The sequence below is a fragment of the Oncorhynchus nerka genome, linkage group LG14 (genome assembly GCF_034236695.1).
Source record: "Oncorhynchus nerka isolate Pitt River linkage group LG14, Oner_Uvic_2.0, whole genome shotgun sequence".
Taxonomy (NCBI): domain Eukaryota; kingdom Metazoa; phylum Chordata; class Actinopteri; order Salmoniformes; family Salmonidae; genus Oncorhynchus; species Oncorhynchus nerka.
In genome coordinates this window covers 48,293,230-48,581,587 of record NC_088409.1, presented here as the reverse complement: position 1 = coordinate 48,581,587, position 288,358 = coordinate 48,293,230, and the positions used below count along the sequence as shown (strand labels likewise).

Below are 288,358 nucleotides of genomic sequence, written 5' to 3'. Positions count from 1 at the left end.
AACATTTGAACCTAAATGACATGGTACATTGTTGTGTTTATTTCATGTTGAATTCAGATTAGTTGACAAGTCAATCAAATAGAAATCAAAACTAGACGTTGAACTGACATCTGTGGCCAGCGGGTATTGAGTATGTTTGTGGTTGTCAGAATCACATCAGAAGATCTGTGGCATGTGGCAGTCATTACAATTGTGGTGCAAATGGAGAGTGCACATTGAAGACACTATAAGCTTGCTCAAATGTCTGATGTGTATGGAGTCTATGAAACACTAGTACAGACATCTGCATCATGGACACCACACACTGGGGTGCCATGGCATTCAAACAACAGATGTCTCTCTTACATTAGCTTTCAGATAAATCAATGTCATTCAAGGAGAAGAGTAAAATGCTCTAGTCTAGAAATGAGGGAACCATGTTGTGACATGGGACCGAGCATGAGGCCTGGTGAGCCCACAGAGGCAATGCTGTAGAAGAGTGTCAGACAGTTCATAGTTAATGAATGGCTGAGACATGAAGTGACTTTGGCTTCTAAGTGTTTGTGTGAGGGAGAGCAGTGTAGCGTGAAGCTGTGGAGATGAAAATGAAAATTGGAAGTGATTAAGATGAAACCATCAACCATAATCTGTCGCTACAAAACATTGAAACAGCACTGCTGGGAGGTCTGGTAGGGGATGGAGGGGAAGTGGGAGGGGCAGGGAGGACAGATAGTGTGCAACAGTGCGTGACTCCCTTTTCCCAGAGGGAGCGGACCAGGATAAGACTGACAGCTCTGATGATGTCATCAAAAGTGGCCCTGGCAGGATGTGCTTGAGAAAGATGCCCAGCTGGCGGGGGCTGGCGATTTAGGGGGCAGCCAAGCATGGCAGCTCTACTAAGGGCAGTGCATAATTCTAAGCAGCATGGGTAAGGGGGAAATTTGGAGTAAAAAAAGCACAGAGTAAAGAGTATAGCTTCGCCATAAATAATGAAACACAGATGACATTCTTTACCTTCAGGCTGGCTATGTGGCATGCTTGTTTTTCTTTAACCCCCTTTTGTCTTTTTCTTCATTGGATTTTAACCAAAGCGTTTAGAAAATTGAAAGAACACTATTCAAAAACAAGTCAACAAGAAATGACTAAATGAAAGCCCTCAAGGTATTAAGAATTAAATGGCTTTCTTTGTGGCGAAAGCTGGAATCCTTATTGGTGGAACAGCCATGTCCGTTTGCGATATCACGACAACAAAGAAATGACTGCAAACAAAAAAACACTGTTTTTTTCCGTCGAACATCATTGCATGAGCGATAGAACAGCAGCAAATGTAATGCCATTTTTTTACCTTGACGTGCAACGCTCCCCCAGCACTCCCCACCTCTGCTTGTTAACAATGTCACACCCTGATCTGTTTCACCTGTCTTGTGCTTGTCTCCACCCCCTCCAGGTGTCACTCATTTCCCCATTATCTCCTGTGCATTTATACCTGTGTTTTCTGTTTGCCTTGTCAAGCCTACCAGCGTTTTTTTCCCGTACTTCTGTTTCTTGTTAGTTCCTGTTTTCTAGTTTTCCCGTTTTTTGACCATTCTGCCTGCCCTGAGCCTGCCTGCCATTCTGTACCTTACTGACTCTGCCCTGGATTATATTGACTTCTGCCTGCCCTGAGCCTGCCTGCCATTCTGTACCTTACTGACTCTGCCCTGGATTATATTGACTTCTGCCTGCCCTGAGCCTGCCTGCCATTCTGTACCTTACGGACTCTGCCCTGGATTATATTGACTTCTGCCTGCCCTGAGCCTGCCTGCCATTCTGTACCTTACGGACTCTGCCCTGGATTATATTGACTTCTGCCTGCCCTGAGCCTGCCTGCCATTCTGTACCTTACTGACTCTGCCCTGGATTATATTGACTTCTGCCTGCCCTGAGCCTGCCTGCCATTCTGTACCTTACGGACTCTGCCCTGGATTATATTGACTTCTGCCTGCCCTGAGCCTGCCTGCCATTCTGTACATTACTGACTCTGCCCTGGATTATATTGACTTCTGCCTGCCGTTGACCTGTTGTTTGCCTGCCCCCTGTTTTGTAAATAAGCATTTGTTATTTCAATCTGTCTGCATCTGGGTCTTATCCTGAGGTCTGCCATGACCGTGCCTTGAATGCATTGCTGGAGCAATTCTGCGGATTATCTGGGAGGCAGCCGGCCACGACAGTAAACTCCCAGCCCCTCAGTAACATTGCTGTCAGCAGTACGTCTCTCCAGGCCACCCTGGCTTCCCGAGAACCCTGCTTACCTCCTCCGGAACGCTTCGCTGGAGGGTCAGGAACCTGTCAGGCGTTTCTCTCCAGTGTTCCCTCACCTTCAAGCTGTAGCCCTTCCCCTCTCGAAGATAGCATATCTCATAACGCTAATGTCCGGGAGGGTTCTCGCCTGGGCTACAGTGGCGTGGGAACAACAATCTGCTGTGTGTTTCAGCCTGCAGGAGTTCGTGGCTGAGGTAAAAAAGGTTTTCGATTCTCTGTTGTCCGCGAGAGAAGCTGCCGGTAAGTTACTCCAGCTTTGTCAAGACTCCCGCAATTGATTTCCTCACATTGGCTGCCGAGAGTGCCTGGAACCCGGAATCCCTGTTTAATACATTCTTTCATGGATTATCTGAGGAGGTTAACGATGAGCTCACAGCCCGGGAGCTACCTACGGATCTCGACTCACTCATCACCTTGACCATCTGTATCGATGGGCGGCTACGGGAATGTAGGAGGGAGAGGAGGTCTGATTCTGGTCCTAATCGCTCGCCCAAGGATCCCACCTTGCCCCGAGGAACGCTGGAAGTCCCCAGCATCTATGTCCCCGAGAGAATCCGAGTTTACCCGAGTTCCCCCGAGGTCTGCTGACTCGCCTTTGCCCGAGCCGATGCAACTCGGCAGAGCTAGGCTTTCTCCAGCCTAACGCTTACGCAGACTTAACTGCCGGTCATTATGTGTCTACCTGTCCATTTAAAAGACCATGCTCATCAGTAGGTACGAGTACTCTGGTGGGCCCTACGGAGAATGTTTCTACTACCCTTACTTGCACCACTCTCCATGCCATCCTGCAGTCAAAATCACAGTGAGTCTGTACAGTTTATGCTCATCAAGTCTTCTCAGGTTCCTGTGATATTAGGGTATTCTTGGCTCCAGCGCTACAATCCCCTTATCAACTGGACTGCTGGTACTATCATGGGCTGGAGCCCGTTCTGCCATGCCCACTCTCCTCCATTCCCGCAGAGTACCAGGACCTCCAGGAGGTTTTCAGCAAGGCCCGGGCCCCTTCGCTTCCTCCGCATCGACCCTATGACTGTGGTATCGATCTTCTCCCCGGGGACGGCTGTATTCACTGTCACTCCAGTGTTCCAATGGCACATTGTGTTAGCTAATCCAAGTTTATAATTTTAAAAGGCTAATTGATCATTAGAAAACCCTTTTGCAATTGTTAGCACAGCTGAAAACTGTTGTACTGATTAAAGAAGCAATAAAACTGCTGGCCGTCTAGGCAGAGTTGCAAAGAAAAAGCCATGTCTCAGACTGGTCAATAAAAAGAAAATATTAATATTGGCAAAAGAACACAGACACTGGACAGAGGAACTCTGCCTAGAAGGCCAGTATCCCGGTTGCCTCTTCACTGTTGATGTTGAGACCGGTGTTTTGCGGGTACTACTTAATGAAGCTGCCAGTTGAAGACTTGTGAGGCGTCTGTTTCTCAGCCAGTGTTTTCTGTTGAGCCAGTATTTTCTGTCGCCAGTTCATCTTGTCTCGTCAAGCCTACCAGAGTTCTTTTCTGTACTCCTGTTTCTCGTTCTCCCGGTTTTTGACCATTCTGCCTGCCCTGAGCCTGCCTACCGTTCTGTACCTTATGGACTCTGTACTGGATTATATTGACCTCTGCCTGCCGTTGACCTGTTGTTTGCCTGTTTGAAATAACAAATGCTTATTTAGAAATCTGTCTGCATCTGGGTGTTATCCTGAGGTCTGATAAACAAAACAATTACAACGGCTGTGGGGCAGACAGTAGTACAGTTTCCCCCTACTGCGGATTCTATCTTTAAAGGACTTCCTTTATGAGTTTCAGTTCTCTTTCACTTTTGTTTTCTTACAAGAAAATGGCCGAAGCAGAGGATGCAATGGTATTTTTAACAAAGACACTGAAGCTGTCTCTTTTAACCTATTAATCCCAGGCCTTTGGAATGACCCCTCCTTTCCCCTTCCCTAATGTTTTAACAATTTACTCACCCCAGAGCATACAAGTGTTTTCACTATAAATGACAAGTCTAAGTAATTGATGGAATGTTTTTTTTTACTTACTTGTTATGCATGGACACCTAAAAGGTCATTTGAACCGGATTTTTCAAGAAGTTAAATAATATGATAATTTTTTACAATTATGTGAGCCGATTATGGGATGACTATGAAACCATTGTTTGATAGGTAAATACGTTTCAAGTATCTGGGAGCCTCCAATAAAGTTCTATATAAGATGTGTTCATTTTAGGGGTATACATTATAATGTCCCTAAAAATAAATACAAATACATGTTCTTGAGAAAAGCATATTTGTTCAGTATATTCAATGTAAAGTACACTTTTTTATATATAGACCAAAAGTGTTTATATTGCCTTCAACACAAATGAACAAAGTCATCATAGAATACTGAATACAGTTTGAATAGAGTATTATAAGGAAGGTGACTGGGTTAGCTGGGTGTCTCCTTCACAGCAACATTTATAAGAGGCCACACACCTGCCACCAAGTGGACAGCTCTTGAAATTACAGAGAGCAGACAATGTTTGTAAAATAATGGAAATACTCTTAAATTACATTGTTGTATTTTGTTATTGTCTTTACAAACTATTTTTTGGGGAGGGATTGTGATTTGCATTTTGCTGAAAATATTGACCATGACTATCAACAGAGAATCAATTATTGATTTCATCCATTTAAGGAGGGCAAATATGTGTCTATATAAACTCAGAATACATAGAAACGTCTCTTTTTTGAGGACCCTGTCTTTCAAAGATATTTAGTCAAAATCTAAATAACTTCACAGATCTTCATTGTAAAGGGTTTAAACACTGTTTCCCATGCTTGTTCAATGAACCATGAACAATGAATGAACATGCACCTGTGGAACGGTCGTTAAGACACTAAAAGCTTACAGACGGTAGGCAATTAAGGTCACAGTTATGAAAACTTAGGACACTAAAGAGGCCTTTTTACTGACTCTGAAAAACACCAAAAGAAAGATGCCCAGGGTCCCGGCTCATCTGTGTGAACGTGCCTTAGGCATGCTGCAAGGAGGCATGAGGACTGCAGATGTGGCCAGGGCAATAAATGGCAATGTCCGTACTGTGATACACCTATGACAGAGCTACGGGGAGACAGGACGGCCAGCTGATCATCCTCGCAGCGACAGACCACGTGTAACGACACCTGCACAGGATCTGTACATCCGAACATCACACCTGCGGGACAGGATGGCAACAACAACTGCCCAAGTTACACCAGGAATGCACAATCCCTCCATCAGTGCTCAGACTGTCCGCAATAGGCTGAGAGAGGCTGGACTGAGGGATTGTAGGCCTGTTATAAGGCAGGTCCTCACCAGACATCACCAGCAACAATGTTGCCTATGGTTACAAGCCCACTGTCGCTGGACCAGACAGGACTGGCAAAAAGTGCTCTTCACTAAACGAGTCGCAGTTTGTCTCACCAGGGGTGATGGTCAGATTTGCGTTCATTATCGAAGGAATGAGCGTTACACCAAGGCCTGTACTCTGGAGCAGGATCGATTTGGAGGTGGAGGGTCCATCATGGTCTGGGGCAGTGTGTCACAGACTGAGTGTGTTGACATTGCAGGCAATCTCAATGCTGCGCGTTACATCCTCCTCCCTCATGTGGTGCCCTTCCTGCAGGCTCATCCTGACATGACCCTCCAGCATGACAATGCCACCAGCCATACTGCTCGTTCTGTGCGTGATTTCCTGCAAGATCAGTGTTCAGGGTTCTGCCATGGCCAGCGAAGAGCCCGGATCTTAATCCCATTGAGTACGTCTGGGACCTGTTGGATCGGAGGGTGAGGGCCATTCCCCCCAGAAATGTCCGGTTACTTGCAGGTGCCTTGGTGGAAGAGTGCCTTGGTTCTTCACAGCAAGAACTGGCAGATCTGGTGCAGTTCATGAGGAGGAGATTGGACACTGTGGTGGGATGAACAAGATGACCTTTAAAACGGTGTAAAATACGTACATGTTTGAGGAATTTAAATCATTTCTGTTGTTTTGAATTTGGCGCTCTGCACTTTCACTGGCTGTTGTCATATCGATCCCTTTAATGGGATTGCAGCCCTAAGAAGTTTTAAAGTAGTAGTGTAATATGATTGTATATGAGAAAATTGGTAGGCATGTGAGCTAAATGCAATAAAGTGATTTATGATCAGATATTCTGTTTTGCACATCTGAACTGCTGTGTGAGTTAATTTTGTCCCCCCAAAAAGTTGAGCCTAAAAATGTTTTGTCCTAATACAACTCCTGGTGTTGGTTTGCCAACTTGTACAAACAAACTAATGAATGGGGCACTTTTCCCAATAAGGAATGTGATTAAAACACTGCAGAGACGTCATGTAGTTGGTGGCAAAGCCAGGGGTGAAATATTAATCTTTCAATGCAACTTCGATAATGTATACATTAAATATATTGGTTTCTAAGTATATATAGATGCAATTTTTAGAGTGAATACTACATTTCTCTTTCAACAATGATGGCAAAAGCAAAAAGTTAAATGTATTCCACTTTTCCCTATGTAGCCATTATGAATGATATATCCCAGATCGAGACCCCAAATATGTCACAGCCCAGGACATCATGGTATGTTTTTTACAGTAATATTGGTCAAGCTAGGTTATATTCAACATATCGGTCGTTAAACTGTATCATAGACTGAGGTTATAGGGGTTGTCTAACTTGTTAAGATGTTTTTTTGCTTTGGGGAGGGTTGTGTGTTTTTTTTATTAGGCACAGAGGAGAGTAAGTGTGTTTTTTCTCTGGTATACATTTGCTCTTTGCAGATTTTAGCATATAATTTCTTCCATCCTAGCCAAATGTCCTAATCTGCTTGCATGCGCCTCCCCTTTCTCAAGGTGTTTTGGTACTACACTATGCTTTTCCACTTTTACTATAGAGCAGGTCAATAAATCAGTCTACCAGTCTATCCTGTCCTCTATCCACCATTCATAGTGACAATATTGGAGGTGGATCCTTTGTCCAGATCTGCAATAGGCTTACTGGCAGTCATGCCAGACATAAAAGTGTTCAAAGCTGCATACATTTTCCATATGAATTCACAACAACAAAGAGGAATAGCTGAGACCAGGTACACCATTGCACATGAAAGGACAGTGAAGACAGGAGACATTCAGATCAAAGAGCTCCACTATTGATCCTGTTTATGGACGACAGAATTATCCTACCTACAGTTGAATTCAGAAGTTTACATATACTTAGGTTGGAGTCATTAAAACTTGTTTTTCAACCACTCCACAAATGTCTTGTTATCAAACTATAGTTTTGGCAAGTTGGCTAGGACATCTAAATTTTCCAACAATTGTTTACAGGCAGATTATTTCACTTATAATTCACTGTATTACAATTCCAGTGGGCCAGACGTTTACATATACTAAGTTGACTGTGCCTTTAAACAGCTTGGAAAACGATGTTATGACTTTTAGACTTCTGATAGGCTAATTGACATAATTTTAGTCAATTGGAGGTGAACCTGTGGATGTATTACAAGGCCTACCTTCAGACTCAGTGGCTCTTTGCTTGACATCATGGGAAAATCTAAAACAAATCAGCCAAGACCTCAGAAAAAAATTGTAGACCTCCACAAGTCTGGTTCATCCTTGGGAGCAATTTCCAAACGCCTGAAGGTACCACGTTCATCTGTACAAACAATAGTACGCAAGTATATGGGACAACGGAACCGTCATACCGCTCAGGAAGAAGACGCGTTCTGTCTCCTAGAGATGAACGTACTTTGGTGCGAAAAGTGCAGATCAATCCCAGAACAACATCGAATGACCTTGTGAAGATGCTGGAGGAAACAGGTACAAAAGTATCTATATCCACAGTAAAACGAGTCCTATATCGACATAACCTGAAAGGCCGCTCAGCAAGGAAGAAGCCACTGCTCCAAAACTGCCATAAAAAAGACAGACTATGGTTTGCAACTACACATGGGGACAAAGATTGTACTATTTGAAGAAATGTCCTCTAGTCTGATGAAACAAAAATAGAACAGTTTGGCCATAATGACCATCATTATGTTTGGAGGAAAAAGGGGGAGGCTTGCAAGCCGAAGAACACCATCCCAACCCTGAAGCACGGGGTTGGCAGCATCATGTTGTGGTGGTGCTTTGCTGCAGGAGGGACTGTTGCACTTCACAAAATAGATGGCATAATGAGAAGGAAAATTACGTGGATATATTGAAGCAACATCTCAAGACATCAGTCAGGAAGTTAAAACTTTGTTGCAAATGGGTCTTCCAAATGGACAATGACCCCAAGCATACTTCCAAAGTTGTGGCAAAATGGCTTAAGGACCACAAAGTCAAGGTATTGGCCTCAATCCCATAGAACATTTGTGGGCAGAACAGAAAAGGCGTGTGCGAGCAAGGAGGCCTACAAACCTGACTCAGTTATACCACCTCTGTCAGGAGGACTAGGACAAAATTCATCCAATTTATTGAGGGAAGATTTTGGAAGGCTACCCGAAACGTTTGACCCAAGTCAAAGAATTTCAAGTTAATGCTACCAAATACTAATTGAGTGTAAACTTCTGACCCACTGGGAATGTGATGAAAGAAATAAAAGCTGAAATAAATCATTCACTCTACTATTATTTCTGACATTTCACATTCACTTAAAATAAAGTGGTGATCCTAACTGATCTAAAACAGGGAATTTTTTACTAGGATTAAATGTCAGTAATTGTGAAAAACTGAGTTTAAATGTTTTTGGCTAAGGTGCATGTTAACTTCCGACTTCAACTGTAGACTAGCCTACAACACCACAATCTAAGTGTGTATAAAATTAGATATTTTTTTATGTGCACTACGTATTGATGGGAACACAACTCCGATGGCAAAATGCATACTGTTTTAATGCAGATTTTAGAGTATTCCCATGAAAATCTGTCGCTGATTGAATGGAAACCTAGCTATAGACACCATAAAGACTCTGGAAAGTGCACTAGTTCAGTGTCACTTTGATTATGCCTGCACATTATCGTTCACCAGCAGCTCTGGGGAAGAATAAAGAATAAGCTACAGGCCAGCCAAAACAAGCTTGTAAGAATTGGACAAACTCTACCCTCATATTCATCTGGAGGCCAAGCATTTTTTAAGCAGCTAGGCTGGCTATTTGTGGAAAAAAATAGTAGTATTAATTCAACTTGGTCTGGTCCACATAATTATCACGGACTCAGCCCCCAGGTACCTATCTAACTATTTTTCATTTGTTAGAAATGTCCACCCGCATGACACCAGAATCTCAGCTTTAAATATAAGAGTATATCTGGTAAGAACACTTATTTTATATACCAGCTCTTGAGTGGAACAAACTACCACAGCAACTTAAAGCCATACGAACCATAACAACCTTCAAGAAAGAATGTTAAATCTGGCTAATGTGTGTACAGTATAACCTTTTAGTCTCTGAAATGTGTCTGTATCTACAGTTCCTTCAGAATGTATTCAAACCACTTGACTTATTCCACATTTTGTTGTTTTACAACCTGAATTCAAAATGGATAATACATTTTCTCACCCATCAACCCACAATACCCCATAATGACAAAGTAACAAAATGTTTATAGAAATGTTTGCAATTTTATTGAAAATGAATTATCTAATTTATATAAGTATTCACACCCGATTCAATCACCTTTGGCAGTTACTACAGCTGTGAGTCTTTCTGGGTAAATCTCTCAAACATTTCAACACCTGGATTGTGCAGCATTTGCCCATTATTATTTTAAAAATTCTTCAAGCTCTGTCAAATTGGTTGTTGATCATTGCTAGACATCCATTTTCAGGTATTGCCATAGATTTTCAAGCAGATTTAAGTCAAAACTGTAACTTGGCCAGTCAGGAACATTTACTGTCTTCTTGGTAAGCAACTCCAGTGTTTTAGGTTATTGTCCTGATGAAAGGTGAAATCATCTCCCATTGCCTGGTGGATACCGGTTTTTCCTCTGGGATTTTGCATGTGCTTAGCCCCTCCCATTTATTTTTTATCCAGTCCTTATCGATTACAAGCATACCCATAACATGATGCAGCCACCACTATGCTTGAACATATGAAGCGTGGTACTCAGTAAATGTGTTGTACTGGATTTGCCCCAAACATTACACTTTGGGACAAAAAGTGAATTGCTTTGCCACATTTTTTTTGCAGTATTACTTTAGTGCCTTGTTGCAAACAGGATGCATCTTTTGGAATACTTTCATTATGTACAGGCATCCTTCTTTTTACTCTGTCAATTAGGTTAGTATTGTTGAGTAAAAGGGCGAACCTGTTTTTGAAATGCACTGCTGGACTGAGGGACCTTTACAGAAAATTGTATGTGTTGGGTACAGAGATGAGGTAGTCATTCAAAATAATGTTAAACTCTATTATTACACATAGAGTGTGTCCATGTAACTTATTATGTGACTTGACAAGCACATTTTTTTACTCCTGTACTTAAGTAGGCTTTCATTAACAAAGGGGTGAACACTTATTGACTCACTTATTGACTCAAGACACTTACTTGTGTGTAGGCCAGTGAAGAAGAAAAAAGGAACATTTCATCTATTTTAAATTCAGGCTGCAACACTTGGATAAAGTCCATACTTTCTGAAGGCACTGTATGTAATTGTATATGTATTTATATAAAAAATAATAATTGACAAGTAAAAATCAATCAATCAATCCAAACTGTGCAGCGGCAATTTGATGAATCTGTTAAAGAAACACCAAAAAGTGTAATGATATTCAGAGATTGTCAAGCAAAGCCGTTGCTATTGGGTAGGACTACAAGGTAGGGAGGAATGTGTTTTTTGTTTGTCAACATTGACAGGTCTATTTATTGTGGTGTTGAAAATGCAAACTATGACATTGAAGCGCCCCAAAATTGGTATGCTTTGTTTATTGGTTGGCACAGATACCTGTTGTTGGAAAATGTTTGAATATATTTTATATCATTCGAAATACGTTAAAACAACGTTATTACAACCAGTTTAATTCGAGGTGACGTGCGATGCGTAAAGGCCATACTCGTTGAAGTCAATTACAACAATGTTCAATGTCATATTGAGGGAACACTGGATGTTTTACTGTTGCAATCACTTGTTACTGTAGCCAATGCTATTTAACAAACTGTAGCATCAATCCGCAATGGACTATGAGAATATTGTGTGCCAGCCGAATTGGAGTTGATGACAACCCAAAGACCGTCAATAACCTACAGAACTTGAGACAAACACATGTAGTATTAAGCCATGGAACGCCTTGATTGGTCAGTGAGTGGCCAAGCCATCATAACTACAACTTGTTTACTAATCAAAACGCAGCCCTTTCACACTATACCCAGCCTTTGCACTCATAATAACTACTATAAAAATAGCTAAAATATTTACAACACCCACCCTGACCTGTAGAGCAGTTGAGGCTTCTCAAAGAAGGAAGGGTAGGACCATCCTCCTCAGTGAATTTCTGATTTTTAGATCAAACTTTACTCAAATGTATTTATGTCACCAAATAACTGATTAAAACACAGTTTTGCAATGAAGGTCTACAGTAGCCTCAACAGCATCCTCTAGGGTGGCACAATGGGGTAGCTGGAGGACAGCTATTTTCCATCCTCCTCTGACTTTAATACAAAACCTAGGAGGCTCATGGGTCTCACCCCCATCCATAGATTTACACAGGAATTATGACAACTTCCAGAAGAACGTCTTCCAACCTATCAGAGCTCTTGCAGCATAAACTGACATGGCGTCCATCCAATCAAAGGATCATAGAATAAATCTCGTACTGAAAGCATAAGCTACAGACAGCTAGCACTGAAGTGGATAAAGTGTGGTGAGTTGTTGACTCAGAGAGAAAGAAAATAGTTGAACCGTTTTGAACAAATACATTTTTTCAAAAATAAAGGAGAAGCAGCAGAAAGAGATATATTTAGTTGTATTTTCTTCTTCGTCTTAGTTTACCTTTCACTTGTAATGAATACTCAGGGAGAAAAAGGTGTAGATTCACACGCAGAGTGCGGCAGGTGTTTATTTCACCTTCGCAGAAGGCAGGAATCGCGATCACAGGCAGGCAAACGGGCAGGTGAATCAAAACTAGGACTGAAGGCTATAACTGGTTCTCACGAACCAGCGAGGAAAAGGCTTAGTAGAGTCAAAACAAACACTACCTCACAAAGGCACAAACAGAATGAACTGAACTAAATAAGGAGATGAGACCAGCTGAGTAACTAACATAGGGGAAATCATTGAACAAAAATGAAAGACAGCGCTACATTCAAGAACACAAAGACACAGGGCTACGTTCAAGAACCCAACGAAACAGAACTCAAGGTTGACTAAGAAAATAAATACAGAAGCTTTCATCACTCTTAGTTAATGCAGCTAATTGAGCCTACTCAACAACCTGACTTAAACAGAGAGGAAATAGCTACGGCTATCCAGCACTGCAACTTTTCCAAGGTAAGCTTACCATTTTATTAGTTTATTAACACCTGAGCCCACCAATATAACCGCTAAACTGCTTGCTGTACACTGTACTGTGTGATTGGATTGTGGGTTTACTAAAGCGTTAATTCTCATTTGTTGACTATGACATTAGCAAATATGGTGATAACGATATAGGCTCTGTAGTGGTTATTAATTATGGTAGTAAGGTTTGGCTTGAAGAGGTTTTTGTGCCTGGACACAGACAGCTGTGTCCGCAAGTGAAGGGGAAAAGGTGAGAGAAGGAGAGCCTGTAGATGCGAGAAGGAATTTTACAATGAGCAAGGTGATGATGCTGTATGTGGCTGCAATGGAAGTGAAAGGTGTGTTTGGGTGATCAGGGTTGTATTCATTCTGCCGATTCTGTTGCAAAATGTTTCTTAAATGGAAAGGAACAGGGATGGACCTACATATTGTTTTGTAACTGTTTGGTCTAATGATTACACCTCAGATCAGCTAGATGCAGGCAAGAGTGTGCAAGGTGGTATTGAATGTGTCACTGTTTGTCACCTTGATTACTCACTTTTGTCTCTCTCGATTTGTGCACCTACGTTATAAACGTTCAGTTGTAGGCTAGGTTGTAGCAACCTCATGATGGGTATAGGGCAAATATGAGTAGTATGTAAGTAGCCTAGCTAATGTCAGCTATGCTAGCGATGATAGTGATAATGATTATTAAAGTATACATAACCAGATACATAACCAACAGTCTATGGTCTAGCTACCAGTATACTCACCACCATTGGAGACCAACAAACTCCAACTAGCTATTCCACATGGTAGGGTCCTTCAGCAGGGGATACAAACCATAGTTGACTGGGCATCCTCCTGGAAGCATGCATTATCGAACCGGAGCCGAAAGCATGGTCAATCTGAAAGCATGGTCAATCTGAAAGCATGGTCAATCTGAAAGTGTCATGCAGCTGAGTGAGGACCCAACAGCGATTCAACAGAAACAGAGTCTTTTAATGTCCAAACAGGGAAAACATAAATCCTCAATCTTTACAGGAGATGTCCAAACAGGGAAAACATAAATCCTCTATCCTTGCGGGAGAGTCCTCCTTCTAGTAGTAGAGGAGAATTGCAGGGCTAGCGGCAACAGACTGCAGGTCCCTCTGGGTAGGCGTGGGCCGTAGAGGACAGAGACACCTGCTCACACGCATCATCTGATGAAGAGGCAGATTACGACAGGACGGGACAAGGGCAAAGCAAACAAGAATCCGACAAGGACAGAAGCAGAAACAGAGAGAGAAATAGAGACTTAATCAGAGGGCAAAAGAGGAGACAGGTGTGAGAGAGTAAACGAGGTCGTTAGGAGAATGGGGAACAGCTGGGAGCAGGAACGGAACGATAGAGAGAGAGAGAGAGATAGTAACCTAATACGACCAGCAGGGGGAAACGAAGAGAAGAGAAAGCACAGGGACAAGACATAACATGACAGAAAGCATGGTTAATCTGAAAGCATGGTCAATCTAAAAGCATGGTCAATCTGAAAACATGGTCAATCTGAAAGCATGGTTAATCTGAAAGCATGGTCAATCTGAAAGCATGGTTAATCTGAAAGCATGGTCAATCTGAAAGCATGGTTAATCTGAAAGCATGGTCAATCTGAAAGCCTGGTCAATCTGAAAGCCTGGTCAATCTGAAAGCATGGTCAATCTGAAAGCATGGTCAATCTGAAAGCATGGTTAATCTGAAAGCATGGTCAATCTGAAAGCATGGTCAATCTGAAAGCCTGGTCAATCTGAAAGCATGGTCAATCTGAAAGCATGGTCAATCTGAAAGCATGGTCAATCTGAAAGCATGGTCAATCTGAAAGCATGGTCACGACGTCTGTGATCCTTTGAACACGGTGGGGCGATGAAACAAAGGAGCCCCATTCAGTGAAGGTAAACTAAAGTGGGCGGAGGGGCGATTTGCATGTAGAGTTTGGCAAAAGGGGGCATGAATTGTTGACATAACGTAATCCAAACCTAACCTTCATTTACTTGTGAGGCACTCAGGTTCCAAACTCAATTTAGACGAGACTGACTATGACCAAAATTATCCTATTCAAACTTTGTAGTAAATTTTAATATTCTAAAAAAAATCTGTAGACTACCTTGTTGGTTTTGTGTCGAATTTAGGCATAACTGTGACCTCTTCTGTGTTAAAGAAACCACAAAGTTTATTGCACTATAAAGACAAAGAAAGACGATTCACACACCTGTGCAGCGCATAAGTTAATGTTTGAAGCAGTGACAATGATAACTCCCTTTTACTAAATTAATCATGAAGAGTCTCCTCATCCCTAAAATAAACAATGAGATATTTTATTTTTTATTTAACTAGGCAAGTCTGTTAAGAACAAATTCTTATTTACATTGACGGCCTAGGAACAGTGGGTTTATTAACTGCCTTGTTCAGAACAACAGATTTTTACCTTGTCAGCTCGGGGATTCGATCAAGCAACCTTTTGGTTACTGGCCCAAACACTCTAACAACGAGGCTACCTGCCAGCCAAGATATGTTAGCGATAGAGCTATTACTGTGCAACGTAGACATTCTATTTTCTCCCGAGATTGCAAAACAATTTATGTTGATGTAGTGCCCATCAGTTATGAATGTTTCAACCTCTGTGTTGAGAAGTTGTGTTTTTACCATCAGTTGCTGGTTTCAAAGAGCACCAAAAACTACACTAACCTGTTCTAACATGTCCACCTGTGAATCCGAGGCCATGATTTTGTTTCTGTTGTAGGTGTGGTATTGAAGCAACCTTTATTGCGCACAAGAGAGGCGCATGCTTGCAGCTCCCCCTAGTGGTAACGCAAAGTATACGCGTATTAATGCAAAACCATGGAGGACTAGGCTACAATAATAATGTTGTGCACAAACAAGGGGTTGGAACTACAATTATTTTCCAATGGTTTCATTCTGAAAATAACCTTTTTTTCCATTCCATGGTTATGACCAGCAAAATAAAGTTCTGAACCGGTTCCTCTTCCTTTTAAACTTCTGAATTGGGCATTTTTTTTACATTTACCTCAACATTAAATTACTTCACCAATGTGGATAAAGCAGTTTGCTATGGAGTGGGCAAGCTATTTATAAGAGTAGCATGAGATGCACATTCTTCAGGTGGGTAGAAAGCGAGAGAGGGTGTAGGAGGAGACTTGGTGCACGGGGCACTGGGCGTCTTGTTGTTTAGGCCTGAATTAGGCCCACGGCTTCTATGAAGGAACTTTGAATGTCTGAGAGATGGCCGTAGGACCAGAGCTTGCTAGCTAGAGTAGACTATGCTTCGGAGGGGGAGAGGCAGGTAGCCTAAACACGCAACACACGCTGGCATTGGTTTTCAGCTGGCAAGCAGAGACACTGGAATACTTTTCTGAGGGATAAAGTGAGGGCTTTTCATAGGTTCCTGTTCTTTTAAAATAACAGTTCTGTGATCCGGAATAGTACAGACCACTTTCACACCTGGTTCTGATTCGGTTCCTCGAAAATTCTGTTCTCTGAACCAGTTCCAACTCCTGTCACAAACATACCTTGATTTAATTTGTATCCCAAAATATGGATTTGTTTTTACTACTTGTGCATATGAGAGTGTATAAAACGTATGAATTTTGTCCCAATATTTTTCTTGAAATTTTCAAGAAATTGTGTTCTGTTTTAATTCCATGATTTAGTGAATTGATGCCATGTAGCTCTGGGCTCCATGCAACTGGGCTCCATGCAAAGAGTATAATACATTTTTTAAAAACAATAAACTTGTTAAAGAACAAGTTAGGCCTGCTAGTGAGGAGGAAATAGCAGTAGCACAATGGAGATGGCATTGTTTTATTATACAGTCTAGTGTTCTGAATAATGTGACTTACTTGATTGTTGATATAGAAAATTTTAAGAAGATTCTCTTCAAAACAAACATATTAAAGAAGTATGAATTGTTTTGTTTTGGTGTAGGGGAGAGTGTGGTGAGGATGGTGAGGCAAGGTATTATCGCTGGGAAATGAGGTAACAACAGGGCCTGGCCTATGTTGTGTTTTTTTTTAAGTACAATGTGTTTGTTAGGTGTTAAGCCTATATTAAAATATGCTTAAAATTATTACAAAGACAAAAAAGCTACTGGGATTGTGTTGAATTGTGTTTCGGAAATAAAGATAGACATGGTTTTAAAAAGGTAGTGGTAATGTTTTATTCAGTACAGAAAGTACAGAATTATGCCGTGTAGGCGGCCTAATTTACCCTGTCCCGTGGCTAAACTTACCCCATCCCCGGGGTAAGTTTAGCACTTTTTTTGGGACAAGCTATGTTTTCAAAATGTTAATGTTTACATCAATTCTGAGTATTTCCAGGGATGTACAACATCCTGATATGTATGTCGCTATCTTTGATAGAAAGAATACTATATTTCCCTTGACGGAGTGATGCCGTCTGCCACTAGCACTGGGATCGGTTAAACCACCTAAACAAGGAACTAAATGTAACATTGCGTAATAACCTAGATGCAATTCGAAACTAGCTCCCTGGTATACAGAAAATATCAGAGCTCTGAAATCAAATCAAATTTATTTATATAGCCCTTCGTACATCAGCTGATATCTCAAAGTGCTGTACAGCCTAAAAGGGGTGACCAGCATGGTCCAATAATAATAAGGCAGAACAGTTGAAACTGGAGCAGCAGCACGGCCAGGTGGACTGGGGACAGCAAGGAGTCGTCATGTCAGGTAGTCCTGAGGCATGGTCCTAGGGCTCAGGTCCTCCGAGAGAGAGAAAGAAAGAGAGAAAGAGAGAATTAGAGAGAGCACACTTAAATTCACACAGGACACCGAATAGGACAGGAGAAGTACTCCAAATATAACAAACTGACCCTAGCCCCCCGACACATAAACTACTGCAGCATAAATACTGGAGGCTGAGACAGGAGGGGTCAGGAGAAGCAAGCTTTCAGAAATTTTGAAAGGAAATGGCGCTCCACCAAACTGGAAGTTTTCCGATTAGCTTGGAAAGACAGTACCATGCAGTATCGAAGAGCCCTCACTGCTGCTCGATCATCCTATTTTTCCAACTTAATTAAGGAGAATAAGAACAATCCAAAATGTATTTTTTATACTGTCGCAAAGCTAACTAAAAAGCAGCATTCCCCAAGAGAGGATGGCTTTCTCTTCATGACTATTTCAAAGACAGCTTTTTTACGTCTTCGTTACATTGCAAAAATCTGACTTTCTGTCCTAAAATGATTCAAAAAAGTTTATCCACACTTTTGTCACTCCTAGATTAGACTACTGCAATGCTCTACTTTCCGGCTACACGGATAAATCACTAAATAAACCTTAATTAGTTCTAAACACGGCTGCTAGAATCTTGACTATAACCAAAACATGTGATCATATTACTCCAGTAGATAGGTAGGGCTGATTTCAAGGTTTTACTGCTAACCTACAAAGCATTACATGGGCTTGCTCCTACCCATCTCTCCGATTTGGTCCTGCTGTACATGCCTACACGTATGCTACAGTCAAAAGACGCAGGCCTCCTTATTGTCCCTAGAATTTCTAAGCAAACAGCTGGAGGCAGGGCTCTCCTATAGAGCTTAATTTTTATGGAATGGTCATGTGAGAGACGTAGACACGGTCTCGACCTTTAAGTCTTTATTGAAGACTCATCTCTTCAGTATGTCCGATGATTGAGTGTAGTCTGGCCCAGGGGTGTGAAGGTAAACGGAAAAGCACTGGAGCGACGAACCACCCTTGCTCTCTTTGCCTGGCCGGTTCCCCTCTCCCCACTGGGATTCGCTGTCTCTAACCCTATAACGGGGGCTGAGTCACTGGTTTACTGGTGCTCTTCCGTCCCGTCCCTAGGAGGGGTGCGTCACTCAACTTGGTTGAGTCAATGACGTGATTTTCCTGTCTGGGTTTGGCGCCCCCCTCAGTGTCTCCCGAGCCCTCCTGTCACAGCCTCCAGTATTTATGCTGCAATAGTTTATGTGTAGGGGGGCTAGGGTCAGTCTGTTATATCTGAAGTATTTCTCCTGTCTTATCCTGTGTCAATTTAAGTATGCTCCCTCTAATTCTCTCTCTCTCCCTCTCCCCTCCCAGAGGACCTGAGCCCTAGGACCATGCCTCAGGACCTCCTGGCCTGATGACTCCTTGCTGTCTCCAGTCCACCTGGTCGTGCTGCTGCTCCAGTTTCAACTGTTCTGCCTGCGGCTATGAAACCCTGACCTGTTCACCGGATGTGTTACCTTGTCCCGGACCTGCTGTTTCCGACTCTCTCTCTCTACCGCACCTGCTGTCTCGACCTCTGAATGCCCGGGTATGAAAATCCAACATTTACTCCTGAGGTGCTCACCTGTTGCACACTCTACAACCACTGTGATTATTATTATCATTATTTGACCCTGCTGGTCATCTATGAACGTTTGAACATCTTGGCCATGTACTGTTATAATCTCAACCCGGCACAGCCAGAAGAGGACTAGCCACCCCTCATAGCCTGGTTCCTATCTAGGTTTCTTCCTAGGTTCCTGCCTTTCTGGGGAGTTTTTCCAAGCCATTGTGCTTCCACATCTGCATTGATTACTATTTGGGGTTTTAGGCTGGGTTTCTGTAGAGCACTTTGTGACATTGGCTGATGTAAAAAGGGCATTTTAAATACATTTGATTGATTGATTTGAAAAGAAACAGAAATGACTGCTTCGGTCCTCTCCAGAATGTATTCTTTTTTATTACATTTATGGTACAAATCGACACAACATGTGTTACAGATCTAAGAACAATTGTTTCGTGTTGTTTTCAACACATCACTTCTAAGAGTGCACGATTGAAATATGTCAAACCTCAGGGTCTCCCTATTACTCCCTATTACTTTTTCTAAATTGCGCGAACGATCATAGATCAATATGAGACGCTGGAAAAGTTCCCAGTGGGAGTGAAGAGAAGGGGATTAGAATGCCCTGCATTCACTTAACTGTCTTCAGGAAATGGATGAATCTCCAGGGGGAGAGAAAGGCTGCATTTCCATAATCATTCACTTCCGTTTCTTCATGATGGATTTGAGATTCATAAACTCAGGCTGTATGTTTCAATGAATGATTCGAACTTCTAACTTTCCTCTCGCAGTCGATGCCACATCCCTATGCACCCACTGTCTTTGCTTTAACCAAGACATCCATCTGATTGTGTCAATGTTGTCACATCTCCTGCTCATCGGGTAAAGACGTGAGAATAATGCAACCCACCTCCACAACCAAGGCATGTCTGACTGTGGCAAACCTCTAGGGGTCACCATAACGCAGTGCATGACCTGAAGACCAATCAGAGACTTTCCTGACTTACCCAAAAGGGAGAACGTTCTCACGGCCAGGAATAAATGGCTGTGTGCATGTTTCACAATAATTCAATTAAGATGACTTTGTTTGCATTTCATTACTATTCTCCAAGGATATACTTTAATGAAGACAAGATGTTATTCTCCAGAAATATGTTTTTATTCATACTAAAATGATACCAATGCTGCCATACTGTAGTTTGAAATGCCTGTCTAATGTCTCAATTGGGCCTATGCTGTATGTAATGTACCAGTTTGTGAATGTGTTGATTGAAGTCATATCTTGTTGGAGGAAGTCATTTTGTAGGTCATAATATATTGGGGCATTTTTCCTCTAATGGATCCAACAAAGACAATATGTTGTCAAGTGGCTCTACACAAACAACATCTGGACCAGTGAGATCCATATTGAGTCTAAGTATAGGCCTGGGGAGTAGCAGTGTTCAAAGACCAAAGCATTGACAGCTTATGCATAGATGGATTCACTATAGGGGAAAGTATCTACAGCCAGATTTTGAAGATAGAGTGGAAATAAATGAAATCCATAATCTAATCCTATGTATCCGTGAATCAATATAGGGAAAGAAACATGTTGTGGATCCTGAGCCGGAAATAAACAAGTCGTGTGGCTGTAGTAGCCACATCATAAGAACTTGTGTTCTTACTCACGGCCACGATGTCAGTGAAGGTAGTACTTCCTCGTTTCACTCCGTTTCAAAATACTTTTCCCCCCGCTGAACATGACCCTGATGTTATCTAATGTGGATTATGTAAAGCTCTTACCAAAGCACATGGTCTCCATGACAACCAACATCCTGAAGAAACCACTACCTCCCAATAAACAAAGGTCGGTCATGTGTGTTGCACAGCCTGTGTATATCACCTTGTAGTGGGCCTACAATACAATTCTCAAATGGCAAATTGCCATGACATCTGAAGAGAAACATAAGGGTATGTTTTCAAATCTGCTTTCAAAAGGCCTCACAAGGATAGTAAATGACAATTCGGACAGGTGGGGACATTTTGTTGGTCCCCTCAAGGAAAAAGGCTTAAATTAGCTTTAGGGTAAAAGTTAGAATTAGGGTTAGGTTTAGGTTTAGGAGTTGGGGTTGGGGTTGGGTCAGGGGTTAAGGGTTAGGAAAATAGGATTTAGAATGTGTGTCTGACAATGTGTGGGCGAATAAGGGTGTCTGACAACCAGGGGTGAAAGTAAGCTGGAATGGTCTGATACCGAGTATCAGTAAAATACATCTTGGGGGTACGCCATTCCATAAAATATGATCCTATCACAACAATTAAAACGTAGATTTCAAGAAAAGGCTATTACACTATTTATTATTACCACATGTCAGCCACATGAAACATTTACGAATAGACTTGAAAACTTGTGGAATAAGCTCCAAAGATTCAAAAAATGTAACGCTACAAAATGCTGTGCAGTTCAGCGATAACACTGACATTTTTTCCAACACGCACAGACAGCAGTGTATGCATCAATTCAGGTTACAAAACTTGTGTAGGCCTAATAAAGGATGTCATTCATAACACCTTTTGGTGTTTTGTATGTGGTCTCTATGCATTTATCAAATGGCACTGTATGGATGCCAAAATTATTTTAGAGTTGAGTAGCTTAATAGTTGTAACAGTAAGTCTGGACAATAACTGTAGGCCTCACATGTAGCCTTTTATAATATTAACTCCTGCAGAATTAAAATGTTTCTCGAGGTAAAATGATCGCAGCCCAAATGCACATTTTGTTTCGGGAACAGGAGTGGAGAAATATTATTGATTTATTTCAGCATCTTGACAGAATGCGATTGCGTGCTCAGGGAGCTATTTTGTAGCCTAAACTAGCATTTTCTTTCATGGACATAAAAGCTGACAGTATTTCATTTTCAACCACAAATTAAATATTATCAGAAACATTTTGGATCATTTTTACAGATTTTAATTTCCTTTAAACCGGTCCAACTGACGTCACTCAGAAAACTCCATCCCTAAATGTCCTCGCCTCGGTGAGAGAAGCACAAAAGAGAGAACTTTACCGATGTCAACTAGATTGTTGATGTTGCATTGATCATTCTATTGATTTATTTGGAATTTTGTTAGGCTCCATATCAGCTGTTGTGAAAGCAGCAGCTACTGTTCGGGGGGCCACACAAAACATGAAACATGACATTATACAGAACATTAATAGACAAGAACAGCTCAAGGACAAATCTACATACGATTAAAAACAGCACACATAGCCTACAAACACTATATATACAAAAGTATGTGGACACCATTTCAAATGAGTGGATTTGGCTATTTCAGCCACACCCATTGCTGACAGGTGTATAATATCGAGCACATCGCCATGCAATCTCCATAGAGAAACATTGGCAGTAGAATGGCCTGACTGAAGAGCTCAGTGACTTTCAACATGGCACCGTTATAGGATGCCACCTTTCCAACAAGTCAGTTCATAAAATTTCTGCCCTGCTAGAGCTGCCCCGGTCAACTGTAAGTGCTGTTATTGTGAAGTGGAAACATCTAGGAGCAACAATGGCTCAGCCCCAAAGAGATAGGAAACACAAGCTCATGGAAAGGGACCACCGAGTCTGTCCTAGGCTGCAACACCCACTACCGAGTTTCAAAGCACCTCAGAAAGCAACGTCAGCACAAGAACTGTTCATCAAGAGCTTCATGAAAATGATTTCCATGGCCGAGCAGCCTAAGATTACCATGCACAATGCCAAGCGTCGGCTGGAGTGGTGTAAAGCTTGCCGCCATCGGACTCTGGAGCAGTGGAAACGCGTTCTCTGGAGTAATGAATCATGCTTCACCATCTGTCAGTCTGACAGATAAATCTGAGTTGGGGGATGCCAGGAGAACGCTCCCTGCCCCAATACATAGTGACAACTGTAAAGTTTGGTGGATGAGAAATATTGGTCTGGGACTGCTTTGTGGCAACAGTTTGGGGAAGACATGACAATGCGCCCGTGGAAAAAGCGAGGTCCATACAGAAATGGTTTCTCGAGATCGGTGTGGAATAACTTGACTGGCCTGCACAGAGCCTTGACCTCAACCCCAACGAACACCTTTGGGATGAGTTGGTACACCGACTGCGAGCCAGGCCTAATCGCCCAACACCAGTGCCCAACCTCACTAAGGCTCTTGTGGCTGAATGGAAGCAAGTCAGCAATGTTCAAACATCTAGTGGAAAGCCTTCCGAGAAAAGTGGAGGCTGTTATAGCAGCAAAGGGGGGACCAACTCAATATCAATGTCCATGAATTTGGAATGAGATGTTCGACAAACAGGTGTCCACATAGTTTTGGTCAATACATACACCTAAAATATCTAGGTCCGATATTTTGTGCCGTGAGGTGTTGCTTTATCTGTTTTTTGTAACTAGGTATGCGGTTAATTTATTCTGGATTTGGGGACACTGAAAAGACCCCTGGTGGCATGTCTGGTGGGGTAAGTGTGTGTGTCAGAGCTGTGTGTATGTTGACTCTGCAAGCAATTTGAAATTTAACACATTCATGTTTTTTATAAAAAGAAAAAGCAATGCAGTCAGTCTCTCCACAACTTTTAGCCAAGAGAGACTGGCATGCATAGTATTTATATTAGCCCTCTGATTACATTGAAGAGCAAGACATGCCACTCTCTTCCTGGGCAGCTGCAGCTTAACTAGGTCTTCCTTTGCAGCACTTGACCACATGACTGGACAATTATCAACATAAGACAAAACTAGAGCCTGCAGGACTTGCATTTTGGAGTGTGGTGTGAAAAGCAGATCATCTCTTTATTATGGACAGACCTTGAATTGATATGATTTGACCATGACACTTTACAATCGAAGTTAATATCAAGCAATTTAGTCTCCTCAACTTGTTCAACAGCCACACCATTCATTACCAGATTCAACTGAGGTCTAGAGCTTAGGGAATGATTTGTACCAAATACAATGCTCTTTGTTTTTAGAGATGTTCAGGACCAATTTAGTACTGGCCACCCATTCCAAATCTGACTGCAATTCCTTATTATGGGTCTCAGTGACTTCATTAGTTGTGGTTGCTGACACGTACATGGTTGAATAATCAGTATACATGGACACACAGGTTTTGTTAAAACCTCTTAGATGTAAAGTCCAACGTTTAGGGGACCTTCGTGGTTCTGGTACTATTTCCCACTGGCATTTTTGCTTATAAATTTATCTGTGGACAACGTAGATCAAAATGTCTTGCATTGATCGATAGCCCTGGTTCCCACGGACACAGAGGTGAGATTTTAACCTTTTAGTATGCAGTATTACTAGTTATTGTTCATTGTCCTCTCATGATAAATCATCACTTTTGGGAATTACGTAGATTATATTTAGTTTCATTTAACTGGTTAATGCCAGTGGCAGGTCATTGGTAAAAATAGAAAAGAGTAGAGGGCTTAGAGAGCTGCCCTGCAGTACACCACACCCTACATGTTTGACATTAGAGAAATCCCTCTGTTCTATTAGATAGATTGTCATATCGTGGATTAAGCACTGAGGTTGAAAAGCCATAAAACATGTTTTCTCAACAACAGGTTGTGGTCAATAATATTTAAAGCTACACTGAACTCCACATCTGAAAGAAATATCGGTTACACAAAACAATAAAAAGTGTAATGACATTTGGCATTAAGACAGAATTTATTTCGTCCACTGCTGTCTACAACCATCTTGGTGTCAGCAACTCATGTCTGCCTTGGCTGTGTTAGAGGCTAACCACATGCAGTTGAAGTCGCAAGTTTGGAGTCATTAAAACTTGTTTTTCAACCACTCCACAAATGTATTGTTGAAACACTAGAGGTTTGGCAAGTCGGTTAGGACATCTACTTTGTGCAATGACACAAGTCATTTTTCCAACAATTGTTTACAGACAGATTATTTCATTTAAAATTCACTGTATTACAATTCCAGTGGGTCAGAAGTTTACATACACTAAGTTAACTGTGCCTTTAAATAGCTTGGAAAATTCCAGAAAAGTATGTAATGGCTTTAGAAGCTTCTGATAGGCTAATTGACAAATATAGAACTGTTTGGCCATAATGACCATATAATAACGAAGGTTATTATAGTAAGCGAAAACTAAACTAAACTAAAATTGGAAAAGCTATTTATTAAACTGAAATCATAACTGAAATTATAAAAACTATGGTCAAAAATCTAATGGGAATTTCAATACTTTTTTTCTAATGGGGTTTTTGTGCTTCTGAATCTGGTGGGTAAATGCTTCCAGTAGATGCCAGTGTTTCAAATAGGCCTAGCTTGTGAATCACTATCACTAGCTAACATTGAAGAAATCATATGGCGAGCACAGATCGTGACTGGGCCAAACTAGAATAATTTGTGAAGTTGCTGGAGCCGTTTGCAATCCACACTGACAAACTTGCTGACCATTGACTGGGCCAAGCTAGAGCAGCTTGTGAAGTTGCTGGAGCCGTTCGCAATACACAATGACCAACTTCAAACTGACAGCCAGTCGCTATCTGATGTGGTGCCTGCTCAACCTTGAGGCACACTTGCAGTCAAATACTGTTGTAAAACAATTGGCACAGGTCCTCCTGAAGTCACTGCAAGAGCACTTTGCATGCATACGGAATCCTCTGGCAGCCAACTTCGATCCAACCCCTGCAGCAGGTGTGTCTCTGGCACGATGAATCCAGCAAGCATCTCGGGCCACAGTGCTTTTGAAATATAGCTTTCTTGCATCAAAGATTTTGTCTGAGGTCAATGTCCAGCTGGAGAATCAACCTGGCATTAAGTACCCCGTGTGAGCTGTGTAAATACCTGGAAAAGGTCTAGGGGGGGCATGTTTACAGAGTCAGCGCTCCAATTCTGGCATGCAAGGATGGCTGTTTATCCAAAGCTGTGCCTTGTGGCACTGGATCTTAGAAAGATGGCGCTGTACTAGACAATGGCCATTTTTATGGGCTCCTAACCATTTTGTGTATTTTTAAAATCTTAATGTCTATAACCAAAAACGGCTTCTGGACATCAGAACAGTGATTACACTGGACCAGGCCTAATCCCCAGGACTCAAAAGAAGAAATGGGCGTGCAAGAGGCAGTCGAGGTGGTGTTCTAACGAGATTATGTCAGTGAACAAATAGACCACTGTTGGCGAATGTGCAATCACTGGAGAACTGGATGAACTCCGTTCGAGACTATCCGATCATCAAGAGGTATATCTATGTAAGAATAATGTGCATTGACTACAGACTACAAAACAAAGGAGATGATCGTGAAGCAGAAGGAGCAGAAGGAGCACTCCCCTATCCACATCGACGGGACAGTAGTGGAGAAGCTGGAAAGTTAAGTTACTCTGCGCACACGTCACGGACAAACTGAAATGGTCAACCCACACAGACAGTGTGGTGAAGACGGCGCAACAGCGCCTCTTCAACCTCAGGAGGCTTGTCACCTAAAACAGATGCACAATTGAGAGCATCCTATTGGGCTGTATCACCGCCTGGAACAGCAACTGCACTGCCCACAACTGCAGGCCTCTCCAGAGGGTGGTGTGGTCTGCACAACGCATCACCAGGGGCAAACTACCTGCCCTCCAGGACACCTACAGCACCCGATGTCACAGGAAGGACAAAAGATCATCAAGGACAACAACCACCCAAGCCATTGCCTTTTCACCCTGTTACCACCCAGAAGGCGAGGTCAGTACAGGTGCATCAAAGCTGGGACCGAGAGACTGAAAATAGCTTCTATCTCAAGGACATCAGACTGTTAAGCAGCCATCACTAACACAGCGAGGCTGCAGCCTACATTATTAATGCCACTTTAATAATAATGTTTACATATCTTGAATTACTCATCTCATATGTATATACTGCATGTTATTGCATCTTGCCTATGCCAGTCATTGATCATCCATATATTTATAAACTCAGTAAAAAAAAGAAACAGCCCTTTTTCAGGACCCTGTCTTTCAAAGATAATTAGTAAAAATCCAAATAACTTCACAGACCTTCATTGTAAAGTGTATAAACACTATTTCCCATGCTTGTTCAATGAACCATAAACAATTAATGAACATGCACCTGTGGAACGGTCCAGCTTACAGACGGTAGGCAATTAAAGTGAGAGTTATGAAAACTAAAGAAGCCTTTCTACTGACTCTGAAAAACACCAAAAGAAAGATGCCCAGGGTCCCGGCTTATCTGCGTGAACGTGCCTTAGGCATGCTGCAAGGAGGCATGAGGACTGCAGATGTGGCCAGGGCAATAAATTGCAATGTCCGTACTGTGAGACGCCTAAGACAGCGCTACAGGGAGACAGCACAGACAGCTGATTGTCCTCGCAGTGGCCACGTGTAACAACACATCTGCACAGGATCGGTACATCCGAACATCACACCTCCGGGACAGGTACAGGATGGCAACAACAACTGCCCGAGTTGAGTCGTGGTTTTTTCTCACCAGGGGTGATGGTCAGATTCGAATTTATCGTCAAAGGAATGAGCGTTACACCGAGGCCTGTACTCTGGAGCGGGATCGATTTGAAGGTGGAGGGTCCGTCATGGTCTGGGGCAGTGTGTCACAGCATAATCGGACTGAGCTTGTCATTGCAGGCAATCTTAATGCTGTGCGTTACAGGGAAGACATCCTCCTCCCTCATGTGGTGCCCTTCCTGCAGGCTCATCCTGACATGACCCTCCAGCATGACAATGCCACCAGCCATACTGCTCATTCTGTGAGTGATTTTCTTCAAGACAGGAATGTCAGTGTTCTGCCATTGCCAGCGAAGAGCCCGGATCTCAATCCCAATGAGCACGTCTGGGACCTGTTGGATCAGAGGGCTAAGGCCATTCTCCCCAGAAATGTCTGGGAACTTGGTGGAAGAGTGCGGTAACATCTCACAGCAAGAACTGTCAAATCTGGTGCAGTCCATGAGGAGGAAATGCACTGCAGTACTTAAAGCAGCTGGTGGCCACACCAGATACTGAATGTTTTATGGGTTTTTTACCCCCCCCATCCCCATCCCTTGTTCAGGGACACATTATTTCATTTCTGTTAGTCACATGTCTGTGGAACTTGTTCAGTTTATGTCTCAGTTGTTGAATCTTGTTATGTTCATACAAATATTTACACATTAAATTTGCTGAAAATTAACACAGTTCACAGTGAGAGGACGTTTCTTTTTTTGCTGAGTTCATGTACATATTCTTATTCCATCCCTTTACTTAGATATGCGTGTATTAGGTAGTTGTTGTGGAATTGTGAGATTACTTTTTAGATATAGCTGCACTGTGGGAACTGGAATCACAAGCATTTGACTATACTCGCAGTAACATCAGCTTACCATGTGTATGAGACCAATAACATTTGATTTGATATGACCAACATGTCCTTGGCTGAACAAGGACATAGATAAGATACACTCAGTGGCCAGATTATTAGGTACACCATCCCATTCACGAAAATTGATTACTCCTACAGACAGTGAGTCATGTGGCCGTGGCGTGCTATATAAAGCAGGCAGAGAGGCATTCAGTTACTGTTTGGTGGACATTAGAAGTAGCAAAACAAGTGACATAAGCAACTTTGTCACTTGTCCCCCCTCCTCAGATGTCCCCTGGTGTGTTTACGGACATATTCAATCAATCCCTATCCCAGTCTATTGTTCCCACATGCTTCAAGAGGGCCACCATTGTTCCTGTTCCCAAGAAAGCTAAGGTAACTGAGCTAAACGACTACCGCCCCGTAGCACTCACTTCCGTCATCATGAAGTGCTTTGAGAGACTAGTCAAGGACCATATCTCCTCCACCTTACCTGACACCCTAGACCCACTCCAATTTGCTTACCGCCCAAATAGGTCCACAGACGATGCAATCTCAACCACACTGCACACTGCCCTAACCCATCTGGACAAGAGGAATACCTATGTGAGAATGCTGTTCATCGACTACAGCTCGGCATTTAACACCATAGTGCCCTCCAAGCTCGTCATCAAGCTCGAGACCCTGGGTCTCGACCCCGCCATGTGCAACTGGGTACTGGACTTCCTGACGGGCCGCCCCCAGGTGGTGAAGGTAGGCAACAACATTTCCACCCCGCTGATCCTCAACACTGGGGCCCCACAAGGGTGCGTTCTGAGCCCTCTCCTGTACTCCCTGTTCACTGTACTCCCTGTTCACGACACAACGGTGGTAGGCTTGATTACCAACAACGACGAGACGGTCTACAGGGAGGAGATGAGGGCCCTCGGAGTGTGGTGTCAGGAAAATAACCTCACACTCAACGTCAACAAAACTAAGGAGATGATTGTGGACTTCACGAAACAGCAGAGGGAACACCCCCTATCCACATTGATGGAACATTATTGGAGAGGGTAGTAAGATTTAAGTTCCTCGGCGTACACATCACAGACAAACTGAATTGGTCCACCCACACAGACAGCATCGTGAAGAAGGCGCAGCAGCGCCTCTTCAACCTCAGGAGGCTGAAGAAATTCGGCTTGTCACCAAAAGCACTCACAAACTTCTACAGATGCACAATCGAGAGCATCCTGTCGGGCTGTATCACCGCCTGGTACGGCAACTGCTCCGCCCACAACCGTAAGGCTCTCCAGAGGGTAGTGAGGTCTGCACAACGCATCACCGGGGGCAAACTACCTGCCCTCCAGGACACCTACACCACCCGATGTCACAGGAAGGCCATAAAGATCATCAAGGACAACAACCACCCGAGCCACTGCCTGTTCACCCCGCTATCATCCAGAAGGCGAGGTCAGTACAGGTGCATCAAAGCTGGGACCGAGAGACTGAAAAACAGCTTCTATCTCAAGGCCATCAGACTGTTAAACAGCCACCACTAACATTGAGTGGCTGTTGCCAACACACTGACTCAACTCCAGCCACTTTAATAATGGGAATTGATGGGAAATGATGTAAAATATATCACTAGCCACTTTAAACAATGCTACTTAATATAATGTTTACATACCCTACATTATTCATCTCATATGTTTATGTATATACTGTACTCTATATCATCTACTGCGTCTTTATGTAATACATGTATCACTAGCCACTTTAACTATGCCACTTTGTTTACATACTCATCTCATATGTATATACTGCACTCAATACCATCTACTGCAACGTGCCTATGTCGCTCTGTACCATCACTCACTCATATATCTTTATGTACATATTCTTATCCCCTTACACTTGTGTCTATAAGGTAGTAGTTTTGGAATTGTTAGCTAGATTACTTGTTGGTTATTACTGCATTGTCGGAACTAGAAGCACAAGCATTTCGCTACACTCGCATTAACATCTGCTAACCATGTGTATGTGACAAATAAAATTTGATTTGATTTGAGCATAGTATGATCGTCGGTGCCAGGCGTGCTGGTTCCAGTATCTCAGAAACGTCAGATAAGAAACGTGTTTGTGTGTCAGATAAATTCTGCTTTTCTAATAACCACTTGAAAGGGTTCATGCAAGTGACTGATTGCGTAGGGAGGAATCCTCACTATCATTATAAGCACCTTGGTAGTACACCCAGAACATTGCTTTGAGAACCCAAAAGAGATATCTCAGTTTCAAGGTCTCCGCTTGGAGAGAAGAAGCCTCGTGAGGTATTGGTCGGTCACATGCAGGAACCAAACATTAATGATGAATTAATAATGAATTGTGTAAGCAGTATATAAGAGACCTAACGGGACTGCCCCAGCTGAGCTCCCAACCAACGTGTGCTATCGTGCATTAAGTATGTTGGAACCTCTCCAGCTTGCTGATAATAAATAATTATTCATTTAAGTTTGACTTCAGATGTCCCCGGTGGTAATTTCCACAACAATGCGACAAACAAAAAACATCCAGTCAGCGGCAGTCCTGTGGGCAAAAAGCAGCTAGTTGATGAGAGAGGTCAAAGGAGAATGGAAAGAATTGTGCAAGCCAGCAGGAGGCCACAAAAAGACAAATAACGGAGCAGTACAAAAATTCTAATCAAATGTCACATGGGCCGAATACAACACTGTAGACCTTACAGTGAAATGCTTACTTATAAGCCCTCAACCAACAATGCAGAATTTGTAAAGAAATATGAAAATATTTGGAGAAAAAAAATCTAAGTCAATATATTAAACTGGCCACACTGTTTTTTCACAGAAACATTTTGCACAAACACCGTCCTTAAGTTATGTCCTGAATGTTTATTTTTGGATACAATGTTCAGACATTCACAGAAGTAGCGACAGCATAACACAATCATCCATCCTCAGCTGACAGAAACCATAACAGGAGATAGCTAATAGCAATTACTATTTATAATTCATCACATCACGGGTGAGCTCACTATTGATTGAAATAGTAAAAAAAATTGGGTATAGTGTGTGTGTTCCGCCATGTTTGTTTTTTCATGTCAACCAAAGATAATAAGAGGAGACAAGATTAGTTTGGTGTGTTTGCAGTATGCATGTTGAAGGGGGTGTAGTCTACAATCATTCACTTCCTTTCAATCACTTCCGGAAGGTTACTCGAAAGATGAGTGAAACATTCCTTCAGCTCATTATAACATCTTTGGTCTGACAGACATTTACATGACACCCAATGGCGCCACACATAGCTGGCAAATATAATGAGATAATGCCAAGCTAAATCAGTACAACCTTCAAAAAAGTATAGGTGTCCATTAATCCATGCAATAATCGGAATGCATTATTTGTTACCAGTACTTGAAAACATGTGAATAAATCTGGAAATACATTATGCTCCATATAGTGCGTTCGGAAAGTATTCAGAGCCCTTGACTTTTTTTCACATTTTGTTAGGTTACATCCTTAATTCTAATACCTCATCAATCTACACACAATACCCCATAATGACAAAGCAAAAACAGTTTAGAATTTCTTGCTAATTTATTTTTAAAAACAAAATACAAAAACCTCAAGGACATTCAGAGACTTGTCCCGAAGCCATTCCTGCGTTGTCTTGGCTGTGTGCTTAGGGTCGGTGTCCTGTTTGGCCAGGCGGCCAGCTCTAGAAAGGGTCTAGGTGGTTCCAAACTTCTTCCATTTATTGTGTTCTTGGGGACTTTCAATACTGCAGACATTTTTTGGTACCCTTCCCCAGATCTGTGCCTTGACAAAATCCTTTCTCGGAGCTCTACGGACAATTTCTTCGACCTCATGGCTTGGTTTTTACTCTGACGTGCACTGTTAACTGTCGGACATTATATAAACAGGTGTCTGCCTTTCCAAATCATGTCTAAGCAATTGAACTTACCCCATGTGAACTTCAATCAAGTTGTAGAAAGATCTCAAGGATGATCAATGGAAACAATATGCACCTGAACTCAATTTTGAGTCTCATAGCAAAGGGTCTGAATACTTATGTAAATAATGTATTTCTGTCTTATTATGTTTTTTTTAGTTCTACAAATGTCTAAAACCCTGTTTTTGCTATGTCATTATGGGGTATTTTGTGTAGATTGCTGAGGATTTATTTTTTTAAATCCATTTTAGAATAAAGCTGTAATGTTTAGAGCTTGAGGTTGTCACCTCATACAAGTACTTGGGAGTATGGCCAGACAGTACACTGTCCTTCTCTCAGCACATATCCAAGCTGCAGGCCAAGGTTAAATCTAGGCTTGGTTTTCTCTTTCGTAATCACTCCTCTTTCACCCCAGCTGCCAAACGAACCCTGATTCAGATGACCGTCCTACCCATGCTAGATTACGGAGACGCAATTTATAGATCGGCAGGTTAGGGTGCTCTCAAGCGGCTAGATGTTAATTTAGCATTCGGCCATCAGATTTACCACCACTGTTCCTTATAGGACACATCACTGCACTATAATCTCTGTATACCTGTTGCAAGACCCACTGGTTGATGCTTATTTATAAAAACCTCACTCCCTCCTTGCTGAGATATCTACTGCAGCCCTCATCCTCCACAGACAACACCCGTTCTGCCAGTCACATTCTGTTAAAGGTCCCTAAAGCACACACATGCCTGGGTGGCTCCTCTTTTTAGTTCGCTGCAGCTATCCCTTCATTCAAAGACTCAATCATGGACATTCTTACTGACTCTTATGGCTGGTTCGCGTGAGGTATTGATGTCTCTACCTTATTGCCCTTTGTGCAGTTGTCTGTGCTCAATAATGCTTGTACCATGTTTTTGTGCTGCTACAACGTTGTTCTGCTGCCATATTGTGTTGCTATCATGTTGTTGTGATGTGTTGCTACCATGCTGTGTTGTTGTCTTCGGTCTCTCTTTATGTAGTGTGAATCGCTAATCGTGATGTGTGTTTTGTCCCATATTTGTTTTCCTTCTATTTAATCCTAGCCCCTGTCCCCGCAGGAGGCCTTTTTCCTTCTGGTAGGTCATCAATGTAAATAAGAATTTGTTCTTAACTGACTTGCCTAGTTAAATAAAGGTTACATTTTTAAAAATAATACAAAATTTGTGAAAAAGTCAAAGGGGATGAATAATTTCCAAAGGCACTGTACATGGATTACCAATCAAAGTTTGGATACACCTACTCAATCAAGGGTTTTTCTTTATTTTCTCTATTTTCTACATTGTAAAATAATAGTGAAGACATGAAAACTATGAAATAACACATATGGAATCATGTAGTAACCCAAAAAAGTGTTAAACAAATCAAAATATATTTTATATTTTTGATTCTTCAAAGTAGCCAATCTTTGCCTTGATGACAGCTTTGCACACGCTTGGCATTCTCTCAACCAGCTTCACCTGTGATGGGTTCGGATTTCCAAACATTAAATATTATTAATCATTAGAGACATGAGGTGTGCCATATTCTAGGCTCTACACCAGAAGTTAATGGTTATCTGTAGGAAGAATTGTATACCACGCTGTGTCTGTGTGGGTGGACCATTTTAGTATGTCTGTGATGTGTACGCCAAGGAACTTAAAACTTTCCACCTTCTCCACTACTGTCCGGTCGATGTGGATAGGGGGTTGCTCCCTCTGCTGTTTCCGGAAGTCCACAATCATCTCTTTTGTTGACATTGAGTGTGAGGTTATTTTCCTGACACCACACACCTCCTCCCTGTAGGCCGTCTTGTCGTTGTTGGTAATCAAGCCTACCACTGTAGTGTCATCTGCACACTTAATGATTGAGTTGGAGGCGTGCATGGCCACTGTGAGGGCAGAGAACGCACCTTTGTGGTGCCCCAGTGTTGAGGATCAGCGGGGTGGAGATGTTGTTTCCTACCCTCACCACCTGGAGGCGGCCCATCAAAGTCCAGGACCCAGTTGCACAGGGCGGATTCGAGACCCAGGGTCTCGAGCTTAATGACGAGTTTGGAGGGTACTATGGTGTTAAATGCTAAGCTGTAGTCGATAAACAGCATTCTTACATAGGTATTCCTCTTGTCCAGATGGGTTAGGGCAGTTTGCAGTGTGATTGTGATTGCGTCGTCTGTGGACCTATTGGGGCGGTAAGCAAATTGGAGTGGGTCTAGGGTGTCAGGTAGGGTGGAGGTGATATGATCCTTGACTAGTCTCTCAAAGCACTTCATGATGACGAAAGTGAGTGCTACGGGGCGATAGTTGTTTAGCTCAGTTACCTTAGCTTTCTTGGGAACAGGAACAATGGTGGCCCTCTTGAAGCATGAGGGAACAGCAGACTGGGATAGGGATTGATTGAATATGTCTGTAAACACACAAGCCAGCTGGTCTGCACATGCTCTGAGGACGCGGCTAGGGATGCAGTCTGGGCCGAATGCCTTGCGAGGGTTAACACATTTAAATGTTTTACTCGCGTTGGCTTCTGGTGGAGGAGAGTCCGCAGGTTTTGGTGGCGGGCCGTGTCGGTGGCACTGTATTGCCCTCAAAGCGAGCAAAGAGGTTGTTTAGTTTGTCTGGGAGCAAGACATCGGGTCCGCGACCGGGCTGGTTTTCTTTTTGTAGTCCGTGATTGACTGTAGACCCTGCCACATACCTCTCGTGTCTCTATACTGACGCTTAGCTTGTTTGATTGCCTTGCGGAGGGAATAGCTACACTGTTTGTATTCGGTCATGTTTCCGGTCGCCTTGCCCTGATTAAAAGCAGTGGTTCGCCCTTTCAGTTTTGCGCGAATGCTGCCATCAATCCACGGTTTCTGGTTGGGGAAGGTTTAAATTGTCGCCGCGGGTACAACATCACCGATGCACTTGCTAATAAACTCGCTCACCGAATCAGCGTATACATCAATGTTGTTGTTCGACGCTATCCGGAACATAACCCAGTCTACGTGATCGAAGCAATCTTGAAGCGTAGAATCAGATTGGTCGGACCAGCGTTGAACAGGCCTGAGCACAGGCGTTTCCTGTTTTAGTTTCTGTCTATGGGCTGGGAGCAACAAAATGGAGTCGTGGTCAGATTTGCCGAAAGGAGGGCGAGGGAGGCCTTTGTATGTGTTCCGGAAGTTAGAGTAACAATGATCCAGAATTTTTCCAGCCCGGGTCACACATTCAATATGCTGATAACAGCCTTGTTTTAATCCCCAGCTACAATAAATGCATCCTCAGGATATGTGGTTTCCAGTTTACATTGAGCCAATGATGTTCTTTCAGGGCCGTCGAGGTGTCTGCTTGGGGGGGGGGAGTAAAATTGAAGAGAATTCGCTTGGTAGACAATGCGGTCAGAATTGGATTGTAAGGAATTCTAGGTCAAAAGGACATGAGTTCCTGGATGTTGTTATGATCACACCTCGAGTCGTTAGTCATAAGGCATACACCTCCGCCCTTCTTCTTACCAGAGAGATGTTTGTTTCTGTCGGCGCAATGCATGTAGACATTGTTAATGTTGTAAATGACTATTTGTGACTATTTGTGTGTGCAGGTATATGCCTTGGGACTTGTATTGATGTGACTCTAACCCTATTACAGGGGCTGAGTCACTGGCTTACTGGTGCTATTCCATGCCGTCCCTAGGAGGGCTGCGTCACTTGAGTGGATTGAGTCACTTACGTGATCTTCCTGTCTGGGTTGGCGCGCCCCCTCCCCCCTTTGGATGTGCTGTGGTGGAGATCTTTGTGGGCTATACTCGACCTTGTCTCAGGATGGTAAGTTGGTGGTTGACGATATCCCTCTTAGGCCTCCCGGGTGGCGTAGTGGTTAAGGGTGCTGTACTGCAGCGCCAGCTGTGCCACCAGAGACTCTGGGTTCGCGCTCAGGCTCTGCCACGACCGGGAGGTCCGTGGGGCGATGCACGTCTGGGTTAGGGAGGGCTTGGCCGGTAGGGATATTCTTGTCTCATCGCGCACCAGCAACTCCTGTGGCGAGCCGGGTGCAGTGCGCGCTAACCAAGGTTGCCAGGTGCATGGTGTTTCCTCTGACACATTGGTGCGGCTGGCTTCCGGGTTGGATGTGCGCTGTGTTAAGAAGCAGTCTCTCACCCGACAGCATGAGGATGGCACCTGAAACTGAAAATGTATATCTAAGAAATACAGTATGTTAGAGTAATTTTTCATGAGTGTTTCAGTATTTTACCCATAATGCAGTGCACTCTACAGTATTAATTCTGTAAAACACATTTAATGTATTTTACTGTGCATTCACCAACCAAAACCACCCCACTACTATATTTTTCAGACTGACCTTTTCTGACCCTCTTTACTCATGATCTTACAACTAGATACAGTGTTCCTTTCCCTCCAGACTATCTCCATGCACAAATGTAATCACACTCACACAACAGAGACACACACACACACACTTATGGATTCTGTCTCCCACCTCCTCCTCACATCTCCTTGGTAAGATAGTGAATAACCTAGAGGAAAGCCTCTGATGATAGAGTCCACACAGTACCACTTTAATTATCAAACACAGTGGAAGAGCAAATGCCACTCTCCCTCTCCTCAGACAATTTCACTGGTAATCTCCCTCCCTCTGCACTGAAAAGAGAGGCTCCTCCATCACCCCCTCTATTGACTTAGGGAAAGAACCGGTGTTGATTCAGCTATGATTGAAACAAACAGTATTCCCTAGAGGGAACTGAGTATTTTCTCTATTGAAGCCTGGATCATTGAGTAGAATAATTATAATGGTCAAGCAGCACCAAACCCAATATAGCTGATAGAAAAACGAGGGCACAAATGTAATGTACAGAATTATGCTCATTCATAAATTAATCAGCTGGCAAATGCACGGGCTCAGTCTCTGAATCACAAATGAAAATACAAAAGCAAGTCCCTGTTCTCTAGTGAAAGTAAAATGTGTATGTGTGCCATTCAGAAGGTGAATGGGTGCCAGTGTGAGTGTGTCAAGAACTGCAACGCTGCTGTGTTTTTCACTCTTAGCAGTTTCCTGTGTGTATCAATAATGGTCCATCACCCAAACAACATCCAGCCAACAGCAGGCCAGTGGTTGAAAACAGTTCATTGCTAGAAGAGGACAAAGGATGCTGACATGAATTGTGCAGAGCAACAAACAGTCTACAATTATTGGGAATTTTCAAGTACATGTGTGCCCATTATTTATTTTATCTTTATTTAACTAGGCAAGTCAGTTAAGAACAAATTCTTATTTTCAATGACGACCTAGGAACTGTGGGTTAACTGCCTGTTCAGGGGCAGAACGACAGATTTGTACCTTGTCAGTTTTGGGGTTTGAACTTGCAACCTTCCGGTTACTAGTCCAATGTTCTAACCACTAGGCTACCCTGCCACCCCTAAGATGGGGGCGGCCATCTTAGAGTAGTCAGCGGAATAAGTGCACTCAATATGTGTGTCTAGGTCATTGGGCACCATTAGACATGCACTGTCCTGGGAGTGGCATGTCTGTTTATTTTTTATTTTTGTACCATTGCTATGGCCTAATGTTTACTCTTGCTATGGTTACGCCACCAATGGAGTCTATGTCCTAATGTGAAACCAAGCTAAAATTAGTGCAAGGGAATAAGATAATGGTGGCTAAATGCCAGAGGGGATGAATCATTAACATAAATCATTAACATAAAGAGGAGTGTTCCCTATCCCCTCTGTCTTGGTTAGAGGGGATAGTTCAAAGTGACATTCGTTATAGAATGGATGTTTCGGCGGTTGTCGTTCTTCGCGTTCAATGACACCGAATTCCTAGCTGCAGACTAGTAATCAATATCAAAGACTTGTTCTTATTCTGTCGGTATCGATAGTCTAAGAGTTTAACCACGTGGTATGGTTAAAAGATTCTACAACCTTTAGCCATCTCGTAATTGAGGTAAGCTTGGTCTGGTGATAATTTCTCAAAGTTGGGTTTTATTCGGAATGGCAGAAAAGGGGCTGTCCCAGGAGGCCTGACCCTAACTGGGCTCAGGGGCGGTCCTCTGATTTAGTTCAAATTAAAAGGGAATTGTATTTTTCTTCATTAAACAGTCCACAACCATATTACACAATTATACAAACAGTATCATACTCACTCATTCATCTTATACAACAATTAGATGTAAACCTCATATCGGAGGCTATTATATAAACAGCGTTATGGTAATGTGGCCACACCGTCTCTCTTGAGCTTCCCAAGTTGTGCCAAACGGACCAGTTCGTAGCTGGATTCTTCACCGATCTTTTACACTTTCTCTGGGACATGAAATTTGTTCTCTGTGAGATGGAAGGATTTCCTTTGTCTCCATGAAAAACTACTCTCTATAACTGTGTGTCCATGAGGTCTTCTTAGGAATTTACAAACTCTGACCACAGCAGTCTGGTTGTAGAAGCAGAGAGCTCACTGTACTCAAAGAGGGCAACGTCATGGGCAACGTCATGACAAGGAGTTATGTGTGTGACGTAAGGATGAAAACTGTATAAAAAGTGTGTGCCAAGGCTGGAATGACAGTTGCCTCATGAACTAGCTCAGCTTATATTACTTTGTAATAAAGTCTATTTGAACTGACAGGCTCCGGTATTTGAGAAATATTATTGACTAAATATTTCCACAACATAAATGGCGAGCTTGCCAGGAGTGTTGAAAAGGTACCAGAGACTGCGGATGGGCTTCTTGGACAGACTGCACAAACAAATGGCCACTTGAAAACAAAGGTAAACCAAGTTCCTGTCTATAGTATAGAGTTTGTGTGGTTCGCTCTGGGAACCTGCCTCAGCAGTAGGTCACCAAGTGGGTCTCCCCAAATTTGATGAATCAAAGAAATATTGGGAGCTTTTGGTTTCAATGAAATGCATGCAAAATAATGAGGGGATAAAAAGCTTTGAGGGTTGCAAAAGAGAAGAAATAGTATAGTAATTGGTGTGTGACCACTGCAGAGGGAGAGTTGTGTGCTTCATCTGGCTTGACTGGCTCAGTTGAATGGAGATATTCACCTGATTTGTTCGGGCAGTTCATCTGACCAGTTTGTTCAGTCTGTTTGAGTTGTGACTGTGTTGTCTGATTCAGTTTGGCCAGATTTGTTTGTTTAGACCTGTTTGGGTTGCCCACGAACGCAACCCATTCGTTTTATTCAATCAGTCAGAGTCGGGCGGGTCATTCAATACACCCGGCTCACTGAGTTGCTCATCTGGGGTGGGTGTGCAGTCTCGTTCATCTGTCTGCCATATTGACTGTTCTGTTCGATCCAGTTTGGAGTGACAACTGTCCATCTGCATGGTCAAATCAAATTAAATAGAAATCCTATGATACTGCCTATTGTGTTGAGAAAGTGGATCAATAAGGACTGCTTGGATAGGTACACATCCTGCATAGTACTGCTTTTCTGTGTCGAAGAAGTGAATCAGAAAAAGTGCTGGATTTGCAGGTCACTTAGGAAAGTGTGAGAAAGTGTGACCTGGTAGGGAAGACGCACCCAGTCCCGCACTAAAGGAGGGGAGTGTGAATGGTACATGAATAACATTTGAAGTAATTGAAGTAATTTATATCAGTAGTGTTAGAACGAAAAGGGAGATAATAAATGAAAGATTATGTGGAAATAGGAAGACAAGTGTGACATTCTTTTGTAATATGGGTATCAATAGTGATATTTGAGGCGCAATACTGGAATTTTATATATTCTCAAGTAATACATTTGCAGACGCTATAGTATAGATTCTAATACAAGGTATTCAGTGCCATAACCAATGAATTATTATCCGGGGAAGTGGGTAGCGCTACCTTGGTGTCACGCCCTGGCCATAGAGAAGCTTTTATTCTCTATTTTGGTTAGGCCAGGGTGTGACTAGGGTGGGCATTCTATATTCTATGTTCAGTTTCTATGTTTTGTATTTCTGTGTTGTTTGGCCGGGTGTGGTTCTCAATCAGAGGCAGCTGTCTATCATTGTCTCTGATTGAGAACCATACTTAGGTAGCTTTTTCCCACATGGATTTTGTGGGTAGTTGTTTTCTGTTTTGTGTGTCTACACCAGATAGAACTGTTTCGTTTGTGCCGCTTTGATAATTTTTGTTCTAGTGTTCGGATATAATAAAAATCATGGACACGTACCACGCTGCACCTTGGTCCTCACCTTCTTCCACCAACAGCCGTTACAGAACTACCCACCACCAACGGACCAAGCAGTGTGGGAAAAAAGAGGAATGGACATGGGAGGACATCCTGGCTGGAAGGGATCGCCGCCCATGGGAACAGGTGGAGGCAGCCAGGAGAGCGGAGGCAGCAGGAAAAGGGAACCAGCGATTTGAGGGAACACGGCTGGCAAGGAAGCCTGAGAGGCAGCCCCAAAAACATTTTTTGGGGGGGCACACAGGGAGTGTGGCAGAGTCAGGTTGGAGACCTGAGCGCACTCCCCGTGGCGAGCATGAGATTGGTCAGGCCCCGTGCTATGGGGAGATGCGCACTGTGTCTCGGCCGAGTATTCACAGGCCTGTGTGCTCGGTGCCAGCGTCCCGCATTTGCCGGGTGGCAGCTGGCATCCAGCCAGAACGGGTGGGTCCAGCTCTGCGCTCGAGACCACCAGTGCGCCTCCAAGGCCCAGTGTATACGGTGCCTCGGCCAAGGAAGAGGCCTCCTGGATGTCTCTCCAGCCCGGTGAGTCCTGTGCCTGCTCCCAGAGCCAGGTCGCCCGCCTGTCTGGAGCTGCCAGAGTCGCCCGCCTGTCCGGAGCTGCCAGAGTCGCCCGCCTGTCCGGAGCTGCCAGAGTCGCCCGCCTGTCCGGAGCTGCCAGAGTCGCCCGCCTGTCCAGAGCTGCCCTTCAGTTCAGAGGCGCCCTCCAGAATTGGTGTGTGACCACTGCAGAGGGAGAGTTGTGTGCTTCATCTGTCTTGACTGGCTCAGTTGAATGGGGATATTCACCTGATTTGTTCGGGCAGTTCAACTGACCAGTTTGTTCAGTCTGTTTGAGTTGTGACTGTGTTGCCTGATTCAGTTTGGCCGGATTTGTTTGTTTAGACCTGTTTGGGTTGCGCACGAACGCAACCCATTCGTTTTATTCAATCAGTCAGAGTCGGGCGGGTCATTCAATTCATCCGGCTCACTGAGTTGCTCATCTGGGGTGGGTGTGCAGTCTCGTTCATCTGTCTGCCATATTGACTGTTCTGTTCGATCCAGTTTGGAGTGACAACTGTCCATCTGCATGGTCAAATCAAATTAAATAGAAATCCTATGATACCGCCTATTGTGTTGAGAAAGTGGATCAATAAGGACTGCTTGGATAGGTACACATCCTGCATAGTACTGCTTTTCTGTGTCGAAGAAGTGAATCAGAAAAAGTGCTGGATTTGCAGGTCACTTAGGAAAGTGTGAGAAAGTGTGACCTGGTAGGGAAGACGCACCCAGTCCCGCACTAAAGGAGGGGAGTGTGAATGGTACATGAATAACATTTGAAGTAATTGAAGTAATTTATATCAGTAGTGTTAGAACGAAAAGGGAGATAATAAATGAAAGATTATGTGGAAATAGGAAGACAAGTGTGACATTCTTTTGTAATATGGGTATCAATAGTGATATTTGAGGCGCAATACTGGAATTTTATATATTCTCAAGTAATACATTTGAAGACGCTATAGTATAGATTCTAATACAAGGTATTCAGTGCCATAACCAATGAATTATTATCCGGGGAAGTGGGTAGCGCTACCTTGGTGTCACGCCCTGGCCATAGAGAAGCTTTTATTCTCTATTTTGGTTAGGCCAGGGTGTGACTAGGGTGGGCATTCTATATTCTATGTTCAGTTTCTATGTTTTGTATTTCTGTGTTGTTTGGCCGGGTGTGGTTCTCAATCAGAGGCAGCTGTCTATCATTGTCTCTGATTGAGAACCATACTTAGGTAGCTTTTTCCCACATGGATTTTGTGGGTAGTTGTTTTCTGTTTTGTGTGTCTACACCAGATAGAACTGTTTCGTTTGTGCCGCTTTGATAATTTTTGTTCTAGTGTTCGGATATAATAAAAATCATGGACACGTACCACGCTGCACCTTGGTCCTCACCTTCTTCCACCAACAGCCGTTACAGAACTACCCACCACCAACGGACCAAGCAGTGTGGGAAAAAAGAGGAATGGACATGGGAGGACATCCTGGCTGGAAGGGATCGCCGCCCATGGGAACAGGTGGAGGCAGCCAGGAGAGCGGAGGCAGCAGGAAAAGGGAACCAGCGATTTGAGGGAACACGGCTGGCAAGGAAGCCTGAGAGGCAGCCCCAAAAACATTTTTTGGGGGGGCACACAGGGAGTGTGGCAGAGTCAGGTTGGAGACATGAGCGCACTCCCCGTGGCGAGCATGAGATTGGTCAGGCCCCGTGCTATGGGGAGATGCGCACTGTGTCTCGGCCGAGTATTCACAGGCCTGTGTGCTCGGTGCCAGCGTCCCGCATTTGCCGGGTGGCAGCTGGCATCCAGCCAGAACGGGTGGGTCCAGCTCTGCGCTCGAGACCACCAGTGCGCCTCCAAGGCCCAGTGTATACGGTGCCTCGGCCAAGGAAGAGGCCTCCTGGATGTCTCTCCAGCCCGGTGAGTCCTGTGCCTGCTCCCAGAGCCAGGTCGCCCGCCTGTCTGGAGCTGCCAGAGTTGCCCGCCTGTCCGGAGCTGCCAGAGTCGCCCGCCTGTCCGGTCCCGGGCTGCCAGAGTCGCCCGCCTGTCCGGAGCTGCCAGAGTCGCCCGCCTGTCCAGAGCTGCCCTTCAGTTCAGAGCGCCCTCCAGAATTGGTGTGTGACCACTGCAGAGGGAGAGTTGTGTGCTTCATCTGTCTTGACTGGCTCAGTTGAATGGGGATATTCACCTGATTTGTTCGGGCAGTTCAACTGACCAGTTTGTTCAGTCTGTTTGAGTTGTGACTGTGTTGCCTGATTCAGTTTGGCCGTTTGTTTGTTTAGACCTGTTTGGGTTGCGCACGAACGCAACCCATTCGTTTTATTCAATCAGTCAGAGTCGGGCGGGTCATTCAATTCATCCGGCTCACTGAGTTGCTCATCTGGGGTGGGTGTGCAGTCTCGTTCATCTGTCTGCCATATTGACTGTTCTGTTCGATCCAGTTTGGAGTGACAACTGTCCATCTGCATGGTCAAATCAAATTAAATAGAAATCCTATGATACCGCCTATTGTGTTGAGAAAGTGGATCAATAAGGACTGCTTGGATAGGTACACATCCTGCATAGTACTGCTTTTCTGTGTCGAAGAAGTGAATCAGAAAAAGTGCTGGATTTGTAGGTCACTTAGGAAAGTGTGAGAAAGTGTGACCTGGTAGGGAAGACGCACCCAGTCCCGCACTAAAGGAGGAGAGTGTGAATGGTACATGAATAACCATTGAAGTAATATGAAGTTGAAGTAATTGAAGTAATTTATATCAGTAGTGTTAGAACGAAAAGGAGATAATAAATGAAAGATTATGTGGAAATAGGAAGACAAGTGTGACATTTTTTTGTAATATGGGTATCAATAGTGATATTTGAGGCGCAATACTGGAATATTATATATTCTCAAGTAATACATTTGCAGACGCTATAGTATAGATTCTAATACAAGGTATTCAGTGCCATAACCAATGAATTATTATCCGGGGAAGTGGGTAGCGCTACCTTGGTGTCACGCCCTGGCCATAGAGAGGCTTTTATTCTCTATTTTGGTTAGGCCAGGGTGTGACTAGGGTGGGCATTCTATATTCTATGTTCAGTTTCTATGTTTTGTATTTCTGTGTTGTTTGGCCGGGTGTGGTTCTCAATCAGAGGCAGCTGTCTATCATTGTCTCTGATTGAGAACCATACTTAGGTAGCTTTTTCCCACATGGATTTTGTGGGTAGTTGTTTTCTGTTTTGTGTGTCTACACCAGATAGAACTGTTTCGTTTGTGCCGCTTTGATAATTTTTGTTCTCGTGTTCGGATATAATAAAAATCATGGACACGTACCACGCTGCACCTTGGTCCTCACCTTCTTCCACCAACAGCCGTTACAGAACTACCCACCACCAACAGACCAAGCAGTGTGGGAAAAAAAGAGGAATGGACATGGGAGGACATCCTGGCTGGAAGGGATCGCCTCCCATGGGAACAGGTGGAGGCAGCCAGGAGAGTGGAGGCAGCAGGAAAAGGGAACCAGCGATTTGAGGGAACACGGCTGGCAAGGAAGCCTGAGAGGCAGCCCCAAAAACATTTTTTGGGGGGGCACACAGGGAGTGTGGCAGAGTCAGGTTGGAGACCTGAGCGCACTCCCCGTGGCGAGCATGAGATTGGTCAGGCCCCGTGCTATGGGGAGATGCGCACTGTGTCTCGGCCGAGTATTCACAGGCCTGTGTGCTCGGTGCCAGCGTCCCGCATTTGCCGGGTGGCAGCTGGCATCCAGCCAGAACGGGTGGGTCCAGCTCTGCGCTCGAGACCACCAGTGCGCCTCCAAGGCCCAGTGTATACGGTGCCTCGGCCAAGGAAGAGGCCTCCTGGATGTCTCTCCAGCCCGGTGAGTCCTGTGCCTGCTCCCAGAGCCAGGTCGCCCGCCTGTCTGGAGCTGCCAGAGTTGCCCGCCTGTCCGGAGCTGCCAGAGTCGCCCGCCTGTCCGGAGCTGCCAGAGTCGCCCGCCTGTCCGGAGCTGCCAGAGTCGCCCGCCTGTCCAGAGCTGCCCTTCAGTTCAGAGGCGCCCTCCAGAATTGGTGTGTGACCACTGCAGAGGGAGAGTTGTGTGCTTCATCTGTCTTGACTGGCTCAGTTGAATGGGGATATTCACCTGATTTGTTCGGGCAGTTCAACTGACCAGTTTGTTCAGTCTGTTTGAGTTGTGACTGTGTTGCCTGATTCAGTTTGGCCGGATTTGTTTGTTTAGACCTGTTTGGGTTGCGCACGAACGCAACCCATTCGTTTTATTCAATCAGTCAGAGTCGGGCGGGTCATTCAATTCATCCGGCTCACTGAGTTGCTCATCTGGGGTGGGTGTGCAGTCTCGTTCATCTGTCTGCCATATTGACTGTTCTGTTCGATCCAGTTTGGAGTGACAACTGTCCATCTGCATGGTCAAATCAAATTAAATAGAAATCCTATGATACCGCCTATTGTGTTGAGAAAGTGGATCAATAAGGACTGCTTGGATAGGTACACATCCTGCATAGTACTGCTTTTCTGTGTCGAAGAAGTGAATCAGAAAAAGTGCTGGATTTGTAGGTCACTTAGGAAAGTGTGAGAAAGTGTGACCTGGTAGGGAAGACGCACCCAGTCCCGCACTAAAGGAGGAGAGTGTGAATGGTACATGAATAACCATTGAAGTAATATGAAGTTGAAGTAATTGAAGTAATTTATATCAGTAGTGTTAGAACGAAAAGGGAGATAATAAATGAAAGATTATGTGGAAATAGGAAGACAAGTGTGACATTTTTTTGTAATATGGGTATCAATAGTGATATTTGAGGCGCAATACTGGAATATTATATATTCTCAAGTAATACATTTGCAGACGCTATAGTATAGATTCTAATACAAGGTATTCAGTGCCATAACCAATGAATTATTATCCGGGGAAGTGGGTAGCGCTACCTTGGTGTCACGCCCTGGCCATAGAGAGGCTTTTATTCTCTATTTTGGTTAGGCCAGGGTGTGACTAGGGTGGGCATTCTATATTCTATGTTCAGTTTCTATGTTTTGTATTTCTGTGTTGTTTGGCCGGGTGTGGTTCTCAATCAGAGGCAGCTGTCTATCATTGTCTCTGATTGAGAACCATACTTAGGTAGCTTTTTCCCACATGGATTTTGTGGGTAGTTGTTTTCTGTTTTGTGTGTCTACACCAGATAGAACTGTTTCGTTTGTGCCGCTTTGATAATTTTTGTTCTCGTGTTCGGATATAATAAAAATCATGGACACGTACCACGCTGCACCTTGGTCCTCACCTTCTTCCACCAACAGCCGTTACAGAACTACCCACCACCAACAGACCAAGCAGTGTGGGAAAAAAAGAGGAATGGACATGGGAGGACATCCTGGCTGGAAGGGATCGCCTCCCATGGGAACAGGTGGAGGCAGCCAGGAGAGTGGAGGCAGCAGGAAAAGGGAACCAGCGATTTGAGGGAACACGGCTGGCAAGGAAGCCTGAGAGGCAGCCCCAAAAACATTTTTTTGGGGGGCACACAGGGAGTGTGGCAGAGTCAGGTTGGAGACCTGAGCGCACTCCCCGTGGTGAGCATGAGATTGGTCAGGCCCCGTGCTATGGGGTGATGCGCACGGTGTCTCGGCCGATTATTCACAGGCCGGTGTGCTCGGTGCCAGCGTCCCGCATTTGCCGGGTGGCAGCTGGCATCCAGCCAGAACGGTTGGGTCCAGCTCTGCGCTCGAGACCACCAGTGCGCCTCCAAGGCCCAGTGTATACGGTGCCTCGGCCAAGGAAGAGGCCTCCTGGATGTCTCTCCAGCCCGGTGAGTCCTGTGCCCGCCTGTCCGGAGCTGCCAGAGTCGCCCGCCTGTCCGGAGCTGCCAGAGTCGCCCGCCTGTCCGGAGCTGCCAGAGTCGCCCGCCTGTCCGGAGCTGCCAGAGTCGCCCGCCTGTCCGGAGCTGCCCTTCAGTCCAGAGGCGCCCTCCAGTCCGGGGATTTCTATGAGGGCCTTCAGTCTGGGGTCGGTGGTGAGGGTCCCCGAGGTGTTACCTAAGTGGGCCGAGCCAGAGGTGGAGCGGGGTCCACGTCCCTCACCAGATCCGCCACTGCGGAGTAATGCCCACCCAGACCCTCCCCTATAGGTTCAGGTTTTGCGGCCGGAGTCCGCACCTTTAGGGGGGAGTCCTGTCACGCCCTGGCCATAGAGAGGCTTTTATTCTCTATTTTGGTTAGGGTGGGCATTCAATGTTCAGTTTCTATGTTTTGTATTTCTTTGTTTGGCCGGGTGTGGTTCTCAGAGGCAGCTGTCTATAGTTGTCTCTGATTGAGAACCATACTTAGGTAGCTTTTTCCCACATGGGTTTTGTGGGCAGTTGTTTTGTGTGTCTACACCAGATAGAACTGTTTTGTTTGTGCCGCTTTGATCATTTTTGTTCTAGTGTTTGGTTATAATAAAAATCATGGACACGTACCACGCTGCACCTTGGTCCTCACCTTCTTCCACCAACAGCCGTTACACTTGGAAAATAGTTAATAGAATGTGTGTGATTATAGATGGGAGTGAAGAAATCTAAAACACCTTAGACACAGTAGGGAGAGGTTTGGGAATAATAACTATTCATATGTCAACAAATGACCCCATTTCTCTCTGTAATATGGTGCTAGAGGATTTTGGAGTCGCTGAAAGAAGTGCACAAGAATTCTACCAATTCGGCTCGAATATGGGAAGAATTGAGCAAACTTGATAATATTAGGCAACATTTGCCTGCTGACGGAGAATTCAAATCAAATAGAATTCAGGGAGACAATTATGACTTGGCACAATCCCATAAAACCAGAATCAAAAGCTCGATTTACCAATTTATTGATGTTAGCATTCTATCAGCGTAATCACACTAACCTCACTATTTGAGTATGGATATTGTTAAATGGGGTACCTGGTAAAATCGCTCAGGCTATTTTATTCGGATTTCAAATCACTGGTTTGGATGTACCAGAGTGCAGAATAACTGCTGAATTTACGAATGCTCAACGCCGGGTTGAATATGGTCAGTGTCAGTAAACGTCAGGGAAATAACATAATTTGAATTATAGCCAGCAGCACAGTCACCAACATTTTTTAACAAACATGTAAAGAGCCTAACCAGCTCTGCGAGGTGAGTAGAATGGAGAGTGACGATGTATTCTCTTGTGTCTGGAAGTAGCGCTAGCTAAGATAGCTAGCCAACTTTCGCCAGTTATTCTGAATGCCTGGTGGCAAGAAAAGTATTATGCATTATGAATCAGAGAGCTTGGATCAACCCTGTTCCTAAGCAGATTTTGGGGTTGAATAAACCTTGTGAGAATCAATGACAGTGGATATTAGGTAACATATTAAAATTGGCAGTATATGGTCAAGAGCACAAATTATGCTTAAAAATAGTAAACTTTTAAACTTTTAAAATAATAAACTTTATCTCGCCACATTCAAACAATCGCTAAGGGGTGTGGATTTGGGGGTTCTGGGTTGATAGTCTGTTTTGGATTTGTTATTGGCGTGAAAAGACGAAGAAACTTATATACCAAACATCGCCACATTAGTAAACTATGTGGTAGAGTAAGGTCACAAGGAATTATAGCTATGGTAAAGTACAACCAGCGAAACAAGAACATATTTGTGGGTTTCGAGAACCATTAGAATCAAGAAAACCCTAGTAGCTTTAAACTCGTATGACTTTATTTTGTTTTAATCTAAAATAGATTTATTGAATTGACAAAAGGGAGGAAGAGATACAAGTAATTAAAGAGGCCTCTCTGTGAAAAGTAGAAGTTGTTTTGACTTGAATTGAAATAAATAAATCACATGGTAACAGACTCGTGAAGGTGACAAAGGAGAGTAAGTCCATTGGAAAGTAAGAATTTCAGATTTGAATTGTTTGGATTGATAAAAAAATTGGCTGATGTATTTTCCACATTTGGGCATTACAAGTTCATCTTAAAATAACAGATGTTTAATGAGTGTGAAGCAGTGGTTATTGTTGTAAATGTAATGAGTGTTGACAGTGTGTGAATGGTAATATGTTATGTCTTTTTATAGCACTCTAATGATGCAGTATTTTCGTAATTTTAAAAGCTGAGGTTTCAATACAAGGTTAAATGATGAGTAGAGAGAGGGATTGAGCCTTGAGAATGTAAAAAAGATTAGCTGCGGGTTGAAAGTGAGCAGGCAGTGGGACATTTGAAGTAGAGGTATGAGAAACATTCTTTTACAGTTTCTGATTACTGTTGCTTGGTTTTATAGTTAGGCAACACCAGTGAATTTGAGCTGGAAGTTAATGTATTCTATTACTGAACAGTGTCCAGTAATAAAACTAGAATGAAATAAGTATTGACTATTCAGCTGGTAAGTTTAAATGAAGGTTCTACATTTGTTAAACAACAGTTTTATATTTTACTAAATTAATGCAACAGATTAAACTGATAGGATTACCGGAAAGGGGATCTGGGATTGTTTATTTTAGATGGGGTCGATTTCACTGAATGGAACACTGTATTATCTGATGTGTCTGGAGTAGGATTCTTGCTTCCAGGACTGATGGAAGTCCAGTACATTATGTATGTTAATTAAGCGAGACATAGGAGACCACGTCTCAAACTACTTTTTATTAGATGCCTGAGATCAAATGTCACTGATTCCTTAAGATGAGAAATTAATTACATTTAGAAAGTTTCTAAAACTCTTGGAATAATGTCTGTGAGTATAACAAAACTGATATAGCAGGCGAAAACCCGAAGAGAGTCCATCTGGAAATGTTTTTTTGGAGGTGACACCATTTAAAATGCCTGTCTATTGGGAAATCAATAGATATCCTCCCAGATTGCAGTTCCTAGGGCTTCCAGCAGATGTCAACAGTCTTTAGAAAGAGTTGCAGGCTTGTTTTTTGAAAAATGAGCTAGAATTTGTAGTTTTTCTAGGTGGCTCCTAGAAAAACTATCAACCATTTGGCTCTCGTGTTTGTGGCGCACGTCGGTGAGGGCCTGCACATCGTTATTTATCTCCGGTAATGAACATACTATTCTCCGTCTTAAATTGTATCGTTTATTTACATATTAGGGTACCTGAGGATTGATTAAATACGTTGTTTGGACGAAGTTTATTGGTAACTTTCAGGATTAATTTGTATACATTTTGAACGAGGGAAACCGGTGGATTACTGAGTCAAGCGCGCCAACTAAACTGACTTTTTGGGGATATAAAGAAGGACTTTATCGAACAAAAGGACCATTTGTTATGTAGCTGGGACCCAGATTGAAGATCTTCCTTTGGTTGCAAAGGTAAGTGAATTTTTTTATCGCTATTTCTGACTTTTGTGATGCCTCTGTTTGGTTGGAAAATGTTTGTAGTGCTTTTGTACACGGGGCGCTATCCTCAGATAACCGCATGGTGTGCTTTTGCTGTAAAGCCTTTTTGAAATCTGACAAAGTGGCTGGATTAACAAGAAGTTACGCTTTTAAACGATGTAAGACACTTGTATTTTGATGAATGTTTAATATTACAAATTTATACAATGTTGTAGTTGTAATTCGGATACAGCGAAAGAGAGAGTTGTTTTCGAACGATGAGGGATGAGTGCACTCCTCAAATTTATTGGCCAAGGGAGGCTCCAGAAACCTCATCTCTAAGTGTCCTCCGACAGAGAGGTTGTTTGTTAGAGAAATCACTGGATGATCGCTTTAGTCAACCATTAAGTTTATTAATTTTTTCTTCTTTTCAAGTCAATATGTTTTTAGGTTTCGTGGATCATAAGAGTGATCATTGTTCCAGAGGAAGTACTGATGTATACTGACTAATTGATTGAAAATGTTTTAGTATGTTTAACTGAAGAAGTGCATTAGGAGTAGTGACTAGTGTGTTATGGGTTATATGGAATGATATGTGTACAAATGTATCTGTAGCAGGAGGCGAAGTATTTGAGACAGAATGTTTACATAGGGCTGGTAAGTGGGATGGAACGTGACTACAGTAAAGACCTGTGGGGGCTCATAAATTAAGATAATTGTGATAGAGGAGTATCATTCCCAGAGACTGTATATTGTTACAGGAGATAGATCATAAGAGAGGGAGGACAGCTAAACTGTGCACAATATAGGGAGTTAATGAAGTTAAATTGAACATTACACATACCCAGATCATGGTGAGAGTGGTGGCATTTCAGACAATATGATAAACGTTCAAGAAACCTGTGACTCAGAGTTTTGTTAGGTTGTTAATCTCTTTCCCAATTTCTAACAGCCGGTGAACGCTTGACAGATTACATGCAGGAGTTATTCTTCCAGTTGAAGCTCGCATCCGCTACAAGACCATGGTGCTTGCCTACGGAGCTGTGAGGGGAACGGCACCTCAGTACCTCCAGGCTCTGATCAGGCCCTACACCCAAACAAGGGCACTGCGTTCATCCACCTCTGGCCTGCTCGCCTCCCTACCACTGAGGAAGTACAGTTCCCGCTCAGCCCAGTCAAAACTGTTCGCTGCTCTGGCCCCCCAATGGTGGAACAAACTCCCTCACGACGCCAGGACAGCGGAGTCAATCACCACCTTCCGGAGACACCTGAAACCCCACCTCTTTAAGGAATACCTAGGATAGGATAAAGTAATCCCTCTCAAACCCCCCTTAAAAGATTTAGATGCACTACTGTTCCACTGGATGTCATAAGGTGAATGCACCAATTTGTAAGTCGCTCTGGATAAGAGCGTCTGCTAAATGACTTAAATGTAATGTAAATGTAATTCTTACGGCAGTTGCTGTAGGGACCGTAATTGAAGGAGACTATAGGCATGGGCCATGTAAGTAGTAGCAGGTGTTATTTTAGTAGCATTGTTGGGATATCAGTTTATGAGAACTTCTACCACATGGCTTGGTAACTGGGAGACCGAAGGGAGTACAGGGGGGGCTGTTATTCAAATGTCACAAATGAGTGATCTTGTCATAAGACGAGTCTGTTGTCAGGAAATGACCCATGTGTTTCAGTGTGAAAATCCTCAGGTGAAAGCAGCACATAAGGGCGGCAGGGTAGCCTAGTGGTTAGAGCGTTGGACTAGTAACCGAAAGGTTGCAAGTTCATATCCCCGAGCTGACAAATAACAAATCTCTCGTTCTGCCCCTGACCATCCAGTTAACCCACTGTTCCTAGGCTGTCATTGAAAATAAGAATTTGTTCTTAACTGACTTGCCTGGTTAAATAAAGGTAAAATAAACAAGGGCATGGGCAGAATTCTGGAGATTGAGTGTACATCAAGATAGACCAGGCAGGGGGTGTTGGGACAGCATTGGTCTGGTCCACACACAGTACTCCTTACAGCACCTGCAGCGGTAAAGATCGTATTGTTCTCACGAGATGTGAGGTCCAGCTACATAATGGGTGAGCTTGGAGACACCATGGGAGAGGAAGTGGAGCTAAAAAGAGAGAGACTAGATTCTACTGTACATATATAATTATGCATAGCTTACTACATTCTTAAAACTTCTTCGGCTTGCAAGCGTCCCTGTTTTTCCTCCAAACATAACGATGGTCATTACGGCCAAACAGTTCTATTTTTGTTTCATCAGACCAGAGGACATCTCTCCAAAAAGTACAATCTTTGTCCCCATGTGCAGTTGCAAACTGTAGTCTGGCTTTTTTATGGCAGTTTTGGAGCAGTGGCTTCTTCCTTGCTGAAATTGTGTCGATATAAGAATTGTTTTACTGTGGATATAGATACTTTTGTACCTGTTTCCTCCAGCTTCTTCACAAGGTCACAAGGTACTGTGTCATGCACAAAGTTGATATCCTAACCGACTTGCCAAAACTGTAGTTCGTTAACAAGAAATTTGTGGAGTGGTTGAAAAACGAGTTTTAATGACTCCAAACTAAGTGTATGTAAATTTCCGACTTCAACTGTAGTTGACTGTATAACTAGATTACAACCAATTGTTCTCTGTTACGACCAAGTAGAGTAAATTCAATGTTTTTCATATAGAATGGTAAAAACTTAGTATGCTGCTTGTTATCTGATCAGATAAACAGATACGACTTTCTTGTTGCTAAAAAAACAATTGCCACCATGAAAGATGTATCTGCAATCAGTTTTACTGGGATTCAACTGAAAAAAGGTGTACTTCCACTAACACCACATTCTGAGGTGAGTCACTGAGTAGGTGTCTAGACAGCTATCATTTCTAGTATTTTCTTTCATGAATATTCAGGTAAGCTTTTATAGAAAATGGTGATGCTTAATGTTGATTATTTCAGAGAAGGACACATCCTTTTAGTTTATTTGGTTATGTCAATAAATAAATAAAAACACTGGAGAGAAGATACACTTCTGTTCTCCTAAAAAATATATTTTTTAACTGTAATCAAAATAAAATGGTGTTTTCATTAGTGGTACACAGACCTGCATGGATGTGTACTTGCATTCATCCACACTCACTATGATAATCAGAGTGGATATGCAGCAACAGAAAAAATGTACTTTCATTATATGCTGGAAAAGCTGTCATTGCACTTTTACATCACCCCCTCCAGCCAATGCTTATTGGTCTGGTAGAAGCTAAGAAAACAGGACACAATGTCCAGTGTCTACAAAGGAATGTTAAGCTTTGAGGAAATATTGACTTCTCATCTTCAGTCTGCATCGGGAATACTGCAAGTGAGGTTGAGTTGAGTTTATTTTTTATTTTTACAGGGACAGTGCACATTAATCAACGTTTCAGTAAAAGTGCCGGTTTTAGCCAGCCGGCTAATTTTCAACCGCAGTCCCTGGGCAGGTTATTAAAAACAATTACAATAGTAACATAGAACAAGCAAGACATAGCAACATAGGACAAGCAAGACATAGCATACAGACAGAGCAACATAGGACAAGCAAGACGTAGCATACAGACAGAGCAACATAGAACAAAAAGCAGCAAGACAAAATTCATAAAAGCAACAAAGTGTTTCCACACCTCACAAGCTACAGACAACAGACAACATGGAAAGCGGCAACACACAGCTAGGGATTATGTTCACAAATCTGATTGACCTTTAGCCATGTCTTCAAGCATTTTGTGAAAGTGTGATATGTGGTGCAGTTATGTGTGTCTGATGGCAGTGTATTCCAGACATGGGAAGCTCTCACAGAGGTTATGTACAGAAATCAGTTTTCTTTTTAGTGCAACGGGAGCTTAATACAAAAAAAAGATGAGAGTGAGACTGAACACATCCACATGAATAGCAGCATTTCATGCGGTTCACCCCTGGCGGGTGGGTATAATTGGTGGAACGTTCCAACACGAATCTGTTCCCAAAACTTTGTAAATAACAAGGTTGCCAACAAACAACTATTCTGCCACTAAGTATAGCGGCAGAATAAGATACTGCAGTGGGCAATTTAAATACGTTTTTCACTCACCACGTTTATTCTGAAGAATGTCTGTCCTCACTCTGGTAACCTATGGACAAACATTAAGAATATTCTACTAGGTGAGTTGATGCCTACTCGGCAGCTAGTTAGCTAGGTGAATTGATCATGCTACTTTGTTGGCAACCATGTACTTTACAAAGTTTTTGGAACAGATTCCTGTTGTAACGTTCCACAAATTATACCCAGTCCCCCTGGTTGATGTGATGACTCAGTCTGATCTGTTCTGCAGGCTCTAGTTTGGTCTAATCTTGATTACTGTCCCGTTGTGTGGTCCAGTGCTGCAAGGAAAGACCTAGTTAAGCTGCAGCTAGGCCAGAACATAGCGGCAAGTTTTGCACTTAATTATAATCAGAGGGCTGATATAAATACTATGCATGCCAGTCTCTCTTAGCTAAGAGTTGAGGAGAGACTGACTGCATCACTTCTTCTTTTATAAGAAACATGAATGTGTTGAAAATCCCATATTGTTTGCGTAGTCAACTTACACACAGCTCTGATACACACACTTATCCCACCAGACATGCCACCAGGGGTCTTTTCACAGTCCCCAAATCCAGAACAAATTCAAGAAAGCGTACAGTATTATATACAGTAGATCCATTATTGCATGGAACTTCCTTCCATCTCATATTGCTCGAATAAACAGCAAACCTGGTTTCAAAAAGCAGATAAAGCAACACCTCACGGCACAACGCCTCTTCCCTATTTGACCTCGATAGTTTGTGTGTATGCATTGATATGTAGGTTACATGTGCCTGTAAAAACCAAATGTTTGTAGTTCTGTCCTTGTCTATTGATGGTCTGTATTATGCCATTCTGTTTCATGTTTTGTGTTGGACCCCAGGAGGAGCAGCTGCTGCTTTTGCAACAGCTAATGGGGATCCTAATAAAACACCAAATACCACAGGTGATCCCAGAAGCCATTGCAGTAGCAAGATAATGTGGTGATGGGACTATGCCAGAAATACCAACAATTCCTCACTCCACAGAACACAATGCATTATGAATGAACAGTCTACACCAGCTCTCCGGAAAGATCAACACTCTCCTCCTCTGGCTTCTAGTTACTGTAGATGCCTCATTTCGAAAATACAAAATAAACCAACAGCAAACAAGCGCAGGTCGAGTTCCTGAGATTAGAGGGGTAAACGACAGCTGCAGAAATCTGTTTGTGTTGTGTTCTCTTGCTTTGCAATCCAATTTAAATATATTAAGGCAACCCTTTACCATAGCTCACACAAAAACCGTGGCTGAAGTTGAGCACTCACTCAGTGCTGTGTGTCATTTAAAATGTTCCAGTGGGCATAGTGTCACGAATCCCGTTTCCTGAGTCTGTTTTTTGCCTGTGTTCTGTCCTGGAGTGTTTTTTCCGGCGTCCTGGAACGCACCCTGTCTGGTTGCCGGGCAATGTAGCCAGTTGGGAGTTCTGATTACCCGCACCTGTATCCCATCAGCTATCTGCACACCTGGTCCTGATCATCATCTCTCCTCTTCATAAGCCCGGACCTGACATCCATTCCCTGCTGGATCGTTAGCCATGAACAGTATGTTGTGCCATAGTATCAGCCTCAAGTTGGATAGAATTTGTTTTGTTGTTTTTTACGTATTGCTTGCCTTAAACTTACCTCCGTTTGTTCTGTCTTCAGTTACTCACCCGGATCATTTACCCCATTCCCGCCTGGTCGTCGTCGGATTCCGCTACCCCATTGGATCCACCTATTTACTCCCATCAACTCACCACCGCTGCCCGCTACGCCACCTGGATATATCTACCCATTCACATTCACTTGTAAATACTCACCTTCTTCCTACTCTCCTTGTCCTGGTCTGCTTCTGGGTTCGATTTTGAAAGAACGTGACACATAGAGATACTGTGCATGGCTTAAACACGACGAAACGAACATCTGGTAGAATCATCTTTATATGGAATTTGTTGAAAGGGAATGTTCAAACAGGTGTCAGCTGCTGACCCTATGTTCTACCTTGGTATCCCAGAAAAAAAGCTTCCCCTCCCCAACAGAACCTAAATATTCCAATTCTCTGCAAATCATAATTCTCCTCAACTGTCAAACTGCAGTCACATCTGCTGGAAGCTCTCAATTATTCTGTCTACAATAAATGGCTATCATGTTATTTTGGTCAAACAGCAGAAACCTGAAGGTAGTTTGCAAAGTTACACCACTAACTCTTTCTCAGGTTTTCTTTTAGCTTATTTCCTTATCATGAGATGGAATTGAATCTTTATTTAACTAGGCAAGACGGTGAAGAACCATTTCTTATTTACAATGACAGCCTACTGGGGAACAGTGGGTTAACTGCCTTGTTCAGGGGCAGAACAACAGTGTTTTTTTACCTTGTCAGCTCATGGATTTGATCCAGCAACTTTTTGGTTACTGGCCCAATGCTCTAACCACTAGGCTACCTGCTGCCTCTAACACATTTTATACTCTTGCAATTGCCTTCATCTCATCAAAATCCTTATTTCCAATTTCTAATACCAGGTTTTTGGATTGAAATGTCTAGCGGAAATCTCCAATATTGATCTCTGATTAAATGTGATTACTCATTAGACACCATGCAACATTGAAAGCTATGTTTAATAAGTTATTTATTTCCAATGTCAGTAATTAATTACTGTCTCAGAAATGTTTGCAAAGCTTAAAAAAAACATAAGCTTAGTACAAAAACCTAGTTCTCAAATCCATACAATTAAAATCAAATTGTATTAGTCACATGCAACAGGTGAAATGCTTACTTTTACAAGCCCCTTAACAACAATGCAGTTTCAAAAAAATACAGATAAGAATAATAGATAAAAGTAACAATTAAAGAGCAGCAGTAAAATAACAATAACGAGACAATATACAGGGGAGTACCGATAGAGTCAATGTGTGGGTGCACCGGGTAGTTGACGTAGTATGTACAGTTGAAGTCAGAAGTTTACATATACTTAGGTTGGAGTCATTAAAACTCATTTTTCAACCACTCTGCAAATTTCTTGTCAACAAACTATAGTTTTGGCAAGTTGGTTAGGACATCTACTTTGTGCATGACACAAGTCATTTTTCCAACAATTGTTTACAGGCAGATTATTTCACTTATAATTCACTGTATCACAATTCCAGTGTGTTGGAAGTTCACATAGAAGTTGACTGTGACTTTAAACAGCTTGGAAAATACCAGAAAATGATGTCATGGCTTTAGAAGGTTCTGATAGGCTAATTGACATTTTGAGTCAATTGGAGGTGTACCTATGGATGTATTTCTGTGTCTCTACGCAAGATCTCACCCCGTGGGGTCAAAAGGATCACAAGAACGGTGCGCAAAAATCCCAGAACCACACGGGGGGACCTAGTGAACGACCTGCAGAGAGCTGGGACCAAAGTAGCAAAGCCTACCATCAGTAACACACTACGCCACCAGGGACTCAAATGTCCCCCTTAAGCCAGTACATGTCCAGGCCCGTCTGAAGTTTTCTAGAGAGCATTTGGATGATCCAGAAGAAGATTGGGAGAATGTCATATGGTCAGATGAAACCAAAATATAACTTTTTGGTAAAAACTCAACTCGTTGTGTTTGGAGGACAAAGAATGCTGAGTTGCATCCAAAGAACACCATACCTACTGTGAAGCATGGGGATGGAAACATCATGCTTTGGGGCTGTTTTTCTGCAAAGGGACCAGGATGACTGATCCGTGTAAAGGAAAGAATGAATGGGGCCATGTATTGTGAGATTTTGAGTGAAAACCATCAGCAAGGGCATTGAAGATGAAACGTGGCTGGGTCTTTCAGCATGACAATGATCCCAAACACACCGCCCGGGCAACGAAGGAGTGGCTTCGTAAGAAGCATTTCAAGGTCCTGGAGTGGCCTAGCCAGTCTCCAGATCTCAACCCCGTAGAAAATCTTTGGAGGGAGTTGAAAGTCCGTGTTGCCCAGCAACAGCCCCAAAACATCACTGCTCTAGAGGAGATCTGCATGGAGGAATGGGCCAAAATACCAGCAACAGTGTGTGAAAACCTTGTGAAGACTTACAGAAAATGTTTGACCTCTGTCATTGCCAACAAAATGTATATAACATAGTATTGAGAAACTTTTGTTATTGACCAAATACTTATTTTCCACCATTTGCAAATAAATTCATTAAGAATCCTACAATGTGATTTTTCTGGATTTTGTCTGTCTTAGTTGAAGTGTACCTATGACCCAAATTACAGGCCTCTCTCATCTTTTTAAGTGGGAGAACACCATCTAGAGAAATAGATATCACCATCTAGAGAAATAGACTCTTAGGGACAGTCTGTGATTGGTACATCACTTTTTTTACTTTTACATTCATGATATATAGTCATTGATTCTTGAACAATATAACTATTCCATTAGAAAAGGTGCCTTGCTCAAGAGCACTGTCCCCTCAGATGTGCCTCCATCTGCCGACCCTCACGTCGGCCTCTTGTGATGGAGCAGTGAATGACTCATCACGGCAAACGTCTATGCACCTCTGCTCTTCATTCAGCTATTGTATTGAGATTCAGACAATATCAGCCCCCAACATTTTTCATAGCTGGTTGTAATGAAAGTAACACTATTGTGCCGAATAGTCATGTTTTTGCAGGCATGGCTGTCAAACACTAAACCAATCAAAAATGTAAAATATTGCACGATATTACAAAGAGAGGTATTATCTAGAGGTAACCACACAACCCTCCTCAATTCTACAGCAGTTCAAAGACAGGGCAGGTGGATTTTAATAGGGTACAATAGTCTAACTATACTGAGCACTTAATGCGAGACTTGTTTTCATATATTTCATTGGGCCTATATATAGTGCGTAGTGAAAGTCTACACACCCCTTTTACTGCATTAAAATTACAGCTAAAAATGGATTTAATTGAAATTTTTCAAATTTCCACAACCTACTCCACATATACAAAAGTGAAAAATTATACAATTTGTTAAAAAAAAATATGAAGATGTCTTCATTGCATATGTCTTCACTGCCCATGGGTAATACTTGGGGGAAGCACCTTTGGCAGCCATTACATCTGTGACTCATTTAGAATAATATTCTACCAACTTCGCACAATTCTTAGAGCAACATTTATGCATTGTTTTTGCCATAATTGCTCAAGCTCATTCAATTTGGTTGGGAATCATTGATGGACAGCACTATTCAAACATGGTCTCTTTTCAATCTAATTAAAGTCAGGACAGAGACTGGACCACTCAGGACCACTCAACACCTCTTGGAAATCCATTCTGCTGTCTCTTTGGCTTTAAAATGTGTGTAATTGTCCTTCTGAAAAATGCAAGGCTATCCCAGGGTTCGTTTTTCAGAATACTGAGGCGCGTTTTCCTCCACCTTTTTACCTGTGCTTTGTTCCTTTCCTATTTATTTTGATTCTGACAAACTTTCCAGTCCCTGCCATTGACAAGCATACCCATAACATGATCCTGCCACCACCAGGGTTGAGGAGTAATGGATTACATGTAGGGTTGGGTAGATTACTTTCAGAATGTAATATGTTAGTTACTATTTACATGTCTAACATTTGTAATCAGTAATGTACATTTTGGATTACCCAGTTTAGTAAAGTAATCTGATTTAGAGGCGCATTAGAAGAAGACAAAAATGGATACTATAAATTGAACAACATCCATTGAAGGATAATTCAATGTTAGAATTTACATAACTGGCCATAAATGGATGTTGCATTTTACTTTATGGGTTGGTTATATAGGCTTCTTCAAAACCATTGTTTTTTACTACTAATAATAATATGATTAGGCTATATCTTTACAGGAAAAAAAACAAGTCTGTCAGATTTCCAGTCATTCCAATTAATTTAATACACCTTGATCTTCGAGAATAGGACTTGGAAATATGGAAATGTAGTTTAGACAAATTTGTTTACCTGTGCATAACCCAAAAACTAAGGACGTACTAGCCTACTCTGTTGTTTTTGATTGTCAAATCAAATTTTATTGGTCACATGCGTTGGATTAAACAGGTGTGAACTTTACAGTTAAATGCTTACTTACAAGACAATTCCCAACAGTGCAGAGGTAAAAATATTTTCTAAATAAAAAAGCAAATAGTAGCACAATTAAAATAATAATGAGGCTATATACCAGTACCGAGTTAATGTGCAGGGGAACGAGGTAGTTGAGGTAACTGAGGTAATACAGTATGTACGTGAGGTAATACAGTATGTATGTGTGATTATCAGTAAAAGTGACTAGGCAATAAGAATATATAAAAAACAGAGTAGCAGCAGAGTATGTAAAATGTGTCTGTGTGAGTATGTGTGGCGTCAATATGCAGCTGTGTGTGTTCTGTGTGTGAGCATGTGCAGTGTGTGTGTGTTGGAGTGGGTACATTGACTTCAATACAAAACCTAGGAGGCTCATGGTTCTCACCCCCTTCCATAGACTTTCACAGTAATTATGACAACTTCCAGAGGAAATCCTCCAAACTATCAGAGCTCTTGCAGCATGAACTGACATGTTGTCCACCCAATCAAAGGATCAGAGAATTAATCTAGTACAGAAAGCACAAGCTACAGCTAGCTAGCACTGCAGTGCATAAAATGTGGTAGTTGACTCAAAGAGAGAAAGATAATAGCTGAACAGTTTTGAACAAATCCGTTTCTTCCAAAGTTAAGCAAGAGAGGGCTAGCTATATTTTGTTGTACCTGTATATATTTTTTTCACTTTGACTTAATTAGCTAGCTCAAACAGAGAGGGATGTTATGTTAACTATCTGGCTTTGGCTATCGAACACTGGAACTCTTCCAAGTCAAAGCAAGCTTTTGGTTTTATTAATTCATTGCCACCTGGGCCCGCCGGTGTTACTGCTAAACTGCTTGCTGCTGACTGTACACTGTCCTGCATGATTGTAGCGGGTTTGCTAAAGCGTTAGTTCTAGTAACTATGTTGACTGTGATGTGACAATGATGTAGGCTGTGTGTAGCGGTCATGAAATGAAGGTTTGGCATGGAACTTTTTTTTTTTTTTGCCTGGTCACAGACAGCTGATGTGTTGTCCACAAGCGAAGGGAAAAGGTGAGAGGAGAAGAGTGCGATGTGAGAAGGAATTATATATACAATGAGCTGTTTGTATGCGGCTGCTACGAAAGTGAATTGTGTTTGTGTGTGATCAGGTTTGTATTCATTGCGCCGATTCTGTTAAAAAAACGTTTTTAAACGGAAGCAATCAGAACAAAACGGGGATAAACATACCTACATTTGTCCAATAGAAACTCTTGTTTGCAACTGTTGGACTAATGATTACACCCTAGATCAGCTAGATGTAGGGAAGAGTGGGCACTGTGTCACCTTGATTACCCATTACTCAAAATTATCTCGACCTGTGCACCGACGTTGTAAACTTTCATTCATAGGTTAGGTTGTGGCAACCTTCATATGGGTACATGGAAAATTTGAGTATCATGTAGTAGTGTAAACCTATCAATGTTACATTCAATATGAATAACAGCCATCCAAATATGCTCTAATAGAAATTTGGCCATGTTCATTAAAAAAATGTAAACATCCTCCCTCATCTTAAAACATCACCGACCGCCACTGCAGTGTCATATGTGTGAGTGCGTGGGTCGAGAATAGTGAGTGTGCATAGAGCCAGTGCAAGGGGGTCAGTGCAAAACCATGAACAAAAATAATAAAGGGGGTCAATGTAAATTGTCCAGGTAGCCATTTGATGAACTGTCAGGCAGTCTTATGGCTTGGGGGTAGAAGCTGTTCAGGTGCCTTTTGGTCACAGACTTGGTACTCCATTACCGCTTGCCGTGCGGTAGCAGAGAGAACAGCCTACGACTTGGGTGGCTGGAGAATTTGACCATTTATAGGGCCTTCCTCTGACACCGCCTGGTATAGACGTCCTAGATGGCAGGGAGTTTGGCCCCGTTGATGTACTGAGCCGAACACACTACCCTCTGTAGGGCCTTGAAGTCAGATGCCGAGCAGTTGCCTTATCAAGAGGTGATGCAGCCAGTCAAAATACTCTCAATGGTGCAGCTGTAAAACTGGGGAGAACTGATTGTGTTGTCATAGAGGATTAATCGGGCTCCTTGCTTGGAGTTGAAAAAGAAATGCTGCTTTCATGGAATGGCATGCTTTGAGCGCTACCTAAAAGGGCAATTTGCATGTGAAAAATGTATTCCATATGCTGCATTTGCTAAAGGCCTATTGTTTACGTTTTCGTGGGGGACACTTTGATGGTGGGGCTTTCATTGCTCAATGCAATTTGTGCTGGTAAATTTAAAAAAGGCCTGATGGACAAATGCTCAAACTCGCACACTTTGATAGACTTAATTTTACTGCAGTGGGCTAAATCAGGGTCACACAGAGTTTCTTGGTAGTCTTAAACAAATCTACTTTAAAACAAAAGTATACACCTCACACATGTTTATGGGCTTACAAAAAATAAGAAAATATATATATGTTTATCAATTATGAAATTATGGAAAATACTAATAACATTCCACCCATGAGGCCTGTAGGTCATTTGACAGCAGATATCAAAGTGTCACCCACAAAAAAATTGATAAGTAGGCCTATAGCAAGTGCAGTATGTGGCATACATTTTCCAAATGCAAATAGCACTTTCTTTACTCGAAGCAATGAGCCTAATCGGTCCTCCATGACACAAAACCATAAACCACAGAGTATGCTAATAAGTTCATAGTGTTTGGCTTATGCTCAGGTAAAACCATTTGGTTAATGTACATTTCCATATTCCCATGTCCTATTCTTGAAGATCAAGGGCTATTCAATTAATTGGAATGACTGGAATCTGACAGACTTGTGTTTTTAATGTAAAGATATAGCCTAACCGTGTTATTATATATAGAGAAAGCAATGGGTTAGAGGAAGCCTCTCCACCCACCCCCATCTTGTCATGAATGTGATGGAATTACTGCAGCCTTGTATATTGCTATACTGATAAAGTCAAACATGCACACACTTTAATTGAGGCTTGAGAGCAAGTACACATCAGTGGAGTCTTTTACTTTCCCTGTGTGTCTGTGTGTGTGGGGGGGGGGGGGATACCTAATCAGACAGTGGAGAGGAAGGCCTGCTGTGATCTCTATTGGCGTGCGTGATTACTTAGATACTGGAGTGGGAAACATTCAAAGTAACCAGAATCAATGTCTGCCTCCAGGAGAGAAATGAATCGCAAAGGCAAGGAGAGAGACAGGAGGGACAAATCACAAAAGCATTAGTACGAGTTGAAAGTCCACAGACTGCCTTTTGTATCTTCTGCAGCCCCCAGCCCTATTAGGGTTGGATCGAAATGTACAAAATGGTTACATGGAGGAAAGTGGGGGAGGGTTGTGCTTTTTAAATTTCAAGGAGTGTTTAGTGTTTTTTAAATCTAGTTCAGGGGAGGGTCATGTAATTGATGATATTTCTATATTTCTCAGTGTTTTAGACTGAGTTTCTTATTAGGCAATATATCGATGTGTGCCCGATGTCGCCCCTTATCTCTGATTCTCCACTGGGCACACAATAGCAAGTGGGCCTATAGGCTATTTAGTGTGGTCTCAAGCAAATGGTCCATAGCCTATAAGCTAGAGGCTATGAAGTGCATGCTCAGAGAAGCACAGAGCAAAGTTGTATCTCTAAGATAGTTGCTGGGATGGTGTAAATACACCTAGACTGCATTACACACTCCAATGGATATTCCAACCCTGAGCCCCGGCCTGCTCTGCTCTTGCTGATCAAAAACTTTTCTGTGTGCTGCTAACTAATAGCTTTGGTGTGTAGGCCTATGTTGGCAGTTCAGGAGGAGAATCAAATGTTTTTTTTTATTATGCACGTAGACTAGCCTATAGCCTATGTTCTGTTCAGTCAACGTTGATAAATTGCTACTACTATAATTAATTTTAATAAAAACGATATGTTTATTGCATTTATCAGTTATTCGATTAACTTACATTGTGGTCCTGAAACTTGAAGCAGCAGTAACAGCACAATCAATCGGAAATGGACAGCTCATGGTGCTGAAAGTAGGCAAATTCGAAAAGGCATAATCCATTTCAACCATATTGATTTTAAATTCACAAGAGGGCTTTGTGTTGGAGCCTATTTTTTTTTCCTATTTTAAGAGGTAGGACTAACTGTTTGACTTACGAAATTCGGCTATAGGCAGCTATATCCATAGATTTGTTGGTCAATTCCTCCACACACCATGCACTCTTTACATAGCCTACCTTTGTGTCATTGAAGTGCGGTTAGGTTAAAACCAAGACTCAAATTGAGGGAGTGTGAAAGGGTATGCCATAGGTCTACCTTTTATTTAAGAAAATGGCAAAAGGCACAAGCCTACCCCTTGTAAGCTTAAGATTTTGAAGAAAATAAAACAGATCCGATTATATTTAAGAAATAAGGCACGAGGGGGTGTGGCATATACATTTACATTTAAGTCATTTAGCAGACGCTCTTATCCAGAGCGACTTACAAATTGGTGCGTTCACCTTAAGACATCCAGTGGAACAGCCACTTTACAATAGTGCATCTAAATCTTTCAAGAGGGGGGGGGTGAGAAGGATTACTTTATCCTATCCTAGGTATTCCTGAAAGAGGTGGGGTTTCAGGTGTCTCCGGAAGGTGGTGATTGACTCCGCTGTCCTGGCGTCGTGAGGGAGTTTGTTCCACCATTGGGGGGCCAGAGCAGCGAACAGTTTTGACTGGGCTGTGCGGGAACTGTACTTCCTCAGTGGTAGGGAGGCGAGCAGGCCAGAGGTGGATGAACGCAGTGCCCTTGTTTGGGTGTAGGGCCTGATCAGAGCCTGGAGGTACTGAGGTGCCGTTCCCCTCACAGCTCCGTAGGCAAGCACCATGGTCTTGTAGCGGATGCGAGCTTCAACTGTAAGCCAGTGGAGAGAGCGGAGGAGCGGGGTGACGTGAGAGAACTTGGGAAGGTTGAACACCAGACGGGCTGCGGCGTTCTGGATGAGTTGTAGGGGTTTAATGGCACAGGCAGGGAGCCCAGCCAACAGCGAGTTGCAGTAATCCAGACGGGAGATGACAAGTGCCTGGATTAGGACCTGCGCCGCTTCCTGTGTGAGGCAGGGTCGTACTCTGCGGATGTTGTAGAGCATGAACCTACAAGAACGGGCCACCGCCTTGATGTTAGTTGAGAACGACAGGGTGTTGTCCAGGATCACGCCAAGGTTCTTAGCGCTCTGGGAGGAGGACACAATGGAGTTGTCAACCGTGATGGCGAGATCATGGAACGGGCAGTCCTTCCCCGGGAGGAAGAGCAGCTCCGTCTTGCCGAGGTTCAGCTTGAGGTGGTGATCCGTCATCCACACTGATATGTCTGCCAGACATGCAGAGATGCGATTCGCCACCTGGTCATCAGAAGGGGGAAAGGAGAAGATTAATTGTGTGTCGTCTGCATAGCAATGATAGGAGAGACCATGTGAGGTTATGACAGAGCCAAGTGACTTGGTGTATAGCGAGAATAGGAGAGGGCCTAGAACAGAGCCCTGGGGGACGCCAGTGGTGAGAGCGCGTGGTGAGGAGACAGATTCTCGCCACGCCACCTGGTAGGAGCGACCTGTCAGGTAGGACGCAATCCAAGCGTGGGCCGCGCCGGAGATGCCCAACTCGGAGAGGGTGGAGAGGAGGATCTGATGGTTCACAGTATCGAAGGCAGCCGATAGGTCTAGAAGGATGAGAGCAGAGGAGAGAGAGTTAGCTTTAGCAGTGCGGAGGGCCTCCGTGATACAGAGAAGAGCAGTCTCAGTTGAATGACTAGTCTTGAAACCTGACTGATTTGGATCAAGAAGGTCATTCTGAGAGAGATAGCGGGAGAGCTGGCCAAGGACGGCACGTTCAAGAGTTTTGGAGAGAAAAGAAAGAAGGGATACTGGTCTGTAGTTGTTGACATCGGAGGGATCGAGTGTAGGTTTTTTCAGAAGGGGTGCAACTCTCGCTCTCTTGAAGACAGAAGGGACGTAGCCAGCGGTCAGGGATGAGTTGATGAGCGAGGTGAGGTAAGGGAGAAGGTCTCCGGAAATGGTCTGGAGAAGAGAGGAGGGAATAGGGTCAAGCGGGCAGGTTGTTGGGCGGCCGGCCGTCACAAGACGCGAGATTTCATCTGGAGAGAGAGGGGAGAAAGAGGTCAGAGCACAGGGTAGGGCAGTGTGAGCAGAACCAGCGGTGTCGTTTGACTTATATACATATATATATATACTTATATACATACATGTATATACATATGGCGATATACCACGGCTAAGGACTGTATCCACGTTGCATCGTGCCTAAGAACAGCCCTTAGCCGTGGTATATTGGGCACGTGCCACAAACCCCGAGGTGCTAGTTACCAACTCGTTACCAACGTAATTAGAACAGTAAAATGTATATTGGGGTTATACCCGTGGCATACAGTCTGATATACCACGGCTTTCAGCCAGTCAGAATTCAGGGCTTGAACCACCTGGTTCATAAAAAGTGAACTATAACAGAGCTTTGGTTCACAATGCTTTATGATAGAAACAAGCTGTAAAATACCTGAGAAAGATGTGACTCATGCATATGGGGATATCATTGTTTAGTCTCTTTGACATTCAGAGGCTGTGCTACAACTTTCTATAGCCGAGGAGACAAAAAAAAGCCTTTGCCTGGGAAGTAATCTAATTCTGTCACTATCAATTGATTAATCTATTCACTTTCTGTTTAAACCCAGACAGCTTTTGGGAAACACTTGTGACCTTCTCCTGCTAGGTTAAGCCAAGGATTAAGAATAGCCTGCAGTTAAAGCTTACATTTTTCTGTGTCAGTAGGCCTACTCTGTCTGAGGTGGAAAAGTAGACCTAACTTTTGAAAGTATCATGGTCAGATTCTAATGACTGTCAGTTTTATTAATTATTTGCAAACGGGGACAGTTTCATAGCAAACAAGACACAGTGATTTGGCATTTGTTCACCGTATGTCTACACGAGATCATTTCGGTTGGTATACACAACCAGAGGTGTAGAGACCGTTACATAAACCTCAAAGTGCTGAAGAGCCATTACCAAAGCGAGTGTCTCCTTCTCGATAGTCGAGTAGTATTTTTGATATGAGGCAAATTTCTTTTAATAGTATCCCACAGGGTGCTCAACACTTATCGTCTTTGTGTAGGAGCACAGCCCCTGCGCCTCTGTCGCTGACATTGATGTAAAGAGCAAACAGACAATGGGAATCCGGAGCAGCTAGCACCGATGCAGAGAGCAAAAGGATCTTTGTCTTCTCAAAAGCCTGCTGACAGTCGGGGCTCCAACGGACAATGACTTTTGGACTGATCAAATATGTGAGTGGCGCAACAAGTTCTTGCAAAAAGCATGGTAGTAACCAGCCATTCCCAAGAATCTCTGCAGTTCCTGGCGAGAGGCTTGAACTAGAAGGTTATTGATGGCCTCCACTTTTGCAAGGACTGGTCGCACTTTCCCTTGCCCCACCACTTTCTCGAGACATGTCACTGTTGCTCGTGCAATTTCGTTCTTTGACAGGTTAACTGTCAGGTTGGCAGCTGCGAAGACTTGCTTCCATTCAGCCACATGAGCATTAGTGAGTTTGGCCAAATATGTTCAATCGAGTTGAGGTCAGAGCCTTCCCAAAACTTTGCCACAAAGTTGGAAGCACAGACTTGTCTAGAATATCATTGTATTCTGTCGCATTAAGATTTCCCTTCACTGGAGCTAAGGGGCCTAGAGAAACAGCACGAACCATGAGAAACAGCTCCAGAACATTATTCGTCCTCCATCAAACTTCACAGTTGGCACTATGCATTCGGGTAGGTAGCGTTCTCCTGGCATCTGCCAACCCCAGATTTGTCCATCAGACTGCCAGATGATGAAGCGTGATTCATCACTACAGAGAATGCGTTTTCACTGCTCCAAAGTCCAATGGTGGCAAGCTTTATACCACTCCAGCCGAAGCTGGCTTTGCGCATGGTGATCTTAGGCTTGTGTGTGTCTGCTCGGCCATGGAAGCCCATTTCATGAAGCTCACAACGAACAGTTCTTGTGCTGACGTTGCTTCCAGCGGCAGTTTGGAACTCGGGAGTGATTGTTGCAACCGAGGAAAAATCATTTTTACACGCTACTCGCTTCAGCACTAAGCGGTCCCATTCTGTGAGCTTGTATGGCCTATCACTTCGTGGCTGAGCTTTTCTTGCTCCTAGACGTTTCCACTCTGATGTCGAGGAAGCAGCTGATTTCGGAACAAAGTGTCAACTGTAGGGACCTTCTCTTCCTTCAGCGGTGCTAAACTCGCTCACATTTGGAGTTTTCAAAGGAGAGGTCAACTCAGGAGGTTTACCAAAATCACCCATAAACATCTCAAAAAGATTAATTTACTTACTAGGCAAGTCAGTTAAGAACAAATTCTTATTTTCAATGACAGCCTAGGAACAGTGGGTTAACTGCCTTTGTCCCTTGGGGATATGAACTTGCAACCTTTCGGTTATTAGTCCAATGCTCCAACCACTAAGCTACCCTGCCACCCCAAAAGCAGCCATGGTAGGATCGCTGACATTATTCTCAAAACTAGACTTGTTCCCAGTGACTTTCTTAGACATAGCAAGTGTAATGGCAAACGTTGGGAACACTCTAGGGTACTTTTCTGATAACCCATCGGGTTCTTCTACTCTGGGTTCCTTACAAACAACAGGATTTGGCACAACCTTCCCTCTAGCCAAATTGTTTCCCAAAATGAATGAGACCCACTTCACCGGTAGGCTAGAGCTCACTCCAATTACAACGGAACCAGGAATAACACCAGACTCAAATTCCACGCAACACATCTACAAGCCTTGTACTAACATACTGTAACCAGTTGCTGAGGTGTCAAAGGCAAAATGAAGGACTGGGCTGCCCCAGTGTCTCGCAGTATCGGGCGCTATGTCATTATTGGATAAAAAAACGTGCCCGTTTTAAGTGCAATATTTTGTCACGAAAAGATGCTCGACTATGCATATAATTGGCAGCTTTGGAAAGAAAACACTCGGACGTTTTCAAAACTGCAAAGATATTATCTGTGAGTGCCACAGAACTCATGCTACAGGCGAAACCAATATGAAACCTCAAACAGGAAATGAGCAGAATTTGAGGCTCTGTTTCCCATCGTCTCCTTATATGGCTGTGAATGTGTGATGACTGAACCTAAGCTCTCTGCCGTTCGTCCAAGATGTCTGCAGCATTGTGACATATTTGTAGGCATATCATTGGAAGATTGGCCATAAGAGACTACATTTGCCAGGGGTCCGCCCGGTGTCCTTTGTCTAAATTGTTGCGTAATCTTCAGCTGCATGCATTTTGCCATGCGATTCAGAGGGGAAAGGACACTTCCACAAACCATATATCATCGAAGAGATATGTGAAAAACACCTTGAGGATTGGTTCTAAACAACGTTTGCCATGTTTCAGTCGATATTATGGAGTTAAATTTGGAAAAAAATTTGGCGTTTGGATAACTGAATTTTTTATTTTTTTTTGGTAGCCAAACGTGACGCACCAAACGGACCGATTTCTCCTGCACAAATAATCTTTCAGGAAAACTGAACATTTGCTATCTAACTGAGAGTCTCCTCATTGAAAACATCCAAAGTTCTTCAAAGGTAAATGATTTATTTGAATGTTTTTGTGAAAATGTTGCCTGCTGATGCTAACGCTAAATGCTAACACTAAATGCTAAATGCTAGTTTTGCTATGGTTGAGAAGCATATTTTTGAAAATCTGAGATGACAGTGTTGTTAACAAAAGGCTAAGCTTGAGAGCTAGCATATTGATAGAATTTCATTTGCGATTTTCATGAATAGTTAACGTTGTGTTATGCTAATGAGCTTGCGGATAGATTTACACAATCCTGGATACAGGTTTTTTTAGTAGCTAAACGTGACGCACAAAATGGAGCGATTTCTCCTAAACAAATAATCTTTCAGGAAAAACGGAACATTTGCTATCTAACTGAGAGTCTCCTCATTGAAAACATCTGAAGTTCTTAAAAGGTAAATGATTTTATTTGAATGGTTTTCTGTTTTTTTGTGAAAATGTTGCCTGCTGAATGCTAAATGCTAATGCTAGCTATCAATAGCTATCAATACTGTTACACAAATGCTAGTTTTGCTATGGTTGAGAAGCATATTTTAGAAAATCTGAGATGAGTGTTAACAAAAGGTTAAGCTTGAGAGCTAGCATATTGATTTCATTTCATTTGCGATTTTCATGAATAGTTAACGTTGCGTTATGGTAATGAGCTTGAGGCTGTATTCACAATCCCGGATCCGGGATGGCTCGCCGCAAGAAGTTAACAGCATCGCCACAGCATCGACACGAACCCATCTGAAACAAAGGTTTCATCTGATCCAAAATCTTGTTTAGGAGATACACCAGTTCCAACCAGAGACTTAATGGGCAGGAGTACTCCCACAAGAAGAAACTACTTTTTTCAGAAATGTTTCTGTTTCAACATAGGACACTGAGAGACAATGTGTCCTTTCTCACGACAGTAATGACCGCTGCCTTATATCATTGGGCACTGTAGGAAAATACTGAAATCTTGCAGTAGCAGTAGGAGGTGATTTGTGTAGGGATTACTACTGGGTGCCTTTTTGGTGGAAGTAGTTTTATGTGTCAACACAAACTCATCTGCGAGAACTGCAGCTTTATCGAGTGAGATCCTTGTGCTCATAAATTTACAGCTGAAGTCGGAATTTTACATACACTTCGGTTGGAGTCATTAAAACTCATTGTTCAACCACTCCACACATTTCTTGTTAACAAACTATAGTTTAGGCAAGTCGGTTAGGACATGTACTTTGTGCATGACACAAGTCATTTTTCCAACAATCGTTTACAGACAGATTATTTCACATATAGTTCACTGTATCACATTTCCAGTGGGTCAGAAGTTTACTAACACTAAGTTGACTGCCTTTAAACAGCTTGGAAAATTCCAGAAAATTAGGTCATGGCTTTAGAAGCTTCTGATAGGCTAATTGACATCATTTGAGTCAATTGGAGGTGTACCTGTGGATGTATTTCAAGGCCTCCCTTCAAACTCAGTGCCTCTTTGCTTGACATCATGGGAAAATCAAAAGAAATCAGCCAAGACCTCAGAAAAACAATTGTAGACCTCCACAAGTCTGGTACATCCTTGGGAGCCATTTCCAAATGCCTGAAGGTACCACGTTCATCTGTACAAACAATATTACGCACGTATAAACACCATGGGTTCACGCAGCCATCATACCGCTCAGGAAGGAGACGCATTCTGTCTCCTAGAGATGAACGTACTTTGGTGCAAAAAGTGCAAATCAATCCCAGAACAACGTCAAAGGACCTTGTGAAGATGCTGGAGGAAGCAGGTACAAAAGTATCTGTATCCACAGTAAAACGAGTCCTATTTCGACATGACCTGAAAAGCTGCTCAGCAAGTAAGAAGCCACTGTTCCAAAACCGCCATAAAAAAGCCCGACGACTGTTTGCAACTGCACATGGGGAAATGTCATCTGATCTGATGAAACAAAAATATAACTGTTTGGCCGTAATGACCATCGTTATGTTTGGAAGAAAAAGGGGGAGGCTTGCAAGCCAAAGAACACCATCCCAACCATGAAGCACGGGGGTGGCAGCATCATGTCGTTGGGGTGCTTTGCTGCAGGAGGGACTGGTGCACGTCACAAAATAGATGGCATCATGAGGTAGGATAATTATCTGGATATATTGAAGCAACATCTCAACACATCTGTCAGGAAGTTAAAGCTTGGTCGCAAATGGGTCTTCCAAATGGACAATGACCCCAAGCATACTTCCAAAGTTGTGGCAAAATGGCTTAACCTCTCTTGGGAAGGGGGCAGTATTTTCATGTCCGGATGAAAAGCGTGCTCAAAGTAAACTACCTGTTACTCAGGCCCAGAAGCTAGGATATGCATAATGGGTAGATTTGGATAGAAAACACTCAAAAAATTCTAAAACTGTTACAATTATGTCCGTGGGTATAACATAACTGATATGGCAGGCGAAACCCAGAGGACAAACCTTCAGCATATCACTGTTTTCAATGGTTGTCACTTTTATTATAAGGCGAAATCCTCCCAGATTGCAGTTCCTAGGGCTTCCACTAGATGTCAACATTCTTTAGAAAGAGTTTCACACTGGTTTTTGGAAAAATGAGCCAGAAATTGTAGTTTTTCTAGGTGGCTCCTATTTTGGCTGTAGTTTTCCAAGCGCTTGGAAGAGAGCGCGTTCTTTGGTATTTTTCTCCAGTAAAGACGATAAGGATTCTGTCTTTAAATCGTATAATTTATTTACGTATTAGGGTACCTAAGGTTTGATTATTAACATTTTTTGACTTGTTTGGAAAAGTTTATTAGTAACGTTTGGGATTCATTTTGTATGCATTTTGATGGAGGGAAACTGGGTGAATTATTGACTGAAGCGCGCCAGGTAAACAAAGTTTTTATGGATATAAAGAAGGACGTTATCGAACAAAAGGACCATTTGGAGTGCCAACAGAAGAAGATCATCAAAGGTAAGGCATTTATTATGTCGCTATTTCGAACTTTTGTGGCGCACCTGCCTGGATGAAATATGTTTTTCATGCTTTTGTATGTAGGGCGCTGTCCTCAGATGGTGTGCTTTCGCCGTAAAGCCTTTTTGAAATCTGACACAGCGGATGGATTAACAAGAAGATGAGCTTTATTTTGATGTATTACACTTGTGATTTTATGAAAGTTAAATATTTATAATTCTGTAGTTTGAATTTTGCGCACTGCAATTTCACCAGATGTTGGCCAGGTGGGACTCTACCGAAGAAGTTAAGGACAACAAAGTCAAGGTTTTGGAGTGGCCATCACAAAGCCCTGACCTCAATCCTATAGAACATTTGTGGGCAGAACTGAACGAGCGTGGGCAAGCAAGGAGGCCTAGAAACCTGACTCGGTTACACCAGCTCTGTCAGGAGGAATGGGCCAAAATTCATCCAACTTATTGTGGGGAGCTTGTGGAAGGCTATCCAAAACGATTGTCCCAAGGTAAACAATTTAAAGGCAATGCTACCAAATACTAATTGAGTATGTAAACTTTGGACCCAAATTAAAGCTGAAATAAATAATTCTCTCTACTATTATTCTGGTATTTCACATTCTTAAAATAAAGTGGTTATCCTAACTGACCTAAAACGGGGCATTTTTACTAGGATTAAATGTCAGGAATTGTGAAAAACTGAGTTTAAATGTACTTGGCTAAGGTGTATGTAAACCTCCGACTTCAACTATAGGTAGCAACCCTTTTGTGAACGCAATTTTTTAACTACTCGAAGTATAAGTGTCTTTAAGTCCTCAAGGTCCTTGACCTCTTGAGAACCACACCAATGATCAAAAAGACATGCTTGTTAACTCAACATGACTTTGGGGTTCTGTCTTTCATAATTTATAGAACTGTTGTCTGTATGCCTCTGGAACTAACTCATAAGCTTGAAGGATAGCAGCTTTAACAGTGTCATAATCTGAACTATGGTCAAGAGTTAGTGGCGTACATTTTCTGAGCTTTTCCCATGGGAACACTTTGGAGGAGCAGTAACCAAATATCTTGCTACCATTTTAGGAGTCTGGCAATTCGCGGTCCAAGCTCGTGAGGAACATTACAGTGCCTCACGCAGTGTGATCATGCATAGTTTTCTCTTCAGACAACTAGCTCAACTGCCGGGTGAGTCCGTAGCAGAGTTTGTCTCCATGAGAAAGTTAGTGGGAACATGCAGATTCGGACCAATTGGATATTACTTCATGGTCGGAACTAGAAGCACAAGCATTTCGCTACACTCGTATTAACATCTGCTAACCATGTGTATGTAGCAAATACAATTTGATTTGATTTAAGCTGTTCTGTCAGTGGGGGTTGCCCAGCACCATTATGACAGACAATGGCCAACAGTTTGTCTCAAACAATCGTGCTGCTGCTCCAATTTCAACTGTTCTGCCTGTGTCTATGGAACCCTGACCTGTTCACTTGATGTCCTACATTGTCTCGAACCTGCTGTTTTCAACTTTCTCTCTCTCTACCACACCTGCTGTCTCGAACTCTGAATGCTTGGCTATGAAAAGCCAACTGACATTTTCTGCTGAGGTGCTGACCTGTTGCACCCTCTACAACCACTGTGATTATTATTATTTGACCCTGCTGGACATTTATGAATGTTTGTTTCTTTCTTTCTTTCGGTCACTCAGAGGACCTGAGCCGTAGGACTACCTGGCCTGATGACTCCTTGCTGTCCCCAGTCCACCTGGCCTTTCTGCTGCTCCAGTTTCAACTGTTTTGCCTGCGGCTCTGGAACCCTGACCTGTTCACCGGACATGCTACCTGTCCCAGACCTGCTGTTTTCAACTCTCTAGAGACAGCAGGAGCGGCAGAGATACTCTGAATCTTCGGCTATGAAAATCCAACTGACATTTACTCCTGAGGTGCTGACTTGTTGCACCCTCAACAACCACTGTGATTATTATTATTTGACCCTGCTGGTCGTCTATGAACATTTGAACATCTTGGCAATGTACTATTATAATCTCCACCCGGCACAGCCAGAAGAGGACTGGCCACCCATGAGAACCTGGTTCCTCTCTAGGTTTCTTCCTAGGTTCCTACCTTTTCTATGGAGTTTTTCTTAGCCACCGTGCTTCCACATCTGCATTTCTTACTGTTTGGGGTTTTAGGCTGGGTTTCTGTATTGCACTTTGAAAAAGGGCTTTATAAATAAATTGGATTGAACAGGACCCTGAAGGAAGGAATACGGGTCTACTTGGCTGTGGGACGACCTTTTGATGTGGCTCTGTGCCTTACACTACTCCACATCTGGGGTGTCTCCTGGCTCTCTCATGATTGGCTGTAACTGAAACTGCCTCTCCCAAAAAAAGAACAAGCCTGCTGCAGCAACGCAAGCCTATGTTGGAGCACCACAGCAACAAATGATACGTCTCAGAGTGAAACAACCAACCCTGAAGGCCCAGGACTGGGTGCGAATCAGGACTGACAACCATCGGAACAAGCTCTCCTCATTTTGGTCCAAGCCCCTGAGAGTGGAACGACAGCTAGGGCCTGCAACATTCCAACTTCAGGATGGATCCCATTGGCATGCAAATTCCCTCAAAGGTCCAACCAGGCTCAGTTCAGGGCCCTTCCACCAGTCAGGCCTCAAATGCCTGCAGTTCCCCTGCCACAGCTCTGAACACTGGGAGACCCCAACGGGTCATAGCTCCTCCCTCGTGGCTTAAAGGCTATGTAAACTAAAGCGGGGAGGTTTGGTGGGGGGTGGAATGTTGTTTTCAGTAATATGGTGTCGTAGCTCAGTTGAGTATAGAATACTGTTGCTTTAAGAATGTTTCAGACACATTGTGTGTGAATGGAGGTGTGAGGACTCGATGAGTGAGTTTTGTACGAGTTGTTAACATGTTGATCTGAAGGAAAGACATTCAGTTTAATGGCACAACAAGTCTCCGTGAATCTGTAACACTCACGTTCTCTTTCCTTGTGCTCAAGTTCAAATTTCTGTTGCTCCAACTTTGCCTTTAGTAATAACTCTCGCAGTTGCATGTCTATGGGACTCACTCATTCAGTTTAACGGGACCCATGGGACCCTTTTCATCAACCTCCCTCTCCGGAAGGATTTCCTCCTCCACCAAGGCAGTACAGACCAACTCTTTGACTACAGCTTTGGATCGCCAGCTGCCACCTTGATGTCAATATGCTTTGCAATGACAAGCAGATTCACCTTTGTACATTTATCAAACATCTCCCATGTATGGTTTATCACAAATGCTTCCAACTTAAAGTCCATGGTTTTAATTTGATAAGCCTGTGTGTTTCGGCAACTTTCAACATGATTGCACCAATGTGGAAACCCCTGTTAGTGAAATAAACTCTAGTAAAGAACAAGAAGGCCTGTACACTCTTTACGCTCCACCACTTTATTGACTCAGGTCAAACAAACAAACTGAGTGCTCACTTCCCAAAGTATACATGCAGTACTTCACCTCACATGACCATAACGCGCAAAACACATGCTGGGTGTGGAAACAATTCAATTTACTTTTGTGCATAATCAATCATAATTAATTACAGAGGGACATATGGTCATAATGGAGTACATGCTGAGCACATGTTGGCTGATTTTCCTTCACTCTACAGTCAAACTCATCCCAAACCATCTCAATTGGGTTGAGTTCGAGTGATTTTGGAGGCCAGGTCATCTGATGCAGCACTCAATCACCCTCCTTCTTGGTCAAATAGCCCTTACACAGCTTGTAGGTGTGTTTTCTGTCATTGTCCTGTTGAAAACAAATGATAGTCCCGCGTATCGCTGTAGAATGCTGAGGCAGCCATCCTTGTTAAGTTTGTCTTGAATTCTAAATAAATTACTGACAGCGTCACCAGCAAAGAACCCCCATACCATCACAGCTCCATGCTTCACGGTAGGAACCACACATGCGGAGATCATCCGTTCACCTACTCTGCGTCTCCCAAAGACCGAACCGAAAATCTCACATTTGGACTCTTCAGACCAAAGGACAGATTTCCACCAGTCTAATGTCCATTGCTTGTGTTTCTTGGCCCAAACAAGTATCTTCTTATTATTAGTGTCCTTTAATAGTGGTTTATTTGCAGCAGTCTCCTCTGAACAGTTCATGTGTCTGTTACTGCATTGATTTTGACTGCAATTTCTGAGGCTGGTAACTCTAATGAACTTATCCTCTGCAGCAGAGGTAACTCTGGGTCTTCCTTTCCTGTGGCGGTCCTCATGAGAGCCAGATTCATCATAGCACTTGATGGTTTTTGCGACTGCACTTGAAGAAACGTTCATGGTTCTTCAAATGTTCTAGATTGACTGACATTCATGTCATAAAGTAATGATGGACTGTCGTTTCTATTTGCTTATTTGAGCTGTTCTTGCCATAATATGGACTTGGTCTTTTACCAAATAGGGCTATCTTCTGTATACCACCCCTACCTTGTCACAACACAACTGATTGGTTCAAACGCATTAAGAAGGAAAGACGTTCCACAAATTAACTTTTAACAAGGCACACCTGTTAATTGAAATGCATTCTACCTCATGAAACTGGTTGAGAGAATGCCAAAAGTGTGCAAAGCTGTCATCAAGGCAAAGGGTGGCTATTTTGAAGAATCTCAAATATAAAATATATTTTGATTTAACACTTCTTTGGTTACTAGATGATTCCATATGTGTTATTTCATAGTTTTGATATCTTCACTATTATTCTACAATTTAGGACATTTAAAAAAATAAATAACCTTTTGAATGAGCAGGTGTGTCCAAACTTTTGAATGGTACTGTATATGTACAAAATAACCAAGTAGGAGACCTGAAAGGCAGGACAAATCAACATGACGTATTCTTGTAAGGAATGGTCTGATATCAAACTCTTGGTTCAAACCTTTAGGAGTCATGATACACAAACGATAAATATAATACAATTCCCTTCTCAGTAATAGATTATCAGTATCTTCCCCCCTCCTAGAATTCTTAACATGTTCGATACCAATGTCAGAGAGCTGTTGTGACAAGTTTCCAAGCTAGCACTCGCAGTGAAATTGACTAGAATGTCGAATTCTAAAATGTTGAAATGTTCTGAGACTGAAGCAAAGGTTTACACTGCAAAGGTATTACAGTTGTAATAACTATGCATTAATGTGAACCTACACTATGTAACTTCCAAGTACTGTAAATACTACCCAAAACAGTGGGACTTGACTCAACCCTGTCAACCCTGTTCATAATAAACAGACTATTTCAAGTGAGTATTCAGTTGAAGAATGAGATCTCTTCCATATGTTATTTACATAGCTATATGTGACTCACCACCTGGATTCAGTCTTATGTAGGAAAATGTGTAATGGTGTTTTTTTACATTGGATAAAAGTACAAATGTTTTTGTATGTAGTGAAGAGCTCTTCTTTTCTTCACACATTCACACCATCTTAAACTTTAGTCCCACCCATCTCGAAGCGCTCGCAGAGCATACACTTGATGCTCTGACCTATGATTTATTTATCTCTTGATAACATGAAAACAGCCTACCCAGCTCTGCTGGCAACAATTTCATTACACTTTTTTTTTGCTGACATTTACTGACCCTGAGCCTGCCTGACGTCCTGTACCATTTCCCCACTACTCTGGATTACCGACTTGAGCCTGCCTGCCATCCTGTACCTTTGCACCACTACTCTGGATTATCTACCCCTGCCTGCCTTGATCTGTCATTTGCCTGCCCCTGTTGCTGTAATAAACATTGTTATTTCAACACGGTCTGCATTTGCGTCTTACCTGAAATGTGATAGTACGAACTGTCCCTGTCTGATCCAACAGACTTGGACCAGATCCGCAACGCCATCTCCTTCCAAAAAGCCCTCATTGGTAGACATAAGGAGTTGCTTCGTGGTCTGATGGAAGGGTTCCAGGACATGGCCGAACGTCATGACCTAGCATTGGACGCTTTGTGGGAGAAATTCCGTGGGTTGCCTACCAGGCAGCCTACCACAACGATAACCTCCCAGTCCCTCAGTAACATGGCTGGTAGCAGCTCCATCACCCCGGATTCCCCGAGCGCTACAAGATTGGAGATTCCAGAACCTGCCGGGCCTTTCTCTCCCAGTGCTCCATTTTCGTGCTGCAGCCTTCTTCATTCCCCTCGCACCGCTCGAATATAGTGTACATTATTACGCTGATATCCAGGAGGGCACTCGCCTGGGCCACGGCGGTGTGGGAGAAACAATTCGCCATCTGCCACAGTCTGGAGGTATTCGTGGCGGAGGTGAGAAAGGTTTGAGGCTCCGGTGACTGGGAGAGAGGCTGCCCGGAAGTTACTCAAGCTTCGGCAGGACTCCCTCAGTGTGGCAGACTATGCAGTGGATTTCTGCACGCTAGCAGCGGAGTGTACCTGGAACCTGGAAGCGCTGTTCGACACTTTCCTACATGGATTATCGGAGGAAGTAAAGGACGAGCTTGCAGTCCGGGAACTATCGACAGATCTCAACTCACTCATCACTTTAACCAGCTGGATTGATGGTCGTCTACGGGAACGTAGGAGGGACAAGAGGTCTGACTTGCGGCCCCAATCACTCACTCAAGGATCCCACCTTGCATCTGATGAACTCCGGATGTCCCCGGCGTCTTCGTCCTTGAGAGGATCTGAGCTTACCAAAGTTCCTCCAATACCCTCCGAAGACTGCCAATTTTCCCCTTCCCAAGCCGATGCAGGGCTAGGCTGTCTCCAGCCGAACGCGTACTCAGACTTAACACCCAGAGTTGTCTGTATTGTGGTGCTGCCTGTCATTATGTGTCTACCTGTCCCATCAAGAGACCTAGCTCATTGGTAGGAATGAGTACTCTGGTGGGTCTTAATGATAATGTTGCTTCTTCCCCTACTCGCCCCCTTCTCCATACCACCCTGCTGTGGGGTGACCAGTCCAAGTCTCTCCAGATACTCATCGACTCGGGGGCCGATATGAGTCTTATGGACGTTACCCTGGTGTCTGAGCTGGGCATCCCCACTCAACCCCTCTCCATTCGCATGGATGTTAGAGCGCTGGACGGGTGCTCTATAGGCCGGGTTACCCACCATACCACCCCCATAAACCTACGAGTGTCGGAACCACAGCGAGACGATCCAATTCCTGCTAATTGAGTCTCCGCGGGTTCCTGTGGTATTGGGATTCTCTTGGCTCAGGTGACCCAATCCCTCGATTGATTGGTCTACTGGTGACATCGTGGGCTGGAGCCCGTTCTGCCATGCCCATTGCCTGAAATTCGCTCTGCCTGCCCTGGGACGTCTTCCTGGGGGCTTGGAAATTGCCCTGCAGAGTACCAGGATCTCCGGGAGGGGATGAGTAAGGCTCGGACCACTTCGCTTCTGCAGCACTGACCAGTATGCAAGAAGGTCAAGCCTGAGGTGGTAGCACACCACTATAGTGCCGCGACTACACCCCCGGAAGACGAGACCTTTCCCCCCCGCTCCAAGATCATTAGCCCCTCTGCTGCCCCATATTTGTCCTAGTTTTAACTCTAGACGTAGAAAAGTTATGTCTGACTATCACTTGTCTCCTGTTTCCAGAACCACCCCTCTCCCCAATCTCATCGACGGCCGACCGGCGTACATGGTGAGTCATCTCCTGAAGGTTCGACCTCAGAGCAGGGGTATACGCCCAGGTAGGACGCCAGGTGGCATCCCTGGGGGGGTACTGTCACGTCCTGATCTGTTTCACCTGTCCTTGTGCTTGTCTCCACCCCCTCCAGGTTTCACCCATTTCCCCCATTATTCCCTGGGTACTTATACTGTACGTGTGTTCTCTGTTTGTCTGTTGCCAGTTAATTTTGTTTCATCAGGCCTATCAGCATTTTTCCCTCTGTTCCTGTCTAATGATTCTTCCTGTTTTGACCTTTTCTGCCCGCCCAGACCTTGAGCCTGCCAGACGTCCTTTACCATTGCCTCGCTACTTGGGATTGGCAACCCCTGCTTGCCTTGATCTGTCATTTGCCTGCCCCTGTTGCTGTAATAAACATTGTTACTTCAACACAGTCTGCATTTGGGTATTACCTGAAATGTGATAATAACTTCCGCTAGGGAGCCAGCCAGCTAACATTAGCTAGCTAGGTAACAGTACACTTTAGCTTAAGGCATATAGCTAGATAAACAATGAACTTAGCAAAGTAAACAATATTTAAGATCACACATGTAACATTAGCTAAAGAGCCAGCCAGCTAACATTCGATACTTAAACAACAATGAACAAAGTGCCAACAATACCACGGTGCTGGGAGCTAACCAACCAGGTCCAATGTTAGCTAGCTAACATTAGGCTCTAACTAGAAAAGCAAACATCTCTGGGAAACAAATAATAATGTCAGCTAGGGAGCCAGCTAGCTAATTTTAGCTAGCTAACAGTACACTTTAACTTTAAATTAAATCATTTTCTGTCAATTAGAAACGTGTAATATCTGAAAATGTAGCTAGCTAATGCTAGGCTATGTTACCTGTATACATCATCATGCATGATGGATGTGTCTCCCTACCAGGAATGCCATACCACGGTTGCCCTTAGTTTGAAGATGTAATCCGGATACAGAGAAAACACCTATCTCTTTAGCTATCATACTCCAATTCCACTGATTTCAAAACTTGATCCTCCAGAAAGTGGAGAGTAAAACGTATGCAGCTCCAAAACACAATACATTTTTAAAAAAAAGCTAAATTCCACAGGATTACCAACATAGACTAACGAGCTCAACTAGACGGTAGCCTTCAATATGGCAGACCAATCTGAACTCCTCTCTCGGCATGTCCAGCCCACTCATTATCTCAGCCAATCATGGCTAGTGGGAAGGTTGCTAACTTTTTCTATAGAAAGAGGAGTGGGAGGCCCCGGTGCACAACTGAGCAAGAGTAACAAGTACATTAGAGTGTCTAGTTTGAGAAACAAACGCCTCAAGTCCTTAACTGGCAGCTTCATTAAACAGTACCCGCAAAACACCACTCTCAACGTCAACAGTGAAGAGGCAACTCCGGGATGCTGGCCTTCTAGGCGGAGTTCCTCTGTCCAGTGTCTGTGTTCTTTTGCCCCTCTTAATCTTTTCTTCTTATTGGCCAGTCTGAGATATGGCTTTTTCTTTGCATCTCTGCCTAGAAGGCCAGCATCCCGGAGTCGCCTCTTCACTGTTGATGTGGAGACTGGTGTTTTGCAGGTACTATTTAATGAAGCTGCCAGTTGAGGACTTGTGAGGCGTCTGTTTCTCAAACTAGACACTCTATAATGTAGTTGTCCTCTTGTACACAGCGTTGTACAAGATCTTCAGTTTCTTGGCAATTTATTGCATGGCATAGCATTCATTTCTCAGAACAAGAATAGACTGATGAGTTTCAGAAGAAAGTCTTTGTTCCTGGCCATTTGGAGCCTATAATCAAACCCACAAATGCTGATGCTCCAGATGCTCAACTAGTCTAAAGGACAGTTTTATTGCTTCTTTAATCAGAACAACAGTTTTTAGTTGTCCTAACATAATTGCAAAGGGGTTTTCTAATGATCAATTAGCCTTTTTAAAATGATAAACTTGGATTAGCTAACACAACGTGCCATTAGAACAAAGGAGGGATGGTTGCTGATAATGGGCCTCTGTATGCCTACGTAGATATTCCAGAAAAAAATAGCCGTTTCCAGCTACAGTAGTCATATACAACATTAACAATGTCTACACTTTATTTCTGATCAATTTGATGTTATTTTAATGGACACATTTGTTTTTGCTTTTCTTTCAGAACAAGGACATTTCTAAGTGACCCAAAACTATTGAACGTTAGTGTATATTACTCTTACAGAATTTTCCCGTGGGCGAGGATATTGGAAATGTAACCAAAGCGTACTGGATTTTTAACTAGGACAGAATCATTTATAACTGACTTTTTCCCACATAACATAAAGCAGATCCCCTTATTGTATAGGACACTTGCCTCTAAATGTGCCTTTAGAGGCCAAGCAATTCAGTACTCATCTATAAAAAAAAAAGCAATTTAGGTCAAATGAGTCCATATTAACAAAGGAAATAGAAAGACCTACAGTACAGATAGCAATAAAAAACTGTACCACAGAGGCTCAGAATAAGTCAGAGGAAAAACAAAAAGAAATGGAGGAACTTATTTAAGAAAGATCCAGTGTAATATATAAAGCGAACTGGATGGAATATGGGGGAAAATGCACCAAATTATTTTTCAATCTTCAACATAGAAATGTTAACAAACCATTGTTTTCCTGAAACGTATTACAAATGATGGAGTCAATCATGATTCACCGAATTAGATTTTGAAAGAGGAAAGCATATGTTTTTGTTTCCGTCTCCTCCATCTCCACTAACCGAAGCTAATTGTATGGTTTTGTTTTCCTATTAATTAAGTAAAATTAACATCTGTACAAAAAAGACTCACGTGAAGGCCAAATTACAGAGGAGGAACTTCTTCCAATTAAATTAAAGCCGTTAAGTCTGGGAAAACTCTTAAGACTGGATGGTATACCAGTGGAAGTATTCCAAACTTTTTTTGATGTACTCATAGGAACCATTATTAGCAAGTTTGAACCACTCCTATGTAAATGGTAGATTATCGGACACTCGAGGTCTGATTTCATTATTTCTGAAACAGGATCCATGTGGTGTATATATAAAAACACTTGGAGGCCTCTTACACTTCAGTGTTGTGATGCAAAAATTATAGCTAAATGCTAAGCGCATATAATTTAAAAGGTTTTGTCAGATATTATTCATCCAATACAAATTGGAGATAATATAAGACAAGTACTGGAAACAATAGAACGCTATGAAATATCAGGGAAACCTTAGCTGACTTTGAAAAGGCTTTTGTTAAAGTACGACTGGAGTTTATATATAAATGCCTGGAATACTTCAATTTTGGAGAACCTCTTTATGAAATGGGTTAAAGTTATGCATAGTAACCCTAGGTGTAAAATAGTAAATAATGGCTACATCTCAGGTGTAGGCAGAACATGTTGCGTCACAGACTGTTTGTGAGAGATGAAAGTGCCTTGGGACACAAGTCATTTTTTATATCTCTCTCATGATTAGAAGGAGAGAGAATCAGAGCAGTAATCAGTCCATACTCCTGCCTGGCAGCAGGTTGCTAATGGGGGGCCTTAGGCACCCACATCCTGCCTGCATATAGAACATCTGATTTGCTCCAGTGCATCTGATTGTAATGCATGCTAAATGAAAACCCCTGAGGACTGCAATGTTCTGAGAAGACCAGAGATACTGTACTGCTACCTGGAAGGAACAAACCCAATGTACTCGGGATGCAGAGTATGAAACCTATGGTGTTAATTAAAAACTGAATGCATGTGGTTCAATTGAACCACATAATATGCATAACATATCTATGCAATGTTATGCCTTGATTTAATTTAATTTCTGGTTTAGGTCTCTGAAAGGGGAAAAGGAAAGTCTGAAAAAGCTAAATGTTATGAGCAAAGGGTAGGTTCGACTGAGTGCACCATCAGGTTGGGGACACACGTTGTTTCCCAAATGTCTTTCTGGGAAATGTGGCATTGTTGGAGTAATTGTTTTTTTGCCCAGGGGTGTTTTGGCAGAGCAAATATCTTGTACGATCACTGTGACCTCAGACATCAGACTTGAGGCCTGAAACTCTACGGTCTTATCTATTTGAAAGAATATACATTTATCTGTTGTTTCTATATCTGTGCACATACAACTGTGTACATGTCCCTTTCCTTCAGCGAAGAAAAAAACAACAATATTCCTGTGTAATCTACCTGCAGAATCCTTCCAGGATTACACATTTCAGATTCTAAAGTTCTGTTCCATGTTTTGCGGTTAGACAAGTTCCAAAGACATCAAGATAGGTTTCTGTCCAGTGTTATACAACGGGTGGGTCTAATCCTGAATGATGATTGGTTAAAATCGCTTTCCAGCTGGTGTCTATTCCACAAATTGCCACCGGCTAAATCTATGACGTCATAATACCTATTTACTCTGTTCCATCTGGCTGCGCAGGCACTTTAGGAACTTTATCTCCACTATAAAAAGCATCTAGACATTATCTCACATTTGTTTTAGACTAACATTTCATTTTCAATAGCAGAGATTTGTATAGACTTTGATGTCTGTCTGTCCGACATTTGCAACATTGTTTCAATATTCAAATTCGATCTTCTGCTGTCCCATAGTAATGAACGAGACGAGACATACAGGCAGGCAAAGTTTCTCAGCCAGTCGAAATCATGAATCAGCTGGCATCATTTTTATATTTATATACTATATAATATACAAAAAAATCGCGCCTCATTGGCTCATGGATGTATCAAAATAAATGTCAATAGAAAACAGATTAAACAAATGCAAATGCGACTACTTTGATGTTATTCTCGCTGCACTTTTTGACATGATTGTGTAAATCAGCCGCAGTTGGCTAGCTAGCAAGCAAGGGATAAGAACGTTGCCAGTCAGTAATAGAACATTTAGAACGAACGACCGGGTCGCGTCCATAGACACAGAACAAAAACACTGAACGACTGGGTCGCGTCTCTAGCAACCCTAGTTTTGTGTCGGGACTATATCTTGTGGAAGGATGAAATAGTATAAATTAAACAAACTCATTTTAAAATTTAAATATGTCAATAATTATTTGAATATGTTGGTAAAAGTGATAATGCCCTCGAAGCCGGTGTTTGGAGGATATATGCCAACCCTCACTTTATCTCGGGCCTAACAACACCTGTGCCAATATATCCTCCAAACACCGGCTTCTCGAGCATTATCATTTAATAATTCAACAGAGTGAACAGACTGCAAGCACATTGTGTGTTCAATTAAAAAAAAAAATTTTTGTTTTGTTGCAAGAACATCAATTTTTACTAATAATGCTGTTTACATGGACATCTGATAATCAAATGCACAGCAGGAACTTGAATATGCAATACCAGTCAAAAGTTTGGACACCTACTCATTCAAGGGTTTTTATTTATTTTAATATTTTTTACATTGTAAAACAATAGTGAAGACATCAGAATTATGAAATAACAGATATGGAATCATGTAGTAACCTAAAGTGTTCAACAAATCTACATTTATTTTAGATTTTAGTTTCTTCAAAGTAGCCACCCTTTTCATTGATGACAGCTTTGCACATTATTGGCATTCTCTCAACCAGCTTCATGAGGAATGTTTTTCCAATAGTCTTGAAGGAGTTAGCACGTATGCTGAACGTTGGCTGCTTTTCCTTCACTCTGCGGTCCAACTCATCCCAAACCATCTCAATTGGGTTTGGTTGTGGAGGCCAGGTCATCTGATGCAGCACTCCATCACTCTCCTTCTTGGTCAAATAGCCCTTAGACAGCCTGGAGGTGTGTTTTTGGTCATTGTCCTGTTTGAAAAACAAATGATAGTCCCACTAAGTGCAAACCAGATGTGCTGGTGTATCGCTGCAGAATGCTGTGGTAGCCATGCTGGTTAAGGAGACTGCATGAATCAGGCCTTCGTGGTCAAATTTCTGCAAAGAAACCACTACTAAAGGACACCAATGATAAGACGAGACTTGCTTGGGCCAAGAAACAGATGCAATGGACAACAAACCAGTGGAAATCTGTCCTTTGGTCTGATAAATCAAAATTAGAGATTTTTGGTTCCAACCGCCGAGATGCAGAGTTGGTGAACAGATGATCTCCGCATGTGTGCTTCCCACCGTGAAGCATGGAGGAGGAGGTGTGGTGGTGTGGGGGTGCTTTGCTGGTGACACTGTCAGTGATTTATTTCGAATTCAAGGCACACTTAACACACACACATATATATATATATATATATATATATATATATATATATATATATATATAGTATATACAGTGCCTTTGGAAAGTATGCAGACCCCCTGGCTTTTTCCATATTTCGTGACGTTACAGCTTTATTCTCAAATGTATTGTTTTTTTTCTCTCATCAATCTATACACAATACCCCATGATGACAAAGCAAAAACAGGTTTTTATCAAGGTTTTTATCAGGTTTTTATTTTTTTATTTTTTTAAACAAAAATGTCACATTTGCTTAAGTATACAGACCCTTTACTCAGTACTTGTTGAAGCACCTATGGTAGCGATTACAGCATCGAGTCTTCTTGAGTATGACGCTACAAGCTTGGCACACCTGTATTTGGGGAGTTTCTGCCATTCTTCTCTGCAGATCCTCTCAAGCTCTGTCAGGTTGGATGGGGAGCATTGCTGCACAGCTATTTTCAGGTCTCTCCAGAGATGTTCGATCAGGTTCAAGTCCGGGCTCTGGCTGGGCCACCCAAGGACATTCAGAGACTTGTCCTGAAGCCACTCTGTGTTGTCTTGGCTGTGTGCTTAAGGCTGTTTGTTCAGTTCATCTTTCCTTCGGTCCTGACTAATCTCCCAGTCCCTGCCGCTGAAAAACATTGTCACAGCATGATGCTACCACCACCATGCTTTACCGTAGGGACGGTGCCAGGTTTCCTCCAGACGTGACGTTTGGCATTCAGGCCAAATAGTTCAATGTTGGTTTCATCAGACCTGATAATCTTGTTTCTCATGATTTGAAAGTCTTTAGGTGCCTTTTGGCAAACTCCAAGTGGGCTGTCATATGCCTTTTACTGAGGAGTGGCTTCCGTTTTTCCACTCTACCATAAAGGCCTGACTGGTGGAGTGCTGCAGAGATGGTTGTCCTTCTGGAATAAACTTCCATCTCCACAGAGGAAGTCTAGAACTCTGTCAGAGTGACAATCGGGTTCTTGGTCACCTCCCTGACCAAGGCCTTTCTCACCCGCTTGCTCAGTTTGACTGAGCAGCCAGCTCTAGGAAGAGTCTTGGTGGTTCCAAACTTCTTCCATTTAAGAATGATGGAGGCCACTGTGTTCTTGGGAAGCTTCAATGCTGCAGACATGTTTTGGTACCCTTCCCTAGATCTGTGCCTCGACACAATCCTGTCTCGGAGCTCTATGGACAAGTCCTTTGACCTCATGTCTTGGTTTTTACTCTGACATGCACTGTCAACTGTGGGACCTTATACAGGTGTGTGCCTTTCCAAATCATGTCCAATCAATTGAATTGACCACATGCAGCCAATGAAGTTGTAGAAACATCTCAAGGATGTTCAATGTAAACAGGATTCACCTGAGATCAATTCCGAGTCTCATACCAATGGGTCTGAATACTTATTTAAGTAAGGTATTTCTGTTTTTTGCAAAACCTGTTTTCGCTTTGTCACTAACACCCCATGTGTTAGGTGTAGATTGATGAGGAAAAAATTACTTTAATCAATTTCTGAATAAGACTGTAACATAACAAAACGTTGAAAAAGTCAAGTCGTCTGCATACTTCCTGAGTGCAGTGTGTATATATATTTATGGTGTTATGTGCCATGTTTTTCAAAACATATGCAAGACAGGTTTTAGTCCATTTGACTAATTACCATTGCCCACAACCTGATCTCAACTAAGTTTGTACAAATGTTGCATAATGAATATAATGACTAAGAGAAATTATTAAAGTGACTGAAATGTACAAATATACTGTATATATATTCTTACATGGATATCCAAATTCAACTCCATATCACCGAACATACCGCAGTCCTCAACGCCATAGTTACTGGGTTCATTCTTCATCCAATATGTAGTTGTAGCTGATGTACCATCAACCTACTCTCAGTCTTCGTCTAATTTTGATGTGATGCAGGCCAATCCAGACTTTCAGAAATGCTTTGAATCCATATATAAATTCCTGTTCCGCTTCGCTGTTATGGTCACCAGGTCTAACTCTCTCTTCTGACAGTCTTGTCTTCTCTCTTGCCAGGATTTCTTCTCAGTGGAGAGATAATAGATGGATTCTCCAAACGTCCTCTTTCCATTGAGCTGCAAGTCCAGTTTGTTCACCTTTCCTGTAACTGGTCTCTCTCATTCGTGAGGGTGTTGAATCTGGCCTGTTGGTGTTTCCCTGCATGATAGTACTGGCCAAGGAGTCCATTTTATTGAACAGTCAGTCCTATGATCCCAACCATTAGGAGAACATGCAGCAGCCCCAGACACATAGCTCTGGAGGGCCTCTTCCACCTCTGAAGATGTAGAGAGAGTTGAGCACCAACACCACCCCCAATATTCATAGTCTTCATTGTGCTGGATTCCTCATTTTCAAATCCATCTTCCTTTGCAACAAGGTCCTCTGACATCATTACAAACTTGTATGATAAAATACAGTAACTTGTGCTGTTATCTCAGCTCTAATGTGGGGCTTGTACCTGTGTCTCTGCCCATTATAATGCTCTGATTTGTGTGTGTGTGTGTGTGTGTGTGTGCGGCTTATGCGATTCACTGTTTTTTTGTAACAGGACACAAAACAAAACAGCCCTGTCCTCGTTTGACTCCAAATATTCTTAGTTGGAATGCAGTGTCTGATAATACCACCCTACTGCTCATTACTTTTTATACACCAAAAACATACACTTTTATTCATTACTATTGCCCAAACCTGGTCTAAACTGAGTTTGTACAAAAATACACCCTGCAGCTCACCCTTTTTTGCCAGTATTGTAAATATAGACCAAACATATTTCAGACTTTCCAGAGATAATCCTTATTATCCATTATCCTTAGGAGAAAGCTCTCATCGGTAAGTATATTTATTGCCTGTTCAGAGTATCCCTTAGCTAATATCTTTTATTCCACAGGAGACAGATTAATGATGTTATTCATATTAATTAGCTTTGGAGGGCAGCATCTCTAAAATGTTTACAGTCTCATAACATGGTGTGTACAAACCCTCCCCTACCCGGTGTATAGTCAAATATGAGTCATAATTGTGCTGGCAAAACAGTGGCAGCAGTCTTCAACCAAACAGTGCCGTGTTCAAATCAAATTGTATTAGTCACATTCACATGGTTAGCAGATGTTAATGCGAGGATAGCGAAATGCTTGTGCTTCTAGCTAAGACAGTGTAGTAATATCTAACAAGTAATCTAAGAAATTCACAACGACTACCTTACACACAAATGTAAAGGGATGAATAAGAATATGCACATATAAATACATGTATATGGATGAGCGATGGCCGTGTGGCATAGGCAAGATGGTATAGAATACAGTATATACTGTACATATGAGATAAGTACTGTAGGATATGTAGACATTATTAAAGTGGCAATATTTAAAGTAATTAGTGATACCTTTTATTAAATCAATTTATTACATTTCTTAAAGTGGCCAGAGATTTGAGTCTGTGTGTTGGCAGCAGCCACTCTATGTCAGTCTGATGGCCTTGAGATAGAAGCTGGTTTTCAGTCTCTCGGTCCCAGCTTTGATGCACATGTACTGACCTCGCCTTCTGGATGATAGAGGGGTGAACAGGCAGTGGCTTGGGTGGTTGTTGTCCTTGATTATCTTTTTGGCCTTCCTGTGACATCGGGGGCTGTAGGTGTCCTGGAGGGCAGGTAATTTGCCCTCCAGGACAGTACAGATGCTGTATAATCATAAGTAAATAGTCAAAGCTGTGTGGAAACATAAGTGGGTGGGTGAGATAAAAGCCCTCACATACAGCTAGCATATGTTACATGCAAGGGAGGGAGCAGATTGCTTGTTTAGTCAGCTGTTATCTACCTGCTGGGTCGATAAACTAGAATTCAAAGAGCAGATATCTTATCAACTCACAAAATACCAGCCCATCCACGAAAGCACAAAATGTGCAAAATATACTTTAACTACACATTAATATTTGTACCTCAACGTGGGTAGAAAGAACATTACCGTACCAAAAAACGTATCCCAAAAGCATACCCAGGATGAAACCAGGTTTGAATGGTACAGCCCTCAACAATAGTCAATAATAGCCCTTACTTTCATCCTCTTCAGATTTAAATACATATATCTCAGTCCTCCAAAATCAATTGTACAAGATGTGGTTGGAGTGTGTTTGTGCTTTTGAGAAAAAGAGCGACCTTGATACAGTACTTTATGCTAGAACCATGGATGTTCTCTGCATGATTAAAGAGTTTCATTTATTGCCTAATAAATTTGGGACAGATGTAGGATCTTATTTTGTAGCAGAGAATTTTCCTGAGCCGCAGGAAATTAGTTTTGTGATTTGCATAAATTCACTGAAAACCTGCACTAGCACACGGTTATTTTAGCAGTATTGCACTTTTCATGTAGCCTAATTTTGGCCGGCTAATAGCCTAACAACTATTCAAGCAACATTATGGACTAAAAGTTCAAATCCAATTGCTGCAGGATTATGCTGTGACAATACTGGTCAAATTAAGATCCTACATCTGTAGGGGACAGCATTATTTATTATTCTTATTGCTGAGCATGGCGACCCATGCATGATGACTCATGGTGACCCTTAAAAGTAAGATGTAGTAAAATAGCTTGCCAAGAAGATTATGAGTAAGGATAAAGTGTATATTTGGATGGGAGCTAGTGGTGTTTATTGTCCTGAAAGGGAGCATGCTACCAACAAAATTCACCACAAAAAGTTTGCAAGAAAAAGTGGTTCTGGTATCAACTTCATCTCCACATTCTTGGAGGGCTATGCTTCCAGGATTAGATTGTTTTCATGTTTAATGTTTTATGTATGTTTTGTGCTCCAAGTGTGACATTTTTCACGCTTTCTGGTGTGAGACATTTATTCCTGCAAAACTGGGTGGCGCTGGATGATGTGGCTGATGATTGGTTGCTTTCTAGTGCAAAAAAGATAAGCACATTCTGTATTCATGCTTTGCAAACCAATCTATTCTGAGGGATGCCAGTGGTCCATTGCCTGGGCTAAACAGTCCAATTCAGCACATCAGCCAAATGCCACATTCAGGAAATTGATTCTTCTCTCATGGGCCAGCTGGTTGTTACCTATTACCTCAATGGAAATGAAGACTTGATTGAGGGAATAAAAGTGAAATACAGATGGTGAAATTCCAAAACATCTACTTTCATCACAATACTGTATATTGTATGTTCATAGTAGACAAAAATACAACAAAGTAAATCAGTGAGTCTTTTCATGAGGAAACATATTGCTTGTCACAACATGATCAACAGTTTAATGTGATTGGCAAATTATAAAAGTGTCGATTTTTTTCCAGCATAATATGGCACAAGAAAAAAGCCTTTCACATTTGCCCAAACATTTTAGAAATTCAAATACGGATAGATATTTTACAGAGTTACACGTGTAGAAAGTTTCTTCCATTTCAGAAAATAAACATTTGATTCACTGTGTTCTGGAGCAGAAACTAATTGTGGGGAATTGAAAGAATCATCAAGAGTCTTAATTCATCAAGAGAGTCTTCATTAATATTAAACACACTGATAATGAGGGATTAAAATGAATAATTTAACATGATTATCACTTGGTAGTCTCTGGGTTGCATTAATCCGTAAATACAAAATGAAATAATTAGTCGTTCCAAATCATTAGTAGTTCCAACGATTCTATGGGTAGCTGAGTTTGAGTGTAATTGTACATTTGCGGACGTCCTTATGTGGTGGTGAGTGAAAATGTGACAAGAGTCACATTGCTTTGCAAGGTGGTTGGTTGGTTGGTTTTGGTTGGTTGTGGTGAATGTAAATTGCAGGATTTGCAATCTGTGAGTAGCAGAAGTATCCACTCCATGCATGTTCTTGTTTTCTAACCTTACCCCAACCCGAAAACACTTACCTTAACCACTTGCTACAGTAGCATACCTAAACTTAACCTTACCCTGCCTACCACTTACACTAACCACTTATTAGCATGCCTAAACCTAACCCATTCTAGATGTTCATTACTGATATTTGTTTATGCTAAGTAAGAGTGTGCAACAGTGCCTCGCTATGGAGAAAGCCACACACCGTACAATGAACACAAAGTGAGTTTCCCATGGCAGTACTGAAATATATACAAATCTGTATTAGATAGTTTTGTCCTTGTACCATGGATAGAAATAACCAAAGTGCTGTCTCTCCCATGTTTTTAGTTTTTTACTGTATTCATTCTTGTTCTCTATCTACTGTGATTATTATTATTTGACACTGCTGGTCATCTATAACCTCCACCTGGCACAGCCAGAAGAGGACTGGCCAACCCTCAGAGCCTGATTCCTCTCTAGGTTTCTTCCTAGGTTCCTGTCTTTCTAGCGAATAGTTCCTAACCACCGTGCTTCTATATCTGCATTGCTTGCTGTTTGGGGTTAAGGCTGGGTTTCTGTATAGTACTTTGTGACATCGGGTGATGTAAAAAGGGCTTTTATAAATACATTTGATTGATTGATTGATTGATAGAGTAGACAATCCCTGATTGGATTATGTTAACCAAACAAAATATTTAAATATTTAAAGAGTATTAGCTAGCTTTCAACACATAAAATGAGAAGTGACTTTTTCAAATCTCTCTCACATATACTAAACTATCAAACATGGATGTGGTATTAGCTGTGAAAAGGGGCAGGATATATTTTTGTGAGAATAGTTATGTTTTTTTCTGTTTACTTCTGATTGTAAGTGACAAACAAAATCTTGGCAGTCTCTGATCTTTGAAGATTTTTCTTTAGTTTACTCTGTAATGATGAGGGGAAATGGAAGTCAAAGGGTAACGAGATCCCGCACAATGCCTTTGAAGCAAGGTTGCTCAGTGATCCAGCACTAAGATAAAACCACATACTGTACCTGTACAAGTTGTAATGTACAAGCCAAAGTCATCACAAAACAATACGCCAGAAAACATGGACTTAAGCTTTCCATATCATACACCAATTTAATAAACAAGATAAAGTAGGCTTATATTGACTACACATTATAGTATTTTTAAATAGTTTATACAATAGTATTATTAAAAGTCCCAACGTGTTTTTTTCTCCATTGAAAACTCTCTGTTACAGATGGCAAGACAGGTTTAAGTTATACGGACAACATTTCCCTTGTATACACATTGGCAACTCGCAACAAGAGAATTGGCCATTACAATCAAACAACAAAATGCTTTCTCTTCAAAAAATATTCAACTTTAAAGAGAAAATTACACTGTGTGCACGTTTTATATTCTGAGCAATATCTAATAGAGCAATAGCTAATATTTTTTTTAACAATTTAAAACTACTCCATGATAGGATACTATTTACAATATACAGCAGTAACCTCCGGCTTTAATGTGTAGAGTGAAGCTATATTATAGACGCTAATTTCAATAGCTACTTAAGACAGCCTAAATACAGCGTTAAGAAGGACCAACAATATGCACATGCACAAAATATCTGCACATATAAGAAGGCAAATGACCAAACATTCACAGTTTTGATTTATAAGAAGAGGGTCAGTGAAATATCAAAGTCCACATTCTTTCCATTCCTGAGAGTCAGACTCAGCAATCTTCCTGTGATAATGACAGAGAGAACGAGAGAGAAAGCAAGATAGAGGGAGAGAGAGGGAGCAAGAGAGAAAGAGAAAGGAAGAGAGATGCTCACTACACATATGATCGTATGTCCAGTATGGCACATCGTCTGGCGTAGCGTTATTCTGATGACGGAACAGCGCTGATGTGGACCTATGTGGACCTTGAGTGCATATCCAGTTTTCTTCATATTGTCTTCATACAATCTCTGAATCGAAACATGGAATCTCATAGCATTATATGTCTCAGAAGGCCCCTTGAAAACAACCAATCATCATGGCCGTAGTTGAGCTGGCACTCGGTGTCCTCCAATCAGACGTTGGTGCAGTTGGTGGAGGGTGGTGTGTTGTCCACCTTGCTGCGGAACTCCTTGAGTTCGTTGAGAGGGGAGTTGGTAATCTGACACCTAAACACCTGCTTGTAGGCCTTTCTGAAGTTCTCTGAGAGGAAGGCATAGATGACAGGGTTGACGGAGGAGTTGCTATAGGCCAGGCAGTGGGCCGCCACCCGGAACAAGAAGGACCACTGGGTCAAGGGGAAGTTGCCAAACTCCACCCACAGGTGGACCACATGGTGAGGGAGCCATGACAGGCAGAACACCACCACCACTACAAGAACCGTCTGGGCAGTCTAGTGGGGAGAGAGAGGGGAGTGGGGGGGGCACAGGGTAAGAGGTCTCCAAATATGAAGGGTGGCATTTTTCCACTACAGTTTGATCTTTCATAAAAATACAAATAAATCTAAATGCATCTTTTAATGTCAGTACATTGTCTATTTGCTATAACGGTGTGCGTCCACTAAGCATGTGACATGTATAACCTTGTCTCTTTATGAGATTATCTTTCAGTCCATTCTGGGATGTTCTCATGTCTTTTGCCAAAACTAGCAGAGTTAACGGTGGCACCTGTCAGCTGAAATGACAATTTCATGCTTGCTGGCCTGCTCTGCCTTTCCCCTGCATTCCTGGCTTGCAGATTGATTTACCGTTGTGTTAAATAATTAGCACACAACATGGGAGATATACTAAAGAGTGGGAACATACTAAAAAGGCATTGGGGCTGGGCTGGAGATGTTTACAAATGTCTCTGCTTGCTTTCCGCTGCTTATTTGGGTAAAAGGGAGGCTCGAGTGTCTGCCTGCCACAGTAGTCCCCGAGCCCCACTAACAGGGTATCCCATGGAGCTTTACAGGAAACTGGGAAATGATGCTGAGAAAAAAGGAGGGAGGGATGGCAGGGAAAAAGATATATGGTCAAAGACCGATAGGAACGCAGACCATTAAAAACAGACCTGTGGTATAAAGACAGAACGACAGAGAGATCAGACATACAGACACAGAGGGGTAGATGTAACTAAGTCATGAATTGATGAACTGAGGTTTTCAGTAAGCTTGGTGGCATCATGAAAATGTACATAAGTCCAGCTCAAACGCCTACCATTTAGCACTACAACCAGCCCAAAATCAACATCAACCACATTGTTGCAAAAGGCACAGCCACATAAAAAATCTCCCTTTCACCTGTTCCCAGGTCTCCTTTGAAGACTAACAGAACTGACTGTACACTGAACTCCCAATCATTCAGCGCTGTCAAATTGGTATGTGTCGTGTTCAAATACTCATTGAACAGTCAAATCCCAAATTGAAAACAGAAATAACCTTGGAGGTGTTTGAGTCTATGTGGTGTTTCTCTTGAAGAAGGAGCTAATTTGACGGTGACAACTTGTGAATCTGTAAATAGTTCTTGGGCTCATATATGGAAATATAAATATATAAATCACTCTCTTCAGCTACTGTATGTGGTATATAAGAGGAATCTGAATTTGTATGTATAGTACAGCACACACACATGCCCACGCACACACACACGAACACGCCCACACACACACACACACACGAACACGCCCACACACACACACACACACACACAAACACACCCACACACACACACAAACACGCCCACACACACAAACACGCCCACACACACACACACACACACACACACACACAGTCAGAGGGGCTAAAAATCCTCCAAAAGACAAAATCAATGAAGTGAAACAGTGGAGGTAGAACATTGTGACTTCCCCTCTGCCATCCTCACATTGAAGGGCTTTAGCTCCAGGTTTTTGGAAGAACCAGTCCAGCATTGGCATCCATAACAATTCCTGTGTGCTGTTTAAATGCCTAAATGAATGGTAAAACTGTTAAATCTGCTAATGAACTGTACCTCACACCTCCTACGTAGGGAATTCATTAAAACATAGCGGCATGCCAATCAAAAACAAACCCGTTTCCTACTCCAGGGAACACGTTTTTTTTGCAGAACAGCCTAAAGATGTTTTTTTAAGACTGCAATCGCTAACAACCGTCTGTTGACATTTAATTTCTTTGAGTATGTTTATTATGAAGTGTCAGAAAGTACTGGAATTCATATGACACATCACATTTATAACCAAGGGCATGATACAAAAATCCAGGATCATCTGGCCTCGTGTCACGATTCCCTTTATAATAATCCAAACACATTGTCAAGATTATTTTTCAGGAGTGGATTGAAAGTACAACATTTACTCAATACGCTTGTCACAGGGGATTTACAGGAGCTTTTGAGAGATCCCTATGAGCACAAGATGTTGAAAATACGTATTTCTGTCGTGCTCACTTGGATGCCACACACGGCAGTCTATAAACACCCTGTCCTCCTTCTGTGTGTACCTAGGGCTGATAAGTGGAGACGTTTTATAACAATGGCGATAGTAGCATTGTTTCCCCAGCTGCTCCTCCCAGCCGCGTCGTTCACAGCATTGGAGGAGTTGCTGAACTGATGGCAGGAGATAGAGGCCAGCCTCCTCCTACTCCTCACACATGCACATGCACACACACACACATGCATACATACATACACTGAGCGTACAAAACATTATGAACACCTGCTCTTTCCATGACATAGACTGACCAGGTGAAACCAGTTGAAAGCTATGATCCCTTGTTAAATCCACTTCAATCGGTGTAGATGAAGGGGAGGAGACAGGTTGAAGAAGGATGTTTAAGCCTTGAGACAATTGAGACATGGATTGTGTATGTGTGCCATTCAGAGCGTGAATAGGCAAGACAAATGTTTTTAAGTGCCTTTAAACAGGGTATGGTAGTAGGTGCCAGGCCCACCGGTTTGTGTCAAGAACTGCACCGCTGCTGGGTTTTTCACACTCAACAGTTTCCCGTGTGCATCAAGAATGGTCCACAACCCAAAGGACATCCAGCCAACTTGACACAACTGTGGGAAGCATTGGCTGTTCTGAGGGCAAAGGTGGGAGGATGAACTCAATATTAGGAAGGTGTTCTTAATGTTTTGTACACACAGACACACAAACACACAATTGATTATACCTTTAATTGAACACCTTGTCTCTTGATCTGCCTATGGACACAGCCTCAGTTTACTTTACTCATTTGATGCATTTAATTGTATCCACAGTGATAGCTTTAACTGTAAACAAAATGAGGCTGGTTGGGTGAGATGATTGACGACTCAAACATGTGCATCGATTTGAACCAGGCAGCAGTATCTCATCAGCTAGGTTTCCATCCAATTTGCGACATATTTTCACGAGTATACTCTAAAAATCTGCATAAAAACAATATGTGCATTTTCCCACCAGAGATGTGTTCCAATCAAATTGGCTTCTTGTGGCTGTGCGTGATGACGTAGTGCACATAAAAATCACTTTTGTGGTTAAATTCCCATGTATCAGATAAAAAAAGATATACGTTAAATGGGTTTCCATCACATTTTCAACTCTACTGATGGTTTTGTCACAAAATAAATTGCGTTATATAGCGAACCCTCTGGTATTGGCACGTGCGCCCTTAGCCAACAGCTTGCAGATACAATGCGGGTATAGCCTATATGATGAGATTATTATGGACAAAATAGCGAGATTGTTTTTATTTGTCAAATAGCAGCCAAGCATCGGTCATCATGTCACCAGAATAAGACCCTCGATATTTATTGGAAATGAGCATCAAGTTCATCACCTTGCACTTTCACCACCCGGTGAAGTTCATCATAATTTATTTCATTTGTAGCCTAATAAACTGAATTATTTCCTGAGTCGTAGTGAGAGGACCACACAACATGTAATGGAGTCACGCGATTAGGTGATATGATGGTTATTATTAAAAGCATATCTCGCATAATTGATTTTACTGACACAAAAAGATCCCACCTTGTCTGAAGTATTTAGTTGTGTTGACATTTGGAAAGTTTACCGACAAATTAGCCATTTCCATCAGGCCTGTTGTGTCATTTATTATTTATTAACTTTACTCGCATGAAAAGGTTGGATGGAACCTGATTATAGTGAAGCTATTCCCGTAGACAAATATTTCAGTAATCAGAGTTTATACTTATTGAATGACATTGAAACTGTCTCGATGTGACAAAATGAGAATACATTTTTTGTAAACACTCATTAATATGTTATTGTTTAGTTATGTGTAAGCCATATGGACCCATGTCTGGGCATATTGTAATGGCCAACACTAATGAGCCAATGTATTAAAAAATCTGAGGACACTACTGAACCGTTTATTTGGAGCATATTGGCTAGAACAAATATAGATCTCTGAGGCCCATATTTTGGTGTGTGATACAGTTCTGACAGACGGTCAGCGCCAGGCGAGCAGCAGCAGCGGGTTGGTTTAGACAGGCAAATGGCCATTAAGAAGAGTAATGGCTGAAAGTCCAGTTTGATTGCACTTTCCCACCCTGCTTGCTTCACTCAAGTGTGGTAATTGACAGACGCTTCAGGGACATTGTAAATGGAATGTACCGCCGATACCAAGTGCCGTATATTCAACTTACAATACTGACTAAGTTGATCGGTTATTTTTATTCGCTAGACTTCTATGTTTGCCTACAAAACTGGCAATGGGATGTTGGTTCTTCCATGGTATACGTTGCCGCTCTATGCAGGTGAATCATGGACCCCAAAAAATCTGAGCTGGCACAAAGTCCTTGAGGATGGCTAGGGGGTGGTCTGGAGGGGACGGAGGTTGGAGATGTTTGCCCTTTTCAAACACCTAAAACAGCCTTTTCCTACCATCTAGAGCCATAATCATTATGATTCATTCTATGTCAATAATATGTATATTTGGCTGCATATCTAAGCATACCTCTTGAGCTGTCTGTGGTTCTTCTTTTAAAGAAACTAATATATGCTTCTCCGCATCTCTGCTAAAATCTGGGTAAAAGATTGAAAGGTGTGCGAGTTTTGTTCAGTGCATGTCGTTATTGCTTGTTTTTCTAAAGTCTACCAATCTTGCCAGAAAACATGTCAGCTAAGATAGACAAGAAAGCTACTCTAACTTGATTGATAGCATGAAATGGCTTCTTGGTAGCTCGTTATGAGTTTGGGAGATAATGAACTTATCTGTGCCGGCTAAAGCCAGCTTCATAACATTTCTAGGTGGCTAGTGGTATTACAGAGAAACAACAACCATTTATATTTAATGTTTTAAAACAGGACAAAACGGATATTGGGCATGACACGTTTGGCTCTATGCTTCTATACACAATGTCTCTGAAAATGGCACATTACTAAACACGGGCTTTCTCAAATGACAGATTGAGATTGTGTAACGACTTGAACCAAATTGATAATCATCATCATTATACACATCATCATAAAGTGCATTGGAAAGTAAGAGGGATTGGACATTGCACATTGAACATTGCATGATATGATTATATCTTTGAAAACGTCTTATCCAAACAGTGTTTTTAGACTCCTAGAGTTCTAGACAAGATGTATAGAAAAAGTATTCAAGTAAAAATGTTTTTTTTTTAACAACAAAACAGGGTCTCCGTCACTTGTTTGCCATATAGCTGAGCTGCAATGAGGCGTAACTCCTCTCGAAATCATAGAACGCTCTTTAAAATGCAAGGACTGACAGGCCAAGATAGTTCAACTCCTTGATATAGTTGAAACCATATTTTCAAGCTATACAATGTTTCTTTACGTTCTTTGTGTTTGTAAACACGTAATAAAACCTTATATTTTGGGTTGTGATAAAGCCATAGTGGGTCATAGTGCTAAGCTCGTGAGATAAGTTATATTCTTCAAGAATCATTAAGTAAATATTAAGAATTGAAATGACCATGCACAGCTTCCTCAATCCCAGACTGTAGCTTTAAATCCTAGACTGCGCCTGGACAACTGGTGTGGGAGACTGTAATACTCCAACATACTGCATGTCTGGGGCTGTACGCCATACAACAACGAATGAACACCATCAACGGTATTTATGTAAACGTGATGAATGGTTTTTACATACCTTTTTTTTCGACGCCTCTGACTTTTTGGACATGTTTCTGAGTTTTTTGTGCAGGTGATTTAAAACCTGAAAATGCATAAAGAATTGTGTGATGACATACCAAACGATTCTTTAAAGCCTATACTCTAAAAAAAATAATTTGATAACATTATACTGAAATAATTTCTTTTCAAAAGCTATCTAATTTATGTTTTAGTTATCCCCATTTTAGATTACCCAAACTCAGAAATGGACATATGTAAAGGCATTCATAACTCATTGCGAATACAATTATCTATCAATAATAAATAAATCAGGATTGCTTGCTTACCTTTGCGTAGCAGAACGAAATCAGCAACAGGGGCAATACATAACCAAAAACAAACGTGCAAACAACATAGACTTTCTTTTGGTTTTGATCCGGCCACACTTCCCAGCAATAGGTGTGATTCTCGTCTCTCTGGTATATGTTGTGTATGACCGCGACTGGCGCTGCCATGGCCAAAGAGAGTATCCAAATGACCACCACTCCGATCAAAGCGTGCTTTGACACGCGGATGGAGGACGACTTTCTGGAGTGAACAATGGCAATGTAGCGGTCCACCGACATTGCGGACAAGGTGAAAATACTGACCAGCATAGAAACGGTGAAGAAATAATGAATAAACTTGCAGATGAAGGCACCTAGAACCCATGTCGGCATCATGTAAATAGTTGACTGAAAGGGGATGCAGAAAAGCAGGTAGGACAGGTCGGCGATGCTAAGGTTGAGGATGAATATGTTGGTGGTGCTCCGTGGTTTTCCGGGTTTACTATGGGCCAGCACCGTGATAACCATGGAGTTTCCCAACACTCCAAGTGTAAAGATGAGTCCGAAAACCAAAAGCGTAATGAAGTTGTCCATGCCAATCCCGAACAAAAGTTTCGGATTTTCCTCCTCGATATCCGTTCTGTTGACATACCATGGTGCAAATTCGGTTAGGTTGTCCAAACCTGACGAGTTCATCACTTTTTCTAGTGCTGAAATATTTTCAAATGTAAGTGAAGGGGGCACAAATGCCTTATTGTGTCTTCCAGGGGCGTTTGACACTAGCTGGCAGGCGTTTTTGCCTATTCAGATAATTAAAGCATTATTTGTTTCAATGTCTCTTGAGTCTCTTGAATGCAGCCATCACACAATATTGTATCTCAATTGGTTGCAATGTTCCTCATTGTTTTTCGATACAATGTAAGTGAAGATACTTTTTATGAGACATTTTGTCAATATGTTTGAAGTTAGCTGCCCAGAGTGTACTGTTCTATATATTCTTGGTGCGTAATGCAGTTGTTGTCTCCACCTGATGCGTCCTCAGTCGCTGGATGGCTTCGCTCAAATCCCTCCTCGCCCTATTTCCCCCTACATATTATAGAAGGGGCTGGGCTGCGCGTCTCACGTCAGCTTTCAGTACCACCGCCCAAGATGTACTAAAAAGCACTCCAAAATTAAATTAGGCCTGTCCACGTTCTCGTGGCCATAATTATGCACAATGCGATGTATAAGACATCGAATGACATCATTCTCTTCTAGGCTAACATGTGGGGTGATTGCAATTGTTAACAGCAGTCTAATATACACTGAGTGTACAAAATATTCGGAACACCGTCCAAATATTGAGTTGCACCCCCTTTTGGCCTAAGAACATCCTAAATTTGTCGGGGCATGGACTCTTCAAGGTGTCAAAAGCATTTCACAGGGATGCTGGCCGATGTTGACTCCAAAGATTCCCACAGTTGGCTGCATGTCCCTCGGGTGGTGAACCATACTTGATACACATGGGAAAATTTTGAACGTGAAAACCCCAGCAACGTTGCAGTTCTTGACACACTCAAACCGGTGAGCCTGGCACCTACTACTATACCCCCTTCAAAGGCACTTAAATATTTTGTCTTGCCCATTCACCCTCTGAATAGCACACATACACAATCCAAGTCTCAATCCATGGCTCAATGCAAATAGTCCCGGTGGCTATTTGATTAATTGTTCAGCATTAATTGTTCTCTTGATAATGTTGTGTACACTCAGTGTAGTTGGCATTCATCATTTCTATGAAATGGGCTGTTGGCTTATGAAACAAGGTGCTGGATTTGTGCTTAGGTTTAGTGGGCCAGGCCTGACAAACATTATCTAATCCCAAAGTATTATTTTTTAAAAACAACAAGCATTAGCTCCTATCTGATAATGGCAAATGGTTGTGCCTGGCTCTTGTTCTGGCAGTAGGCCTAGAGCTTGTATTTAGGGACAGGCTACTTTATGAGATAGAGGCATTTACAGAAAAAGATACAGAATCCATAATAGCCCATTAGTATATCCCCCAATGTTCTCCCCACTGGATGGCCAAATCTTGGTGCCATTCCTCCTCTGCTAAACAGCATCAGGACAAAGAAAAGTGTGCTCTCTAGAACAAATCATTTCAGTTGTCTCTGATATCCTTCAATTTGCTTCCATTCGCCCATATAATTTACTAATTGATGTTACAGCCCTCTGGTTAATGTCATTTTTCAGTTGGGAACTCCCTTCATTCTCACATATGTGCAGGACTAAACAGCACAGATGAGATTTATGACTGGTGGATCATGCTTAAAACACACACACACACACACACACACACACACACACACATGCATGGACACACACACACACACACACGCGCGCGCACACACACATACATGCATGGACACACACATACACGCACGGACACACACACACACACACACATACATACATGCATGGACACACACACACATACATGCACGGACACACATGCACACACGCACACAAACACACACATGCATGCAAACAAACACACTATATGTGGGACTTGTACAGTTCCTTGATAGCGTATGGGACTCTATAGTACTCTGTGAGTTATGACCTATTGTTCAAGATTGTGGCTGTTGATTAAGATTAGACAGTGTGACACAAAAACCCTGCTGTAGCCTATTGTTGTGGTGTCATATAGCTCTGGGGTATGATTTACCAGTATACATGAGGATATCAAAGAACAACAATAACCATGCTATAACTGGAATTGAGATGGAACTGACCACCATCCCTTCTCAGCACATCCAGGCATTCTGAAGGTTCCTTTTCCTATACCTGTGTTAGTGCAACGGCGCTGGCCTAAACTGGGAGATGAAGTAGAATGGACCTAGAAGTTCAGCGAGCGCTGCCCTAGAAGCTATGGCAACAGAGCCACGATGCAAGGTAGAGTGTATTTCCCTCATTGTCCTGGGTCAGGGTCGAGTGGCTTTTCTCAGTCCAGCTAGCGACCAAACGATCAGTGCATACCCAAACACACATTTCCACACAGCACCCATATCATCCCAATCATGGCAGCTGTGGTAACCCACATCAGCAAAGAGTCATCAACAACAAAGGCAGAAAGAAGTAAACCTGCCACTTGAGTCAGAACTTCAAGACCTTTTGCTTCACAGACAACGAAGGCATTGTGTCTGACATGGTTACACAAATACAGGCACCTGGACCACTTTATTGCGTTGTCCGATACTTCTGGACAAGGGAGAGTAGATTTATAAACTATAGCTTATTCTTCATTTAGCTGAATGTCATTGTTTACTGCACTCTTTCATTCAATGAACATAAGGAAAAAGTACTTTAGACAGCCCTAGTATTTTCATAAGAAATGATCAATAACATGCAGGTTTTATTCACAGGGCTTAATGTGATTGAGATTCAAATGGAATGATGTGAACAGATTGACACCAAACAAATGAGAGCAATCATAAAGATTATTTCCCAAGTAAATCGATTCTAATTCTAATTCTAAATGAGAGTATGGTTTATGTGAAGCCTTTATGACTCCAGGTGTTGTTTATGACTCCAGATGTTGTTCACAGCATCAATAACACACGCACCAAAATGCCTACAAACACAATACATTTAAGAATATTCTTCAATGTACTTAGAACAGATTGATGAATACAACAACATCCATTTACAGTATTCAACTTATCGGCATCAACCATTTAAGAATCTTTCATATTGGCAAACAAATAACTGAGATTATTGGCTGTAGAAAAATAGACTACGTGGTTAATATGGAATTTTACTTCCACTAGATGGGGATTGAAGAGATAGGGTTATCTAAAGCAGCTGTGACTGTACTTTTTTAGCTGATTAACTGAACTACTTAATTGAATGCTTAATACAGGCCACCTAAATAGGTGTGAAATAAATGATGTGTTTTCATCAAGGCTAGTGCACCAAAATGTCAAATTGGTGCTGTCTGTTTAAGATGTGAGCTTTCTCTGTACTTACAGGAGCAAACATGCAATGAGAATAAAAGCAAACATTTACAATCAAATAAGTACGTAGAATGTATATGCAAATATTTGGTTTGGACAACCAACAGATACTGTTTCCTAGACTGTGAGCACTAAAAGCTGTATTGTGAACACCCCATGTTGCTGCAACGCAATACAAATAAGACTGTCCCCTTTGTGATTGGTCCGTCATTTTGTCAGATATCAGAGCTTTGTGTTGTGCCTCTATTTTATGCTATTTCATCCTTGGCTCACCTAGCTACAGATAGAATGCCCATTACAGGCTTTCTGAGCACTAGGTGGAAAACCCCCAGAATGGCCTGTCAATTTTCTTCCGGTGTTGTTGCAGTGGACATTGCCTGAGTGTTCTGAGGGAGACTCACTATCCAGAGCACCTTAATCACTGCTTCTGATGTGAAGGTGCCTCCGACTCCAATGATATGGCAATTACCTGGTTGTTGTTGTCCAGGAAAGGAAGCTAGCTGGCTAGCAGCATGCAGGAAACGTTTTGGGCATTATAGGCTACCAGTATACAGTTCTGGTATCAGCACATACTCCTAAGTGGCAGACATAGAGGAAACAGAACAGCAGCTCACTTGTAAAGCCCACTTATTGAGGTTTTAGCCATATGCAAATGTGTAATAGTGAGGACAATGACAATAGCCAACTGAACACATATTGATGCTACAATCTGATTGAGATGGATAACACAGTGACAATGGACAAATCAACGTGATGCCCTAAAATGGAATGTTCACCGTCTTAATGGTGGTGTCAGCAACCCCCCCCCCCCCCCCCTCCTCCAAAACACTCTAGATGATTGCCTCCCAAAGGAGAAGCCAAGCCTTCTTGATAATGATCAGAGTTTTACGAGGACGCCATTTACTGATTTTCAACGTGGAGACATTTCATGTGAAAAGGGTGGAAAATAACAATAAAACTGAGTAACATGAGATGGAAAATCTCTATTTGCAATCTCTATATTTCCTGCTCCTAGGTTATCTGAATGGAAAACACATCATCTGTGTCCAAAAGTCTCCAATCAGCATAATTGCGTTGGTCATTATTGATGAGAGACAAACACGGATTCCTGTAATAACCATAAAGAGGTTGTTCAGGGTCGTATTCACTGGGCACCAAACGAAAGAAAACGGACTGACATCGAGAGGGACTACTGTACATCAACTTGTTCAATTTGAATCACTCGCTTTTGTTTGTTTCGCATTGGTGTGCACTAATGAATACGACCCATGATTGTATGGATTGCTGTATGGTCTATTGCAAATGAATCCTACAGTAAGTGACATTTCCATACAACAGTTGGTAATTTCTTACATGCAAAATAAAACCAGAGATCTGTGGACTGAGCTCTGGACCTGGAACTCAGAAAGACTATGAGTTATCACAACCCATTTCTACCATACCTTGCTTTTTTTACTTAATATTTACTGTGTAATTTGATTCCATCTGACAACTATAACGGGGCAGAAAAGCACAAACTTTCAAGGAAATTGAAAGTGAATGGCGAAATTGTTTTGTATTTGCCTCTGAACACCTGGTCCTGTGGGTCTACTGCGTTATATGCTTTGATACAGCCACCAAACAGATTTAAAATGGGGCAGAGTGGGAATAGCAATTTGATCAAATATTTGCATGAGCAATTTCAATTCTGGGTTTGATTAGAATTCAAGTATAATCTTTTGAGAAATTGGAAAAATAAATACTTGTGAATTTTTTGTACAAGACCTTGATGTGACTTGGTCATTTTACAATAAGGGTGCATGGGTTGTCACAGGATGACATAAATTACAAATAATCAAAATGGACAATATTGCAATATTAATTTGAGATCTTTCCCCCCCCAAAATTGTTTTTAAATATAGCAACAATTATTGTTAAAAGTGAAAGTGATATTTTCTAGATGTCTAGTTGTTGATTTAGCCATCTATAGTTCAAGAGCTCTCCAGAGCTGACAATGTTATTGGCCTTACTTTGTGCACCTCATTTAAAACAATGTAGAACATAAAACAGGTGTGTGCACTTATTGCCAACACCTACCTAATATGGCGTGGCTTTCTTGCTCTTTTTGTTTGCATGAAGTTGAGCAAGTTTGACCATGGATACTACCAGCGACTGTGTCAAAACAGGCAGAAAGGGCATGATTGGTTACCCTGGGGTCCAATAATACTGCTTACCCTGGGATCCAATGATACTGCTTACCCTGGGATCCAATGATACTGCTTACCCTGGGATCCAATGATAGATACTACTTACCCTGGGATCCGATGATACTGTTGTTTTACTAGTGAAACAATGATTAAACCAGACTGAACACTGTACTAAGGTTGATGTCTGTGCCTGCGCAGAAATTCAATTAGCACAAAATCTGTCATTTTAAACTAGAGATATCTGTTCACACAATACCGCATAACGACAAAGCAAAAAACAGGGTTTTAGAAATGTTTGCTAATTTATTAAAAAATAAAAAACTGAAATATCACATTTTCACAAGTATTCAGACCCTTTACGCAGTACTTTGTTGAAGCACCTTTGGCAGTGATTACAGCCTTAAGTCTTCTTGGGTATGACACTACAAGCTTGGCACACCTGTATTTAGGGATTTTCTCCCATTCTTTTCTGCAGATTCTCTCAAGCTCTGTCAGGTTGGAAGTGCAGTGTTGCTGCACAGCTATTTTCAGGTCTCTCCAGAGATGTTTGGTCGGGTTCAAGTCCGGGCTCTGGCTGGGCCACTCAAGGACAATCAGAGACTTGTCCTAAAGCCACTCCTGCATTGTCTTGCTGGGTGCTTAAGGTCGTTGTCCTGTTGGAAGGTGAACCTTCGCCCCAGTCTGTTCCTGAGCGCTCTGGAGCAGGTTTTCATCAAGGATCTTTCTGTACTTTGCTTCATTCATCTTTGCCTAGATTCTGACTAGTCTGCCAGTCTCTGCCGCTGAAAAACATCCCCACAGCATGATGCTGCCACCCATGCTTCACCGTAGGGATGGTGCCAAATTTCCTCCAGATGTGACGCTTGGCATTCAGGCCAAAGAGTTTAATCTTGGTTTCATCAGACCAGAGAATCTTGTTTATCATAGTCTGAGAGTCTTTAGGTGTCTTTTGGCAAACTCCAAGCGGGCCTTTTACTGAGGAGTGGCTACCGTCTGGCCACTACCATAAAAGCCTGATTGATGGAATACTGCAGAGATGGTTGTCCTTCTGGAATGTTCTCCCATCTCCACAGAGCAACTCTAGAGCTCCGTCAGAGGGACCATTGGGTTCTTGGTCACCTCCCTGACCAAGGCCTCCCCCGATTGCTCAGATTGGCCAGGGGGCAGCTCTAGGAAGAGTCTTGGTGGTTCCAAATTTCTTCCATTTAAGAATGTTGGAGGCCACTGTGTTCTTGGGAACCTTCAATGCTGCAGACATGTTTTGGTACCCTTCCCCAGATCTGTGCCTCGACACAATTCTGTCTCGGAGCTCTACGGACAATTCCTTCGGCCTCATGGCTTGGTTTATTCCCTGACATGCACTGTCAACTGTGGGACCTTATATAGACAGGTGTTTTCCTTTTCCAAATCATGAATTTAACACAGGTGGACTCCAATCAAGTTGTAGAAACATCGCAAGGACAATCAATGGAAACAGGATGCACCTGAGCTCAATTTCAAGTCTCATAGCAAATGGTCTGAATACCTATGTAAATAAGGTATTTCAGTTTTTTATTTGTAATACATTTGCAAAAAATGTCGCTTTGTCATTATAGGGTTAGTATGTATATTGCTGAGGATTTAAAAAAAAATGTAATCAATTTTATAAGGGGTCTGAATACTTTCCGAAGGCACTGTATATGTCGGTTGTTTTGCTTTATGACGCCCACAGGCCTCGCAAGACTCCTGGTACCAGTCTAAATAATGAATAGAAGTCTACAGTATTCGGACTGTTTAATGCCCAAAATGTGTGGTTAAATACATGTAAAAAAAATAAAAAAAATAAAAAAAATCTATCCTGATCTTTCTTATATCTCTCAGATATAGGAGAGACACTTCAGAACAAACTTCCTTTTGATATGTTTTTGGTACTATCTATTGTTTTTTTGTTTACCTTTATTTAACTAGGCAGGTCAGTTAAGAACAAATTCTTATTTACAATGACAGCCTACCCCAGCCAAACACTAACAAAGCTGGGCCGGCCAATTGTGCACCGCCCTATGGAACTCCCAGTCACGGCCTGTTGTGATACAGCCTGGAATCAAACCAGGGTCTGTAGTGACACCTCTAGCACTGAGATGCAATGCCTTAGAAGGCTGTGCCACTCGAGAGCCACTCGTTGTTCCATGTAGTGAATCTGTTATTCAACGCATTTGTATGGGCAGTGAGACCAAAAATACATTTTCATCAAATAATTTTATATATATTTTTTATACTGCAAGGGGTCATACAATTCTAAATCCAATAGCTAAATGATCCTTGGTATGACCTTCTTAGAACAATTCCATATAGCTTAGCAGAAACCCCCAGCCACTTTTTAAACGTCATGGAATAATGGCCACTATTCTTCAGCCTGCAGTATGGTGTTTTGTAACATTGCAATTAGGGTAACAAAGTTACCGGTAATTTACCAACGTTACCAGAATCTCCAGTAACTTTGGTATTTAACAGAAAATGGAAATCTATTGTAACTTTGTTAATTTATACTTGAATAACAAAACAAAAAAAATATATTCAAATATAGTATTAATTTGTTCTGTGTCCATATTGTCCATGGGTTTCTAGTAATAGGCCATATGGTTAAAGAGAAAATAGCCCAATTAATGAAGAAAGACACATTTTCAATTAACTCTTACAACCCTCTACTGCCACCAGTTTGACGCCAAGACATTGACAACAAATACATTTTGTTGACATAGGCAATTTCCATGCAATTCCCATGAGCACCAACATGTGAAGTTCACAGGAGCATGTGAAATTGGGTTTCCAATGAAAGCGAAGAGTCTATATTTTTGAGAAATTAAGTCATATAAAGTACCAGTCAAAAGTTTGGACACGCCTACTCATTCAAGGGTTTTTCTTTATTTTACAATTTTTTACATTGTAGAATAGTAGTGAAGACATCAGAGCTATGGAATTATGTATTAACCAAAAAAGTGTCAAACAAATCAAAATATAAATCATATTTGAGATTCTTCAAAGTAGCCACTCTTTGCCTTGATGACAGTTTTGCACACTCTTGGCATTCTCTCAACCAGCTTCACCTGGAATGCTTTTCCAACAGTCTTGAAGGAGTTCCCACAAATGCTGAGCACATGTTGGCTGCTTTTCCTTCACTCTACCTTCCAACTCATCCCAAACCATCTCAATTTGGTTGAGATCGGGTGATTGTGGAGGCCAGGTCATCTGATGCAGCATTCCATCACTCTCCTTCTTAAATAGCCCTTACACAGCCTGGAGGTGTCATTGTCCTGTTGAAAAACAAATGATAGTCCCACTAAGCGCACACCAGATGGGATGGCGCATCGCTGCAGAATGCTGTGGTAGCCATGCTGGTTAAGGGTGCCTTGAATTCTAAATACATCACCAACAGTGTCACCAGCAAAGCACCACAACACCTCCATGCTTCATGGTGGGAACCACACATGCAGAGATCATCCGTTCACCTACTCTGTGTCTCATAAAGACACGGCGGTTGGAACCCAAAATCTCATATTTGGACTCATCAGACCAAAGTACAGATTCCCACCAGTCTAATGTCCATTGCTTGTGTTTCTTGGCCCAAGCAAGTTTCTTATTATTATTGGTGTCCTTTAGTAATGGTTTATTTGCAGCAATTTGACCATAAAGGCCTGATTCACAGTCTCCTCTGAAAAGTTAATGTTGAGATGTGTCTGTTAGTTGAACTCTGTGAAGCATTTATTTGGGCTGCAATTTCTGAGGCTGATAACTATAAAGAACTTAACCTCTGCAGCACAGGTAACTCCGGGTCTTCCTTTCCTGTGGTGGATCTCATGAGAGCCAGTTTCATCATAGTGCTTGATGATTTTTGCGACTGCACTTGAAGAAACGTTCAATGTTCTTGACATTGTCCGGATTGACTGACCTTCATGTCTTAATGCAATGATGGACTGTCAGTTCTCTTTGCTTATTTGAAGCTGTTCTTGTCATAATATGGACTTGGTCTTTTTCCAAATAGGGCTATCTTCAGTATACTACCCCTACCATGTAACAACACAACTGATTGGCTCAAATGCAATAAGAAGGAAAGAAGTTCACTTGTGTTGGTTGTCTGTAGCTTATGCCTGCCCATACCTTTGACATCAGAAAACAGCTCGCCCACACAACGTCATACACAAGGTCTGTGGTTGTGAAGCAGGTTGGACGTACTGCCAAATTCTCTAAAGCGACGTTGGAGGTGGCTCATGGCAGAGAAATGTACATCCAATTCTCTGGCAAGAGCTCTGGCGGACATTCCTGCACTCAGCATGCCAATTGCTTGCCCTCTCAGAACTTGAGACATCTGTGGCATTGTGTTGTGTGATAAAACTGCACATTTTAGAGTGGTCTTTTACTGTCCCCAGCACAAGATGCACCTATTTAAGGATCATGCTGTTTAATCAGCTTCTTGATATGCCACACCTGTCAGGTGGATTATCTTGGCAAAGGAAACATTTTCACTAACAAGGATGTAAACAAATGTGTGCACAAAATTTGAGAGAAAAAGCTTTTAGTGCCTATTGAACATTGCTGGGGTCTTTTATTTCAGCTCATTAAACATGGGAGGAACACTTTACATGTTGCATTCACATTTTTGTTCAGTGTACAAAATATTGTAGCAAACTTTAGGGCAGGGAAGTGAACCTGAGTTGCTAGCATTGCAGGCAAACACCCTACTCATCCAGTCAAAAGGCAAACAGCCCATAGATCGTACCAATAGGATTAACTCACTTGTAGAGAATTGTAACGTGGCTCAAATAGTGAGGATCAGCACAGTATTTTAATTCCTGTGCAATGAATACTGTGTAATTAGTGGCCCTAACTGATTTGAATAAGAAACATAATTCACCATGTCCAATTCAATTTAATTCAAAAGCCTGTGTATGAATCGTATCCTATCTGCATGCTTAGCCTTCTAAAGCAACAGAGTACACTGCCGCAGTTTATGTGTTGCCCGATATACCTCGTTTTACAACAAAATACATTTTCTTCACAAACTCACAAGGGCAGCAACCACTCTATCACATACTTCGAACGAACGTGTCTCGTGACACAGATGTTACAGTAACGTGTGAGGGCATGCTCGGGACTTTTGCCCACATTTCTCTGCGTTGCATCAACATTCCGCCCCACCCCGAAGAAACAACCATCACTGTACGTAAAACAGGAAGCAAACGAGCCGTACATGTTTACGAAGAAGGTGAAAACAACGCCGAACCGTGGAAGATAAAACGTTATGGTCCATGAGAAGAGAAACGTCACATCAAAATCACAGCCTCTTATGGTGGATGCATTTGATTCGATCTAAACGGAGAAGGGTATGTAAAAGACAGCCGAAAAAGAAACTCAAATGATAGTAAATTGTGGTTGTAGCAGCGCCCGTCCATGTGACTGATACATTGCAGCTCCGTTGACAGCCGTTTTGTTGCGCGGCATCAACCGATTTAGTATACATGTATGTTGTCTTTAGCCTATAAGAGCTTGCTAAGTTTCGACCTGCGTAAGAATGTCAAGGAATGTCGTGTTATGCATGAATTCAGTTGAATGTTTGACAAAGCGACACATCATGCCTATTGTTAATACGAATATTTCTATAGCCTCACATAAGGCCTACAGAACAAAATGGGCTAGACTGTCACTGTCGGTCGAATATCACGTTTTCCTCCAAGCAGTGCTCACACCAACTCTCAGTTGAATGTTATGTTATGCTAGGACTAGGCACCTTGGCCAGAACTATCTCACATTGGAATGGATGGAGAGAGCAGCCCACTCTGCGTAAAACAATACAATTATAAACAGGTCGCTGAGGAAGATGTAAACAATACTAACACCATATAGCCTACCTGTAGTCCACAATGAGATGCACTGTCTGGACCTGCTGTGTTATAATCGAATGCCTATTTTATTCTAGTTGGTGAGAGGTTAGTCACCTAACCAGGCTTTTGTGGATCAGAAGAAAACATTTGACCCCAAAGCCATCCTCTCTTGATGTGCTGAGTTCTATAAATAAAAACACTTGCACACGAGTGGGTTCAAACTGGACACAGATGGGCGCACAGTGCCCTTTTGGGACTATTTCCAAAATATATTTCAAATACTATTTGAGGCCAGGTCTAAATTGACAGACTTATGTCATCGACATGTATCCTCTTCTATGTGCTGTTTTCAAAGAAGGCATCTGGTAGTAGCAAATTAACAAAACACTAACCCCCAACTTAATCGGGGGGGAAAAAGTCATCTGTAAAATCAATGTATTGTGCTCAATGTACGTTGCACACTCTGTTGTCGTTTTGAACAGAATCGACAGGAAAGTGATAGTTCTAGATTTTCTACTGAATTACAAGGTTATTGGAAGAGATTCCATAATATATTAGAGGTGTTGACTCAGTCAGACACAAATGCTCAGCTGTTTGTTTAACAGTCACATGTCTTGGCGCTTTATAACGTTCCTTTCATTTGCCTTTCACAAAGCCCTCCTTCTTGCACCTGACACACTGCGTGAACACGGTTTTGAGTGTGTCTATTGGCAATCAATCAAATGTATTTATAAAGCCCTTTATATTGGCTATAACCCTCAGCTTGTGCTGATATAAGCTGGGGTGTTTTGTGACTATTCATAGTATTTTGGTTTGCTGCTGTAGAGACCCAGGGGAATGGCGTTGATACACAGGAAACCAGCTCAACAGTAAAGTCTTCTAGTTCTTTCCACAAGCTGGTCCATATTAGACATGCATATATCGGGGAATGAAGTAGCTTACAGATGCAATGAAAGTCTTGAAATGTGTGTTAATGTGTGTGTGTTTATGTTGTCCTGTGTGGGAAAGAACACGGAAGTGTATTTGTCTGTGTGTGTGTGTATGTTAGAGAGACTCCTGTTTGCATGTCTAATGTGTATGGGTACGCGTCTGCATGTGCATGCCTGTGCAAGTAGATGAATCACCAAGGTAACTTCTGTCCTCCCACTCTCACCAACTTCCTCCCTTCTGTCTATCTCACTTCCTCTCATGTCTGCACCAGTTGGTGTTGCTTTCGGGCATTTCTCTGCTGTGAAGGTCCTCCAGAAATCACATTTTATAGTCTTCAGTGTTTGGTTCTTCTGCCCAGGGTCTGGGAGAGACTGTGTGGCAGTATGAGAGCTAAGTGATGGACGTGCTGCTGCCAGGAACTGGAAATATCACAGGTCATATGGAGTATCAAGACCAGATGTTATGGACCTGAGAAGAACTGCCCAAACTTCTGACTGTAAAAGACACCGCTGTCCGCATCAATGATTCAGTGCTGACGGAATGGGCCTAAAGCAAAGCTTGGTTCTGCCACTAATGATGGGCTTGCTGTGTCAAACAGGACCACAGTGATGCTGCAATGGGGTTTATACTGGCATTTCTGCTAATCTTGGACCGTGGTGCGACCATGGCGTTTAATGGTCATCCTTTCTGTGAACTTCTAAAATGACAAAAACGTCTTGAAGCCCAGTGAACAGGGGAGTAGGACAGTGCCTTGCCCACAAACATGACATTCAAAACACTCACACAGGCATTCAAACACTCACAAATCTCTATTCCCAGAGCTTGAGGGAGCAGTGGGTAGAGAGCAAAGGAAGGATGGAGAGATATTTAAACAATATCCTTTCTCTTCCCAGAGATTGAGAGAGATGAGTATAGAGGGAAAAGGAAGAAGTGAAAGGGGAGAACATAAATTGATAGGGATAGAGAAACCTGAGCCTCTCTTCCTAGTAAAGTTTTCTTCCATCCAACTCTGTGTCCAGGTTCATGTTCACTAGACACTAAACGCAATACAAATGTACTGAAACAAGGAAGGGATAACATGGACTTGTCCAATAAGAAAAAAATAATAATAATCTGTTGCAAAAAAAACGTTATGGTGTGTGCCCTCACGAACATGACCCTGATTGCTGTACACCAGATGCTCTCTCCAAGGACAGTAGTTGACCTCTGACTAGAGGTCGACCGATTTATCGGAATGGCCGATTTCTAGTTTTCATAAAAATCGGAAATCGGTATAATTGGATGACGATTTTGCAGAATTATTATTATTTTTTAAATATATTTTTTTACACCTTTATTTATCTAGGCAAGTCAGTTAAGAACACATTCTTATGTTCAATGACAGCCTAGGAACGGTGGGTAAACTGCCTTGTTCAGGGACAGAACGATTTTTACCTGGTCAGCTCTGGGATTCAATCTTGCAACCTTACGGTTAACTAGTCCAACGCTCTAACAACCTGCCTCTCAATGCACTCCATGAGGAGCCTGCCTGTTACGCAAATGCAGTAGAATCCAAGTTAAGTTGCTAGCTAACATTAAACGTATCTTATAAAAAACAATCAATCAATCATAATCACTAGTTAACTACACATGGTTGATAATATTACTAGTTTATATAGCGTGTCCTGCGTTGCATATAATCGATGCAACGCTGGGGGATGATTTAACAAAAGCGCATTTGCGAAAAAAGCACAATCATTGCACGACTGACCTAATCCTAAACACCAATTGCCTTTCTTAAAATCAATACACAGAAGTATATATTTTTAAACCTGCATATACAGCTAAAATAAATCCAGGTTAGCAGGCAATATATTAACCAGGTGAAATTGTGTCACTTCTCTTGCGTTCATTGCATGCAGAGTCAGGGTATTTGCAACATTTTGGGCCGCCTGGCTCATTGCGAACTAATTTGCCAGAATTTTACGTAATTATGACATAACATTGAAGGTTGTACAATGTATAACAAGAATATTTAGACTTAGAGATGCCACCCGTTAGATAAAATACCGTACGGTTCCGTATTTCATTGAAATAATAAACGTTTTGTTTTTGAAATTATAGTTTCTGGATTCGACCATATTAATGACCTAAGGCTCGTATTTCTGTGTATCATTATGTTATAATTAAGTTTATGATTTGATAGAGCAGTCTGACTGAGCGATGGTAGGCGGCAATAGGCTCGTAAGCATTCATTCAAACATCACTTTCGTGCGTTTTGCCAGCTAGCTAGTTAGCGGGGTGTGCGGTAATAGCGTTTCAAAAGTCACTCGCTCTGAGACTTGGAGTAGTTATTCCCCTTGCAGAGGGCCACGGCTTTTATGGAGCGATGGGTAACGCTGCTTCGAGTGTGGCTGTTGTCGATGTGTTCCTGGTTCGAGGCCAGGTAGGGGCGAGGAGAGGGACGGAAGCTATACTGTTACACTGGAAATACTAAAGTGCCTATAAAAACATCCAATAGTCAAAGGTTAATAAAATACAAATTTTATAGAGAGAAATAGTCCTAAGTTTAATGCTAGTTAGCAACTTACCTTGGCTTACTGCATTCGCGTAACAGGCAGTCTCCTTGTGGAGTGCAACGAGAGAGAGGTAGGTCGTTATTGCGTTGGACTAGTTAACTGTAAGGTTGCAAGATTGGATCCCCCGAGCTGACAAGGTGAAAAGCTGTCGTTCTGCCCCTGAACGAGGCAGTTAACCCACCGTTCCTAGGCCGTCATTGAAAATAAGAATGTGTTCTTAACTGACTTACCTAGTTAAATAAAGGTATACATTTTTTTTTAAATCTGCAAATCGGCACCCAAAAATACCGATTTCCAATTTGTTATGAAAACTTGAAATCGGCCCCAATTAATCGGCCATTCCGATTAATCGGTCGACCTCTAGTATTATATTAAGTTAAAATAAGTGTTCATTCAGTATTGTTGTAATTGTCATTACAACAACAACAAAATCGGCCGATTAATCGGTATCGGCTTTTTTGGTCCTCCAATAATCAGTATCGGCGTTGAAAAATAATAATCGGTCGACCTCTACCTCTGACCCTGGCTCTAGTGTCACTACCAGGGACTTAGTATCACTGAGTATCTCCAAGTGGGTTACATAAGCCCTTGGGCACCTGGAGGGTTAAATGAAGCACTTGTCCACCATCCACAAGGATGTCTGTATATTATCTAATTTTCCATGGATACATACACACCAGCCCCACACGTTCCTGGCACATATGGATCCATTATCTGATATAATGACAGGAAGTCTGTGTCTGTGTGTGAGAGAGACCGAGATGATGAGTGAGTGTATTGGTTTGCATTCAGCACCATGGAGAGGGCAGTGTTTCTCGCCCCTACTAAGACCACACACAGCTGGGAGATGCTACTGGTACTCCTGGGAGTTTATCATTGTGGCTAGTTAACACTGATGATTTGAGGACTTAGAGGGAGCGAGTCATGGGACACTTATACCCTGATATCTTAAAATTATATCTTAGTCTCATGGAAAAACTGCTCAGCACCACTGTGAATAGTTTGCTTGTCTTTCCCAATCTCCGGGGCTAACTCCAAATAGTGTCTACTTCACTCAGTGTGCTCGCTGACCTTGTGTTTGGTACAGTGACCAGAATAACGTGTCAAAGAGGAGGATTCCCATGCAGGCTAAATAGAAACTCCAATGTTTAGAATACCATTTTAGGTTTGTTGTTCTCTGAGCCTGTAAAGTGTAAACACCCAATGATGTGAACAAGAATATGTGTTCGTTCTGTCAAACTTGAGAAGTGTGTCTTGGATTTATTGTGCCCGCTGTTTGTATTACAGGGTAATCCATAGTTCCTTCTGTCAGCAATCATAAATAACTGTTTATCCCTAAAGGGCCATTTATGTTGCAGGAAAGTCATATCTGTTTCAGTCTCGCAGGTTGGGAAGCAGAATAAATGAATACTTATTTATCCATTTCTCACTGTAGAGAAGGAAGATGGCTTTTTCTGTTGATACTTAAAACCATCACTCTCGGATGGAGATATGGAGGTATGGCTCATGAATTGAGCTGTGATGCCTTTTATCTCCAAGTTGGTACATGTTAAAAATGATGGGCTCTCCACTCTTATGCTATGGGTGAGCAGTCATTTACATCCTCCCTGGATAGAGCATGAACATAATTTAAACAAACCCCCAGTTTCTTATGGGACTAGTATTAAATAAATAAAAACATTAACTACTAGCTATAAAACAAAATACCAGCTGACAGTAGATGGGCAACCAAGTCAGAAGGCAGTATGTTGATATGAGGGAAAGTGTATCAGGTATTTTGTAATGAATTAAGCCTCTCAGCCAGACCAAATCAATATATTCTTTATTTGATTTTCACAGTATTTGAGTCTCCTGGTCCTAGGTAACAGACAGCAGCGGAGCAATCACACAAGCAGAAGTTAGTCAGAGGGAATATAGATAATTGCTCATATGCATTGATGGCTCTGAGTGCTGCAGTACTGCGAGTGCTGGCCTATGTGAGGAAGGTTGTCCTATAATTAGCATGCCTCCCTGGTGCTGTATCTCCCATACAACCTTCAAATATAATAGGCCAGGTTCATATCCCCAGAGGGGTGTGTGTGTGTGTGTGTGTGTGTGAGTAAGAACTATATGGTTCTCCCTTATCATCCTCATCCACTGTCTCTCAGTCTCTGTATGTTCTCTTCCCCTGCCTGTAGTCTACCCCCCCCCCAATTGATTTGCAAAGTGTTTGAGTCATAGAATCTTATAGAGGCCTATGTGCAAAAAGGCAAGGAACGGAGCTTCTTTTGTTGGATTGGAGGCGGCCGTGTAGAAGTTTAATTACAGCATGGATTTTTCTTTCAGTTTTCTGCAACGCCCATGGTATGCAAGTCCTCGCAGGCTCCAGCTGTGGTTATGTCATATTTTTTTGTGAGGGGGAAACCTCATCTCATCTGTATCCTCTCACCACTCTTTGTGACATAGATATTCTCTGAATGTTATTTTGGTTTCCCAGAATCTTGCGGATAATACGTTCAGAGTTTCTCACACTCACAACCTTGGGAAGAATGTTAACACATTGTCAGTGTGGTTACTGGAAAAGTGGTCTTGTTCACAGGCAAAGCCATGAACACATTTAAATCTTTCTAGTCTGGAGAAAGATGGCAAAGCGTATTGAAGGGTCGGCGTCTTACTTTGGTTTTCCGCTTTTACGTTTTCATCTAGCCTAGTTGTTTGTTTTTCTTGGTTATACAGTGGGGCAAAAAAGTATTTAGTCAGCCACCAATTGTGCAAGTTCTCCCATTTAAAAAGATGAGAGGCCTGTAATTTATCATAGGTACACTTCAACTATGACAGACAAAATGAGAAAAAAAATTCCAGAAAATCACATTGTAGGATTTTTAATGAATTTATTTTCAAATTATGGTGGAAACTAAGTATTTGGTCAATAACAAAAGTTTTTGTTTATATACCCTTTGTTGGCAATGACAGAGGTCAAACGTTTTCTGTAAGTTTTCACACACTGTTGCTGGTATTTTGGCCCATTCCTCCATGCAGATCTCCTCTAGAGCAGTGATGTTTTGGGGCTGTTGCTGGGCAACACGGACTTTCAACTCCCTCCAAAGATTTTCTATGGGGTTGAGATCTGGAGACTGGCTAGGCCACTCCAGGACCTTGAAATGCTTCTTACGAAGCCACTCCTTCCTTGCCCGGGCGGTGTGTTTGGGGTCATTGTCATGCTGAAAGACCCAGCCACGTTTCATCTTCAATGCCCTTGCTAATGGAAGGAGGTTTTCACTCAATCTCACATTACATGGCCCCATTCATTCTTTCCTTTACACGGATCAGTCGTCCTGGTCCCTTTGCAGAAAAACAGCCCCAAAAGCATGATGTTTCCATCCCCATGCTTCACAGTAGGTATGGTGTTCTTTGGATGCAACTCAGCATTCTTTGTCCTCCAAACACGACGAGTTGAGTTTTTACCAAAAAGTTATATTTTGGTTTCATCTGACCATATGACATTCTCCCAATTTTCTTCTGGATCATCCAAATGCTCTCTAGCAAACTTCAGACGGGCCTGGACATGTACTGGCTTAAGCAGGGGGACACATCTGGCACTGCAGGATTTGAGTCCCTGGCGGCGTAGTGTGTTACTGATGGTAGGCTTTGTTACTTTGGTCCCAGCTCTCTGCAGGTCAGTCACTAGGTCCCCCCGTGTGGTTCTGGGATTTTTACTCACCGTTCTTGTGATCATTTTGACCCCATGGGGTGAGATCTTGCGTGGAGCCCCAGATCGAGGGAGATTATCAGTGGTCTTGTATGTTTTCCATTTCCTAATAATTGCTCCCACAGTTGATTTCTTCAAACCAAGCTGCTTACCTATTGCAGATTCAGTCTTCCCAGCCTGGTGCAGGTCTACAATTTTGTTTCTGGTGTCCTTTGACAGCTCTTTGGTCTTGGCCATAGTGGAGTTTGGAGTGTGACTGTTTGCGGTGGTGGACAGGTGTCTTTTATACTGGTAACAAGTTCAAACAGGTGCCATTAATACAGGTAACGAGTGGAGGACAGAGGAGCCTCTTAAAGAAGAAGTTACAGGTCTGTGAGAGCCAGAAATCTTGCTTGTTTGTTGGTGACCAAATACTTATTTTCCACCATAAATTGCAAATAAATTCATTAAAAATCCTACAATGTGATTTTCTGGATTTTTTTTCTTCTCATTTTGTCTGTCATAGTTGAAGTGTACCTATGATGAAAATTACAGGCCTCATCTTTTTAAGTGGGAGAACTTGCACAATTGGTGGCTGACTAAATACTTTTTTGCCCCACTGTAGCTACTGAAGTACGTAACCATGCTTATTTGATTGAGCCCTCTCACACCAGAGAATGTTGCTTTAAGAAAGGATTAGAACTTGTTTCAGGACCTTGCTCCATAAGAGAGTTGAGCTAGTCAAAGCTTGGGCTATATGGCAGTTGTACAAAGTATGTCATTTTCTGTTAGTACCAGTAGATTAATTCCCAAAGCCAACATGTATTCCATTTTGTAGTTAGCTGAAGTCGTGGCTGTGCGTGACTACCGTAGTTCTTAGGAATCAGAAAAGACCATGTGTTTGGGAGCCTACTGTAAACGAGCCTACTTGCCAACTATTGTGATGATATATTTTTCGCCCTTTTAAAGGGACAGGGGAACGATCACCTGGCTACTACTCTGATGTGCTAAGACCTCTTTTTGTTTTGAAGGGAAAAGTTGAATTCACAGAGCAACTCTCATACACTCCTTTCTTTGCTTTCAGCAGTCTTCCATAAAGGCCCGTAGCAACAAAGCTGGAGTTTTTGGCTCTGGATCTAAAATACATATTTCATTTGAATGCCTATCAAGATGCTGCTTTGTTCTCTGTTTATAAGCTTCAGCCAAATGCAGTAATATACTGTGTGAGACGTCAAGGGCTACACATACAAAAATGCACTAATTTGCTCTATACTGTACATGCTGTAGGTAATACTCACTATATTGTGGAGGTAATCATCCTGAGACTGTACATGCTGTAGGTAATACTCACTATATTGCGGAGGTAATCATCCTGAGACTGTACATGCTGCAGGTAATACTCACTATATTGCGGAGGTAATCATCCTGAGACTACATGCTGTTGGTAATACTCACTATATTGTGGAGGTAATCACCCTGAGACTGTACATGCTGTAGGTAATACTCACTATATTGCGGAGGTAATCATCCTGAGACTGTACATGCTGTAGGTAATACTCACTATATTGCGGAGGTAATCATCCTGAGACTGTACATGCTGCAGGTAATACTCACTATATTGCGGAGGTAATCATCCTGAGACTACATGCTGTAGGTAATGCTCACTATATTGTGGAGGTAATCACCCTGAGACTGTACATGCTGTAGGTAATACTCACTATATTGCGGAGGTAATCATCCTGAGACTGTACATGCTGTAGGTAATACTCACTATATTGCGGAGGTAATCATCCTGAGACTACATGCTGTAGGTAATACTCACTATATTGTGGAGGTAATCACCCTGAGACTGTACATGCTGTAGGTAATACTCACTATATTGCGGAGGTAATCATCCTGAGACTGTACATGCTGTAGGTAATAGTCACTATATTCTGGAGGTAATCATCCTGAGACTGTACATGCTGTAGGTAATACTCACTATATTGCGGAGGTAATCATCCTGAGACTGTACATGCTGTAGGTAATACTCACTATATTGTGGAGGTAATCATCCTGAGACTTACACGCTGTAGGTAATACTCACTATATTGTGGAGGTAATCATCCTGAGACTGTACATGCTGTAGGTAATACTCACTATATTGCGGAGGTAATCATCCTGAGACTACATGCTGTAGGTAATACTCACTATATTGTGGAGGTAATCATCCTGAGACTGTACATGCTGTAGGTAATACTCACTATATTGCGGAGGTAATCATCCTGAGACTACATGCTGTAGGTAATACTCACTATATTGTGGAGGTAATCATCCTGAGACTACATGCTGTAGGTAATACTCACTATATTGTGGAGGTAATCATCCTGAGACTGTACATGCTGTAGGTAATACTCACTATATTGTGGAGGTAATCATCCTGAGACTGTACATGCTGTAGGTAATACTCACTATATTGCGGAGGTAATCATCCTGTGAATGTACATGCTGTAGGTAATGCTCACTATATTGTGGAGGTAATCATCCTGAGACTGTACATGCTGTAGGTAATACTCACTATATTGTGGAGGTAATCATCCTGAGACTGTACATGCTGTAGGTAATAGTCACTATATTGTGGAGGTAATCATCCTGAGACTGTACATGCTGTAGGTAATACTCACTATATTGCGGAGGTAATCATCCTGAGACTGTACATGCTGTAGGTAATACTCACTATATTGTGGAGGTAATCATCCTGAGACTTACACGCTGTAGGTAATACTCACTATATTGTGGAGGTAATCATCCTGAGACTTACATGCTGTAGGTAATACTCACTATATTGTGGAGGTAATCATCCTGAGACTACATGCTGTAGGTAATACTCACTATATTGTGGAGGTAATCATCCTGAGACTGTACATGCTGTAGGTAATACTCACTATATTGTGGAGGTAATCATCCTGAGACTGTACATGCTGTAGGTAATACTCACTATATTGCGGAGGTAATCATCCTGTGACTGTACATGCTGTAGGTAATGCTCACTATATTGTGGAGGTAATCATCCTGAGACTGTACATGCTGTAGGTAATACTCACTATATTGTGGAGGTAATCATCCTGAGACTGTACATGCTGTAGGTAATACTCACTATATTGTGGAGGTAATCATCCTGAGACTGTACACGCTGTAGGTAATACTCACTATATTGCGGAGGTAATAATCCTGAGACTGTACATGCTTTAGGTAATACTCACTATATTGCGGAGGTAATAATCCTGAGACTGTACACACTGTAGGTAATACTCACTATATTGCGGAGGTAATCATCCTGAGACTGTACATGCTGTAGGTAATAGTCACTATATTGCGGAGGTAATCATCCTGAGACTGTACATGCTGTAGGTAATACTCACTATATTGTGGAGGTAATCACCCTGAGACTGTACATGCTGTAGGTAATAGTCACTATATTGCGGAGGTAATCATCCTGAGACTGTACATGCTGTAGTTAATGCTCACTATATTGTGGAGGTAATCATCCTGAGACTACATGCTGTAGGTAATAGTCACTATATTGCGGAGGTAATCATCCTGAGACTGTACATGCTGTAGGTAATAGTCACTATATTGCGGAGGTAATAATCCTGAGACTGTACATGCTGTAGTTAATGCTCACTATATTGCGGAGGTAATCATCCTGAGACTGTACATGCTGTAGGTAATAGTCACTATATTGCGGAGGTAATCATCCTGAGACTGTACATGCTGTAGTTAATGCTCACTATATTGTGGAGGTAATCATCCTGAGACTACATGCTGTAGGTAATAGTCACTATATTGCGGAGGTAATCATCCTGAGACTGTACATGCTGTAGGTAATAGTCACTATATTGCGGAGGTAATAATCCTGAGACTGTACATGCTGTAGTTAATGCTCACTATATTGCGGAGGTAATCATCCTGAGACTGTACATGCTGTAGTTAATGCTCACTATATTGTGGAGGTAATCATCCTGAGACTGTACATGCTGTAGGTAATAGTCACTATATTGCGGAGGTAATCATCCTGAGACTACATGCTGTAGGTAATAGTCACTATATTGCGGAGGTAGTCATCTTGTAACTTTCTTTTATGATGTCCATGAGAAAAGGTTGTTCCTGCATCTTACTTTAAACTCACATTTAAAATCCCATCCGCTACACTGTAATCGTAACAGAAAAGTTATTAGATTGTTGCCGCTGCAATCTTGCAAATATTAAAGGGGCAGTCTGCAGTTGAAATAATAATACGGCTTCTCTCCACCACTGTTTTGGGAAAAAGCTGAAGGATGGTGCTGGAGAAAAGTAACTTCTCAAATTCATAGACAGAGCTCTGGTTTCAAGGACCAACCATCCATTTTAATAAAAAATATACTTGTTTTGAGGCCGTACAGTGTTTGTTTACGTTTACAAACATTGTAGTAAAACAAGCTTATATTTTGCGTTCTGATGCGGTATGACAGTTTAACTAAGCTCATGAGGTATTTTTAAGTTATTTTCCTCAATAATTTTACATTTACATTTAAGTCATTTAGCAGACGCTCTTATCCAGAGCGACTTACAAATTGGTGCGTTCACCTTAAGACATCCAGTGGAACAGCCACTTTACAATAGTGCATCTAAATCTTTTAAGGGGGGTGAGAAGGATTACTTTATCCTATCCTAGGTATTCCTGAAAGAGGTGGGGTTTCAGGTGTCTCCGGAAGGTGGTGATTGATTACAATGAGTATACTATATATAATTAATTTAAAAGTCCCAAAATGGATGTAGCAATCACAGATTGCCCCTTAGGTAGGCCTATTTCTAGTGCAGACCCATGCATTTATGCAGAGGTAAAATAAAGCCTGTTTCCCCCCCTACTGTGAATGCTAAAGCTTATTGAAACAGCTCCCTATTATAGCATGATATCGGGACCCATTTGAAGCCCCATGTAACATAAAATATAACCATCTCACCTCTCGTACTGTAAAGGCTACTGTCACACCTAATTAGGGCCGAGTTCAGTCCCAACAAAAGACAATAACAAAACACGCTCATTCTTTCTCATTATTTCATTGTCCAAAAGTATCCTTCAGTTGTTAGGAACAGTGTGTAGTCCTGTGCATACCCCCTTGGGTAACAGGCCCTGAGATTTGGGATATAGTCAAACGCTATCATGAAGAATCATGATCTCACTCTCTGAGACACTGGAAGTGTATTTGTTTCCTTTTCCAGACTGTTCTGCTCAATGTTTCATGTGATTATTTGCTTCGGGCATGAGGAAGGATGTGTTCTTTTAAGATATTGACCTTTTGTTAAGGTAAAGATGAGATTGGGACATTGATGCGGGGTTAATTCTTCATTACCTTGTCAATTGGATCGATGTTATTATAGGACACATCCAATTGATTTAATTCTTCGTTATTTTCTGGCCTCTCTGAACTAAAACCTAATTTTGATAAGACAAAGCCTGCCTATTTCTATAATGAATATGAACTGGGTGGGTTGATGTTATTAAGTATAAAAGCACTAATCCTCTCTCTAAAAGCTTCATTTCTACAAAAGTTTTTACCTGAACCTAAACTGTTTCTCAAGTAGATTACTAAAACAAGCTCGTTGTTGTTTAAAAATGGTCTTTTTGCTTTTGTGCAGATTGCCCTGTCTAATTTTCGATTAATTAATCAAGTGAAACTTTGTTCAAAGTATCTCTTTTTCAGACAAGCATTGCAGAGTTGGTTTCAATTTCATCCCCCAGAAAAGGGAGAACAAATATTATGGTTGAACTCAAATGTGCTGGTTGATAAAAGACCTGTATTTATGGAAAATATGTTTTGAAAACGGTATTTTGTTTTTAAATTATATTGGAATGGTTGAGTTATGTCTTTCATTGAGTTATCGGAAATGTATAGGAAGGTCTGCTCAATCCAAGATTACAACCAACTGATTAAAGCATTACCCCATATCGAGGAGGCAGGTGGCAGCGGGAGGAGGTAGGGAACTGGTCTGTCTGCCCAAGATAAAGGATCAAAACTGGCAGAGGAACAAAAATAGGATAAATTGGAAAGCATACCAGTTTCATTTGAGGACCAGGATGTTGACAGCTGTGTCATACAGATTGCAAAATAGCTGGGAAGTGATTGTTGATGTACTAATTACATGGCACTTGGGGTATGAGTGGATATATAAAACAATGCAAGATTCAAGACTTCGTGCCTTTCAGTTTAAATGATTGTAAGGGAATTCTTGCCACCAACAAAATGGTGAATATGTGGGACATACAATCATCACAGCTCTGTAGATTTCGTTGTGAAGATACAGAATCAATAGACCATTTGTTCTGGTATTGCCCTCGGGTAGCTTTTTTCTGGTCTCAGGTTCAGGAATGGCTGAAAATGCGTAACATTAATCTAAAATTGACCCTAGAAGTAGCATTGTTTGGAGATCTGGAGAGACTTGGTCAGTCAGTTACTAATATACTAATACTCTTATTAGTGAAAGTATTTATCTTCAACTCGCAATCTGTGGATTCTATTCGATTACATTACAATTGTATGTTAAACATCACAGCATAGTTGAAAGATATATATATATATATATACACACACATACACACACACACACACACACACACAGTGGGGCAGAACAGTATTTAGTCAGCCACCAATTGTGCAAGTTCTCCCACTTAAAAAGATGAGAGGCCTGTAGTTTTCATCATAGGTACACTTCAACTATGACAGACAAAATGAGAAAAAAAATCCAGAAAATCACATTGTAGGATTTTTTATGAATTTATTTGCAAATGATGGTGGAAAATAAGTATTTGGTCACCTACAAACAAGCAAGATTTCTGGCTCTCACAGACCTGTAACTTCTTCTTTAAGAGGCTCCTCTGTCCTCCACTCGTTACCTGTATTAATGGCACCTGTTTGAACTTGTTACCAGTATAAAAGACACCTGTCCACCACCTCAAACAGTCACACTCCAAACTCCACTATGGCCAAGACCAAAGAGCTGTCAAAGGACACCAGAAACAAAATTGTAGACCTGCACCAGGCTGGGAAGACTGAATCTGCAATAGGTAAGCAGCTTGGTTTGAAGAAATCAACTGTGGGAGCAATTATTAGGAAATGGAAAACATACAAGACCACTGATAATCTCCCTCGATCTGGGGCTCCACGCAAGATCTCACCCCGTGGGATCAAAATGATCACAAGAACGGTGAGCAAAAATCCCAGAACCACACGGGGGGACCTAGTGAATGACCTGCAGAGAGCTGGGACCAAAGTAACAAAGCCTACCATCAGTAACACACTACGCCGCCAGGGACTCAAATCCTGCAGTACCAGACGTGTCCCCCTGCTTAAGCCAGTACATGTCCAGGCCCGTCTGAAGTTTGCTAGAGAGCATTTGGATGTTCCAGAAGAAGATTGGGAGAATGTCAGATGAAACCAAAATATAACTTTTTGGTAAAAACTCAACTCGTTGTGTTTGGAGGACAAAGAATGCTGAGTTGCATCCAAAGAACACCATACCTACTGTGAAGCATGGGGGTGGAAACATGCTTTAGGGCTGTTTTTCTGCAAAGGGACCAGGACAACTGATCTGTGTAAAGGAAAGAATGAATGGGGCCATGTATTGTGAGATTTTGAGTGAGAACATCCTTCCATCAGCAAGGGCATTGAAGATGAAACGTGTCTGGGTCTTTCAGCATGACAATGATCCCAAACACACCGCCCGGGCAATGAAGGAGTGGCTTCGTAAGAAGCATTTCAAGGTCCTGGAGTGGCCTAGCCAGTCTCCAGATCTCAACCCCATAGAAAATCTTTGGACGGAGTTGAAAGTCTATGTTGCCCAGCAACAGCCCCAAAACATCACTGCTCTAGAGGAGATCTGTATAGAGGAATGGGCCGAAATACCAGCAACAGTGTGTGAAAACCTTGTGAAGACTTACAGAAAACGTTTGACCTCTGTCATTGCCAACAAAGGGTATATAACAAAGTATTGAGAAACTTTTGTTATTGACCAAATACTTATTTTTCACCATAATTTGCAAATAAATTGGTGGCTGACTAAATACTTTTTTGCCCCCCTTTATATGTGCCACGTATATGGCACATAGACATCCAAAGAGGGTGGCAGCAGAGATAGGTGGGATTGAAGGAAACTGAGGGTTGGGATGTGGAACTGGAGACAAGTGGGAGTGGAGTTGCTGGGCCGGGGATAGAAGGACAGTCAAAGAAAATAACTCTCAAATAAAGTTTATTTTAATAAGTAATACGTTTTGAGTGACACTGTGTCTCTTTGCCTGAGGCTGTTGCCGCGCAGGTGCTTGTACACATGCATATACACAAACTTGCATTCAAACACACACATGGGCACACACAGAGACACATACACACATGTAAATAGTGCCACACATGCACTAAAACGTATACAGTTTGCCTTGCTGTTTTGTTTTTTGTTTTTGCATCGTTTTCTCTTTTTGTTTTTCTCTTTTTTTCTTCTTTTTTGTTAATTTTGTTGGTTGTTGGTTCATTGGGGAATGGAGGGAGAGTGATTTATGAAGTCGTGTTTTTCTTACTTTAATGTCAGCTCTGCTGCCACTGAAACCGACAGTCTCAGATTTTTAAGGGAGTGTTGTAATTCCAGATGGGTCTGATACCATTCTTCTCTTTTCTCCACAGTCTCTGTTGACAACATGGGACAGCATCTAGGTAAACGCGAGCCACAGCCGCAGAGCAAGGTAAGCATCTCAGTTGGAAGTGTATGTATGCATGATTTTGTGCAAGTATACAGGACATTAGTGCTCAGCGATTAACTGAAATGTTGGTTTATTTTCGTAAAAAAAAATAAAATAAGTAAATGACCAACATTAGGTCAATTATTTTAATTCCATTTAGTAAAAATGTTTTCCGTGCACTCACCCACCGTGCCATTTGTGCCATTTCTCTAGAGAGATTACTCACTGGGACATGTTGTCCAACCCATCTAAGTGAAGTAAATGTGGTAATTAACTACAATGACCAGAATCCATTACGCCTATAGCTACCTGTTTTCATTGGTTCAAGCCTGCCTGTGGGGCCGGCAGACTGACGCTGAGAGCGATAGAGAGACACGAGTGGGATGGAGAGCAGTTGCTTCGGTATCTCTACCCGACAATGCATCTAATAGAGTGACAGGTGTTATTTAGCCGTCTTAAAATCTACCTTGAAGATCTGCTGAAATAGTGATTTTTGTCAGACAGCAGGCAGCTAGCCAGCTAAGCTAGCCTGCTAGCCTGCAGGACGTCTCTTTAGGAAACAGAGGTAGATGGCTGGCTGGCTGCTACTTCCTGAGCAGAGATTAGATAATGCCTCTAAATAAAATGTTGAAATATATATTGATTTATTTATTTTTATATGTACATAACAAGTCAAATATTTTATTAAAGGAATATGAATGAAGGATGGTTTATTAATAAGTGATGTGCAGATATGGGCAGTCATTGGAGTTGTATTAATGAAATAACATCATCATACTGAAATCAAATGTGTAATATAAACAACCACAATATTTTATTTAAGTAAAGTCATGTGAATAAATGATGGTTAGAGCCTAATAAGTGATAGTAATGGGCAGTCACTACCATCAATTATTTTATTCTGTGTTGTTGCAGCAGTGAACCCACATAATGCATTTGTTTTAAAGAAATCTGAACCGATATTGAAAATGTCAAAAAGCACTAATTGCTCAGCACTACAGGACATACACAGTATACGCTTTTAGTGCACAAACAATTTGAAGTCGGAAGTTTACATACACTTAGGTTGGAGTCATTAAAACTTGTTTTTCAACCACTCCACACATTTCTTGTTAACAAACTATAGTGTTGGCAAGTCTGTTAGGATATCTACTTTGTGCATGACACAAGTCATTTTTCCAACAATTGTTTACAGACAGATTGTTTCACTTTATAATTCACTGTATCACAATTCCAGTGGGTCAGAAGTGTACATACACTAAGTTGACTGTGCCTTTAAACAGCTTGTAAAATTCCAGAAAATGATGTATTGGCTTTAGAAGCTTCTAATAGGCTAATTGACATCATTTGAGTCAATTTGAGATGTACCTGTGGATGTATTTTAAGGCCTACCTTCAAACTCAGTGCCTCTTTGCTTGACATCATGGGAAAATCAAAAGAAATCAGCAAAGACCTCAGAAGAACAATTGTAGACCTCCAAAAGTCTGGTTCATCCTTGGGAGCAATTTCCAAACGCCTGAAGGTATCATGTTCATCTGTACAAACAATAGTACGATAGTATAAACACCATGGGACCAGGCAGCCGCCATCCGCTCAGGAAGGAGACACGTTCTGTCTCCTAGAGATGATCGTACTTTGGTGCGAAAAGTGCAAATCAATCCCAGAACAACAGCAAAGGACTTTGTGAAGATGCTGGAGGAAACAGGTACAAAAGTTCAATTCTTGGACCGACTCTCTTCTCTGTATACATCAATGATGTCGCTCTTGCTGCTGGTGAGTCTCTGATCCACCGCTACGCAGACGACACCATTCTGTATACTTCTGGCCCTTCTTTGGACACTGTTAACAACCCTCCAGGCGAGCTTCAATGCCATACAACTCTCCTTCCGTGGCCTCCAATTGCTCTTAAATACAAGTCAAACTAAATGCATGCTCTTCAACCGATCGCTACCTGCACCTGCCCGCCTGTCCAACATCACTACTCTGGACGGCTCTGACTTAGAATACGTGGACAACTACAAATAATTAGGTGTCTGGTTAGACTGTAAACTCTCCTTCCAGACCCATATCAAACATCTCCAATCCAAAGTTAAATCTAGAATTGGCTTCCTATTTCACAACAAAGCATCCTTCACTCATATGCTGCCAAACATACCCTTGTAAAACTGACCATCCTACCAATCCTCGACTTCGGCAATGTCATTTACAAAATACCCTACTCAACAAATTGGCTGCAGTCTATCACAGTGCAATCCGTTTTGTCACCAAAGCCCCATATACTACCCACCATTGCGACCTGTACGCTCTCGTTGGCTGGCCCTCGCTTCATACTCGTCGCCAAACCCACTGGCTCCATGTCATCTACAAGACCCTGCTAGGTAAAGTCCCCCCTTATCTCAGCTCACTGGTCACCATAGCATCTCCCACCCGCGAAGAACCCCATCCCAACCGTGAGGCATGGGGGTAGCAACATCATGTTGTGGGGGTGCTCTGCTGCAGGAGGGACTGGTGCACTTCACAAAATAGATGACGACATGAGGACGGAAAAGTATGTGGATATATTGAAGCAACATCTCAAGACATCAGTTAGGAAGTTAAAGCTTGGTCGCAAATGGGTCTTCCAAATGGACAATGACCCCAAGCATACTTCCAAAGTTGTGGCAAAATGGCTTAAGGACAACAAAGTCAAGGTTTTGGAGTGGCCATCACAAAGCCCTGACCTCAATCCTATAGAAAATGTGTGGGCAGAACTGAAAAAGCATGTGCGAGCAAGGAGGCCTACCAACCTGACTCGGTTACACCAGCTCTGTCAGGAGGAATGGGACAAAATTCACGCAACTTATTGTGGGAAGGCTACCCGAAACAAGTTAAACAATTTAAAGACAATGCTACCAAATACTAATTGAGTGTATGTAAACCTCTGACCCACTGGGAATGTGATGAAAGAAATAAAAGCTGAATTAAATCATTATCTCTACTATTATTCTGACATCATATTGATTTCACATTCTTAAAATAAAGTGGTGATCCTAACTGACCTAAGACAGGGAATTTTTACTAGGATTAAATGTTAGGAATTGTGAAAAACTGAGTTTAAATGAGTTTAAATGTGTTTGGCTAAGGTGAATGTAGACTTCCGACTTCAACTGTGGATGTGTAAGATAAGTTTGATCCTTTTGTTTTCATGGGAATAATACTGACACTGGTGAAGTTCAATGTGATTGTAGACTGTAGAGCCTCTTATCACAGCTTAAGCCTTTATCAGGGAAGTGAGGCAAACCTTTGGACCCTGCTGTAGTTTATTCATGCAGTCCTCCGTCAGAACAATGGTGTTATGACCATAAAGAAGCTCTCAATCAAATCTGAAGCACTCAGAAAAATACAAATGGCTTCAAAACGAGTCTGGCGGGGGACTTGAATAATATAACCCTCAAATGAATGCCAGACAAAGAGTGCATTCCAAGTGACAACCTTTTCCCTTATGTAGTGCACTTTCATTTTTGGAGCTGACTGGTGTTTTCCTTTTCAGTATAGCACAAGGAAAGGGGAATGGGGTTGTGGTGACTGTTCTGCTGTAGGGGCCAACTTGTTAACCACTGAGTAAGGATGTGGTGTTTGGTAAATAAGCAAGTCATTTAAGGCCTTATATTTTTCCATGAATTGGTGTTTTTTGGAAGAATGTGAGAGTTAGCTTTTTGTTTTTATGATTTTGTATGTCAATACTGAAACGGTCCCCTCTTGAAATGTGTTGATGTTTGTAGTCATATAGGTAACTGGCAAAATAAAGGAAACACCAACATAGTTTCTTAATATAGGGCCACCAAGAGCCAGAACAGCTTCAATGCACCTTTGCATAGATTCTACAAGTGTCTGGAACTCTATTGGAGGGATGCAACCGTTTTGTTGATGGTGGTGGAAAACGCTGTCACAGGCACCACTCCAGAATCTCCCATAAGTGTTCAATTGGGTTGAGATCTGGTGACTGAGAGAGCCATGGCATATGGCTTACATCATTTTTAATACTCATCAAACCATTCTGTGACCACTCGTGCACTGTGGTAAGGCATAGCCACGGTGGCCAAAATAATGGCCTGCTCAGCATTTTTATTCATGACCCTAAGCATGATGGGATGTTTATTGCTTAATTAACTCAGGAATCTCGCCTGTGTGGAAAAACCTGCTTTCAATATACTTTTTATCCCACATTTACTGAAGAGTTTCCATTACTTTAGCAGTTACCTGACACTATACTGTAGCTATAGATCAGGTGTGTCAAACATACGACCCGAGCCCATTCAATCTGGCCCACGGTGGTTTGAGTAAATAAATAAACATATATTTGTTCTCATTTAAAAAATAAAAATAAATATTCGACATTGAAATAACTCGAAACTGTATAGAAGTGATAATGGACCTACAATTATAAACTTTTCACCCTGTCAAGCTTGCTAAAAAGCATTGAAAATTCCCCCCAAAATGTTCATAATGTTTGAAGGCGAGGAAATATACTAAATTGTAAGTGCAGAACTCCAGACCTTAGTGAAGTCCGATTGCGGCACGCAGGGCAAAATGAGCTTGACACCCTTGCTATAGACAGAACTATCTTCTACATTTTTTTAATCATTTTTTTTATCACTCACTCTCTCTCTTTTACCCTGCTCCTTCTCTCTCTCCATGCTTCTGGGGAGATGATTTCTTCATGGGCAGTCCAGTCCTGAGAGAGGTGCTTCTTTTATTTTCTGTGGGAGTGTTGCGACTCAGAGCCACTGAGTCTTCTTATCGACTTGCCAGATCTTAGAGTGGCGGACTGGTGTTGCCAGGCAGTGGTTGATTAGCGACCATCAGAGTGTGCCTGGGTGGTCAGGACACTGGGATTTCAGTAAGTGATGACAAAGCTCGCCTGCTACTTCTGCAGGTCAGCCCGGAGACCCAGGGAGAGGAGGAAAGGTTATGTCAGGTCTCAGGAGCTAGCCTGGTTATAAAACTAGGCCGTTTCAGGTTAATGTTGGATGTGATGTACAGTATCTTTTTATTCGTCATTTTCAGTAGATTCATAGCCCTTTCTTGTTCGGGTCACAGAATCAGAACGAGGCATTTCAAATGACACACTGATGACACTTCTGGTAATGGACTGATTCCCAACTCACATTTCATTTTAAATATTACCCTGTTACACCTCAGAAAGATTACATTTCCTTGCTTGTCATTGCCATGGGTGGGACCCCTATGCAAGCTAAACTGCTCGCTCAAAATCGTAAAATAATCATAAAATAGAACTCATTAAACTGTAATGAGTGTAGCTGTGGAGGGCACAGTGTTGTTACTTACTCAAGAAGAGTCATTTGTGTGTTATGTTCATTAAAATGGGAAGGACAAAGCAGTATCTGCATGGCACAATGCGTTTTTTGACAGATGGTCGTTTAGACATCCCACCAATGAAATTCTCACTCTTGGTAGGCATATACAGTGGGGAGAACAAGTATTTGATACACTGCCGATTTTGCAGGTTTTCCTACTTACAAAGCATGTAGAGGGCTGTCATTCTTATCACAGGTACACTTCAACTGAGAGACGGAATCTAAAACAAAATCCAGAAAATCACATTGTATGATTTTTAAGTAATTAATTTGCATTTTATTGCATGACATAAATATTTGATACATCAAATAATAATGTTACTAATCGTCAGTGTTACTAATCAACCCTGATGAAGACAGCTTGGCTGTCGAAACATTGGTATTACATTTTTGCATCTGAGCTCCTAGAGTGTGCGGCTCTCTTTTATTTTCAAGTTTCTACTCCGCTAGCCAGCACCTCGTCTTTATAGGTGTGCGTTTCTTTTTCTTCACTAATCGTCAGTGTACCAAATACTTGTTCTCCCCACTGTATGTTGCCGTGGTGATATCTGATGCGTTATGTTAGGCCATTCAATGTCAGCGGCTACTTTCATCATCGCGTCACCCACATCCATCCACCCACCTCACACAATACACAGAGACGAAAAAAACATCAGTGACCCATTTCCTTCTGTAAGGATGAATGGACTATCGGGCAGATTATTATGAATTACATTTGACATTTTAGTCATTTATCAGATGCTCTTATCAAGAGAGACTTACAGAAGGGAGTGCCTACATTTTCGTATTTTTTTCGTATGAATCAGCTTATGGTCAATTTCATACTATCATTAGCTCAGGGCCAACGGTCCACGAGAGCCTATTCAGCAGTCCCACCCAAAGAGCCCAGCTGTCCAATAACGTTGAGCTCATCTCAACCTTCCTACCCAGTGAGTGATGTCATGTTTGATATCATGTCTCAAACACGGGTGCTTTTACCCTTTTGGGAAAAATCTGTCAGTTCCATCATCAGTTAATTTATGTTTTTCTGTTGAACGAGCCTACATTAATGATTAAATTAAAGAGCTTTTAAAAGTCAAAAGTATAATCAGTCAATGGGGGTGTTTGGTAGAGATGGGGGGGATAAATCGATACAGTTGAGTGTCGCAATATTATCTTTTACTATATTATATAGACTCTGACTCCAACTATGAATTCTCTAAAAGATTGAAGGTTAAATTAAGCTACTGCTAGTCAGCTTTTCCTGCGCAAGAACTCCAGTGTTCCTCCTTCTATAGCTTTTTCTCCATCTTCCTTTTAAAAAGGTAAGCCAACATTTTCAGCATTTTTATTACCATGACTGAAAAAAATCTCTCGTCACTCTGCCTCAGACATATAGTGAGCAATATGTTTGTGACATTAAATTGCAGTATCAAATTGCGATACATGATGGAACTTCCATCAGGAGCTAGCCCCGAGCTAGGCCCATATACCCGCTAATTCTGAGGCTACAATACCTCCTTTGCCAATTGGCCTAGACCTTTTATTGTCGACACGGAGCCCCGCCGATCCATCACGACTGGACTCCCGATGTGGTCTCAACAGGCTATTCTGTCACGATGTCGCCAGAGAACCATCTACTAGCCCCGGGCCTGCTAGCTTTTCTGAACGCTGTGTCCCCTGCTCGCCTAGCGTAGGAGTGACTACCGAACGGCACCCTGACTCACCTATTGCTGCTCTTTTGACCCTATGATCACTCGGCTACATAGTTGATGCCCCCTGGACTGTTTCAATAACACAGTACCTCAAGTTGTTTACCTGTCGGCCCCAGCCTCGAAATCAGGTCCTGTATGTACCTAACTGACCCGCTCTGCCCATTCATCCCATTTCACCTGTTGTCTTAGCTCTCCTGATCAACAGCTGTGCTTGCTCATTCTCTCTAATGTCAATATGCCTTGTCTACTGCTGCCGTGGCTAGTTCTTATTGTTTTATTACACTGTAGAGCCCTCAGTCCTGTTCAAAATGCCTTAAATAGCTCGTTTGTCCCACCCCACACACATGCGGAGACCTCACCTGGCTTAACTGGTGCCGCCAGAGACAAAACCTCACATCGTCACTCAACGCCTAGGTTTACCTCCACTGTACTCACATCTTACCATACCCTTGTCTGTACATTATGCCTTGAATCTATTCTACCATGCCCAGAAATCTGCTCCTTTTATTCTCTGTCCTCAACGCACTAGACGACCAGTTCTTATAGCCTTTAGCCGTACCCTCATCCTACTCCTCCTCTGTTCCTCTGGTGATGTAGAGGTTAACCCAGGACCTGTAGCCCCCAGATCCAATCCTATTCCCCAGGTGCTATCATTTGTTGACTTCTGTAACCGTAAAAGCCTTGGTTTCATGCATGTTAACATCAGAAGCCTCCTCCCTAAGTTTACTTTATTCACTGCTTTAGCACACTCCACCAACCCTGATGTCCTAGCCGCGTCTGAATCCTGGCTTAGGAAGGCCACCAAAAATTCTGAAATGTCTATCCCCAACTACAACATTTTCCGCCAAGATAGAACTGCCAATGGGGGTGGAGTACTTTCCTCACCATCTTAAATGTAAGCATGCCCCATTCAAAAAATGTAGAACTAAGAACAGATATAGCCCTTAGTTCCCCCCAGACTTGACTGTCCTTCATCAGCACAAAAACATCCTTTGGCAGACTGCATTAGCACAGAATAGCCCCCCGCGCTATGCACATTTTCAGGGAAGTTAGGAACCAATATACACGGTCAGTTAGGAAAGCAAAGGCTAGCTTTTTCAAACATACATTGTTCATCCTGTAGTACAAACTCCAAAAGGTTTTGGGACACTGTAAAGTCCATGGAGAATAAGAGTGCCTCCTCCCAGCTGCCCACTGCACTGAGACTAGGAAAAACCGTCACCACCGATAAATCTACGATAGTCGAGAATTTCAATAAGCATTTTTCTATGGCTGGCCATGCATTCCACCTGGCTACCCTTACCCTGGTCAACAGCTCTGCACCCCCCACAACAACTTGCCCAAGCCTCCCCTATTTCTCCTTCATCCAAATCCAGATAGCTGATGTTCTGAAAGAACTGCAAAATCTCGACCCCTACAAATCAGCTGGGCTAGACAATCTGGCCCCTCTCTTTCTAAAATGATCCACCGCAATTGTTGCAAGACCTATTACTAGCCTGTTCAACCTCTTTCGTATCGTCTGAGATCCCTAGATTGGAAGATTGGAAAGATTGGAAAGCTGCGGTGGTCATTTCCCTCTTCAAAGGGGGAGACACTAGACCCAAACTGTTACTGACTTATATCTATCCCACCCTCCCTTTTCTAATGTCTTCGAACGCCAAGTGAACAAACAGATCACTGACCATTTTGGATCCCTCCGTACCTGCTCCGCTAGGCAATCTGGTTTCCGAGCTGGTCATGGGTGCACCTCAGCCATGCTCAAGGTCCTAAACAATATCATAACTGCCATCGATAAAAGACAATACTGTGCATCCGTCTTCATCGACCTGGTCAAGGCTTTCAACCCACCCGTAGCACGCTCTCCAGCAGGTATATTTCACTGGTCATCCCCAAAGCCAACTCCTACTTTGGCCGCCTTTCCTTCCACTTCTCTGCTGCCAATGACTGGAATGAATTGCAAAATCACTGAAGCTGGAGTCTTATCTCCCTCACTAACTTTAAGCATCAGCTGTCAGAGCAGCTTACTGATCATTGCACCTGTACACAGCCCATCTGTAAATATCCCACCCAACTACCTCATCCCCATATTGTTATTTATTTTTTGCTCCTTTGCACCCCAGTATCTCTACTTGCACATTCATCTTCTGCACATCTATCACTCCAGTGTTTAATCGCTAAATTGTAATTATTTCACCACTATGGCCTATTTATTGCCTTACCTCCCTAATATTACTACATTTGCACACACTGTATATATACTTTTCTATTGTGTTATTGACTGTACGTTTGTTTATCCCATGTGTTGTTTGTGTTGTTTGTTGCACTGCTTTGCTTGATCTTGGCCAGGTCACAGTTGTAACTGAGAACTTGTTCTCAACTGGCCTACCTGCTTAAATAAACGTAAAATAAAACATATAGAATTGTGATACATATAGAATGGCAATACATACTGTACACCTAAGTAACGTGATAATGTCGTGTTGTGAGATCCTGGCAATTCCATGCCCTAGTGTTTGGGTGGTCATTCTGATGCTGGTTAGCCCTCTGTGGTTTGTCCTGTCCACTCAGTAGAATAAACCGGATTAAGCCAAAGCCTTAGAGAGCCTTTGTGCTCGCTGATGGATGACATTTGTTTGACGTAGCCATTTTAACTTCTAACCGTTGGCTGTATAACACACCTAATCAAAAATGGGACCATGTCAAACACTTTTGCTCTCAAAGACACTGGACATTATATCAGTGTTGATGTCTACTGTGTATGAAGTCATTCATCTTAGCCTATAGGCTGGCGTGTTGTTTTATAAACATGAAGATAAAACCTTTGGCTCTGACGTTGCTTGACTCATAGAAAGAGAATAGTAATTATTCTATTTCTATGGCTTGATGTCTGTAAGGCCTTGGGTGGCTTTGTACTGTAGGTAGTGAATACAACACGTAAGATAAAAACAACGTTCTCACCTTTTTGTTTGATTCATTTGAGTTTCGTGTTTATCTCAAAAATTGTCCATATGACCTATGGTTAAAAGCCTAACTTAAAGGCCTACATTTTATATTTTTGAGGTCCATGCACAAACAAAGTGTTTTGTCTTTTCATAGATGGTAGACCTTTACCTGAAACAGTTTTCAGAAGAGGTTTAATCTGATGTTATTCCATTTGCTCTATACATAAGGTCAGAGATCATGGGGGATAGCAAGGACTTCGTCATTGGCGCCATAAAAAAATAAAAAACGGATCTAACGAAGTGGATATTTGTCCAATCCGTAGTTATTTTTGTGTCCTAACAGGCCCACAATGTGGTTACTAAAATCTGATCGACATATATTGTATATTTGGTTGTTTTCGATGCATAATATTTAGAAGTTGTCCTTTTTCAGGTTTAATTTATTTATTTATTTGCTAATGGTTAGCTCTCGCTTGGATAAGGTGGTAGCTAGCCAAATAGAAATCGGTGGTGGAAGTTGAAGTAATTTTTTACTGTAATGTCGTTAATTGGTGATTATGAAATTAACATGTGTTGAGGTTGACATCCAAACAAGCCTCATACTTAGATGTGTACCCCAACATAGTGTTGAACACATGAATAAATGTAGGCTAATTATACGGGCTGCACTGAGAGATATTCTGGATCTATCCCTGACGGGGGGGGGGGGGGGGGGGTGCATGGTGTTTCCATGGTTTTCGTTGAACTCTTACCTGTGTTTTGCATATACAGTTGCTGCCTCAATGCTGTGTGGTCCACCGATAAGGACAAGTAGAGGCTCATTTAACAATAACACACCACTGTTTTCAGTCAGGTTGGGTCTGAGAGCTGCTACTTTACTGGAAAAAAAAGCAGAATGCGATGCTGCCGCAATTGAACAGAACAAAGATGATTAAGAGGTGAGTTGTTTTCTCTGTGTCTCGCTCTCCGAATCCCGAAATTGCACCCCACCTATTGTTCCTGTCTGTTGCGGTGTGTGGGTGGGGAGGAAAGAGGGGGATTTAAATGGTGAGTAATGTACTTTAACGACATCAGGTAATTAACCTCCGCCTTGCCGAAGTCAATTTGTCACAGATTTTGAAATTACAGCAGAGAAAATAGGGCGCCATTAAAATTCAGCTGCGGCTGCAATCAACTTTTGCCCGACTCTTCTCCTCCTCCACCGCATAATGGAATTAGAAAAGACAGAGGGAGAAAAAAAAAGGGAAGACAGCCTTTTTTTGAATGGTGTCAGAAGCACAGAATAACGAGGCCTTAACGTTCCTGGCGTGGGCTTACCTAGACAACAGGACAGTGATGGGGAAACCCAGGCTAGGGCCTGCCTGTCCTGGCCACCTGTCCCGGGGTTGATGAGGATGTATGGGGCTCTGTCAGACTCAGCCAGCCTGCTGGGTACCAGAAAAAAAGAACATGAGAGCCCAGCCCAGAAAGGCTCACAGTGGTAAGGCAGGCAACCAAATACAGGTTTCAATTGGTTCCCGTTTCTGCAAGACACACTCTATGAGAGAGCTGAGACCAGAGTGGGGAGGAGGAAAGTGTATAAAGAGAGTTAGCAACTGCTAGATAAGGTGTCAAATCAAAGACTGATGTCATATTTTTAAATATGTATTTGTGTTGCTGTCTTTGTTTTACCTTAGGTCAGTATGTGCTTAGAGACCATATCCGGGTTTCCGTCCAACCTTTTTATGTGAGTAAAACACGTTGGATAATAAAAACATGTCATGACAGGCCTAATGGAAACAGCAAATTTGTCGAAAAAATGAAATATGCTAGACAAGGTGGGATCTTTTTTTATTTATAAAATGTATTGTGTGTGAAATGTAGGTAGAAATGCTTTTTTTTTGTGCAAATATTTCTATAATAACCATCATATTGAAGTAAACTTGGAGTCACTCGATGACATGTTGTGTGGTCCTCCCATTACTAAAGCATGCAGATTACTAGGCTACAGATGAAATAAGTTACGTTGAACTTCACCATGTGGTGAAAGTGCAAGGTGATGACCTTGATGCTCATTTCCAATACATTTAGATGGTCTTATTCTGGGTACATGATGATCGACGCTTGGTTGTCATTTGACAAATTCAAATAATCTTGCTATTTTGTTCATGAAAATCTCATCATGTAGGCTGTGCCCGCAAGTAGTCTATGTATCTGCAAGCTGTTGGCTGAGGTTTACGTGCCAGTACCAGAGGGGGCACATTCACTATGTAACACATTGTTAGTGAGACAACTGTCAGTAGAGTTGAAAATGCGATGGAAACCCATTTAACTTGTATTTTTATTCAGTACATGGGGATTTAACAGCAAAAGTTATTTTGTTATCTTGTCATCACGCACAGACTTTTTATCCACAACAAGTTAATTTGATGGAAACACATCTCTGGTGGGAAAATGCGCATATTTTATTTGTACAGATTTTTGAATATTCACATGATAATCTGTCAATTGGATGGAAACCTAGCTAAAAATGAATGGCACAATATAATTAGCGTCTTTTTAATGACATTTTCAGTGGAGTGGATGGACTAAACACAAAAAGTATACAATATAAACAATACATTTAGAGTATTACACTCATGTGATTTAGTAGTATGCATTTAGTATTATGCATGCTCATTTGACGGCGGTCTTTCTCTCTGGCAGTGTCATCTTCACATTAATCAGAGCGTTGACTTGGTGTTTTATCAACACAGCATTGTGACAGTGCTGAGTGGAAGCGAGAGGACCACATCATGTTTCGAGAAGTCAGTGGAGGTCACATGTTGAATCCAATGCTTCCCATTGGATATCCAATGCTGGATATCCTTTGGGTGGTGACACACTCAAACTGGGGCGCCTGGCACCTACTACCATACCCTGTTCAAAGGCACTTAAATATAAAGAGATCAAAACGTTCACCTGGTCAGTCTATGGCATGGAAAGATCAGGTGTTCCTAATGTTCTGTATATTGAGTTGTAATATTTTTGTATCACAGCTGATATACCCCCCCCCCCCCACACACACACACACAACATTGATTCCAAGTCAACCATTATGGTGCTGGCTATAAGGCCTTATGCATACACTGAGACACACGTACATCGGGGATAGGACTATTTATCCATCCTCACAAAGCCGATTTGGGAGACGTGGTTGTGTCTGAGGAAAATTTAATGCATTATCAGGCCTGTGGTAGAATCCAATCTCCTGTCTGATAAGCCTGCATTGTGAACTGTTGTGGAGACCCTAATCCATGTCCAACTTCCAGAGCGGTTGATCACGTTCTGCCATTTTGAAAGCCACCTTATTGGCTTTTTCTCAGTTTCAAGAGAGTCATGTTGTATTGAGTGAATGCATTGTGGATTAAAAGGAGAAGCAGCGTGTAAATCCAGTCTCCAGTGGAGGGAGCCTGAGGCTCAGTTAGTGATCCTGATGTTAGGCTATTGTCCACGCATCCCCGCCCTGAGAAGAGTTTATTTTTGTGTTGTACTGTAACTTACACACTCTCATGTTCCTGCCTGACTGGAATTGTGTTTAGTAGCAGATATGGGTTGAAATACTATTTGAAAGGTTTCAAATACTTTGAGTGTTTGCTGGGAGTGCCAAATGGGCAGGGTTTGCAGTTTTGGGCCTTTTTTTTTATTGGTTCATTAAGCCAGGTTAGTGCAATCAAGCACAGATAAAGTATCTGAAATTATCTCAAATAGTATTGAACCCAGGTTTGTTCAGTATCTTTCCCTAATGTTAAGGGGGTTGTAAAATAGCTCCTTCTCATTTGTTCCAAACCTGTTTGTTCATGCTTGGGTAGCCGCAGAAGCGCTACCCTTCCTGTACTTGCTCTCCCCCATGTTACGCAATCATTCCCCATAGTAACATTCATGTTCACTGCTCTCCGAAACAAGGAAGTAAAACACCCCACAACATTCCTTTAAGGTAAAGAGAGTATCTCCGGATATTACTGCTAGAACGCAAATACATTCCACATTTGGAGACCTACGCAGGGACAAATGCAGCAGATATATTTATTTCGTATTTAACTTTTCATTTTTTTACAGAGAAGAATGGATTCTTCTTTGCAATGACGACCTGTCGAACACAGCAGAAAGTCTTTGACTAGGTAATATTCATGAGACTAGGGTGCCTTGCAGTTGTACAGATGAGTGTTGTTTGATGCTGATACTTGTTTTCACCATTAATGTCACAGCACCACTGACATTTATCCTATTACATTTTGTGCATGGATATACTTTCGAACACTAATTTGTTTTGCGCATAATTAAAGTGGGATACATGCTGTTAAATTACCAGCTCTTTGTATAATTATGAATTGTAATATTAAATGGTCAATTCGCTGAGGGCTGTCATTTTCCCTGATCTCAAGTAATTGCATGTTGGTACTCTGATAAAACATCCTTACAGTTTAAGTTCAATGTGATCCTTCTTTGTCTATTTCCTGACTCTGATTTTATATCTGTGGGCAGCAATATTGCTTTACTCTCTGTTTGAAATATATTTATCGGGATGCGGATTTAGAAGTTGTACGATCCCTCAGTAAGACTACATCCTTTTCGTCGAGGCCAGGCTTTTTGTTTGGTATTGATGAGCTATAGGCTATAAGTATCCCTTGGGAATAGAGTATTGTTGTTTTCTTGTTTTAAGAACAATGTCAAATTCCTAGGTGGCCACATTACTTGCCATGTCATGGGTGCTTAAGACGTTTGGCTAATTACCCTATACACTAGTTTGGTTGCAGGTGGTTTGAAATAAGTCTATTTTTCAAGTTGGAGGCTTTGAGGAGCCTGAGGCGGGGGACTCGTGAGCAATCATACTTAATGTGAGTAGGTCTGTGCGATTATTGTGAACATTTGCAGTGTGAGCACATCCTGCTGTTCGAGAAGAAATCTGTGGGATGGAGTCTCCAAGTCCCCGTTCACCATTCCTTTCGGGGATGAACACTAACGCTTAAGGGCACAGCTATCAGAGAGGAAACGGATAAGACCGTGACCTTTGACTCTCTAAGAAATCTCTCCAAGTCATGAGAGGTTCCAATCACTACACTCCAAATCCCCCCCCCCCCCAGACTATAAGAGCTTAGAAAGCTTTTGGAAACTACAAATGGAAAAAAGGAGAACCAGCTCATCTTTTATATACATCCATTCGAAAGCTCATCCAATTGATATTAGATAAAGACATTTTCAAAAGGTAGCATTTCAAGAAATATCAGACTGATAGGCCTAACCTTGGAGAAATAGATTGGCATGCTTTATATGAAGAACCTCTTTGAATATAGAGAACAGACAGATTCCGGTTGAGATTGCATTCTCTCCCAGTCGACCTGTTTCTGCAGCAAGAGTAGGTATTATGCTGCTAGATTTAGCATTAACCTCCGCCTCGGCCCTCCTCAAAAAGGTGAATTTTATTTCCCCGCCATTGTGGTGCGAGTGGCTGGTCTTATCTCGTGCTGTGTAGCAGAGGCAGCGAAGCCCCAGGGGCCCATACTGCTGTGCTGCTACCCTCCATCTGTCCTCTCCCCCTGGGATGCTCTTCTCAACAAGATGGAAATATTATCCCTCTATTATGATAAGCAGGTGCAAAGTCACGTCGTCAGCTTCTGCCTGAGGATGGTGACAAGAAGGCTAGGCCGCCGCTCATGTGGCTGCATAGCCCACTTTGTAGAAATAAAATAGTTTTCAAAGTCCTCCACGGTTTGTGATAAAAAGCAGTCCGAGAAGCGAGGAGGGGTGTTATCTTTTTGGGAGGAGATGGGGGGGGGGGGGAATGTGACTGGAAAGGGGATTTCAAAAGGTTTCGAATGGTGAGTAATGGGAAATTAATACAGTATATTGTATAGTTAATGTACCACCAGTGCTCAGATAATGGTACATTTTAATAGGAATTCATGGAACGGGATGCGTAAGACACTATTGACTTCAAGGTATACTTAAAAAGAACACAATTTCAGTCCAGCTGAGTCACCATAATATCTTGGAACACACCATGAGCTTGGTTCCCGGAAACAGCTTCTTTAGACGGACAATTTTCTATATTTCTAATGTATATTTGTTGTTGACGTTTGTGCATGTGCGCTTGTGTGTGTTTGCACGTGCGTTTTTGTGTTTTGTGTGCGCATTTACACTGAGTGTACAAAACATTAAGGACACCTGCTCTTTCCATGACGTCGACTTACCAGGTGAATCCAGGTGAAAGCTATTTCTGTTCCCTTATTGATGCCACTTGTTAAATCCACTTCAATCAGTGTAGATGAAAGGGAGGAGACAGGTTAAAGAAGTATTTTTAAGCTTTGAGACAATTGAGACATTGATTGTGTATGTGTGCCATTCAGAGAGAGAATGGGCATGACACAATATTTAAGTGCCTTTGAACGGGGTATAGTAGTAGGTGCCAGCCAACTTGACACAACTGTGGGAAGCATTGGAGTCAACATAGGCCAGCATCCCTGTGGAGTGCTTTCGACACCTTGTAGAGTCCATGCCCCAATGAATTGAGGCTGTTCTGAGGGCAAAAGTGGGGTGTGCAACTCAATATTAGGAAGGTGTCCTTAATGTTTTGGGGTCACTTAGAAAGGTCCTTGTTTTTGAAAGAGAAACACTTTTTTTTGTCCATTAAAATAACATCAAATTGATCAGAAATACGGTGTAGACATTAATGTTGTAAATGACTATTGTAGCTGGAAACGGCAGATTTGTTTTGGAATATCTACATAGGTGTACATAGGCTCATTATCAGCAACCATCACTTCTGCATTCAAATGGCACGTTCAGTTAGCTAATCCAGGTTTATCATTTTAAAAGGCTAATTGATCATTAGAAAACCCTTTTGCTAAGCCCTTTCTTCTGAAACTCGTCAGTCTATTCTTGTTCTGAAAAATGAAGGCTATTCCATGTGAGAAATTGCCAAGAAATTGAATATCTTGTACAACACTGTGTGCTACTCCCTTCACAGAACAGCAACTGGGTCTAATCAGAATAGAAAGAGTGGGAGGCCCCGGTGCACAACTGAACAGTAGTGTGTGTGATGGTGTATAAGTGTTTAGAGGAGAGGGAAGTTAATGCATTTAGCAGTGTTTTTTTGCTAATATGTACATCCCCAAAATTCTGCAAATGTGCCTGACTTTTGTGTGCTGCGATAATTCAGGTAAGGTCTAAACAAATATCAGATTTGGCTCCATGTGGCTGATAATGAAAAGCCTCTGTTCTGTTGCCATGGTATCTCCGCTCACCTCTTTCTGTTTTGTGCTCTCTCTCTCTCTCCCTCTCTCTTTTAAAGCCTTTGTCAGCAGAACCAGAAGCAGAACAGACCATAGAACCAGCACCCATTGGTGAGACCATGGCAGAACCCGAATCACAAGACGAGGTCTTTGGTAAGGAGTTTCTTTTTATTTGTCGTTTTTGTGATTTTTGGTGAAGAACATAAGCAGACACAAAGCAAATTCTGCCATAATACATACAGTTACAAACGATGGAAAGGGTTGTCGTGATTAAATAAGACTTTTTTCCCCCCTATGCTACAATGCTGTTGCATCATAATGATTTAAAGGTTGTAATAAAAGGTGTTCCCTAAATGCTGAAAGATCTCTGAATCATTGCTTCAAGTGGAATAAAATAGGTGCCGGTACTCTAGGGTGCCAATATTTTGCATGGGTTTCTGGTACTAAAGTGGAACATTTGAGTTGCTGGTACTCTATACCAGTCAGCAACAGCCCACTTCAAGCAGTTACCTTAAAGGATTTAGACAGTGTGAACCTTTTTCAGCGGCAAGAAAAAAAAACTGTGCTTCTTAACACAAATGCAGACCATCTCTCAATGCGGAGTATCTTTCAGTTCAGGGTCCGGGTCCGGGTGATGACAAGGTATCCGTGGCCCAGGGATTCATTGCTAATGGTGATGGGTGTGACCCAACCTGGTAATGGAAAGAGTGCTACATCCCCTGTTCCCTCCCTCCGCACACTGTCAACCTGTAAAATGAGGTTGTGTTTCATCTACCTCTACTCCTCTAGGCTACTTGGACTGTCTGATCTAATATTATATTGAGAGCTTTGCACATTTTGTATTCACTGTGGATGCATCCCAGGGTATGACTCGACAAATAAGAAATGTAGGAATACAAGAAATGTATAAAAAGATGATTGTGCCCTAACTGTAGTACTCCAACCTAACAGGTGAGGGCAGAATCCATTGTGTTCTAACAGAGCCACAGAAAGCTGACTGAGAGTCCTAGCTGGTTGACCACACTGATTTCTCTACAGTGGTGGTGATGGCTACCAGTAAAGGAGGCAAACGGTGCACTTTAGAAATGCTGATGTGAGTTAGTTTCATATTTTACATGCAGTTGAGGTTTCCCATGAAGTGTTCTAAATCAAATTATTTGGACATACAGTACCAGTCAAAAGTTTGGACACCTACTTATTCAAGGGTTTTTCTTTATTTTTACTATTTTCTACATTGTATAATAATAGTGAAGACATCAAAACTATGAAATAACACATGGAATCATGTAGTAATTTTTTTTTTAAACAAATTAAAATATATTTTAGATTCTTCAAAGTAGCCACCCTTTTCCTCTGACAGCTTTACACACTCTTGGTATTCTCTCAACCAGCTTCACCTGGAATACTTGAAGGATTTCTCATATATGCTGAGCACTTTTTGGCCGCTTTTCCTTCGTTCTGTGATCCAACTCATCCCAAGCCACCTCAATTTGGATGAGCTCGGGTGATTGTGGAGGCCAGGTCATCTGATGCATCACTCCATCACTCTCCTTCTTGGTCAAATAGCCCTTTCACAGCCTGGAGGTGTGTTGGGTCATTGTCCTGTTGAAAAACAAATGTTAGCCCCACTAAGCGCAAACAGGATGCGATGGCGTATCGCTGCAGAATAATGTGGTAGCCATGCTGGTTATGTGTGCCTTGAATTCTAAATGGATCACTGACAGTGTTACCAGCAAAGCACCATCACACCTCCTCCTCCATGCTTCATGGTGGGAACCACACATATGGAAATCATCCGTTCACCTACAAGACACGGCGGTTGCAACCAAAAATCTCCAATTTGGACTCATCAGACCAAAGGACAGATTTCCACCGATCTAATGTCCATTGCTCATGTTTCTTGGTCCAAGCAAGTATCTTTTTCTTATTGGTGTCTTTTAGTTGTGGTTTCTTTCTAGCAATTAGACCACAAAGGCCTGGTTCACGCAGTCTCCTCTGAACAGTTGATGCCGAGGCGTGTCTGTTACTTGAACTTATTTTTATTTGGGGTGCAGTTTCTGAGGCTGGTAACTGTAATGACCGTATCCTTACTTTGGCTCCCGAGTGGCGCAGTGGTCTAAGGCACTGCATCTCAGTGCTAGAGGCATCACTACAGACACCCTGGTTCGATTCGAGCTGTATCACAACCGGCCGTGATTGGGAGTACCATAGGATGGCGCACAATTGGCCCAGTTTCGTCCGGGTTTAGTCGGTGTAGGGCGTCATTGTAAATAAGAATTTGTTCTTAACTGACTTGCCTAGTTAAATAAAGGTTACATTTTTATTATCCTCTGCAGCAGAGGTAACGCTGGGCCTTCTTTACCTGTAGCGGTCCACATATGTGCCAGTTTCATCAAAGCGATTGTTTTTGCGACTGCACTAGAAGAAACTTTCAAAGTTCTTGACATTTTCCGGATTGACTGACTTTCCTGTCTTAAAGTAATGATTGACTGTCGTATCTCTTTGCTTGTTTGAGCTGTTCTTGCCATAATATGGACTTGGTATTTTTCCAAATAGGGCTATCTTCTGTATACCCCCCTACATTGCCACAACACAACTGAATGGCTCAAACGAATTAAAGAAGGAAGAAATTCCACAAATTAACTTTTAATGCACACCTGTTAATTGAAATGCAGTCCAGGTCACTACCTCATGAAGGTGGTTGAGAGAATACCAACAGTGTGCAAAGCTGTCATCAAGGCAAAGGATGGCTATTTTGAACAATCTCAAATATAAGATATATTTTGATTTGTTAACACTTTGTTGGAACCCCCTTTATCCCTCGTACAATGGCTGCGCCTAACAATCAAAGCAAAAATGTGAATTTAAGGTATCTACAACGTATTTGAGCATATGTTTAACCAGACACATTCATATAAAATATCAACATCTAATTGATAATCTCACCAATCCTAAATCAAAAGCCTCAGCCACACCAGAGACTCCTTGGATTGAACAGCAAACGGTCATTCTCTCTCCTTTTCACCTATATCAGTTATGATTAAAAGAGCTGAGGTCTGGCTGTTGCACCCGGGGCGTTGGAGTAATGTTCTTTGTGTTCCTGCACATGAGCACAACCCTGGAACACAGTATCGACTGGGAGCCGAACAACAAACAAGCAGCTCATTGCCGACCCCTGTGGCGCACCACTGCCTCTGATCACTATAAACATGGAGGCACATGGAGACTCAAAGACAACACTAATTAATGGGGAGCAGTGTGAAGGAGGCAGGGGACAGAGAAGGCCGCTGCCTGTTATTCCTTAATGGTAATGATGACCCTAGTGCTTGTCATGTGGCACAGAGCAAAGGAAGGCCTTAGGACTTTCGTCACTTCTGCATTGAGGGAAGGGAAGATAAGGGAGGGTGGAGAGACAGGGGGAAGTGAGAGAGGAAAGGTAGAGAACACTGAAAGAGAATCGGGTAAGAGAGATCTGTACGTTAGAGAGGGAAGGGAGATGGGGCAGGGAGACCGAGGGAGGGAAGAGAGAGAGGGGATAGGAATGAGGGAAGGGAAGGAAGAGCGAGAAAGCGGGGAGACTGAGAGAGGGGGGATGGAAGGTAGAGAGTGCCCTCAAGTAGCAGAACAAGAGATGAAAGCTCAGTGTGCCTTGGTTACCATGAGCACCAGATCAATAGAAAATACATTTTCTCTGCGTCTCTCACAGCCTGTTTGCACGGTGGAGTGATCTGGTCGGGGTGTGTGTGGAGGAGAGGTAATGGACAGAGGGAGGTAATTCAGGGTTGGGGAACAAGGTTAACTACAGGTCAAGAAGCATGAGATGTAGCATGTAACTGGGATTATTGACTGGTCTAGTGTGTGTGTGTGTGTGTGTGTGTGTGTGTGTGCGTGCACGTTCTTGCTTACATGTGTACATTTTGTGCGTCTGCATGCGGGTGAGTCTGTGTGCCATTACGGGCAGGTATTCTTTCATCCTCAATAATGCACCTTGTTATCAGCAGTGGATGTTACAGTGCAGAGCATTTAGATTGATCCATAACTAGATTTCCTCCTGCAGCCAATCCATGTCCCACGAGTTAAACACTTGCCATTGATCAATGCTGAGTGGTCCTAGGCTCTCCAATTGAAAATCAGTTGTTTCAAACCCCCACCTAAAGGAAACCCTGTTTTTAACCTGTCGAAATCAGATATAATATCACCTGATCCTAGAATAACATGCAAACAACCTATACACAATTTATCATTTATTAAACATAAATGTTTGTCTGTCGGTGTACCTTGCTGATTCTGAGATAGAGGGAAACCTATTTTAGAAGGCACAAAATGGTCACTGGTGACGTTCGGCAAGGTACGCCAGTGACAAATGCTGATTTTATGAAGGTGGTGCATGAGGTGGCAGAAGGGATTAGGTGGGGATGATACCCTTTTGTTTATACTGTACAAAGTTGAAAATGGAGAAACTCTTCCTTTAGCTGGAAAGTTAGCCTGGCTCAGGTTCTGCTATAAAGTGTTAAGGGATTTGAGAGAGTTCCGATGCAGGTGAAAGTCGTTGATCTCATTAAGAAGAGAGACACTTACCTGGCACATCGAATACAATTATTATCCCTGCAGCCCTTATCAGAATTTTATAGGGATGTAATTTCAAAGTTGTTCTTATACAACCCACCTGGCTGCAACCTAATATAGAGAAAATCACTGGATTGGCTTTTTGGTACATTAAGATGAGCAAAACCGGCCGAAGGACAGAGGAAGAGCTTTTGAGGCTTGATCTTTTTTGTTGTTGTTGCACTGACCGCTCTTTTTGAGATGTTAAGTCAATGAGAGACATTATTATTACGGTTGTTGGTTATTATTATTCTTAGAAGTGTGGGCTTTTATTAGGGCATGATGCAACAGGTATGTAACATTCAGGGTTGGTGGATGCTGATCTCGAGTCAGTCTGTAGTCCAGGCTCTTTTACTGTGTGCTATTTTATCAGGCGTTGTTAATATTAAACCACTCTTAACAGGCTGTTAGCACGCTGTTATTTTGTCAAATACCTCTTTCTATAACTCTCATCAACATGGAGAGAGGAAAGAACATTCATTATTGCTCTCAACTTCCTGTGAGGTAAGCACGCTGACCGAAACCATTGCTTGGAACAGACAGTATAAAAAAAATATGGAATTTCCCACCAAATTGCCACGGTTAAAGTGGTTTATGAGAGCCAGCTTAGTGGTCTGTTCTGTTTGAGTTGTCATCAGCGAACCGCTCTGATCGCCCGAGGCCTCTCGAGCGTTAAAGGTCTCCAATGTATCCACGCTGCACTTTCTGTTAACAGACTTTGCACTCGTTATCCAGTCCCGAGCAAACACACCCGGTCAGCATTGTCTGCTGTTAAAAGGCCATTATGCCTCCATTACCTTGGTCTGCTCCGGGGCCTACACTCAGGCTGCAGCCACAGTCCCCTTGGTATGTCTGTGTCCGCCCTGGCTCCAGATCCTCCTGACCTGTCTGGCTACCTTAGCTGACCCTCTCCCCTGCCTTTCATTCTGTCACCCCTCCCCCCTCCCCTTTCCCCGGAATAGAATTAAACAAACAGCGACTGGGACATTCTAATTAGGATGTCTCTCGTGGTGCCGTCGCTGTGGTTCTCTTACACTGTCTAGGCTCTCTGAGAACATCCCATTGCAGGTTAAATGTTTTCTCATGCTGGAGAAGGTTTCAGACCATGTGGGTGTATTTTTCTATCAACTTGAACTTGCTCTTTAGGAAAGTGTGGCCAAAGTTTGTGGGACCGCCATTATGAAACCACAACTGTGTTCTCAAGCAGTCAACCTTTTTTAAAGTCAAAATAGCTCAAAATGACTCGATTCAGATATTCAATTTGAATTCAAACGCAACTGGAAGGAATTGCTGAAGGTCTTGGATATAAAAGATTATACCGAGAAAAAAACAAATCTAAAGGGGAAAAAAAGAGAGGAAGAGACTTCTACCTTTTTTTTTTTAATGAACGACCAATCCTGTTCAAGATCTCCACCGTCTTGCCTCTTTCAAGAAAATGTCATGATTTCACCATAAGTCAATTATTACCTATTTCATGTTTGCGTCTTGGTTCTGATTGCATTTGGGACCTGGCCCGTCCTCTGCCTTTCTAATGGGTGTGTTGCTGCCTTGCCTATGCTGCAGCAGACTGCATTAGTCTGTCTCAGGGCTGATTGTGTTAGAGCTCTATGCTCTTCTGTTCTGGCTGAAGGAGAAGAGGATATGAGTGGGTGCTGCTGTTTTTCAACCTGGCTCCCTTCCCTCCATCGCTCCATCCGCCGTTTGCTCGTTTGTCTGTTCGTTACTAACTCCATTGAAAAGCTCCAAGGGTCAGGATGTCAAATGGAGAGTGAATCACAACATGCCGGGGATTAGATTTTCTTCTGGGCCTGTTAAAAGTTGTATTTTCTTGTCTATCAGACAAGACTGCGAGGAATGTGTACTTTAGTAGTTTGTTTGGTGCTTGCACTTTAACAACAGACTGAGAGAGAATACCTCAGTTTTGTCTCGCTCTCTTTCTCTCTCCCGTCCTTTGTTCCTCTCTCTCTTTATATCTACCGTTAACTGACAACATTTAATGGAAACACTTGAGTGAATGAGTTATACAAAGTACAGTATATTGAAAGCAGGTGCTTCCACACAGGTGTGGTTCCTGAGTGAATTAATCAATTAACATCCCATCATGCTTAGGGTCATGTATAGAAATGCTTGACAGACCATTATTTTGACTACCATGGCTATGTCCCCCCATAGGATGCCAATGCCCCCATCCACAGGGCACGAGTGGTGGTTACTGAATGGTTTGATGAGCATGGAAACGATGTAAGCCATATGCCTTGGCCATCTCAGTCACCAGATCTCAACCCAATTGAACACTTTATGGGAGATTCTGGAGCGACGCCTGAGACGGCGTTTTCCACCACCATCAACAAAACCCCATATTATGGAATTTCTCATGGATGAATGGTGTCGAATCCCTACAATAGAGTTCCAGACACTGCAATGTGCATTCATCCCCCCATCCTCTCTCCTGTAACTATTCTCCACGTCTTTGCTGTAAATGAGAATGTGTTCTCTGTTATTTTATCCTAAAATAAGGGTAAAATAAAACAATTCATTTTTTTATTTTTTTTACTATTGTGTATCATGGTGGTTTCATGATTTCAGGGGGTCTTTTCAAACAGCTCTTACACTGAAAATGCATTATCATCATGTTCACAATTTCACAGTGTTGTTCCAACCTCATAGTGTGGAAATGTAAACACAGGAACATTACATTTTTGACTGCACTGGGCCTTAGTGTTGAGCTTTTTGAGGTCTGTTCGGTTTCTGTTCGATTTATAAAAAATAATCATGGATTTCGGTTTCGATTATGTGGTTTGAATGCTGTAACAACACAGAATCAAACAATTAATACATGATAGTAGTGACTGCCCATTACTGCTTATCACTTATTAACCATAATTTATTCACTTAGAAAATCACTATTTTGTAGCTCTTTAAAGTAAATAAGGCATACATTCGAATACCATCTATCAATCACTTAGACCATGTCCTTTCAGGTAGAGATGCATCACGAAGCATCAGCTGCTCTATAATCCCCTCGTAATTGCACGTTCTTTTGCCTCTTCCATAGCAGGTGTAAAAGAAGCACAAACCGGACAGGTGGATGCGCAATGGATTCAAGTCATTGTAGTTGTTTACCATGTTTTATGCACTAAACTATGTTGAATATTGGCCTGTTGGAAACTACAACTCCCTACTACGTTGCACAGTTCAGTCTGGATCTGATTTATCTCTAGAGAAACAGTGCAAAGTGCGCATTGAGCTTACTGAAAAAAACGGAATGAAATGGAGTTCAAATAATTGAACCGATTTTATAGGTCAATTAGTTAAAAAATTAAATAAAAAAACGATATTCTGGTAAATTGCTACTGGGCCTTTAATCAGGCTGTTTTCTAAGGTAAGTGTTTTGTTTTTTTTTACCTTCAAATGTGTTGGACATAACATTTGGCTCCTAGACATCCATTGTGTTTCACCTCAAACTGTAGATAAAGGAAATAATAACTGTAATTACATTTTATTTTCAGTTCCAACCACAGGGGAAAGGTCAGTTAATAATCTGTTAACAGGTTTCCATTTATTTTGTGACATTATTATTTTGAAATGGAGGAACTGTTGAATTGGATATAAAACCATTTAAATGATAAGGATTCCTTTTGGCTGTGTGCTTTATATGGTCTTTGTTGTACTTACCGAATATATTTTCTTTCTTAGTCCAATGTCTATTCGGCTGGAATCATTTCTACTTCATGCCTTTATTGGGAACAAATACAAAATATGTAATCTGTCTATCTTTGTACAGCTATATGGTAGATTAGCTATAGCTATCTCAAGCATTTTTTTCATCAGTAGAAGTAGATCATCCATTTACTGTACATCTATGTGCATGTGTATTGTCTCCCTATGTGCATTTAGCTATAGTCTTTCGCTGTGCCTTATGTCAGGCCGTATATAAAAGAGGCTGATGGCTCAGGCATTTGTCTCGGTGGCTGGGGCTACCACTAGCTGGTACAGCGGGCACTAGACCCTGGCACTGCCACAGCAGAGCTCCTGGCCACTCAAAAGCATTGATTGTTGAGAGCCACCATTCATCACTGGGCCAGTGTTCTCTGCTTTGACACCATTGTTCAGATTCTCTCACTGTCTCTGTCTTTATCTCTCTGTCTTTATCTCTCTTGTCTTTTCTCACTCTGCCTCTCTTGTCTTTTCTCACTCTGCCTCTCTCTCATTCTCACTGCCTCTCTCTCATTCTCACTGCCTCTCTCTCAATCTCACTCCCTCTCTCTCAATCTCACTCCCTCTCTCTCATTCTCACTCCCCCTCTCTCATTCTCACTCCCCCTCTCTCATTCTCACTTCCCCTCTCTCATTCTCACTTCCCCTCTCTCATTCTCACTCCCCTCTCTCATTCTCACTCACCCTCTCTCATTCTCACTCACCCTCTCTCATTCTCACTCACCCTCTCTCATAATCTCACTCACCCTCTCTCTCATTCTCACTCCCCCTCTCTCATTCTCACTCCCTCTCTCTCATTCTCACTCCCTCTCTCTCATTCTCACTCCCTCTCTCTCATTCTCACTCACTCCCTCTCTCTCATTCTCACTCCTCCCTCTCTCTCATTCTCACTCTCTCAATCTCACTCCCTCTCTCTCATTCTCACTCCCTCCCTCTCTCATTCTCACTCACTCCCTCTCTCTCATTCTCACTCCCTCTCTGTGTGCATGTGAGAATGGCTGAAACAAATGTGAGAAGTGGTTCGACAGTGAACTTGCTAACCCATATAGTTGGTGCACTACTTTTGGCCAGTGTCTCCTATCAGGCAATAGGGTACCATTATGGGCACCGTGTGCTTCACTGGAGGGACTGGTCAATAGGCACTGTATAGGACCTGGGTCCACATAATGCTTCCACAGAGTGAGAGAGTGGCCAATAGAGAAATGTACACTATACATGAGAATGGTCAGCAATGTCTCGTGGAGTCATTCATTCCGTGATTGGACTACATGCACTGGGTGGGAGTTTGTGTGTGCATCGCATGTGTGTGAGTTAGTGGGTCCAGAGTCCCAGGGTCCACGTCATCTTGCCTTGACCATCTGGCTGGACAATCGGGGAGTGTGTGAACAGCTGGTGATGGATAGACTATGGTTATTGTAGAGGAAAGAATGAATAGTGTAGCCCACTGCTTCCCCAATCCCAAAATGGATTCAAATGATTGACGTACAAATAGAACTGTAAATGCCTCCCAAAAACATATACAGTTTTCTGATGCTTCTTTCCTAACAAACTTGCCAGAGTGAGTCACAAATGGCTTTTTACGATTTGCTTTTTGAACTTTCCCTGAACCTGTGTGATAGGAAAGTGTCTTCTGGAAATTGAGTGAGCAGTGTTTTTCTGTCCTGTCGATACCAGTGCAGATGGTAGAGATAGATGTGTCTAGATGGTCTGTTTTTATGGTGTTTTTTCTGACTCTCCACTTGATACAAGCACTCAGGATGATGAGTTAATTATGCCAGTGGTCAGGTAGCGTATTGAACAACGTAACGAAGCTTTGTTGCGCCTTGCTAAATCAGGCAAGGCATTGTAGCAAACAAGTCTTTGGTTGTCTAGGCAACCCCCCCCCTCTCTCTGCAACAGCAGCACACATAGAAATAGAATGAATAGGACAGACTTGGCACCTCTTACCCTGCCAATTTGACTACTAACCTCATGGGTATATTCGTAATGTCTACCTGGTATGGTAACGCAACAATTTCCATGGTAATGTAGAATATAAGTTCTAATTATGTAAACTGATGTGGCTCATACAATGAAATGTATTTTTTGTAATGTTGAGTTTAAAAAAGACCAAGTCATATCAAGCCATATTTGATATATTAACAGCTTAATCACATTTTTTTGCACCAATTTGTGAATTAGCATGGACAAGTTGCAGTATGAGATATCCCCAAGGTATGTTTGAGCAAAACACTCACTTGGTAACACCTCTATCTGTAAAACCTGTAAGCGAAATCAGTACAGGAATCCAATTAACCCCCTAGAGTCGATTAACACACTGGTGCGTCAATCTAAGTTGAGTTAATTCAATAAATAACAATCCCCATCAAAATCCTTCTATTTGGTAGTGCCCGAACACAAACTAATGAGACCTCACTGTGGAAAGGGGAGATTCTAACGAGCACAATGGTGTTCTCCGTTTTGCTCTAGGACCCCCACAATTGTCACGGGATGCATCTGAAGGTAACCTGTACGGATTGTTTTTTAACTAATGTAAGTATATTTCTTATATATACACTTCCATTCATTTTTGAAAAAATATATATAAAGAAATATACTTCCATTCATTAAAAAAATCTGTACCGGTTGCCTTCAGATGCATTCAGATGTTCTTTGTTTCTGGCCATTTTGTGCCTGTAATCAAACCCACAACTGCTGACGCTCCAGATACTCATCTAGTCTAAAGAAGGCCAGTTTTATTGCTTCTTTAATCAGCACAGCAGTTTTAAGCTGTGCTAGCATAATTGCAAAAGGGTTTTCTAATTATTAATTTGACTTTTAAAATGATCAACTTGGATTAGCTAACACAACATGCCATTGGAACACATTGGTGATGGTTGCTGATAATGGGCCTCTGTACGCCTATGTAGATATTCCATTAAAAAAATCTGCCGTTTTCAGCTACATTAGTAAATTTCAACATTAACAATGTCTACACTGTATTTCTGATCAATTTGATGTTACTTTAATGGACAAAAAATGTGCTTTTGTTTTAAAAAACAAGGACATTTCTAAGTGACCCCAGACTTTTGAATGGTAGTGTATATACAGTACCGTTCAAATGTTTAGACACACCTACTCATTCAAGGGTTTTTCTTTAGTTTGACTATTTTCTACATTGTAGAATAGTGAAGACATCAAAACTATGAAATAACATATGGAATCATGTAGTAACCAAAAAAGTGTTCAACAAATCAAAATATATGTTATATCGGAGATTCTTCAAAGTAGCCACTCTTTGCCTTGATGACAGCTTTGCACTCTCCTAGATTTAGGACAGACACTTCAAAACCTTGTTTCTTATGATACATTTTTTGCTGTCCTTTTTGCCATTCATGAATATGCTTTTCTATGGGCTTTAGTAATAAAGAATAAACTATAGATTTTTTTTCAAATCATTTTTTAAAATAAAATAAAAATATATACCCAAAGAGGTCCTAAAATTGAAAAATGTAATTTGACCATCTTAAAACAATTCCATATGTCAGCTTAGCACCCCCTCCTCCCCCAACATCTTAGACTTTAAAGAATTAAACATAATGTAAAGAGGAAATGTCATGAAACAAGAAGAAATGAGGCAATTAGACGAAAGCCCACAGTACATGTTCATCTAAAGCAGAATAATGGTGTGTTGTGCTCGGGGCGTAAACAAACGCCATTGTCACCGACTGGATTTGCTCCTTTTCTGTTTAAATGTGCCAGTGATCCAGGACAGTGGTGGTGGGAGAGGAAACTAACTAGTGTATTCTTTGGGCATACTGTGAAATGTAGGCTGCGTTAGCTCACGTTCACACAGCTCAAGGCTGTTTTGTCGAGGAGCTGGCAAGGCAATTGCCCTTCCCCATTAGAGACAAAGTCCCTGTATTCACGCCCGCATGCATGCACACAGACACACACACTGTGGATTGATCAATAGCAACCTGTTGATGCCGTATCTGCCTGTTCTGTGCTGTTGTTACCTAACACCTTTTACCTGAGAGAGGAGAGATCACAGGATAGAAACCCCACGGGAGAGAGAAATATAGAGAGAGAGTAAAAGAGAAAGTGAGAAAGTAGAAGAGTAAAATACTGAAGGAAAGGGAGTCGGAGAGAGAGAATGCTCTGAGTGAGATGTTTTTGGCCAGTAAACAGATTAGTGCGAAAAGCATTGGGCGGTGTTGACGGAACAGAGTTGAGGTTCCATCATCGCTGGTAGTGGTGCCAGCCTCACTGGGACTAGATCAGATTACGATGTAAACCTCAACACTGATGCCAAACAAGAACAGGAAGTGTAACCCAGCAAAGTGGATTTTGTTTTGCATGAGTGCATGCTGAAATAGTGAAGATTGGCACTACCACTGACACATTTTTCTAGATTTTTGTCCTGGGTAAAAGTTGATATCACATACACGCTTAGGGGGAAAAAAGTTCCAGAAGGGTTCTATCACTGTCCCCATAGGAGAACCATTTTTGGTTCCAAGTATAACCCTTTTTGGTTCCAGGTAGAACCCTCTGTGGGAAAGGTTCTACATGGAACCCAAAAGGGTTGTACCTCGAACCAAAAAGGGTTCTTCATAGGGTTCCTCTAAGAGTGTACACAGGTTTGGTTGAACTGTTTCTGACATACACATGATTCCCCATTTGGATTGAGCAGTTGTAGGAAGTGAAGGTCACAGAGGTCATGCAAGGGGCTTGGGGTTTCAAGGACATAGGCGAAAAATAAGGGGTTTAGCTGTAGCGTCTGTAGCATCTCCTCTATCTGCCGCTGAAAAATCTCCAGAGGACGGCCTGACCATGAATGCCTGATAAGTCTGAAGACAGAGGGTCATTCTACCCGGGGCCTGTGGGTGGAGGTCCTTGAGCCATGATGAATGCTGTGGCAGAGTGGGCAGTGGCAGTTTTTTACTCCTGGGTGGGAGGTCTGGTCAAGGGCCACATAACTGCGCTGCTTCTTAGAGGAATACTTCCCGTGCCTGGGTCCCACCACTGTAGGTGGATCCTGGCTGGCTCCTTGTTGTTGTTCCAGACGCTGGTCCACCAGAAGGCCAAACGTCCTCTGCTCTACAGGGGCCTTGAGGAGAGAGCCAAGGCCCACTCGCTGCATTCCTCTTCTCCTCGTCTTGTCTGTTTGTCAAGAGTTTGTCACTGTGGGTTGTCACTTCTCCTTCTCCTCATCTCTCTCTCGGCACTACAGAGCTTCTTTTTATGGAACGGTCATAGCTTGGTAAATAAACATCTTTAAAGTACATTCTAAGAAAAAAAGGGTTCCAAAAGGGTTTGGCGGCCGTCCCCAAAGGAGAACACTTTTTGGTTCCAGGTAGAACCCTCTGTGGAAAGGGTTCTACATGGAACCAAATGGGATTCTTTAAGGCTTCTCCTACTTTAAAGGGTTCTCCTATGGAGACAGCCGAATAACCCTTTTTGGTTTTAGACGGCACCTTTTTTTTCCTAAGAGTGGAGATCATTAACGGGCCTGATTGAAGTGGTCCGTCTCCCCAGCGAATATGTACTGTATCATGATGAGTGGCTGTGTGCTTTTCATCCGTTCACCAAGGCCTATCATCTGTCTCCAGCCAGGCCCTGTGCCTGCCTCAGCCTACCCTGTGACGGACACGTTGCCGTGAGATGTTCTCATCGTAAAAGCACATGAATAATACGAAATTGATGAGCGGGACCAAGAGATCAAGAAAAGTGAGCGCAGTGTGCTACATTGCAAACCCTGAAGCAGCTCTGTAGAGACCCTTCTACCTCCTACCCCCTCCTCAGTGTCATGCATCAGCCCGCACATTCATTTCCCTGAATGTTGTTGACAAGCACCTGTGTTTTATCATCCCCCGCTATCTCTGCTACTGCATCTTTTTTGGGGGAGAGGGGTAAGCATGATTTTGTTCATGTAATAAAGGAGCACACTGGGGATAAATTGCCTCTTTCTCTCTTTCGATCCCTGTATCTCACTTTTTCATCTCTTTTTTTCCCCCCAAAGATGACGCAAATGTTTATTTGCTTTGGACCTGCTTCTGCCTGATTTTCTTTGACATTCCAGTACCACTTCATTAGTATATTATATTATAAAGTGACGTTTCTGACACAACTCAGTGTCTCACAGCAATATGGGGAGCGTTAATGAAATGCAATCGTCCACAGTTTTTAAAGGCGTCGTAGCCGTACTCCACGCTCCTCTGAGCATATGACTAACAGCATTTCCTAGTAGAATATGGAGTTATATTAAGCTCCGTTATCTGTATAGGGAACAGTACGCTTAACTTATTTGGCAGGGAGAGTGTGTGAGGGAGACTATTTCATCAGCATTCAGCCCTGTTGATTGAATGACTGATGATATGTGATTAAAGTGGAGACGGTGGCCCGGTGCAGACGTATTCTGAGTGCATCTGCAAGTAGTGGCTGAGCCTAATGGAGACATGGAGTCCTGTTCAGGTCTCGGTCACAGTATTGCTGTCAGGGAACCAAAGACAAATCATTAAAGGGGTATTCCACTTCAAAATCAAAGTCAGTCAGGTGTTTTTAGACCTTTTTTCAAAGCAGTCTAATGTCAAGATGACTATCTTTATAAACTTTATTCATAACTATATTTTCTGACAATGCACACATGTGGAATAGATGGGCAATGCAAAACTATACAATTGTACATTTGTTGGTGTTTAATTTCAATGTCAAAACACTCTGGGGTTGTGCACACACATAGGTATACAGTTCCTTTCCCAGAGTCCCAGAGAGAGGGAGAAGAAAAGTGGGTTAGACAGATTATTCAGTGTTTTGTCGTCATACTGTAAGTGCAGTGGAAAGTGCTAATCAGAACAATGCTATTTGATGGCAGTTGATGAAGGAGGTGATGGTGTGAGATGACTCTGTAACATAACAGGGCCACTGCCGGGAGGAAGTAAGTCTGAACAGTTTGCTCATATTGTGGAGCTGCTGGAGCACCGGAGCACAGGCACGGCTTTCATCATTTTATAACATCAAATCACTGTGTCTTTATAGCACCGTCACAGCGGCACACACCTCAATCACATCTACTGGGAAAATATCTCTCTCCCTCATCCTCTCTCTCATTCTATCTCTCCCTCCTTTTCATACTATTTCCATGTATCCCTCTCCTTTTTTTTTCTTCTCTCCATTGTCTCTTTCTCCTGATCGGTCTTTTCTCTTTCCTGCTCTTCTGGTCTCTCATATTTCATGTTGTGAGGTGTAGGGTCACAATTACAGTTGCCTTTCACCAAGGTGACAAGGGATGTTTGGTTCTGTGATTTTGTTCACTGGGAAAGTATCAAGGTCTTAGTGACTCCTAGAGAAATAAGTGCTGGTGGCGTCCTGGTTCCCCAAATGGGCTTTGAGCTTCGGTTGAGACCAGCCGTCCTTCAATCCTTTCACAATCATATCTAAGAGCAATTTGTTTTAATAAGTAAATAGCTTCCGCTACAGAAAACCTGCTTTCATCTTAGATATTTAATTTCAGTGTCGCCCGTTCAAGTGCCTGTGATTTTTGTCGTTGTAGCTGACTCGAGTAGTATGGCTCTACCTCCATGTACATCATTCACACAACTGTAACAGTTTCGGCTTATGTGCTTTAATTGTACTCAGATCCACGATGGCCCTTTGGAAGATCGCTGATCCGGATTGTAATACGTCTCTTTGATCATAGAATCGGAACATCTGTCAGTAGATCCAGAACTTTGGTTCTCCAAATTGCAAGTTTTAGTTTTTAAAATTCTAAATGCAGTGATATTCTTCCATCTGAACGCCTTGTTGATCCATTTTGAGTTACTGGGGCGGCAGGTAGCTTAGTGGTTAGAGCGTTGGGTCAGTAACTGAAAGGTTGCTGGATCGAATCCCTGAGCTGACAAGGTATAAATCTGTCATTCTGCCCCATGAACAAGGCAGTTAACCCACCGTTCCCCGGTAGGTCGTCATTGTTAATAAGAATTTGTTCTTAGCTGACTTGCCTAGTTAAAGGTTAATTATTCTAAAATAAAGACTGTTGGTCTTTCTCAAACCCAATGATCTGCTCAAACCGGCTCAAACCAACGCCTGCCTTGCAGTTGCTCAGGCATCAGATAAGTGTCACTGTGAATCGGGTTGAAAGTCCATACTTATAGGAGTTATTTTAGTGACACTGGCCTCCTTGTCCCACATAAACAACTATGCGGCTCTGACAATAGACCACTGTTGAGGAAATATTAGCATGCAGATTCCACTGTTGTTTTTTTCTACACCATTTCGTCCAGTATAGTGTTTGCATTGTTCTTCAGGGAGCGCTGCACTCCATGCCCTGTGCTCCGGGAGCTAGCTAGCATGGTGGCTTCTGTCAAAGGTGATAAGTTACAGTTAATGCCGTAGATCTCAGCATCACCATAGTGTCCATTTGCACATGTGGAAAGCAAATGGAGAAAGTTGTGAATTAGCGTGTCAGCATTGGACATTTAAATGACAAATGACTGACCTAGGGATATGAGTACCACCCTGCATCCCACTGCTGGCCTGAAGGTAAGCAGGGTTGTACCTGGTCGGTCCATGAATGGGGAGACCAGATGCTGCTGGAAGTGGTGTTGGAGGGCCAGTAGGAGTCACTCCTTTCTCTGGTCTAAAAAAAATATATTTCCCATTGCACCAGGGCAGTGATTGGGGACATTTCCCTGTGTAGGGGGCTGTCTTTCGAGTGGGATGTTAACCGCGGTGTCCTAACTAAATTCCCAATCTGGCCCTCATACCATCGTGGCCACCTAATCATCCCAAGCCTCCAGTTGGCTCATTCATCCCCCTTCCTCTCCCTTGTAACTATTCCCCAGTCATTGCTGTAAATGAGAATGTGTTCTCAGTCAACATACCTGGTAAAATGATTCCCGTACTAGTACAGGAATGTGGAAAGTATGCCATTATCATTCCAAGAGAGCTATTGTGCTTGTGGTGGGGGTTTAGGGGATGATATGTGTGAGCTGTGTTACTTTTCTACAGTATTATAACTGTAAGGAACTTTTGCCATGGACTGAGGAGACCTTGTGAAACTGTTTTGATAGTCGGTAATGACCCTTGCTAACCATGTATGGTTTTCCCAGTTGCAGTAATCTCCTAGCTATGTATTTGATCGGTGTTCTAGATCTATTACAGGGCATGTCACTCAGGATCCCTTCTCTGTTGAGTTTCTCTGGCAGAAAGGGCAGGGTCTTGTCAAAGGGACTCATTGTGCAGGGCCCTTGTGCGCCATGCAGGCCCATGGTCCAATAGATAACCCTTGTTTGTTTCTGCGCAGGCCTGGATGAGGCAGATGTGAACCTGAACAATGGCTGCCCCTCTGAGAAGGCGGCGGCGGTGACTGACTCCACGGGCACTGAGGGGCCCAGCAGCTCCGGGAATGAGGCCAGCACAGCTGATGCTGACGATAGCGCCGTGCCACGCCCCCACCTGGTCCGCCTCTTCTCCCGAGATGCTCCGGGCCGCGAGGACAACACCTTCAAAGACCGCCCTTCTGAATCAGATGAGCTACAGACCATCCAAGAGCACAGCGGAGCGGGATCAGAGTGCGGTTCAGAGGATCAGGATCTAGACTAAGTTTGTTTCTTTGCTCTCCTTTCTCTCTCTTAATACCCCCTTCGCTCTTACCTGAGAGCTAGAACCCCACTTACAGAGATACTAGCTGCACTACCCAACCCAAACCACTGACATGGCAACTGCAAGCTCCTCTGGACTGTCTAGCCTGGGAAGGAAAAAGAAGGCCCCTGGCCTTATGGATCAAATTGGGAACTTCTTTGGAGGGGACAAGAAGAGGAAGAGCAAGGTGAGGAAAGGAGAGAGTTTGATTTGTTTGAAAGATACACCTCTAATGTACCATGGTTCATTTTTGTGTTCAGCCTTAAGTTGAGTGACTGATGTCTGATTTGTGGTTTTGGCAGATTGTGAGCTGCAAGAAATTTGTCACAAGTTTTTGTTTCAATTTGCTACGATTTTACGTCTTTAAGAAAATAAAAATCATGTGATCTACCAAAGTTTAAGACATTCACCTGAAATGTGCTTATTTGTGATTTAATGGCATTGAGAACTTCATTTAGACACTGGATAACTGATATGGGTGTGGTTTGAGATTGGTGTAGCGCAAAGAGGCTTTGACTTAGTCTTTCGAATAATTGTTTTGTAATTGTTATTTTATCGTGGTACTATCATTAAAATTGTACATTTTATTTCAGCTAGAGCATCAAAGCATCTGCGGTACTTATATGGTCATAAATATATCTAAAACTGGAGCCATTTTAAAGTTGTGTATCAGGTATTTTTAAGAGAGAATAATGATTCTGCTGATTTCATGGGGAAATTTGAATAAATGTCAGCACCCTTAGATGCATTTTGGGAGAGACTGTTATGATTGTTAGGCTACCAATTTTCCTGATTTATTAGCTGTTTGCCATTTTAACTGTGGATGGTCAATAGTGGAGAACTATAACCTAAATGCCTTGCATGGACCTCCATTGGGTGTCTTCGACTACGATTCTCTCACTCCTTCTTTACAAAGACAACTCGAGACCATAATATTGTACATAATCCAACATAAATAATATAATATACCATAGAATAGGAAAAAAACATTTATCTACGCTAAACCTTATCCTATATGGGTTTGTGTAGAATTCAAAAGATGCTGCGTTGTGTAGTTGGAGAGCAGGTTCAGATAATATATGTAATTTAGCAGACGCTTTCATCCAAAGCGATTTACTGTCATGCGTGCATACATTTTAAGTATGGGTGGTCCCGGGAATTGAACCCACTATCCTGCTGTAGCAAGCACCACCTGGACCCAGATGTGTGTGGATAACTGTTGCGGTACAGTGAGAATAATTGAGCCCACATTGCCTTGTTTGTCTCTCTCGCTCTCTCGCTCTCTCTCTCTCGCTCTCGCTCTGTGATGTGCTAATTCTAAATCCCAAAGCCTCTCCCTGAGCTGGTGACAAGGGATGTACTGTAGATATAAATTGATATAACAACCCAGTGCACATTTCAGTCAGCTTACCACTGTTTGTGTATCAGTTGTCAACTTTGGAAGCAGAGGAAAGTCTAACACACAACTTACTGTATATTACTACAGTTATGTGTTGAAGTTGGTACAGTGTATTGAAGAGAGAGTCCAACGCTGTTATGTTTTCCAGCTCTGTTTCAGTCCACTCTGGGGATTTGGAGTTAGTTCCTCATTGGTTCAGAGAGGAGAATGGTAGTTTCAGATGATCATCCAATAGGTTGCAGAATGTGGTCTGACAGTCGAGCCTTATAACAACTTCAGAGAGGACAGAAATCTTATGACTTTTGCATATAATTAAATCCCAGCTCAAAGTAATTTTAGTAGTATTTTTTTTTCAGTTTCAGAATGATTTGGTTGTGGGCATTGTAGATCAGATTCTTTCACATCTTAAACAACATTGAAGTGTACTGCTGAGTGTCAGTGTCTTTGCCTGTCAAAATTGAATGAACAGAATTATTGTAAAAAGAGGCAGTATTAGCTTGCTTTTTGTCATTGTCACCGCTCTGCTCTTTCAGGAAATAGTTTTCTACATCAGAGCAGTTAGTTTATGATTAAAAGAAACATGGAAAATATTTTTTACCAAAGGGGTTGCCTTCAGATTTGTGATAAGTGTTTTTAATTTCAAATATATGATACCTAACTCTGTTGCCTTGAGCATCATTTTTTCCCCCTGCACTGATCAAAGTTTGAAAAAGGATTAAACAGGTTAAACATGTTTATTTATTCTTAAAGGTCCAATGTAGCCGTTTAAAAAAAAATCTAATATCAAATCATTTCTGGGTAACAATCAAGTACCTTTACTGTGATTGTATTCATTTAAAATGGTAAAAAGAAACAAAAATAGCTTCTTAGCAAAGAGTCATTTCTCAAGCAAGAATTTAGCTAAAACTGTGTGGGAGTGGTTTGAGTGGGGCGGAGCAAACTAGCTGTTATTGGCAGAGGTTTGGAATGCTCTTTCTTATTGGTCTATTAACTAATTGCGGTCAATTAGTAATTAGTAAATCTGGTAATCCCACCAAAACAGGCTTAAATTTCAGGCTGTCATTTCAAACAGGTTTTAAACTAAAAGGGAATTGTCATAATTTTCACAATTTCACAGTATTATTCCAAACTCATGTGGAAATATACACTGAGTGTACAAAACATTAGGAACACATCCTTTGGGGGGTGGACTATTCTTGATACACACGGGAAGCTGTTGAGCGTGAAAAACCCAGCAGCGTTACAGTTCCTGACGTACTCAAACCGGTGTGCCTAGGCACCTACTTCCATATCCCGTTCAAATGCATTTCAATTTGTCTTGTCCATTCACCCTCTGAATGGCACACAATACTACAATCCACATCTCAAGGCTTTAAAATCCTTCTTTAACCTGTCTCCTCCCCTTCAAGTGACACAAATAAGAGCAGGTGTTCCTAATGTTTTGTACACTCCGTGTATATAAAACACAGGGACATCACATTTTTGACTACACTGGGAATGACATTTTATAAAAAATAGTTTATAACAAAACATCAAATAGGTCTGATGTTTTCAATGCATATTTTCCATAGAAACTCACCATTAGTGGCCATGTCCATTACAGTGTTGAAAGAATGCCCATGTAGAGCATTGTATTAAATTTCGCTGTGTACTCTTGAGCATGTTCGAGTCATACATTTATAGTTGCTTTCAACTGGTATGGGAGCCTCATATTCATTATCTCCAGCACATGTAAAAACGGTGTGTTTCTATGATCTGTGGTTAAAAAAAATAAGACGATAGGTCCTAAAAATATACAACTCTTCTCATGGTCACAGGGTAGGATTTAAAAAAAATAAAAGTGATTATCGAAACCTGCAACGAGTCCCCATGTCACCGCGAATCTCATGCTGTTTGAAAATCACTGTTTTTAAAACGTTTGTCATTGGGTAGAACTTATTGACTTTATATTTGTTCCTAAACAACGTTGAAATGAGCGGTTTTCACATATGTAGACACTGGTAGTGTGCTGGAGATAATGAAAATGAAGTTGAAAAGTGGTAGAATTGCCCTTTTAACTTTTTTTTTACTGCAGTGGCTAAACCAGGGTCACGGTGTTTGTTGGTAGTCTTAAACACATTTTCTTTGACACAAAAGTATACACCTCACATGGTTATGGTCTTTAAAAAAACAAACAGAAGACCATCTGTCCCACGTCAGATATAGAGTTGAAATGTATTACATTTTGAGTTTGCGTCCCAATATTACATTTTATATACATCACTAAAGACTGAAATATAATAAAACCGTTTGACATAGACACACCAGATTTGCCTCGTAATTTGATTTATTATTAATGATGAAATTCTGAAAATATGGATAACATTCCACCAATGACGCCACTAGTGTAGGTCCTTTGACTGCAGGAAAGGGCTACTGTTATTGACAGGTATGAACGTTCACTATTGAGCCATTAATCCTTTTACAAACTGGAATTTGCTCTTTCTGTTCTTGTCTTGGTTTCACCTCAATTTTGTTTTGTCTTTTCATTAGTTTACTCTGGTTTGAAACTAGTTCATGGGAATCTGCATGGTGATGTTATATTTTTCTTTAAGATATCACCAAAAAACAAAGACAACTGGTTTAACCTCAGGAACTGAAGCCAATTTGTTACCTGTCAAAGCTGATTGATAATCCCTATTATTCAAAAAGGGGAAGACCTTATGAGACTAAATTGATGGATAAATGAGTGTCTATGTGCCGTCACCATGGAACTGAAACCCATGACAGGAAAATAAGCTAATTTAAATATGGGGTCTATTGGGTAACTTTGTGAGAACTAGGACCCGATAGCCTGAGTTTTGCACTCGTCCTTGGACTGAGTACCAATCTGTTTGTGCCATCATGCCAAAAAATGTTTGCTTGACAAGGAGTGGCATGATAGCAGAAGCAGACTGATACCCGGGCTAACTCAAACGCAGTGTCTTGGCCAAAAGCTTCTTAGAGCTGATCTCCTCTCGCCAGCTAGATGGAGCACCTTTCAGGTTCACTGGTGTCTTTTACTGAGACCTGGTTCAAATGCTATTTCAAATAATTTCAAATACTTCAGCTGCGCTTGATTGTGCTTGCATGGCGCAATGGAACCAATAGAATAGTCGCCAATGTGCAAAACCTGGCCATCTGGAACTCTTGGCAGACTAAAGCAAATGTTGAAAGTATTTGAAAGTATTTGAACCCAGGCTTTCCTTTACCCTGTCAGGAACTGTGTGTGTGTGTGGGAGTATGTTTGATCCCAGGGTGGATCCATGGATCCCATTCGCTGATCTCTTTTGTAATGCTTTGAGATATCTAACCGATGCTTGTATTTCCTGTGAATTGTAATGACCGACATCTGCTCCTGACCTGATCCTGTTCTGAGCTTTTGGATAAATGGCTTGATTAAACTCTCTTAACAACACCCACCCTGAGCAGCGTTTTTTTGGGGGGGCTTTTGTATTGTTGTTTTTATTATGTAATGTCACTTTTTTAACAACCCTCCTCTGATGCAACAGGCGCAGTCACACCACAGAATGTTTGGAACGAAAAGCATAACTGGACACGATCACACTGATTTGAGCGTAGTGGTTATCGCTGATTTTCACATTGTATTATCTCAATCAGTGACGTTGACTGACAATTCCGTTTCGATCCGGTCTAGCTTGAGGAGAAACCTCTCCTGCTGGGATGAGGTGGTCTATGCTAGGAATGGGTTATGGAGAATCTGGCCCAGTTGAAGAGGGAATGGAATGTTCATCGTCAAAACTATTCCCAATTGATTTGTCCTTTTGAGTGGATAAGTCCACACTCTGCAGTAACGGCATACTTGTCTAGATGAGGCTGGGAGAAGTGTTGTGTAGACTTAATGGAATTACGAGGCCGACTCTTAGCTTAGCTTTTATTAAGTAGCTTAAGGCCATGTAAAAATGATTGTTGTCATGCCAAACAGTCTGGCCGCACCTCGATCTCCATATCTGATCATTCTGTCATTGATGGGCACAGTGAGAAGTTAAGTCGTGTTTGGCATGACAATGACCGTATGATTTGGCAAGACGGCGTTAACAAACCTGGGACCGGGTTCATTTGCTGAATTTTTCTTTTGGAAATTCGTCTTTAGTACTGTCTGCCTTATCACTTTTATTCATCTGAAAATTATATTTCAGTCACATTTGTATTTGATGCTTTTTTTAATTGAAAGTCTTTTTAAAATAATTGGTCTTTAATTGAACATCTTGGAAGGTTTATCAAGATCTAGTAAATCAGGATAAAACAACAGTGTTTATTTCTTGTTCTCTTGTATTCTGTTTAGCAAATGACAGTTATTTTCAAAATCTGAATACAAAATGAAAACAAGAAAGCCTGTCTCACTTTGTCCATCTCACTTTTTGGAGACTTCCAGTTAAGTATTTTCATTCGTAACTGAATATGAATAAGGACTGGAATCGCCAATGAGATGCTACTCGTCATTGAATTCATTAGATGTGCCTCATGGTCAAAAATGAAAGAGTCAATCCTTCCTTGTTCTTAATTTTTTAAATGTGTATATTTTACAAAATGTAAGACATTTATAGTGATGGCCAGAGTCAAGTTAGTGCAGTCTCATTTGCATTTCTTCTAAAGTGTTCGTACTTGAGAATGAAACAAGGGACAATGGAAAAATAACCTGAACTTCCTCTGAGCCCTACATTTATTTGACATATAGTTGCCATTTTATTTATTCAGAGTTGATGAGAACTGAGGAGTGTAGACCATACCTTCTATTAACTTACATTCACCTGGCACTGTAAGACAAGCAGGGTCTTACTAGACGTTCGGTCCAGTACCCTGGTTTTGGATGGTAAAGAACCAGTTCAGCTATGGTTTAGTAGATTGTAGTCCACAACTTTGTCTTACTGTTGTCAGTGTTAGGGAATGACCTAGAGCTCCACTGCTTTCTAATATGACACTTTTGTTGTAAACGGTCAAACCCCTTTGAGGTAGTTGTCCAATTCCTGCTAGCTTCTCCTAAATAGTTGGAGAAGTTGCAGCGCAGAGACAACTGAAGAGGTGATCTGGCAGAAAGTCTGTCCTCCTGAGACTACCAACTGTCAAGTGGATTTCACTCCAAAGGAGTCAGTCGGTGGCTAGTGGATCTGCAACCCGGTGAGTCTTATTAATCAACCGCCGACTTGTCTGTTAGGACCCTGACGGACATTGATCTTTTGTGATCAATCAAGACCCAAGTCAAATGTAAAGCTGTGATGGGATTGAGAAGGAGCATGCACTGTATATGAATAATTGTAACGTATGGTGCGTGGATGTTTCACCTATTGTGAGTAAGACCTATTCATTTGACAGTGGGCGGTTTGTGATTTGTGTGTGTCCACAATGACTCACACACTGTCTCAATAGGATAGGATGCAGTGATCACTATGTGGCCTTCCTATCCTCCTGCTCCTTCATAAATAATACATTATTACAATGAATTTATTCCGGAATAAATTATTGACCGTGGTCCATTTTTGAAGGCGTCAGCATCTGTCAAGGTTTGACCTGCACCTCTGAGGAGAGAGGTTTAACACTAATTAAATCCTCAGGGAGGTGTCCTATGAGTCCTGAATACTCTCTCGACCTGGGTTTAGGTGACCTTGTTCTTCACTGCAGGAAACTTTTGGTTACACTTTATTTGACACGTCACTATGACATTAACATGAAGGTGTAAATCTGGTGTCAAACCCATTCACGCCTGCGGTTATAACGTATGACTGTTGTCATGATAGAGGTAACGTTTGGCTTTATGACTGTACTGGCCTAACGCCCCTGGATAACAGCCTCTATGTCAGAGGTGAAACGAAGTGTCAAATTAAGTGTTGCCGAACTTTCTCTACGCCGGCTGGGCTGCCACGCTAGCAGCTAGCTGAGTTTGGAAATGATGAACGGACGTCCACTGCTATACATCCATTCACGTATGTTGAGGATGAAATGGGCTTTGAAGCTTTATGAAAGTTGGATGACAGTGAGGCATTTTTATAGTTTTTATTTTCCGCTGTGGAACGAGCTCCTTTGTGAAATCTGAATTGTGGGTAAATAACAATGCACTTCCGTGCCAGGAACACACACTTATCTCTCATACTCTTCAAACATCAAACCGAGAGAGAACATTCCCTCTATCCATTCCTCCCTCCCGACACAATAATCCCCCGCTCGGCTCTATCCTGAAAGGACTCTCCTTGCGTCAGAATGCCGTTGTCTTTTGAACACTCCTCGTGTTGGAAAATCAAAACCGATACTGACAACGCCCATTGCAAGATGATTCAGTAAAGGACATGTGAAGATCGTAACTGAATATTGTGATCCTTCTTTACAAATATATCAAACGGATTCTAAATTCAGAATTTAATCGTTCAATGTCTCTCGCTCTAACTTCTCTCCCTCCACTTTCGGACTCAACTTTCTCTTCCTAACTCTCTCTCAGGCTACTCGATCTCTGGACCTGTATTTAATGGGAACATAAGTGGAACGTCTGTGTATAGTACCTAACTTTGATGGGAATATGTGACCTCAAGTCAATGTTCAATGTTCAAAATAAATCATTCCTAATCAACTGCAGGACCGGGTTCTGCAATGGCAATCAGTACCGAACCCCTAGCTGAGCATCCCAAACGACACCCTATTCCCTATACAGTACACTACTTTTTGATGGGCCTTGGTCAAAAGTAGCGCACTATATAGGGAATAGGGTGCCATTTGGGACGTAAACCCCAGTTGTCTCCATTTGACAGAGCTGCTGGAACACACAAAGAATAACCGCAGCTGCGAGGCAGATCAGTTCTTCACAACAACCACAAGTGGTGAAATTAATTCACCTGTACCAACTCCAGCACAAACACAATGAGCATTTGGTTTGGTTGAAAACAACTTATTTTCCAAGTCTTTTCAACTTCTTTTGCTCATAGGGAACAAACTGACCGACCAACAACCATGCTACCTGGCTATTCTACTGAGCATCTTCTGTATTCATAAATGTGTTGGATATTATCATCCAATTCCAATAGTTTGATAGATTTTAAATTCCCTCTGGTCCTCCGGGTTAGAGGACCCCGGGCTAAGAACAAACACATTTTCTATGTTAATGTGTTTATTTCCTGAGGTCATTTTCTGCTTGAGTCTGCATCCATCCAGCCATCTATCCATCCATATATGGGCTGAAAAGACAGTGAATGAAATGCAAGTGGAAGCACTAATGAGTGTATTATATTGTGAACGATGTACAGGGGTGAAAGTTTGCCTTTTCATTTTGGTAAAGTTCTTTCATGGGGATAATCGCAGTGATTCAGTGAGAGCCTCAGCCTCTCCAGTCTCTTCACTCGCTGACATGAATGGGGGCATAAAGGCCCCCTCGCTCTCACTCCACAAAATACCACAGAGAGAGAGAGGCACTCATTAGGATGAAATGGGTTTCGCTATATCAAAGGATGTTATTCACAAACATACCCCTAAATAGCCGACTGGGAATAATCAGGGTTATTATTGAGAAAATGACAATGAATCATTGCAGATTCACACCATTTTAATTAAGGTCCCAGTTGTGTGTGTCTAGAAAGTACATGTTAGAGCCTATTGAGACAGAGCTAATTTTGCATTCATCCCTATCCAATCCTCTAAAGGTTTATTTGTCTGAAGTACTTAATTGTATTGATTTCTACTTAACTTCCCCCTCAACAGCATTTAGTGTTGATATTTATCACACTTTGCAAAGATCCAAAACATTTCTTACTGACTTTATTAATTAATTTATAATTCCTTCATCCAGTTAGTTTTTAATCACTTGTTTTCAGTTTGAATGAGTTTTGGATGGGCGTTATCTGTGTACGCCTACGTGAGTCTGCTGTGAATGACTCAGAGAGCTTGTCTCAGGTCCTCTGTGATGTAAGAGCTCCCCAGGTAGTCCATCCAGCTGAAGAAGAAGCCGTTCTACAGCCCCAGAAAATGTGCTCCAGCATCCCTGGTGTTTGGCAATTTGCCACCAGCTGTTTCCAATTCTAACACCTTTCAGGGGCTGGAGAGTGGAGGCAGAGTAGAGCCTGGTCTGGTTCAGGGAGCACACTTTCTTGTTAGGTTGTGTTGGGTTATATGTATTCCCGCTGTGCCTTTATAACGTTCTTCCATCACTCCCTCCTTTCCTTCTTCCATCCCTCCCTCCTTTCCTTCTTCCATCCCTCCCTCCTTTCCTTCCATCACTCCCTCCTTTCCTTCTTCCATCCCTCCCTCCTTTCCTTCCATCACTCCCTCCTTTCCTTCTTCCATCCCTCCCTCCATTTCTTCCAGGGTTCCTTCCGTGGCCTGTCCTCCTCTCCAGACCTGCCAAGGCAGCCCCTAAGGGAGGGGAGAACGCTGTTGTACGCCTCTTCAGAACGATCGTGAGTCACCCCAATTGCATAGTTTGCCTACTATTGTTGATGTTTGACTTGTTGATATGAGGGTGGCAGGTAGTCTACCAGTCAAGAGCAGGTAGCCTAGTGGTTAAGAGCAGGTAGCCTAGTGGTTAAGAGCAGGTAGCCTAGTGGTATAAATAACTTTATGCCAGTTAGCGAAAGGTCATTGGTTCGAATCCCTGAGCCAACTAGGTGAAAAATCTGTTGATGTGCCCTTGAGCAAGGAACTTAACCCTAATTGATCCTGTAAATCGCTCTGGATAAGAGTGTCGGCTGAATGACTCAAATGTAATTGTGTTTCTAAAGGTCTGTGTCACTCTCTCCCCTCAGGTGTCCCCTGCCCCTCCTAAGTCTAGGGTGAGCCCCATTTACCTTACTCTTTGTCATTATTGTCCAATTGAGGAGTTGGTTGTTTTAGTCTTTGGATGTGATTGTGTATTTGGCTTTGTTAACATATGATGTCACTGAATGTCATGTACTGTATGTCACTGAATCTGTGCTCTCTCTGATGACGCGAGCGTCTGCCTTACTCTGCTATGCTCGACCCTGGATGTGGACTCCTCTTCTTGATGCCTTTGCTCTGAGTAAGACCTGAGTGTTTAACTTTCCTTCCCTCACCCCATGTGTCTCACCCCTGTCTGTTCCCTGTCTCTGTCTCTTACATGTCCTTGTCCAGTGGACGGCAATGACTGCGAAACTAGGCCTGGTACGTGGTTAAACGCTACAGCTAGAGAAAGCTAAGAGAAAAAACCCAGGCCGTTCCTTAAACAGTATATTCTGTAGCTATTTTAAGGCTTGAGAGCTTGTTCTAATCCAAGCGTACATGCATAACGCCCTCATCAGTTTTTCTCTTGTATTAAATCATGTTTTGAGTGGTTTTGTTTGGCAAGCTCTCTGCCTCCGGCTCAATTGAATATCCAGTTCTTTATTTGCTGAAGTCGTTTTGATAACCAGCAACTTAATCCTGCTTTTTCTTATTCGCCCTGCTGAATTTGAAGTCTTGTCCTCTTCTCTTGTGCGTGTGTGTCTGTGTGTGCGTGTGTGTGTGTCAGTGGTGGCTGCTGAGGGGAGGACGGCTCATAGTAATGCCTGGAATGGATTCAATGGAATTGTATCAACTGCATGGAAACCACGTTTGATACCATTCCATTGACTCCTTTCCAGCTATTATTATGAGCCGTCCTCCCCTCAGAAGCTTCCACTGGTGTGTGTGTGTTGTGGATGTTATGAGTCACACATAACAGCTAGCACTGTGTGGGGGTAAAATAACAGAGTGATAAGGGATGAGACCTTTTAAAGCTCTTCTCTGAGGTAAGGGATCTTTAAATAACCTTTTGAAGTGTCCCTCCCCACCTTTAATTCACCCTCATGCATGTTTATTGTGAACAGTTCTCAGTCTATTCCCCCTGTGAGAGTCAGAGCAGCCACCGCTCCGCTGTTACTGAGATTGCATTTTCCCACCTTTGATTTAGAAAGCGAAACGCTTCCACTTTGATTGATTTGCTCCACTGCTTCAATGCCACCGCAAAAGGAGCCACTTTTTTGATCCAGGCTGGTTCCAATACTGCATGTAATATTTCACTCCGTGATGCGCGTCACTGACTCAATAGCCATCTCTTCTATAACCTCGTCACCTGCTGGCTTTCAATTGAGCTCGGAGACGAGGCTATTTGCTTCTGTTGTTTTCACGCAACATGATATTATCAGAAAACCTGGTTTTGTACTAAACGGCCGTGCAATACCCACGTAAGATATGTACATATGATGTCGCTTTTTAGCCTGGAATTAGTCAATCATTTAGATGAACAAAGACAGAGATGCAAAAGCACACACTGGGCCACCATGCTAGGTGACAACAACAGTGTCTCCTGGTGTCTTACCTCACTCCTGCTCTCTTCCAGGGGTCTCAGAAGTCAACAGGATCCGCTAAGGCAAAGAAGGCCGGGGCAGGAGACAGCGGAACCCTGTCCAAGATCTTCAAAATGGTAAACTAAAAAAACAAAAGCCATTTTTAAGTGACAAAAACGCTCTAATCTGCCTTTGATATTAACATAAAAAAGGGAATATCCCATTATATAATTCCCTTTGTATGTTATTGAAACGAATTCCAGAATGTGCGCTTGATTAAACAGATGGGATCTCTTTCTCTTTTATTCTTCCCTCCTGTCTCTCTCTCTTCTTCTTCTTTCACCTCAGTGATGATACCCAGCACTCAGTGAGTAACAGATGAGTCACGAGCGGCAATATATATGTACTCTTAATTGCTATTATGAATTTATTCAACGTTGATACGCTAAGGTGTCACCTTCCATTGCCTATCATACCGCCAGCAGAATAACTGCACCTTGAGACAGCCTCTAGACAGTGATAATTACAGTGTCTGGCTGATGCTACAGGCTTCATTGCATTAAAGAGTGCAGTTTGACGTCAAAGGTAGTGCTGTTTTTGGCTTGGATATGGACATGTAGCGCCTAACATAATTGGCTGCTTACTCGCAGACAGTGACCTTGCACCTGTGGGCCTACACCTGGCTGTGTAATGAGTGGATTAGAAACAAGCTTTCGGAATAGTAGTCCTGCTTACTCTTAATGGCTGTTCTAGGAGCTGTGCTAACTGCAATGGGATATGCTTAGCAATTACAATTGTGCCATGTGGTAGCTTTGCTTACTTTGCCGATGGCTTACGCGACTGCATACACACCATAAGGTAAGCCAAGCTATTATGGAAGCAGTGCCGTTCATTCTTTCTACAACTAGGATATTGCACTTTTCATTACATTGACCATCTGGTTCATGCATGTGTGTACCAAGTACACTGTATACGATACTGGGATGTATTACTACACAGGCAGACTTAATCAAGGAGGTTTTTCTCCGACCTAGTAGGCCACACACAAAGGCAAGGCAGACACACTTATGTGCACTTGAGTGAACATTTCCGGACTTTTCAAGGAGCAGCATAGTACCCCGATGTGTTCCTCTCAAACAGACGACTGAGGTGTTTGAACAGAGAGTATACCCTCCGAATGAGATTTGAGGTATTTGTTGCTACAATCGGCAGCATCCACTATTGACAGACTCTCCCCGTTTATTCCAGGCCACGTTTCTCCCTCTGCTCCTGCTGTAGCGCCACAGGCTCTGAACTGGAGCACATACTTAAGCAGTGCATCCACTTACTGTAATAAGCTGTCAGCAACAGCTGACACGCTCCCTAACAGTAGAGAGGGAACATGTGCATTGTTGAGCAATGGCACGCTGCCCGTCTCTCTCTAGCTCAGTCTCTGCCTGTCTTTGTCCATCTTCTGTCTCTACTGTGTCTCTCTCGGCCTCTCTCTTTTGGTCTCTGCCTCTTTCTCTCTGTCTGTCTCTCTCCTTCTCTCACGCTCTTCGCTTATCTTTCTCACCTCTCACTCTGCCGATAGACTCACGTTCTCCTGTGAGTATTGACTCGGAGAGCTCCTGCATTCTGAGAGGCTGTTTTGTCTCTCCTTGCGTTATCCATGGCATGGTGAATGCTAATCTCTAGGACATGCTCTGAAGGTCTCTGGCAGTTTTAATTATCCAGTCTGGCCCAAGCTTCAGATACAGTTATTTTAATTAGGCAGAATAGGCACAGGGAGCATATGTTCCCGTAGGTACAGTCAGCGCACTCACAGTGGGTGTGTTGATTAGCAAGGCAACCAAGCACAGTCATCTTCAGCATACCCTACAGTAGGCCTACTTTGAAAAATGTTTAGAGTATCTGTATATGTTCACGTGCTCCCTGCATGGTGTCTTTGCTAGCTGGACTATGTGGCATTACCATAACTAAAAGATGACGAAGACGATCAAAATCTACAAATGTGTGGGTAAATAGACCACCAAATCTTCTCTTCTTCGTTTCCCCACAATCTCTCTGCCTAATTGGCGTTAAGCTAAAGCCACCATCTCTAGCGCTTCTGATTCCTCTATCTTGAATCGTTATCTGGGGACGGACTTTTATTTCAAATGTTCATTTGTGTGGTGTTTTCCATTCTCCAGTTCTGTTACTGCTTTCTAATTAGTCTGTTTCGAACCGATAATGATTTTAAGCTCAAATTGCTGTAAGAATGGCTCAGAGCTTGGCCCGTTTCCTCCCATCTCCTTTTGTTTTAGGAGATTTAAAGGCTTTGTACGTTATGGATTATATTCATTCCAATAGTTCTCCGTAAAGAATTGTCTCATTTGTATAATCTTTGTTCCATTCCTCCCCTCTTTCTCCTACTTTTATATCCCCACGAGAAAATGCACAATCTATTCTTAGGGAATGAGCTTGGTACAACACGTCATTGATCAGTTTTGGCAACAACATGCACATTTGAACTGGGAGATGTTTCTTTTTAAGGCATAGCTGAGAATTCACAAAATAAACAATTCTGATAATACCTAGAACTCACCCACTTATTCTAACCAAACAAAAGTACACAATGCTCAAGGCCACATAGACTGTACGACAATATACAGCTGGACATTTGTGTCCTAATGAGCACATCCCTTTAGTGAGCATCGTTAGCGAATGACAAAAACAGTCCATTTCCTGATCGTTATTTCGTCTCTCACTCTCTTGCAGGGCACAAGCCGGACTGGGTCTCTACCCAAAAAATGAGGTCCCCTTTCAAGAGCACAAAGGCAGATGTCAAGAAAAGGGACGCAAGTGGAGGAAAACAAAGAAGATACAAGAACAGATCTTTGTCGACTCACACACCTCTTCTCCCTGCTTTTCTAACACTTTCATTTTATAACTCAAATGCCTCCCCCACCGCACCCGGCTGGTAGATATAGCGACACAATCTGTGCCTCCCCCCACCCCGCCCCTGCTCCACCCTCCTGTGCAACCATCTTGGATGTGAACTGTTGCTGAAGTCATCCGGACCCCCTCTTACAGCCTAAAGGACCCCTGTCATAGCTTTACAGTATCTGTGTCTTCATTTATATTTCTCTGTCTGTCTGTATAGTCGTTTAACAAGGCTGGCTAACTGGACCAGACCTGGCTGAAGTAGCTTAGGTCCAATTGACCTGGCCCTGACCGCTTGTGGTTGTGAAAGTATGACCAGGTCTGGTTCTGGTTCAGAAACAAGTGATTATCTGTCTTGTCATGCTCGTCTTTGCCCCCCCTCCACACACACTCTTCCATTTCTGTACATCCTGACATGAATTCATAGCTAAGCATCGTCTTACTCAGTTGGTCATGTGTTTGTATGTCTCCCCTCCTGTATCATTAGTGTAAGTGTCCTGTCTTAAGTGTTGTTGTCTTTCCATGTTTTTACATTAGGGTCTATGGCTGGCTGTGATCTTCGGTGGTAAAATGACATCGAGCTACTGAAAGCTGTTAACCTACTAAAAGTCTCGTCTGTAGTATCCACTGAATTGTAGACGTCAATGGATGATATCATTTCTAATGTTGTTTTCATTTGATTTCCAGTACATGTAGATTGATTAAGACACTAATGGGAGTTTCCCCATCCAGACACAACTGGGATTCGTATAAAGTGCACTGTTTTGACCGTTGAAAAGCCAGACACGGACTGCTCTGAAACCAAGCTCACGCTGGACCTGCTACAAGCTTGGCATTTCCAACGGGGGGACAGATTCAGACCCTTCCCCCATTAGTGTAGTCTTCTCGGTCTTAAGTATCTCTTGCTTTATATATCTATCAAAGGACTGCACACAATATGAATACAAAAACAGCTAGCTAAGCAATGCCATTTCTGACTGCCAAAAACAATGTGGTGTGTTTACTCTGTGTGGATATTAAAAGACCAACACTGTCATAAAGGTGCTCGTTATTTAACCGTGTAAAAGCATAAACGTTATTTTTAAAAAAGATACATGGATATAGAGGACGTGGAGTTTGTCGACCAAGGCACGAGCGACATAAACTGCTTATTACTGTCCAATACCTCCCCCACACCAGTCTTTCCTCAATTTGTTTAAAAACAAACGTGTGTCATCTGTAGCATTACTCTGCCTGCCCCCGTCGCCCCTCCCCCATGTCTTAAAGTGTGCGCGCGTTTTTGTATGGGTCCTGTGAATGAATGTAAATTAAACTCTTGAGACCCTCATTGTTGTATCTGTAATAAAAAAAAAGATGTACGATCAGCCACTTAACTAGAAGAAATAAATAAAGCATTTAAAAATCATAAAACCGTTATGGGTCTCCGGTTGTGTTTAAAAGTAGTGTACACAGATGAGGTAACTTGCAGAGATGAAACATTCAACACTATCTTTATTAAGGTCAGGTCATTTGAAGCACTCATAAGAGCTGCATCTCACTCCTGGTTCCGAGAGTAATTGTGTTTGCATAATCAAGGAAAGGAACGTAATAATGCCTCAATGTGGGGGAAGCGACATTTGAATTTATAGAAGTTGAAAGTAGTCATGCTTTTTCCATATGCTGTGAAAGTTTAATAACTCTGGGACTAATGAAAGATAGAGGGACAGAAATGGGTTTTGACAATAGATTTTTCATGTGCTAAACACTTGCCTTTTCTAGATACAAGGTATTGACGCAGAGACATACTGAGATCTTCACGTATTACAAACAATCAAACAGATGAAATTGCAATCAACTTCACACATGATTTCTAAAACAATTGGCACACATTAAATCTGTAAAAAAATGAATGGTTTTATTAATTAAATACTTTAACATTACAAAATAACAAAAACACTTAACAGCTTATAGTCTGTAAACTGGTTCAGCAATTGACAAAAAATGTATTGTTCACAACCAATTTGATACGGAATCCAAAAATATATGCAATCTTTCATACACTATTTACATTGCAAAATAAAATAGATTACAAAATGGCTGTGCATAAGCTTACAACTAAATTACAATTTCATGCAACACATTGTGAATGTGGAGTGTCAACCCCTGAAGCCCTCATACAGCCGCCAATAACAGTGGTATCACAGGTCATCATCATTGTCAAAATTACAGGCATAACATTTAAGAGAGGGATCAAATCCACACCAAAACCAAGGTTTAAATACTATTCAAAATCATTATGCTTGATCGAGCTTGCCAGGCACAATGAAACCTATAGAGTAGTCATGTGCAAAATTGCATTCTGCAAACCCACCCATCTGGCACTCCAGGCAGACTAAAGCGAATGATTTCAAAGAGTAGCGTATTTGAACCCAGGTCTGATCCATATGAATGACCCTTAGCACTTTATAGTCTCACCATTCAAGGCTACCTTTAACTTTATGGCCAAAAAATTCACCAAAAACAAACCCTTTAGCTTGCCTTTTAGAAAAGGGTATAGGAGAAATATGCAAAAAAATGTATTTTTCTGGTAAACTGCACTCCAATGTGTGTGCCTGTTAAAGCACAGCTCAATTGTCAAACAGTTAATGGAGCAGCCCCAGGAGCACGGGAGAGATGGAGTTGCCCGTTATATGCTAAGTGTAGATCTGAAATGATTGGATAGGAATAAGCAATAAGGCTAACGTTTCATCCAGCCTTTCAGCGGGCAAGGTGAAGTTCTCACACTATTGCTTATACCTAGTACGTAATAGGTAATATGAAGCAGTTTGTGACTGACTACTGCTGACGTAAAAAAAAAGGGCTTTAAAAAAATACATTATATTGATTGACTTATGGACTGCGGATCTACAGGGGTGCCTAGAGAGGGTAGGATCTGTTTGTGGATGGGGCTTGTGAGTGGTTATACTACTCTACAGGGAGACATGAACCAGTACCGCAGGACTGACAGTGCAGCCATGCAGATCTATAGTGTTTGCTCCTCTTATTGGCAAACAGAGTAAACAACAGTCTAGGAACAAACCGCCGGTAGCCTACCTCAGCTTGCTACAGCCCCGACCGGTGAACTGTACTGGGAGGTCAGCGTCTTGATTACCAAATGGCTTATTGACTAAAACGTCTCATAAGGGACTCGTACTAATGAGATTCAGAGCGCAGGCTGATTCAGCAATTTAAGTACCAGTTCTCTGCCTTTAAAGGGACAATCCGCAGTTCAAACAATAACAAAAGAGGGCACCCCGCCACCGATTTGGTAAATAGCTGAGGGATGGGGCAGGAAAAATGTAACCACTCTCAAATTCATGAGACAGAGCTATGGATGCCAGGACTAAACAACCATGATATCAAAAGGATAGTTAACCATAAAATGTTTCTTTACAATTGCTTATTTATTTTTATTTTATTTTGTAGCAATCACAGATTGTCCCTTTAATGCATATCTGAGGACAAGAGAAAAAGGCGTGTGTAGGTACAGTGTGTGTAGGTACAGCCGCACACGCTTTCTGTTTTCAGTATTTGATTGGCAACATCACCGTGGGTATGCTTTAGAAAAAGTGCAGAACTGTCCAACTCAATTAAAAAGCTGTTGGTGGTGGTGGGGGGGTGATCTGAGTGCTGTTTTTCCACACCTACTTAGTAGTAAAATCAGTGCTTTGTATCATCAGTGCACAGACTCCTGGTAAAGAGTCTATGCTGGGATGAACAGGGATAGTAAATTCAAATCTGGGTTGGGATCTAAGGGAAGACGTTGGGAATGCCACAGTGCCAGTCTCCAGAAGACTCCTGGACAACCTCTTCCATGTCATTCAACTCAGGAGGGACATCCACTTCAGTCTCTGTCCCCTGCTCCAAAGTCATCTCCTGGGTCCGATCGAGACCTGTGTCCAAGAGAAAGACGGAGAGACAGACAGAGACACACAGAAAGAGAGAAGGAGAGAGAGAGTAAGAAAGAGAAGAGAATGAAAGAGAGAGGACAGAGTGAGAGGGACAAAGTTACTCATGAACATTGCTGTTAGACTGGAGAGAGAGTGTCAAGGGAGTCTCAGAGTTTAAGAATGAAAAAAAAAATACAGTACAACACACAAAACATTTATCACCTGTGAAGTAAGTTAGAGGAAGGGGTGAGTGACAGGTGGAAGTTTACCAGAGCTCTTTCTCAACTGTAAAAAGAAAATCCTCGCCTTTCAATGCATTGATCTGGAAGAATTGACAAGGTGACAATGAGTCAGCCTGAGGAGGACGAGTTGCCTTCAGCCATATTGTTTTCCCCAAACTGTGCAGATGAGAAGGTGGTGAGGACAGACGTTTTAAGCAGTCGAGACAGAGCCTTTGTGTCCGGGATCCATCAATAGACATGAGAGTTAGTTCAGGAGAGGACATTTCCTTTGTACTAACCATCAAACGTTTAAATGGAGGTATACAGAACCAAATAGGCACAAACGGGAGAGTGCGTCACAGCAAGGGTCCATAATTAAACCCATTCTATCTATTGAAAGAACTCACTTCATTTTACTGTCTCTCTCTGACGCTCTCAATAAAAGAGCTATTGTGAATCATCCAAACACATGTCTGCAGGTGAACGTTTGTTAGATATCGCCTTGGAATTTTTTGTTGTTGCTAGCCTTCTCCTATAAAGACTGACGCTCGCACTCACCCCCCACATACACAGACAGTGCCTGGATACAGCCCTTAGCCGTGGTATATTGGCCATATACCACAAACCCCCAAGGTGCCTTATTGCTATTAAAAACTGGTAACCAACTTATTTAGAGCAGTAAAAATGCATGTTTTGTCGTACCTGTGGTACACGGATTGGTAAACCAAGGCTGTCAGCCAATCAGCATTCAGTGCTCGAACCACCCAGTTTATAATGAGGATTAATCAATTAGCATGTCAAATGAAATGCACAATAATCCTGTAAAAAGAGCCCTGTTCACATATTTACCATGGAATAGGAAGTGCTATATATCACAAAAAGTTAGTGACAGGGTTGCGATATTTCAGATTGATCTAACACCAACAACCAACACAATAATCCATTGAAAATGCCAAATTATTTTCAAACGTTTGCCACCGCAATATGCTTCACAGTGGGGATGAGGTACTTTTCTGCATGGCTATCTTTCTGTCTACGCCAAACCCACCTCCGGTGATTGTTTCCAAAAAGCTATATTTTGGTCTCATCTGACCATAGAACCCGGTCCCATTGAAAGTTCCAGGAACGTTTGGCAAACTCTAGGTGCTTGAGTTTGTTGTTTGATGACAGCAAGGCTTTTTTATGGCAACCCTCCCAAACAACTTGTGGTTATGTAGGTGGAGTTTAGGAGACTTTCTGAACCCAAGACCCAACTAACGTCTGCAATTCTCCAGCCGTGATCCTTGGAGATTTTTTGGCCACTCGAACCATCCTCCTCACTGTGCGTGGAGTCAAAATAAACACGTCCATTTTCCAGGCCGATTGTTAACATCTCCAGTTGCTTTAAACTTCTTAATTTTTGCCCTGATAGTGGAAATGGGCATTTTCAACCATTGAGCTACATTCTTATAGCCATTTCCTGATTTGTGCAGCTCAACAACCTTTTGTCGCACATCATTACTGTATTCTCGGGTCTTTCCCATAGTGATGGATGACTATGGGAACCTGGCCTGTGTGTCACATCGTATTTATACCCCAGTGAAACAGGAAGTCATGGCTTACCACTTAAGTGGTAAGAATAGATTTACACAGCCTGTTTTGCTCATATTTACCAAGGGTGCCAATATTAGTGGAGGGCTCTGTACATATGAGATGAGTAAAACAGTATGTGAACATTATTAAAGTGACTAGTGTTCCATTATTAAAGTGGCCAGAGATTCCATGTCTATGTACATAGGGCAGCAGCCTCTAAGGTGCAGGGTTGAGTAACCGGGTGGTAGCAGGCTAGTGGTGGCTATTTAACAGTCTGATGGCCTTGAGATAGAAGCTGTTTTTCAGTCTCTCGGTCCCAGCTTTGATGCACCTGTACGGATGATAGCGGGGTGAACAGGCCGGTGATTGTCAAGCAAATAACTGTAAAATTAGTATCTCCTGGCTTCTACACATAACCTACAAGCCATTTTAAAAAGTGTAATAAATCCATGTACTATAGCCTACACCTTCACAATAAATACATTATTTATTTTAGACAGGTCGAAAGAAACATGATATGTAGTCTATTTCAGAAGAAAATAATAGCATACTCTGAGTTAGGTCCTGATGTGGCTATGCCAAATGGCTGTGGGCTACACGAGTTCATTTAGCTTAGAATTCCGTGGCATTATTTTATAGCATGAAGAATACAATTGAACAAAGCTGAATAAAATATACAGTACCAGTCAAGAGTTTGGACACACCTATCCATTCAAGAGTTTTTCTTTAGTTTTTCTATTTTCTACATTGAGAATAATAGTGAGGACATCAAAACTATGAAATAACATATGGAATCCTGTAGTAATCAAAAAAGTGTTAAACAAATCAAAATATATTAGATATTTTTTGATTCTTCAAAAGTAGCCACCGTTTGCCTTGATGACAGCTTTGCACACTCTTGGCATTCTGTCAACCAGCTTCACATGGAATGCATTTCCAACAGTCTTGAAGGAGTTTCCACATATATCGTGCACATGTTGGCTACTTTTCCTTCACTCCGCGGTCCAACTCATCCCAAACCATCTCAATTGGGTTGATGTCGGGTGATTGTGGAGGCCAGGTCATCTGAAGGCGTGTTGGGTCATTGTCCTGTTGAAAAACAAATGATAGTCCCACTAAGCGCAAACCAGATGGGATGGCGTATCGCTGCGGAATGCTGTGGTATCCATGCTGGTTAAGTGTGCCTTGAATTCTAAATAAATCAGTGTCACTAGAAAAGCACCCCCACACCCCCTCCTCCATGCTTCACGGTGGGAACCACACATGCCGAGATAATCTGTTCACCTATTCTGCGTCTCACAAAGACACGGCGGTAGGACGCAAAAATCTCAAATTTGGACTCAGCAGACCAAAGGACAGATTTCCACACGTTTAATGTCCATTGCTCGTATTTCTTGGCTTCAAAAGATTCTACAGATGCACAATCGAGAGCATCCTGACCGGTTGCATCACCACCTGGTATGGCAACTGCTCGGCATCCGACCATAAGGCACTACAGAGGGTAGTATGTACGGCCCATTTAATCACTGGTTGCCAAGCTTCCTGCCATTCAGGACCTATAAACTAGGCGGTATTAGAGGAAGGTTCCAGTCACCCAAGTCATAGACTGTTCTTTCTGCTATTGCTCGGCAAGCGGAACCAGAGCGCCAAGTCTAGGTCCAAAAGGCTCCTTAACAGCTTCTACCCCGAATCCAAAAGACTGCTGAAAAATGTATCAAATGGCCACCCGGACTATTTACATTGACACCCCTTCATTTTTACACTGCTGCTACTCGCTGTTTATTATCTATGCAGTCACTTACCTACCCCTACCTACATGTACGACTAACCAGTACCACCGCACATTGACTCGGTACCGGTACCCTCTGCATATAGCCTCGTTATTGTTATTTGATACTTTTTATTTAAACAATTATTTTAGTTTATTTAGTAAATATATATTTTTACCTCTATTTCTTGAACTGTATTGTTGGTGGAGGTCTTGTAAGTAAGAATTTCACTGTAAGGTCTACACCTGTTTTATTCGGCACGTCACCAATAAAATTAGATTTGATCCTTGCTTCAGGTCCTAAGCTACAGGCAGTTAGATTTGTGTATGTCATTTTAGGCGGAAATTGAGGGTCCTTTCCAGAAAAGGCTAATAGTCACCGTGGGAACAACACCCCCTATACACTTCCTGATGAACTCAGTCACCGTGTCAATGTTATTCTCTGAGGCTACCCAGAACATATCTCAGTCCGTAAAAGAATTTAGAGAAATGGGTGAGAATTTGGGCTGCGGTCCCCATCAATAATGGACTAGCCTCCTCAGAGAGAGAGAGAGCAAAAGTATTGCGCGTGTTTGTGTGTGTGTGTCCGTGACTCACCGTAGCCGTGCGACCTCTTCATGTGCAGCTTCATGTTGCTCTTCTGTGTGAAGCTGATGCTGCAGATTTCACACTTGTAGGGCTTCTCCCCTGTGTGTTTGACCGTGTGTACCTGTAGGGCACTCTTTTGGTTGAAGGCCTTGTCACACTGGGAACACTTAAAGGGGCGCTCACCTGCACAAACACAGACAGACACCTTCTCAAGACTTTAAATGAGTACAAAGGTTACTTGCTTGCAAATGGCGGTGCAATTCGCCGGATGAATACAAAACACACATTCTAAGCGGTGAAGGCAACAAAACTCGCACTTGTCTCGCACTAAGATACGTTTGAAATACGGAACAGAAGTACTTCTAAAAAAGTGATTGCGCCTACAGTAATTGATGAGTTGCAGTATATTACTGCAAGCATTAGCAATTTACATCCAATTGAATAAAATTGTTATAAAAAATTAAAGGCCTTGTCAGCTTACATTATCTGCTGAAAGATGTGAACCCCTGGCAAAGCGTAAATCAGATTTCCCAATATAACTTGTAGCCTACTGTGCCAATCAGAATAATAGCGTTGCCAGGAGATGCCTCCCATTTAAAAAGGATATGGTCTTTAGAATAATCTTGGAACATAATGACCTGCCATAATTGGTACCATTACAGTGAAAATACACTGACTTATTTGACTGAAATTAAGGAGACCTGTTATGTCTGCAACTAAGTCCATAGCCATTATTTAAGTACCTCTGCCTCAATCTAAACCATGAAAACTGCACTGTGAGAAAACAGCCACACAATTTGTTGAAGACGATGGAGAGTAAAACCAATTTCCAGTTCGAAGAGGCCCCCCCCGTTAGCTTAAAGATGGGCTAAAAGCAACGGTTGTGATTGTGATGCTTTTCTCTTGCTGATGTAACACTAGCAAGCTAGGCTGTCGTGTGTACGAGCTCCCTTACAGTCTCTCCTGCTGGGGACGATAAGAGGTAAGACAGGACCCCCCCCCACACCGGTTCAGCTGCCCCAGTGGGCCCTTCAACACACAACATTACAGCAATCTCACCCCGGCCTGCCACTGACACAGCCATTGAGTGGGTGGCCATAAGAGTAGGCAGTAAGTACCAACGAGTCAAAACGTTCAAGTCGCACTTCACCTTAATTACTTACCTCTACAGAACAAAAGGTTCCAATTCAAAAGAAGCAAAAGGCACATCCTACTTTGTCATGTCGGGTTGTGTTAAATTCACATTAGGAGAGAACATGATTGATGTGCTCTGAAGAAGTGCATTTGGTCATTTTGCCATTGAGGCACATTAAATAATTTTCCTAAGGTCTTTGAAGTGTCCCAAATGCCTGATGGAAGGTCACTCTAGACGAGGACTCGGATGGCAACTTCATTCATATGCTACATACACATGCTCTGTCGAGGCTGGGATGTACAATAGTTCTAAATAGAATACTAGTCAGAGATTTATTAGAGTGAACGTTGTGTGCGCGCGCAGGTGCGTGTGTGGGATTACCTGTGTGTGTGCGGTTGTGTCTCTCTAGTTGGCTGGGCTTGGCAAAGGCTTTATCACAGGAGGAGCATTTGAAGAACTTGGGCCTTTGGGAGCCCAGTGAGGGTCCTCGCTGGTGGACACGCTCGTGCTCCTGTAGGAGAAAGAGGTCAGAAGTCCCAGGGACAGAAAATGTGAAACAGAGCAAATATGTTACAAAAACAAATTCTGCAATTTGCACGAGAACTGGCCTGCCAATTGCGCCAGCGTACACTTAAAATCATTGGAAAACCCAAAGTCTAATGACAAACCATCCCAAAAAATTCTAATTCTAATGCAGGAACCATCCAGAAACCACCGATTCCAATGATGAACCATCCAGAAACACAAAAGTCTACTGACAAACCATCAATAAAGCTCAAAGTCTAATGAAAAAGACTGAAGAAAACTCCTGTCTAGTCATGAACAAAGAAACAGAGGCCAGTCTCATCATAGGATAGTGTGCTGAGTGAAAAGGATAGTATAGTAGCCCCGATGGCTTTTAAGATCAAGGAAAAACTAGCAGCAACTGAACGTTTCTAAAAGAACTTCCTCTACATGTCCCCAGAGTCATAGGAAAGTCTAAGCAAGCAAACCAACTACACAGACAAATGAGTGTGAGCGTGTGAACATGCGCCCAAACTTTTGGTCTGGTGGGCCAAATGTTGTCCAGGGTGAAGTTTGGCCTGCGGGCCTCACTTCCAGCAGCCTTGGTATTTACCTTTAAATAAAAGCTACTCAACTCCTTAACATTATTGCTAAAAGTACTGGCCTCTCCCGCTTAACTATTGCTGAAACTCCATCTCTAAATTACATCATGAAGTTAATGAACCCAGCAACAGTTAAGTGGAGAAAAAAAACAAAACATGAATGAATCATTCTCTAATCTCAGACACCCAGAACTAAAATCTGTTGCGTAATTGCATCAAATGCTTAATAAGCTTAATGTACTAACAAAGCATCCACCCCTCTAAACAGAAACTCAAGCCAGTTTCAGGGAAGTCTATGGGCCAAATGTCCCCTCCGGGGTTACATGGGGCTGCTGATTAGCATGGGACAGGCTTTGATACTGTTCTAGCCGCGCTCCACCTACCCAAAGGAGCATTTAATTCCATAAACGAGATGAGGAAAGCATTTGGGAGCAGGATGAGCAAGGAATGAGGGGGGTGTCACTGAGCCAGAGAAGATGTATAAGTATCTTAACACACACGAACGCTCTCTGAATGACGCACAATCAAACACACATGTAATATGCGCTCTCTCTTGTTCATACACATGGACACAGACACACCATCAGGGGATCACACGTGTCATATTAGGTAAAGACGGACACACACTCAGTACATACACAGACAGTACACACACACACATCCCACACACACACACACAGCCCACACACAGCACACAGCCAAGGACAGAGGAGGACATTGAGGAGTTGCAGAACAGCATGGCTCTCAGACTGGACGAGAGCAGCTTGTAGGGGGGGGCTGACCTCTGCATATTGACCTACAAATTAGGTCAAGCTCCTGCCTCTCCTCAATGCTTCCCACTGTTTACGTGCTGGAGTGGAGCTATTAAATGGAGAGCCTCTCTTCCTTGGGCAGCCGTATCGTCATGAGTAGATTACGACAGCATTGTCAGAGGAGACAAAGTGTGCACTCAGCTGTTAACTTTTACCTCTCGCTCCTCCCAGGGCGTATTACCCTGTCAGGAGGCAGGAGGCGTTTGGGACACAGAGGGAAGAATGACAGTTGGTGTATCGTTCTTACGAGACCACGTCAGAAACTGAAGCAGCAGAAGAGAAGGCTTCAGTCATAGTGCCCAGGTCCTCTAAGGAGATTGTGTTTAAACTCCCCTGAACGCTGAGAAACTCTCAGCTGTTTGACTCCTGTAACCCACTCCTAACCCCGTCCTCCGCCCAGAATACACTCAAGAGTACTCAGAGCTGGCCCCATAGGAAACAATTATCCAGAGTTTAACTCTGCTCTGAGGGCAAGGCAGGACAACTACTATCAGGGAATGGAAGGAATACATACAACATATAAACGTGCTGTAGTGTGTGTCTGCCCAGACCTACGGTGCTTTATTTTGCCACACACTCCGCAAACTTAACAGTGTTCCAAGCTATATAGTCCAGTCTCCAGTGTGTTTGTTGGTGACTGTGTGTCTGTCCCTGCTTACCTTTAAGTGAGTAGCTCTTTTGAAGGCCTTGCCACACACTCTGCAGACGTGGCACCGGTCCTTGCCGTGGGCCTGCCTGCAGTGGCGTCGCAGCGTGTTGGCACTCTGACACACCTGATCGCAGTAGAAACACTGGTTCTGCTTCTGGTTCTCCCCCTGGTCCTCCTTCCCCACCGCCTGGCCCTCCTCTGATAGCTGGTTTCAACACAACACACACATTATCATACCCACCACCCTGTCCTTCTTAGACATCTGTTAACAACACACGTACAGGTACATGCGCACACACACGCACAGTGGCTGACTGACCCTGTATACATTGTCAGGTTGTCCCTCAGTGGCCTGGGGGTGATGACTGATCAGTATGACCTGCTGGGTGGCCTGTTGTCCTGAGAGATCCTGGTCACTGAGCACAGTTTGGTACTGCTGACTCTATGGAGAGAAGATACTCACTGTTACTGTGTGTGTGTGCATGTGTAACACGTTCAACTACTAACCAACCAAAATTCTGAGAAATGGTCCTCACTTGTAAAAAGTATATTTTAGGCTTAGGTTTAGATTTAGGGTTAAGTTTAAGGTTAGTGTTTAGGGAAAATGTGATTTTGAATGGGAATTGGTTTTCAGAGTGGTTACCTGTGTATGTGTGTGTGTGTGTGTGTATGTGCATGATTGTGTGTGTGTGTTTCAGAGTGGTTACCTGTGCGTTGAAGTTGAGCGTGAATTGAGGTTGAGCGTCCAGCATACCCTGTGTGTCTGCCAGTGTGAGAGTCACGCTGCCGTCGATGGCCATGCTCGATGATGACATCACCAGGCTCTGGGAGCCAGCAGTCTGCGATAGGGAGGTGCTAGGCGGCAGGCTGGTGACTGACAGGAGAGACAGGAAGTAGGTGAGAATTTATCTTGACAGAAATACTTAAAAAGCCATTTTTGTGCCATGCCATTGAAAATGAATTGGCTATGCATTTTCAAATGGGTAGAATGATGCACTGTGGCATATGATAATCGCAAGGAGAGCAAGCCAGCGGAAATTGACTGGGAGTGGATTGGGCAGATACCTGAAAACGCCACATGAACAGCAAATACGTGAAAAAAACAAAACATTTATGAGAAGTTATCAGATAATTTACTTGTTCTCTGCGGCATCATTTAAAATTGTGATGTGACAGTGTCAAGGGAAATTAGGCCTAGCAGCTTGCCATCACTCACCACTACAAGGAATCTTGGCAACAATGTTCCACAGTGTAAAAATGTGAAAGGCCAAGAACCCCTTAGGCCTAAACCTCAACTAAATCTTGTAATGAATGACGTGGAAATTGAGCAAGTTGAGGTGACTACACTGCTTGGAGTAACTCTGGATTGTAAAACTGCCGTGGTCAAAACATGTTGATACAAAAGTAGCTAAGATGGGGAGAAGTCTGTCCATAATCTTAACAACACTATCGACAAGGCAGGTCCTACAGGCCCTGGTTTTGTCGCACCTGGACTACTGTTCAGTCGTGTGGTCAAGTGCCACAAAGAGGGACGTTGGAAAATTACAATTGGCTCTGAACAGGGCAGCATGGTTGGCCCTTAAATGTATATGGAGAGCCAACAATGATATGCATTTCAATCTCTCATGGCTCAAAGTAGAGGAGAGATAGACTTCATCAACTACTTATTTTTGTAAGAAATGTTGACATGCTGATTGCGCCGAGGTGTCTGTTTAAACTACTGGCACACAGCTCGGACACCCGTGCATACCCCACAAGAAATGCCACCGGAGGTCTCTTCACAATCCTCAGGTCCAGAACAGACTATGGGAGGCACACAGTCCTACATTGAGCCATGGCTACATGGAACTCTATTCCACATCAGGTAACTGACGCAAGCAGTAGAATCAGATTTTTTTTTTTACGATAAAAATACACCCTATGGGATAGCGGGGACTGTGAAGATGCAAACACACATGAACAGACACGCATACCAAAACGACCAAACTCCTCGCAACGCCTATTCATTGTTTGTAACAGAATATTGTCCACTTGAGTTGAGAGGAGATCGATGACGATGGCTCCGAGAAGTTGACGAAACTCCACAAGTGATGAGGGTTGAGAGGTACTGCAATCAGAGTGTTAATTGACCCATCTCTCCAGCTCTCCCACTGAACGAATCACTCAACACACTTTACGTCACAGGCCTTTCACTGTGCGCTCCAAGCGGGCTGCACAATGGGTGAGTAGATGCAAACATACACACACAGCAGTCAGTGCTGCTGCCAGCCCTTACCAGTCATGCCCGCGTTGCTCTGAGGTAGAAGGTGGTCATTGCCAATGGTGAGGGTGGCACCTGTGGTTTGGTGGGATGCCAGCCTGATCCCGCCAATCATCTCTCCGCCACCATGGGTGCCGTGCTGCTGGAGGAGGTCTTGACCTTCAGGATGAGAGAAAATACATTTGATCTCCATCCAACAGTGACGTGACTAAATGATCTTCCCCCGCCCCTTTTTGCTCTTTCTACATCCTGCAGTCTTCATCTCTCCGTTATTGGCTTTGTTTACATTCATGCAAAGTTTGGTCACAGAATGACGGCACAAGAAGCACGAACCAGCATTCTGTTATCAAACTTAGCATCTGCACTGTTCGTCAAGTAAATGTGTTTTTGCACATTTTTCTGTGGAAATTGTTAAAAGTCGCACTTGTGCATAGAGTTGTATGTTTGAAATCATTGGTTTTTGTTTGGCATAAAAACGTTTTTAGTCTCAGCATCACTCCGTTAAATTGCTACCGTGAAATTGCCTCTCTCTGATGAAGCATTTTAAATGACATTTTATGACTTAAATTTAATTCCCGGGCAGAGTGGAGGGGAACTGATTCTGAGCTGGATATAGGTATACCGGATTAAGTTTTGGCTATTGTAGGAAGATGTTTGAATGTGTATGCATTAGAGTGAATCAAACTTGTGCCCGTGAGTGTGTGTGTGTGACTGTGTCCAGTATGTCAATTGACACACAAACACCTAACTTACATTTCTGTGGAATGTGAGTGCCACAATGACATATTTAGGGCAAAAAAGTATTTAGTCAGCCACCAATTGTGCAAGTTCTCCCACTTAAAAAGATGAGAGAGGCCTGTAATATTCATCATAGGTACACGTCAACTATGACAGACAAAATTAGAGAAGAAAATCCAGAATATCACATTGTAGGATTTTTAATGAATTTATTTGCAAATTATGGTGGAAAATAAGTATTTGGTCACCTACAAACAAGCAAGATTTCTGGCTCTCACAGACCTGTAACTTCTTCTTTAAGAGGCTCCTCTGTCCTCCACTCGTTACCTGTATTAATGGCACCTGTTTGAACTTGTTATCAGTATAAAAGACACCTGTCCACCACCTCAAACAGTCACACTCCAAACTCCACTATGGCCAAGACCAAAGAGCTGTCAAAGGACACCAGAAACAAAATTGTAGACCTGCACGAGGCTGGGAAGACAATCTGCAATAGGTAAGCAGCTTGGTTTGAAGAAATCAACTGTGGGAGCAATTATTAGGAAATGGAAGAGATACAAGACCACTGATAATCTCCCTCGATCTGGGGCTCCACGCAAGATCTCACCCTGTGGGGTCAAAATGATCACAAGAACGGTGAGCAAAAATCCCAGAACCACACGGGGGGACCTAGTGAATGACCTGCAGAGAGCTGGGACCAAAGTAACAAAGCCTACCATCAGTAACACACTACGCCGCCAGGGACTCAAATCCTGCAGTGCCAGACGTGTCCCCCTGCTTAAGCCAGTACATGTCCAGGCCCATCTGAAGTTTGCTAGAGAGCATTTGGATGATCCAGAAGAAAATTGGGAGAATGTCATATGGTCAGATGAAACCAAAATATAACTTTTTGGTAAAAACTCAACTCGTCATGTTTGGAGGACAAATAATGCTGAGTTGCATCCAAAGAACACCATACCTACTGTGAAGCATGGGGGTGGAAACATCATGCTTTGGGGCTGTTTTTCTGCAAAAGGGACCAGGACGACTGATCCGTGTAAAGGAACGAATGAATGGGGCCATGTATCGTGAGATTTTGAGTGAAAACCTCCTTCCATCAGCAAGGGCATTGAAGATGAAACGTGGCTGGGTCGGGCAACGAAGGAGTGGCTTCGTAAGAAGCATTTCAAGGTCCTGGTGTGGCCTAGCCAGTCTCCAGATCTTAACTCCATCGAAAATCTTTGGAGGGAGTTGAAAGTCCGTGTTGCCCAGCAACAGCCCCAAAACATCACTGCTCTAGAGGAGATCTGCATGGAGGAATGGGCCAAAATACCAGCAACAGTGTGTGAAAACCTTGTGAAGACTTACTGAAAACGTTTGACCTCTGTCATTGCCAACAAAGGGTATATAACAAAGTATTGAGATAAACTTTTGTTATTGACCAAATACTTATTTTCCACCATAATTTGCAAATAAATTCATTACAAATCCTACAATGTGATTTTCTGGATTTTTTTCTCATTTTGTCTGTCATAGTTGAAGTGTACCTATGATGAAAATTACAGGCCTCTCTCATCTTTTTAAGTGGGAGAACTTGCACAATTGGTGGCTGACTAAATACTTTTTTGCCCCACTGTATCTCACGATTAAGTATCCTTGAAGCGCTGTTGACGCATCTGTACAGTATACCAATTATAGTCTCATGAAAAGATGTGTTACTGACCTTTTTATCCCTACAATCTCTTTGTGAACTTGGTTTGTTGAATTAAAGTGAAGGGAAAAATAGATGATTGTGCTCCTGTGAGCCAGCTTGTTTAGCTGTCACGTGTGTGTGTGGGCATGAGCGAGTGAGTACCTATGGTGAGTGTCTGCATGTTTGTCTGTAGCTGCGTGTGTGTGTGTTTTCCCAAAGTGCGCACTGTGTACAATATGTAATTTTTTGGGAAACCCGACCAAATTCACATAAAAATGTGTGTTATAGATATGCAATTCTCATTGAAAGCAAGCCTAAGAAGCGGTAGATCTGTTCTATGTGCACCTCTTCTATGCTTCCCTTACTTAAGTTTAGTTTTTGAGTCTTACACTTTCGATTTTGCACACTAGCTTCAAACAGCTGGGGGAAAAAATGTGGTTTTGGAAAATATATTTCTCAGCGTTTTAGATGATACAATGATTTGCTCCACTATACTTGCTTGTTTTGTCGCATAAACTGAAATTAAGTCAACCAGGAAATGGCAGAGCAATTCCTGCATAGTGCATCTTTAAAAGCATATTGGATTGGTGCAAGCATTAGCTGGAGAGTTTCCTTCTTTGTTAAATCCATGATGGGGAGCGTGCAAGTGTACACTTTGGGAGAAGTATGGAGAACAGGGACAGATCATTTGTGTGTGTCTACCTGATATGGTGAGTGTGATCTCCTGGGGGTGGTTGCCTGCAGCAGTGTTGCCCCCAGCAGCAGCATTGGCCTGGGCCTGGACATGAGCTAGAGCCTGGGTGAGGCTGGAGTTGTTGATGGTCAGGGTGATCTCCTGAGCACCATGAGCCCCACTGGACACCAGGCCTGGAGCATTCATCACATGGCTCAGGTCCTGATGAGAACCTAAAGGGGGAAGGAGAGAAAACCGGGAGATACAGAAGCCATCATTAACTAATTGACTCTCTTCACTTCTATCCTTCCTCTCTTTTTTTCCTCTCCTATCCTCTCCCCTTTTCATCCCTCTTCTCCTTATCCCCATTTTACTCCCTCCCTCCATCTATTCTCTCCTCTCCTCTCCCGCCGTCTCCCATGGCTTAGGCTGACACCCTATGCTGTCAAAGTAGGTCCAGCTGGTGTGAAAGCATGGCTGTGGAACAAACTCATTGTGACAGTTTCCTCAAGGTGGAGCCACACATCACATACCACTCATATCAACAAAATAAAGCTGTGGAGCCCAAAAGAGAGGAGAGGATATGAGTAGAAGAGACATCGCCAGCTGCACACATTAGTTAAGAAACACTTTAGTGAAACATCTACCCATTTTTAAGTTTGGCTGAAAGGAAGCAAAAAGGATTCGGCGTCGTCGAGGAAAATCCAGAATTTCATTAATTATTGATAATGACCACGTTTACATGCACACCAATATCCTGTTATTATTCACAATACTCAAGTATTCTGTTTTTGAGTTGATGCATATAAACATCATATCCCGTTTACAATAACCCAAAAAAGCTTGCATCCCGGTTATGAGAAACTCGGAAAAAGATGCCTGGGATATGCAGATCGAAGACGGGATACTGTGGCATGTAAAAATCTTATCCCCCTTAATGTTCTTTTTGCGGTCTGCGGAGGCTGAGTTTAGCTTTCATGGGTGTTGTGTGATGTTTTCATCTGATTGTCAAACAAATCACTTCAAAAAGTAGGCTCCCTGCGCAGTTCCATCCACCATAATATATATATATATTTTTTTTATTCTGCTTATAATTTCCGACATTTGGTAGTCCATTTGTCAACTAAGCTTCTCTTCTGTCATAACTTGGTGCCCCAGAAGACGAAATAAAGTAGTGCTCACCAGAATAATGTCTTACATCGATAGAACGAATGCAGTAGTAATCTAGTAAACACCTGTAAAGTTGTCGGTTTCGTTTAGGGACCGGGCAGAATGTCAAAATGTTATCAGTTTGACCAATTTTAAGGAAATTAAAAGCTGAGAAAATGACGAAACACATTTATGAAAAGACTTCTGTTTGTCCTGCTTGCATAACACTGTCAAATATAACACATTACACGCAGTCACGTTTTCTCAAGAGATGCTGAAAGAAAGAATTCAAATTTCTCCACTCCTGTTCGAGACAAAATTAACGTGTGTGTTGTATAATTTCATTGCCAGAAACGCAACATTCTGCAGCATTTAAAATGATATTATGCTACGTGTGAAAGGTTAGAAGCCAAAGTCAGTGTCCATATTTCAGTTACTATTCGATTTAACCCATATGACCTTAAATGAGGAACATTCTGTTTATTCATGGTTACAGGGATAAGACTTTAAGCGGGATATGAACTACTATCTGGAACACAGTGTGCATGTAAACGTGGTCAATGTTAGTATAGGAATGCATATGAGAGGTATGGGGGAGAAGACGGGAGCACCATGCACCTGTGTTGTCAAATCAAATGTATGCATCTGTTGAGGGAACAGGTCAATTGAGGAGAAGAAAATGTGTACATCGGAAAGGCACTACAGTTTCTGCTTTGAACAGAAAATGCTCCATCTTGAAAAACGTGAATGCTGACATGCACAATGCTTTGGGATTGTAATGGACTAATAAACTAATAAACATAACCAACTGACATTTACTCTTGAGGTGCTGACCTGTTGCACCCTCGACAACTACTGTGATTATTATTAATTATTATGAACATTTAAACATCTTGGCCATGTTCTGTCATAATCTCCACCCGGCACAGCCAGAAGAGGACTGGCCACCCCTCATAGCCTGGTTCCTCTTTAGGGTTCTTCCTAGGTTTTGGCCTTTCTAGGGAGTTTTTCCTAGCCACCATGCTTCTACACCTGCATTGTTTGCTATTTGGGATTTTAGGCTGGGTTTCTGTACAGCACTTTGATATATCAACTGATGTAAGAAGGGCTATATAAATACATTTGATTTGAATTTGATTTGATAACACAAGTGAACTTTCCGAGGGAACTACCCCTTCAATTCTCCTGAGGGATCATGTTAGTATAGGAACAGAAATGCGAAATTCCGGGGTGAAGACGGGACCACCATGCACCTGTGATGTCGTGCTCGCCAAGGCTACCCATGGTGACGTGGCCGGGGCCGATAGCGGGGGGGTGCAGAGCCAGGCTGGTGAGCGGGTGCAGGACCACATTGGAGCTGGACGCCGAGGGGTCTCCCGTGGCCATGAGGTGGGCACCAGGGTGGCTGGTCAGGCTTCCGTCTCCTGTCAGGGCGTGGGAGAGGAGACCTCCCTGCTGGAGGATGGCTGGGTCAATCTGGAGGGGATGGGAGAATACCAATGAGTCAACACAAGAGAGGGGTGGGAGGGAGGGAGAGAGAGAGAGGGAGGGAGAGAAAGAGGTGAAAGAGAGAGAGAGAGAGAAAGGGAGAGAGAAAGAGAGAGAGAGAAAGGGAGAGAGAAAGAGAGAGAGGTGAATAGAGAGAGAGAGGAGAGAGAAAGAGAAAGAAAGAGAGAGAGGGAGAGAGAGAGAAAGGGAGAGAGAAAGAGAGAGATGTGAATAGAGAGAGAGAGGAGAGAGAGAAAGAGAAAGAAAGAGAGAGAAAGAGAGATGAGCGAGAGAGAGAGATGAAAGAGAGAGAGAAAGAGAAAGAAAGAGAGAGAGAAAGAGAGAAAGAGAGAAAGAGAGATGAGCGAGAGAGAGAGATGAAAGAGAGAGAGAGATGAAAGAGAGAGAGAGATGAAAGAGAGAGAGGTGAAAGAGAGAGAGAGAGAGATGAAAGAGAGAGAGGGGGAGAGAGAAAGAGAGAGGTGAATAGAGAGAGAGGAGAGAGAGAGAGAGAGAGAAAAGAGAGAGAGAGATGAAAGAGAGAGAGAGAGAGAGAAAGAGGTGAAAGAGAAAGAGAGAGAAAGAGAGAGAGAGATGAATGAGAAAAAGAGAGAGAGCGATAGGGGAGCAGAGGAGAGTTAGGACAGATGATGAAAAAGAGGGAACAAAGGGAGAAGGAGAGGTGGAGCAAAGGAGAGGAACGAGAGGGTGAGAAGTAGGTGACACTGGCAGTGACAAGCACTCACTCACACACACACACCCCCCCCCTCATTACCTGCAGTGTGATGTTGTTGATGTTGCTGGAGTCGATGCCAGAGATCTGGACGTTGGGACACACTAGGTTGGCAGAGGTGAGCTGGAGGTGGATGCCCTCCAGAGTAGCCAGACCCTCCGACAGAGACACTGTCAGGTCACCACCCGCTACAATAGAATCACAAACCACACCATTAGATTAGAAGACCTTAATTGTCCCAAGCTTGGATAATTCGACTTGCATTTTAAGGCATCGAGTTTGTACACATAACGGGCTGTTATAAAAAGCAGACTCCCATTCTGTGATATTTATAGACATTTTCTATCATTTAAATGAATCACAAAACACCCATCTATTCTGGAAGAATGGCACTTAGAAATGCATGATGAGCCCAATTCACCTGTCTAGACTCTAAACCCACCATAAACCAAAGTATAAGGTGTGGGACTTTGAGAAATAACTTCAATTATGTAATTTAATGCAGATTCACATAATAAAAAAATGAATGGTAATAATTCCGATTTTTCTGTGTTTGCTCAATGTGCTCGAACAGATAAGAGGAGTGGCTCAGAGTAACTTATCATCCAACAGGGGATCTTCGAGGGAACTAGGGGCCTACATGCGAGCGAGCGAGAGAGAGCGAGAGAGAGAGAGAGAGAGAGAGAGAGAGAGAGAGAGAGAGAGAGAGAGAGAGAGAGAGGCTGCCAGTAGCACCCTGAGTTGTGTGCCAGCAATGAGCACGGTGCGTGGAAGCCATTTCTAAGTCATTTCGAAGCCCTACTAGATTCTCGAACAGCGCTGTGAGGGGAATTCATTTCATGGCTGCTTTTTTGGATGGCTTCCCCCTCGCTGCCAGTTTGAACAAACGACAGATTAGAGGTGAAGTGAGCCAGAGTTCAGTCAAAACATTTCAACTCTTAAGTGTTGATGCTTTTCAGACTCCACAAATGTTGCTTCAGACTCCTTATTTCATCCTAGTCTGTAGATCTAACTAACAGATACGTCATACTGTAGTTGAAGCTGAGAATGTCTTAATAAATTGTATGGAACAAATATTTATTTTCCATGAGATGGGAAACTTGTCTTTGACATGAGGCTCATGTAACAGTACAACTTTAGACCGTCCCCTCGCCCATAACCTGGCGCGAACCAGGGACCCTCTGCACACATCAACAACAGTCACCCATGAAGCATCGTTACCCATCGCTCCACAAAAGCCGCGGCCCTTGCAGAGCAAGGGGAACTACTACTTCAAGGTCTCAGAGCAAGTGACGTCACTGATTGAAACGCTATTTAGCGGGCACCGCTAACTAAGCTAGCCGTTTCACATCAGTTACACTCACACGAGGAAAACTACAGGAAAAGTGCTTTTAAATATTTGCAGAACATTGGTCTTGCTTTTGAACCAGGCGTGAAAGACGTTGCCTGGCTACCTAGACTCCTTGCTCCAGCCAAATACTACACCACGCCCATGGACGTTAGAATCTTCTCCACAATGAGTCTGGATCGGAGTGCCTCCTCGACCCCTCATGAATTGAAACACATTCGGGGCCGTCTTATTGGTCCAGAAACCAATGGGTTGGGCCAGAGCCAGAACACAAGTGGGTAAAGCGTCAGTTTGGAAAATTGCCATTGGCGTTGATACTGATTGGTTAGAGACGATCCAATCGCTGATGACTTTGTTTTGTACAACACACCTCGTGCCCCTCTTCACCACAAACAATTTCAATGATGGCTCTTCCTTGGCTGGCTACTGAGAACAGACTGTACTTGGACTCAGGCTTCAAACCTCTCCTCTCAGTCTCAAACTATGGTTTGAATGTAGACTAGGTTAGGGCGGACTGTTCAGGTGAAATATGGTTGCTGTGCTGAGCAGCACTTGGGTGCATGCTTCATGTCAATAGTGGAAGGGGTGAGCTAGGCTTGCATAGGGTAATAAGTATTGGCAATAAGAATGAAATAATTATGTGTTTGTGGCAATGGACGGTTGTGCGAATGTGTGTGTGTGTGTGTGCCAGGGTTGCGGTGAATTCCACCTAAACTCAAGTCAGGAATTGAATTGTATTAATGCATTTTATGGAGAGGAACCCATGTTCAATTCAATATATTCATTGAATTGGAATTGACCCCCAACCCCGATGTGAGTGAGTGGGCCCTTACCGGACATGGAGGTAGGCAGAATAGCCTGGCCCACCAGGCCTTGCTGCAGCAGGTTCTGGTCAAACTGGCCTGCGAGGACCTGGTTGGCTGGGAGGTAGATGTTATGGTCTGTGGTGGTAGCCTGGAGCAGGCCCACAGGGTGGAGGATCTCCGAGTTAGCCGGGTGCTGCTGGTTCTGGTTACTTCTGGATGATGCCGCTCGCTTGGCCTTCCGACCCTCTGAGCTGGGCCGGTAGTGACACTGGATGTGGGTCTTGCGGTGGCCTGAGGTGCGGAAGCGGAGCTCGCAGAAGGGGCATTTGAAGGGCTTGGAGCCTGTGTGGAGACGCATGTGGACTTTCAGACTCCCTTTGGTGGAAAAGGATGTGTTGCACATGTGACAGTTGAACAGCTTCTGACCTGCAGGGGGAGAACAACAGAATAATAGCATTGTTAACGGTAGGTTTCTTCTTGTTTTCCCCTATAGTATGTAGCCCTAACGGGGATTTACTGTGTACCACTGATTCTCATTATTTAACAGTGGTAGGTTTGGCAACAATGTGACTGAGGTCTGGGATCGAGTGAGGGCCACCAGGGGTTTGTTTGGAGTGGGGGTTGGGTGTTAGGTCCAAAATGTGTATTGTGACTCTAGATTGATGTGAACCAATAAAAAAATATATATTCTCAAAAAACTTTTGCCAATGATGTCCTGAAACAGAGTTTGAATGTCATTGTTCCATTGATGAACGTTTGGCACCTCCGTTCTGACAAGACGCCTTTTCCTCGATTTCTCCCCTAGAGTACCAATGAAACGAGTCACTTTTCTAATCACTGCAGTTCCAAAAGTTAATTCAGACGTCCCTACAGAGAATACTGATCCGCAGCTCTTCGACAATAACTTGGGACTATTAGGCCTGCTTAGCAAATGTCTGGGCCTTCTCATTAATCAGGGAGAATGAGTGTGTCTGCTCCAGGGTCAGAGTGTCAAACCACAGTAATTACCAAAAGAGAACAAGGTGTGAGGAGATATCTCCTAATATCCCTTGAATAACAAAACTTTTCTGCTGCCATCTTGCGCCGGCGATCAAACCTACAACTCCGTCCCATAAATCATCGGGCACAATTACTCCCCACTGCGCCGTTAGATGATAAGACATGCAAATGAGGCCGATTTAAATATTGTTTATAACAAATTAGGACTACGTGTCCAAGAATTTATAAACTCTTGTTTTTGAGTACGGACCCGCTTTCACTGCATTTACTGATTGATTTACATAATGTAACTCTTAAATCATGGATCAAAGTGCACTCTACACCCACAGAGTTGGACCATACTGAGAACATATTGCAGCTAATGTAGCAACAACCCTAACATCACTTAAACTAATTAACAGGGACAGATCAGCCTACGCTACTCCCACGGTGGCATTTGAACCAACGTTCCCCTCCTACGGTGTTTCCTCTGATCCCCCCCATCTGATCAGATGGAGTGGAAGTACACGCTGTGTACTGCACGCTGACCTGTGTGGGTCTTTATGTGGCAGTCCAGGGTGGACTTCACGGTGAAGTTCTTCCCACACTCGTCACACTTGTAAGGACGCTCTCCTGTGTGGATCCGGATATGTCTAGAGAGAGCGAGGAGGGAAGGAGAGAAAGAGCGAGCGAGAAAGTTACTCATGAACATTCCTGTTAGAATGGAGAGCGTGTCAAGGGAACGCTTTAGGTTAAGTTTCAGAGTCTAAGAATTAATTAAAAGAAGTTAAATTAAAAGAAGATGAATTAAAAGAAGGTTCACATTCTTTTCATAAAGAAATACAGTGTAACACACAATGCATTTATCACCTGTGGCCATTCTGATGTTTTCCTATTTTCATTTTGCATGCTTTGCGCTTACCAAGGCTCCCAGGAAATTAAATCAAACCTGGATGTCATCTCTCCTGAATTTGAATCTGCAAGTTTCAGGCACAAGGCCACTGACTCTGCAAAATTGTTAGTTTACTCCCTCTCATAACCTGAGCAGGGATACGTTTATTTTTATATTATGACATTTTTTTGCTGACAAAGCAGAACGTTTTCTATTAGAATGGGTAGCTTGTCGGGGTAACTTGTCTTTGTCAAAAACACGTCAGCTTTATTGTTTTGATAAAAGAGCACCATGAAATGAAGTGAATACATCTTTGTTGCAGCCATCCCCATTTCTCCTTGTTTTCGGGAAGGCTTAGTGACTCGATAATTATATTAGGCTACTTTTGAAGAGCTTCCGAAATGAAAAGCTAAGCCTATCCCATAAATACTTCAATATGTCCTTGAGTTATGACTGGTCGGGGGGGGTGTTTGACGAAGCCATAATGATCATTACTTAAGATCTGACAAGCTCATTACTTAATATCTTAATACCCCAATCTAATATTCCTCGCCATTGATTGCAACCAAACTTTTATGGTCCAGTATAACCTATTCTCTTGTTAGCAGAACATTTTATGCTCGGATTGCAATGAATGATGGACCGAAATTTCACTAACTAAAAGTTACTGCTCGAAAACACTGCACTAAAGAAATGAGCCGTTGATATGGCACCTCTGTCCATTTCATAGCAGTATTTTCTCTTCTTCTTACAAGATGACTCCATAAACCGATGGGACAATTCCAGCTGTCAAACTAGATTCTGCCTCTCCTCACTCAGCTCCGCTCATGTTAAGCGGAGGCATCCTTCCTTAAAGGGGCAATCTGTGATTGCTACGCCCATGATATATGCCCCATTGATTTTTGAACAACATCACATGCTTCATGAGCTTAGTTCAACTGTCGAACCCCAACAGAAAGCAACATCTAACATTGTTTTACTCCAATGTTTGTAAACAAAAAAAACACTGTATAGCCTCAAAACATGATTTAAAATATACATGTGCAATATACATAGCCAGTCCTTGCATCCAAACATCTTTCTTTGAATTTGAGAGTGGTTACATTTCTCCAGCCCCATCGCTCAGCAGTTTTAAGGGGGACCGCTGTGTTATTGTTTCAACTGCAGATTGACGCTTTAAGAAACATTTCGCCTGTCACGCACTGTTCACACACCGGTGCAACACTAGTGCCAAACAAGAGGGAAATGAAGAGGGAAACAACTCATTTCTCCACACACCAGTGCAACACTAGTGCCAAACAAGAGGGAAATGAAGAGGGAAACAACTCATTTCTCCAGCGCTTGACGATGACAATCGTTCACAGGGGGGAGATTATTATTATTCTTTGGGCTGTTTAGCAGCTTGTTTGGCGGTGATCTGACGAATGAACTCCCCAGTAAACACGTGTGTGTGTATTGGCAGGTGATAAGCACCCCAATAACACGAACCCTGTCAGCCAGCCTGTGAGTGCTGTGGGCTGTGTTAATAACTTCAGATAGGGTCTATTGTGGAGCCCCTCTCAGAGCAGAGGTCTGCAGTAGAAACTGTTGTAGTGACTGGGAGGAGGGCTCTTCTTCTGGGAGAGAGGTTGGGTCAGGGCTGCAGTTTGGAGCCTGTTCAGGGCCCTTTAATTGGAATCTCTGTAGTGGAGGGCTCTTCTGGGATATAGGATGGGCGTGGGGGGGGTGGGAGACAATGAGCTGGGCATTGCTCTTTGAGAGGTCCAGGAGGAGAGGGCGGCTGGAACGACAAGGTAACTCTTCAACCGCTGGGAAAGACAATCATGACAGAATAATGAGAAGGAGAGAGAGAGAGTGAGAGAGAGAGAGAGGTGGAGATGGACGTAGAGGTTGACTCACGGGCTGGACTGCACCTGAACATGAGAGGAGCCCCTCTCAAAGAGCTCAGAGAGGTGGGGGAAACATCAACCCCAAGAGCAAGATATTCAGATACACTGAGAGAGTCTGAGTCGCTCAGAGTCAGAGCATGAGGGGGAATAGGACCAGGGCCTAAACGAACACCTGCCATGTCTATTTCAGCAGCCACGTTGTCGGTTGGTCAGGGCTCCACAGTGCAAGCATTTTTCAATGCTAGAGTTTGCTTCAACTGCTAGCGAAGACACATTTAAAAAATAAAATAAATTATATATATATATATACATACATACACACTGCTCAAAAAAAAAAAGGGAACACTTAAACAACACAATGTAACTCCAAGTCAATCACACTTCTGTGAAATCAAACTGTCCACTTAGGAAGCAACACTGATTGACAATACATTTCACATGCTGTTGTGCAAATGGAATAGACAACAGGTGGAAATTATAGGCAATTAGCAAGACACCCCCAATAAAGGAGTGGTTCTGCAGGTGGTGACCACAGACTACTTCTCAGTTCCTAGATGGAGTCTACAACCCACACAAGTGGCTCAGGTAGTGCAGCTCATCCAGGATGGCACATCAATGCGAACTGTGGCAAGAAGGTTTGCTGTGTCTGTCAGCGTAGTGTCCAGAGCATGGAGGCGCTACCAGGAGACAGGCCAGTATATCAGGAGACGTGGAGGAGGCCGTAGGAGGGCAACAACCCAGCAGCAGGACCGCTACCTCCGCCTTTGTGCAAGGAGGAGCAGGAGGAGCACTGCCAGAGCCCTGTAAAATGACCTCCAGCAGGCCACAAATGTGCATGTGTCTGCTCAAACGGTCAGAAACAGACTCCATGAGGGTGGTATGAGGGCCCGACGTCCACAGATGGGGGTTGTGCTTACAGCCCAACACCGTGCAGGACGTTTGGCATTTGCCAGAGAACACCAAGATTGGCAAATTCGCCACTGGCGCTCTGTGCTCTTCACAGATGAAAGCAGGTTCACACTGAGCACATGTGACAGACGTGACAGAGTCTGGAGACGCCGTGGAGAACGTTCTGCTGCCTGCAACATCCTCCAGCATGACCGGTTTGGCGGTGGGTCAGTCATGGTGTGGGGTGGCATTTCTTTGGGGGGCCGCACAGCCCTCCATGTGCTCGCCAGGTTCCTCCTAATGCAAGACAATGCTAGACCTCATGTGGCTGGAGTGTGTCAGCATTTCCTGCAAGAGGAAGGCATTGATGCTATGGACTGGCCCGCCCGTTCCCCAGACCTGAATCCAATTGAGCACATCTGGGACATCATGTCTCGCTCCATCCACCAGACTGTCCAGGAGTTGGCGGATGCTTTAGTCCAGGTCTGGGAGGAGATCCCTCAGGAGACCATCCGCAACCTCATCAGGAGCATGCCCAGGCATTGTAGGGAGGTCATACAAGCACGTGGAGGCCAAACACACTACTGAGCCTCATTTTGACTTGTTTTAAGGACATTACATCAAAGTTGGATCAGCCTGTAGTGTAGGTTTTCCACTTAAATTTTGAGTGTGACTCCAAATCCAGACGTCCATGGGTTGATAAATTTGATTTCCATTGATTATTTGTGTGTGATTTTGTTGTCAGCACATTCAACTATGTAAAGAAAAAAGTATTTCATAAGAATATTTCATTCATTCAGATCTAGGATGTGTTATTTTAGTGTTCCCTTTATTTTTTTGAGCAGTGTGTATATATATATATATTTCACCTTTATTTAACCAAGTTCTCATTTACAACTGCCACCTGGCCAAGATAAAGCAAAGCGACACAAACAACAACACAGAGTTCCACATGGAATAAACAAGCGTACAGTCAATAACACAATAGAAAAAAAGAAAGTCTATATAGAGTGTGTGCAAATGGCATGAGATGGTAAGGCAATAAATAGGCCATAGTAGAGAAGTAATTACAATTTAGCAAATGAACACTGGAGTGATAGATGAGCAGATGATGATGTGCAAGTAGAAATACTGGTGTGCAAAAGAGCAGAAAAGTAAATAAAAACAATATGGGGATGAGGTAGGTAAATTGGGTGGGCTATTTACAGATGGGCTATGTACAGCTGCAGCGATCGGTTAACTGCTCAGATAGCTGATGTTTAAAGTTAGTGAGGGAAAAGTGAGGGAAATATAAGTCTCCAGCTTCGCCGATTTTTTCAATTCGTTCCAGTCATTGGCAGCAGAGAACTGGAAGAAAAGGCGGCCAAAGGAGGTGTTGGCTTTGGGGATGACCAGTGAGATACATCTGCTGGAGCGCGTGCTACGGGTGGGTGTTGTTATCATGACCAGTGGGTGGGTGCTGCTATGGTGACCAGTGAGCTGAGATAAGGCAGAGCTTTACCTAGCATAGACTTATAGATGACCTGGAGCCAGTGGGTTTGGCGACGAATATGTAGCGAGGGCCAGCCGACTAGAGCATACAGGCCGCAGTGGTGGGTGGTAAAAGGGGTTTTGGTGACAAAACGGATGGCATTGTGATAGACTGCATCCAATTTCCTGAGTAGTGTTGGAGGCTATTTTGTAAATGACATCGCCGAAGTCGAGGATCGGTAGGATAGTCAGTTTTACGAGGGTATGTTTGGCGGCGTGAGTGAAGGAGGCTTTTTTTGCGAAATAGGAAGCTGATTCTAGATTTAATTTTGGATTGGAGATGTTTAATGAGTCTGGAAGGAGAGTTTACAGTCTAGCCAGACACCTAGGTATTTGTAGTTGTCCACATATTCTAATTCAGAACAGTCCAGAGCAGTGATGCTAGTCGGGCGGGCGGGTGCAGGCAGCGAACGGTTGAAAAGCATGTATTCGGTTTTCCTAGCATTTAAGAGCAGTTGGAGGCCACGGAAGGAGTGTTGTATGGCATTGAAGCTTGTTCGGAGGTTAATTAACACAGTGTTCAAAGAAGGGCCAGATGTATACAGAATGGTGTCATCTGCATAGAGGTTTATCAGGGAATTACCCGCAGCAAGAGCGACATCAGTGATGTATACAGAGAAAAGAGTCGGCCCGTGAATTGAACCCTGTGGTACCCCCATAGAGACTGCTAGAGGTCCAGACAACAGGCCCTCCGATTTGACACAGTGAACTCTGTCTGAGAAGTAGTTGGTGAACCAGGTGAGGCAGTCATTTGAGAAACCAAGGCTGTTGAGTCTGCCGATAAGAATATGGTGATTGACAGAGTCGAAAGCCTAGGCCAGGTCGATGAAGATGGCTGCACAGTACTGTCTTTTATCGATGGCGGTTATGATATCGTTTAGTACCTTGAGCGTGGCTGAGGTGCACCCGTGACCAGCTCGAAAACCGGATTGCACAGCGGAGAAGGTAAGGATCGAAATGGTCAGTGATCCGTTTATTAACTTGGCTTTGAAGACTATAGAAAGGCAGGGTAGGATGGATATAGGTCTATAATAGTTAGGGTCTAGTGTGTCACCCCCTTTGAAGAGGGGGATGACTGTGGCAGATTTAGATATTTAGGGATCTCGGACGATACGAAAGAGGTTGAACAGAATGGTAATAGGGGTTGTAACAATGGCGGTGGAATATTTTAGAAAGAGAGGGTCCAGATTGTCTAGCCCAGCTGATTTGTACGGGTCCAGGTTTGCAGCTCTTTCAGAACATCTGCTATCTGGATTTGGGTGAAGCTGGGGAGGCTTGGGCAAGTAGCTGGGGCGGGTGCGGAGCTGTTGGCATAGCAAGGAGGAAAGCATGGCCAGCCGTAGAGAAATGCTTATTGAAATTCTCGATTATCGTGGATTTAGCCTCAGGGCAGTGGACCTAGCCTCAGTGCAGTGGCCAGCTGGGAGGAGGTGCTATTATTCTCCATGGACTTTACAGTGTCCCAAAACTTTTTGGAGTTAGAGCTACAGGATACAAATTTCTGTTTGAAAAAGCTAGCCTTTGCTTTCCTGGCTGACTGTGTATTGGTTACTGGCTTCCCTGAAAAGTTGCACATCGTGGGGACTATTTGATGCTAGGGCAGTACGCCACAGGATGTTTTTGTGCTGGTCGAGGGCAGTCAGGTCTGGAGTGAACCAAGGTCTATATCTGTTCTTAGTTCTACATTTTTTGAAAGGGGCATGCTTATTTAAGATGTTGAGGAAATTACTTTTAAAGAACAAAAATCTGTTTAGCATGTGAAGTAGCTGGTTAGTACAGTTTGTTTTGGCAATTTTACAGCTATCAATTTAGAAGTCCATGTTCAACCTGCAGTCTGACATTCACAACAGCACCATGCAATGCACCCTGTACTGAAGAGGCAGACAAACAGGAGACATGTGCTAGACCCTCTCTTCAATTACACATTTCTCCAGGTAGGAATATCGTAAAAATATGATCAATGGCTCAATCGAAGACAACCTCTCGCGTTATGACATCGGACAGTATTTAAATCTGACATGTATGACAGGTGTTTTTGTGATCTAAAAGTCATATTCCTATTAACTTCCAATGTAGTGAGATGCTTCATACCAGCCAAATTTCTGCCTGCTTGAACAGCGATAGCTCAGATACACATGAAAACATGAAATGACCCAGGGAATCGATAGAACATCGCTCAAAATGGGTGAATCTTTCCTTTAAAGGGGCAGCTGATTTTTTTTGTCTCATCTGTGATATTTTGATTAAAAGATTAAGGTCACAAAACTTGAAATGGCATTGGGCAATATACCACATCACTTCTTACTAGTAAAACATTTCTTATTTTAGAGGCATGCTCCTCTGTTTTGGGGGGAAGGTTTTGGTGTAATTATGGAGAAAAAACATTGTGGCTAGTTAAAATGAGTGGCTGGTCAATTTTTAAATCTACCTGCCACAGAATGGCTGGCGGAACAAAACGTTAGTTTCAGGCCCTGAATAGGACAGAGAAAGTAGATGAAGAGAGAGTGAGAAAGAGCATATAAGAGAGTACAGGACAGAGGGAGACAGTTCTCCGACACTCAGCTCACCTGACGAGGTCGCTGGGCTTCTTGAAGCTCTTGGGGCAGAAGTTACAGCAGTTGGCGAACTTGGGCTCCGTCTCCAGCTCCACCGCCTTGTCCTTGATCTCGCTGATGCGGTCGCGCTCCGCCGCCGACTGGGCCAAAACCTTCTCCGACACTGACGCCTCGTCACCAGGGTCATTCTTGGCCAGCTCCTCCGCCTGCTCCTCGGTGAAGGTTATGATGTTGGCCCGGTTCCTTTTCATCACGGTCTGCTCACCCTCCTCTTCCTCCTCGCCATCCTCATCCTCCAGCCCTGCGAGGGGAGAGACACATAGGAGGAAAGGATTCACATGCTTCTTGAGTGTCAATCAACATCACGCCCACAACTCGAACTCAGACTTGGGTCCATTTCAGATGCATTTCAAATAATTGCTGCTTGTCAATTGTGCATGGTGATCTTAGGCTTGTGCGCGGCTGCTCGGCCATGGAAACCCATCTCATGAAGCACCCGACAAACAGTTATTGTGTGGATGTTGCGTTCAGAGGCAGTTTGGAACTCGGTAGTGAGGACAGACTATTTTTACGCGCTTCAGCGGTCCCGTTCTGTGAGCAGATGTGGCCTACCACTTCGCGGCTGAGCCGTTATTGCTCCTAGACGTTTCCACTTCACAATAACAGCACTTCCAGTTCACCGGGGCAGCTCCAGCAGCACAGAAATTTGACAAACTGACTTGTTGGAAAGGTGGCATCCTATGACAGCGCCACGTTGAAAGTAACTGAACTCTTCAGTAAGGCCCCTCTAATGATAATGTTAATCTATGGAGATCTTATACACCTGTCAACAACGGGTGTGGCTGAAATAGTAAAATCCCCTAATTTGAAGGATTTTTTTTGACGGATTTTGTAAATACTACATCTCTGTACTTATATAATTAAATGGGACATTGACCAATATGGCTGCCATTATCAACAAAATCTAGAGCTAAACAGATCTATGACACTAGCCACTCTAAATAAAAATTGTATTGGTCACATACACATATTTAGCAGATGTTGTGGTGGGTGTAGCAAAATGCTTGTATAGTATATATCTCTATGGCTATGTCCCAAATTCCTCTCATTCCTTCCTAAGTGTGCACTTGTTCACTTCCCTTCACTGATTTGGAAGGAAATGACTGGTATAAGAAATATCATAGAAACTCCTACTAGCCTCCACCAATCCAATGCTTTTAGATTTGTGGGAAGTAGTGAACGAATGCATACTTTAGGAGAAAGGAGATATTATTGGGACGTAGCCTATGTCTGTACCTCTGTCCACTTCGGCGTGGTCCTTCTTCAAGTGCTTCCTATACAGCACATTGTTGCGGAAGCTGTCCTCACACATGTGACACTTGTAGGGCTTCAGGTGGACAACCATGTGGCGGTTCAGACTGCCGTTGGTGGTGAAGGATGTGTCACACATGTTACACTTATAGGCCTTCACTCCTAGGAGCGGGAGCAAAGGAGACGGAGATATAAATAACCATATGTTTCATCAGTGTATTGACCAATAAGGTTTAGCTTTCCCCAGAGGTGGAAAAAGTACCCCAATGTCATACTTGAGTAAAAGTAAAAGATACCTTCATTGTAAAATACTCCTTGGGTAAAAGTCTAAAAGTATTTGGTTTTAAATATAAGCATCAAAAGTCAACGTAATTGCAAAAAATATACTTATGTATCAAAAGTATTCCTTATATTAAGCAAACAGCACGATTTCTTGTTTTTTCATTTATTTAAGGATAATCAGGGGATAATTTTACAAACAAAGCATTTGTGTTTAGTGAGTCTGCCAGATTATAGGCAGTAGGGCTACCAGGGATGTTCTCTTGACAAGTGTGTGAATTGGACCAATTTCCTGTATTGCTAAGCATTCAAAATGTAACGAGTACTTTTGGGTGTCAGTGAAAATGTATGTAGTAAAAAGCACATTTTCTTTAGGAATGTGTTGGAGTAAAAGCAAAAGACTGAAACAGTCAAGGAAAGTACAGATACCCCGACTCCCGAGTGGCGCAGCGGTCTAAGACACTGCATCACAGTGCTAGAGGCGTCACTACAGACCCAGATTCTATCCCGGGCTGTATCACAATCAGCTGCGATCGGGAGTCTAATAGGGCAGCACACAATTGGCCCAGCGTCGTCCCGGTTCGGGGAGGGATTGGCCGGGGGGGCTTAATAGTGCTCATTGAGCTTTAGTGACTCCTTGTGGCGGGCCGGGCACCTGAAGGCTGACCTCGGTCGTCAGTTGAAAGTTGTTTCCTCTGTCACATCGGTGCGGCTGGATTCCGGGTTAAGCGGGCGGGTGTTAAGAAGCGCGGTTTGGCGGGTCATGTTTTGGAGGACGCATGACTCGACCTTCGCATCCCGAGCCCTTTGGGGAGTTGCAGGAATGAGAAAAGATCGAAATTGTGGATAAAAGTACAGATTCCCCCCAAAAAACTACTTAAGTAGTACAGTTGAAGTCGGAAGTTTAAATACACTTAGGTTGGAGTCATTAAAACTCGATTTCAAACATCCCACAAATTTCTTGATAACAAACTATAGATTTGGAAAGTCGGTTAGGAGTAATTTCTCCAACAATTGTTTACAGACAGATAATTTCACTTATAATTCACTGTATCACAATTCCAGTGGGTCAGAAGTTTACATACACTAAGGTGACTGTGCCTTTTAAACAGCTTGGAAAATTCCAGAAAATTATGTAGTGGATTTCGAAGCTTCTGATAGGCTAATTGACATCATTTGAGTCAATTGGAGGTGTATCTGTGGATATATTTCAAGGCCTACCATCAAACTGTGGAGTGCCTCTTTGCTTGACATAATAGGAAAATCAAAAGAAATCAGCCAACACCTTAGAAGAAAGATTGTAGACCTCCACAAGTCTGGTTCATCCTTGGGAGCAATTTCAAAACGCCTGAAGGTACCACGTTCATCTGTACAAACAATAGTACGCAAGTATAAACACCATGGGACCACGCAGCCGTCATACCGCTCAGGAAGGAGACGCGTTCTGTCTCCTAGAGATGAATGTAATTTGGTGTGAAAAGTGCAAATCAATCCCAGAACAACAGCAAAGGACCTTGTGAAGATGCTGGAGGAAACAGGTACAAAAGTACCCATATCAACCGTAAAACGAGTCCTATATCGACATAACCTGAAAGGCCGCTCAGCAAGGAAGAAGCCACTGCTCCAAAACCGCCATAAAAAAGCCAGACTACGGTTCGCAACTGCACATGGGGACAAAGATTGTACTTTTTGGAGGAATGTCCTCTGGTCTGATAATGGCCATAATGACCATCGTTATGTTTGGAGGAAAAAGAGGGAGGCTTGCTGCACGAGGGACTGGTGAACTTCACAAAATAGATGGCATCATGAGGGGAAATTATGGGGATATATTGAAGCAACATCTCAAGACATCAGTCAGGAAGTTAAAGCTGGTCGCAAATGGGTCTTCCAAATGGACAATGACCCCAAGCATACTTCAAAAGTTGTGGCAAAATGGCTTAAGGACAACAAAGTCAAGGTATTGGAGTGGCCATCACAAAGCCCTGACCTCAATCCTATAGAAAAATTGTGGGCAAAACTGAAAAAGTGTGTGCGAGCAAGGAGGCCTAAAAACCTGACTCAGTTACACCAGCTCTGTCAGGAGTAATGGGCCACAATTCACCCAACGTATTGTGGGAAGCTTGTGGAAGGCTACATTTGACCCAAGTTAAACAATTTAAAGGCAATGCAACCAAATACTGATAGAGTGTATGTAAAACTTCTGACAGACTGGGAATGTAAATAAAGAAATAAAAGCTGAATTAAATCATTCTCTACTATTATTCCTAGGAACGCGAAGCCACTTTAAACAATGCTACCTAATATGTTTACATACCCTACATTATTCATCTCATATGTATATACTGTACTCTATATCATCTACTGCATCCTTATTTACATTTAAGTCATTTAGCAGACGCTCTTATCCAGAGCGACTTACTTATGTAATACATGTATCACTAGCCACTTTAACTATGCCACTTTGTTTACATACTCATCTCATATGTATATACTGCACTCAATACCATCTACTGTATCTTGCCTATGCCGCTCTGTACCATCACTCATTCATATATCTTTATGTACATATTCTTTATCCCCTTACACTTGTGTCTATAAGGTAGTAGTTTTGGAATTGTTAGCTAGATTACTTGTTGGTTATTACTGCATTGTCGGAACTAGAAGCACAAGCATTTCGCTACACTCGCACTAACATCTGCTAACCATGTGTATGTGACAAATACATTTTGATTTGATTTGATTTCTGACATTTCACATTCTTAAAATAAATTGGTGATCCTAACTGACCTAAGACAGGGAATTTTTACTAGGATTAAATGTCAGGAGTTGTGAAAAACTGAGTTTAAATGTATTTGGCTAAGGTGTATGTAAACTTCCGACTGAATTTTAAGGGATTTTTACTTAAGTACTTTACACCATTGGATTTCCCAAAGCATTTGTGGCTATAATATTGTCATTTTCTCCACAACCCAGCTGCACAGCCAAGAGAGAGAAACAATTATGAGATCTATATTTGACTGTCATAAGTGAATGAACAGAATTCGTCAAATTAAGCACTTTGCTGTCCTGCGAGAGGCGTGAGTCTGGGTCGGCCAGATAAAAAGCATGCTATTTTAACTACAGTGGCAAGAAAATGTATGCGAACTCTGGAATTATCTGGATTTCTGCATAAATTAGTCCTAAAAATGCCAAACAGTCTGCTTAAACTAATAACAAAGAAATTATTATATTTTTCTTGAATACCATAATTTAAACATTCACAGTGTAGGATGGTAAAAGTAGGTGAATCCCTAGGCTAATGACTTCTCCAAAAGCTTATTGGAGTCAGGAGTCACCTAACCTGGAGTACAGTCGTTGCCTAAAGTTTTGAGAATGACACAAATATTAATTTTCAAAGTCTGCTGCCTCAGTTTGTACGATGGAAATTTGCATATACTCCAGAATGTTATGAAGAGTGAGCAGAGGAATTGCAATGAACCTCTCTAGGCTAGGGGGCGGTATTATCATGTCCGGATGAAAAGCGTGCCCAAAGTAAACTGCCTGCTACTCAGGCCCAGAAGCTAGGATATGCATATTAGTAGATTTGGATAGAAATCACTCTGAAGTTTCAAAAATTGTTTGAATGATTTCTGTGAGTATAACAGAACTTATTTGGCAGGCGAAACCCCGAAAACAAACCATCCAGGAAAAAAAAATTGAGGTCACTCTCTTTTCAATGAGTTTTCTATGGGGATCTGGATTTCTAAGGCACTTGCTTGCAGTTCCTATCGCTTCCACTGGATGTCAACAGTCTTTAGAAATTGGTTGATGTTTTTCCTTTGTGTAATGAAGAAGTAGCCCTGTCCAGAACAAGGGTCGAGTGAAATGTACTGTTTGATAGAGGCGTGTGACCCCACTTTTTTTTCTTCCGGTATTGAACACAGTTTATCCCGTCTTAAATGTGATTGATTATTTACGTTACAAAATACCTAAAGTTGTATTTGGAAAGTTGTTTGAAATGTTTGGACAAAGATTACCGGTAACTTAGGAGATATTTTGTAGCCATGTTGCGCGAGTTGGAACAGGTGTTTTTCTGGATCAAACGCGCCAAATAAATGGACATTTTGGATATATAACGACAGAATTAATCGAAAAGGATAATTTGTGATATTTATTGGACATACAGTGGGGCAAAAAAGTATTTAGTCAGCCACCAATTGTGCAAGTTCTCCCACTTAAAAAGATGAGGCCTGTAATTTTCATCATAGGTACACTTCAACTATGACAGACAAAATGAGAAGAAAAAAAATCCAAAAAATCACATTGTAGGATTTTTTATGAATTTATTTGCAAATTATGGTGGAAAATAAGTATTTGGTCAATAACAAAAGTTTCCCAATACTTTATATACCCTTTGTTGGCAATGTCAGAGGTCAAACGTTTTCTGTAAGTCTTCACAAGGTTTTCACACACTGTTGCTGGTATTTTGGCCCATTCCTCCATGCAGATCTCCTCTAGAGCAGTGATGTTTTGGGGCTGTTGCTGGGCAACACGGACTTTCAACTCCCTCCAAAGATTTCCGATGGGGTTGAGATCTGGAGACTGGCTAGGCTGTGGCCAGGACCTTGAAATGCTTCTTACGAAGCCACTCCTTCGTTGCCCGGGCGGTGTGTTTGGGATCATTGTCATGCTGAAAGACCCAGCCACGTTTCATCTTCAATGCCCTTGCTAATGGAAGGAGGTTTGCCAGCAGCTCTTCGTTGTTCGTCAAGCATTGCACTGTTTATGACTTCAAGCCTATCAACTCCTGAGATTAGGCTGGTGTAACCGATGTGAAATGGCTAGCTAGTTAGCGGGGTGCGTGCTAATAGCGTTTCAAACGTCACTCGCTCTGGGACTCTGCATGGGTAACGCTGCTTCGAGGGTGGCTGTTGTCGTTGTGTTCCTGGTTCGAGCGTAGGGAGGAGCGAGGAGAGGGACGGGACGGAAGCTATACTGTTACACTGGCAATACTAAAGTGCCTATAAGAACATCCAATAGTCAAAGGTTAACGAAATACAAATGGTATAGAGAGAAATAGTCCTATAATTCCTATAATAACTACAACCTAAAACTTCTTACCTGGGAATATTGAAGACTCATGTTAAAAGGAACAACCAGCTTTCATATGTTCTCATGTTCTGAGCAAGGAACTTAAACGTTAGCTTTCTTACATGGCACATATTGCACTTTTACTTTCTTCTCCAACACCTTGTTTTTGCATTATTTAAACCAAATTGAACATGTTTCATTATTTATTTGAGGCTAAATGGATTTTTATTGATGTATTATATTAAGTTCAAATAAGTGTTCATAAGTGTTCATTCAGTATTGTTGTAATTGTCATTATTATTACAAATACATTATTTTTTAAATATATTTTTTTATATGATTATTATTATTATTATTTTTTTAAATCAGCCGATTAATTAGTATCTGCTTTTTTTGGTCATCCAATTATCGGTATCGGTGTTGAAAAATCATAGTCGGTCGACCTCTAATCTGCACGCACAGTGAGGCGAAGACTTTTGGAGGATGGCCTGGTGTCAAGCAGGGCAGCAAAGAAGCCACTTCTCTCCAGGAAAAACATCAGGGACAGACTGACATTCTGCAAACGGTACAGGGATTGGATTGCTGAGGACTGGGGTAAAGTCATTTTCTCTGATGAATCCGCTTTCTGATTGTTTGGGGCATCTGGAAAAAAGCTTTTACGAAGAAGACAAGGTGAGCGCTACCATCAGTCCTGTGTCATGCCAACAGTAAAGCATCCTGAAACCATTCATGTGTGGGGTTGCTTCTCAGCCAAGGGAGTGGGCTCACTCACAATTTTGCCTAAGAACACAGCCATGAATAAAGAATGGTACCAACACATCCTCCGAGAGCAACTTCTCCCAACCATCCAGGAACAGTTTGGTGACGAACAATGCCTTTTCCAGCATGATGAAGCACCTAGCCATAAGGCAAAAGTGATAACTAAGTAGCCATGGCCATGAAACTCCCCAGACCTTAATCCCATTGAGAACTTGTGGTCAATCCTCAAAAGGCGAGTGGACAAACAAAACCCCACAAATTCTGACAAACTCCAAGGATTGATTATGCAAGAACGGGCTGCCATCAGTCAGGATGTGGCCCAGAAGTTAATTGACAGCATGCCAAGGCGGATTGCAGAGGTCTTGAAAAAGAAGGGTCAACACTGCAAATATTGACTCTTTGCATCAACTGCATGTAATTGTCAATAAAAGCCTTTGACACTTATGAAATGCTTGTAATTATACTTCAGTATTCCATAGTAACATCTGAAAAAAATATCTAAAGACACTGAAGCAGCAAACTTTGTGAAAATTAATATTTGTGTCATTCTCAAAACTTTTGGCCACGACTGTACAATCATTGAGATGAGATTGGAGATGTTGGTTAGAGCTGCCCTGCCCTATAAAAAAAAAAACATTTGAGTTTGCTATTCAACAAGAAGCATTGCCTGATGTGAACCATGCCTCAAACAAAAAGAGATCTCAGAAGACCTAAGATGAAGAATGGTTGACTTGCATAAAGCTGGAAAGGGTTACAAAAGTATCTCTAAAAGCATTGATGTTCATCACTCCACGGTAAGACAAATTGTCTATATCTATGGAGAAAGTTCAGGGCCTGGACACCTTGCTATCATCGTCGGAAAAATTAATTCTTAAGTGTATCAAGATATTTTGTATCTATCTGTCCGCCAATTGAAGTTCAAGAGAAGTTGGGTGATGCAACAGGACAACAACCCAAAACACAGAAGTAAATCAACAACAGAATGGCTTCAACAGAAGAAAATAAGCCTTCTGGAGGGGCCCAGAAGTCCTGACCTCAACCCGATTGAGATGCTGTGGGATGACCTCAAGAGAGCGGTTCACACCAGACATCCCAAGAATATTGCTGAACTGAAACAGTTTTGTAAAGTTCCTAATGACAGTTGTGCAGGTATGATCCGCAACTACAGAAAATGTTTGGTTGAGGTTATTGCTGTCAAAGGAGGCTCAACTAGTTATTAAATCCAAGGGTTCACATACTTTTACCACCCTATACTATGAATGTTTAGAAGGGTGTTCAATAAATGAAGAATTGTTTGTGCATTATTAGTTTAAGCAGACTGTGTCTGTCTACTGTTGTGACTTAGATGAAGATCAGATCAAATGTTATGACCAATCTATGCAGAAGTCCAGGTAATTCCAAAGGGTTAACATACTTTTCTTGCCACTGTATGCAGGCGTGCTGAGGTACACTGTTCTTACCTGTGTGTGTGTTGAGGTGGGACTTGAGGACCCCTGCTGAGACGAAGCATCGGCCACAAATGTTGCAGCAGTAGGGTTTCTCTCCGGTGTGGGAGCGCACGTGTTGCTTCAGATGGCTGGACTTCTTAAAAGGTTTATTACACATGGTGCACCTGGGGGGAATCAAACACACAGGTCGTGTTCATTAGGAATCAAACTCAAGAAAACAGACTAAAACAGGGAGGGACTAACTGACCGCCAAAAGGAAACACTTATTTGGTCTGTTGCAAAACCCTTTCCATCGCATGCCCTAATGAACACAACCATTATATAATAGAGACGGTCTAAGTCACAAAGCATCAGTTAACAATACTGACAACAGGAATAATTTCAAAATTCCACCACCAATTCACAAAGCAAGTTGGAGTTTATAAAAGTACATCAGACTTTTTGTGAAGTGGGAGAATTGAAAACCAAACCTTTCTTTGGAAAGGTCACTAACTCAGCCCTATGGCATCTGTTTGTGCTTTCTGTTTGGAAGGTGTGAGTTATGGTTTGAAGCTTTAAAAATTGCAGCGTACTGCGGCGCAGCATGCATGGTGCAGCAGAATTCTATGGCACGTTATTTAAGTGTGAACCACTGGTACCATTGATTCTAGTTAGTGCTAGTTTGACTACCAGAGAGCATCTTTGAGATAGCCTTCAATAAGTGTCTGTACTAGAGAATGCAGGCACGCGGGAGACCGGGGTTCAATTCCCTGATGGGGAGGAAGGAGTAGGCTGTCCTTGTAAATAATAATTTGTTCATAACTGATTCCATGTGTATTATTTCATAGTTGTTTCATAAATGTCTTCTATTATTCTACAATGTAGAAAATAGTCCAAATAAAGAAAAACCCTGTAATGAGAAGGTGTGTCTAAACTTTTGACTGGTACTTGCTTATTTAATTTGATTAATATTATGTTGTTTCTATTCCAAGAAAAATTAAAAACCCTCTGGGTTTCCATTAGGATGGAACAGAAAATATCGCAATGTACAACGTAACGGCCGGGAGTACATTACTGGGCTATTTAGCTAAAGAATCCCAGTGTCGTGCAGGCACGCAGGAGTAGGAGGAGGAAGGAGTAGGCTGTCCTTGTATATAAGAATTTGTTCTTAACTGACTTGCCTAGTTAAATAAAGGTAACACTAAGAGCATAACATTTCTTCACCCTAATTTTCAAATTCTAGTCTTAACCAACACCGAAACAGAGATTCAGTGAAAATAAAAAATCTCCTTGATTTATCAAGACCAGTCCCCGTCTCAGAGCAGCGCAAAACGTGCTAAAACAGTTGTAGGCTATTGCTTCTAAATGAATAATAATCAAATTGTTAAAAAATATGAATATTTTGGAGATGATTTTGTTTTCAAATAACGTAAAATGAGCGAGAAAAAGGCAAATGTTGAACATGGGGTGAGACAATGTTACTAATTTGTAAATAAAGCCAGTTTATTATTTAGAATGATTTATTTCTGTTTTTAGAGGGGAGAGAAAACAAAAACCCACAATCATCCCATGGGTCTCCCAGTAGAGGGCGGAGCGGGTATTGAACCAGCATCTATAGCAACACAGCTAATAATCCTGTCTTATACAGCGCCTGAGTGGTGCAATGGTCTAACGTGACCGGTCGGGAGTGGCCTACAGTACAACAGTAAGAGCAAAATAATCCTAACAAAATAAAAACCTTAGCGTAACAACAGTTTTAGTAAGTAATACTGAAGTCGTCCACAATTATCAGTTTCTATTTAGGTTTATGTCACCCATTCATTGTCAGTTAGAGACACAGTAGGACTCAAAAGCATAATCAGTGATCTAACTCCCCCCTTGTGCTGGTCTGGAGCAACGAAGTGGTGACGCAGGGTACTGTACTAAACCACAAATGACCTCTAAGCCCAGCAGCATAAATCACAAAACTTTAAGTGGAGCAACCACTGCACAGCCTTTAGAATGAGACAGAGAGAGATAATCAACCCATATACAGTGGGGAGAACAAGTATTTGATAACCTGCAAAATCGGCAGTGTTTCCTACTTACAAAGCATGTAGAGGTCTGTAATTTGTATCATAGGTACACTTCAACTGTGAGAGACGGAATCTAAAACAAGAATCCAGAAAATCACATTGTATGATGGTTTTAAATCCAAAAATGAAAATACTGCCCTCTAGTCACAAAAGGTTAAAGAAAAACTAAACAGGTCTGTGAGAGCCGGAATTCTTACTGGTTGATAGGTGATCAAATACTTATGTCAGGCAATAAAATGCTAATTAATTACTTAAAACCATCATACAATGTGATTTTCTGGAGTTTTGTTTTGGATTCCGTCTCTCACAGTTGAAGTGTACCTATGATACAAATGACATACCTCTACATGCTTTGTAAGTGGGAAAACCTGCAAAATCAGCAGTGTATCAAATACCTGTTCTCCCCACTGTATATGAGGTGTATGTGTGTACTTATCTAAACAGAATGTGGAGTCTAATTTTGATACATATATAGGACTCCATACAGAGCATTACACCCAAACTGAAGTCACACTATACCACACACTACTCTTTTCTCACTGTTAAAACCTTGGCCTTGATTACATCTGTGTCGTATCTGAAGGAGAAAGTTCAGTAGTTTACAATCTCAAATATATATTCCCCTTATCCATCTACGTCCTCCTTTCTCTTGTTTTGTCTATACCGCTAGTCGTTTCATCCTAGACATGCATTAATAACGCAATGTGCGCTGACGTGGTAGGGGATTTTGTAAGTCTTTTTTTTGCATCCGTTCTGAGTGCCATGGGGAACAACTGAGGGAACAACTGAATAAAAGCATGACGCATTACTCAGTCCCCTTCCCGTCCCACTCTCTGTTTCCACAACACAACAACATCCGTAGCTAGTGTCCTCTGCTACATCTGACGCACAAGTTAGTTGGAAAACTAAGAGCTTGTAGCAACACAAGCTGCCACCGTCACCTCAACAGACATCTGACGCACAAGTTAGTCACAAAACAAAAAGCTTGGAGCAACACAAGCTGGCACAGTCACCTTTACATATAGAAAGCTAGCAGAGTTAACTCATTGTCTGATTTCCAAATGGCAACATATGGGCCATGGTCAAAAGTAATGCACTAGATAGGGAATAGGGTGCCGTTTGGGACAGTTATTTAGTTGAACATTGTGTCATATACACACAAGATGGCGCCGGAGAACAAGGCTGACGTTTGACACATTCCTAACCAGATTGTGTTTTTTTGTTAGTTTCTTTGCGTTTTGTTGTAACTTATTTTGTACAATGATGCTGCTACTTTCTCTTATGACCAAAAATAACTTCTGGAACTCAGAAATGCGATTGACTGGCAGAATCCTTTTTTTCCTATAACGACTCCGACGAGCCCGATGTGAATGACATACTGCTTTCCTGGGAACAGGCCCAGATCCTTGTCATTTGCGTGAAGAGAATGCGAAGAAAAAGGGTCCAGACAACGGCCTGCCTTCTGAAAATTCATAGGCGATCGACTAAAACCCCACTTCCTTCCATTCTGCTAGCAAATGTGCAATCTTTGGAAAATAAAATAAAATGACCTACGCGGAAGATGAAACTACCAAACTAACAGCTGGTGCACGATATCGAAAGAAGACTTGAGCTATTGCCCGCCTGAGGTAGAGTATTTCATGATAAGCTGTAGACCACACTATTTACCTAGAGAGTTTTCATCTGTATATTTCGTAGCTGTCTACATTCCACCACAGACCGGTGATGGCACTAAGACCACACTGAATGAGCTGTATTCCGCCATAAGTAAACAGGAGCAAACAAGCTCACCCAGAGGAGGCGCTCCGAGTAGCCGGGGACTTTAATGCAGGGAAACTTAAATCCATCTTACCAAATTTCTATCATCATGTTAAATGTGCAAACAGAGGGGAAAAAACCCTGGATCACCTTTAACAACACAGAGACTCATACAAAGCTCTCCCTAGCCCTCCATTTGGCAAATATGACCATAATTCTATCCTGCTGATTCCTGCTTAAAAGCACAAATTAAAGCAGAAAGCACCAGTGACTCGATCAATAAAAAAAGTGGTCGGATGAAGCAGATGCTAAACTACAGGACTGTTTTGCTAGCACAGACTGGAATATGTTCAGGGATTCCAGCGATGGCATTGAGGAGTACACTAAACCAGTTATTGGCTTCATCAATATGTGTACCGATGACGTCATCCTCACATTGACCGTACGTACATACCCCTACCAGAAGCTATGGATTACAGGCAACATCTGCACTGAGCGAAAAGCTAGAGCTGCTGCTTTCAAGGAGCGGGACTCTAATCCGGAAGCTTATAAGAAATCCCGCTATGCCCTCCAACGAACCATCAAACAGGCAAAGAGTCAATACAGGACTAAGATCAAATTGTACTACACCGGCTCTGACGCTCGTCGCATGTGGCAGGGCTTACAAACCAAACAGACTACAGCCGAGAGCCGCCCAGTGACACGAGCCTACCAGACGAGCTAAACTACGTCTATGCTCACTTCGAGGCAAACAATACTAAAACATGCATGAGAGCACCAGCTGTTCCGGGAAGACTGTGATCATGCTCTCCGCAGCCGATGTGAGTAAGACCTTTAAACAGGTCAACATTCACAAGGCCACAGGGCCAGACGGTGTACTGCGACCATGCGCTGATCGACTGGCAAGTGTCTTCACTGACACTTTAAACCTCTCCCTGTCCAAGTCTGTAATACCAACATGTTTTAAGCAGACCACCATAGTCCCTGTGCCCAAAAACACTAAGGTAACCTGCCTAAATGACTACCGCCTCGTAGCACTCATGTCTGTAGCCATGAAGTGATTTGAAAGGCTGGTCATGGCTCACATAAACACCATTATTCCAGAAACCCTAGACCCACTCCAATTTGCATACTACCCTAACAGAGCCACAGATGATGCCATCTCTATTGCACTCCACACTGCTCTTTCCCACCAGGACAAAAGGTGTTCATTGACTACAGCGCAGCGTTCAACACCAGAGTGACTTCAAAGCTCATCAATAAGCTAAGGACCCTGGGACTAAACACCTCCCTTGCAACTGGATCCTGGACATCGTGACTGGCCGCCCCCAAGTGGTAAGGGTAGGTAACAACACATCCGCCACGCTGATCCTCAACACAGGGGCCTCTCAGGGTGCGTGCTCAGACCCCTCCTGTACTCCCTGTTCACTCATGACTGCACGCCAGGTACGACTCCAACACTATCCTATGTTTACCGATGACACAGTAGTAGGCCTGATCACCGACAAGACAGCCTATAGGGAGGAGGTCAGGGACATGGCCATGTGGTGCCAGGAGAACAATCTCTGCCTCAACGTGATCAAGACAAAGGTGATGATTGTGGACTACAGAAAACGGGGCTGGAGTGGAGCAGGTTGAGAGCTTCAAGTTCCTTAGTGTCCACATCACCAAAAAACTAACATGGTCCAAGCACACCAAGACAGTTGTGAAGAGGGCACGACAAAGCCTATTGCCCCTCAGGAAACTAAAAAGATTTGGCATGGGTCCTCAGATCCTCAAAAGGTTCTACAGTAGCACCATCGAGAGCATCCTGACTGGTTGCATCACTGCCTGCTATGGCAACTGCTCGGCCTCCGACCGCAAGTCACTACAGAGGGTAGTACGTAAGGCCCAGTACATCACTGGGGCCAAGCTTCCTGCCATCCAGGACCTCTATACCAGGCAGTGACAGAGGAAGGCCCAAAAATGGTCAAAGACTCCAGCCACACTAGTCATAGACTGTTCTCTCTGCTACCGAATAGCAAGCGTTACCGGAGCGCCAAGTCTAGGTCCATGAGGCTTCTAAACAGCTTCTACCCACAAGCCATAAGACTCTTGAACATCTAATCAATTGTCTACCCCCCCACCCCATCTTTTACACCGCTGCTACTCTCTGTTGTTATCATCTATGCATAGTGACTTTAATAACTACCTAAAACCCTTGCCAACAAGAGGTTTTGCCACCAAGTACTAGGACAATACTTATTTCCCTCATTAAAATGCAAATCAATTTATAACATTTTTGACATGCGTTTTTCTGGATTCTTTTGTTGTTATTCTGTCTCTCACTGTTCAAATAAACCTACCATTAAAATTATAGATGGATCATTTCTTTGTCAGTTGGCAAACGTACAAAATCAGCAGGGGATCAAATACTATTTTCCTCTCACTGTACATGTATATATTACCTCAACTAACCAGTGCCCCCGCACATTGACTCCGGTACCGGTACCGTCCTGTATATAGTCTCGCTATTGTTTTAACTGCTGCTCTTTAATTACTAGTTACTTTTATTTTTATTTTTTAACTGCATTGTTGGTTAGGGGCTTGTAAAGTAAGCATTTCACTCTAAGGTCTACACCTGTTTTTTGCAGCACATGTGACTAATAAAATTAGATTTGACATGTCTCGCACTCAAAATGGTCACTTTATCAGAAGACAATAACAGCAACGGGGGTGCGATTCTGATAGTGTTATCTTTGTTTTGCATTCCTCCGTGTCGACTGCTAATGCTGTTACAGCCCTAGAGCACAACTTTTGATAAAAGGTGCATAACAGTGTTATCTACTGACGAGCTGGGAACAAATGACAGAAAGTAAAAGCATCCATTACTTGCCAAAAATTATAGGCTCGCTGTCGCTTACAGACATTTACATTTTAGTCATTTAGCAGAGGCTCTTATCCAAAACGACAGCAGTGAGTGCATACATTTTTCTAACTTTTTATTTTTGTACTGGTCCCTGTGGGAATCGAACCCACAACCATTGCAAGCACCATGAACTACCAACTGAGCCACACAGACACACACACACCGCAGACACACACACACTGGACAAACACACACACACCTGTAAGCCCTCTTGCTGTTGTCCTCGCTGTCTTCTGGGTCTTGGTAGTCTTGCGTCTGGTCAGACAGCTGGAGGTCTCCTTGGCTAGTCTCCTGGAGCAGGCCACTTGTCTAAACAGAAGTATATGCAACCATTAATAAACTACATCGTGAATAAATCACTGAATACTGAATATTTGAACTGACTACTTAAGGCTACATTTAATTTAGTCGTTTTTGGCTTGATAGAACACCCGTTAAGTTAGGGTGGCAAACAGGTTCTGAGATGGCTTCTACCCCCAAGCCATATGATTGCTAATAGCCAGAATGCTAAATAGTTCATTAATGTTACCCAAACTATCTGCACTGACCCTACGCACATTCACTAGACTTTATATACACACCATATACACAAATCACACACTACACTGTCACTCCCCCACACATCCCTCACTCAAACACTACACACACACACACACATAACACAGACTTTTAGACACACAATTTGCTGCTGCTACGCAGTTTATTATTTTATGCTCATTATTATCTATCTGGATGCGTAGTCACTATACCCTGCCTTCATGTACATATCCTACCTCAAGTATCTCTGCACATTGATCTGGTACTGGTACTCCCTGTATATAGCTTCATTCTTGTGTATTTTATTTATTTTGAGTTAGTTCATATTTATTTATTATTATAATTGTTTTAAACTCTGCATCGTTGGGAAAAGTTTGTAAGCAAGCATTCCACTGTAAAGTCTACACTAGTTGTATTCGACAGGTGATGAAAAAAAATGTGAATTGAAATTTCCCAAAGACCCTGGGTTTTTCAGAAATCCCTATGGAAGGGTTCACTGAGAACTTGGGGAAATTTTGCAACCCTACTCTACATAGAGCCAATGCCACGCTATGATGGTGAGATGGAAGCCCCCTGTGGAAGAGGCTGACGGTGCTGGATTCACCACCTCTTGGCTGGGCACATGGAGCAGGTTCTGGGGGTGGTAGCTGGAGGAGAGGGCCTGAGACTCCAGTGTGCTGGAGTCCTGTAGCTGCTGCACAGTAGAGAACTGGGCCTGGGGATAGCCCTCTGTGGTGATGGTGAAACCTGCAGGAGGACACAAAGGGGTACAGTCAGCACTACAGCATACAATGGGTTAACCCTGTATGAGAACTTAAGGGACCCTAGCAACTCCAAAGGAGGATGTACAGTGCATTCGGAAAGTATTCAGGCTACTTTAATTTTCCCACACCTTATTCCAATGTATGTAATGACAGAGAAAATCTGACTCAAAATTGAGCTCAGGTGCATCCTGTTACCATTGATCATCCTTGAGATGTTTCTACAACTTTATTGGAGTACACCTGTGGTAAATTCAATTGATTGGATCTGTCTATATAAAGGTCCCACAGTTGACAGTGCATGTCAGAGCAAAATCCAAGCCATGAGGTCGAAGGAATTGTCTGTAGAGCTCAGAGACTTTTTCGAGACACAGATCTGGGGAAGGGTACCAAAACAATTCTGCAGCATCGAAGGTCCCGAAGAACACAGTGGCCTCCATCATTCTTAAATGGAAGAAGTTTAGAACCACCAAGACTCTTCTTTTGGGGACCTAGTGGCACAGCGGTCTAAGACACTGCATCGCAGTGCTAGAGGCGTCACTACAGACCCGGCTTCGATCCAGGGCTGTTCTCATTACTGGCCATGATCAGCAGTCCCATAGGGCGCCGCACAATTGGCCCAGCGTATACACATGTGGAGGCTTGAAATAGAAGGACGGACTCACTGTAATGGCTGTAAGGGAATGAATGTGTTTGATACCGTTCCATTCATTTTAATTCCAGGAATCTGTCCTATGATTTCTCCCCCCACTGCTACACACATTGTACCTTAGAATAGATTAATTGATTACACAGATAGAAGTGGATTTGAAAAGCCTATTATGGATAAACCTCACATTCAGCACCACAGCACAAAATTAGTTAACCCTGTATATCTGGCTAGAGGCTAGAGCCTTTGCCAAATTAGAAGAGTCGGAGGAGGACATTAATTAATTACTGCAAACATGACATGGCTAAAAGTGTGATTGGAAAACAAAACAAAAGCTAATTAAGGATTGCTACGGCTCACCCTCCTACAACGTGCCATTAACAGACTGATGCTTCCAGAGCCCATGCCGCCAGTCTGCGTGTGTGCGTGCGTGTGTGTGGACAAAGACTGTGCAGGAAACTTCCTGTGCCTATGCCACCAGTCGGATTGTCTTAGGGTGTAAATTAGGGGACTCTGAACCACACAGGCATTCATTAAAGCTCCACTCACTGATATTAACGAATGGCCACGATTCATTAAATACTAGCAGACGGCAGAGAGAAGTTCTAGGAATGTTCAAATAATTCCTTACTTTCCTTCTTGAAAAGAAGAAGAGAGGAGAGGAAATGTATAGAAGTCCATCTCGTGGAGTGCCACACACATGCTAATAAGAAACACAGATACGCATTCAGACACAGACATCAATATCCTCCCTGCTGTTGGTCTCTGGTTTATTTATGACATCAAACTTTTTACTTTAGCAAAACTGTGCAGAGAGTATAGGAGGCCTAGGATGAGGCGGGAAACCTGCCGCAAGACAAAGTGTTCTACTGATTAATGCACCACTGTAGGAGAGCATACTTGCTGTGGGCGATAGAGGCTGGATGCAATCGTCACGGAGACAAAAGGTTAAGCTACCCATTGTGAAAATTAAATATGTGATGTGTCAAGCAGATGCTTTCTGACAGTCCTCGCTGTAAATGGGCTCTTCTCATTCAGAGGTCAGAGACAACAATGGCGTTATCCATTACACTGGAGTCAGACAGTCGCGGGCTGCCAACGTGTGCGCCTGTGTGCGTGTAATTTACCCCAGGTTAACTCACGGACATTGTTAAATGTACTGAGAGAAAGGTTTGTGTGCCACCACCATGCAGGGGGTGTTTTTGTGTGTACGTGCATGAGTTACCTTGAGTAAGTGCTTGCTGGTCAAAGCCAGGCTGTGGGAGTGTCTGCGTCTCAAAGTGGCTAATATTCTGAGGCAGAGCATGCTGGGTAGTCACAAAGGTGTCTGGAGTCAGAGGGGGAGAGAGGAGAGAGGAACAAAGCCTGTTAGTCTGGCTAAACTGTATAAATTAAGGCCAAAGTATTACGATTCAATTAAAAAGGTCCAATGCAGCTGGGATTTTTGTCAAATTAAAATGGTCAAAAAGAAACAAAACCAACAATACTGTAGCTTCATGGCAAAGAAAAATGTCTCAAGCAAGATAAAAACAAACAACATTTTGTTAGGACTTGTATGGGAGTGATTTGAGTGGGGAGGGGAAAACAAACAAATGTGCAGTTATAGGCAGAGAGGTTTGGAAATCTTTCTTATTGGTCTATTAACTAATTTACTGTATGGTGATGTCATGATGGATGATGATGGTCTTTTCAAACAGCTCTAACAGTAAAAGGGCATTATCTTCATTTTCACACTACTACTCCAACCTCAGAGTGGAAATATACGCTACCATTCAAAAGCTTGGGGTCACATAGGGGAGGCAGGGTAGCCTTGTGGTTAGGGCGTTGGACGAGTAAACAAAAGGTTGCTAGTTCATTTCCCTGAGCTGACAAGGTACAAATCTGTCGTTCTGCCCCTGAACAGGCAGTTAACCCACTATTCCTAGGCCATCATTGAAGATAAGAATTTGTTCTTAACTGACTTGCCTAGTTAAATAAAGGTAAAACGAAATAGACATGTCCTTGTTTTTGAAAGAACAACACAATCTTTGTCTATTAAAATAACATAAAATTGATCAGAAACACAGTGTGGACATTGTTAACGTCAGGAAAAAATATATATCTGTTAAATATTACATATATATACATTTGACCTGTATTTAAGTAGACAAGTCAGTTAAAAACAAATACTTATTTTCAATGACGGCCTAGGAACAGTGGATTAACTGCCTTGTTCAGGGGCAGAACAACAGATTTTTACCTTGTCAGCTCGGGGATTTGATCTTGCAACCTTTCGGTTACAAGTCCAATGCTCTAACCACTAGGCTACCTGCCGCCCCAATGACTATTGTAGCTGGAAACTGCAGATTTTTTATGGAATATCTACATAGGCGTGCAGAGGTCCATTATCAGCAACCATCACTCCTGTGTTCCAATGGCACGTTGTGTTAGCTAATCCAAGTTTATTATTTTAAAAGGCTAATTGATCATTAGAAAAACATTTTGCAATGTTAGCACAGTTAAAAACTGTCAGCTTCATTAAATAGTACCAGCAAAACACCAGTCTCAACGTCAACAGTGAAGAGGCGACTCCGGGATGCTGGCCTTCTAGGCAGAGTTGCAAAGAAAAAGCCATCTCTCAGACTAGGCAATAAAAATAAAATAAAATAATAGCTGCCAGTTGAGGACTTGTGAAGCGTCTGTTTCTCAAACTAGACACTAATGTACTTGTCCTCTTGCTCAGTTGTGCTCCGGGGCCTCCCACTCCTCTTTCTATTCTGGTTAGAGCCAGTTTGCGCTGTTCTGTGAAGGGAGTAGTACACAGCGTTGCACGAGATCTTCACTTTCTTGGCAATTTCTCGCATGGAATAGCCTTCATTTCTCAGAACAAGAATAGACTGACGAGTTTCAGAAGAAAGTAAGTTGTTTCTGGCCATTTTGAGCCTGTAATTGAATCCACAAATGCTCCAGATACTCAATTAGTCTAAAGGCCAGTTTTACTGCTTCTTTAAATCAGGACAGTTTTCAGCTGTGCTAACATAATTGATTTTTTTTCTTCTAATGATCAATTAGCCTTTTAAAATGATAAACTTGGATTAGCTAACACAACATGCCATTGGAACACAGAAGTGATGGTTGCTGATAATGGGCCTCTGTACACCTATGTAGACATTGCATTTGTTTGTTTTTACTGCCGTTTCCAGCTACAATAGTCATTTACAACTTTATCAATGTCTACACTGTATTTCTGATCAATTTGAAATTATTTTAAATGGACAAAGAAAATGTGCTTTTCTTTCAAAAACAAGTACATTTCTAAGTGACCCCAAACCTTTGAACAGTAGTGTATATATATTTATTCACTCCACAGGCATAAGTGAATCAAGTCAAGAGGTTATCTGTTCTCTCTGTGAATGGGTCGGGGGTTACCTCATGCATTTAAGCCTTTTTTTAAACTGTTAAAAGGACTTTACCGAAGGCTGAGAGGACGAATACTAATCTAAATCACATACAATCGTAAAGCTAGGGTAAGTTTCTTTTCTTTTTTTCCCCTTTTCAGTTCTCTTTTAATCACTGTGAACTCTTGAGGTTGAAAGGGTAGTGTAGCAATTTTAATGAGGATTGAAGCTTGACCTCTGGCCCGGTTTCATTTGTTGTGCTATGCTCTTCTCTTTTTGTTCTGAGGTTAAATATAGTATACATTGGAACTGGTTTAAATATTAAAGCTACAAGGTCAAGGAGGGGGTTCTGTCAGTCACACACCATGAATCCTAATGAGATGTATCCAAAAACCCATTGAAATAACAATTCCAAGAAAGCCATCAATAAGAAAATAGAAGGTTTTTGAAGATCCAGCATTGGGATGGAAATAGTGTTTGAGTAATGGACAGATAAAAGAGTCTTGAGAGTGAAATAAATTGACACACTATTTGGAGTGGAGGAAGGAATAGAGATGGAGGAGTTATACAGATGGGCAAGATGAGAAACCCAGATTTTTGCCCTTTGCTATCTTAAAGGAGTGTCGTTTAGAAAGATTTGATATTCAAAATATTAACAAGATTCCATATTCAACAGTTCCTTGCTTTATTTGTAACACAGTTGTAGCCAACTATTGTCCCTGAAAACGAAACACCTTGCAGCGTAGACTGGCCAAATGAAAAATACAATCTAAGATCAAGAGAGATGGGTGGAGAGCAAGACTGTATCTCTGTAGAAATGTCTGTTGATGTTGGGAAGGGATCAGACACCTTCTAGGGGTGGATCACTTTGTTCACATCATCCTTTGTACATCCAACATAGAACTACGTGGATCCCCCATTGAAAGTTAGAGGGCTGTGGCAGCAGGCCTATAACGTTATGGCATGATTGTCATCGACATTAAAAGACTATGTTCGAGATCAACTACAAAATATATTGACGTCAGACTGCAACAGAATCACTGATCCTCGAATCCCCATGCGTCCCTACTAACTACGTATTACGTGTTCAAGACCAGTGAGTCTGTGCCTTGTCCAAACTGATGCCCTCTAATACGCTGACACTCTTACCCTCTTCCTGTCCCAGGGGCTGGTCACTTAGCTGGGTCTCCAGCGACACCTGTTGGCCGCCGTCCACCACCTGCGCCTGGTCCAGTCCCAGCATGCCCTGCTGCTCTGAGCCCACCGTGGGAGGAGCCTCCTGCTGTAGGGTGCCGTCCTCCAGCTCCACCTGCAGGTTGTGGGTCACTGTGGTGCCGTCCATGGGGTCGTCCAGCGTCGAGGGCTCCGGGTTCAGCTGTTGGTGGAGCTGCTGGGCCAACTCATACCTGGGAGGGGGAATGGGGAGGTGAATTCAGGTTGTTTACTACTTTAATCTACAAAACAAACAGAAATCAGCCATTTTTTATGGAAAGATTTGACATCTAGAGATTTAGAGTTGAAAGTTTCAATTTCACACAAATTTCAGCAACATGACAATAACCAAATTGGGAGAGCGACGCTCTCGCTAGCCACTTAGCTAGTCAGCATTCCCGATGACACGACCTGAATTACGGCTTGTGGTTTTTCGCTTTTTCCACCTGGTCAGATCACATGACCTGAAACAACTCTGTGCCTGACAACACATGAGCATTACTAACCTGTGGGTCTTCATGTGCTTCCTGCAGTTGGGTGAGGACTTGAAGGTCTTCTGGCAGTAAGGGCACATGTAGGGCCGCATGTCGCTGTGGGTGGTCATATGGCGGCGCAGGCTGCCGCTGGTGGTGAATGTGGTGTCACAAATTAGGCACTTGTAGGCCTTGAGGCCCGAGTGGGTCCGGATGTGTGCCTTCAGCACCCCCGAGGAGGCAAAGCCCTTACTGCACTGGACACACTTGTACGGCCTCTCTCCCGTGTGAGACCTGATGGAAGATGACCTAACAATGTTAATATTATGAGACATTAAGAAAGTATTCAGACCCCTTGACCTTTCCACATTTTATTACGTTACAGCCTTATTCTAAAACGGATTTTAAAAAATATATATATATATATATCCTCAATCTACACACATTACCCCATAATGACAAAGCAAAAACAGGTTACAGATATTTTTGCAAAGTTATTACAAATAAAAAAACAGAAAAACCTTATTTACACAAGTACTCAGACCCTTTGTTATGTGACTTGAAATTGAGCTCAGGTGCATCCTGTTTCCATTGATCATCCTTGAGAAGTTTCTACAACTTTATTGGAGATCACCTGCGGTAAATTAAATTGATTGGACATGATTTGGAAAGCCACACACCTGTCTATATAAGGTCCCACAGTTGACAGTGCATGTCAGAGCAAATAGCAAGCCATGAGGTCGAAGGAATTGTCAGTAGAGCTCCGAGACACAGATCTGGGGAAGGGTACCAAAACATTTCTGCAGCACTGTAGGTCACCAAGAACACAGAGGCCTCCATCATTCTTAAATGGAAGAAGTTTGGAACACCAAGATCTTCCTAGAGCTGGCCGCCCGGCCAAAATGAGAGGGGCCTTGGTCAGCGAGGTGACCAAGAACTTGATGGTCACTCTGACAGAATTCCTCTGTGGAGATTTCCAGGACAACCATCTCTGCAGAGAGGTCGGCCGATTAATCGGAATGGCCGATTAATTAGGGCCGATTTCAAGTTTTCATAACAATTTACACCTTTTTAACTAGGAAAGTAATTTAAGAACACATTCTTATTTTCAATGACAGACTAGGAACGGTGGGTTAACTGCCTTGTTCAGGGGCAGAACGACAGATTGTTACCTTGTCAGCTCGGGGATTCAATCTTGCAAAATTACAGTTAACTAGTCCAACACTCTAACCACCTGCTTTACATTGCACTCCACGAGGAGCCTGCCTGTTACGCGAATGCAGTAAGAAGCTAAGGTAAGTTGCTAGCTAGCATTAAACTTATCTTATAAAAAACAATCAATCATAATCACTAGTTAACTACACATGGTTGATGATATTACTAGTTTATCTAGCATGTCCTGCGTTGCATATAATCGATGCAGTGCGGAAAAAGGACTGTCGTTGCTCCAACGTGTACCTAACCATAAACATCAATGCCTTTAACTTGTTGACACTACCCATCCCGGTAGCGGGATAATTGTCATCAGCAACCGCTGAATAGCATAGCGCCACAGTCAAATAATATTACTAAAAAAATATTCATATACATGAAATCACAAGTGCAATATAGGAAAACACAGTTTAGCCTTTTGTTAATCCACCTGTCGTTTCAGATTTTGAAATGATGCTTTACAGCGAAAGCAATCCAAGCATTTGTGTACATTTATCGATAGCACAACATAACATTATGTACACTAAAAGCATTAAGTAACTAGGTCACGAAAATCAGAAAAGCAATCAAAAAAATTGTTTACCTTTGATGATCTTCTGATGTTTTCACTCACACAACACAACTTACACAACAAATGTTCCTTTTGTTCCATAAAGATTATTTTTATACCCAAAATACCGACGTTTGTTTGTCGCGTTATGTTCAGAAATCCACAGGAAAGAGCGGTCACGACAAAGCAGACGTATATTCCAAATAATATTCCAAATAATGTTTTTAAAATATATATTCGATAATACATCAACCGAGTGTGTAGGTTTTTCAGTAACAGCGGGAGGAACAATGGCGGCTTTACTCAGTTGCGCAAAAACTCACTCTGAGAGCCCCCACCTATCCACTTACGCAATGTGATCCTTCACGCTCATTTTTCAAAATAAAAGCCTGAAACTATGTCTAAATACTGTTGACACCTTAGGGAAGCCATAGAAAAAGGAATCTGGTTGATATCCCTTTAAATGGAGGATAGGCATGCATAGGAACAGAGAGATTTCAAAATAAGAGGCACTTGCTGATTGGATTTTCCTCAGGCTTTCGCCTGCAATATTGGTTCTGTTTTACTCACAGACAATATTTTTACAGTTTTGGAAACTTTAGAGTGTTTTCTATCCTAATCTGACAATTATATGCATATTCTAGTTTCTGGGGCTGAGAAATAGGCAGTTTCAATGGGTACGCTTTTTAGCCAAAAACAAAAATACTACACGCAAAAGGTTGAAATCAATACACAGAAGAATATATTTTAATATATTATTTAGCTAAAAGAAATCCAGGTTAGCAGGCAATATTAACCAGGTGAAATTGTGTCACTTCTCTTGCGTTCATTGCATGCAGAGTCAGGGTATATGTGATAATAATAAACGTTTTTTTTTCGAAATGATAGTTTCTGGATTCGACCATATTAATGACCAAAGGCTCGTATGCCTGTGTGTTATTATGTTATAATTAAGACTATGATTTGATATTTGATAGAGCAGTCTGACTGAGCGATGGTAGGTAGCAGCAGGCTCGTAAGCATTCATTCAAACAGCACTTTCGTGCGTTTTGCCAGCAGCTCTTAGTAATGCTTCAAGCATTGCGCTGTTTATAACTTCAAACCTATCAACTCCCGAGATTAGGCTGGTGTAACCGATGTGAAATGGCTAGCTAGTTAGCGGGGTGCGCACTAATAGCGTTTCAAACGTCACTCGCTCTGAGACTTGGAGACGTTGTTCTGCAAGGGACGCGGATTTTGTGGAGCGATGGGTAACGATGCTTCGGCGGCTGTTGTCGATGTGTTCCTGGTTCGAGCACCTAAAGGACTCTGACCACGAGAAACAAGATTCTCTGGTCTGATGAAACCAAGATTGTAGTCTTTGGCCTGAATGCCAAGCATCACGTCTGGAGGAAACCTGGCACCATACCTACAGTGAAGCATGGTGGCGGCAGCAACATGCTGTGGGGATGTTTTTCAACGGCAGGGACTGGGAGACTAGTCAGGATCGAGGGAAAGATGAACACAGCAAAAGTAGAGAGAGATCCTTGGCGAAAAACTGCTCCAGAGCGCTCAGGACCTCAGACTAGAGCGTAGGTTCGTCTTCCAACAGGCACACAGTCAAGACAACGCATGAGCGGCTTTGAGTCTCTGAATGTAAATGAGTGGCCCAGCCAGAGCCCGGGCTTAAAGCCACAGCTATTTTGCAAAAACTGTGCATATCAACCCTGGATGTAGTAGAATGTTATGAATGTAATGTAATGTTATGACAGGTGATGTTATGACCTGGGTGTGTTATGGTCTGAGTCAAATGGCTCAAATTAGGAAGAATAAATGTCAAGGGTCTCTAATTTGCAAATCCTAAAAAAACAGTAAGCATTATACATTGTGCATGGTGTATGCAGTAAATTCCCTCTGACTGAGGAACACGTTTATTAGTATAATGTGACAGAGTTTTGACTTGGGCTCTGTCATAGTGTGAGGTAAACAGACACTAGGGAATACAGAACATCAATCTCAGATATCCTGAGTGGAGCAGCGAAGGCAACGTTGTTATTAAGGTTAACTTTTGTTTCCTCGTTTATCGAGACTGTGACCTTTATTATATAGGCTGTTACTTTTCTTTTCCTCACAGTAGTAAAATGAAGAAACATTTTAGTAAAAGGGAAGATTCGATGTGTCAGCCCAAAGGGCAAAAAGACATCTTGAGAGAATCAATGAATATTGCTCTGGAAATTACTCCTTGGAGCCCTAAACTTCAATCTCCCATTTTTCTCATCCTTAGAAAAAAGGCAGAAACTGAATACAATACTCATTTTAGAGGGATTTTTCTTGTGGTAAATGGCAGGGTGACATTTTCCAAATACATTTGCTAGTTAATGGACCTTTAATGACTTAGGCTACTGAAAACAAAAATAAGACTTATCCACCACTGTGACATTACACGTTATTCCTGACAACAACCTGGAGATTAAACCAGACGAAAATAAAATGGCCCGGCACACATTTTAGTCATTTAGCAGAAACTCTTATCCAGAGTGACTTACAGGAGCAATTACTGTTATGGTTACTGGCTCTTATCCACTAGGCTACCTGCCGCCCCACACTATATCTGAATATTTTCTCTCCCCCTCTCTGTACCTAAATCCCATCAGATCTCTTCCCTCTGTACATTTGTTCCTCTCTACCTGGCCTGTCTTATCATAAACCAGGCCCACAGGGCATAGACAGCACAGACGTTAGCCAGACCTGGGCTCAAATAGTATTTGTTTTCTATACTTGAACTACACTACATGACTAAAAGTATGTGGACACCTGTTCGTTTAACATCGAATTGCAAAACAATAGGCATTCATATGGAGTTGGTCCCCCCTTTGCTGCTATAACAGACTCTACTCTTCTGGGAAAGGCTTTCCATTAGATGTTGGAACATTGCTGCGGGGGACTTGCTTCCATTCAGCCACAGGAGCATAAGTGAGGTCGGGCACTGATGTTAGGCGATTAGGCCTGGCTCGCAGTCGGCATTCCAATTCATCCCAAAGGTGTTTGATGGGGTTGAGGTTAGGGCTCTGTGCAGGCCAGTCAAGTTCTTCCACACCGATCTCGACAAACCATTTCTGTACGGTCCTCACTTTGTGCACGAGGGAATTGTCATACAAAAACAGGAAAGGGCCTTCCCCAAACTGTTGACACAAAGTTGGAAGCACAGAATCGTCTAGAATATCATTGTATGCTGTAGCGTTAAGATTTCCCTTTACAGGAACTAAGGGGCCTAGTCCAGACCATTTTTCCTCATCCACCAAACTTTATAGTTGGCACTATGCATTGGGGCAGGTAGTGTTCTCCTGGCATCCGCTAAACCCAGATTTGTCCGTCGGACTTCAAGATTGCGAAGCGCGATTCATCACTCCAGAGAACGCGTTTCCACTACTCTAGTCCAGTGGCGGAGAGCTTTACACCGCACCAGCCGATGCTTGGCTTTTTGCGCAAGGATCCACAGATTTGAAGGGGTGTCCAAGTACTTATGTACAGTTGAAGTCAGAAGTTTACATACACCTTAGCCAAATGCATTTAAACTCAGTTCTTCACAATTCCTGATACTTAATCCTTGTAAAAAAAAGTCCATGTCTTAGGTCAGTTAGGATCAACACTTTATTTTAAGAATGTGAAATGTCAGAATAATAGTAGAGAGAATTATTTATTTAAGCTTTTACTTATTTCATCACATTCCCATTGGGTCAGAAGTTCACATACACTCAATCCGTATTTGGTAGCATGCCGACTGCTTAACTTGGGTCAAACGTTTCAGGTAGCCTTCCACAAGCTTCGCACAATAAGTGGATTTTGTGGGAAGTGAATTTTGGCCCATTCCTCCTAAGTGTAAAGGTGTAACTGAGTCAGGTTTGTAGGCCTCCATGCTCGCACACGCTTTTTTAGTTCTTCCCACAAATTTTCTATAGGATTGAGGTCAGGGCTTTGTGATGGTGACTCCAATACCTTGAGTTTGTTGTCCTTAAGCCATTTTGCCACAACTTTGGAAGTATGCTTGGGGTCATTGTCCATTTGGAAGACCCATTTGAGACCAAGCTTGAACTTCCTGACTGATGTCTTGAAATGTTGCTTCAATATATATCCACGTAATTTCCCTTCTCATGATGCCATCTATTTTGTGAAGTACACCAGTCCCTCTTGCAGCAAAGCACCCCTACAACATGATGCTGCCACCCCCGTGATTCGGCTTGCAAGCATTCCCCTTTTCCCTCCAAACATAACGATGGTCATTATGGCCAAACAGCTCTATTTTTTTTTTCATCAGACCAGAGGACATTTCTCAAAAAAGTATAATCTTTGTCCCCCCCATGTGTAGCTGCAAACCGTAGTCTGTCTTTTGTCTTTTTTTATAGCGGTTTTGGAGCAGTGGCTTCTTCCTTGCTGAGCGGCCTTTCAGGTTATGTCGATATTGGACTCATTTTACTGTACAAAAGATACTTTTGTACCGTTTCCTCCAGCATCTTCACAAGGTCCTTTGCTGTTGTTCTGGGATTGATTTGCACTTTTCGCACCAAAGTACGTTAATCTCTAGGAGACAGAATGTGTCTCCTTCATGAGCGCTATGACGGCTGCGTGGTCCCAAGGTGTTTATACTTGCGTACTATTGTTTGTACAGATGAACGTGGTACTTTCAGGCATTTGGAAATTGCTCCCAAGGATGAACCAGACTTGTGGAGGTCAACAATTGGCTGATTTCTTTTGATTTTCCCATGATGTAAAGCAAAGAGGCACTGAGTTTGAAGGTAGGCCTTGAAATACATCCACAGATACACCTCCAATTGACTCAAATGATCTCAATTAGCCTATCAGAAGCTTCTAAAGCCATGACATCATTTTCTGGAATTTTTCAAGCTGTTTAAAGGCACAGTCAAATTAGTGTATGTAAACTTCTGACCCACTAGAATTGTGATACAGTGAAGTGAAATAATCTGTCTGTAAACAATTGTTGGAAAATGGCTTGTGTCATGCACAAAGTAGATGTCCTAACTGACTTGCCAAAACTATAGAAATTTGTGGAGTGGTTGAAAAACAAGAGTTCTAACGTCTCCAACCTAAGTGTATGTAAACTTCCGACTAAACTGTATATCTAGTTTACTTTAGCTGTGCTTGATGGAGTTTGCCTGGCAGGCTCAATAAAACCCTCAAAGTATTTGAAAGAAAACAAATACTACTCTAACCCAGCCATCTGCCAGTGGCTCAAACCCTCTGCCATGTGCTGAGCCTTCCTCCCCCTGCCTCCTTGTCCATCCCCATGCTCTGCTCATCCCAGCTCATCCCTCTAGCATCAAATGAGGAGCTAATGCCACTAAGCCACAGGGGTGGACTCTTAACTCCATTGATAACAGCAGCTCAGCAGCTGTCTGACAGGCTTATCCCACTTTCTTTTTAAATTTCTATTTTATTTAACTAGGCAAGTCAGTTTAGAACAAATTCTTAGTTACTATGACGGCCTAGGAACACTGTCTTGTTCAGGTACAGAACAACAGATTTTTACCTTGTCAGCTCAGGGATTCGATCAAGCAACCTTTCGGTTACTGGCCCAATGCTTTAACCACTACGCTACCTGCCACCCCAATGACAAAGTACAAGAGGATCTAAACTGAGGCTAAATATATAACTTCCTCTCACAACTATATATCCATGCACTCAATCAGAAATACATTCACTGGTATATGTCGGCAATGCCAGCTGCTTCAGAGAGGATGATATTTCAAAAGGAATACATGTGAAAACAAACTAAGTGTGTGTGTGTGTGCTTGTATTACTATCCTTGTGGGTACCAGAGATCCCCAAAAGTCCCCACTAGGATAGTAAAACAAGTAAATTCTCCCTCGTGGGGACATTTCCGTCGAAGACAAAGGCTATTTTAGGCTTAGGGGTTAGATTTAGGGTTATGGTTAGACCAGGATTTTCAATGGAAATCAATTTTAGGCCCCCACAAGGACAGTAAAACATTTGCTGTGTGCATCAAATCTAATTTTATTGGTCACATACGCATGGTTAGCAGATGTTATTGCAAGTGTAGCGAAATGCTTGTGGGAGTGTGTGACACGTGTAGCGGATAGCTGTACCTAACGTGCTGCTTGAGGTGGCTGGATTTCTTATAGGCCTTGTTACAGCAGGGACACTTGTATGGCCGATCATTGTCCACCATCTCCAGGTACGTCTGAAAGGCCAGGCGAGGGTTCTGGGATTGGATGAGACCTGGGGAGGAGGGGACAATATGAACAAAGTGCGTGTGTGTGCGTGCTTGTGAGGGAGCGAGTGAGCATGCATGCGTTACCAAGGTCCGTGATAAGTATGGGCTCTTGCAGGGGGATATCAGGCAGAGGTATGTTGCTCTTGGACACCTTGGTTTTATGGGATTTGCGTGGGAACTTGTGCTTCTTCTGCTGCAGGCTCTTGAAGTGGGAGGCGATGTGTGTTTTTCTGTGGCCCGATGTACGGAAGATCTTGTCACAGTGAGGGCACGGGAACGGACGCACACCTGACAACAAGAACATAAACCTCAGTTAGCATGTAGAATTAAATTCAGACAATAACGAGAACAAACTGCATCAGTTTTGAAATGGAAATGTATTCATGTCAGTTTAATCAAGAGACAAGCTAGAGAAAATACAAACTTAAATAGTGTCGTATTGAGTAGGCCGAAATCGATTTAACGTACCAATGTCTCATGAGAGATTAGATCAAATCAAAAGAAACCTGTGGAACGCCAACCCCTTTAAGTTGTCAGCATACTTCAGTTCGGCTAGCCGAACCAAACTAGCGTGCTGGCATTCTCCCTTAAAAGACCTTCTTTTGAAAAAAAATACATAATTTGTACTGTTTGTCCATTTTGAAATGCCATAGCTAGTATACGATTCATCAAAAAAGTCTGAATTAATATAACAAGAAATCGGTCATCCATTTTTGTTTTTGCCGAAAAGATCTTAGTCGCGAATTTACATCAAGCTAAGATGTTTGGTGCAGTATTTTCCAATAATTTAATTTTGCATGAAAACAAGTCGCCTCTCTTTGAATGACAAAGACTTTATTGAAGAATCCCTACTGTTAACCAATCACAGACGAAGGGGCGTAGACTCGGCTTGACTCCAGCTGCCAAAACTAACAAAATGTTGTCATAATATATGCACAAACTCGGAAGCATGACTAAACCACAGTAACCTAAATGTTGCATTGTTGTTGTTTTTTCTTAAATTAATATTCTTTTTTATATCATGCATTACGTAATTCAGAATCTAATCGTATGACATGTGAATAAATGAAATAAACTTGAATTTGAACTAAATCACAAAACACTCATAACAGCTCAGCTACACATGAAAACAAGTGTGCTTTCATGACCCGTTCCGTATAGACCTGGTCGGATCCAGACACGGTCTGATCCGAGTGATGGAAGCAGCAGAAAAGTCCTTGATTAACCCTAGCTGATAAAGCGCAAAAGAGGTGCAGCTCTAAGCAGGAGGGGAAGGGCCATACTGTGAGTGAGTGACACAGGGAGCAGGGAGGGGGAGACAAGAGACAGCAACCAACCAACAAGCCGACTCGCACTATAGTAGACTAATAGCTGCCATAGCTAGGTTATTAATTATCAAATATGATTACGTAGTGCCTGTCTCGTTAGCTAGTGTTAACAATATATGTTATTCTTTAACACAGGCCCCAAAGCAAACCAGGGGGAGGAAAATAGGTTTATCGAAGAGGGCGGTAAATGGTCATTCTCCCCTGTCCTCAGTGATGCTCTCTCCAGTGATTATCTCCAATGGTTCTCTCCCCAGAAAAAAGGACAGCATGTAGTTTTATAACCCAGCCCTAGCCTCACCAATGGCCAAATAACAAGTATCCTATTTCAGAAGACATATTCCTCCCATGTCTAGACTTCTAAATAACAACAACTACATGAGGAATATTAAGCAGCACCCTACCGGTTGGCTCTTGGTTATTGTAGCCTATCCTTCTCCTTTAACTTTTAATTCTGTCATTTTCATTCCATCTTCTTTTGATTAGATATCGCCTAACTTTTGCCACTCACGGAGGGTCTATGACTGTAAACTATTGCGGCTTTAATGACATATGATTGCCTACAACAACAAGCTACACGCGCCACAATCCTCTCTCGTGAAAAGCAGGAGCAGCAGCATAAATTATATAATGTCTCTCTCGACTGCAGCAGTTGCACTCGTATCGGTACGGGCCCTTTCGGACACGTCAGTTAAAATTACACATACCCGAGACTTGTGACAATCATATTAGATCCGACCCAGACCCGTGTCATTATTTAGAATTCTGGATCCAGACTTTGCATCAATCAACTCTAACACCAACAGACGGGTACGTGGCTACGTTAAAGGGCAACATTCTAAAAGACGAAGCCATACCAGTAATCAAATCTTCATGCAAATGAGAGATGAAGCCATGGGTTTAGAGGCATCTGGGTTAATTGTGTGTGTGTGTGTGTTAATTAAATAATTATGGAAGGCCAAGTGTTACATAGCACCACATAATTCACCCAGACATCTTAATCTTGGCTGTGAAATCACTGCAATCAGTGAAAGGGGACCACGAACGTCGCCTCTGTAAACAACCGCGTATCAAAAGCTTTACATCACACTATCTGTTCACCGGCAACACTAGGCTGATTAACGCTTATCATATCTTGGGTGCACCACTGTGCATTCAATCTAAAACAGGGGTGCTCAACTACTATTTGAAAAGGTCTGGTCTTCCTAGGTGGCAAAGGTCCGGATGGATATTTATCAGCGTAGTAATAAACCCCTACCTCGCAACCCATACGACCCGAAACAGTTTAAACTGTTCACACACCTCGTTTGCGTAGAGAAAATATTTCCATTTTAAATTTGCTGCAATCTTACACCTTTTGCAATGGGCGCGTTTTAAAGCTTGTATATTCATAGAAGTGACTCAACAAAATAAAATAAAAAATCAATTGGGCCCCCCCGGGGATCGAGGCCTCTAGGAATGTAATCTGGCCATGATAACTACAGGATTTTGATAACTGGTTAGCCTAACTGACCTATCTAGCTAGCTAACATGGGCTAGTAGTTGATCAACTAGATATTTCTGACAGGTTATACAATGCTTTCACTGTATTCCCTTGACTAATTCCACATTTTGTTGTGTTAGAGAATGAATTCAAAATTGATAAAAAAAAAAAATCCCTCACCCATCTACACACAATATCCCATAATTTTTACACATTTATTAAAAATGAAATACAAAAATATCTAATTTACATAAGTATTCAAACACCTGAGTCAATACACGTTACAGTCACCTTAGGCACCGTTTACAGCTGTGAGTCTTTCTGGGTGAGTCTCTAAGTTTTGCACACCTGAATTGTACAATATTTGCATTCTATATGTATTCTTTTGAAATTCTTCAAGAGCTGTCAAGTTGGTTGTTGATCATTGCTAGACATTTTCAAATCTTGCCATAAATTTTCAAGCCCAATTAAGTCAAAACTGTAACTAGGCCACTCAGGAACATTCAATGTCGTCTTGGTAAGCAACTCCAGTGTATATTTAATATTGTGTTTTAGGTGACAGTTGGAAAGCTGACTAAACCAGGTTTTCCTCGAGGAAATTTTGCCTGTGCTTAGATCTATTCTGTTTCTTTTTATCCTAAAAAACAAACTCCCTAGTCCTTGCCGATGACAAGCATACCCATAACATGATGCAGCCACCACCATGCTTGAAAATATGAAGAGTGGTACTAAGTAATGTGTTGTGTTGGATTTGCCCAAACATAACGCTTTGTATTCAGGATATAAAGTTCATTTCTTTGCCACATTTCTTGCAGTTTTACTTTAGTGCCTTATACAGGATGTGTGTATTCTGTACAGGCTTCCTTCTTTTCACTCTGTAATTTAGGTTAGTATTGTGGAGTAACTACAATGTTGATCCACCCTCAGTTTTCTCCTATCACAGCCATTAAACTCTAACTGTTTTAGTCAACTATTGACCTTATGGTGAAAACCCTGAGCAGTTTCCTTCCTCTCCTGCATCTGAGTTAGGAAGGATCCTGGATGACTGTGTGATGACACTCTCGGTGGCCGATGTGAGCAAGACCTTTAAACAGGTCAACATTCACAAAGCCGCGGGGCCAGACGGATTACCAGGACGTGCTCACAAAACATGCGCTGACCAACTGGCAAGTGTCTTGATTGACATTTTCACCTTCTCCCAGACCGAGTCTGTAATACCTAAATGTTTCAAGCAGACCACCAAAGTCCCTGTGCCCAAAGAAGCAAAGGTAAATTATTACCGCCCCGTAGCACTCACGTCGGTAGCCATGAAGTGCTTTGAAAGGCTGGTCATGGCTCACATCAACACCATTATCACGGACACCCTAGACCCACGCTAATTTCCATAACGCCCCAACAGATGCACAGATTTCGCAATCTCAATCGCACTTCACAGTGCCCTTTCCCACCTGGATAAAAGGAACACCTATGTGAGAATAATGTTCATTGACTAAAGCTCAGAGTTCAACACCATAGTGCCCACGAAGCTCATCACTAAGTTAAGGACCCTGGGACTAAACACCTCCCTCTGCAACTGGATCCTGGACTTCCTGACGGGCCACCCCCAGGTGTTAAGGGTAGGCAACAACACGTCTGCCACGCTAATCCTCAAAACTGGGGCCCCTCAGGGTATGTACTCAACCCCCTCCTGTACTCCCTGTTCACCCATGACTGCGTGCCAAACATGACTCCAACACCATCATTAAGTTTGTTGACGACAACAGTGGTAGGCCTGATCACTGACAACGATGAGACATCCTATAGGGAGGAAGTCAGAGAACTGGCAGTGTGGTGCCAGGACAACAACCTCTCCCTCAACTTGAGCAAGACAAAGTAGCTGATTGTGTACTACGGGCTGCCCGAACAGGCCCCTATTAACATTAACGGGGCTGTAGTGAAGCGAGTCGAGAGTTTCAAGTCCCTTGGTGTCCACACCACCAACGAACTATCATGGTCCAAACACACCAAGACAGCCATGAAGAGGGCACGACAAAACCTATTCCCCCTTAGGAGTGAAAAGATTTGGCATGGGTCCCCAGATCCTCAAAAAGTTCTACAGCTGCACCATCGAGAGCATCCAGACCAGTTGCATCACCGCCTGGTATGGCAACTGCTCTGCCTCCGACCGTAAGGAGCTACAGAAGGTAGTGCGTACGGCCCAGTACAACACTGTGGCCAAGCTTCCTGCCATCCAGGACCAACATGCAGTTGAAGTCAGAAGTTCACATACACTAAGTTGACTGTGCCTTTAAACAGCTTGGAAAATTCCAGAAAATTATGTAATGGCTTTAGAAGCTTCTTATAGGCTAATTGACATCATATGAGTCAATTGGAGGTATACCTGTGGATGTATCTCAAGGCCTACCTTCAGTGTCTCTTTGCTTGACATCATGGGAAAATCAAAAAAATCAGCCAAGACCTCAGGAAAAAAATGGTAGACCTCCACAAGTCTGGTTCATCCTTGGGAGCAATTTCCAAAATGCCTGAAGGTACCACGTTCATCTGTACAAACAATAGTACACAAGTATAAACACCATGGGACCACGCAGCCGTCATACCGCTCAGGAAGGAGACAAGTTCTGTCTCCTAGAGATTAAAGTAATTTGGTGCGAAAAGTGCAAATCAATCCCAGAACAACAGCAAAATACCTTGTGAAGATGCTGGAGGAAACTAAAGTATTTATATGAGAGTATAGATACAGTGGGGCAAAAAAGTATTTAGTCAGCCACCAATTGTGCAAGTTCTCCCACTTAAAAAGATGAGAGAGGCCTGTAATTTTCATCATAGGTACACTTCAACTATGACAGACAAAATGAGAATGAAAAAATCCAGAAAAATCACATTGTACGATTTTAATGAATTTATTTGCAAATTATGGTGAACGAGTAAAACGAGTCCTATTTCGACATAACCCGAAAGGCCGCTCAGCAAGGAAGAAGCCACTGCTCCAAAACCGCCATTAAAAAGCCAGACTACGGTTTGCAACTGCACATGGGGATAAAGATCGTACTTTTTGGAGAAATGTCCTCTGGTCTGATGAAAAAATATATATAACTGTTTGGCCATAATGACCATTGTTAAGTTTGGAGGAAAAATGGGGAGGCTTGCAAGCCGAAGAACACCATCCCAACCGTGAAGCACGGGGGGTGGCAGCATCATGTTGTGGGGGTGCTTTGCTGCAGGAGGGACTGGTGCACTTCACAAAATAGATGGCATCATGATATGGGAATATTATGTGGATATATTGAAGCAACATCTCAAGACATCAGTCAGGAAGTTCAAGCTTGGTCGCAAATGGGTCTTCCAAATGGACAATGACCCCAAGCATACTTCCAAAGTTGTGGCAAAATGGCTTAAGGACAACAATGTCAAGGTATTGGAGTGGCCATCACAAAGCCCTGACCTCAATCCTATAGAAAATTTGTGGGCAGAACTGTACGAGCAAGGATGCCTACAAACCTCAGTTACACCAGCTCTGTCAGGAGGAATGGGCCAAAATTCACCCAACTTATTGTGGGGAGCTTGTGGAAGGCTACCTGAAACGTTTAACCCAAGTTAAACGATTTAAAGGCAATGCTACCAAATACTAAATGAGTATGTAAACTTCTGACCCACTGGGAATGTGATGAAATAAATAAAAGATTAAATAAATAATTCTCTCTACTATTATTCTGACATTTCACATTCTTAAAATAAAGTGGTGATCCTAACTGACAGGGAAGTTTTACTAGGATTAAATGTCAGGAATTGTGAAAAACTGAGTTTAAATGTATTTTGCTAAGGTGTATGTAAACTTCCAACTTCAACTGTAACAGGCGGTGTCAGAGGAAAGCCCATAAAATTGTCAGACTCCAGTCACCCAAGTCATAGACTGTTTTCTCTGCTACCGTATGGCAAGCGGTACCAGAGCGTCAAGTCTAGGACCAAAAGGCTCCTTAACCTCATAGGACTCTAGGGGCAGTATTTCATTTTTGGATAAAAAGACGTGCCCGTTTTAAGCGCAATATTTTGTCACGAAAAGATGCTCGACTATGCATGGAATTGATAGCTTTGGAAAGAAAACACTCTGACGTTTCCAGAACTGCAAAGATTTTCACTGTGAGTGCCCTAGAACAAAACCTTCAGGCAAAACCAAGATGTTTCAGCAACCAGGAAATGAACAGGATTTCCGAAGCTACGTTTTCCATGATCTCCTTATATGGCTGTGAATGCGACAGGAATGAACGGACCCTTTCTATCGTTTCCCCAAGGGGTCTGGAGCATTGTGACGTATTTGCAGGCATATCATTGGAAGATTGACCATAAGAGACTACAATTGCCAAGTGTCCGCACGGTGTCCTGCGTGGAAATTGGTGCGCAAAACTCAGCTACTGGTATTTTTCCATGCGATTCTGAGAAGAAAGCATGCTTCCACGAACGGCATTTCAATGAAGAGATATATGACAAAACACCTTGAGGATTGATTCAAACAACGTTTGCCATGTTTCAGTCGATATTATGGAGTTAATTCGGAAAAAAGTTTGACGTGTAGGTGACTGAATTTTCGGTTAGTTTCGGTAGCCAAATGCATAGTAACAAAACGGAGCGATTTGTCCTACACGTCCTAAACTGGACATCTGCTACAGTGCCTTGCGAAAGTATTCGGCCCCCTTGAACTTTGCGACCTTTTGCCACATTTCAGGCTTCAAACATAAAGATATAAAACTGTATTTTTGGTGAAGAATCAACAACAAGTGGGACACAATCATGAAGTGGAACGACATTTATTGGATATTTCAAACTTTTTTAACAAATCAAAAACTGAAAAATTGGGCGTGCAAAATTATTCAGCCCCTTTACTTTCAGTGCAGCAAACTCTCTCCAGAAGTTCAGTTAGGATCTCTGAATGATCCAATGTTGACCTAAATGACTAATGATGATAAATACAATCCACTTGTGTGTAATCAAGTCTCTGTATAAATGCACCTGCACTGTGATAGTCTCAGAGGTCCGTTAAAAGCGCAGAGAGCATCATGAAGAACAAGGGACACACTAGGCAGGTCAGAGATACTGTTATAAAGAAGTTTAAAGCCAAATTTGGATACAAAAAGATTTCCCAAGCTTTAAACATTCCAAGGAGCACTGTGCAAGCAATAATATTGAAATGGAAGGAGTATCAGACCACTGCAAATCTACCAAGACCTGGCCGTCCCTCTAAACTTTCAGCTCATACAAGGAGAAGACTGATCAGAGATGCAGCCAAGAGGCCCATGATCACTCTGGATGAACTGCAGAGATCTACAGCTGAGGTGGGAGACTCTGTCCATAGGACAACAATCAGTTGTATATTGCACAAATCTGGCCTTTATGGAAGAGTGGCAAGAAGAAAGCCATTTCTTAAAGATATCCATAAAAAGTGTTGTTTAAAGTTTGCCACAAGCCACCTGGGAGACACACCAAACATGTGGAAGAAGGTGCTCTGGTCAGATGAAACCAAAATTGAACTTTTTGGCAACAATGCAAAACGTTATGTGTGGCGTAAAAGCAACACAGCTCATCACCCTGAACACACCATCCCCACTGTCAAACATGGTGGTGGTGGCAGCATCATGGTTTGGGCCTGCTTTTCTTCAGCAGGGACAGGGAAGATGGTTAAAATTGATGGGAAGATGGATGGAGCCAAATACAGGACCATTCTGGAAGAAAACCTGATGGAGTCTGCAAAAGACCTGAGACTGGGAGGGAGATTTGTCTTCCAACAAGAGAATGATCCAAAACATAAAGCAAAATCTACAATGGAATGGTTCAAAAATAAACATATCCAGGTGTTAGAATGGACAAGTCAAAGTCCAGACCTGAATCCAATCGAGAATCTGTGGAAAGAACTGAAAACTGCTGTTCACAAATGCTCTCCATCCAACCTCACTGAGCTCGAGCTGTTTTCTCGATGCAAAACTGATAGAGACATACCCTAAGCGACTTACAGCTGTAATCGCAGCAAAAGGTGGCGCTACAAAGTATTAACTTAAGGGGGCTGAATAATTTTGCACGCCCAATTTTTCAGTTTTTGATTTGTTAAAAAAGTTTGAAATATCCAATAAATGTCGTTCCACTTCATGATTGTGTCCCACTTGTAGTTGATTCTTCACAAAAAAATACAGTTTTATATCTTTATGTTTGAAGCCTGAAATGTGGCAAAAGGTCGCAAAGTTCAAGGGGGCCGAATACTTTCGCAAGGCACTGTATGTAACTGAGAGTCTCCTCATTGAAACATCTGAAGTTCTTCAAAGGTAAATTATTTTATTTGATTCCTTTGCTGGTTTTTGTGAATATGTTGCGTGCTAAATGCTACGCTAAATGCTAAGCTAGCTATCAACACTCTTACACAAATGATTGATTTTCTCTGGTTCAAAAGCATATTTTGAAAATCTGAGATGACAGTGTTGTTAAGAAAAGGATAAGCTTGAGAGCAGGCATATTTATTTCATTTCATTTGCGATTTTTAGAAATCGCTAACGTTGCGTTATGGTAATGAGCTTGAGGCTGTAGTCACGATACCGCATACGGGATGGGGCGGACTATGAGGTTAAAAGCTTCTACCCCCAAGCCATAAGACTGCTGATCAATTAATCAAATGGCCACCAGACTATTTACATTGACACCCCCCCTTCCCCTCCATTTGTTTTGTACACTGCTGCTACTCGCTGTTTATTATCTATGCATAGTCACTTCACCCCTACATGTACAAATGACCTCAACTAACCTGTACCCCCGCACACTGGCACGGTATCGGTACCCCCTGTATATAGCCTCGTTATTGTTATTTTATTCTGTTACTTTTTATTTTTTACTTGAGTTTATTTGGTAAAACATTTCTTAACTCTTCTTGAACTGCACTGTTGGTTAAGGGGTTGTAAGTAATCATTTCACGGTAAGGTCTACACTTGTTGTATTCAGCGCAAATAAAGTTTGTTTTGATCCCTTTATCTTTGTAGTGACACACCATTCAACATGTAATTAATAACTTCAAAGGGTTATATAATCAAATGCTTTTTTGTTTTTTTTTACCCATCGACCAATACGTGCCCTTCTTTGCAAGGCATTGAAAAACTTCCCTGGTCTTTGTGGCTGAATCTGTTTTTCAAATCATATTTATTTGTCACATACATATGGTTAGCAGATGTTAATGCGAGTGTAGCGAAATGCTTGTGCTTCTAGTTCCGACAATGCAGTAATATAACCAACGAGTAATCTAACCTAACAATTCCAAAACTACTACCTTATACACACAAGTGTAAAGGGATAAAGAATATGTACATAAAGATATATGAATGAGTGATGGTACAGAACGGCATAGGCAAGATGCAGTAGATGGTATCGAGTACAGTATATACATATGAGATGAGTAATGTAGGGTATGTAGACAAAGTGGCATCGTTTAAAGTGGCTAGTGATACATGTATTACATAAAGATGCAGTAGATGATATAGGGTACAGTATATACATATACATATGAGATGAGTAATGTAGGGTATGTAAACATTAAGTAGCATTGTTTAAAGTGGCTAGTGATATTTTACATCAATTTCCATTATTAAAGTGTCTGGAGTTGAGTCAGTGTGTTGGCAGCAGCCACTCAATGTTAGTGGTGGATGTTTAACAGTCTGATGGCCTTGAGATAGAAGCTGTTTTTCAGTCTCTCGGTCCCTGCTTTGATGCACCTGTACTGACCTCGCCTTCTGGATGATAGCGGGGTGAACAGGCAGTGGCTCGGGTGGTTGTTGTCCTTGATGATCTTTACGGCCTTCCTGTGACATCGGGTGGTGTAGGTGTCCTGGAGGGCAGGTAGTTTGCCCCCGGGGATGCGTTGTGCAGACATCACTACCCTCTGGAGAGCCTTACGGTTGTGGGCGGAGCAATTGCCGTATCAGGCGGTGATACAGCCCGACAGGACGCTCTCGATTGTGCATCTGTATAAGTTTGTGAGTGCTTTTGGTGACAAGCCAAATTTCTTCAGCGTCCTGAGGTTGAAGAGGCGCTGCTGCGCCTTCTTCACGACTGTCTGTGTGGGTGAACCAATTCAGTTTGTCCGTGATGTGTACGCCGAGACACTTAACTTATTTTCCTGACACCACACTCCGAGGGCCCTCACCTCCTCCCTGTAGGCCGTCTCGTCGTTGTTGGTAATCAAGCCTACCACTGTAGTGTCGTCCGCAAACTTGATGATTTGAGTTGGAGGCGTGCATGGCCACTGATCGACTAAGAGTAGGGCTGTTGCGGTGACTGTATTATCTCCACACCGGTGGTCTCGAGTCATGAAGGCAGTCAAATCCCACATAACCATTTAGTCACGGTAATTAGGCTTCTCCAAGCTCTGATGCTGCTGATGGTCATTAGCAGCCTGCCAAACTTGCTAACTGACTGGTACTCAGCACTCTATTGTCCCTCTAATCACTCTGACATCAATGCAAATTTAATCGAAACAAACGCTTCATGAGAGCCCATGAGCTCATGTTGCGCAACAGTTCTGTAGGCTATGCAATTGCGTGAGAAAACAGAGTGATGGCCTATATTAAAAGAGGATCCCATCAGCTTTCTATAGGCTAGGCCTACTATTTTAATTTCTCAACTTTCCTAATATTAAGCAAATATCAAGCACATTGCTTATCTTTACAACAGGAGTATAGCCTACCTGGCTGGCATGAAAATTAACCACAAGAAAATCCTCCATTCGTTATTTAACTGTAGAGATATTTTTTCCCATGCCCCTGTTTTGGGGCATGATAATGGTCCATTCTAAATCATATTCCACACACATATTATTTAGTATATGTAAATACAAGATTAAATCAAGAATAGTCTGATGGGTGTCAATATTAGCATATCACATGTGAATGATATATTATCACTTATGAATGATGCCCCAGCGTAAGGCAAGAAACAATGCCTTTTTTTGTGCAACTTTTTCTAATGAAAATCGCACACCTCATGTAGCCTAGCCCATAGGCCTATATGTTTTGATAAGGTTTGTATCACAACTAAAGTGGCCAAATAACTTAAATAACTTTAAGGTGACTTAAAATGAAGCACATTAATCTGCTTGGCATGGGGTGTAGAACCTTACATAAGCAATGCAAGTTTCAACTTTGGGGAAGATCATTTTCACCACAAAAAAATGTTGCCTTTATAATAAAAAGGCATTACATGCATATTTGCATTTGCATTTGATAATGGTGATGTCCCCGCTAATGGAAGATTTGCGCATATAGCCTACAACTGCGTGCGCATTGCTGAGCTTATAATGTGAAGAAATAGCCAAATAGCTTATCAACATTTAAAGCTAAACGTTCTGATCTGTTGCTTCAGCCTCATTGAGTAAAACAGTTTTTTTATGCTAGTGGTTATATTAATTTGGGATCTATTGTGTCCCAAAACTGTCCCAGACTATGTATGGAATATTTACTTCTCGCACAGAATAGTTCAACTTGTCTTATAGGGGATAGTAGATTGACATAGGCTAGTGCTTTTGCTGTTCGTTAGGTCTACTCATCTTGTTGACAGACAAAAGTTTGGACACAGCTACTCATTCAAGTTTTTTTTTTGTTTTTTTACTATTGTCTACATGGTAGAAACTATGAAACTATGAAACAACACATATGGAATCATGTAGTAACCAAAAAAAGTGTTTGCACATTCCTGGCATTCTCTCAACCAGCTTCATGCATTGTAAAAATGAATTTGTGGAATTTCTTTCCTTCTTAATGTGTTTGATCAGTTGTGTTGTGACATGGTAGGGGTGGTATACAGAATATAGCCCTATTTGATGAAAGACCAAGTCCATATTATGGCAAAAAACAGCTAAAATAAGCGAAGAGAAACGACAGTCCATCATTCCTTTAAGAAATGAAGGTCAGTCAATCCGGAAAATTTAAGAACTTTGAACGTTTCTTCGCAAAAACCATCAAGCTATGATGAAACTGGCTATCATGAGGTCTGCCACAGGAATGAAAGACCCAGCGTTACCTCTGCTGCAGAGGATAAGTTCATTAAAGTTACCAGCCTCAGAAATTGCAGCCCAATTAAATGCTTCACAGAGTTCAAGTAACAGACATCTCAACATCAACTGTTCAGAGGAGACCGCGTTAACCCTTCATGTTCGAATTGGTGCAAAGAAACCACTATTAAAGGACACCAATAAGAGGAAGAGACTTGCTTGGGCCAAGAAACACAATCAATGGTCATTAGACCAGTGGAAATATGTCCTTTGGTCTTACGAGCACAAATTTGCAACCCCCATGTCGTTGTGAGACGTAGAGTAGGTGAACTGATGATCTCCGCATGTGTGGTTCCCACCGTGAAGCATGGAGAAGGTGGTGTGGGGGTGCTTTGCTGGTGACAATGTCAGTGATTTATTTAAAAATCACAGCACACTTAACCAGCATGGCTACCACAGCATTCTGCAGCGATACGCCATCCCATCTGGTTTGCGCTTAGTGGGACTATCATTTGTTTTTCAACAGGACAATGACCCAAAACACACTTCCAGGCTGTGTAAGGGCTATTTGACCAATAAAAGTGATGGAGTGCTGCATCAGATGACTTGGCCTCCACAATCACCTGACCTCAATCTAATTGAGATGGTTTGGGAGAAGTTGGACCGCAGAGTGAAGGAAAAGCTGCCAACAAGTGCTCAGCATATGTAGGAACTCCTTCAAGACTGTTGGAAAAACAATCCAGGTGAAGCTGGTTGAGAGAATGCCAAACGTGTGCAATGCTGTCATCAAGGCAAAGTTTGGCTACTTTGAAGAAGCTAAAATCTCAAAACTATTTTGATTTGTTTAACACTTTTTTGGTTACAACATGATTCCATGTGTTATTTCATAGTTTTGATGTCTTCACTATTATTATACAATGTTGAAAATAGTAAAAACAAAAGAAAAACCCTTCAATGTGTCAACTTTTGACTGGTACTGTAAATGTGGACAGTTCTTCCAATATCTTCAATATGCATCTCGGAATTGGATAAGAACGTGCGCAGTTGCGTCCCCGATGTGTCTGTCTTCACTTGTAGTCTGTGAGAACGACCCGATCACGTGATGGAGAGCCGTGTGAGTGAGAGGTGATTCGGAGCAGGCAGCACTCAGGGAGAAGGGCCGCAAAGGGCAGGGATTTTTTTAGGGTGCATTATGGCCACACAAAGACATTATCAAGTGCTTCTCAAATTTTGAATGAGAGACTGAGGGCGTGTACGGCCTGCGCTAAAAAAACAAAGCAGAGCTCATTCCTTTCAAACTAGTTTTTTCAAATCATCATTAGTCACATCACGCAGCCTTACAATGTATTAACATCAACACATATAGCCCAACGTCTGTAGAACAACTAAAGTTGAATTAATAACTCTAAATTAAGTATATAGGAGTACCTACCCGTATCTCTTTGTTAACTGCTCAACACAGAATAGCTATTTTATTCAGCTTTGTTTAATTAGATTCTTCACACTATAAAATAATGACAAAGAATTCAAAGCAAATCTTGTCTGCTAAATGAACGAGTGTAGCCCACAGCCACATGGCATAGCCAGATCAGGATCTAACGTAAGGACATCTCAAAGTATGCCGTCCTTTTCTTTTGAAATAAACTACATTTTCTTCATATCATGTTTCTTTAGACCTGTCTAAAATAAATAATGTATTTATTGTGAAGGTGTAGGCTATATTACATGGATTTATTAGACTTTTTAAAATGTAGATGATCAAAAGGGCTGCATCAGTGGCTTGTAGGCTGTGTGGAAGCCAGGAGATGCTGAATGTGTTTATGTTAATTAACGGTCAATTACCGTGAGACCGACAGTTATTTGCTTGACAATCACCGGCTGACAAAATTTTGTCGCCTCCACAGCCCTAACTAAGAAACCTGATAATTGTATGTGTGGGGTACACAGATTAGGTAGTCATTCAAAAATCATGTCAATCACTATTATTGCACACAGAGAGTCCATGCAACTTATTATTTAACATTTTTACTCCTGAACTTATTTAGGCTTTCCATAACAAAGGGGTTGAATAGTTATTGAATGAAGACATTTCAGCTTTTAATGAATGTATAAACATCTCTAAACATAATTCAACTTTGATATTATGGGATATATTGTTTGTAGACCAGTGAAACAAAATCTCAATTTAATCCATTTTAAATTCAGGCTGTGTCAAGAGGTGTGAATATTTTCTGAAGGCACTGTAATTAATACACAAAAAAACAAGAGGACAAATAGGACAAATTAATAAAAGAAAATAGGACTTTTTCCCCCTTATAAGTCTAATAAATCCATGTAATCAAGTTAAATCGTCAAAACCAGATTATGACACCAACGTTAATCATAATAAATCTTAATCACAAATTCAGAATTATGTACAAAAGCAACCTTCCTGCAAACCTGACAACACAGTCACATGCATGACCATTATGGAGTGGTATAGGTGCCAACAGGAACTAAATGTGTATCTACGAATACAATCAAAATATCACTCCATAATAACAACACAATAATATCACTCACCTGTATGTAGGCGCATGTGGACTTTCCTGCTTCCCGACGTGGAGAAGCACTTCATGCAGCACTGGCACTCGAAGGCCTTGATGCCTGTGTGCGTCTTCATGTGGGCAGTAAGGGTGCTCTTGACGGCAAAGGCGCGAAAGCACTGCTTGCACTTGAAGGGCTTCTCGTGTGTATGGATGCGGATGTGGCGCACCAGGTCGCTGGGCTTCTTGAACTCCTTGTTGCAGTAAGGGCAGCTGTGCCACCGCACGCCGTTCTCCTCCCTGATGGAGCCTAGGGGAAGGGGGGACAGAAATAGGTGACATGGGTTGTGTTCTACTAGGCATCAAACGGAAGAAAATGGACTGAAACAGGGAGAGACTACCTGGATCTGTCCAATAACAACCATTCATTTTTGTGTTATGTTTCAAAACGTTTTGTTATAGGGTGCCCTCATGGATACGACACTGGTCCCACATGAGATGAGCAGGCACAGAGCTGAGACCAAATACACTTAAATTCAGGGAATCAATTGAAACTCTCAATATATAGCGCATTTGGAAAGTATTCAGACCCCTTGACTTTTTCCACATTTTGTTATATTACAGCCTTATTCAACAATTATTTAAATTTCGCTTTGTCATTATTGGGTATTGATGAGGAAAAACATTTTATTTAACCCATTTTAGAATAAGGCTAATATCACAATGTGGAAAAAGGGAAGGGGTCTGAATATTTTCCGAATGCACTGTGTGCAATATACCTGTTTATGGTCAATGGACATTTAATGAGCAAGTACATTTATGGAGTTGAAATGGAACTGAGAGACGGTGACATGCACAAGCACACATGGATGTTATTTGGGGTATGCCCTACCTGGCATCTGTACAGGTTTTCTGAAGATACTTTTCTTCTCCTTCTTGGTGGTTTTGTCCTGGCCTGGTAACTTCTTACTGTCAGGTAAAGCCCCCTCGGAGGCATGGCTCTGAGTCTGTCTGGCCACTCCGTTGATCTGGGACTGAACCACGCTCAACCCACTGTTCTCCAGGGCTTGCTGTGTGGGTTCAGGGGTGACAGGGTTTAACAAAAACTGTGACTAATACTATGTATCAGTACATTTTCCCGTCCATAGTATTGGGCAATACTGTGCTGTATGCCGAGCTAGGCTTCATGACACTAGGGATTAACATCGGTAACCGGGATCCCGGGACTGTCCTGGGCCCACTCTTTACATTTCCCAAAAAAAGGGAAATTACAACACTTTCCCCCAATGTCGCACTAATGCAATTCCCCGAAATACACAACACGCGCAGCAGCAGATAGGCAAAAAATAGAATAGCACATTATCCAAACAGGTTGTTGCATAGAATCCTTTAGCCTAGCGTATTTACTTCACACAAAGTCATCACAAATTCAAAGCACACGCATAATTGACACGGCCAGACTGCACACGAGACCCGAATGGAGTTCTCATCAGAAGCATAACTGAAAGTTCGATCCCGGTCCGGCCCAAGCCTGGTGAGCTGAAGCCCAAGCCTGGTCCCACATTTAAATGAGCCAGAAACCGTTTCCCATTCAAAACCAAGTTGAAAACCAAGATATGCCAGGGTTCTCACAAAATAAGATTGCCGCTGTGCCACTATTTAAAGATTTCACAGCAAGTGAAACTGACATTTAGTAATGACACAGTAACTTTGATCGCCAATGACATTGTTGTGAATTGCAAAATCATGTTCCTCAATTCATTCAGCAGTAGGCCTAGGCCATCTCGACACAGAGCACACACAGAGTGCACCCCGAGCAGGCTATAGCGTTGTCGAATAATACCAACTTTGCAATTGCAGTCAAACAAAAGTAAATTGAGCAAAATTGCTAAACTTGCTAGATAACCTCCTACGAATGACAGAACATCTCCCATTTGGCTAAATCTAGATGATTATGCAGATCGCAGATCAGTTCATGAATAACGGGGAGATGAAGAGAGGAAATTGTTTAAATATCAAGGTATCTTATATATTTTTTATCTATGTTTAAAAGTAAAATATCCATATCTACTCCCACCGTTTGTTGATCACACATTCTCTACCGAAGCTCTCATAATGGGCAGCAATATGAGACAGCGCAGAGAAGTGGGTGAACTGTTATAGCTGTATTTTGACATGCAAAGGCCAGATGTGCTTTGATAATCCAACCCCGGGATTACAGAATAAAGTCAGGATTTTTCATACGAGACAGGAGTGAGGATTTTGGGTTTCAGTGGAATTGGGACGATAGGAAGATAGTAGCCTTATATAGAGCCTAGGCTACGTAAGATAATAGATAACTAATACACTTGATTTAGGCTACATTATTTCATGCTAAATGTTTCTGATCAGTGAACGAATAAATGCTTCCACTTGTCCAGCCAGAGATCAATTAACCAAATATACAGACAGACAAACAAACAAAATCACATTGATTGATTATGAGACAAGTCCCATGCTTTTGGACGGGAGTAAGACAGGCTACTACGCAAGTGAAGAGCAAAATCCACTTGTATAACATGCTAGTAAAATGTTCTGATCAGCTAATATAATGAGCAAACTAGTATAAAGATGATCATTAGCACTCACCTCAATTTAGCTAACATTTCCCCAGTTTAATTGTTACCAAATATCCAAATGGAGATTCACTGAGAAAGAAAGAAATCCCCCACGCTTGTCTCAAAGCAGTGCGATGGCTTGTCCCAATCAAAACAGTGCCCGAAATGATCACCTAGGTGACCACACACACACGACTATTGCTTTAAATTAGTATAAAAGGTTGGATATTTTCATCATTCAGTCCAAGCAAGAATTTGATACATGCCTTCAATTGCATTAGCCTACTTTATTTTTAATATTTTCATCATTCAGTTGATCATAACTAAGGTGAGTTTTTCTCTCTGTGCTTTTTCTAGGGCCAATGGCTGTTTCCCTGTCTCCTCACTCCGCTGCCGTCCACCTCTGCCGCGTTGTTCTCAACACCAGTTAAAATCAATATAACCTACTGTTTTCTAGAAATCAGTACCAGAAGTCCTCACAAGAATAGTAGACTAAAATTAGTAGATTCAGAGAAATTCTAACATTTTGCCAGTCCTCACTTGTAAAAAGGCTATTTTAGGCTTAGGGGTTAAGTTTAAGGTAAGCGTTACAATTAGGGTTAAGGTTAGGGTAAGGTTTAGGGAAAATAGGACTTTGAATTGGTCCCCAAAAAGTTCTCTCAAGTATAGTAAGACAGCTGTGTATGTACATGTACGCGTGAGTGAGTGCTTTCGTGTGTCTGTGCGTGTACGCTTTTGCGCATGTGTATCTACGTGTATTCCTGTGTTATGGTTCCCACCTGTAGGATGTCCTGGTTGATGGCTGTCTCCAAGGTGATGGTCTGTTCTTGGGTCTGTGACTGGGTCCCCTCCCCTGTCACCTGCTCTGACAGCTCTAGGAGCTGCTGGATCACGTCAGTCACCACCTCGCTGCCCTCTGACCCCGCCACTCCCTGACCCGACTCCTCTACCTCCTACGGGACAGCGAGGGAGGGTGTGAAGTTGGAGAGAATGAGAAGAGAAAAGGGAATACTGAGAATGGCAGAGGTGAGCTGATCTGAGCAGCGTAGAGCATTTTCCATCTTGTTTTGTTTTTTTGCAGTGCATCAGAGATGAGCGAATTTTTAAGGAAGCCTCACTCATGCACTCACTCACCTGTGTGTTGGCCGAGTCCTCGATGAGCAAGATGTGCATCTTGCTGATGTGAGCGTTGAGACTGCCCAGCTTTTTGAACACACAGCTACAGTCCATGCACGGGAACAGTGGTACTCCCGTAAGCTGAAGAGACACATATACAGGAAACAAAGTCAGTACACATACAACTGTGATTATCAATTAATATTAATGTGCTGTTAAAGGCCTAAATGCTTTCATTGGATATGATGCCATTGGGAATTAGCTGAAGTCTGCATTCTTAGTACATTTTTTATATTAAAAATAAATTATTTTGCATTTGGTAAAAACAATACAAAATGACCTAATACCATGTCATTATAATTTAATACCAACTACGATATACAGTACACTGAGTGTACAAAACATTTGGAACACCTTCCTAATATTGAGTTGCTCCTCCCACTTTTGCCCTCAGAACAGCCTCAATTCATTGGGGCATGGACTCTACAAGGTGTCGAAAGCACTCCACAGGGATGCTGGCCTATGTTGACTCCAATGCTTCCCACAGTTGTGTCAAGTTGCCTGTATTTCCTTTGGGTGGGTTCTTGATACACACAGGAAACTGAAAATAACTGCAACGCTGCTGGGTTTGACACTCAAACCAGTGCGCCTGGCACCTTTTTATTAGATTTTTTATTTATCCGTTAAATCCCAATGCCCCAGGGCAGTGAATGGGGACACTGCCCTGTGTAGGGTGCCATCTTTCGGACGGGACGTTAAACGGGTGTCCTGACTCTCTGAGGTCATTAAAGATCCCATGGCACTTATTGTAAGTGTAGGTGTGCCCCGGTGTCCTGGCTAAATTCCCAATCTGGCCCTCAAACCATTATGGTCACCTAATAATCCCCAGTTTACAATTGGCATGTCGTTGCTGTAAATGAGAAGGTGTTCTCAGTCAACTTAACTGGTTAAATAACGGATAAATAAATAAATAATAAATAAACTAGGCAAGTCAGTTAAGAATTTGTTCTTATTTACAATGACGGCCTAGGAACAGTGGGTTAACTGCCTTGTTCAGGGGCAGAACGACAGATTTTTACCCAACGCTCTAACCACTAGGCTACCTGCCACCCATTTTGTCCTGCCCATTCACCCTCTGAATGGCACACATACACAACCAATTGTTACAAGACTTAAAAATCCTTCTTTAACCCGTCTCCTCCCCTTCATCTACAATGATTGAAGTGGATTTAACAAGTGACAATAAGGGATCATAGCCTTCACCTGGATTCACCTAGTCAGTCCATGCCATGGAAAGAGCAGGTGTTCCTAACTGTATATATTATACATATTGTATCTTCAGCCAAGAGGGATATTACAAATATTCATCTTCTGATTATTTTAAAGGGCAATCTAATATAAGGCAGCGATTAGGATAGAGAACAATTTCATGCAAAAACTTTGGGGTAATCTAAAAACAGCCCCACTTCCCTGTCCATATTCAAGATGCTTCTGCTTATGAAATGTATTCCCACTCACATTTGACTTTAATATATTCATAAAGTCCGTTCATAAAGCCGAGGTCCTGACTGCCAGAGTATGTGGAGGAACACTCGTGAGAATCACATGCATTATTCAAAAATGTTGAACAGCTGCGGTTTGGGGCTTCAGGGGAGATTCAATCAACTCACTGCATCATTGTCAGTTAGCACTGACGGACAAAAAACGCTACGGACGCTCTTTAAAATCTCTTCCCCATTTGTAAAAAAAAATAATAATAATTTGACGGGCTCCGTAAAAAATGTTTGGTTGATAAAATTATCACATGTATTTGTTGTGAGGGGTGGGGAAAATTGAAAGGCTAGCTGATTAAGTTGGCCACTCAATAAAAAGGACAAAGCCTCACATTTGCATGTCCTCATTTGCACAGATGTAAGTAATGGTGACTAGCGGACACAAATATGATGAAAGTAGCACTCAGGTCCAGAAGAGTGTACATTCAGTCACTCACTCAAAACATCTGCCTATAAACACCAACTCCTAGACTGCAATCATCAACCAGAATTACCCTGAGACTGCTTTCCATTTAAGCTCATTATTTTCCCATGGAACGTCAAATACAGTGGGGAAAAAAAGTATTTAGTCAGCCACCAATTGTGCAAGTTCTCCCACTTAAAAAGATGAGAGAGGCCTGTAATTTTCATCATAGGTACACTTCAACTATGACAGACTAAATGAGGGAAAAAAATCCAGAAAATCACATTGTAGGATTTTTAATTAATTTATTTGCAAATTATGGTGGAAAATAAGTAAAGAAACCACTGTTACCTCTGTTGCAGTTCATTAGAGTTAACTGCACCTCAGATTGCAGCCCAAATAAATGCTTCACATTGTTACTTGAACTGACACATCTCAACATCAACTGTTCAGAGGAGACTGCGTGAATCAGGCTTTCATGTTCAAATTGCTGCAAAGAAACCACTACTAAAGGACACCAATAAGAAGAGACTTGCTTGGGCCAAGAAACACGAGCAATGGATATTAAACCGGTGGAAATCTATCCTTTGGTCTGATGAGTCCAACTTTGAGAGTTTTGGTGAGTAGGTGAACGGATGATTATTTAGAATTCAAGGCACACTTAACCAGCATGGCAACCACAGCATTCTGCAGCGATACACCATCCCATCTGGTTTGCGCTTAGTGGGACTATCACTTGTTTTTCAACAGGACAATGGCCGAAAACACATCAAGGCTGTGTAAGGGCTATTTGACCAATGAGAGTAATGGAGTGCTGCATCAGATGACATGGCGTCCACAATCCCCCGATCTCAACCCAATTGAGATGGATTGGGATGAGTTGGACCACAGAGTGAAGGAAAAGCAGCCAACAAGTGCTCAGCATATGTGGGAACTCCTTCAAGACTGTTGGAAAAACATTCCTCATGAAGCTGGTTGAGAGAATGCCAAGAGTGGGAAAAGGATGGCTATTTTGAAGAATATAAAATATACTTGGATTTGTTTTACACTTTTTTTTGGTTACTACACGATTCCATATGATTTATTTCATAGTTTTGATGTCTTCACTATTATTCAACAATGTAAAACACTAAAATGAGTAGGTGTGTCCAAACTTTTGAATGGTACTGTATATACACACATTACCTGTAGACACTAGCGGACAACTTTGGAGGATCAGACCGGTGAAAGTAACAAGAATTCCATCCAGCCTACTGATTAAAGACAAGGGCAACATAGATGTGCAAGGTGATGTAGTTAGTTGGTTGTTTACCTCAGAGTGCACTCTCTGGACGTGCGAGTGCAGGTTGCCCTTCTGCGAGAAGGAAGCGGGGCAAAAGATGCAGAGGTGGGGCTTCTCTCCCGTGTGCCTCACCATATGGGTCTGCAGCACCACTTTCTGGTTGAAGGCCTTGCTACAGTGGCTGCACTTGTACGGCCGCTCGCCTGGGTGGGAGAGGAGAGAGGATAGATGGGAGAGAGAACACAACTCAATACACCTGGGTGGTATAGATCAGTGGTTCTCAAATTGTATGTCGGCAGGTGTGGGAGGGGGCTGAATTGTTAAGAAACTCAGTCAGGCTTTCAACTTACTCTTGAAAGTTGTAATAGTAGAATCCACAAGATGCAATTGGGTATTGCATCATCAGTTTTCCTGTTGTCATGTCAGTTATTGCATACTTCAGAGAGCTATTTATTTATTTATTTATAAGAAATTTCAAGATCAATTAGCCCATGTCAGCTAATGTGTTTTTTCCCATAGATTTTGTTGTAATGTTTGAGTCACTTAAATAACACATGAATACACATTAGACATTGCAAAATTTATAGAATTGCAAGAAAATGTGCTTTTAAACTGAAAAATGTTCTCTGTACCCCATGACAAAATGTGAGGGAGAGAGAGGAAGGCAGAGAAAGAACTCGAAAGGGATAATCAATGAGGGGCTGTGCGTTCTCTGGAAAATAAAGCATGACGTGGAAGGTGTATTCCACAACACTTCCGCGGAGTTGCATTATTTGACAGAGAATGCATAGGGCCCTGAGGTGATTATCTACATGTATACCATGGCTATAAGTTTACTAGCTAGCTAGAGTAGTTGCCTTGGTAACCAAACAAATAGACTTGCTAGCTTAGCTAACTAAACCAATATCCTAGCTTGCTATTATGAAAATCGAATTGAACATTGCCAATGATATTTTCAATTGAGCTTTTGCTTTCAAAAGCAGCAAAAAAAAAATGTAAGAATGAACTTCATTACCATTGAATTATACCGTGCAATTATACTGTGCACTATAGGGAAATAATGCACGCCATTCAAGCCAATCAGAAACAAGTATTCAACAATCCGATGGTATAAAACTCGGTGGTTTGAGCCCTGAATTCTGATAGACCATATACCACAGGTATGGCAAAACATTTAGTTTTACTACTCTAATTACATTAGTAACCAGTTTATAATAGCAACAAGGCTGCTTGTGGGGGGGTTTGTGATATATAGCCAATTTCCCACGGCTAAGGGCTGCACTCCACGTTGCGTCGGGCATAAGAACAGCCCTTAACCGTGGTCATATACTACACCTCCTCTGACCTTATTGCTTAAGTATACCTCGTTGGTATGGAGAGAAAGAGAGGGAGAGAATGGTAAAGAGCTAACACACACTACTCAATACACCTGGGGGGTAGAGATACACCTGAGGGGTACAAAGGGAAAGGAGAGAGAGGACCTGACACACCAGTAAATAGACCCTTTCCCAGCATACAACACATTTTACTGGTGGAAGTTGAAGTGTTAATATAATGCAGTTGATTTGCGAGGACACAAACATTATATTAAGCAGAAAATTCATAAGAGCCTTAAATATCCAATTATAATCCAAAAGTACTGTGAAATGCACTCATAAGCAACATGTAAATAGAGGCTTTTTTTGCAGGCATTCTATTAGAACTCCCCCTATTCTGCCACCAACTTGCACGCATCGCCCTCATGTGGCAATGTTTGCAAACACAGAAAACGTGTCTATATCCCGCAGGAAAACTACTGCTTACATTTACATTTTAGTCCCGAGATGAGGAAGAGGATAATTTAAGATACTGTTTGAAGAGGTAGAGTTTCAGATGTTTTCGGAAGTTGGGCAGGGACTCTGCTGTCCTGGCTTCAGGCGGGAAGCTGGTTCCACCATTGGGGTGCCAGGACAGAGAAGAGCTTGGACTGTGCTGTGTGGGAGCTGCCCTCCCGTAGGGGTGGGAGGGCCAAGAGTCCTGAGGTGGCAGAACAGAGTGCTCGGGTTGGAGTGTAGGGCTTGAGCATAGCCTGAAGGTAGGGAGGGGCAGTTCCTCTTGCTGTTCTGTAGGTAAGCACCATGGTCTTGTCGTGGATGCGAGCTTCGACTGGAAGCCAGTGGAGTGTGTGGAGGAGCGAGGTTACATGAGAGAACTTGGGAAGGTAAAAACCAGGCAGGCTGTAGAATTATGGATATGTTGCAGGGATTTGATGGCACAAGCGGAGGCCAGCCAACAGCGAGTTGAAGTAATCCAGAAGGGAGAGGACAGTGCCTGGATTAGGACCTGCGCCGCTTCCTGTGTAAAGAGCAGCTCCATCTTGTCTAAGTTGAGCTTGAGGTGGTGGGCCGACATCCAAGTTGAGATATCTGCCAGGCATGCAGAGATGTCGTCACCTGGGTGTCAGAAATGGTGAAGGGGAAAAGTAGTTGAGTGTCATTCGCATAGCAATGATAGGAGAGACCATGTGAGGATATGACAGAGCCGAGTGACTTGGTATATAGAGAGAAGAGGAGAGGGCTGGGAGACACCAGTAGAGTACATGGTGCAGCCACAGATCCTCTCCACGTCACCTGGTAAAAGCGGCCTACCAGGTAGGATGCAATCCAAGAGTGTGCAGAACATGAGATGCCCAGCCCTGAGAGGGTGGAGAGGAGGATATGATGGTTCACGGTGTCGAAGGCAGGAGATTGTTCTTAACCTCCTAGACCTGAGGAGAGAGAGTCAGCTTTGGCAGTGAAGAGCCTCCGTGACACAGAGAAGAGCAGTCTTGGTTGAGTGAACCGTTGTGAAGCCTGACTGCTCAGGGAGATCTGAGTTTAGCTAAGCTGAGAAGCCCACAGGGACTAACCTGCCTTGCTTTAGACAATAAGGATGTGGAATCAGAGCAGAGGAGGATACTTAGCTGACGATACCGGCTTTAGTTTCAGATAGCTGACTGGAGCCCGCAGGCTGAGCTTGAAGCCCCATAGTTCCCCTTCAGCACGTCCGCTTAACGTGCTATTTGAGATTCAGAGCACAGGCCAACCATCTCCAGCACAGCATTAGTCATCCATCTAGCCCACAAATTAACATTAAGATGAGGTGGCATGGAGGGGCTCAGTGAGGAAGGATAGCTGAAGCTCTGAATGAACTGAGAGGAGTCTGGGTTGGGAGTCTGTGCTTAATGTGCACTTATCTCAGGTGATATTTCCAAAAGGAAAGCAGTAGGTGTATTGGCAAAGAATGGCAACTTCTGAAAATGTTAAGATTATTTCAAATCAAATGTATTGGTCACATACACATGGTTAGCAGAAATTTATGAGAGTGTGGCGAAATGCTTGTGGTTCTAGTTGACAGTGCAGTAATATCTGACAAGTAATCTAACAATTCCCCATTAACTACCTAATGCAAACAAATCTAAAAGGGAGGAATGGATATGTACACTACCGTTCAAAAGTTTGGGGTCACTTAGAAATGTCCTCGTTTTTGAAAGAAAAGCAATTTTTTTGTCCATTAATATAACATCAAATTGATCAGAAATACAGTGTAGACATTGATAATGTTGTAAATGACTATTGTAGCTGGAAACGGCTGATTTATGGAATATCTACACAAGCGTACAGATGCCCATTATCAGCAACCATCACTCCTGTGTTCCAATGACACGTTGTGTTAGCTAATCCAAGTTTATAATTTTAAAATGCTAAATGATCATTAGAAAACCCTTTTGCAAATATGTTAGCACAGCTGAAAACTGTTGTACTGATTAAAGCAGCAATAAAACTGGCCCCCTTTAGTCTAGTTGAATATCTGGAGCATCAGCATTTCTGGTTTTGATTAAAGGCTCCAAATGGCCAGAAACAGAGTACTTTCTTCTGAAACTCATCAGTCTATTCTAGTTCTGAGAAATGAAGGCTATTCCATGCGAGAAATTGCCAAGAAACTGAAGATCTCGTACAACTCCCTTCACAGAACAGCCCAAACTGGCTCTAACCAGAATAGAAGCAGTGGGAGGCCCCGGTGCACAACTGAGCAAGAGGACAAGTACATTAGTGTCTAGTTTGAGAAACAGACACCTCAAGTCCTCAACTGGCAGCTTCATTAAATAGTACCCGCAACACCAGTCTCAACGTCAACAGTAAAGAAATGACTCTGGGATGCTGGCCTTCTAGCCATGCTGGCCTTCTGTACAGACCTCGCCTTCTGGATGGTAGCGGGGTGAACAGACAGTGGCTTGGGAGGTTGTTGTCCTTGATTATCTTTTTGGCCTTCCTGTGACATCAGGTGCTGTAAGTGTCTTGGAGGGCAGGTAGTTTGTTCCCAGTGATGCGTTGTGCAGACCGCACAACCCTCTGGAGAGCCCTGCTGTTGAGGGGGGTGCAGTTGCCGTACCAGGCGGTGGAACAGCCCGACAGGATGCTCTCGATTGCGCATCTGTAAAAGTCTGTCAAGGTTTTAGGTGACAAGACAAATTTCTTCAGCCTCCTGAGGTTGAAGAGGCACTGTTGCCCCTTCACCACACTGTCTGTGTGGGTAGACCATTTCAGTTTGTCTGTGATGTGTACGCCGAGAAACTTAAACGTTCCACCTTCTCCACTATTGTCCCGTCTATGTGGTTAGGGGGTTGCTCCCTCTGCTGTTTCCTGAAATCCACGATCATCTCCTTTGTTTTGTTGACGTTGAGTGAGAGGTTGTTTTGCTGACACCACACTCCAAGTGCCCTCACCTCTTCCCTGTAGGCAGTCTCGCCGTTGTTGGTAATCAAGCCCAATACTGTGTTGTCTGCAAACTTGATGATTGTGTTGGAGGTGTGCATGCCCACGCAGTCATGGGTGAACAGGGAGTACATAAGGGTGAGTGAGCACCCTTGTGGAGCCCCAGTGTTGAGGAGCAGCGAAGCAGAAATGTTTCCCACCTCCACCACCTGGGGGCCGCCCATCACAAAGTCCAGGACCCAATTGCACAGCGCGGGGTTGAGACTAAAGGTCGGCCGATTAATTAGGGCCGATTTCAAGTTTTCATAACAATCGGAAATCTGTATTTTTGGACACCGATTTGGCCGATTTTTATTTTATTTTATTTTTTACACCTTTATTTAACTAGGCAAGTCCGTTAAGAACACGTTCTTATTTTCAATGACGGCCTAGGAACGGTGGGTTAACTGCCTTGTTCAGGGGCAGAACGACTGTCGTTGCTCCAACGTGAACCATAAATATTTAAATCAATACACAGAAGTATTTTTATTTTTTTGCAAATTTAGCTAAAAGAAATGCAGGTTAGCAGGCAATATTAACCAGGTGAAAATGTTTAACTTCTCTTGCGTTCATTGCACGCAGAGTCAGGGTATATGCAACAGTTTGGGCCGCCTGGCTCGTTCAGAACTAATTTGCCCGAATTTTACGTAATTATGACATAACATTGAAGGTTGTACAATGTAACAGCAATATTTAGACTTAGGGATGCCACCTATTAGATGAAATACGGAACGGTTCCGTATTTCACTGAAATAATAAACGTTTGGTTTTCGAAATGATAGTTTACGGATTCGACCATATTAATGACCAAAGGCTCGTATTTCTGTGTGTTATTATGTTATAATTAAGTCTATGATTTGATATTTGACAGAGCAGTCTGACTGAGCGGTGGTAGGCAGCAGCAGGCTCGTAAGCATTCATTCAAACAGCACTTTCGTGCGTTTTGCCAGCAGCTCTTCACTGTGCTTCAAGCATTGCGGTACTTATGACTTCAATCCTATCAACTCCCGAGATTAGGCTGGTGTAACCGATGTGAAATGGCTAGCTAGTTAGCGTGGTGCGCTAATAGCGTTTCAAACGTCACTCGCTCTGAGACTTGGAGTGGTTGTTCCCCTTGCTCTGCATGGGTAATGCTGCTTCGAGGGTGGCTGTTGTCGATGTGTTCCTGATTTGAGCCCAGGTAGCGGCGAGGAGAGGGACGGAAACTATACTGTTACACTGGCAATACTAAAGTGCCTATAAGAACATCTAATAGTCAAAGGTATATGGAATACAAATGGTATAGAGAGAAATAGTCCTATAAATACTATAACTACAACCTAAAACCTCTTACGTTGGAATATTGAAGTGTCATGTTAAAAGGAACCACCAGCTTTCACATGTTCTCATGTTCTGAGCAAGGAACTTAAACGTTAGCTTTTTTACATGGCACATATTGCACTTTTACTTTCTTCTCCAACACTTTATTTATGCATGTTTCATTATTTATTCGAGGCTAAATGGATTTTTATTGATGTATTATATTAAGTTAAAATAAGTGTTCATTCAGTATTGTTGTAATTGTCATTATTACAAATAAAAAAATAAAAAAATGGCCGATTAATCGGTATCGGCTTTTTTTGGTCCTCCAATAATTGCTATCGGTATCGGAGTTGAAAAATCATAATCGGTCGACCTCTAGTTGAAACCCAGGGCCTCCAGTTTAATGATGAGCTTGGAGGGTACTATGGTGTTAAATGCTGAGCTGTAGTCAGTAAACAGCATTCTTACATAGGTATTCCTCTCGTCCAGATGGGATAGGGCAGTGTGCAGTGTGATGGCGATTGCATCGTCTGTCGGCCTGTTGGGGTGGTTTGCAAACTGAAGTGGGTCTAGGGTGGCAGGTAAAGTGGAGGCGATATGATCCTTGACAGGTCTCTCAAAGCACTTCAGGATGACAGAAGTGTGTGCTATGGGATGGTAGTAATTTAGTTCAGTTACCTTCTTGGGTACAGGAACAATGGTGGCCATCTTGAAGCATGTGGGGACAGCAGACTGGGATAGGGAGCATTTGAATATGTCCATAAACACACCAGCCAGCTGGTCTGCAGCCTTGCGAGGGTTAACACGTTTGAATGTCTTACTCACAATGGCCACTGAGAAGGATAGCCCACAGTCCTTGGTAGCGGGCGCGTCAGTGGCGCTGTATTATCCTCAAAGCGGGCAAAGATGGTGTTTGTGTGTCTGTAAGCGAGATGTCGGTGTCCGTAACGTGGCTGGTTTTCTTTTTGTAGACAGTGTTTTCCTGTAGACCCTGCCACATACAATGTGGCAGGGTATATGTGTCTGAGCCGTTGAATTGCGACTCCACTTTGTCCCTATACTGACATTTTGCTTGTTTGATTGCCTTGCAGAGGGAATAACTACACTGTTTATATATTTCGGCCATATTCCCAGTCCTCTTTCCATGGTTAAGTTTTGCGTGAATGCCGCCATCCATCCATGGTTTCTGGTTAGGGTAGGTTTTAACCTTTCTAGGGTAGGGGGCAGTATTTTGACATCCGGATGAAAATCGTGCCCAAATTAAACTGCCTGTTACTCAGGCCCAGAAGCTAGGATATGCCTATGCATGGTAGATAGATGGATAGAAAACACTCAAGTTTCCAAAACTGTTAAAATAATGTATGTGAGTATAACAGAACCGATATGGCACTCAAAAACATGAGGAAAAGCCACCCAGGAAGTGGCATTCTTTTGAATTGAGTGTTTTTCATTGAAAGCATATCCACCATATAAATGGATGGGACCTGGATTGCAGTTCCTATGGCTTCCACTAGATGTCAACAGTCTTTAGACATTGTTTCAGGCTTTTATTCTGAAAAATTAGTAAGAATGACAACATTTTCTGAGTGGTTGCTCGAATGAACAAGAGCTTTTGCGCCAGCGACCGGGAGCACTCACCCCATCCTATTTATTTTGTATTGTACTATTTGGATCTATTCGTCTGCCTGTTGTGAACGCCATTAAGCCAGTGGATTACTGAACAAAATGCGCCAACAAAACAGAGTTTTTTGGATATAAAGAGGGACTTTATCGAACAAAACAAACATTTATTGTGTAACATGGAGTCTTGTGGGTGCAAATATGAAGATCATCAAAGGTAAGTGATTAATTGTATCGCTATTTCTGACTTTCGTAACTAATCTACATGGCTGGAAAATGTTTGCATGCTTTTGTAAGCGGGGCGCTATCCTCAGATAATCACATGGTATACTTTCGCCGTAAAGCCTTTTTTAAATCTGACACAGCGGCTGGATTAACAAGAAGTTAATCTTTAAGCCGATGTATAACACTTGTATATTTTATGAATGTTTATGAGTTTCTGTATTTTGAATTTGGCGCTCTGCAATTTCACCGGATGTCGGCCTGGTGGGACGCTAGCATAGTCACAGTGGGTACAACATCTCCAATGCACTTCCTTATAAATACACTCACAGAGTCAGCATATAGATCAATGTTATTCTCAGAGGCTGACCGGAACATTTCCCAGTCCGCGTGATCAAAACAATCTTGATTTAATTTTTAAATTTTTTGGATTCTAATTGGTCAGACCAGCGTTGAATGGTTCTAGTCACGGGTACATCCTGTTTGAGTTTTTGCCTATAAGACGGTAGGAGCAAGATGGAGTCTTGGTCGGATTTGTCGAAGGGAGGGCGAGGGAGGGCCTTGTATACATTGCGGAAGTTAGAGTAGCAGTGATCAAGTGTATTGCCCGTGCGAGTGCGGCAATTAATATGCTGATAGAATTTAGGTAGCCTTGTTCCCAAATTTATTTTGTTAAAATCCCCTGCTCCAATAAATGCATGGTCAGAATATATGGATTCCAGTTTACGTCGAGTCCAGTGAAGGTCCTTGAGGGCCGTCGTGGTGTCTGCTTGAGCGGGTATATACACAGCTGTGACGATAACTGACAAGAATTCTCCTAACATGCATGAATCCAAGGCTTTTGCGGTTACAGAAGTCAACAAATGAGAGCGCCTGGGGGGACACTGGGCCTAGGTTAACCTCTACATCACCAGAGGAACAGAGGAGGAGTAGGATGAGGGTACGGCTAAAGGCTATAAGAACTGGTCATCTAGAGCGTTGGGGGAACAGAGAATAAAAGGAGCAGATTTCTGGGCGTGGTAAGATAGATTCAGGGTATCATGTACAGACGTATGGTAGGGTGCGAGTACAGTGTAGGTAAACCTAGGCATTGAGTGACGATGAGAGAAGTTGCATCTCTGGATGCGCCAATTAAGTTAGGTGCACTCTCCGCATGTGTGGGGGATGGGACAACGGAGCTATCTGAGGCATGTTGAGCGGGACTAGGTGCTCCGAAGTAAAATAAAACAATGAGAGCTACCCTAAACAACAGTATACAAGGCATATTGACATGAGAGGCATAAAGCAATCGCAGGTGTTGATTGGGACAACAACGGGTAAGACAACAATGGGTAAACACCTAAGACAACAACAACGGGTAAATGGTTATGAATGGGCAAAGAGGGTCAGTTAGCTACACACAGGGCCTGAGTTCGAGACTGGGGCCGACAGATAAACAAAACGAAGTACTGTGTTAATGAACAGTCCAGAAGGCATCAGCCTTAGTAGTCAGTAGTCGTTACTACGCTAGGCGAGCGTAGAAAAGCTAGCGGCCAGGGCTAGCAGATGGGTCTTCACCGACATCCACGATGCAGAGGCCGGTTGAGAGCACATTGGCCGAATTACGTCAGCAGACAAGCAAACCAGTCGTGATGGATTGGCGGGCTGCCGTGTCGACAAAGGGTCCAGGCCGAATGGCAAGAGAGGTTGGGTAGTTGGTGTTCTTTGTTTGCTAGCCAAGAGATGGGCCTAGCTCGAGGCTAACTGGTGCTTGCTCCTGGACAAGGGCGATAGCCAAAATAGCCACTCGGTAGCAGCTAGCTTGCTGCGACGATCCGGTGTAATGGTCCAGAGCTTGCGACAAGAATCCGGAGATGTAGTGGGAAAAAAAGCAGTCCGATATGCTCAGGGCTGATATCGCGCTGTGCAGACTGGCAGGTATTATCCGGGCTAAAGCGGCTGGTGTCTGAGCTAAAGGTAAATGCCATTAGCAGTGGCTAACAAATTATCTGGCTAGCTTCTTATGGAGGTTCCAGTTATAAGGTCTAAAATAAATAGCAGATCCGTACCACGTTGGGTGAGGCAGGTTGCAGGAAGGTATATTTAATCAGAAAATGGAAAAAAAGAGATTGAAATGTATACAAAAAATGAAGAAAAAAAACAGAATATTTACACGAGACAAAAACAAACAAGTCTTTCCCATCTTGGATATCTTGATGAGAGGCAAGGATCATGGTAGAGACCCCTGGTGTCCAACAGTGATACATCATACTGACTGAGGCCATTATTTTATTTCATGCTCTCCATTTAATTCCCTTTCAAAATCAACAAATCCAAATCTTCTATAAAGCAGAACAAGCCTCGGTCGTGTTCATTAGGCATGAAACAGAAGAATACCAATTGAAACAGGGAGGGACTCATTTTAATTTGCTAAATGTTTTTTGATACGTGCCATAATGAACATGACCCAGCTGTCTTTTGCTTACCTGTGTGTATTCGTGTGTGTCGAACAAGCTGGCTGGGCTTTTTAAACGTCTTGCCACAGTGCTGACAGCTGTTGGTGAATCCACTCCGATCGATATTCTTCTTGTAGTTTCTGGAATTCGAACTGAGTGGCCTGACGGAAAAAACAAGTGCAGAGAAACAGAAATCAACCCAATGTGGAAACAGTCTTTGGTCAGGTTGTTCTTTTGAAACACAATTTAACTGGTGGTCCTCCAAATGAAAAATAGCAAACAGAAAGACACAGGGAGATAAGAGCACTCAATACACTTAGTAATGTGTTTGCTAAACAAGCACTTTGGACAACAGTATCAATCAACCCGAGACCCTCTGTGCTACTGTCCCCTCGCTCTCTAACCTCATCTTGACGTGGGTCTTGGTGTGCTCCTTGAGCTGGCCCGCCATCTTGAACTCCTTGCTGCAGGTCTTGCAGGTGTACACCTTGGCCCCAGACAGCTCTTTGCGATGCTCCTCCAGATGCAGCATGAGCTGACTGTGGAGAATGAACTCGTCGCCACACTCCGTACAGATCAGATTCTAGAGGACAAAGGGAAAGAACAAAGGGGGGGAAGAAATGAGAAGATGAGGTCACAGACAAGAGGAGGATGGAGAAGGACCACAATTCAGAAGACACGCATGAGTCGATCATACAAACGTCTTTGCGGTTTAGAAAGTTGTCACCTATATAAATGATGTATTATCATTATTATTATGAGGATGGTTGTGACCTGATGTGAAAACGTCCACAGATGTTTATTGATTAATTGAATTAATAAGATAATTAATAGTAGGCTAATCCACCAGCTACAAATTACATTTTTAGCTTCGATAAAAAACATATTTCCCAGCAGATTCAAGACAATTACATTTTTAAAATATGTTTCAATGGGTTCAATCATATCACTGATTGACAAACCTCCTCCTTCTCATGCAGCATGACATGAGACTTGAGACTGGCCACGCGGGAGAACTTCTTGTGGCACACCGGGCAGGTGGGGTTCGAGGTGGCATGTGTGGACTTGTGGAGCATGAGGTTGAACTCCACGTTAAACGTCTGAGCACACTGGTCGCACCGGTGAAGCTGGAAGGGAGGAAGAGAGAAAAGGCAGTTCATGAGTGAGTAAGTGAGCGAGTGTGCGCAAGTGAGTGACTGTGTGGGCTGCAGGTAGCCTAGTGATTAAGAGTGTTGGGCCAGTAACCGAAATCACCAAGCAGAGTGGGTGAAAAATCTTACGATGTGCCCTTGCAAGGCACTTAACCCTTATTGATCCTGTAAGTCAACCTGGTGGAGCATGAGTCTGCTAAATGACATAAAAGTTTTAAAAATTGTGAATGAGTAACTGAGTCCAACAATAACAGTCAAGCCAGTACATTTTCTCTTATATTATAATTTTCAGGTAAATGCCAGTTGGTCTGTTTGGCTGAAGGTCTTATTTCCTGGGTATATTTCTAATATATTTATTTCTTCAATAACTCTGTGTCAGTTGCATTTGCTTTCTAGTGCCACTACATTTATTTTTTTTTTTTTTAACCAGGCAAGTCAGTTAAGAACACATTCTTATTTTCAATGACGGCCTGGGAACAGTGGGTTAACTGCCTGTTCAGGGGCAGAACGACAGATTTGTACCTTGTCAGCTCGGGGGTTTGAACTCGCAACCTTCCGGTTACTAGTCCAACGCTCTAACCACTAGGCTACGCTGCCGTCCCTCATACACTGGGCTATTTGTCTTAAGAGGATGTTCCCTCGGTCTGTCTGACTGTTTGCTCACTGCCCTGCAAAGAGGCTCTCCCACTCTGACAGCTGAATAATGAATAGTAAACACAAACTTAAATCCACTCATACTGTATCTCTGTGGACAAGCTACAACTGTCATCTGAGGACAACTCATCCGTGTGTCAGGCAGAAACATCAGTAAAAGGACTAGGCCTATATGCTGGTACTTTTTGGGGTTCTTCACCTTAATCAACAATGGATGTAACATATATCTAATGTTTTCACATCCGGCACACCATTCATACATATACAAAATCAATCATGTGAGTGAAGGACATTTCTATCCATATCAAATGAGATCATTAAGGCAGGTCTGTACTAGCCCGGTCCCAGATGGGTTTATGCTTTTGCTTACTCCATTGTCAAGCTAAACATTGGCATGACAATTCCATAAGGAGTTGGCGAAAGAGACAGGCTGGAAAGACCTAGCCTGGGTGCCAGTGTTGTGTCAGACAGCCTAGTCTGGCCCTTTGCGCTATGCTTGCCTTGTCGTTGGCCTCATGGTCGCGCTGGTGCCTCTGTAGCTGGCTCTCAGTGGTGAAGCTCTGGGAGCAGACAGTGCACTTGTTGTCCTTGGAATCCCCATGGCTGTTGTCCTGCTTGGCTCCAGATATACCCTCTGTTGGCAAAAAGAGAGAGGGAGACAAAGACACTCATATTACCATGGTGTTCATAATTAGGTTACTTAAATGGTACCTGCAATTTCCCTAATGTTTTGGTCCACCAGCCTATTTCCCAGCAAATTCCAGTAAAATATTAGGTTAAGGATTTGCAGGGTTCTCTCCATGATTTTTTTTTAACAGGGTGGTGCTGCTATGTATGGAAACGGGGAGACCCGGAGGGGGGCAGCTTTTGAACAACAAACTGCCATTTCATGTAATCTAGAGAAAATAATGGCCTTATATGATAACACGGTTTTAAAATATATTTACATAGTGGTGCAGCCAGTCCACAAGGTGGCACAATAAACCCTGGGTTTGTATGCATTTTTCAGTCTGATTGATGTGTGGAAAGGAGATATTTCAAACTAAACTAATCCAAATAACAAACAGACAAGCAAAGTAATAGCCTAATAATCACATTTATTGTAATTTTCATACCTAAACTAAAAAGGTTAAGACAAGATGGTAGGGGCGACAGTTAGCCTAGTTGTTAGAGTGTTGGACTAGTAACCGAAAGGTTGCAAGATCGAATCTCCGAGCCGACAAGGTAAAAATCTGTCATTCTGCCCCGGAACAAGGCAGTTAACCCACTGTTCCTAGGCCGTCATTGAAAATAAGAATTTGTTCTTAACCGACTTGCCTAGTTAAATAAAGGTAAAATATAAAAAAATAAACAGAGCATCCACCAATATGTTTTGGTCAGGTAATGGGCAGGCCTACATAGGGTAACAGATATGGGCCTGTCCCAAATCACTACCAACCCCTTCCCCTTGGTACTAGCCTAATCTTTCAATGTTTGCAAATCTGAAGGGTCTGGATAGGTAGGGTCTGGATAGGTAGCCTACGCAGTGCAGTGGTGATGCTACCACCACATTGTACGTCAGACTGACCTTACAGATCTGCAAACATTGGAGGATTAGGGTGAGGGGCACAGGCTACAGAGCAAATATGGAGTTCAGTTTCAACAGTACGCACAACGCTCAAAATGATTTGTTATTTAAGTCTATGAAATTAGTGAACACCAGGGGCCACATGAAATGTCAGGGGCCATATTTGAATATCAGGGGGACGAGGAGTTCTTTCTGGATTGGGCCTACTTTTAACGACAACTGTTGCACTCAACTTGGTCATTTTGTATATATATGGGCCTGTATATTTTCTGGAACTACTACATGTGCCCAGCTCATTGATATAAAATTAGAGGTACACAAGTTGTTTTTGAAAGAGGTCACTGTAATTATATCTACAGACATTGCGCATGTTGCATGTAATGATCATATGAGCAGGTCATATGTCGTGGTGGTAGTAGGCTACATCACATGACTCCAAGTTTACTGTGACATTATGGTTTTTCTATCAATATTTGCACATAAAAGGGTTTCCACCACAATTGACCAAAAAATAACCCACCTTGTCTAGCGTATTGTTTTGTCAACATTGATTTGAAACATTTCATGTGTCTGAAGGTATGAACTCTGCCTTCCTGGCGTGCCCGGAGAGCAAATCAAGTGCCCTATAGGCCTAACTCTGACCAATCGGATGGCTAAGATTACAGTGTCTGCAGTAACATAGCAGGCGTAAAAGTAAGCTACAGAAAAGTCGATACTGTGAGATTTCAAAACTTTTAAAGACATTACTTGAGACTGTCAACAAATATATCAGAGCTGATGTTTTTGAGTGAGTCCTTGTTTTTACTCTGCACTGTCATCACCTTTTATAAGACATAAAATGTGGGTTCTTCCTTACTTCCACTACAACCAGCACTAAGTTGTAATGAATGACTAGGAAAGTGTATCGATAGGCTAGCATTATTATTAGCGGCTTGGGTCTTTATTTTTTATATCATGGAATATTTCACTCTGTTCATAGGAGTAACATGAATTTGTGCATGAAGCGGAAATAATGCGGTGTGACTCGAGTTTCAGCATCAACTGGAAGACTTGTCACTTTTTGGTCAGTGTCATAGGAGGAAAGGGAGTGTAGGGACGTTGAAAGGCAGACCCTCAGTCTTCTGCCCTCTCTTTCTCCACTGAGACTGACCAGATGCAGGCACCATCAGCCCAGTAAATTAAAAAATACAATTATTGAAATGTATGCTCACTCAGCTGTACCTCACAAGTAATACAACAACTGACTATTACTGGTGTGATCCTATAACTTACCTCAAATGTTGAAATATAAATATATATTCTTTTTTTTTTTAAATGATCCAAACAACAATGCATTGACAGGGCAATTCAAGCAATGTGGTGACAATATATTGGGCCTATAGGCTAGTGCACGAACCTCATTACTACAGTACTGTTTTTAAAACGTTAATGTTGCATAGGCTTACTTTTAAGTCATGTTCAAAACAAATCTGAGCGATAGATCTCACCTTGCATTTTGACACAGAAATGGTTGGTGACCACTGTAACACTGGTGTGTAATCATCAAACTGTTGAACGAAAACTAGCGTTTCTATTGGACCGATCAGCAAACAGGGATGGACCTACCTGAATCTGACCAATAGAAACGCTAGTTTTCTAGGAGTAATGATTACACACCTGATGGCATAGCTGGTTGGGAGATACTTTTTTAAATTTAACTAGGCAAGTCATTTTTACGCTAACTAGTTACCTTGGACGAGTTAGTAGGCTGTCAAAACTAAACATGACAAAATACCATAACCTGTACTATAGCTAGCTCTTGTCTAACGTTATTACTCTTACGATACTAGTTAACTACCAATTGACTTAATTCTGGCATAGGGATATTCGTTTTTTTTTTATTACACCTAGACAAGACAATATGCAGCTGGAGTGCATTGTTTCTCTGTGCTGTTACACCTGAGTTAGCAAGCTATCTAGCTAGCAACGCGTTAGCTAACTATAGGATAGCAACAAACTTAGCCACATGCAGAAAACCCATTCTCTTCTGATCACTCGACTTGGACGCTAACTAGCTAAACTAATGTTGGTTAGCTAGTTAACGGTTGTATTATAAGTCGCAAATGTGAATATCGTATCAAGCTGCAGCGAACCGAGAGCCTGGATGGTGAAACACTACTTTCCTGGTGGTTTGGCTAGCTGAGTGACATCTAGCTAGCGGTCTTCTCGCATACACAAATTAAAAACAAAGGCTAGCCTGTTAGCCAACTGCCAAGCACCAGCATGCTAACACATGAGTCAGAAAACCACTAACTGACGTTACCTAGCCAAATGCCCTATATTTGACGGGACACTACGAGAGCTGTTGCCTCACTGAATAGTAAATTAGACTGAATCGGGATAAGTAGAGCCACCGAAATGTTATTAATATCATTCCGCCTCAATCACCACTTTACAGCACAAAGCAATAGACACCCGCAATACTATATCCGGGGACTATATACACTATATTCAAGTGAGTTTATCTCAGCTACGCAAAAGCTTGTCCATTCATTATGAACTTGTGTAAACAGCATGGTCGCTGCCTTTTTTATTCGTGACATTTTGGAACTGATTACCTGTTCCGTCGTTGGTTTTATCCCTCAGTTTGCGAGGCCGGCCCCGCGGCATAGTTCCAGGTTTCAGGGCGGGTGTACTGTGAACGATTTGGGTTTCAAAATGGCGACTGCCTCACGACGAGCACCTCGCGGACACAGAAATCAGCGAACACATGAACACTTCAGTGCGGTAGTAGTGCACGTCGTGCTAGGCTACTTGTTGTGAGGCTCTGATGCATGGAGGAGGGAGACATCTAGCGTATATGTATGTGCATTGTCTAAAGGAGGAGCATGAGTGTCATCAAATTCTTTATAAGAATAGGGAATAAAGTCTATTTGATTTTTTTTATGTCCATTGACAGCATACAATTACGACTTTTATAAAGGAGGCACAATTCCTTTTCAAAATCATGCAAGAAAAAGCAATATTGGGCTACTATAGGATGGGGGAAGGCAACATTGAAGCATTAATACATGTATTGAGATGTAAACTCAGCAAAAAAAGAAACGTCTTGAGTTTATTTTCAGCGAACGTACATGTGTAAATATTTGTATGGACATAAGATTCAACAACTGAGACATAAACTGAACAAGTTCCACAGACATGTGACTAACAGAAATGGAATAATAAGTCCTTGAACAAAATCAAAATAAATAGTCAATATCTGGTGTGGCCACCAGCTGCATTAAGTACTGCAGTGCATCTCCTCCTCATGGAATGCACCAGAGTTGCCAGTTCTTGTTATGAGATGTTACCCCACTCTTCCACCAAGGCACCTGCAAGTTCCCGGACATTTCTGTGGGTGAATGGCCCTAGCCCTCAACCTACGATCCAACAGGTCACAGACGTGCTCAATGGGATTGAGATACAGGCTATTCGCTGGCCATGGCAGATCACGCACAGAACAAGCAGTATGGCTGGTGGCATTGTCATGCTGGAGGGTCATGTCAGGATGAGCCTGCAGGAAGGGTACCACATGAGGGAGGAGGGTGTCTTCCCTGTAACGCACAGCGTTGAGATTGCCTGCAATGACAACAAGCTCAGTCCGATGATGCTGTGACACACCGCCCCAGATCATGACGGACCCTCCACCTCCTAATCGATCCCGCTCCAGAGTACAGGCCTTGGTGTAACGCTCATTCCTTCGACGATAAATGCAAATCCGACCATCACCCCTGGTGAGACAAAACCGCTACTCGCCAGAGAAGAGCACTTTTTGCCAGTCCTGTCTGGTCCAGTGACGGTGGGTTTGTGCCCATAGGCGACGTTGTTGCCGGTGATGTCTGGTGAGGACCTGCCTTACAACAAGGCCTACAAGCCCTCAGTCCAGCCTCTCTCGGCCTATTGTGGACAGTCTGAGCACTGATGGAGGGATTGTGCGTTCCTGGTGTAATTCGGGCAGTTGTTGTTGCCATCCTGTACCTGTCCCGCAGGTGTGATGTTCGGATGTACCGATCCTGTGCAGGTGTTGTTACACATGGTCTGCCACTGCGAGGATGATCAGCTGTCCGTCCTGTCTCCCTTAGGCGTCTCACAGTAAGGACATTGCAATTTATTGCCCTGGCCATATCTGCAGTCATCATGCCTCCTTGCAGCATGCCTAAGGCACGTTCACGCAGATGAGCAGGGACCCTGGGCATCTTTCTTTTGGTGTTTTTCAGAGTCAGTTGGAAGGCCTTTTTAGTGTCCTAAGTTGTCATAACTGTGACCTTAATTGCCTACCGTCTGTAAGCTTTTAGTGTCTTACAGGTGCATGTTCATTAATCGTTTATGGTTCATTGAACAAGCATCGGAAACAGTGTTTAAACCCTTTACAATGAAGATCTGGGAAGTTATTTGGATTTTTACGAATTACCTTTGAAAGACAGGGTCCTGAAAAAGGGACGTTTCTTTTTTTGCTGAGTTTATATAGGGATTGATTGTTTATATACATATATATATTAGGGATTGATTGTTTATATATTAAGGGTATGTGTGACAAGGAATATGTACCTGTTCATAGTTGTTTATTAGGAACAGAAACTATATTAATTATCGGATGCTGTGAAACAAACAAAAATTGTCTGTCATTGTATGTTGTCACCTTGTTGTATTCCCCCTTTCCATTTTCAAAGGGACCACAATGGAAATAAGCTGTTAAACTGTATTGTGTTATCCTTGGTAATTGTATGTGGAGGCGGCACCAGCTGGAGCGCCCTTATGTAGGGATTTTTCAAATTGTCAAATAAATTCAATCAATCAACGGTCTCTGTGACCTGGCACAGTAAAATAGGTTTCAAAAGTTACTGGCTAGAGAGGTATACTACGAAAGAAGCTAGATTTCCTCAGGCGTTTATAAAGCTAGCCATCTTCATGTAGCTTCACATTCCCGCTCAGGCTTCATCTGTTCTACAACCGTGAATATTGCTCGTCAGCCTGCCGCTTGCAACTGGGCGCGCGTGTCGCACGGGGCTGGTCGAACTCTGTCCTACACAATATAAATATAATTACTATTGTGATGCATAATTGCCATGGTTTACTATTGTGATGCATAGTTGCCATGGTAATTGTCAATATCCAGTCAATGAACGTTATGGACAATGTACTAATACTACAGATTCAAAATTGGCCAACAAATGCTTACAGCTTTCTCATTATGACAGCATGATCTCCCAAGCAACTATGGCATTCCAAACACACAACAAATGGAAATAATTGTTTTTATTATTTAACCTTCATTTTATCAGGGAGTCATACTGAGATCAAGGTCTATTTTACAAAATTAAATAGATTACAGAAAATACACACATCAAAATATCAATACAAAATGCAAGCAGAAAGAAAAACATGGTCATGAAAAAAAAACATTAATCCGTAACAAGGTCCTCAAATTTAAAAACACTTTGAAGATTGTTCCATAGATAAGGTGCAAGAAAACTAAAAGCTGATTTTCCTAACTCAGTAGAGACCAAAGGAATATCCAGAATTAGCCATCCCTGAGATCTTGTGTGGTAACTCCTACTGTATGTCCAAAGTTTAGTAATGAAGTTAGGTACAGTGGGATTTTATAAAATGGATTTAGAAATTAAAACACAGCAAGGTATCAACCTAAGTGACATCAATGAGGGCCAACCAACTTTTTGTTAGAGAATGCAGTGATGAGTACTAAAATTGTTGCCCGTAATAAAGTGCAGTGCGCTATGATAAACTGCATCTAGCGGCTTTAATGAAGTGGCAGCTGCGTTCATATAGATGATGTCGCCGTAGTCTAGGACTGATAGGAACGTCGACTGAATAATCTACTTTCTACTATTTAGATAGAGGCAGGACCTATTTGTTTAGAAGAAACCCATTTGTGTTCTCAGCTTTTTAACTAACTAATCGATATGCTTTTTAAAAGACAGCTTTTCATCTATCCAGATGCCCAGATATTTGTAATCACGGACACAATCCATATGGACACCATCCAAAGTACTTATGGTTAAATCATCAGACTTGTTTTTTTGATGCTCTAGAGAACAACATATACTTAGTTTTACCTGCACTCAGTACAGGTCCAGATTTCAATTTTTACAGAAAAGTCAATATTGTTAATGTGAACAGTAAAAAGTACAGGACAGAATCAACCCATGAGGGACACCTTTCGTAATATCCTGGAAAGCTGATTTAATACCATCAGTAGCAATACATTGAGTTCTGTCTGTCAAAAACCTCTGAATTAGCAGTGAATGATCAACAGTATCAAAAGCCTTTGACAGGTCAATGAAGAGGGCAGCACAATGTTGCTTTTTATCCATACAGTTAAACACATCATGTATAACCAGGAAAGCAGCAGAGGTAGTACTTAGATCTGATCTAAAACCTGTCTGATGTACATTTAGAATACATTTCAAAGATAAGAAAGATCTTAGCTGAGAATTAATCAGGGATTCTAATATTTTAGCTAGGCAAGAAAGTGTAGAAATAGGCCGATAATTATTTAGGTCACACGGTTGTGAAGGGGGAGTACATGGGCCGCATTCCAAACCTTGAGGATAGCACCAGATATAATCAACAGATTAAAAACATGGGTTAATGATTCAGCAATCGGGGTGCAAAGCATCACTTATCCCAATCTTCTCAGTTATGATGTCAGAGACAGACAGGAATGGCTTAGGCAGGGAAAATGAGGAATCTACACTTCGGTACATTTACTGTTATTTAAAATTTAGAAGGATCACCATCAGAATGAGAGATAGAGATTCAAAAGTAGCTTAATTTAGCTTTCTTAATCAAGACAGTACAGTTGAAGTCGTAATTTTACATGCACTTAGGTTGGAGTCATTAAAACTCGTTTTTCAACCACCCCTCAAATTTCTTGTTAATAAACTATAGTTTTGGCAAGTCGGTTAGGACATCTACTTTGTGCATGACACAAGTAATTTTTCCAACAATTGTTTACAGACAGATTATTTTACTTATAATTCAAGTCCGGTGGATCACAAGTTCACATACACTAAGTTTACTGTGCCTTTAAACAGCTTGGAAAATTCCAGAAAATTATGTCATGGCTTTAGAAGCTTCTGATAGGCTAATTGACATCATTTGAGTCAATTGGAGGTGTACCTGTGGATGTATTTCAAGGCCAGCCTACAAACTCAGTGCCTCTTTGCTTGACATCATGGGAAAATGAAAATATATCAGCAAAGACCTCAGAAAACCAATTGGAGACCTCCACAAGTCTGGTTCATCCTTGGGAGCAATTTCCAAACGCCTGAAGGTACCACGTTCATCTGTACAAACAAAAGTATGCAAGTATAAACACCATGGGACCACGCAGCCGTCATACCGTTCAGGAAGGAGACACGTTCTGTCTCCTAGAGATGAATGTACTTTGGTGTGAAAAGTGCAAATCAATCTCAGAACAACAGCAAAGGTCCTTGTGAAGATGCTGAAGAAAAAAGGTACAAAAGTATCTATATCCACAGTAAAACGAGTCCTATATCGACATAACCTGAATGGCCGCTCAGCAAGGATGAAGCCACTGCTCCAAAACCGCCATAAAAAAGCCAGACTACGGTTTGCAACTGCACATGGGGACAAAGATCGTACTTTTTTAGAGAAATGTCCTCTAGTTTGTTGAAACAAAAATAGAACTGTTTGGCCATAATGACCATTGTTATGTTTGGAGGGAAAAGGGGGAAGCTTGCAAACCGAAGAACACCATCCCAACTGTGAAGTATGGAGGTGGCAGCATCATGTTGTGGGGTGCTTTGCTGCATGAGGGACCGGTGCACTTCACAAAATAAATGGTCTCATGAGAAAGGCAAATTATGTGGATATATTGAAGCAACATCTCAAGACATCAGTCAGGAAGTTCAAGCTTGGTCGCAAATGGGTCTTCCAAATGGACAATGACTCCAAGCATACTTCCAAAGTGGTGGCAAAATTGCTTAAGGACAACGAAGTCAAGGTATTGGAGTGGCCATCACAAAGCCCTGACCTCAATCCTATAGAAAATTTGTGGGCAGAACTGAAAAAGCATGTTTGAGCAAGGAGGCCTACAAAACCTTACTCAGTTACACCAGCTCTGCCAGGGGGAATGGGCCAAAATTCACTACATTTATTGTGGGAAGCTTGTGGAAGGCTACCTGAAATGTTTGACCCAAGTTAAACAATTTTAAAGGCAATGCTAACAAATACTAATTGAGTGTATGTAAACTTCTGACCCACTGGGAATGTGATGAAATAAATAAAAGCTGAAATAAATCATTCTCTCTACTATTATTCTGACATTTCACATTCTTTAAATAAAGTGGTGATCCTAACTGACCTAAGACAGGGAATTTTACTTGGATTTAATATCAGGAATTGTGAAAAACTGAGTTTAAATGTCTTTGGCTAAGGTTTATGTAATCTTCCGACTTCAACTGTACGTCTGTTTTTCAATTGTCTGAAAGATTTGCTAGTCCACTAAAGAGTCAGTTGTCTTTGCTTTGGCCCAGGCCTGATTTCTACTCTGAATGAGCTCAGATATTTCAGAAAAACAAAGGTTTGATCTATCTTTGACTCTGGTTTGTTTAAATGGGGCGTGTTTATCTGCCAGACAAATAAATATGGAGGATACATTTTCTAGAGCAAACTCATGGTCAGGAATACTGGAAACAGTGGCTAAATCAGAGTAGAACATGTCATGTAAAAACCATTAAGCAAAAAACTTTTTAAAATGTCTCATCTTAATTAAACAAAGATTATTATTTTGCTGTTTCCTATCTCTAATATGTTTCCTATCTCTAATACTATGGGACAATGATCACTGAGATCATATGCAAATTCAACACTGATTGATTCATTAAATCAATCAGTGAAGAGTTAACAAGGTTTTTCATATATAGTCGTGTAGGTTTTGATATCCATTGAGTCAGATAGCGTCCACCATGGCAGTAGGGGGGAGGTAAAAGCTCAGCAACAAATACATGTGTATTCTGGTTTATGGATACATCTACAACCAGGGGCTCAAAGTTCTTGGGAACAGAAATATTTAAAGACTGGGATGCCACAAAATTTGACTTTACATTTTTTTTCTCATTTTTGGGGATTTAACCTTTATTTAACTAGGCAAGTAAGTTAAGAACACATTTTTATTAACAATGACGGCCTTCCAGAAGGGAAAAGACCTCCTGCGGGGACGGGGGCTGAGATTCAAAAAAAAATTTTACAAAAAAAATATAGGACAAAACACACATCATGACAAGAGAGACACCACGGCACTACATAAAGGGAGGCCTATGGCAGCAACACATGAAAACACAGCAAGGTAGCAACACAACATGGCAGCAGCACAACATGGTAGCAGCACAAAACATGGTACGAACATTATTGGGCACAGACAATGGCACAAAAGGCAAGAAGGTAGAGACAACAATACATCATGCGAAGCAGCCACAACTGTCTGTAAGAGTGTCCATGATTGAGTCTTTGAATGAAGAGATGGAGATAAAACAGTCCAGTTTGAGTGTTTATTGCAGCTCATTCCAGTCGCTAGCTGCAGTCAACTGAAAAGAGGAGCGACCCAGGGATGTGTGTGCTTTGGGAACCTTTAACAGAATGTGACTGGCAGAACGGGTGTTGTATGTGGAGGATGAGGACTGCAGTATGTATGTCAGATAGGGTGGAGTGAGGCGTAAGAGGGTTTTATAAATGAGCATCAACCAGTGGGTCTTGTGACGGGTATACAGAGATTACCAGTTTACAGAGGAGTATAGAGTGTGGTGATGTGTCCTATAGGGAGCATTGGTGCAAATCTGATGGCCGAATGGTAAAGAACATCTAGCCGCTCGAGAGCACCCTTACCTGCCGATCTATAAATTATGTCTCCATAATCTAGTATGGGTAGGATTGTCATCTGAATCAGGGTTAGTTTGGCAGCTGTGGTGAAAGAGGAGCGATTACGATAGAGGAAACCAAGTCTAGATTTAACCTTAGCCTGCAGCTTTGATATGTGCTGAGAAAAGGACAGTGCACCATCTAGTACTTCAGAGGTACTAATCACACCGGTGGGGAGAGGGGCATTCTTCTTACCAAACCACATGACCTTTGTTTTGGAGGTGTTCAGAACAAGGTTAAGGGCAGAGAAAGCTTGTTGGACACTAAGTAAGATTTGTTGTTTAACACAAAATCCGGGGAGAGGCCAGTTGAGTATAAGACTGTATCATCTGCATATAAATGGATGAGAAAGCTTTCTACTGCTTGAGCTATGTTGTTGATGTAAATTGAGATGAGCATCGAGCCTTGGTGTACTGACAGGCAGTGGCTGAGACAGCAGATGTTCTAATTTATACACTGCACTCTTTGAGAGAGGAATTAGCAAACCAGGCCAAATACCCCTCAGAGACACCAATACTCCTTAGCCGGCCCAGAAGAATGGAATTGTCTACCATATCAAAAGCTTTGGCCAAGTCAATAAAAAAAGCAGCGCAACATTACTTCGAATAAATACAGCACCAGTCAAAAGTTGGGACACACCTACTCATTCATGGGTTTTTCTTTATTTGTACTATTTTCTATTTGTATAATAATAGTTAAAACTTCAAATCTATGAAATAACACATAAGGAATCATGTTGTAACCAAAAAAGTGTTAAACATATCAAAATATATTTTATATTTGAGATTCTTCAAAGTAGCCACCCTTTGCCTTAATGACAGCTATGCACACTCTTGGATTCCCTCAACCAGCTTCATGAGGTAGTCACCTGGAATGCATTTCAATTAACAGGTGTGCCTTCTTAAAAGTTCATTCGTGGAATGTCTTTCCTTCTTAATGCGTTTGAGCCAATCAGTTGTGTTGTGACAAGGTAGGAGTGGTATACAGAAGATAGCCCTATTTGGTAAAAGACCAAGTCCATTTTATGGCAAGAACAACTCCAATAAGCAAAGAGAAACGACAGTTAATCATTACTTTAAGATATGAAGGTCAGTCAATCTGTAAAATGTAAAGAAATTTGAACGTTTCTTCAAATGCAGTCGCAAAAACCATCAAGTGCTATGATGAAACTGGCTCTCATGAGGACCGCCACAGGAAAGGAAGACTCAGAGTTACCTTCTGCTGTAGAGAATAAGTTCATTAGAGTTACCAGCCTCAGAAATTGCAGCCCAAATAAATGCTTCACAGAGTTCAAGTAACAGACACATCTCAACATCAACTGTTCAAATCAAATCAAATCTATTTATATAGCCCTTCTTACATCAGCTGATATCTCAAAGTGCTGTACAGAAACCCAGCCTAAAACCCCAAGCAGCAAGCAACCAAGTACACCTGGTAGAAGCAAGGGAGGGGTCAGGAGACACTTTTCATAGTCATTAGGCCCCATCCGATGATTTAAAACAGCAGGTCTGAGACAGGGCCAAACAGGAAGGATATAACCCCACCCACTTTGCCTGAAATGCACAGCCCCCACACCACTAGAGGGATATGTTCAACCACCAACTTACCATCCTGAGACAAGGCCTGTGTATAGCCCACAAAGATCTCCAAAGCCACGGCACAACCAGAGACAAGGGGGTGCCAACCCAGAGAGGAAGATCACGTCAGTGACTCAGCCACTCAAGTGACGCACCCTTCCTAGGGACGGCATGAAAGAG

General features: G+C 42.3%; 4 protein-coding genes across 6 annotated transcripts; 2 read left to right on the top strand and 2 right to left on the bottom strand.

The window, feature by feature from the left end:
• Positions 1–93,733: 93,733 nt before the first annotated feature.
• LOC115141374 (galanin receptor type 1-like) lies at positions 93,734–102,054 on the bottom strand. Its single transcript, XM_029680170.2, has 3 exons — positions 101,036–102,054; positions 100,726–100,791; positions 93,734–95,022 (listed from the first exon to the last, which is right to left on the bottom strand). Exons 1-3 carry the CDS (start codon positions 101,708–101,710, stop codon positions 94,705–94,707), a joined length of 1,059 nt encoding a protein of 352 aa, XP_029536030.1. The 5' UTR covers positions 101,711–102,054; the 3' UTR covers positions 93,734–94,704.
• A 10,323-nt stretch (positions 102,055–112,377) lies between these two features.
• On the top strand, positions 112,378–164,241 carry LOC135559540 (myelin basic protein-like). The gene is made up of 4 exons (XM_065000143.1): positions 112,378–112,552; positions 128,896–128,954; positions 146,254–146,347; positions 163,799–164,241. The coding sequence occupies exons 2-4, from the start codon at positions 128,910–128,912 to the stop codon at positions 164,095–164,097; spliced, it is 438 nt and encodes a 145-aa protein (XP_064856215.1). The 5' UTR covers positions 112,378–112,552; positions 128,896–128,909; the 3' UTR covers positions 164,098–164,241.
• On the top strand, positions 164,209–180,130 carry LOC115141371 (myelin basic protein-like). Its single transcript, XM_029680163.2, is given in 7 exon segments — positions 164,209–164,323; positions 173,858–173,882; positions 173,885–173,949; positions 174,295–174,321; positions 174,641–174,670; positions 175,866–175,949; positions 178,552–180,130. Coding segments are annotated over 7 exon segments (381 nt in total). The 5' UTR covers position 164,209; the 3' UTR covers positions 178,588–180,130.
• Positions 180,131–180,589: 459 nt separating this feature from the next.
• Positions 180,590–279,466, bottom strand: LOC115141366 (zinc finger protein 236-like). 3 transcript variants are annotated; one of them, XM_029680155.2, is made up of 32 exons: positions 279,278–279,465; positions 275,614–275,747; positions 274,271–274,435; positions 273,713–273,891; positions 273,339–273,469; positions 262,988–263,160; positions 259,738–259,860; positions 259,383–259,556; positions 256,899–257,076; positions 256,044–256,316; positions 240,746–240,949; positions 240,534–240,666; positions 232,704–232,964; positions 232,135–232,391; positions 228,834–228,935; positions 226,806–226,945; positions 225,861–225,970; positions 218,954–219,105; positions 211,371–211,547; positions 210,087–210,375; positions 202,870–202,973; positions 201,370–201,768; positions 199,231–199,376; positions 198,221–198,443; positions 195,848–196,051; positions 192,751–192,894; positions 191,183–191,349; positions 190,795–190,917; positions 190,486–190,680; positions 188,290–188,419; positions 186,783–186,956; positions 180,590–182,627 (listed from the first exon to the last, which is right to left on the bottom strand). In XM_029680155.2, exons 1-32 carry the CDS (start codon positions 279,327–279,329, stop codon positions 182,485–182,487), a joined length of 5,559 nt encoding a protein of 1,852 aa, XP_029536015.2. In that variant the 5' UTR covers positions 279,330–279,465; the 3' UTR covers positions 180,590–182,484. The 3 variants fall into 3 exon arrangements, with proteins under 3 accessions (XP_029536015.2, XP_029536016.2, XP_064856214.1); XM_065000142.1 differs by lacking the exon at positions 180,590–182,627 and adding an exon at positions 184,882–185,506 and having other exon boundaries at positions 279,278–279,466; XM_029680156.2 differs by lacking the exon at positions 211,371–211,547.
• Between the last annotated feature and the right edge of the window lie 8,892 nt (positions 279,467–288,358).

Excerpts from the sequence above, each read along its gene's own strand:
- LOC115141374 (XM_029680170.2), bottom strand. The coding sequence starts at position 101,710 with ATGAACTCGTCAGGTTTGGACAACCTAACCGAATTTGCACCATGGTAT. Across the intron at positions 100,792-101,035 it reads TTTCGTTCTGCTACGCAAAG|GTTTTAAATCACCTGCACAA; the intron begins GTAAGCAAGCAA and ends ATGCATTTTCAG. Across the intron at positions 95,023-100,725 it reads CAGAGGCGTCGAAAAAAAAG|ACTGCCCAGACGGTTCTTGT; the intron begins GTATGTAAAAAC and ends TCTCCCCACTAG.
- LOC135559540 (XM_065000143.1), top strand. The coding sequence starts at position 128,910 with ATGGGACAGCATCTAGGTAAACGCGAGCCACAGCCGCAGAGCAAG. Across the intron at positions 128,955-146,253 it reads AGCCACAGCCGCAGAGCAAG|CCTTTGTCAGCAGAACCAGA; the intron begins GTAAGCATCTCA and ends TCTCTTTTAAAG. Across the intron at positions 146,348-163,798 it reads ATCACAAGACGAGGTCTTTG|GCCTGGATGAGGCAGATGTG; the intron begins GTAAGGAGTTTC and ends GTTTCTGCGCAG.
- LOC115141366 (XM_029680155.2), bottom strand. The coding sequence starts at position 279,329 with ATGCCGCGGGGCCGGCCTCGCAAACTGAGGGATAAAACCAACGACGGA. Across the intron at positions 228,936-232,134 it reads GCCCCTGGGACAGGAAGAGG|ACACCTTTGTGACTACCCAG; the intron begins GTAAGAGTGTCA and ends CTCTGACTCCAG. Across the intron at positions 199,377-201,369 it reads TCTGCCTACCTCCATGTCCG|CGGGTGGTGACCTGACAGTG; the intron begins GTAAGGGCCCAC and ends ATTCTATTGTAG.